Source organism: Geotrypetes seraphini, chromosome 3 (assembly GCF_902459505.1).
Source record: "Geotrypetes seraphini chromosome 3, aGeoSer1.1, whole genome shotgun sequence".
NCBI classification, from domain to species: Eukaryota; Metazoa; Chordata; class Amphibia; order Gymnophiona; family Dermophiidae; genus Geotrypetes; species Geotrypetes seraphini.
The window spans coordinates 240,162,157-240,450,514 of NC_047086.1; the positions used below are offsets into that span (position 1 = coordinate 240,162,157).

Genomic DNA, 288,358 nt, shown 5'->3' on the forward strand with positions numbered 1-288,358 from the left:
ATATGCAAAACCTTCTTTTATTTTACAACATTTTTCCAGAAATGTAAAATTTGTCATATCAACAGTCTACATTTGCAAAACAGTTAGCAAGAAAAGTCATTTCTAAGAACAAAGTCATAATGCAGAATTTAAAAAGTGAATGCAATGGGTCATTGTTAAATTGTTTCTAAGAGATTGACGCAGTCCAGTACAATGAAATGTGTCATTTCTTAGAAGGAAGGTTTGCTGACGAAAATTGTATCTTTTGCTATGAAATTTGCCCATCTCTCTGATTGTGTGTAAAATGTATTTTTTTTTTTCATGCTAAGGTGACTGCATAATTTTTGATAGTTGGTCTTTAGTTTAAAACAATCTGTCCTAATGATTTTCAGGATTCCTATGAGATAATAATAATAATGATTTTATTCTTATATACCGCCAAAGCCATAATAGTTCGAGGCGGTTTACAATAAGAAGAGCTTGCGTGTCAGCCCACTGATGACAATTTTCAGTTTAGCGTATTTCTCAAACAACACAGGGAGGTCTTTTTACTAAGGTGCGCTAAAAAAGTGACCTCAGTGTGCCCTTATGCGGGCTTTTTCTGCCTGCTACAGCCATTTATAGCACAGCTGGAAAATGGTCAATTTTCCACTTTCTGAATTACAAGGGTGGCTTGAAAAGTTTGGTAAAAAAGCAAGTTAAACAACATAGGGCTCCTTTTACAAAGGGCACGCGACTTTTAATCATGCGCTAGCCGAAAAACTACCGTCTGCTCAAGAGGAGGCGGTAGCGGCTAGCGCAGCTGGAAGCTTAGCGTGCGCTATTACGCACGTTAAACCGCTACTGCGCCTTCATAAAAGGAGCCCATAGTCTTTATTGAAGACTATAAATATAGTTCAGCGAGTTTCCGGTTTTTTCGTAAGCTATTTTTCCCATGATATGAAAAAAATTGGAAACTTGCTGGACTAAGGGCTAGATTCGCTAAGCAAACTGATCGTGTACCAATCGGTTTACGAGCCCTTTGCAACCCGATTTCCCTTCTGTAGTCAGGGCAGGATTAATTCGTCGAGGGCCCCTAGGCACACAAGTACACTGGGCCCCCTGCCCCGCCTTACCCCACCATGCGCCCAGGCGGAAACAGGAAGCTGCGTCAGAGGGAAGCTTTGGGCAAGCAGCACCGCTTCCACAATTACAGTTCCCGTTGCCTTTCTTACCCGTGTTGCTTGCTTGTCTTACTTTCCATCGATCGTGGGGGGGGGGCTGCGTTGCCTATTGGGGGGCCCACGTTTCCAATTGGGGGGGGGGCCTGCGTTGCCGATCAATGCTGGAGGGGTCCTTCGCCGTTTGGAAAAAACAATGTTGATGCCTTCCTTCATCTGGCCCCCCTGACCATTTTGGGCCCTAGGCACGTGCCTACTTGGCCTATTGGTTAATCCTGCCCTGCCTGTAGTATTCACTAGCTTGTTTTGCGATCCGATTCCGATCCGCGCATGCAAATGAGGGGAACTGCATGCAAAGTAGGCAGGGATGCAATTCACTAAACAAATTTGCCAATTCGACTGTGCTGGCCGATCAACCCAAAAAGTGACTGCTGAGGACCAGTCGCTGAAGCCCTTTCAGACTGCCTTCTGCCGCCCTGCTCTCAGCCCTGTCAGCCCCGATCTTCTGTTTCCCTGATCTGCCTGCCTGCTTTGATGCTGCCCTAATCGCCTGCCTGCCCCGACTCTCCCACCCTTCCCTGCAGTGTAAGCCCATGGTTTTAATCCACAGGCTTTAAAGCGGGTTAAAACCGTGGGCTGTAAGAAAAAAGTTTAAAAAAAGAAAAGAAAAAAAAAAGTGCGGGGCCGGAGGTCCAGCGCATGCGCAGACCATCTAAAGATGGTCTGTGCATGCGTGGGATCGCTATAGAGCGATCCGTGCCGGCAGATGGGGGTGTTCCTCTGATCGCCCTCATCTGCATGTTGCAGTTTTGTGAATTTGTCAGGCAGGTTAGTGATTCTAGCCCTAAGTCCCCAATTTAACGGCATCCTACTGCCACCTAACTTGTTTTAATTGGTGATAAACTGCGCGGTAATTGACCGTGACATTTAAAACCAATTTTAAAAATGGAGGTGCCTAAGGGCGCCTCCAAAACAGCCACTGTTCTCCCATCTACAGAGGTGCACTATGACACCTAACACCGCTGTAGGCATGGCTAATGCTGTAAGTGGCGTTAGGCATCATAAAGCGCCTCCATAGCCATGATTCAAATAAATGATAGGTGACCCTGACCTACATTTCCGGTGCCTACCTTTTACAAATCCATGATTCTAGAAATAGCACAGTTGGGTGATTGACATGTGATTGGCGGCCGTTTTTTAAATGGCCACTGCTGATGGCGACGTTTATAGAATCTGGCCTCGATGGAGACTATGTTGTTTAACTTGCATTTTGACCAAACCTTTCAATCCACCCTCATAATGGCCATGCACTGTTTGCCATTAGCGCGCAGCAATTGCTAAAAATATGAGTGAGATCCCTAACTACCCCCATTATGTAGGCATTAAGGACTCACACACTGATCAACGAGAAGTAATGCAGACACATAAGAACATAAGCAATGCCTCCGCTGGGTAAGACCTGAGGTCCATCGTGCCCAGCAGCCCACTCACGCGGCGGCCCAACAGGTCCAGGACCTGTGCAGTAATCCTCTATCTATACCCCTCTATCCCCTTTTCCAGCAGGAAATTGTCCAATCCTTTCTTGAATCCCAGTACCGTACTCTGCCCTATTACGTCCTCTGGAAGCGCATTCCAGGTGTCCACCACACGTTGGGTAAAGAAGAACTTCCTAGCATTTGTATTGAATCTGTCCCCTTTCAACTTTTCCGAGTGCCCTCTTGTTCTTTTATTTTTTGAAAGTTTGAAGAATCTGTCCCTCTCTACTCTCTCTATGCCCTTCATGATCTTATAAGTCTCTATCATATCCCCTCTAAGTCTCCTCTTCTCCAGAGAAAAGAGACCTAGTTTCTCCAAACTCACAGCGTATGAAAGGTTTTCCATCCCTTTTATCAGATGTGTCGCTCTCCTCTGAACCCTCTCGAGTAACGCCATATCCTTCTTTAGGTACTACGACTAATATTGGACGCAGTACTCCAGATGTGGACGCACCATTGCCCGATACAACGGCAGGATAACTTCTTTTGTTCTGGTTGTAATACCCTTCTTGATTATACCTAGCATTTTATTTGCTATTTTAGCGGCCGCTGCGCACTATGCTGTCGGCTTCATTGTCATGTCCACCATTACCCCCAAGTCCCTTTCTTGGGTACTCTCATTCAATAACATCCCTCCCATCGTATAGTTGTACCTCAGGTTTCTGCTTCCCACATGCAACACTTTACATTTCTCAACGTTGAACTTCATCTGCCATCTCGTCGCCCATTCCCCTAGTTAAGTCCCTTTGCAATTCTTCGTAGTCCTCCTTAGTCCGAGCTCCACTAAATAGTTTGGTGTCGTCTGCAAATTTTATTATATCACACTTCGTCCCTGTTTCTAGATCATTTATGAATATATTAAATAGCAGCGCTCCGAGCACCGAGCCCTGCGGAACACCACTCGTGACCCTCCTCCAGTCCGAGTAGTGGCCCTTCACCCCTACCCTCTGTTTCCTACCCGCCAACCTGTTTCTGATCCATCTATGTACGTCTCTGTCCACCCCACACACTAACTAACTAGTTCAGAAATGCCCAATCTCCACACTCCAAGACATGCCCCCACTGTGAAAAAATTAAAAATGATTTGATCGTGCATGATTTACCTATACAGATTGCAAAATTATCATGGAATGCCTCAGCACTTGCCATGGTAAACCCTTTTAAATTGGGTTAATCCATGCTAGGGCATACCGCAGCTTAGTAAAAGGACCCATAACAGCTGATATTCAGACCATGGGAGAGAGCCGGTTGTCTCCCGCGGTCTGCAGTGAAACCGGAAATTCAATGCCACAGTCATATTTAGAGACCGGCACTGAATTTCCAGTTTAGTTTTGGCTGCCCAATATATAACAGGCTAAGCTGATATACTTCAGCTGGCCAAAGAAAGACCCACCTAAAAGTAGGTCTATCTGCCTGCCGAACTTAGCCAGCCAGCCAGCCACTGAATATTGGGGATAACTGGATAGGTCCAATGACAGTCGGTCACTGGGTTATCTGCCAAATGGGATATTCAGCTGGGGATCGCTAGCTATCGGCAGATAGCCGACTATGTGCTATTTAGCCAACCAGGAGCCATTCCCAACTGGCTAAATAGCACTGAATATCAGCTTCATAGCATTTAAACCGCTATGTATATTCAGCGTTGCTATAGAGGCAATTCTATAACTGGGTGACATTTAATTTTCTTAAAAGAGAAGTCCATAGGCCATTATTGAGATGGCTTGGGAGAATCCACTGCTTATTCCTAGGATAGGCAGCATAGAATCTGTTTTACTACTTGGGATCCAGCTAGGTACTTAAGACCTGGGTTGGCCACTGTTGGAAGCAGGATACAGGGCTTGATGGACCTTCGGTCTGTCCCAGTATGGCGATTCTTATGTTATTATGTTCTTAAATGCTCCAAGGATTTCCCAGATTTCATTATAGAATATCAGGGTAACCTGGTATTGGCATCTACATTTACACCAGCCACAGAGCTGACGTAACTGCAGATTTATAAATGCGGCAGGATGCACATTCTGTAAGCTCCGTGCATAGGTGCAGCCTCGTCCATTTCCTGCCCCTTCTTCCCCATGTATATAATCCCTCCCCCATGCATCCTTACAGAATAGAGCTTAGATGTCTTGCTGGCACTTTTATGAGAGATGTTAGTATTCTAGATATTTATGGACACATGGGTAACTGTGGTGTCTAGATTATAGATTTACCCTTCACATGTATAATCAGCAGCGTTAACTGAATTTATTTATTTATTTGACCAATATTCAGGCTAAGGGCTATGTCAATATACGTTTTGGTGGAATTCCCTGTGTTATATTTACAAGATGGAAAGAGCAATTGCAATACAGAAAGGAAGTTATAACATTTTTTTAAAAAGATATGGAGACCGATGGTTGATTTTTGTAGTGAATAGGCATCATTTTTCTTTGATAATATACATAGGGCGGTGGGGGGATTGGAAGATAAGATGTAACGAATTTGAAATTTTGAAGGAATATGATAGTTTTAATGATTGTATAGAAAGATGGGAGGGGGGGAGGGTTTTTAATTAATTTACATATTAAGAATATAATGTATGATGTTCAAGTGTCATATGATAGTATTTCATGTTGTTCTTTTTGTGCACTTGATGTAAGTTTGAAAAAGAATAAAGAAATTTAAAAAAAAAAAAACCCACTGGCTGGCTAAGTTTATAGCAGCCAAAAATAGATTAGCCATTTATGTGGCCCGATTTGGCCGTTAAATTTAGTTGGTCCTGGCTGGTTAAACAGCACTATTTATCAGGGTCAGGACCAAACTAGCATCAGACTGTCCACTCCACTCACACAATAAGGTAGACAACACCAAATGTTAAACTACAAACTTGAACTCTACTCTTCTCAGTTGATGAATGATGTGGTTCATTAGAAAAACAGTTCCAACTTATTTACACAAGATATCCTTTACATTCTCCTCTCCTCCAAAAAGGTGTTACATAAAATAAAACCTAAAGTTCCTGTACACAGGGTAGCCTGATAGTATTCAGATAGTACAAAAAAACAACAACCCACAGTTCTTAATTAGCACATTTCATATCAGATGTCAATGCTGTTCATACAGATTGTACTACTCAAAATATAACACCTTTGCATTACCGTATTTCACCAAATATAGGCCAAGGCCTATACATGGGTTTTTCAAACCCATGGGGTGCGGCCTAGTTATATGGGATGGCCTATATAAAAATTTTTAATCATACCCCTACCCCGGTACCTCTTTCAGAGCCCCCTGGACGGCGGACGGCGAATCTCCAGTGGTGCAGGGCAGCTGTGATCTCTTCGGCATCTGGCCTGCCCCCGCACCGCTTGCTGAATGACTGACGCCAGTTCTCGCGAGTCCCACGAGAGCTGACATCGGCCATTCTACAGGCGGTATGGGGGCAGGCCAGATGCCAAAGAGATCATATCTACCCTGCACTACTGGAGATTCACCGTCCAGGGGGCTCCAAAAAAGGTACCGAGGGGGGGGAGATTTTAAAAGACAGGGGAGGTACTGAAAGATATGCCGCGGCTAATACCATGGGGCGGCTTTTCTTCTGGTTTTTAAACATAGGCCGCCCTTTACATGGGTGTGGTCTATGCAGAGGTGTGGCCTATATGCAGAGAAATATGGTAGTAGCCTGGTACCAGTATCCTTGTTCTGTGTCCAGTTTTTATACAGTATATTCTTACTGTAAGCTACATCTCTGCCAAATATGTAGGTTCCAATAAGAGTCCAACATGGGCTACTTAGATAGTAATGCTGCACAACCTGTGGCTCCCCTTAACTCCTGCTAGTGAGACTCCAGAGGGTAAGAAGGGTCCCCATATCTTCTCATTAAAACAAGCCAGCACCGGGTTTCAATCTTGGGACTCATCCCAGCCTCTAATTCCTTGCTCCTGTAGCAACTGCTTATCATGTCTAACCTTGGTGGTATAGACAGGCTGAATCTAACTCTCTCAGATGTCAGCTTCGGACATAGGCAATAAAAGGGGCTCTCCTTCAGCATGGGTGGCCAGTGGCGGGAGGGATTCCATGACAACTTTGGCACCAAAAACCAGAGCCTAAATCCTCTTTGGGGTTGTAATTACTGCCACTAGCACACCCTTTCAGAAAATCCAAGAACAACCTTGGCTTCTAATTGGGTCTAATTCCAGAAATTACCAGAAGCCTTGACATGAGCCTCTGACAGCTACTGGTGCCATAATGTTTGTGAATCCCTTTTGAATTCCTCCCTGAGCTCCCCTTCACAAAGCAGGTGCAGGAAGCTCACATAGGAAAAAAACCAAGAGATCACATGAACAACTCTAATTAACTAGTGCTGCAGGTAGCTGAAAGAAAACCCACAGCACTAATAATGTACTTTTTGCAAGCTGACAGCTAAGAAAAGCTATCCGGCATCACTGGATAGAACTGATAACTTTTAGGTACAGCCAAGAGCAAAATACACACAGAATTAACTGCACGTTTTCTCTTGCTGTTACAATTCATTCATAAGTCCAAAGTGTCCTCCTTCAGCCTTGACGTATTCACAGACTTCAAAACAAATGAGTTGTTGCCTCAATGATTTCTGGTGTTTCACTGATTAAGAGTTGAACTATTTTGAAATCTCAATGCGCTGGAGCGCCATCCTGTTGAAAAACAAAGTAGTCCGAAATGTCTTGAATTTCAGGTAGAAGCTGCTGCTGCAGTAGAATGTTCTTAAGTTATTTGGAAAAATGTTTGGGGTCCTGTTTTTTCCCCAGACACTGTGGCTTCAATTCTATAAATGGCACTTTAAAACATAGGTGCCAAGGAATGGGGTGCTTAGTGCATGTGAATCTTAAGTTAGGCACTGTTTATAGAATCATGCCTAGTGGCGCCTAAAGTGGACCTAGACACACCCTAACCTTAGACACACCCTATTGGGGGGGAGGGTAATTTTTTAATTAGCTTATTGGCAATGATAACTGAAAGCGCCATTTAAAAATCAATTAAAAATGATTTTTAAAAATTAATTTGCCGGTAGGAGCCTACCAGGAGCCTACAACTTGGATGTAGGTGTCTACATTAAGGTGCCTACCAGCAAGTAATATAGTAAATGACGGCAGATAAAGACCCGAATGGTCCATCCAGTCTGCCCAACCAGATTCAATTTAAATTCTTTTAATTTTTTCTTCTTAGCTATTTCTGGGCAAGAATCCAAAGCTCTACCCGGTACTGTACTTGGGTTACTATTGCCGAAATCTCCGTTAAAACCTACTCCAGCCCATCTACACCCTCCCAGCCATTGAAGCCCTCCCCAGCCCATCCTCCACCAAATGGCCATATACAGACACAGACCGTGCAAGTCTGCCCAGTACTGGCCTTAGTTCAATATTTAATATTATTTTCTGATTCTAGATCCTCTGTGTTCATCCCAGGCTTCTTTGAACTCAGTCACAGTTTTACTCTCCACCACCTCTCTCGTGAGCGCATTCCAGGCATCCACCACCCTCTCCTTAAAGTAGGCATGGTTACGAGTGTATTTGGGGTGAAGTTTGGGCGTGGATTCAGGTAGGTGATGATAATTTAAGTCAAGAAAACCCTGGCTTAAGATACCGAAGCCTAAGGTGTATGCACGTACCAGTGCCTAAGTTGATTGAGACATCACTAGGCGTGATTCTAGAAAGGGTGCATAACTTGATCAGCATGCAGTAGGTGCCTATCAAGTTATGCACCATTTCTAGAATCTGGTCCTTAATGTATACACCCAGTGGCTTAGCGAAGGTGAGTGGTGCCCCTTCACCGCCATCTTCCCCCCCCCCCTTGCCGTGCGCATGCCCCCCTTCCCTTCCCTCATACCTTCTTAATTTTCCAGGCGCGAGCAACCTCATGAGCTTGCTGCCCTCGTCATTTCCGCTATCCCTCTGATGTCACAACGTCAGAGAGAGGTGACGTGGGCAGCAAGTTCATAATGCTGCTGGTGCAGGGAAAATTAAAGAGGTATAAGGGAAGGGGGCACGTGGCCGGGCAGGGGCGGAGAGGAGGATGAATGCCGGCGTCCCTACCATCCCCGATCAGCAACGCGGGCCCCCCCCCCGATCGGCAATGCGGGCCCCCACGATCAGCAATGCGGCCCCCTCCCCCCCATCGATGGAAAGTAAGACAAGCAAGCAACACAGGTAAGAAAGGCAATGGGAACTGCAATTTTGAAAGCGGTGCTTCTTGCCCAAAGCTTCCCTCTGACGTAGCTTCCTGTTTCCGCCTGGGCGCATGGTGGGGTGGGGCGGGGCAGGGGGCCCAGTGTACTTGTGTGCCTAGGGGCCCTCAGTGAATTAATCCTGCCTTGATGCCAGATGAGTTAATGGCTTATTTAGTTTCATAGGTACAGTTCCATTTTGTTTTGATTTCTACAATTGTTGGCTGTGGAACTTTTGAGTTTTTTTGTTTTTGGTTAAATTAAAAGTAATCACTTTCTAGGTGCCTAACTTGGTAAATGCATATCACTTTTAGCTAGGCATAGTTAAGAGTGGATTTTGGGCATGTTTTGCATGTAGGCACTGGAATTTAGGCCAAGAAAACCCTGGCATAAATAGGGGGCACCTATGTTTTTGACGCCTACCAGTGACTAAGTCCAATTTAGGTACCACTAGGTGTGATTCTATCTAAACAGTGCCTAATTCATGATTGACATGCGCTGTATGCCTATATTTTAGGTGCCATTTATAGAACTGGGGCCAAAATCTTTAAACCCTGCAGCTAGTGTTAAAAAAAAACCATAACACTGACTGCAGTGCTTCAATATTAACCCAATAATATTAATTGGTCACTAAACAATTTTGGTTTCAAGGAGATGATCACGAAGGGCTTACATATACTTAATTATTCCTAACCTCCTTCCCACCCCCTCAGTTAATGAGAGTCTCAAATGTTGGCAAAAATGTTTTCAGCTGTAAAAGCTCAGCTATGGGTTGTTTCCTGTCTTGATAGAAGTCCAGTCCCGTTAGTAGTTCCACATCTCTGACACGTGCCGCATGAGCTCTGAGTCTTTCTTCAACCCACTGGGATTCTGGTTTACTATTATCCTGTAAAAAAAAAAAAAAAAAGGCAGAGGCTTAGCAGCATCGAAATTAGTACTTGTGTACTTGGTTTGCAACCTGGTTTAATTGCTTCTGTGCAGTATGTCAGGACCCACTCTTTATGCTCTCTAAATCTCTCTCTACCAAGTCGAATATACTTTTATTAAACTTTACCTCTATCTTTATATTTAATTAATAGTAGTAATCATTAATCTGACACATATGAGTGGATAGAATTTTCCTAAATTTAGTAGCTTCAAATACCCATGTTGAGTTAAATATTCTCTTAAATTTCATTTCTTTAATGTAGTTAGAGCTCGTGACCTCTGGATTTTGAAAAGTGGTGAAATTTGGACTAAGGCATGCAGTACATGTGGAGGGGCATTTTCGATATGACATGCAAATCTGAGTTTGGACATTTTGCGGAAGACGCACAAAAACCCGGTAGTGAACGTGACCATTTTCAAAACTGCAAAACAACTACCTTGTTTTTTTGAAAATGGCTATTTGTCAGAAGTGTGCCTATCTTTTTTAACCATTTTTGAAAAAAAAAAAAAAAAAAACATGTCCAAAAGAAAAATGCACAAAACAAATCATTGTGATGTAGAAGAGGGCAACATTTTTAACAGACTGGAGCAGTGGTGTAGTAAGGGTGATGGGCACCTGGGGTGGTGGCACTCCTCCCCGCTGCGCATGTGCCCCCTTGCCTTCCGCCATACCTTTTTGACGTCGCTTCCTAGGCATGTGTCCCAGAAGTGATAACAGAGAGAACGCCAAAAAGATATGGGGAAAGGCAAGGAGAGGAGTGGGGAGCGAGTGAGTAGGTGGGCGAAGAGGAGGAGGGGTACCACTGTGCCCTTAGGAAGACTGAGTCCGGGACGGACCGCACCCTCCCCCCACTTACTATGCCACTGGACTGGCCACACAGACATCCCAGCAGAGCAGTGAACTTCACCTAAAAGGTCCCAGGTACACACCTCACTTTAACCCCCTTATTTTGTATAGTAAGCTTTCCAAAACCTACCAGCAGCTGCCCCAATGAATGAAAAAATAAATAAATAAAAGGAATAGTATGAAGGAAAATGGGGATCCCTGTAGTTCTCCACTTGACTGACCCATCTATTTGACAACATATCAATCTCTGATCCAGTGAATTACATTTCCTCCTATCCCTACTCCAACCAGTAAATATAAGAAGATATTGTGGTACATAAGGTCAAAGGCACTAGAGAGGTCAAACTATAGAATCAATGCTTTTCTTCCCCTCAGCCAACAACACTAATATCAATTAATGATCCAACCACTATTTCTGCACTACACTGGGGATGAAATTCTGATTGACAAGTGTACATGAGAGAGATTTCTGTGCCTACTACCCCCCGTTTTATGCAAATCTTGCTCATGCATATTCAATAGGGTTATTTTGAAAATCGGATCTGTTGGACTGGGAGAGAAGACCATGGTTCTGTAAAAAGAAACTACCAAATTTTGACATTGTAATTGTATGTTCTGGAAATCCTTGTCACTTTCATTCCCCTACCTTTAAATCTGCAGTATTTCTTTTACTGAGAACAGAAAACAGCATCAAGGAATTAACTATGGGTGTAGTTTATCAGTTTTATCAGTTTACTTTTTTTGGGGGGGGGGGGTTAAAAGGTAAGAAATTCCTATTGACATTGGAGGGAGAACAACCATTTCAGCGTTAGCACCTGCAATATTTGGGTGTGGGGTGCTGCCTCGTCCTCCCTACCCTATGCACATGTGTCCTATCCAAACTACACCTAAGCCTACAACATGGATTGGTTCAGAAATGAACTAAGACAGGCCAAATAGCAACATTTCTTCCAAATAAACCTGCCCCGGGTCAGGGGACAGAACCTCAGCATGTTAAAATCTCCTAAAAGTAGTAAATATCTCCTTGCTGATTTGCTAGCACTAGTATTATTCGAAGAAAATTCTGATTGTTTTACCTTTTAAGTTAAAAAAAGAAAATCCAAAATGTCATCTAAAGCAAACTTGTCTGTCTTTTTATCCTGATTGTGAATTTCCACAGCAAAAAGCAGGCAAAAGTCTAACAATGCTTGTTTTGCCCAACTTTGTTTTTGTTCGCATATGTATGTAGTTCACACCTTTTCACCAGTATTTCAAGTTGTCTCTTGCATGATCTTTTCAGCAGAACTTTTTTTTTTCCCATTTCCCGAATTTGTAGGAAAATACAGACCTTGGCAAAAGTTGTGCCACTTCAGAACAGTACAAATAAACTGACTTGCAAGCGCGATCTTGTGTTGTCTTACTCTTGTCCAAAACTTAAATCTGACCCTTCATCAGCAAAACAAAATCACACCTTTGGGAGTCTTTAAAAGGTCCAAGTGAAAAATGAACAGATAAAATCTAGTTTTGCATGCAGTAGCAAAGGCTTCGCTTATCTTAAATGTCAGTGGAGAAAAATGGGCCGTTCAGTAGACAACTGAACCCACCATGGAACCAATCCAAAAAAAACATCACTTTGGAAGCAAAATTAGAAGCCATTGTGTTTGCAGTCAAACATTTATTTCTCAAAGAAACATCAGCTCTAGAACTGTCTAGAAAATACCTTACACCATGAAATGGTTTACAGTAAACCCCCGCAAATTCGCAGTTCGCGAATCACGGATTTAGTAATCCGTGGCATTTTCCGACAGCCTCTTCCTGGTACTAAAGTCATGGTTACACCAATCAGGAGCTGCTTTGACACGCTATCTGGCATGTCAAAGCAGCTCCTGATTGGTGTAGCCTGACTTTAGTACCAGGATGAGGCGGTCGAAAAATACCGCATATGATTTTCAGCACCCGCCAGCGCCCCAGCTGCCCTCTCCTGCCTTCGATCAGCAGAGATTGTTGTGTAAGTACAATTTACCAGTAGAGTTAAACACCCGCCGGCACCCCAGCTGCCCTCTCCTGCCTTTGATCAACTCCTAAACCGCATTAGCGGTTTTTCATAATTCACGGATGTTCCTGGAACGGAACCCCTGCGAATTTCAGGGGAGTAATGTACAGCAACAATTTTCATTCTGCTTCTCGGGGACCACCCGGGCACTGTTTCTCAGGATATCTTCAGAAAACCTTCATGATATATGTTTGCATGTACATGTGTGCAGACAAACATATCTCATCAGATACATTGATAAATATTTAAAAGATTTGGGGTGGGGGACCCAGAAACGTATCTCCAATCCTCACATACAAACACCGATTCATGTGTTTACTTTACCTTGAAAAAAGGGTACATACAGTAAAATACAGAAGAACTGATAACCTCATGTACTAACTTACATTAATGAGTTAGCACATTAATGCAATTCAATGCATGTTAAGTAATACACCTCATTCTTAATGCATCCTATTTACTAAGGGACTCATAATCGAAACTTAAAGGCTGCTAAAAACCCGCCCAAGTCGGCACTTGGATGACCTAAAAGACAGGTTGTCCAAGTGTCAATAATCAAACTGACTTTCTGGACATATCCAGGGACCTTTTAGGCCTCCGAATGCCGCTGTACACCCAGAGCTAAAAGGGGCGCATCTGGAGGAGTGGTTAGGGAGGGATATGGGCCGGCCTAGACTTAGTCATCCTGCAGGGATAATCAAATGTTTCACGAGACTTCCTGGACGAAACTTATACGTTGTGAGTTAGCCAGTGGTATTCAACCCAGTCCTCAGGGACCACTTGGCCAGTCGGGTTTTCAAAGTCTCTGCCATCCATATTCATTGTGGATATCCTGAAAACCCAACTGGCCAGGTGGCCCCTGAGGACTGGGTTGAATGCCACCGAGTTAGCCAATGTAAAAGCAGGTATAAGTGCCAAATAGGTATCCAAAGTGACTAGATACCCACTGCAGAGACAACGTGAAGACTCCCCAGTTACCAGTCCAAGCCAGAGTCAGATCTATGTTTGGTTTTATATGTTATAAAGTCTTACATGGTTTAGCAACTGATTATCTTGTGGATCATTTTTATTCATTAATTCACAACGCCCAAGACATAATTGTAATTTGTTTGCTTTTCCATCGATACAGGGTCGTTTATACAAGAGCTGTTTTCAACGACTCCTATCTTTTCAGGCAGCTTCTTGTGATAAAGAGTTTATAAATCTGTTAGTTAGCTCAATCTCTTACCAGCAGTTCAGGAAATTATTGAAAAATTCCTTATTTACTACTGCTACTACTTATCACTTATATAGTGCTAAAAGGCATACACAGCGCTGTACATTTTTATATTTATAGACGGTCCCTGCTCTAAAGAGCTTACAATCTAACTTGGACAGGCAGACATGACTTATAGGGTTGGGGATGCAGAACCCAAGGTGAGAGTAGTTAGGAGCCGAAAGCACTCTCGAAGAGGTGGGCTTTTACCTGGGCCTTGGACACGGCCAAAGACGGAGCCTGCCATAGGGATTTGAACATCTTGTTTCAAGCATACAGCACAGCAAGACAGAAGGGATGGAGTCTGGAATTGGCAGCCGAAGAGAAGGGCACAGAAAGGACGGACTTACCAGCTGAGTGGAGCTCGCGGGGGGGAATCATAGGGGAAGATTAATGAAGAGAGATAATGGGCAGCTGAGCGAGTGCATTTATTTAAGAAATTTTTGTAATTTCTAGGTCATTTGCTTTTATTTGTCACTGTTTCAATTTTCTTTTGTAAACCGCATAGAACTCCTAAGGTACTGCGGTATATAAATAAATTTTTATGTTATGTTATGAAAGCATGTACCCAAATGGTATTTCCAAATCTACGTGAGCATTTTTCTACATAAAAAGAAAGCACAAGAGCCTGCATTTACTAAATTGGTGCAAAGCATCAAAGAGGGCCATGAAGCTTTCCACATCTTGCAGTAAACACTGTGATAGAGGAGCAGAGTACTTACAGCACAGCTCTCACTGTTGTCAGATCGGTGAGGAATGAGGAATGACTCAACATCCAAAGAGCCAGGACACTCCACAGGATTATGAGAAGAATTCTTGCAGCTAGTTAGCATCACAAAGTAATGAGTTGGAACTGGAATTTGTGAATCTCCTACATATCTACAAAAAGATCAAGACGAGATTATACACTATTCATAAGAACATAAACATCTCCATACTGGGACAGACCAAAGGACCATCAAGCCTCACGTGTTTCCAATAGCAGCTAATCCAGGTCACAAATACCTGGCAAGATCACAAAACAGATTTTATGCTGCTTATGCTAGAAATAAACAGTAGATTTTCCCAAGTCCAGCTTAATAATGGCCTATGAACTTTTGTCTTAGGAAATTGTCCAAACCATTTTTAAACCCTGCTAAGCTAAATGCATTTACCACGTTTTCAGGCAACAAATTCCAGAATTTAATACATGCTGGTTTTCTTAATACTCGTATTTATCTCTGGTGAAACATTTTCAAGGTCTGTTCAAAAAGTACCAGGACAGTTTGAATTGCATGCCAACAAGAAGTTCTTCTGAGATGTGCTGGGCAGTGTGGAGTAGCTTGAAACCTCATGAGTAACCTCCTTTTTTCCATTTGTTGATATGTGTTTTCATCTCAGCAGTTTTTGTGAAAGCGTGTATGAGTGATCGGCTATTTTTTTATCATGTGCCACCTCAATGAGTAGTGCTACAGCGTGAAGTTTTGTTTTAAATTGGGTAAGACTGCTACAGAAACTTAAATGTTGAAAGTGTCTTATGGGGAACATGTCATGAGTCATGGAAGGTGTTTTGAATGCATCAAAATTCACGAGTTTTGTGCAAAAACACGATGACAGTTCATCCCCAGCCATCTTACTCTCCTGACTTGGCCCCCACTGACTTCTTGTTTCCTAAACTTAAATCCACACTGAAAGGAAGGCGATTCAACACCACTGAAGACATAAAGCAAAGTTCAACGCAGGAACTTTTGGCAATTCCTGAAGATGTGTTTAAGGACTGTTTCAAGACGTGGAAATGACATTGGGAAAAGTGTAAATATAGGGAAGGGGAGTACTTTGAAGGGGACCCAATGGAATAAGTTGTAAGATTGTTTAATAATTTTTTATAAAATTGGTCCTGGAACTTTTTGAACAGACCTCATATAAATTAATAAATGAACTTATTTCATAATCTTATGTGCATATTTATGAACTCCATCTGCCCTCTACCCCAGCTTTGCCCCCTCTACATGCCTACTGGCAAAGTACATGCCATGTCATCATTCAGACTTTTATAGCTACATATATGCAAAAGTGACTTTAGTAAATAAGTTCTTTATGGGGATACATTTATAAACTACATTAACAGCCTAATTCTAAATATAATGCTAAAAACTGCATGTGGAAATTTGGCTGTGTGCCCAATTTCCAGATGCAATTTAATTTAATAACAAGCCAACCAACTCTGATAATTGGATGCTAATAATTATTGGTGCTAATCGATTTAAATTTGCATGCACAGTTTTAGGCGCCGGAATTGCGCCAATTTGAACCGGGGGCATTCCTGGAGTTTCTGCACAGTTTTATAGAATAAGGAAGATCTGCCCCTGATTTAGGAGTCAGAATTTGCACCAGAGTTGACTTGGTATAAATCCTCATGCCTAAGATTGGGCACAGATCCCTGCATCAAATGCTAGTCTATAAACAGTGCCCGACTCAGAGGGAGAGCGGGGGATGGTGCATGCAGCAAGTTGGAGGTGCTGCTCATGTCGGTGAAGATAAAAAAGGTCTGGGGGTAGGGAAGTGGCACGCTCGCACATGCGCGGTGGACGGGGAAGGAGCGGGCAGGGGGTGCCACCCTTTCACTACGCCACTAGCTCTGTGGAGTTGATTAAATGAGTGGGGAGGTGGTCATCCAACTGTTAGTATGTAATGTAATGTAATGTAATTTATTTCTTATATACCGCTACATCCGTTAGGTTCTAAGCGGTTTACAGAAAATATACATTAAGATTAGAAAATAAGAAAGGTACTTGAAAAATTCCCTTACTGTCCCGAAGGCTCACAATCTAACTAAAGTACCTGGAGGGTAATAGAGAAGTGAAAAGTAGAGTTAGAGGAAAAATAAAAATAATGTATGTGCGTGATATTGCCCTTTAAATTAATTCTTTTCTTTCTGGTGTCTTTACAGCGTCCCATTGCAGTGGAGATTTGCGTTTGGCCACTCGTTTGTCTTTTGGGCTGAGAAGCGTGCTGCAGAGTCACGTTTGGGGTGGCATCTTGGATTGACAGACAGGAGAGTCTCCATTCAGTGAGTGGATCTGCGTGGGATGCTGTGGGAGCAGCTGACACTGGCGTTGATGAAGGCTGATAAGGTGCGCTAACTAATTAGTGCGCGCTAAGAAAATTAGTACGCCCTAAATGCTAATGCGTCCCTAGACTATCATGCGAGTGTTAGTGTTTAGCGTGCACTTATCGGTTAACGCATCTTAGTAAAAGAGGGCCTAAGTCAGGGGTAGGGGACTCCGGTCCTCGAGAGCCGTTGTCCAGTCGGGTTTTCAGGATTTCCCCAATGAATATGCATTGAAAGCAGTGCATGCCAATAGATCTCAGGCATATTCATTGGGGAAATCCTGAAAACCCGACTATAATACGGCTCTCAAGGACCGGAGTTCCCTACCCCTGGCCTAAGTGTATGTCATATCCTGAATTATTCGTTTGGGGGGTTATTGATTTGTGTCAGTTAAAGGGGATTGATTTAATTCACCATATGAAGCTTGATTTGTTGATTGCTATCTGTCAATACCCTTGAATCAAAATTGTTTGGTCTCACATCATTCCTAGGGTAGTGTGGCAGGAGGCTAGGAGTGAGAAAACTATAGAGAGGTTACAGAGGAGGATGAATAGGGAAGTGTCCAGTTTTATAGGCAGTATGGGTGCTATGTGCTTGCACATGAGTTGTTAATGGCTGATTGTGCTGGGCTCTATAGGCAGGATGGGACTCATTTGATCGACATCAGTTTGGACATTTTTTTAAAGTACGATTTGGGATTTGTCACAATCGGCGGTGGATAGTTGTGCGGTCACAGCTGGTTCTGAAGGGGAGCGGTGATAAACAGAGCTATCGCCACCTTGACAAGATGGACAATTTCTATAAAATTCAATTCAATTGAAAGAAGTTTGGGTGTGATGTTTAAAGGCTCAGGGGTGACACTGCACTGAGCTGGGGTGTGGTCTTTGTGTCACTGCAAGGCATGCTTTCATTAAAGCTAAGATTAACTTGCTGTTGTGGTTTAGGAGTAAGTTATTGGAGCTGGACGGAGGCTAGATTGACACCGAGTCGTCTTCAAGTGAGAATGGAATGTTGATGTTTAAGGGGTCGAAGATTTAAATGTGTTACATAAACAAGCTGCGGCTAATTTCCACTAAATGGAACTGTGTTAGCGTCATTAATTAATTAATGCTAGATGTGAGTGCGGTGCAAATGCCAAGGTTATATGAGAGAATATAATAGAAATACAGCTAGAAATGTAGCTGGCATTTTTAGTTTCAGTTCATAAAATTTTATTTAATTTTTTAAAATACAGATTCCTCCCATGAATAAAACTAATGCAGAAAGCCATTCCTGCTAAGATGGCTGCTGTAGGCAGTATCAGAAAGGTAATACACTTGTAAAGGCAGTTCTGTAATCTAGGCACCAACATACCTGTGTAGAGGCCAAAATTCTGCCTAAGTTCAATTCTATACCCACTTAACTTATATAAGGCCATAATTTATATATAAACAATGATACAGGTTCCACATGCAATTGACTTATGCTTTATAAGAGGGAAAGACCTCAGAAGCCTGCACCATGCGCAGAAAAATCAATTCTAGCAATGGTTTATTCAGCAGGACAGGTTTTCTATCATAGGTCATAAAACCCTCACAGCCAACCGATTGACAAAACTTATTTTCGCTAGTGTATTTACACCCAACTCTTTCAATCGGTGAAGACTTAACAAAAAAATGCACTTATCTGTTCAGAAATAAGAGCCCTTGACAGCTGAACAGAAAAGAAGAAAAACAAATGCTGCAATTTCATTCAGAACATTGGCATACACAAACAATTGTCTCAAAAATTTTTAACGAAATAGTACTCACTGCATTCAGTATAGACACACTCTCATCAAAAAATGGCGCCGGTGGCGAAAAAACGCCACGCATGCGTATTTAAAGACACTCCACAATGAGGTCTAAGGAGCACTTATTTAAGATCTTATTCCAAGTGCTGATAAATTCAGGATCCTCTTTGAACGCTTGAGGGGCTTTGTTCATCCTTAAACCCCGTGGGATCCTCTCAACCTTACAATACTCTATAAGGATTCCACTGTTTGTCTCCATGCTAATCATAGATTTGAAGAGTGGATAAATTATTACAACTCCCCACACAGTTTGAGAATTTACACACCTCCCAAGCTCAATCTAATGCATGGGGTGAGATCATTAAAAACTTCAAATCTATGATTAGCATGGAGACAAACAGTGTAAGGTTGAGAGGATCCCACGGGGTTTAAGGATGAACAAAGCCCCTCAAGCGTTCAAAGAGGATCCTGAATTTATCAGCACTTGGAATAAGATCTTAAATAAGTGCTCCTTAGACCTCATGCTGCTGATAATTGAGAAAAGTTCTTCCACTCTGAATGATTTGAAAATGAAACTGGATGAGGATATTACTAGTTTGAAGAGCACACAACCTGCTGAGGAATTTGAGAAAGAGCTAAAACAGTTGACTGAGAATATGGACAAGTTCAGAGAAAACTTGAAAAGGAATAAGACGAAGAAGTTTAAGAGGGATGAGTATGATTACAACAATCAGAGAGTCTATCCTTGGATGTATCTAGACACTACACAGAAGGTACAGAATAGCGGCAACACGAGTGGTTCTGAGGGTACGTCTTCTTCATCATCTGCCAACGATCCAAACCAGGCTTTTTTGCGGTCTGTTCAACCTCAAAGACGCGGGAGGTCGAGAGGCAGAAGAGGCGCACCAAGAACCCGACCGAATACAAGGTCGCAAGCGAAAACCAACCAGTGGTAATCAATATTTCCGATCGGCTGCTATCGGCTGACGAATCTAGTCTCCTGTCCAAGGGACTTTCATTTGTTCCGTCATCAAATTTTGATTTGTTTCAATTTTCGGTAGATTTGGAGAAATTTTTGAGGACGATCCAGTTGCGAGTATTTTTCCATGATAAAATGGAGAGTTATGATCGCACCATCGTGAGTCCCCATTCAAAGTGGGTTCCCCCGGGCCCTGTCGATCCTGTTATTAGCACTTTCAAAAAATGTGTTTTGAGAGATATTCATGAATGGCATGGAGCCCGGCACAAGGTCAAAGGGAACGTTAATTTCGCGCAACGAAGAGCCATATCCTCTCTCCAGAACGATAAGGATATTATCATTAAGAAAGCGGACAAAGGCGGTGCGGTGGTAGTCCTTGATAGAAAGTATTATCATCAGGAGATATGTCAGCAATTAGGGCAGCACGATGTCTATGAGAAATTGGATTTGAACCCCACCACTAGACTCCAGAGAGAGATCTCAAAACTCACTAATGCAGGTCTGGTTGCTGGTTTCATCACACAGAAGGACCATCGGTTTTTAAATAAACAATGGCCCACAATCCCAGTGTTTTACACTTTACCAAAAATCCACAAGAATTTGCAGCATCCTCCGGGAAGACCAATTATGTCGTCTCGGGATTCCTTGTTGGAACCAGTGGCAATTTTTCTGGATCAATTTTTGAAGTATGAGGTGGTGAAAGCACCCTCATACATAAAGGATACCGCAGATTTTTTAAACAAATTGGCACAAGTAGAGGCATGCAACTTTCCGTTCTTGTTAGTGACCTTAGACGTCGTCTCTTTATATACTTCCATCCCTCAGGACGACGCATTACTTGTACTAAGGGATATTTTTGAGAGGAGAGTGAGACCTCATGCAATACCCACGGACTTTCTGTTGAATCTAGCTAGAATCACCATGAAGGAGAATTTTTTCATGTTCGATGGTATCCTGTACAAACAAAAAACTGGTGTGGCTATGGGTGCGACTTTTGCCCCCTCAGTGGCCAACTTGTACATGGCAGCATTTGAGCGCATGTGGATTGATTGTTCCCCGTTTCTAAGGAAAATTTTCCATTGGTTCCGATACATAGATGATGTTTTCATGCTGTGGAGCGGCACAGAACAAGAATTGCATCAGTTTCATATGTGGCTCAATTCGTGTGAATCATGCATTCAATTTACGATGAAATCCTCTGTGGCTTCAGTTGTATATTTGGATGTGATTGTGACACAATTAGAGAACTCGTTCGCTACAGATTTACACGTCAAACCTACAGATAGGAATACGATTTTAGAGTATACCAGTTGTCATCCTGTGGCATTAAGGAATAATTTGCCATTTTCTCAATTCCTGCGGATCAAGAGGAATTGTTCCACAGCTAGCAAATATCGGATTCAAGCAAAAATCTTTAGTGACAAGTTAGGTGCTCGTGGATATCCCCAACAGGTGTTAAAAGTTGCACAGAAACGTGCTAAATATTACAACCGTAACTGGTTGCTTGCGGGCAACAAATCCAGTGAGAGCAATGACGGGGTTCAAACTTGTGTTATGAGGTTTACTGCACAAGGATGTATCCCTTCGAATATCATCAAGAGAAATTGGAAGATTCTACAAACCTTGCCCGTTTTTCAAGACGTCCCTTTGAGAATTGCTTACACCAGGGACAAGAATTTAAAAGATCTGTTAAGTCCTTCTATGTACTGCGTGAAGCCCGTTGAGAAATCCCCTTTGTCACCAGGGTTTTTCAAGTGTGGCTCATGCAGTATTTGTGACATAACTGTGCAAGGGTCCACGTTCACGAACCCTGTTGACCACAAGGTGTACTATTTACAGCACTTTATGACTTGTAACTCTGAATTCGTTGTTTATGCCATCATTTGCCCATGTGGGAAGGTTTACGTGGGGAAGACAATCCGTCCGTTTAGGACCAGGATGTGCGAACATCGTTCCAACTTGAAGCTGAAGAGAGTAAGTGCCCCTATAGTTGAACACTGTCTGGATTTTTCCCATGCTTTCCATGAGTTAAGATGCATGTGCATCGATAAAGTAATTAAAAACGTTCGAGGAGGTGATCGTCACACAAGACTTTTGCAAAGAGAAGCCAGATGGACATTCAAGCTCAGTGCTTTAAAACCTAGTGGTCTGAACGGAAATATTGGCTGGCATTCTTTTTTCTGAAGCATGAGTGACGTCATTGTGGAGTGTCTTTAAATACGCATGCGTGGCGTTTTTTTCGCCACCGGCGCCATTTTTTGATGAGAGTGTGTCTATACTGAATGCAGTGAGTACTATTTCGTTAAAAATTTTTGAGACAATTGTTTGTGTATGCCAATGTTCTGAATGAAATTGCAGCATTTGTTTTTCTTCTTTTCTGTTCAGCTGTCAAGGGCTCTTATTTCTGAACAGATAAGTGCATTTTTTTTGTTAAGTCTTCACCGATTGAAAGAGTTGGGTGTAAATACACTAGCGAAAATAAGTTTTGTCAATCGGTTGGCTGTGAGGGTTTTATGACCTATGATAGAAAACCTGTCCTGCTGAATAAACCATTGCTAGAATTGATTTTTCTGCGCATGGTGCAGGCTTCTGAGGTCTTTCCCTCTTATAAAGCATAAGTCAATTGCATGTGGAACCTGTATCATTGTTTGTGTTTTGGAGGAGGTTCTTATCCATTGTTTTGTTTGGAGTCATAATTTATATATGACAGCCCAAAAATCAGTGCCAACTAGGATGGCACTTACCACGATTCTATAAAACACCCAAGCACCTTATAAAATTGTACTACGCTCACTTAAACTTTTAGGCGCATCCATTTAGGCCAAAGAAAACCAGGCCTAAATACCTGCACCTGACTTGTGCGTGCATCAGGCATATTCTATAACAATGCGTATTTAGGAATGCCCATGATCCATCCATATTCCTCCCCTGGCCATGCCCCTTTCCATTTGCACACTAGAACTGGTGCACAGCACTTTATAGAATACACCTAGCAAGTTGTATGTGTAACTTTTAATCAGTTCCAATAAGCGTCAATTATGAGGTGTTATTTGGCAATTAGGCTTGCTCAAAAATTAAGTTGTGCATACAAATCAGCTGTGCACACTGATTTGCATGTAACGCAAGGCACCATATACAGAATTTGGGGGAGCATACATAGGAGTTGAGCTTAGGGAGGACACAGACAGGCTTCGTTCTTTCTTACACACAAGCACCTATGTCGGGCCCGCCAAAACCTTATTATGCTAGTTTTCTATAGCAGAACTTAGGCTCCCAGGTTCTTTTATAGAATACAAGGGGGTGCTGAATAGTTCTCAGCCCAACCAACCAACTTCCTAAATTCTGAATGTTATTTTGCCACTGTAGCTGAAAAGAGTGTTATCTTATTTCGTTAAGTGCCAATTTGAAGAAACAAAATTCTATGTTTTGACATAGTTTCAGACCATTGATTGAACCATATCTACGTCATTCTCGTTTTGGTTGGGCTGAGAACTTTTCATCACCCCCGTGTAGGCTTCTACAGTGTTCCCTAATTGGAGGCGCCCACTTGTCGGTAGATATTCAAAACGATTTAACTGGCCACTGACTGGTTAAATCACTTGTTCGGGGCTATTCACTAATTTTCAGTGGCACTTAACCAGTTATTGCCACTGAAAATTTGTAGTTAGCACCTAACTGAAAACTGGCTATTTTTGGAGCATTCTGGGAGCAGAGTCCACAGTGGTCAATTTTACATTACATTACAGATTTCTATTCCGCCATTACCTTGCTGTTCAATGCGGATTACAAACAGAGTTATAGAAGGAGGGTTACAAAGTTAGATCAAAGATCATTTCCAAGAGTGGGTCAGGTAGGATCAGGGGTTAGGAAGAGGATGGTAAGAAGGAAGGTATTCGTGGTATTAAGCCTTATTCAGGGATTTCTTGAAGAGTATAGTTTTTATTTCCTTTCTGAACATCTTGTAGTCTGGGGTTGTTATCAATAGGTTGGAGATTTGGTTATCTAGTTTTGTTGCTTGAGTGGCTAATAGGCCGTTGTATAGTTTCTTCCGTTTTACTTCTTTGATTGGGGGGTAAGTGAATGGGGTGTGTGTTTTTCTATGCCTGGTAGAGGTAGTTTGGATGAAGCGGTTGTTTAGGTAGATTGGGCTGTCTCTGATTATAGTTTTAAATAGTATACAATAGAATTTAAATTGTATTCTTTCCTGGATTGGAAGCCAATGTGAATCGATGTATGCCTCAGTAATGTGGTCATGTTTCGTCAATGAGTAGACGAGTCTCAGAGCTGTGTTTTGAATTGTTTGTAGTTGTTTAATCATTATTGCAGGGCAGGGGAGGTAGAGGATGTTGCAGTAGTCTAGTATACTTAGGATTAGAGATTGTACTAAGAGCTGAAATTGTGTTCTTTCGAAGAATTTTCGGACTTTGTCTAAGGTTTCTCATAACTGCGAAAGATTTCTGTATTGTTTTGTTTATTTGTGGTTGCATGGTACAGCTTCTGTCAATAGTCATACCTAATAGTTTTAGGGTGGTTGAATAGAGTAATTGATTCAGTTGATTTCTAAATTGGTTGTGGTTGGGACTTTGTTATTTTCTAGGAGGATTTTCAACAGTTAACCAGCCAGGGTACCACAGAAAACATAGACCTATCTTTATCTGCCAACCCATAGCTGCTTAGGTTCTGAATATTGACTTAACCAGCTATTGAGTGGCTCTGAATAAACCAGATAGTCATTGTTGAAGCTTAGACTTCACCCGGCACTTAATATCTGGGAATAGCACCAGAGACGATCAGCAAAATATGAATCTTTGCTGATTTGTCCGAGGCTAGATATTTTACTTACTTTTTAATTTCATGCAAAGAATCAAAATGGCCATCATAGTTGTAATCAAAAACTGGTCCACTGATGACATTAAGCCCATTCCTTTCAGCAGCATACTTTGGAAGCAGAGTATTCTGAAGGTAATTCCATATTCCTAGCATCAGAAAGACAAGAATCATTGAAAGTAGAAAAATGTTTCATCCTTATTATCATGCTTCTAGATAACAATTCTTTAGCTGCTGCCAAAAAAGCGTCCTTGATGGCTTTAAACCTTTTGAATTCTGCAGATATAAGACTGGGCTGCAGAAATGTACTTCAGCTTTACATAGAGATGTACAGGAAAAACATATTGTTCTGGGGGCGGGGGGTTGGTTCTTTGTTTCATTTTATTTTTTCAGATTTGTTTTCATTGTTTCTTTTCTTTTTCATTTCATATTTTAGCACGTACAAAACTTTTCACATTAAAAGGAAAAATTTCAACTTCAAATGACCCAAAATGACAAAAAAATGGTTATTTTCCTGTTTTCGAATGATAGTATTCCTTTGCTTTTTCTTGAGTTAGAAAATGATCTGATTTTACATTCAGGTCGCAGTTCCACTAATGGTTATATTTTTTTCTCTCCTTCTCAGTCTCTCTCAAAAATGTTCTATTAATTATTTACAATATAAATATGCTGCACATCTTTCTTGCTAGCATTTTCATTGAAAATATAATTCTATTATTATTTTAAGCCACAAGTTTTTCAATTTGGTACTTTATTTATATTTGTGTTGAAATAGCACACAGGGCAGAGCTTTGTCTTGGCTAGTGTTGCCAACTGACTTTAGAAATTTAGGAAAGGCCAATCCAGTTCCTGTAAAGACTTGAAATCTTGCTGTCATGGACTTACCCCCTCCTTGCATAAGGAGTGAACTGCGACCTCTTCCTTCCTTTATACTGTTCCTAGTCACAGACTGATTGGTCCACTTAGAATTGGTCCACTTCTTGATTGGCTCCCAACACCTATCAGCTAGCCCTTGGATAGGTCTCACTTGTGAATACTTCTATTGATCTTTGATATTTAACCATCCGGTATTTGAACTTTCTCTGCAAGCTCTGATCTTAGCCTATTTCTTGAATACTCTTCTGCTTTCTATACTGATATTATTTCTGTTCTATAAACCTACTGAATCTGATCATGGTGTTTCTGTGCCCAACTTATCTCCTGCCTCCTTTCCATCTGGCACCCATGAACCCTCCCCCGAACATCACACGGCAGAAGGGATGCCCAGTCCTTCCTGCCGTAACCCTCCTCCCCCCACCCCTTAAATTGCCAGCAGGAGGGATGCCCAATCCCTCCTGACAGAACCCTCCCACCCCTACCGAGGGGGGTAGAAGAGGGTCTGGGGGTGGTCTAGGGGGCTCCAGTGGGGGGGATGCCCGCTATGTTTGGTAGGGGTGGGAGGATTCTCACAGGAGGGATTGGGCAGCCCTCCTGTCAGCAATGTATGGGGGGGTCAGAGGGGACTGGGAAACCCTCCTGCCATGCAGTGCTCAGGGGAGGGTTCACGGGTGGTAGGCAGGAGGGACTGGGCATGCCTTCTGCTGGCCACAACCGCAGCTGCTAAATTTATCGTGCCAGGGAGATCCCTTATCGCGATAAGCTCAGCAGCCACGTCTGCTTACAATGTAGGCCAGCATCCCTGGACTGTATAATGTCAAGCATTTTTGCAAATAATCAGGTAACACATCATAGAGCCCTTGTTGCACAATTTTCAAAATTTTTAATTGCACTCGAAAAGAAAGTAGCAGCCAATGAAGTTTTTTTCAAAATCAGAGAAATATCCTCAAAACGAGATGACCTCATCAGGATCCGAGCAGCAGAATTCTACACACTCTGTAAAGCTTTCATCCTGGACAGTGTGAGTCCTAACTAAATCCCATTGCAATAATCAAGCTTCGACATGATAGAAACCTTCAAATACATAACGGGCCGCATCGAGGAGGAGGAGGAAATCTTTACTCTTATGGGTCCCATGGTGAAAAGAGGACATCCGCTAAAACTTAGGGGAGGAAGATTTCATGGGGACACCAGGAAATACGTCTTTACCGAGAGGGTGATTGATAGATGGAATGGTCTTCCACGTCAGGTAGTCGAGGCAAGTAGCACACTAGACTTCAAGAGACAATGGGACAAGCAGATGGGATCGCTACAGAGGTATAATAGAGGATAGTTTCTCGAGGTTGGGAGGGATCTTGATTGGGCAGACTTGTTGGGCCGCCGGCCCTTTTCTGCCATCATATTCTATGTTTCTATGTAAATCCCAGCCATAGAAGTCAGCAAACCTGCCGTAGTGGAGATCTCATAGGATGGTGACTCCCATGGTAAATTAAGGTGTGGTAAAAGCTAAGGCAGTAAAGAATATTCGTATTTGATTTGGCCCCAAATAGCGCTCTAAAATTATTATTTGTATTCAGCCAAATTATGATTTAAATTTGAATACAAATAAACAAGGCTGTACTGTGCTAAATCCTCCAGAAATAAATACTTGATCTCTGATTTCACTTTGCTTCTTTTATTATTTGTTAAATTAGATCTCAGGGCCCGTTATTTGTATTCAGTATTCATATTCGGCCAAATAATATTTTTCATAAGTTTTCAACCAAATAATAAAATATGGGGCTCTTTTTACTAAGGTGCGCTAGCGTTTTTAGCGCACGCACAAAATTACCGAATAACGCCAGCTCAGTGCTGGCGTTAAGGCCTAGTGCGCGCGGCAATTTAGCGTGCGCTATTCTGCGCGTTAAGGCCCTAACACATCTTTGTAAAAGGAGCCCATGCTGTTCGGTGCAATTCTAGTAAAAGCTCACTTTTTATCACAGCTTGGTAACTTATACTTCATGTTCATATAAGAACATAAGAAGTTGCCTCCACTGAGTCAGACCAGAGGTCCATCTCGCCCAGCGGTCCGCTCCCACGGTGGCCCACCAGGTCCGTGACCTGTGAAGTGGTTTTTGTCCACTTTTATAACCTACCTCTAGTTCTATCTGTACCCCTCAATCCCCCTATCCTCTAGGAACCTATCCAAACCTTCCTTGAACCCCTGTAAAGTGCTCTGGCCTATCACCTCCTCCGGAAGCGTGTTCCATGTGTCCACCACCCTTTGGGTAAAAAAAGAACTTCCTAGCATTAGTTCTAAACCTGTCCCCTTTCAATTTCTCCGAGTGACCCCTAGTGGTTGTGGGTCCCCACAGTTTGAAGAATCTGTCCTTATTCACTTTCTCTATGCCCTTTAGGATTTTGAAGGTTTCTATCATGTCCCTTCTAAATTACCTTTTATACAGTTTCTTTATTTCGTTTCTCCACAGAAACAATTCTATTCATGAAACAGCATTCAAACGTTTTGAACTTACGCTTAAATTCACTGTACATAGGAACAATATTGCTGGTGATCAGTGTATCATATTGCCCATGTTCGCTTCGATTGAAATCTGTAAGAAAGCAAACATAAGCAAAAATGCATGCAATCGTAAAATAGCATTTTTTTCCCCCACATTTAACAGTATAATGCAGAAAACTGCCAGATGGCAAAATCTAATCTACTGAGGCTTTACTTAATGACATTTATTATTGTATTTAGGCAATTGTTCCTGCTGCAAAAGGTGTTTTCATTTGCTTATGCTGACAGATAAATGGACCAAGTTCATTTAAAATGTTTTGTTCAGTGTTCATCTGTTTTTTATAACCCCTGTATTATCTGTAAGTTGAAAGATTTGTTCATCGCTTAGATATTTGAGTAAGCGATTAATCAAATACTTAATAAACTTGAACTTAAACTTGAAACTTGGCCAAGTCAAGCTGACCCATGGATGAGATTATCTACTTACCAAGGGCAAGGTCACTTTCAGTGTTAAAATACAGGTAGTCCTCGAGTTAAGAACGAGTTATGTTTTTAAAGCTATTCTTAAGTTGGATTTGTATGTAACTCAAAACTTGTAGATTTTTGCTGCTTACCTTTGCTGACAAACCTACCGGTGTTCCCTCTAAGGTACAGCACGCACAACCACACACTGTTCTTAATGTGGCCATGCATCGTTCCTGAATCTGTTACAGGAAAGTGTAGGAGTCTATGCCACTGGAAACACTGCTCAGTGAAATCAAACGAAGCCGCCACTGCGTTCTTAAGTACAAGTCGTACTTAAGACGGGCGCCTGTAACACGGGGACCGCCTGTACTGAATATGAAAATGTCTTCAAGGACTTTTTTTTTTCAGATCATAAGTTCAGTGGATTACTGTCAGCTAATGCCACGTGGATTCTGCCTGTTTGACTGGCAGGAGCCATATTTCCATATTCTAATACACTGCTGGGGTATTCTTGAGTTTGTACCTTTGAACATAAGACATAAAAATATCCTTATTGGGTCATCTTGCCCAGTATCCTCTTTCCACAGCAGCCAATCCAGGTCACAAGTACCTGGCAAAACCCCAAATAGTAGCAACATTCCATGCTACAAAACTTCGATGGTGGCTTGGTGCCAGAGCGATTTCTGTCCCTGCATGCTTTGCAGGTGCAAATTACATGAGAGAAGTTTGCACAGGGTGTTCAATCTAAAGGCAAGTCATTTAACCCTCTGCTACCTCAGGTACAAACCTGAAGGGCAATCTATATCTGTGCATGTACATAAGGACATAAGAGTTGCCCTACTGGGACAGACTGAAGGTCCCTCAAGTCCAATATCCTGTTCCCAATAAAGACCAACACAGGTCACAAGTACCTGGAAGATCCCAAGGAGTAAAACCGATTTTATGCTGCTCATCCTAGGAATATGCAATGGACTTTTCTGTTAGGAAATTATCCAAACTTTTTAAAAACCCTTTTTTAAAAACTTTTTTAAAAGCTAACCACTTTCACCACATTCTCCAGCAATGAATGCATAAGCATCCTAGGTGCTATTTGACAAGGGTATACATAACTGCCACAGCAAGTAAGTGCCACAGCAGAGATGCCACTATAGTATAGGCATTCTGTGAGCTGCATCATTGCGCCAATATCTAGGTATCCCTGTAAGCCCTCTGGGGATGAAGAAGTACCCAGTGGCATAGTAAGGGTGAGCGGCGCCCAGGGCGGTGGTGCCCCTCCCTAGCCCCCACATGCCGTCCAACCCTTTCCCAGTACCTTTTTAACTTCTTTGGCGTGAGTAGCGCACCCATGTTGGCGTCGGCTCACCCTTTGACGCCACTTCCTAGACGCGGGTCCTGGAAGAGATGTCAGAGAGAGCACCGATGCTGATGTGGGCACCAGGGAAGTAAAAAAGATACGGGGAAGGGAAGAGGTGTGTGTGTGCGGCAAGGAGAGTAACGGGGGTGGTGGGGAGAAGGAGGGGTGCCAAGCCCTTAGGAAGACCGCGACCAGACTCCCCCCCCTTACTACACTACTAGAAGTACCTACTGTATCTGAATATAACGCATCTTGATCTGCAACTTAAAAAGTATGAGCTAAATACAAAGAAATAAATAAATATTCTGCATACTTCACGTGACCCCACCCAACCATACAACCACCCTTTTCTCCACTTGGGAAGAGGGGGGGAAGGGGATTACAATTTTCATAAAGCATTCTTCTGTGGATAATAGTCTTGAGAAACCTTCTGAAATTTGACTTCGTGCGGGCTTTTACAGCATATTGCCACAAAAACACAATGCTTTCTATAATTTTGCAGCTTACCATTCCTGCCTTATCCAGGATTCTACACAGGGTATGAGCACTAGGATCAGTCCTCAGTATTGCAGAACTCTTATCATTAACGAGGAATTAGAAATGTTCCAATAAGTGCTCACACAGAATATGCACCTGGGGGGGCATTTTATCAAAAGGCGCGCTAGCCGTTTTAATGCACGCTAAATGCTAACGCGTCCATTATAGTCTACGGACACGTTAGCGTTTAGTGGGTGCTAAAACAGCTAGCACGCCTTAGTAAAAAGGACCCCCCTGGTTTCCACACACAGAGCAGTCGTTCCTCTCTGCTCCTAGAAATTCAGTTCGTCGCATTCCACTGTGTTATTTTTAATCCTGTATTTAGGCTATCTGGCAACCTCACACCCACTTGCAATAACACTACTAACAGTCAGCATTAAACTTTCTTTTACTATGATTTTTTTACCGTCTGTTTCTGCTTCCAAAACCAATGCAAGCCTTCAAAACACATCTGAATGGGAGGTGCTTCCAACAAAGCAGGTCTTTGAGGAAGGACTTCAAAACCAATTGGTCATCATTTCAGTTCTCCTTCGAGTCAAAAACATGAACCACTTAAATTCTGTTCCTGTGCACTCCAGTCACCACAAAGCTGAATACTGTGTTTTCTATGTGGTGGTACATAGAGCCACATCCAGATGATTAAGGCTTTGCAAACTCTTGCTTTAAATAGAAGCAAACTCACTGGGAGGACAGAGGAAACCGTGGGTAATATTCAGGTCTGACTTGTAGTCGGAGCATTTTTGGCTCTGTGCAGTTGGGATTCTAACATCAACCCTCAGACAGTCTGGAATAGTGGGAGGAAGTGCGTGTATCTGGTAAAAAGGAGAGGAGAAGAAAAATAAGGAGATTTCGCCTACAGTTGTGGTTAGCCAGAAGTACTGAGCTGTTTCTGAATTTATACAGTGGTTTCAATTAATCTTTTCCCATTTATCTAATGAATCAGCATTCTTTTTTTCAAGCATACAGTTAATTTTATTCCCTAGCACAGTGTCTCTCAAACTTTTTTAGCTCCGGCACGCTAAACGGAGCAAGTGTTTTCCGCGGCACATTATAATTGAAATTATAAAATTGCAAAACTCAGAAAAAAATTCATTTGATAGTTATTTATTTAAAGTTCTTTAAGCTATGTATTGGTAATTGTAACAACGGTGAACCTAAAGCAGGGGTGTCAAATGTCGGTCCTCGAAGGCCGCAATCCAGTCGGGTTTTCAGGATTTCCCCAATAAATATACACGAGATCTATTTGCATGCACTGCTTGCACTGTATGCTAATAGATCCCATGCATATTCATTGGCAAAATCCTGAAAACCCGACTGGATTGCGGCCCTCGAGGACTGACATTTGACACCCCTGACCTAAAGTAAGAATAGAATTGTTACTGCGATGGATGTGCATGTTTTTGAGTGCAAATTAACTCAAAATGCAGCTCAATAGTCAACAAGCAAACACACATTTCATCATCATCTGCAGTCTCTCTATCTCTCTCTTTTTTTTTAATTTTAATTTCTGTCAGAGCTCAAAATCCAAGTTCATAGTGATTGCTTTGATGCTCAAGTTAGGATAACTACTGCATAAAACACAAAAAACTAAAACTAAAATTACTTGCCCTTAGTTTTCAAGGACCAATCATGTCAAAGAATGATGCTTGTCTGGGCAGTTGTATCCTTAACCAACAAACAACAGCAGAGGTCCAAAATGTTGTTGTACAATTTTATTCATCAAATCACAAAGTCTTGTGCGGTGGCTCGACATGACCATGAAAGCACTAATATGCACTGCCCACACTATCATTATCTATATAAGAACATAAGAATTGCCGCTGCTGGGTCAGACCCGGGGTCCATCGTGTCCAGCAGTCCGCTCACGCGGCGGCCCTCTGGTCAAAGACCAGCGCCCTAACTGAGACTAGCCCTACTTGCGCACGTTCTGGTTCAGCAGGAACTTGTCTAACTTTGTCTTGAATCCCTTTGTCTTGAATCACACAAACAACTACGCTTTTGTTCAAAAAGGCTCCTGAGGCAGGCCGTAGAGGCCGAAGCACGTGCGTGTCGAGCAACCACACAAGACTTTGGCCTCCTTTTATCAAGCCGCGCTAGCGGGGTCAACGCGCACGACTTTTCATCGCGCGCTAACCCCTGCGCTGGCCTAAAAACTACCGCCTGCTCAAGAGGAGGCGGTAGCGGCTAGCTTGGCCGGTGGTTTAACGTGCGCTATTGCACGCGTTAAACCGCTAGCATGGCTTGATAAAAGAAGCCCTTTGTGATTTGATGAATAAAATTGCACACCAACAATATTTTGGATCTCCGCTGGTGTTTTGTTCTTGACTTGTTTGTGGAGGTTTTACATAAGAACATAAGCAGTGCCTCTGCCGGGTCAGACCAGAGGTCCATCCCCCCGCGGCGGCCCAACAGGTCATGACCTGCCTTAATCACCAGAAGGGGCCCCCTTGCCCCCTAGGTTTCTCATCGAAGTCCTATCTTCCCATCAATGTCCTAACCCTCCGGCCTTGCACCTGCACGACCTGGTGAGCTGTCTATACTTATGCAACACCCCAGCACCTCCCTCAGTACCCCACGATCCCCTTTTCCCTCAGGAATCTGTCCAATCCCTGTTTGAATCCCTGTACTGTACTCTGCCGGATCACTTCCTCCGGGAGCGCATTCCATTTGTCCACGACCCTTTGGGTGAAGAAAAACTTCCTTGCATTTGATTTGGACCTATCCCCCTTCAGTTTCTCTGAGTGCCCCCTCGTACCTGTCGTCCCTTTTAGTCTGAAGAACCTGTCCCTGTCCACCCTCTCTATGCCCCTAAGTATTTTGAAGGTCTCTATCATATCCCCCCTGAGCCTCCTCTTTTCCAGAGAGAAGAGCCCCAGTATCTCCTGGTTTTTGTCTTGCACACACACAGACACTCATAGTATGCGTATGCGACTTACTTGTCATCTGTTCTAGTGTATACTTATGAAGGGGATTTTAAAAAATAAAGTAAAATTCTGGATTCTCTCGTGGCACACACGGAATCTCTTTGGGACACACGACCAGGGCAGGATTAATTTGTCAAGGGCCCCTAGGCACATAAGTACACTGGGCCCTCTGCCCCACCTCAACCCACCATGCACCCAGGCGGAAACAGGAAGCTGCGTCAGAGAGAAGCTTTGGGCAAGCAGCACCGCTTGCACAATTACAATTCCCGTTGCCTTTCTTACCCGCGTTGCTTGCTTGTCTTTCCATCGAAGGGGGGGGGGGGCTGCGTTGCTGATTGGGGTGAGGCCCGTGTTGCCGATCGGGGGGGGGGGGGGGCCCGCGTTGCCGATCGATGCTGAAAGGGCCCATCGCCGTTTGGAAAAAACAATGTTGATACCCTCCTTCGTCGGGTCCCCCTGACCATTTCGGGCCCTAGGCACGTGCCTACTTGGCCTATTGGTTAATCCTGCCCTGCTCACGACTGTGCCGTGGCACACAGTTTGAGAGACACTGCCCTAGTATCAGCATAAGTTGAATATTTGAGAAGCACAAGAATGCCAGTTTATGCTCCCGATTTCAGAGGTCTGAATTCTATGCCTTTGCCGTCACATCTGCCATCATTTGAAACGCATTTGGAAGAAGTCCACTGAAAGCAACAGGATTTAGCAGAAGGAAAATTCAACTCTGCTACCCAGACCATGGTGTTAAATTTGGTAAAATGAAAACAATATCAGCTACTTACTTCCCATTAGGAAAAATAGACATTAGGATTAAGGAAACTCTGCACCAAAAAATATGGAATTGATGGAGATGAAAGAAGGACTCGGAAAAGTTCTCAAAAACTAAGCTCTTATTTAGAAAGTTTATACATTTGTTAGATGGAAAGATTTAGCTGAAGATAGAAACAATTTCTTGATCGTTCACCTAATTGTGTAAACAGAAGGACACGGCCAAGTTCTAACATCATAGCTAAAACTAACAAAACTTTGCTGGATTAAGCAGCATACTCCTATTTTCTGAGCATGAAGAGTCTTAACATCTGTTTCCAGTCTGCTCCTTCCAAGTGGGAAATTCTAAAGGGTTGGGAAAATTTTCCAGCCTAAGCACAACTTGTTGACATCTGAATAGTTACTTCTTAGCCACAGAGGGAGCAAGTTTAGAAAGCATTTTACACGTGGAAAAAACTTATAAAACCAAGCTGCCTGATGCGGGCATGGAAAGATTATGTTCTGTAATCTTTTTTTTTTTTTTTTTTTTTTTTTTTTTTTTTTTTTCTCTTAATATTTGTACATGTTTTATTTTTGGCTCTTGCAGCGTAATTGGGTAGAGGTAATGCAGACTATTTATAACAGATCATCTGCTTTGTGTTAGCTGCATTTTTTTTCTTTTTTTTTTTTTTTTTTTCCATTATATTTTTATTTTCAAATTTCATAAAAAGTGTACAGAATAATAAAATTTGATATATGTATAGTATCACTTTTATATCTAACACAATGTATGTCTGAATTTGATTTTCCCCTTCACCCTCCCCCCACCCCTTCATCACTTTAATATACTATTTTCAAATTTTATAAAAGTATATAACATAATAGAATACAATTAATAATTATTCAATAACATATTTATATCTAAAACAATATATTCTAGATAAATTTTATTCATTTTCCCTCCCCCCACCCTTCTATTATTCCTTAATCATTTGTTACATTTTGTATCATATATTATACTATATTATATATAAATTGTTTTCCTTACCCCCCCTATATGTGTGTCATAAGAAAATCTCTAAAAGAAGAAAAGAAGAAAAAGTATTCTATTATTTAATCATTACAGAATTTTGTCAATGGCCCCCATATTTTTATAAATTTATTGTATGTTCCCTTTTGTATTGATATTGATCTTTCCATTTTAAAAACATGGCATATTGTGTTCCACCAAAATGTGTAGTTTAGGTTGTTGTAATTTTTCCAATTGTTAGTTATATGTTGAATGGCAACCCCTGTCATAATTAATAAAAGTTTATTATTTTCTGGTGAAATTTGACTTTTTTTTCTCATCATTGTTCCAAATAAAATTGTATCATATGATATTGCAATATGATTTTCCATTAATTTATTAATTTGTGGCCAAATTGAATTCCAAAATATTTTAATATAAGGACAGTAGTATAATAAATGATCTAATGTCCCTGGTTCTAGATTACAGTGCCAGCATCTATTAGACTTAGAACTGTCTAGTTTTTGTAAACGAGTAGGGGTCCAAAAAGCTCTATGTAATAAAAAGAACCATGTTTGTCTCATAGATGCTGACACTGTACATCCCATTCTCCAAGACCAAATCAGTGGCCATTGAGATGCATTAATTTGATGTCCAATCTCAATGCTCCAAATGTCTCTTAGACCATTTTTTGGTTTTTTATTCAAATATCCAGATATTAATTTATACCACAATGCGGCTTGATGTCCCAGGAAGTCTGCTTTAAAGCATAAGAATTTTAAACTATATTGATTGTTTAATGATTTCCATTCAGGGAACCCAACCTGAATGGCCTGCTTCAATTGCAACCATTTAAAACTTTGTGTTTTATTAAGACCAAATCTATGTTGCAATTGTGAAAAATCCAGCAGTTTACCTTCTGAAATAATATCATCTAGAGATCTAATTCCTGCAATAATCCAGTTCTTCCAAAGGATTTGGGCTCCGCCTATTTTGATCTTGGAGTTTATCCATATGGATTGATTATTTGATTTATATATTGGGATGGGTGTTAATTTATCTATAAATCTCAATGTTTTCCAAGTATCCATTATTATTTTATTTTCTCTGTATATTTTAGGTATATTAATACTTGGTAAATGAACTAAATTTAGGGGAAACATAAGGCGCCATTCCAAATATAACCAATCTGGTGCATTCTCTATAAGTTCTGGGAGGATCCAATACATACCCTGACGTAGAATATAGGCTTGATGGTACCTATAGAAATTTGGAAAATTTACCCCTCCCTCCTTAATTGATTTTTGTAAGGTTACTAAAGCTATTCTAGGTGTTTTACCAAGCCAAAGAAATTTTGTTAAAATTCTATTAATATTCTTATAAAAGGACCCCTGAAAATAAATAGGTATCATACTCATTTGGTAGCAAACCACAGGCAAGATCATCATTTTAATAGTTTGAACTCTCCCCCACCAAGATATATGTAGTGGGTTCCATTGTTCACATAACTCCGTTACTTTTTTTAATACATATTTTTCATTTTCTTTTACAGTATCTTCAATTGTTTTTTTAACTTGAATGCCTAGGTATTTAAATCCTTCTTCTTTCCATATAAATGGAAAAGTATCAAATAATCCTTTTACACAGTGAACATTCAAGGGTATAATTTCAGATTTATTCCAATTAATTTTATAACCTGAAAATTTGCCAAACTTATCAATTAATTTCAATAAAGAAGATAAGGTAGATTCTGGATTTCTCAAATAAAGCAAAATATCGTCAGCATAAGCCGAAATTTTATATTCCATATCTGAATATGGAATTCCTTGTATCTCCCTCGTTTGTTGTATTGCTAACAATAAGGGTTCTAATACAATATCAAATAACAAAGGAGATAAAGGACAACCTTGTCTAACTCCCCTCTGCAATTGAAAACCATCAGATATCTTATTATTAATATTTAATCTTGCAATCGGGAAGCTATACAATGTTTTTACCATTTGTATAAATCCAGAACCTATACCAAACCATTCTAAAGCCTGATACATAAAATTCCATTCTACCCTATCAAATGCTTTCTCGGCATCTAATGAAACTGTAAATGCCGGTTCATCCATTTTTTTTGACAAGTTTAGCATGTGAAATAATAGTCTAGAGTTATTGGAGGAATGTCTTTTAGCAACGAAACCCGTTTGATGCATATCTATAATATGTGGGAGAGCTTTGGCCAATCTCAAAGCCAAAATTTTCGCCAAAAGTTTATTATCAACGTTTATCAAAGATATAGGCCTGTAGTTCGAAACCAAAGTAGGATCTTTATTTGGCTTAGGCAAAACAATTATTATTGATTCAGCCATAGTACCTTTTATATTACCTTTTATAAGTTGTGTCTGATATAGTTTTAATAAATGTGGGGAGAGGATATTTTGAAATGTTTTATAAAATTCTACTGTGTAACCATCACCACCTGGAGCGGATCCAACTCTAAGAGATCTCAATGCTGTTTCTAATTCTTTTAATGATATAGGCTCTTCTAAACTTCGTTTTATATGATCAGGAATCTTAGGTCCATTTATTAGATCTAAAAATTTTTTTCCATCTTTTTGTTTCTCCAAATAAGGTTCAGAAGAATATAGATCCTTATAAAAATTTAAAAATTGTTTTAATATTATATTTGTTTGATTTGTTATTATACCATTATCATCTTTAATTCCATTAATATTAGTTCTTCTTTTTTTTGCCTTAAGATAATTTGCTAATAATTTTCCTGCCTTATTAGAATTTCCATAATACATTGTTTGCTTGGAAAACAAATCTTTTCTTATCATTTTTGAAGTTAATTCGTTATATTTACCTTTTACTTTCAAAAGAGCTTGCAAAACTTCATATTCCCATTTGCTTATCAATTTAGCTTCTAATATTTTTATTTCTTTTTCTAATTCTATATGTTGTTTTTTAATTTGTTTCCTAATAAAAGCTGAATATGATATGATATTACCCCTCATAGTTGCTTTAAATGCATCCCATACATTTTCTATAGATGTATCTTCCACTAAATTTATTTGAAAGAATTCATTAATTTGTGTTTTAAGATTTTCCAAAAATTTGTCATCTACAAGCAATGCATTATCAAATCTCCAAAGAGGTCTATTATTTTCTAATTGATCTAATTGTAATTCTATCCATATTCCTGCATGATCCGAAATGATAATAGGATCAATGGAGGCTTTACTCACTTGTTGCACTTTATTTGTTGAAACGAAAATATAATCTATTCTTGAAAATGATTTATGAACCTGTGAACAAAATGAATACTCCTGATCATTAAAATGAAGAATACGCCATATATCTTTCAAATCACATGATCGAATTAAATTATCTAAACCTAAAGATTTAATATTTTTACCTGGTTTTTTATCCAATAATGGATCCATTACAGCATTAAAATCTCCAGCCACCACTAAATTAGAGGCAGCCAGTGGTAGTAACATATTTTGTAGCTTTTTGAAAAATTCTGATTGATTCGAATTAGGGGCATATATATTAAATAACGTCAGGGTATCATTTCCCATACTTATATCGATATGTATCCATCTTCCATGTGGATCTGAATTTTTTATCTTTATATTGGCCATACATTTTTTATTTATAAGGATTGCAACCCCTGCTTTTTTACCCACTGCTGGAGCAAAAAAACATTCTTTTATCCATCCACCTGATAATTTTTGTGATTCCTTCATATTAAGATGGGTCTCTTGCAGACAGTAAATATCTGCATTTTGTTTTTTTAAATATGTTAATATTTTTTCCCTTTTAATTACATGATTCAGGCCATTGACATTAATAGAATATATTTTAAAAGACATTATATATTTTAATACCTTTCATTATCTTATTCCTCCTCTCCTCTTTCATATTTAATATCCAAAAAATTTTCCTCATGACACACATATTAAACCCTAATGTATCTCCCTTAATTATTCTAATAAATATTCTTCTTATCCCTCCCTTTCCCACCCAATACATTGGCTGCTTAAGGATGCACATTGGAAATATAATCCTAACATTCTCCCCATTCCAGGCAATCAATATTCATTTGTTTAACAAATTTCCCTTCTATCTATCTATATTGATCTTTTATATTTATTTAATCATTTTCCATAACATTTTATTAATGTATCATTTTTTATTTAACAATGTGTTGATTTGTATTTCCTCTTGTATGCAGTGTATTATTTAATAATTTTCATATATTCTGTTCTTTCTTTCATATAATTATTATTGTCTTTTCTTTGTATTGTTTTCCTCCATTTCTTCAATATTTCGATATGTTGTATTTCCTAATTTTTCATAGAGTCTTCAAAACCTTTTTAATATATTTTGTTAATATATCATAGGTTCTGGTTTAGATAGAAACTCTTTTAGTTTTTCGGGATCCTCAAAATATAACGACTTGTCTCCAGATGACACTCTCATTTTCGCTGGATAGTATAGTCCATATTTAAATCCTTTTTCTTTGAGTAGTGGTCTCATATCTAGTAGTCTTTTCCTTTTAGATGCTGTGTTTTTGGCGAAATCTGGTAAAAACCATAATCTTGATCCTTTATAGTTTAAGTTTTTATCTTTTTTTGCAGCATTTAGTATCTCTAGTGCTTGCTGGTATCTCAACATTTTGAAAATGATTGGTCTTGGTCTGTTTTTATTTTCTGAATTTTTTATTGGGATTCTATGTGCCCTTTCGATTTCAATTGTTTGTTTCAAGTCTAATTGTAAAATTTTTGGAATTAAATTTTCAAGGAAAAGGATAGTATTTTTCCCCTCTAGATTTTCTTGTATTCCAAAGAGTTTGATGTTCTTTCTTCTTCCTCTATTCTCATAATCCTCCAGTTGATCTTTTAATTTGTTTAATTCCAGGTTGTCGTTTTTACATCTTTTTGATTCACATTCTATAATTTCCATTTTTGATTCTAATTCAGTTGTTCTTTTGTCGTTAACTTCCATTTGTCTATGTATATTTAAAATTTCTTCTTTCATATCAGACATATTAGTAATAGTTTCTTTCAGCATTTGTTTGATTTGTTTTAATTCTTCCATGACTTCAGCTTTGCTTAATGTGTCTGATTCTTCGATAGGAAGTGGTATCTTGCTAGGTGTTATTTGTTCTTGTTTCTGTCTTTTTGCAGATGTACCTGTCTCATTTTTGTTTTGTCTAGTACTTGCCATTTTATTGTTCACTTTTCCTTGGTTATTATTATTTCTTGTATTTAAATCTTTTATATTTGGTATTCTTAGGTTTTTAATCTCTTTTCTTCCAAGATTTTGTTATATCTTTGAAATAGAAAGTTTTTCTTTTTAAGTTCTTTTCTTTTTCCTTTACCTATGTTTTTCTCACTTTCACTTTTTCAATGTTGTAGGGGAACTTTTTTTTTTCTCTCCTCTTACAAGCCCAATCGCAGCTCTGATTAAGGAGAGCAACCCTTTATTAGAGTTATTTTTCTATTTTGATCAGCTTTAAGCAATTTTCTTCTGTTTTTTCTCAGCGTCTCTCAAATCCTCAATATCTTGCTGTTTCAGTTTTTTAGAGTTCCGTTGAATATTTTTTTTTTCGTGTCTCCTCTCTCACAAGCCCAATCGCAGCTTTGCAAGAGGAAATTAATATTGAATTCAGTATTTGTTTTTTATAAGTAAGCTGACATTTATTTGTCTTCAGTGCTAAGGCACCCAATTTTTAAGAGAAATGTAAGTCCTTCTCTCTCTCAATTTTTTTTTTTTTTTTTTAATCCCCTTTTTTGTCAAAGAATAATTTTTTTTTTTTTTTCCAATATAATTGGTCAGAACACAAATTCCTTTTTTTCAATCAATACTGATCTTTCACTTGTAATTTGCTGGTTTCAACACAGCATTCAATTTCAATAAAACTGCCAAAATCACAACTGGTTTTCTGTCTTCCCGTTTATTGTCAGCACTTATCCCACTTCAACTGCCGCAATTCAGATTTTTTTTTTCTATATTTGATCAGATCACCTTCTGGTTTTTCACATTCAACTGTATCAGTATTGCTGCTCGCGCTAAGCTGCAAAGTCTCTTAAATCAATTGAAATACAGGCAGCTCTCAACTTTCCTGACTTTTAACAGCTTCCTTTTTATGTTTCAATATATATTTGTTCAGAATATAAACTTTTATCCTCTATTTCGCCAAACTGTTGAATCATGTATATCACGCGGTTTCAGCGCTGCATTTAAACTTCAATAAACTGTCAGCACAAACAGTTCTATGTCTTCCCAACTCTCATCCGCACTAATCCCACTTTAAATATAGCAATTCGGCTTTTTTCCTTTAGTTATATTTTGTCAGAATATATTCATTCATTCTTTACTTTTCTCAATTTAACATATATTTCAAAGTTTATTGAAAACGCCGACACTGACAGCTCTCTGCTTACCGATTCCCTTCAGCCTTTTTTTTTACTTTCGTCTCTCCGTCTCAGCGTTGCTTTCAAGTCTCTCCAAACATCCGAAATCACAGTCTACTTTCCCGATTCCTCTCAGCTTTTTTGTTATATTTGTTATATTTTGTTATATTTGATCAGAACACATACTTCGGCACTGTATTCAGTTCTATGTAACCGTCAGTTCAAACGGCTTTTCGTTCTTCCGTCTCTTGTCTGCACATACCTTTCTTCAAATATCGCTATTTAGGATTTTGTTTTTTATCTTTTACTCAGCTTTCCGTATATATATTTATATACAATTATTTTGAAGGAAAATAAATTTTTTTCTTTATTTCATTGCCCGATGGAGAGGAGCTTCAGGATCACACCTCCATCCGTGCTCGCGCTAAGCCACGCCCCCTATGTTCTGTAATCTTTTTTCTAGTAGACAGACACTCTATTCCTGAACTTGCAGGTAGTCAACCTCTTCTCGTGAGAACTCTTGTAGGGAGCTTCATTTGCATTCTTTTGTTCCTCCTTCCAATCTCTCTGGGCTGTCTTTCAATTCCTCAGTTTGTATCAGAGCAGACAGTTAGTCCTGGAGAGGAAATAGAATAAGGAGGAGTATGGGGACACTCCCCAAGAGACATGTCTGTTCTGCTCGTAACATTAAACATATAACAGATAAACAAAACATAACCATTTGCAATACATAACAAGGAGAAAAACAAACAAGTCATCAATGAGCGCAACCTGCACTAAGAGTGTGGGAGATTTTATAGTCACCCACTAAATTTTTTGATGAGATAGTTGCGGCCTCTATTTTTGTCAAGGCTGGACAAATGAAAGAAACAAGATGTCTGAATTGCCAGGCCTTCTTGAGAAAGTTAGCAGGCAAATTCACTGCTGATAGAGTGGCTGTCGCTTTAGAAAAATTAGGTTCTTATCTCGGTAATCTTCTTTCTAATAGACAGACACACTATTCCTGAAGCCCACCCTATTTCCAAACTTGTGGATGTATCAAAGCATAGGGAGGAACAATTGAGCCTGTTGTCAGAACCAAATGGAGAGTCCTGTTTGGCCGTCACATCTACTCTGTAAAACTTCATAAATGTATGCAGAGAAGACCAAGTGGTGGCTCTACAGATTTCTTCTGGGGAAACTGCCGAAGATTTCATCCCTAAGGAAGCAACACTTCTTGTCAAATGTGCCCTTCAGGGATATAGGCAGATGTTTCCCACTTCCAATTATAGGCTGAAGAAATGGCCATATGAATCCTTCTTGAAATAGTTGCTTTTGAGGCTTATGGGTTGCTCCATCCAGTACAAACAGATGATCTGACAACCAAAATTAGTTTGTAATTTTCAGGTACCGCAGTAAGATTCTGTGCACATCCAATGCTTTCAACACCCAATCACTTTTTCTCTAACCAGAGGTGTGAAGGCAGGTAAGCATATTTCCTGATTAATGTGGAAATTAGAAATCACTTTTGGCAAAAATGATGGGACTGTGCGCAAGACCACACCTGAATCTATAATCCTAAGAAAAGGATCTCTGCAGGACAAAGCCTGAAGTTCCAACACTCTCCAGGTGGAGACGATTGCCACAAAAAACACCGTCTTGATGGTAAGTCCACCAAGGAAGCTTGGTCCAAAGGCTCATAGGGTGGACTCACTAGCGCCATATCAGAATGAGTAAATATAATCACTTTAGCACACCATTATAACTGATTACATTTACTCATACATATATACATATTTCTGTAGGACCCACGAGGAAGGCTATTAATAGCCGAAACATGGACTGTCGGGTCTGCACCATCTACATACAGTTCTATTGGATTTGTATTATTACACATTTGTTCTACATATGTGTATATTTTATATCACGTGTACCTACATTAAGATGATACCTGCAAGCAAAAGGGCTATTGTTGTGGTGAACAGATGGGTACAGTAAGTTTTGGGTGGGTTTTGAAGGGCTCACCATACGATATAAGCAAGATATACTGACATCTGTACCTGGGACTTTTAATGTGAAATTCACTACAGTACTTCTTAGAATGATTCAGGTTTCTGTATAACAGCTGCAATTAATGTAAACCATTTTTAATTGCTGTGCACAAATGATTCTGAAGATGCAATTTCCTAAGTGGTAAACATATTAAAATTTTGTAATCTTTAGTTATTGAAAGAGTGCTCATTTGTAATTTTTGGCTACCTACTCTTCTATGGCATTTAATTTGAAAGAGCTCCTCTTCTATGCTCAGCTGTCTGAACAGTTTGCTAAGAATGCAGGCTGCCTAGACAAAAATTTATTTTGTGTGTTTTTAATGTGGACCTCTTTATATTTGAGATTGACCAAGAAAGATAGATGTACTAAGGACCAAAGTGTCTATACACTTCCCCCTCCATATTCACAATTTCATTATCCAGTTATTTGCAGTTTTTTGAACGCAGTCTCCGCCCCCAAATTTACATCACAGGAAATTGGAGGAATCACCCAAAACCTGCAGCCGAGGTGGAGGCCGATGAACTGACAGGATCCAACGCTGTTCCCAGAGGCCCCGGCCTGCCACGGAGCACACACACACCTGCAACTCAGTGGGCACGCTCTGACTCTGTACCTGGCATTTGCCAGCACCAGGCGCGCAGTCTGATCCGGAAGTCCCCCACAAACCACAGTAGGTTACTGCTCTCTCCCTCATGCAGTGGTAGCCCTGCGCTCTGTTCTGAAAGCGGTTCTCAGAATCCAGACCCATACTTTCCTTTACAGCCGCACAGGAACAGGTCGGGTAATTTGCGGTTTTGTGCTTTTTCTAGGGTTTTTTTTTTTTAACAGAAAACCCGCGAATAGTACACAAAAAGTTATTTGTGGTTTTTCTGTATTCGCGGTCATGCCGTTCCCCTATTACCGCAAATATGGAGGGGGAAGTGTATAGGTTATTCTAAAAAAAAAAAGAAAGACATCTTGCTGTTTTGAGACCGGACGTTTTATCTACTGGATTTCTGGACGTCTTTCCCAAAATGTCCAAACTCAGACTTAGATGTCCTATCAAAAATGCTCCTCCATGCAACTATCTTGAAATGGGTACAAAGTATGCCCAAAAAAGTATAGATAAAACTTGGATTCTACTCTCCAAGCATGCATGCGTCTATTTGCAGAAAGTCACAGCGTACTTCTATATGGATAAATATGTTCCTCTGTACAAAATCTTTTGATTATTGACTACTTAGAGCGCTTAGAAAACAGTTTGCCAACTCTACTGGCTAATTCAGGCATGAATGAAGTGAATAATTTTAAGAGATGCTTTGCATTTATCAATATAATTATATTATAAATGCTTATGAAACTGGATCTAATGAACAGTTACCTAAAGTAAACTAAACTAAATTTGACCCTTTTGAATCTATTTCGTCAACAAAATAGATTATTTACAACTTCAAATATTTACATCTATTGTATAGTAACTATATGTAGCTAATTCATGCAGTAAGAATTTCCAGCTGTTTATCATTCATTTAATACACTTATCCAGGTGGCAGCAGTTGCTATCTGGATAGATGTCACTGATTGGGGATGTCTATCAATTTTCAGTGGCACTATCTGGATAGTGCCTCTGAAAATCATTACTGACTACCCTATCTTTATCTGGGCAATACTGGGGAGGTACTGGGCAGAGCAGGAAATTATCCAGATAATACCGCCCCAGTGTTACCCAGAAAAAAAAGAAAACTGGTCATGTATCGGTCATTCTGTTTTGATCTGTATTGATTACACAGACCAACAACAACAAAAAATTTTTCTTGGTCCCTTGGGTTTTTTGACCTGTTCCTGGGGTAATTTGGGGTGCTGATTCAGAAAATCGCATTGGATAGACTGCATCAGCTTTAGTTTCTTAGATATGGTGGCTACACAAAGTATTCTTGCTTTTTATGCTATTGGGATAGTAGAGCCAAACATGAACATTGGGCAAAAAAAGATTGGCCTCCAAGGGAATATATGGTGGTTGGTGAGCAAAATGTAATCAATGAACCTTTGGTAGCACAAGATAGAATCATACTTCACTGCTATATATAAAGGTAGGCCTCATGAAACAATTTGTAAAGGCTTTGAATAAAGACAGTTCGTGGATTGAATACGTGGAGGGGCATAATCAAAAGAAACATCTAAGTCCGATTTACATGTAGGGTGCTAGTCACTCAAAGTTAGCAGCGGCAAAATGTCAATGCTCGAAAAGTACGGTACATCCAAAATGGGGTTTATCTCCAAAAGTCATTTACTTGTACATCCAGGCGTTTAATCGCCCAGACCGCCACTACGTTTATCTTTATACCGCATTCTCAACCAAAAATTTGTCCAAGTTCCAAATGCCCAGAACAAGACCTTTTAGACGTGGGATGCCCAGTTCCCTCCTGCCGGAACATCTGAAGCTGGCCCCCCACCCCCGAATGTCTGCATCAGGAGGAGTACCCAATTCCTCCTGTCGCCACCTCGCCCAGTCCCTCCTGCCGGAACCCCCCCCCACACACACACACACACACCGAAGGGCATGCTCCCTGACACTCCCCTCTAAGCCCACCTGGACCCCACAATACCTTTTTTAAGTTGGCTTCTTCTCCCTTGAAAAGAGGAGACTGAGAAGGGACATGATTGAAACAATTCAAGATATTGAAGGGAATTGACTTAGAAGAGAAAGAGAGATTGTTCACCCTCTCCAAGGTGAAGAGAATGAATGAGAGGGCACTCGCTAGAGTTAGAAGGGAATAGATTCCTTACAAACGTAAGGAAGTTCTTCTTCACCCAGAGAGTGGTAGAAATCTGGAACGCTCTTCCAGAGGCTGTTATAGAGGAAAGCACCCTTCAGGGATTCAAGAAAAGGTTAGATAAGTTCCTGCTGGACCAGAACATAAGCAGGTAAGGCTAGATCAAATAGGGCACTGGTCTTTGACCTAAGGGCCGCCGCAGGAGCGGACTGCTGGGCACGATGGACCGCTGGTCTGACCCAGCAGCGGCAATTCTTATGTTCTTATGTTCCCTGGTGGGCCTGCCCCTTCCTGGAACATCGTGGGATGCACCGGGGAGGGGCCTAAAGCCATGATTGGCCCAGGTGCTTAAGGCCTCTAACACTTTGGTGTTTTATTTCATGTGTGTTTATATATACTTATTATTGCTTTCTATTTTTGTACATTCATATTTATATACCTTTTTTGATGCAATACCAGACCCTATTTAAACTCATTTTTTTGTCTTAACAATTTTTATTTATACGCAGTATTTGTGTGTTTTTAGACTAATATCTTAATATTTATTGTTTCTCATTGTTACTTCATTCGTGCATATCATTGTATTCAAGCATATTATGTTCTTATCTATGCAAATTTTGGTGTGGTAACTTACATGTATTTTTGTATTATTGTATGTTTATTATTGTTTCTTTATGCGTATTTATGTGTATTCACACATGTTTTTTTTAATGCAACATTAAATTCTTGACAAAGGCAGGAGTGCCAGAACACTGCCAGTGTCAAGTCCTTTTGCTTGATTCCGTGCTGTTCTCCAGTAAAGTATACTTTGGAATAACCCATTGCTGAGTGTTCGACGTCCTTTGCCTCATGACTTCCCCTTTTTGTAAACTCCCCTGACCATTTGGATAGCAGTTATTAAGCTAAGTTAAAGGTGGGAGAGTGAGGCGCAGTGGTTAAAGCTACAGCCTCAGCACCCTGAAGTTGTGGGTTCAAACCCAAGCTACTCCTTGTGACCCTGGGCAAGCCACTTAATCCCCCCTTGCCCCAGGCACATTAGATAGATTGTGAGCCCACTGGGACAGGCAGAGAAAAATGCTTAAGTACCTGGGACAACAGTATAGAAAATTAAATAAATAAATAAAATAAGATATAGCCTTACAACATACTTTTAAAGATAAAAATGATGAAGAGAGAAATATTGCATTTCAATAAGGACCAATGACAAGGAGACACATAAAAAACTAAGAGGCTATGAAAGTCATTTTGAGCCTCAAGTGGTCCCAGGATGGGTAAGAACATAAGAACAGCCAAACTGGGTTAGCTCAGTATTCTGTTTCCACAGTGGACAATCCAGGCCATATGTACCTGGCAAAAATCCAATTAGTTGCAACATTTATTGCTACTGATCCCAGAGCAAGCAGTGGCTTCACCTATGTCTGTCTCCATAGCAGACTAGGGACTTTTCCTCCAGGAACTTGTCCAAACCTTGTTTTAAAACCAGCTACATTAACCGCTGTTACCACAACCTCTGGCAATGCGTTCCAGAGCTTAACTATTCTTTGAGAGAAAAAATAATTCTTCCTATCAGTTATAAAAGTATTTTCCTGTAACTTCATCGAGTGTCCCCTAGTCTTTGTCATTTTTGATGGAGTGAAAAATCGATCCACTTGTACCCGTTCTACTCCACTCAGGATTTTGTAGACTTCAATCATATCTCCCCTTAGTTGTCTCTTTTCCAAGCTGAAGAGCCCTAATTTAGTCTTTCCTCATATGAGAGGAGTTCCATCCCCTTTATCATCTTGATCACTCTTCTTTGAAACTTTTCTAATTCCACCATATCTTTTTTGAGATATGGCAACCAGAATTGAATTCAATGCTCAAGGTGAGGTTGCAATACAGAAGCATTGCAACATTCATAGTCTTATTTACCATCCCTTTTCTAATAATTCCTAGTATCTTGTTTGCTTTTTGGCCGCCGTTGCACGTTGAGCAGAAGGTTTCAGCGTGGAGGGGCATGATAGAAAGGGACGTCTAAGTCCGTTCGCGTCCAACTCGCAAGTCGTCCACAGTAAACAGCCTAAGACACATTTTCGAAAAATATGTCCAAAATATTGTTTGTTTCAAAAATCGTATAATTATACGTCCTGCTGATCTGATCGTCCAAGCCGCTAAATCGCCTAGAATAAGCCCTGTTGGATGTGGGAGGGGTACAAGCCACTAAATCGCCTAGAACAAGCCCTGTTGGACGTGGGAGGGGTCTGCAAAGGGATGGACTGAACACCCAGACATGCCACCTAAATAGTGGGGTACCTTACAGGGCACTGCTGTGAACTTCACAAAAAGGGTGCCATGGCTTCTCCTCACTACAGCTCCCATATAGGCCTGGTGAACCCCCCAAACCACCTCCAGAATCCCCTAGACCCATTTATCTACCACCCTAATAGCCCTTATGGCTGCAGGAGACACTTATATGCCAGTAAAAAAGGATTTTGGGGGGTATATAGGGCAGTGCACATGTTTCAATATCAATTCAGTGATTACAAGGGCTTATGGGCATGGGTCCTCCTCTCCATGAGTCCCTAACCCACCCCCAAGACGACTTCAGCCGCCTCTGTGCTGGATGACTAGGCTTTCCTATGCCAGGCGGCCAGGTGATGATGGTCTGGAGGCTGAATTTTAAAGGTGTGATTAATATTTTTATGGGGGTGGGGGGGGGTCGGTGATCAATGGGGTAGTGTGTGGGGGTTTGTTTTATGTGTTTTCAGTGCTTATCTGGTGACTTGAGGTAGGTTTTTGTGACTTAGACTATGTTTTACATAGTCTAAGTCACAACATCCAAGTTCAGTCAATCCTGGGCTGTATAACATTCGGTTATACATGCTGTACGACTAAGTCTAAGTCGGCCCATGTCCCTCCCAACTCCTGCCCTCGACACTCCTCCCAAAACACCCCATTTAGCTTTGGTCGTTCAGCGGCACTATGTAGGCCTAGGTCGTCTAGAAATACGTCCAAAACCCGGTTTTATTATTGGCACTTGGACGTATTTAGGAAATGTTCGTCCAAGTGCTGACTTAGGCCGGTTTTTGGATGTTTTTCTCTTTCGATTATGAGCCCTATATTGTCTATGATGACACCTAGATCTTTTTCTTGGGCGCTAACCCCCAAGGCGGACCCCGGCATCTGGTAATTTATGATTTGGATTATTCTTCCCAAAGTGCATCAGTTTGCACTTGTCCACATTAAATTTCATCTGCCATTTGGATGCTCAGTCTTCCAATTTCTTAAGGTCTGCCTGAAATTTTTCAGTCTGCATACATTTTAACAACTTTTAACAGTTTAGTGTCATCTGCAAATTTAATCACTTCACTTGTTATTTCACTTTCCAGATCATTTATAAATATGTTAAATAACACCGGTCCCAGTACAGACCCCTGTGGTACTCTACTGTTTACCCTCCTCCACTGAGGAGGCAATGGCCATGGTATCAACTATTTTTCCTGGCTCTAAAGTCATGCTCACTGGTCTGTAATTTTCCAGATCACCCCTGATACCCTTTTTAAAAATCGTCATAGCATTAGCCACCCTCCAATCTTCAGGTACTACAGATGGTTTTAGTGCTAGTTCACAGATCACTAACAGCAGGCCAGCAATTTCATGTTTGAGTTCTTTCAGTACACTAGGATGTATACCATCCAGTCCAGGCGATTTATCACTCTAACTTGTTGATTTGGCCAAGTTCATTGAGATTTCTTTTTTTTTTTAAATTTATTTATTCATTTTGAAAATAATATCAAGCATTGCACTTGTTAAGGAAATATGAACAGGAAATTTTTACAAAGACAAATTATTTGATAGGAAACAATGCCATTTCTTCTTAGACCCCATATATAACCATAGGGGGGAGAATCGAACATTTGAGACTTAAAATTCAAACAGCAAGAAACAATAACAATGAAGACTATAACAGAAATATTCCTCTCAAATTTATAACACTCAATTAGTCCCTGATGATCTTTTTCATATCTAGAAAGCTCCTAAGATATTCCAGAACAAAAAAAGGTATATTTCATCCACAAATATTTTATGAGGCATTTACCTTTTTCATTGAGATTTCTTTATATTGGTTTTGAGGGCTTGAACTTGTTGGTATACTATTTGGATCTTTAGCCATTTTAATATTAATGACCTCGTTGCACTACATTTGCAAGGCAGTATCACGATCTGCTAGAAAACTCAGAAAAGATCACAGTAAGTCATTTTGATAATCCGCCACTAAAATACATGCACACTAAATCGGCTGGAACCAGTTTAGCAAGCACGTTAAAGGCACATTTTATTTTTGAGAATCTTCCCCTTTGTGCTATACGCCTACCAAGTTGTGCACATAGGTTTCAATTAACTCCAATTAGTGTCACTTATGATTTGCTAATTGCCAATTATCGTCGCTGGTGGGATAGGGGAGATATGATAGAGATGTTTAAATACCTATATGCACATGAGTCGAGTCTCTTTCATTTGAAAGGAAGCTCTGCAATGAGACGGCATAGGATGAAGTTAAGAGGTGATAGGCTCAGGAGTAATCTAAGGAACTACTTTTTTTAGAGAAAGGGTGAAACAGTCTCCCGGAAGAATTGGTGAAGACAGAGACTGTGTCTGAATTCAAGAAGGCATAGAATAGGCACGTGGGATCTCTTAGCGAGAGGAAGGGATAATAGTTACTGTTTATGGGCAGACTAGATGGGCCATTTGGTCTTTATCTGCCATCATGTTTCTATGATTAGATCTATTCATCATTTAAGTTGTACGCATACATTGGCTATGTATACCGATGTATGCTCACAACTTGAGATATAATACATAGAATTTGGGGATAAGTGTGTTGTTCAATAGGCGATGTTGAGTCAGGTAGACTTGGGGAAAGATGGAAAATAGCTAGGACAGCACTGTAGCAATATGCTCTACAGAAGTCTCCATCATACAAAAGGGCAAAGTTGAAGTAAACAACTTTGCCCTTTTGTATGATGAATCTTGCTATTGCTCTATTGTTAAGCTCTATAAATCATAAAGAGCCAAAATGAGGACCTTACATCCTACTCACGCAAACAATATTCTGAAATACCAAACTAATTTAAAACATTTTATCCTATACTAAGAGCACTGGAGTATAATTTTCTCCAACCACAACATGTACTCTAGGTTCATATCCAATGAACTTTAGTAAAGGGAAGATTAAACTGCACTGTTTACTATGCGAGAATATGGAATTAATCTACAACCAAAAATAAACGAAGTACAGTGCAATATATCTCAAGCATCCTAAATTTGAAATTCTATAGCAAAAGAGCAATAACATGCTCAACTGCCAATTATATGTGGTATGCTTCAGCGAGCTAGATGATAACATTAAAAGAAAGCTAGAGAAGGAGAAAATAGCAGTTACGGCAGAAAAATATGATATATTGTCCCCAGGGATCATTAAGAACAGCAGAGAGATCTAGAAGTTTCCTGGGGTTTTTTTTTTTTGTCCTTTCTGTAATTTAAGTCACTGTTATTGGAACTCACATACATTTTTCTCTTTGGATTTATAACTGTGTTATATTACTTTGGAAACACATGTAAAAATGTCATGCCAATAAAGTTTTCAAAAGTGAGATTGGCTTCTTGTAAAGCAGACAGGAACTTATTATCTCTCACTGTTGCTGTCTTTTCAAGGGCATTGCTTTCCAAAAAATTAAAGTGTAATAGGGTATGAAAGTCTCTGCAAAGCTACAGTACAGAGGAAAAAGGCAAGGGAGACGTTCTTCCAGACAAGCAAAAACCTTTACTCTTTAAAAACATGGTCCCAACTAAGATCCAAGTTTCGGCATCTCTAAGCACCTTCCTCAGGGGACACTGGATTGAACAACTGGGAGAATGAAAGAGCCGAGATTTTTGGGTCCAAAAATGGGGGCAACCTCGCAAGTTCCTGCGGTTGCCATGTGAATTCATGGCAGCCATTCAGAGAGCAGCTTTGCACGGGAAAGGAGCAGGGAAGAACACTCCTGCCTCAGTTTACCCCTGGACCACCAGAGAATTGACAGGTACGCGGGGGAGATGGGAGGGAGGTAAAAGTTGTCACAGTCGGCCAGGACAGGAGTCCCGGCCCATCTCTGGGCCACCAGGTCTTAAAGCAGGCCCGCTGGAGGCCTGTAAGGTATCGGGAGGGAGGGAGAGGGGACAGGGCAGGGAAGGGGACAGGGTGCAAAGCCTGGCAGGGCAGGAAGGGAAGTGGGACAGGGCGCACAGCCTGGCAGGGCACTTGAATATTAACTCCCCAGTTTATATTCGAGCAGCAGAGAGGAGAAGAGCAGCGTCGGGTTCCCTTGTTCTGGCCAAGGAGAGGAGCAGCGTCGGGCCGAACACAGCAGGGGAAGCGGCAAGGAAGGAAGCAGAAGGCACGGGGAAGCGGCGAGAGTTCGTTCCGCCCACCCCACCACGTCAGAGGCAGCGCCGGACTCCCCCTTGAAAGGGGAGGAACCAGCGCGGCACATGCGGCTGAGTAGAGCAGCAGAGAGGAGAAGAGCAGCGTCGGGTTCCCTTGTCCTGGCCAAGGAGAGGAGCAGCGTCGGGCCGAACACAGCAGGGGAAGCGGCAAGGGAAGGAAGCAGAAGGCACGGAGAAGCAGCGAGAGTTCACTCCGCCCACCCTACTGCGTCAGAGGCAGCGCCGGACTCCCCCTTGAAAGGGGAGGAGCCAACGGCACCCAGCCATTCGGCACGCGGCAAAGGCGAGCGGCAAAGGCGCTCGCCTTAGCGAGAGCGCCTTTGCAAAGGGCCTCAAGAAGGGCAAAGTTACTACACCCAAAAACATCAAGGAAAGACTGAAAGGTAAGAAAGAAGCAGGCGAAGAAGGAACAAACACACACAAGCAAAAGTAGGGAAAGGTAGAGCAAAGGCAGCACACACAAGAAGAAGGCAGCATGCACAAGAAGAAGGTAGAGCAAAGGCAGCACACAACAAGAAGGCAGCACACATAAGAAGAAAAGGCAGCACACACAAGAAAAAGGCAGGAAGCAGGTGCTGAGGGAAGCAGGCACAGAAGGAATAAACACACAAGCATAAGTAAGATAAGGTATAGCAAAGGCAGCACACAAGAAGAAGGCAGGAAGCAGGCGCAGAAGGAACAAGTAATCTTAACTGTTATCTTAAAGCAGGAACGACAATGGAAGCAGAGGGGAACCAGAAGATGAGCTTTCCAGTGTTCTGTAAAGACTGTCATATGTATGACTACCTCCCCTCGGGGAGACAGTCATATGTATGCGGTCGGTGTCAGGAGCTGAAAAGCTTGAAGAAGGAAGTCAAGCGACTAGAGGACAAGATACAGGAGCTAGAAGAACTCTACACCACGGAGGATCCAATCAAGACAGCTGAAGACTTCATGAGTGAGAGACACATCGAGGAGGAAGTCAGGGAACTCAAGAACTTCATTGAGGAAGCTTACAGGAGGAGGGTGGAAGAGGATAAACTTCAGATGAAAGATGAAGTTATACCAACACGGAGGGGAGAACAAGAAGCAGATGACTTCAATGAAGACACCCGCAGAGGAATACCACAAGAATGGGAGGAATTGGCTAGTCGATGCCCAGAAGAAGAAGAAAGAGTGAAGCACACCGAGGACATTGACCTGAGACCGAAGCGAAAATTGAAGAAGGGAAAGTCAGCAATCCTAGTGGGAGACTCGATCCTCAGGCATGTGGACAGCCACGTAGCAGGAGGGAGAGAGGATCGACTGGTGACCTGCCTCCCAGGAGCAAGAACCAAGGACATCGTGGACAAAATTGGGAAGATCCTGGAAGGAGCGGAGACGGAAGAGACCGCAGTAATGATCCACATCGGGATGAATGATGTCAGCAGGAGAGACTACAGAAGAAGCATGCTGATAGAACAGTTCAAGATTCTAGGAAGGAAGCTGAAGATGAGGACCAAGGAGATAGCGTTCTCAGAGATCCTACCAGTACCGAGGGCAGATGTGAAAAGGCAGGAGGAACTACAATCAATAAATGCATGGATGAGGAAATGGTGTGAGGAAGAAGGATTCCACTTCGTGAGGAACTGGACAACGTTATGGGGCAAGAGCAAGCTCTACAGGAGAGATGGACTGCACCTGAGCGCGGCGGGAACAAGGCTTCTATCAAACAACGTCAAAAGAGGAATAGAACGGGCTTTAAACTAAGAAGAAGGGGAAAGCTGACAGTTGACCAAGCATCGACGATTCAGAAGAAGGTATCCCGTGAAGATACTGAGAGGGAAAAAGGCTGGGAAGAAACAAGGGACAATTTACAGGAGTCAACTAACCCAGAAGAGGAGGTTAAAATGATTGCAGCAAAGGAAAAGAAAATAAAGACCGAAGCACAAGGAAAGGAAAGAAGGACAACAAGATACCACAATCTAAACTGCATATATACTAATGCAAGGAGCCTAAGAAACAAAATGGGGGAACTAGAAGCTGTGGCCGATGCAGAAGACATAGACATCATTGGAATCTCTGAAACATGGTGGAATGAGGAAAACAAATGGCATACAGCACTGCCGGGGTACAAGCTCTATCGCCAGGACAGGTCAGGACAAAAAGGAGGTGGAATAGCCCTATACATAAAAGAAAGCATACAATCGACAAGAATGGACACAGCAGAGACGACCAACAAGCTGGAATCTCTATGGGTTAAAATACCGGGAAGGAAAGGGCTTGAAATAAAGATGGGCCTATATTATCGTCCACCCGGGCAAACTGGAGATATCGATGAGGAAATGGAAGCCAAGATGAAGCGAGAATGCAAAAGTGGCAACACGGTTATTATGGGAGACTTCAACTACCCCGGGATAGACTGGAGTCTTGGAAGCTCAAAATGCGCTAGGGAGACAGAATTCCTGGAGGCTACACAAGATTGCTTCATGGAGCAGCTTGTTAGAGAACCAACGAGAGAGAATGCCACCCTGGATCTAATCCTAAATGGGTTAAGGGGACCTGCAAAGGAAGTAAAAGTAGTGGGACCATTGGGAAACAGCGATCAAAATATAATCAAGTTCAAGGTTGAGGTAGGAGTACCAAAAGGAAAGAGAACCATAGCGACAACTTTTAACTTCAGGAAAGGAAACTATGAAGCAATGAGGGAAATGGTAAGGAAGAAACTTAAGAACACTTCCAAAAAATGGCAAACGGTAAATCATGCCTGGTCTTTCTTCAAGGACATGGTGAGCGAGGCGCAAAATCTGTATATCCCCAGATTCAGAAAGGGGTGCAAAGAGGGTCGAACAAAAGACCCAGCGTTGATAACCAAAATAGTAAAGGAAGTGATAGGCAATAAGAAAAATTCATTCAAGAAATGGAAAAAGGACAAAACTGAGCGGAACTGGAAAGAGCACAGGAAGTATCAAAAAGAATGTCACCGTGTGGTTCAAAAAGCCAAAAGGGAGTATGAAGAGAGGCTAGCAAGGGAAGCAAGAAATTTCAAACCATTCTTTAGATATGTTAAAGGGAAGCAGCCGGCTAGAGAGGAGGTGGGGCCGCTGGACGATGGAGACAGGATGGGAGTGGTGAAAGAGGAGAAGGTAGTGGAAGAAAGGCTTAACATGTTAACATGTTCTTCTCATCTGTATTTACAAATGAGGATACGTCCAACATACCGGAACCTGAGCAATTCTTCAATGGAAGTCAAGCAGAAAAATTAACATCTATGGAAGTGAGTCTTGAGGATGTGCGCAGGCAGATAGAAAAACTAAAAACTGACAAATCCCCGGGTCCGGACGGCATACATCCAAGGGTTCTGAAAGAATTAAAGGAGGAGATAGCAGAACTACTGCAGCAAATTTGCAACTTATCCCTGAAAACAGGCGTGATCCCGGAGGATTGGAAGATAGCCAACGTTATGCCCATCTTTAAAAAGGGATCAAGAGGTGACCCGGGAAACTACAGGCCGGTGAGCCTGACCTCGGTTCCAGGGAAAATGGCAGAAGTACTGATAAAAGAAAATATCGATGAACATTTTGAAAGAAACAAACTTCTGATAACCAGCCAACATGGTTTCTGCAAGGGGAGATCGTGCCTAACGAACTTATTGCACTTCTTCGAAGGGATTAACAAATGGATGGACAAAGGAGACCCCATAGACATCGTATATCTAGATTTCCAAAAAGCCTTTGACAAGGTGTCCCATGAACGTCTACTCTGGAAACTGAAGAACCATGGGGTGGAAGGAGATGTACATAGATGGATCAGAAACTGGTTGGAGGGTAGAAAACAGAGGGTAGGAGTGAAGGGCCACTACTCGAACTGGAGGAGGGTCACGAGTGGTGTCCCGCAGGGCTCGGTTCTCGGGCCACTGCTATTTAATATATTCATAAATGATCTAGAAAAGGGACGAAGTGTGAGATAATAAAATTTGCAGATGACACCAAACTATTTAGTGGAGCTCGGACTAAAGAGGACTGCGAAGAATTGCAAAGGGACTTGAACAAACTAGGGGAATGGGCAACGAGATGGCAGATGAAGTTCAATGTTGAGAAATGTAAAGTATTACATGTGGGAAGCAGAAACCCGAGGTACAACTATACGATGGGAGGGATATTATTGAATAAGAGTACCCAGGAAAGGGACTTGGGGGTAATGGTGGATATGACAATGAAGCCAACTGCACAGTGCGCAGCGGCCGCTAAGAGAGCTAATAGAATGCTAGGTGTAATCAAGAAGGGTATTACAGCCAGAACGAAAGAAGTTATCCTGCCATTGTATCGGGCGATGGTGCGCCCGCATTTGGAGTACTGCGTGCAATATTGGTCGCCATACCTTAAGAAGGATATGGCGTTACTCGAGAGGGTTCAGAGGAGAGCGACACATCTGATAAAAGGTATGTAAAATCTGTCATACGCTGAGAGATTGGAGAAACTGGGTCTCTTTTCTCTGGAGAAGAGGAGACTTAGAGGGGATATGATACAGACTTACAAGATCATGAAGGGTATAGAGAGAGTAGAGAGGGACAGATTCTTCAAACTTTCAAAAAATAAAAGAACAAGAGGGCACTCGGAAAAGTTGATAGGGGACAGATTCAAAACGAATGCTAGGAGTTCTTTTTTACCCAATGTGTGGTGGACACCTGGAATGCGCTTCCAGAGGACGTAATAGGGCAGAGTACGGTACTGGGGTTTAAGAAAGGATTGGACAATTTCCTACTGGAAAAGGGGATAGAGGGGTATAGATAGAGGATTACTGCACAGGTTCTGGACCTGTTGGGCTGCCGCGTGAGCGGACTGCTGGGCGCGATGGACCTCAGGTCTGACCCAGCAGAGGCATTGCTTATGTTATGTTATGTTCTTATGTTGTCCTTTCTTTCCCTTGTTTTTGGAGAGAAAAAGGTTACCTCGGTTTATATTCGGGTCAGCTTATATTCGAGTATATACAGTAGGTGTTATTCTATAAAATAGTGCCTAACTGTAAGAGGACATACATGTGAGCAGAAAATAGATAGACCATGGTCATGTTTTACTGTTAGGGGTATAATATAATAAATTATGCACATCATGTGGTGTACCAACTAATGCCTGCCATTGACATGATGCAAGATGCAGCAATGTCTCATTTAAAGATCTTAAAACTCATGAGGCTGCATAAGGTTTCCACTTTTCTCTCAGGTAACCAGGCCCTAGAACTTGGAAGAATTTTAAACATGAGGATCATCTAATTGGACTTCATGTGGAAGATAACAGGAAGACAATGCAGTTCCCTTAGATTACGGGGAGCCAATAAAAAGTTCTCAACCCAGCCAAGAAGAGAATGATGTGGAGCCATGAAACTTACAAGTTATTCTACACTTTTCTTGACACTTTTTATTTCAATGATATCAAATGAAATGAAAAGTGTCAAGGAAAGTGTGGAATAACTTATAAGTTTCATGGCTGTGCATCATTCTCTTCTTGGTTGGGCTGAGAACTTTTCAGGGGCCCTTCGTACATGAAAAGCAGCTGCACTGTATGTAAGACATCTGATTGCCTGTTATAACCTAGAAGGCAGTGGCTGCTGCCAGAAGGATTCTGGGCTGTATAAAGAGAGGCGTAGTCAGTAGAAGGAAGAAGGTGTTGATGCCCCTGTACAGGTCATTGGTGAGGCCCCACTTGGAGTATTGTGTTCAGTTTTGGAGACCGTATCTGGCGAAAGACGTAAGAAGACTTGAGGCGGTCCAGAGGAGGGCGACGAAAATGATAGGAGGCTTGCGCCAGAAGACGTATGAGGAGAGACTTGAAGCCCTGAATATGTATACCCTAGAGGAAAGGAGAGACAGGGGAGATATGATTCAGACGTTCAAATACTTAGGGTATTAACGTAGAACAAAATCTTTTCCAGAGAAAGGAAAATGGTAAAACCAGAGGACATAATTTGAGGTTGAGGGGTGGTAGATTCAGGAGCAATGTTAGGAAATTCTACTTTACGGAGAGGGTGGTGGATGCCTGGAATGCGCTCCCGAGAGAGGTGGTGGAGAGTAAAACTGTGACTGAGTTCAAAGAAGCGTGGGATGAACACAGAAGATTTAGAATCAGAAAATAATATTAAATATTGAACTAGGCCAGTTACTGGGCAGACTTGCATGGTCTGTGTCTGTGTATGGCCGTTTGGTGGAGGATGGGCAGGGGAGGGCTTCAATGGCTGGGAGGGTGTAGATGGGCTGGAGTAAGTCTTAACAGAGATTTCGGCAGTTGGAACCCAAGCATAGTACCGGGTAAAGCTTTGGATTCTTGCCCAGAAATAGCTAAGAAAAAAAAAAAAAAAAAAAAATTTAAATTGAATCAGGTTGGGCAGACTGGATGGACCATTCGGGTCTTTATCTGCCGTCATCTACTATGTTACTATGTTACTATGGCATGCTAGGTTTTTCAGTTATAACTGAAAAGCATCAAGACTTCACCTTCCTCAGGATAGCGGCATCAAGGAGCTGCCTCTACCTCTTGCACCTCTATCATCTGTTTGAGATGCTGGTGCCGCTGCCTTTGGATACTGCAAGAAGGAGGAAGGGGTGAGACTGGAGAATCAAAAGAGGTTTTGTATCTGCCAGACAATCATCTTTTAAATTGTTAACCAGAGGTGAAAGTTATCTTTAAAAGCTAGGGCTTTCCAGATGCATTAACCACTGATACGCTGCTGTAAATTGGTCATGAAACAGTGCCAAGATTGCAAGACATACAGATGGTGAGTGTTGTCTCATACTGTTCGACTGTCTGAGGTGTAGCTGGAATCCAGTGCTAATCTGCTTTTCTTGAGAGAAATTCAGGCTGTGGTTGATTTTCACATAATCTGTTCCCACATTATCCTTTGCACACCTAGACACTTTATTTCTGAGTGGTACAGCTGACTCCCGAGGCTGTTTTGGCTAGTCATAGTTCACTTCAGATATTCAGCTCCACCAGGCTGCTTTGCATGGAGGGGAGAGAGGGAAGGGGAGAGGATAAAGCAAATTGGATGCAATCCCTGCAAATGTCTAGTCCGGAAAATTGCCCCTCAAAGTTTCCCCTGCTTTTTGTTTCATCTGCATTGTTGGCACGGGAGAAGAAAAAAAAAAAAATCTTTCAACTTTCTCCTACCCGTTATCTTTTCAGACTATCTTGCAAAGGAAAATAAAACCACAGACCACTTACAGTTTCTCCTGTTTGTTTCATGAAGATTGTTTGCATATAGAGTGGTACCTCGGAATCCGAACGCCCCAGAACTCAAACAACTCGGAACCCAAACTATTTTTTTAAATTAAATTTTGCCCCGGAATCCGAACGCTGCTTTGGAATCCAAATGTATGGGAGCTGCAAGCGTTGCTCAGCCCAAAGCTTCCCCTCTGACGCAGCTTCCTGTTTCTGCCTGGGCGGTTCGCGTCAGAGGGAAGCTTTGGGCTGAGCACCGCCTGCAGTTGCCGTTGCCGATCATGCTGTCTATGCCACCAAGGAACATATTTTATTTCTCCACTGGTTAGAGGATGTACATTTAAAACACATCATCAACATCTTTTCTCGCATCAAGCAGCATTATGGGGTAAAGATCTGGAACAACTGCTTATGCATACTACTTATGGGGAATTTAGGAAACACCTAAAAACATATCTGTTCCTGAAGTATTTAGGTAATTGACCTATACAATCCTAGTTCACAACAACTAATCTTTAGAGCTGTTAATCACTAACCCTTAACTTTGTTAATTCTACTCAATCTGTAGCATCTTTTAATCATTGTAAACCGCATAGAATTTCACGATCCTACGGTATATAAACTGTTATTATTATTATTATTATTATTATTATTATTAATCCAGTTTCTATTATTTTCAATGGGAAAAATTGTCTTGGAACTGGAATGGGGTTCTGGAACGGATTAAGTTTGGATTCTGAGGTACCACTGTATATAAAAAAGAACCAAACAAATCATTGCTGCCACCACTTGGATTTCACAGGTCTTCTTTACTCTAGCTCAGTGGTTCCCAAACCTGTCCTGGGGGACCCCCAGCCAGTCAGGTTTTCAAGATATCCCTAATGAATATGCATGAGAGAGATTTGCATATAATGGAAGTGACAAGTATGCAAATCTCTCTCATGCATATTCATTAGGGATATCTTGAAAACCTGACTGGCTGGGGGTCCCCCAGGACAGGTTTCGGAACCACTGCTCTAGCTAAAAGCAAACAAAGTGCATTTTATACTCCCTGGCTTTTCATCCTTACTCCTATAGGATTATTTGAGAAGTGTACCAACAGAACACACGGAGGAGCATTTTCCAAAGAATATCCAAGTCAAAATGGAAATGTCCAGCTCATAACATCCAAAACGGACATCCATCTCACATGTATTTTCCAACAGGAAATATTTATTTAATTAGTTTTGTATCCTGTCATCCCCAAAGATGTCAGGTTTCCTCTTTGAATATACTTAAGATAGACGTCTGTGTGCCAAGTACATCCAGCATAAACAGCCATTTTAAAAACTAGGATATCTAACACATGAACAGCAAAAAAGCAGGGACAAAGACATCTGTCTGGCAGAAGAACGGCCACACAGACATTTCTGCAGAGCAGAGGGGCAGCCTAGTGATTAGTGCAGCGGACTTTAAATCAAGGGAGTCGGTGTCAAATCCCACTCTTTTTGTGTGTGTGTGTGTGAGCCCTCCAAGAACAGAAAATTGCCAACCGTACCTGAATGTATACCGCTTCACTAGCCTTCTTGCTTGCAGGTGGCTTATATAAACCATCAGACATCGTTCCTACTCCCACTTCATACCTAGCTATTGGAACCAACAACCCCCCTCGCAAAGCACACACACAGATCAGATCCCTGAATGTTAACTTAAAATGATCAGATTGTATACAAATTTTGACCCTCTGTTTATGTCAAACTAAGACGACCAAAGACTATTGTACACATGTAAATTCTCAATCTGTTTGCTACGCATTATGTTTGTAAATAATGGCCAGATTGTATGCTAACTTTGACCCTCTGTTAAACCAAGACGACCTAAGACTACTGTTCACATGTAAACCCACAATCGGTTTGTCTACGTATTACGTGTGTTAATTTATAACCCGTTCTGAGCTCGTCAGGGAAGACAGGATATAAAATTAACCAAATAAATACAGTAGGCACTGCTAGGAGTAATTACATTTGTTTTCTGTTATGTGCTAAACATGTGGTATACTAGCAGTGCTCAATTTGTAGCTTAAAAACATACAGGCTTGTTGATGGCGTATGCACTCCACAGTGGCATCCGAATGTCCTGGCTGTATCCATTCACATAGTCGTGTTGGTAGAGGAGACAGTATGTGCTGTTCTTCTGTAGGATTCTGGGCCTCCCATAAGGCAAAATAAAGGTGTTTGCGTTGTTCACTGAAAGAGAAAGTAGAGAAAATTGTCCTATCTTCAATGTGCCCTTTCCTAGGCAAGATTCTGTATCAATCGTTATCTCCTTTCATTTCAGTTACTTTAATCTCCCTATTGTTAACATAACATAACAATTAATTTATATACCTCAACTACCTTACAGTTCAGTGCAGTTTACAATACTAAAATACTGCACAAGATAGTTTTTAACCTTGGGCAAAATAATTTTTAAAAAAAACCCACAACCGATGCTTGCTTTGTGTTGGCAGATAAAAACATGTTTCTTTGAGTGCACTCCCCCCTCCATATTTGTGGGGGTTAGGGGCTAAGACGACCCACGAATAAAAAAAAATTCACGAATGTACAGCTTATATATAATTTATTTTATATGGTTATCATATTTGTATCATTCATTATTCTTACAATCTTAAGTGGCATAAAACATGGATAGAATTAGAACAATAAAAATAAAATACAACAGATGTATACATCGAGCTTCATTCCATTCTATAAGTTTCAAGTTTTTTATAAATTTGATTAATCGCTTATTCAAAATTCTAAGTGATGTACAAAACAGTAAAATTACAAATTTCTGGGGGAAACAAAACAAACGAATAGGACTAACCTGACAAAACATATTAAACAAAAGGAAAAAATGGGGAAAGAAATACAAGTTGTTGATAGTAAATAAGACAAGCAGGGGAAAAAAAAAAACAATAGGAGGGGTGAGAGCGGTGGGCTTCAAATAAGTTGGGTTCAAATAAGAGGATAAAACTACACTCCCCCCTCCATATTTGCAGGTTCAGCACTCGCAACTTTGATTATTTGTGGGTTTTATCTCCCTCCCGGACCTCATCACAACTTACTTTTTAAAGCCTCTACAACTTGCATATGGATGACTCTGACCCACCCCCGCCTCCTGGACCTTTGTACAACTTACATTTTAAAGCCTAGTGATAAAGTGAGGCAGGAGCAATCTTCCTACATTCCTTCTCCGTGTAGAGCCATGAACAAAAATGGCTGTCATGAGTTCCCATGATCTCGTGAGACTACAGCAGGAATTCACGACGGCCATTTTTGTTTTTAGCTCTGCATGGAGCAGGAGCATAGGAAGACCGCTCCTACTCCACTTCACCGCTAGACCACCAGTCTTGAAAAAGTAAGTTATGGAGAGCTTGAGAATCAACCACTTGTGTACCTAATCCTGTTGTTGATAGAAAACGCAATGTTGCTCATTTGTAATATGTGTTTTCTGTAGACAGCAGGATTGATAAGGCACACAATCCCTACCACCTCCCCAAGAGCTGATTCACAATACTAAGCTTTGAAACAGACTCAAGAGCTGAAGAGAATGCTAGGCCATGTACACTTTACACTAAAGCTCTGCACTCTAGAAGAGCAGTTCTATCCTGACATCATTGGACGGCATCACTTGTCTGCCTATCTTTCTTCTGTCGATGGAAACATCTGTTACAGGTGATTAACATTTCAAAATCCTAGTAGAAATGAAGGTGGCCATTCAGTTAGGTCTGCCTAGCAGGCTGTGATAGCAGAACTAATTAGCAACTGGGTCTGACCAGCAGGCTTCAAGATCTAGAAATATTAGTTGCTGCTGGCAGCTTGTGCAGGGAACCCAGGAAAATGGATGTCTGGGCAACTGCCAACTACTATCGGTAGCTCTTTACCTTATTGGAAAGCTTTGTTGATGCATATAAAAACAGAGGGTTGCAAGGTGTGAAGTAAATGCAGGATCATGTATACCAGTGGTCTCAAACTTGCGGCCCAGGGGGCCACATGCGGCCCGCCAAGTCCTATTTTGAGGCCCTCAGTATGTTTATCATAATCACAAAAGTAAAATAAAACAGTTTCTTGATCATATGTCTCTTTAGCTATAAATTACATTATTGTTATTAAGACTTAGCCAAAAGGAAAGATTTATAAACTATAAAGAGTTTTACCTCATGCAAAATTGTCATTTCTTTAATAAGCCATTAACTATTTTTTCTGAGGCCCTCCAAGGACCTACAAATCCAAAATGTGGCCCTGCCAAGGGTTTGAGTTTGAGACTACTGATGTATACTCATATCCCCAAAAAGAAGGTTCCTTAAGGAGAAGACACCAAAAACTGTCCTAGATAAGGACTGATATCTTATAAGCTATCATGGCCAGCAACTAGAGCGTATCCTTAGTGGGGTAGACAGGGATAAAATGGCTGACTGATCTTTCTCTGCCATCAATTATTTTGCTAGGCTACAATGAAATTCTAAGTTTGTCCCCAGTGTAAAACTTACTTTCTTCTGCTGTGAGGTTTAATCTTTGATTCATTTCTTCAGTAGTGATTGTCTGCAAAAACAATGTTTTGGTGATTATAAAGGAATAATTCTTTAAAAAGAATTATTGATAAGACATCTTAAAACATATATTCAAAATGGAAAGGATAATTGCCATGCAGCAGGGAAATTTTAAGAAATTTCAGGTTATTTGGGAGCCATTAACAAGATACTGTAAAGATTGAAGTTACTGCATAGAATAAATATTAATTTTATCCCTTTTGTTCATACACCTCCAGGGTGGGATGGGGGATGGGAATATTTTATGATTTCTTTTGCTTATGAATAACTGGAGGGAGGGGGACTATTTGATGTGAATTAGAATTTGATGATATATTAAGTGATGTTAAAGTATAAATGTTTATATTATGTGCTACACTTATTGTGAGTTTTAAAAATGAATAAAGATTAACAAAAAAAAAAAAGACATCTTAAAACAGTTGCTCTCTATTCTAACTTACACTATTATTGCAAGTGCATCCTAAATGATCTTCAAGAGCTAGTGTCGTAAATGGACACTGTGAAGGATTTGATTGCTCTTTGGGATGCGATGGATTGTGGAAAGGTGTCCTCAGAAGATGGTTTAGGCTGCCATGGGTACCATTGTTTAGTGCTGGCTGAATCTGCAGTAAATCTACATGAAATGGATAAAGATGAAGCAAAAACTGGTTGTGAAAAAAAAAAAAAACATAAGGAAAACCAACAAAACTAGTTTATAATCACAGCATTCTTGTTTAAATGAATTGCTCGAGATAAGCTTTGTGACTAGCGTTGACAATCTTTTACTTCACATTTGAGATTTAGAGTGTATAGGGCACAATGTTCATATGCTCACCACACATCAGATTATAAACTTCTATATTGTCAAAAGGTTCCACCTCAGTTCCGTTTTTAAAGTTCGGTCCATGTCCTATGAAAATAGCCTGAAATGAAATAAAATAGGGATGTAGCTAAAGAGCAGAAAGATAGGGATGCCTACAACTGACGGATACAAAGAAATGTACAGTCAAACCTTGGTTTGCAAGCGTAATTCGTTCCAGAGGCATAATTGTAATCTAAAGCATTCATATATCAAAGTGAATTTCCCCATAAGAAATAATGGAAATTCAGATGATTCGTTCCACAACCCAAAAGCTGTAATTCAAAATACTATACGTACTTGTATTGCAAGACCGCGCTCATTTAGAACAGTCACTACACTTTCACAGCGTCAGAGAGAGAAGAACCATTGGTTCAGTTGTGATTGTGTGATGTGTGTGTACTGGGTGTACTTGTATTGCAAGACCTTGCTTGTATACCAAGTTAAAATTTAATAAAATGTTTTGCTTGTCTTGCAAAACACTTGCAAACCAAGTTACTTGCAATCCAAGGTTTTACTGTATATTAGTACTAGATCTTCAGTATGTGTCGTGTTAGGATATGACCTTGTATTGAAAAACCTTGCACTGTAACCATGGCAAATTTAAACTGTAAACTGTATATTATATCCCTAGTATGTGTCAAGTTAGGATAAAAACCTGCTATTGAAAAAACTTGTATTGTAACTCATTCCGAGTACTTTGGGGAGAACGGGATAGAAAATGAATGAATGCATGAATGAAATAAATGCCAACACACATATACCATGTTGTTGCATGTCATGAACAACCAAAACCAAGCAGAAAAAAACAGTCTTTTAGAAATGCATTACATTAAAATTTATATTATGCCATTATCTAAAATAGACAAATATATGTGCACTACAATATATGGAAATCCCAATGGTTGTATTGGCTCACCAATCACATTATCAATATTTATTTAGTTATTTTAAGAATTGCTATACTATTTACAACTAAATGGTTAACAGAATATACATACATAATCTTAAAACATAATAACAATAAACATACAAATAAGCCTCACAATTCCTAGCTAAAAAAATACTAAAATGAGTTTGCATAGAAAGAGAGCTTAAGAACAACATAATAAAAATTAATGGCATATCATAGACACGAATTAATAACGTAACTGTAGATCATAAACAGTTCATCAGGTTTGCCAAAAAAGGGTATGTCTAAAACAGGGGTTCCCAAAGTCCCTCCTTGAGGGCCGGAATCCAGTCGGGTTTTCAGGATTTCCCCAATGAATATGCATTGAAAGCAGTGCATGCAAATAGATCTCATGCATATTCATTGGGGAAATCCTAAAAACCCGACTGGATTCCGGCCCTCGAGGACCAGAGTTGCCCACTCCTGGTTTAGACAGTTATTTCATGAGAGACTCATTGGAGCAGCAATTCACATTTCCATGGTTGTTCTTCTTAGTTCCAACTAGAGAATGACATGGGGACAAATTTTTCCCTGTTCCCGCAGGAACTCAATTTCCCCATCCCATCCCCGTAAGTTTTGTCTCTGTCTCTGTCCTTGTCTCTGTCCCCGCTCCATTCCTGTAAACCAGGGGTCCTCAAAGTCCCTCCTTGAAGGCCGAATCCAGTCAGGTTTTCAGGATTTCCCCAATGAATATACATTGAAAGCAGTGCATGCACATAGATCTCATGCATATTCATTGGGGAAATCCTGAAAACCTGACTGGATTCAGCCCTCAAGGAAGGACTTTGGGGACCCTTGGTTTAAAAGAAAGCATCAATAAATAACTGTGTTTTAAGTAATTTTCTAAACATACCTCTCTCACTACAAATCCGTAGCTGTCCTACCAGAGAGTTCCAAATCATAACTCCTGCACAGCAAATGGTCTTTTTGCTAGTATCAACTAACCTTGGATTCACAGTCGTTTTCAGCAAGGCCAAATTCTCAGAACGCAAAGATCTTTTATTTATATGCAAAGATATGTCATTATTAATCAATTTTGGAATATTTCCATACAAAAAATTGATGACAGATCATTAAAACTTTGTACTGTATTCTGAAGGCGACTGGTAGCCAATGCAAATTTTGGAGATGAGGTGAAATATGATCATATTTAGACAACTCTATTATCAATCTTGCTGCCGCATTCTGTGTAACTTGTAACACTTTACATCTAACCTTTGTTATTCCAAGATAAAGGGCATTACAGTAGTCAAGTCTCGACGAGACCATAGCCTGAACCACAGCTAGAAAATTGTATGGTGTTAATCGATGCAATAAATGCATCTGTGCAAAACAAGCTTGAATAATCTTGGTTACTTGCAACTTCATTGTTAGCCAGAATCTAATCTTACACCTAGAATAATTAAGGTTGTTGAAGTTGTTAAAGTTGGTGAGCTGATAAATTAGTTGTCCATAGGTGAAAAGACTTCAAGTGCTCACTGGTGCCAGATGTTAGATAACTCTTGAGAGCTATCATTAGTTTTTAAAAAAATAAAACAAAAAACCCTGTTTGGATTGATAACATAGATGCTTTTAGTCTAGAGAGCTGCACGGGAACGGGGACGACGGGAATCCCGCGGGACCCGCGGGCATCCCGCGGGTTCCCCCTTTGGGTCACGGGGATCCCGTGGGGACGCCCCCTAGGGTCGCGGGGATCCCGTGGGGACGCCCCCTAGGGTCGCGGGGATCCCGTGGGGACGCCTCCGAGGGTCGCGGGGTTCCTGCGAGGCTGGATGTACTCAGTCGCGCGGCTCTTCTCCCTACCTTCTCTGCTTGCAGCACAGAGCCGATCGGAAGTCTTCCCGACGTCAGCGCTGACGTCGGAGGGGAGGGAGGGCTTAAACAAAGCTGGATGTACTCAGTCGCGCGGCTCTTCTCCCTACCTTCTCTGCTTGCAGCACAGAGCCGAACGGAAGTCTTCCCGACGTCAGCGCTGACGTCGGAGGGGAGGGAGGGCTTAAACAAAGCCCTCCCTCCCTCCGACGTCAGCGCTGACGTCGGGAAGACTTCCGTTCGGCTCTGTGCTGCAGGCAGTGCAGGTAAGGAGAAAAGTAGCCTCGCGGTTCGAGTGGCTACCAAGGGAGGGGGCGGTCCGCCCCGCCACACCCCGCCCCGGTTGCAGCACAGCCGGCCAGGTCCCCTTACTTTTGTGGCACTTCCCCGACCGACCGACAACAGCCCCGGTCCGACAATCCTCCCTGCCCTGTAGCCGCGAATCTAAATTATCTTCTTACAGCAGCTGTAATAAGGTAATTTAGATTCGCAGTTAAGGGCAGGGAGGTTTGTCGGACCGGGGCTGTTGTCAGTCGGTCGGGGAAGTGCCACAAAAGTAAGGGGACCTGGCCGGCTGTGCTGCAACCGGGACGGTAGAGAAGGAGTGGGGAGAAGGACGCTGAAAGGCCATGGGGAAGATGGGAGGAGGGGGGGAAGGACTCTGAAAGCACTTGAAGACAGAGGAGGGAGAAGGACGCTGAAAGCACATGGGGAATACAAAGGGTGGAGAAGGACGCTGAAAGGCCATGGGAAGGACGGGGGGGGGGGAAGGACTCTGAAAGCACTTGTGGAAGACAGAGGGGGGAGAAGGATGCTGAAAGCACATGGGGAAGACAAAGGGGTGGAGAAGGACGCTGAAAGGACATGGGGAAGACAAAGGGGTGGAGAAGGACGCTGAAAGGACATGGGAAGGGCGGGGGGGGAAGGACTCTGAAAGCACTTGTGGAAGACAGAGGGGGAGAAGGATGCTGAAAGCACATGGGGAAGACAAAGGGGTGGAGAAGGATGCTGAAAGCACATGGGGAAGACAAAGGGGTGGAGAAGGACGCTGAAAGGACATGGGGAAGACGGGGGGGTGGGGTGGAGAAGGATGCTGAAAGGCCATGGGGAAGACAGAGAGGGAGAAGGACGCTGAAAGGACATGGGGAAGCAGAGGGGGGAGAAGGACACTGAAAGCACATGTGGAAGACAGAGGGGGGAGAAGGACGCTGACAGGACATGGGGAAGATGGCGGGGAGAAGGACGCTGAAAGGAAATGGGGAAGAGAGAGTAGGGAGAAGACACTGACAGGGAAGAAGACAGATGCCAGACTATGGGGGAGCGGAGAGAAGAAGATGGGTGCCAGACCAATTTGGAAGGGGGAAGAAAGGGAGAGGCACAGTAACAGAGCAAATGGAAGATGCAGAAGGAAGAGAGACACTGGATGGAAGGAATTGAATGAGAACATGAGGAAAGCAGAAACTAGGAAAAGAATTATATTTTATTTTTTTATTTTGCTTCAGGATAAAGTAGTATATTAGTTGTGTTGATAAAAATTTATAAACATTAGAGGCTCTGGTAGAAACCCATTTGCAAAGTATGTATTCTTCCCAATTAATATTTTCAAATTAATAAAGTCTTTTTGCTTATTTGTAAATGGGTTTCTACCAGAGCCTTTAATTCAGTAGCATAATTAAATGAAATAACAATTTCTGAAGTTTATATGGACGGGCGGGGACGGAGGGGATTCCTCGCGGGGACGGGTGGGGACGGAGGGGATTCCTCGCGGGGACAGGTGGGGACGGAGGGATTCCTCACGGGGACGGGTGGGGACGGGTGGGATCCTCACGGGGACGGGTGGGGACGGGTGGGACTTTGGCGGGGACGGGTGGGGACGGGTGGGATTTCTGTCCCCGCGCAACTCTCTATTTTAGTCCTCACTGCACTGATTTGATTGTAAGAAACATTTTAATTGTATAATATCCTTGATTAATTTATTTGTGATTTGAATGTAAGTGATATCTTAACTGCAAAATATCCTTGATTTATTTTATTTGTACATTTATTATGTTAAAATCCAATAAAATATATTATAAAATGAAAAAAACCCTGTTTTAAAAAATCTATACTACTAATAAAGCACTTTTTGCTACATATTAATATTTAGTGATTACTTAGCTTTTTACTAGGAGCTGGTAGGCGAACAGCTGGGACCTTGATTTTATCAATTTTTTTCTTTTTTTTTCTCAACAAAGCATCCCCATTTCACTGATCCGCTTGCTGAATGGTTGTCCCGAGTTCTTGCAGGACTCCATTCACAACGCCAACCCATCGCTATAAAATCCCCTCATCCTTTTCTATGTGGCACCCAAATGCTGGCCCAATGCAAAGGACACATTTTACAACTTTGTCTTCAAAAACTCACTCTCTTCACTCTCTGTATATAGCTAGGGGACCTAAATCTCCACCTAGAATCCAAAGATGATAAAACAGTCACAGAACTACTAACCTTTCTGCAGGATCTAGATTACACATGGTTTCCTCTCAGTTCCACACACATAAAAGGCCACCACCTAGACCTAGTAGCCACCTCAACCAAGGATCAAATTTTCCCTGTCATATGGTAAATTGCTGTAGTCACTTTGGGACAGACCATTATAGGTTCAAATTCAAGTTAAACAGGCAACAAACAAGAAATAACAAGGCCTCTCCCTCAACTTCAATCCTGACCAGAGGTCCAATAGATAAAGCCATTTTTTGGACTAGCTACAAAACTAACTTTGCCAAATCCCCTACAGGTGACTTGTACTCCTCCTGAGATTCCTTCAACCAAAACATTCTAAATCACGTCATACCACAAAAACTTAAAGTTAAACAGAGGAAATCAGAAAATGGTTTGATAAAGAACTGCAAATACTGAAGCGACAAGTAAAGCACCTGGAACGTGCATGGAATAAGACTAAAGTAGAAGACACCAAACAGAGAAGGCGGGAGAAATCACGAGAATACAAACCCGAACTGAATGAGAAATGCAAAGACTACTATTCCATCCTAATAAGCCACATGGTCTTGACTCCAAAGAGCTATTAAGACTAGTCACCACCTTGTTAACACACCCTATCCACAACTTCGCCTTCACTGCAAACGCCCTTGCGAACTATTTCTGCTCAAAAATTCAGGCCATAATAATCTCGCTTAGTGCAATAAAACCCTCTAGCCACATAAATCCATCAAACTCAAAGAGACAAAGAGCTCATTTGCCAAACTTTTCTGGACTCAGTTTGACCACTATTCAAAAAAATATGCTCAAGCCTATTCTCCCATCGACTCTTGCCCCCCTGCATTAATGTTTAAAGCCTCATCTAAGTTTTTAGCTGACCTTACATTTGATTAGTAAACACACTAAATAGAGGGGAGCTCCCCATAGGAAAAGGTCACATTATTATCAGATCCTAAAAGACAAGAAGAAATCAACCATACAGCTTGACAACTACAGACCCATTGCCTTAACTCCCCTCTTCATAAATCTAATGGAAGGGTTAGTTCATCTTCAACTAATTAACCATCTAGAACAATTTCAGCTACTCCGCAACTCCAGGCTTCAGACGTTCATTCAGCACAGAAACGGTTATTGCCTCCCTCCTAAATGACCTGTACAGCATTCTGAGCAAAGGACTAAATGCACTAGTATTACAACTGGACCTCAGCCATGCCTTCGACTTAATGAACCATGACTTACTGTTACTCTGCTTAGACTCTTTTGGTTTATCAGGGAATGTCCTCAACTGATTCCAAGGCTTCCTAAAAACTCGCAGCTACCAAGTTCAGACTGGAGAGATACTATTCAACAAATGGAGCAGCAAATGTGGGGTTCCACAAGGTTCCCCCTGTTGCCCCTTCTGTTCAACATCTACTTTTCCTCCTTAGGAGACCACTTAAGCAGTCTAAATATCACCCATTATAGCTAGGCGGATGACTTTACTATTATCCTAACTGTTATCTGCCTAACACCCACAGAAATACAAAGAATAGACTCAATCTTAGCTTCCATAGAGGAATAGATGGCTCAATCCAAGTTAAAATTATACACTGAAAAAAACAAATTCTTTCTAGCCATATCCACCAACTTCACCATGGATACACTTACTCTAAGAAGTACCATCTTTCCTATCACCCCTCGATCAAAATCCTGGAAGTTCATTTAGATCAGGAGTGTCAAATGTCGGTCCTCGAGGGCCGCAATCCAGTCAGGTTTTCAGGATTTCCCCAATGAATATGCATGAGATCTATTAGCATACACTGCTTTCATTGTATGCTAATAGATCTCATGCATATTCATTGGGGAAATCCTGAAAACTCGACTGGATTGCGGCCCTCGAGGACTGACATTTGACACCCCTGACTTAGATAGACAGCTAACTATGACAACCCAAGTAGATCAGGTAGTACACAAAGACTTCAATATTCTTTACAAAATAAAATCCATAAGAAAATTTGATCTGGCACCATTCCAACTACTAGTTCAAGCACTAGTCCTAGGCCTTCTAGATTACTGCAAAATTGCATACCTAGCAGGACAACACAGACTCTTCTGGAGACTTATCACCCCAAATACTACAGTGAGACTGATCTTCAACCTGAACAAATTCGACCACATAACCCCATTCTAACAAAAATTACACTGGCTGTCGGTTGAGGGAAGAGTCCTATTCAAATTGGATGCCTCTTCTACAAATCATAACATGGTCTACTGTCCAACTACCTTACTGACCAGTTCCTGTTCCCAGGTCTAGCAGTTCCACACATCATCAATCATTCTTTACCTTTCCCACCATCAAAGTCTGCTGCTCCCAGAAAAGGTTCAACAGACTCCTAACATACCAAGCTGCCTCCAGAGATCCAGAACTGAATCAGCTGGTTAAAGTATCGGACTCTCACAATCACGTTAAAAAGCTTCTAAAAACCCACCTTTTTGCTAAATTATGCAATCCTTCCTATGATATACTGTATATAGATATTATACTGTTTAACTGCTTATGCCTAAGTTACAATGTAGCTCGCTGACAAGTCAGTCTGCATATTTTATAAACTGCATAGAACCGAAAGGCTTTTGCGATATATGAATAAAAACTTATGTTATGTTGTTATGTTGAAAGAGAAAATCAACTGCATATACTTTAATAGATTCCATTTGTGTAGGTGTGAGAACATTTTTATAGCCAAGATTGTGAAGGGATGTCCCATATACTGTAGGTACTTATGCAGTTTAAAGTAAAATTTAAAAGTGCATTATTTACTAGCTATAAAAATTAAATAACATCCTTTGGTAGGAGTTTTGAAAGAGCATGTAGAACTACTTTGTTATGATGAAACTGAGGGTATGATCGTGAAGTTCACTGATTCTTCCAATCAACGTAACTGCAAATAGAAAGATCATCTTCCAGATATTGATTCCATGGTTCAAATGGTAGTTTCGTGAGAGATGTAAGGCTGATGCTGAGATCCCATGCTAATGGGTGGTTTGACATGAAGAAACCACTTCAAGAATGCTCCAGTGGTGCTCAGGGTGCCTCTTGGTTCAAGTTGGGTTCTACCATCCATTCTTTCCTGATCTCACTGACTTAAACCCAACATTACAAAAAGTTTCCTCGTGGCCCTTTGATAGTCGACTTCTGCTTAATCTTTCAAGAACCACTACCTGCTAGATTATAGGTGATCTCCCCATTACATACCTCAGGCCCCAATAATCAACAACACTTCTGTCTATCTTGTGTCTCATTCTCGATACTTGGGAATCATTCACAATCAAAAGCTCTCCATCAACCATCATATTTTCTTGTTAGTAATATCCAGCTTCTAAACACAGACAATTCAGAATTCTGTAGGCATTATCTTCCCCACTACCATCTTCATTGCTTGCAAACCATCCAAAACAAAGAAATCTGTATTCTTTCCCATGCTGCACGATTTGACAAAATTACTCCGCTGTTCATCTTTCTATAATACTCTGTATTAACTGCAAAGTTCTAACCCTTGCTCATAAATCCCTGTGTTCTGCCTGCCATTCTTATCCCTTCCTATCAGCCCTACCTCCTCCCCCCACCCCCCAAACACTTCATTCAATGATTGATAACCAGTTCCAGTTACTGTTCCTTCAGGAACCCATTATGAGTCAACAAGAAATGTAGTGCCAAGCCTATGGAATTCATTATTTCATCACAATAGATAAGAGCAATCTTACATCAAATTCATATCCTTTCTTAAAACTAATCTTTCCCAACAGATTTATAATATTCAAACCACTTCCATAGAGTCACTAAGAATTCACAAACAGGGATTCATGCGGTCACATGTTCGGTGGTGGGGTTTCAGTGCCACAGCTGCTTGATCTTTCTCCTTTCCCCCTAACCCAAAGCTTGTCTTTCTCTCTATTTTCTCTTTCCTATTAACTTGGTGTTCCATTCTTATTTCCTAAAAAGTTTTTAGCTAAAGGCAGTCCCCGGGTTAAGAACGAGTTATGTTTTTAAAGCTGTTCTTAAGTCGAACTTGAATGTAACTCAGAACTTGTAGATTTTAAGATTCTTGCTGCTTATCTCTGCTCCCAACAGTCCCTTGCTATTGAAAATATGCACAGGGTTACAGAATAGCTTATAGACACATATTTAGCATATCTGCAAGTAAGTACCAGTATGCTAATATTTTATGTGTGTATCTGATACCTAAATGCAGACACTTTCTTTATAGAAATTCCTAGTTAGTGCTTTGATTTTTGAAACTAAACCAAATTTAGCCAGGATAACCAGTAACACTGCATCTAACTAATACAAATTTGCCTGGCTGCAGTTTAATTACCGAGTTAAAAAGCTTGCTAACTGAGGTCTCCTTTTACAAAGGTGCGCTAAGTGTTTTAGCGTGTGCGCTAACCATGCACTAAACGCTAACGCGTGCACGTTAGTCTACAAATGCGTTAGCGCGCACTAAAAACACATAGCGCACCTTAGTAAAACAGGGGGTAAGTTTCTACTAGATATTTACTAAAGATAACCTGATAACCTGCCTATTTTAGCTAGTTATCTCCCCATTATACTTTAATTTTAAAAACAACAACACAACATGCATTTCTAGACCCATATACAAAGCAATAATAAAAAATATGTTCAACAGGGGTCTTTCACCTCACATTCTCAATAGTGAGAGGAGGAGGGAGATGGAAAGAAGAAGGATTATGGAAAATTCTGATATGGAAAAAATCCTTGTAAGTCCTGGGATAGAACAGGTGAAGTAGGATAACTAAGAAACCAGAGCTCACAGAAACTTTTCTCTCTCTCTCTGCAACTGATATCTATCTCTGCAGCTGATAGAAACAGTAGATTAACTGTGAAAAGATATTTCACACCATTTACCAGAAGGCATACAAGGATGGGGAAATACCCTGTCTTTAAAGTTAAGTTAGCTACTGTGTCAGTGAAACTTGAGAGAAAATTACAGGTCCTAATGCTGAGGTTTGGCATTAGGGCCGCACCAAGCCGGTTATCATGCAAAGATGAACACAGCCCATGGTCAGAAGATAGAATTCTCAGAAGATAGAATTCTCAAGAATTATCATCTAACACCAGATGCCAGAAATGTGTTGGGACACCACAGCTGGGAGGGGGTTTGATGCTCGGAATTGCTTATATGGTATAAGGAAGAGGTATTTACGGGAAAAGGTTAGGTCTTACGGTAAACAGAGCGAACGTATAACATGACGCAAGTAAACCAGCCAATAAATGAATGTAGTTAGATAGTAATGCATAGGAAAATAGCCAATAAGGATGTATCAGATGATTTAGGCCAACATGGTGTTGGCCACCAAAAAATGTATAAAATCAAGCCTTTAGGAGGAAGCAAGCAGAACAGACATCAGAGGATCCTCAGGACTGAAGATCACCTTCTGTTACGCTATATGCTAAATGATTTATTTCTGTAAGCTGTTATTGATTAGCTAAATAAATACATACTTATTGAAACCAGTATATAGCGTGTGAGGTCTCCTTTGAGGTAGGCCTAAACAGCGGCCTACTTCAATAGTGAGGGACAGGCAAACTCTAGCAATTGAAAACACAATATTGAAGCACCCCCCCCCCCCCCCCCAACTGGCAGCAGTGGAGTTTGAGGATGCCCGCAGTGTCTTGCAAACTTTCCAGCCGGCAGCACACTAAATTCAGTGCCCTGGCTGGAAGGCAACCGGAAGTGCGCAGAAGCCCATCTGGCTGCGACCCGCTTCGGTGGAGGGATCCGGGAGGTGTGGGGAGAGGAGGAGAGACGCCAGCCAGGAGGAGAGTTATCTGCACTGGCTGACTGCCTACAGGACGTGCCTCTCACCGACGACTCCTCCTCACCAGTGCGTTGCGGCACACCTGAAATCTCAGGAGGCACACTGGTGTGCCGCGGCACACAGTTTGCAATACACTGGTTTAGAGGGAGCAGTGCTTGGAATCATGCATTGAAAAATGGGCTTACCTCCATGCTTTTGAATTCATTATCATAGCCATGGTTTCCTCCTCCACAAAAGGTATATTTGTGATCCCTGGTGATTAAATAAATAGAGTCATTAATATATTCAAGTAGCAGTGTTGCTGTATTAATCCAAATAGTTACACAGAAGTACAGTATAAGTCAATGGGTACGTTGTAGGTGATACCTTTCCACTGAATGAACTTAATTCAGTTGTGACTAGCTTTTCATGATGTCTTTCATTAGGTCGATGCAAAATGAGCTCATCTACAAGTAATGAAGCTGATACTCAGCAGAATGAAATCTGCCTAACTCATCCATGTAATTCTAAGTGGATTATGAACCAATTTATTTGCTGAAGTCAGAACACAGATAACGCAGTACAAAACATAATCAGAGTCTGGGCTTCATTCGTCTTAATGTGGAACTTCTGTGGAACCATTTAAAGCATTTTTCAAGTCATGAGCTAATTTAGCATTAGCACATGTTACCTGTGAAAACGTTAATGTGGAGGAACTTACTGCCTTTTATTTAGGTGGCACAAAGGACTCCAGAGTTAACTCGGTGTTAGCACATGCTAATGAAACATACTAGCTGGTATGCATTTTGTGGTATTTTGCGGAACACTTCCATTCCCCTTCTCCACCCGTGACACATCCCCTCCATAAAATATTTTTTAAATAGTTAATGCATGAGTTAGCATCTACTAACAGGCAAATTACTGCAAAATGCATAAATGCGTTTTGTGATAGCCTGCATCTCACATGCTCGGCACAAGTTTAACACCCTTTTGTGAAAGGGCCACTAAGTTATCCAAATAGGTTAGGACAGTATTTTGTGCAGTAATATGAGGGGGGTGCAGAAAAGTTCTCAGCCCAACCAACTTCCTAAACTCTAAGTGATATTTAGCTGAAAAGAGTGCTATCTTATTTTGTTAAGTGCCAATTTGCAAAAACAAAATTCTATGTTTTGACATTGTTTCAGATCACTGAACCATATCCACGTCATTCTCTTCTTGGTTGGGCTGAGAACTTTGCAGCACCCTCTCATACTGTATCCCTGGTGTCCCTTGCTCCACTCAAATCTATATGTGTTAATGTTAACTGGACAAATTTTCTGGTTAAAATTTATTTGGCACAGATTTATGTGGTCCGCTTTGAGATTAACCACATAAATCATTCTGAATGACCACATGCAACATCTGGCATATTATTCTGGAGCATAAAGAGATTGAAACATAATTCTGTTTATCTGGATCGTAAACTGATTCAAATGATTTGGATAGTGGATTCTGCATAAAGCCTTCAGAATTAACGGCAGGGTAATCTCCAAGAAGGGTACAAAGTGATGCACATTGGGAAGAATAACCCGAATCACAGTTACCGGATGCTAGGGTCCACCTTTGGGGTTAATGCCCAAGAAAAGGATCTGGGTGTCTTCGTAGACAATATGATGAAACCTTCTGCCTAATGTATGGCAGCGGCCAAAAAAGCAAACAGGATGCTAGGAATTATTTTTAAAAAGGGATGGTTTGCAAGACTAAGAATGTTATACTGCCCCTGTATCACTCCATGGTGCGGTCTCATCTGGAGTATTGCGTTTAATTCTGGTCTCCTTATATCAAGAAGGATATAGTGGTGCTAGAAAAGGTTCAAAGAAGAGCAACCATGAGGAAAGACTAAAAAGGTTATGGCTCTTCAGCTTGGAAAAGAAACAGCTGAGGAGAGATATGATTGAAGTCTTCAAAATCCTGAGTGGATTAGAACGGGTACAAGTGGATTGATTTTTCAGTCCATCAAAAATTACAAAGATTAGGGGACACTGGATGAAATTACAGAGAAATACTTTTAAAACCAATAGGAGGAAATATTTTTTCACTCAGAGAATAGTTAAGCTCTGGAACGTGTTGCCAGAGGATGTGGTAAGGTTTGGACAAGTTCCTGGAGGAAAAGTCCAGTCTGTTATTGAGAAAGACATGAGGGAAGCCACTGCTTGCCCTGTATCAGTAGCATGTGACCTGTAGTACTAGTGACCTGGATTGGCCACCGTGAGAACGAGCTACTGGGCTTGATGGACCATTGGTCTGACCCAGTAAGGCTATTCTTATGTTCTTAGATGTGCATTATTCTTAGGGTTTCTTGCCTCTGAGGAAGGAGTTCCTCTTTTGTGGTTTTGGAGAACTGGGTTATTTTGGGGGAAGTGGAGTAGGAGTGTTCTGGCCACTTACTGGATGAACTGAAAGATTTTAGTTACATCAACCAGAAGAGTAAAAGGAGAGTCTGCCTACTGGGTACAACAAAGAAAGGTAGAAAGGTCAGAGAGACATCAAACATTTGAGAAACATGTATTAGGGTTTGTCCTAAGAGTGAAGGAGTCTACAAGTCCATGTAACAAAAGAATCTGAGGAAAAGAGAAAATCTAAAGGATTCTGAGTATGTTTGTGTAAATTGTTGTCAGTGATTATGGATTCATCTTTTCAGAAATGTGTAACGTTAGATCCTTCAATTGAAGAAATTGACTCTTAGTAAGGTCTACTTTGTTTTAGCACCACTTTTTATATGAAAAGTACTTAGGTGAGCAGAGACTTCCAAATCAACAAAGGCCCTTGTCAATGAGGAGGAGAGATCGACGCAGGCTACCATTGAGACCCTGTGCTAAAATAACCCATCTTAACAGTAGCCCACATTGATATCACCCCTAAGCTTTCTATCTGTTTGGAGTGGACCCAAGGTTGCAACCAGGCTCATTGGGTTGTGTAAGGAATCAGCTCAGCTCTACAATTTAACCACCTCCACACTCAAAGAGTTACACTTAGTAATATAGTAACATAGTAGATGACGGCAGATAAAGACCCATCCAGTCTGCCCAACCTGATTCAATTTAATTTTTTTTTTCTTCTTAGCTATTTCTGGGCAAGAATCCAAAGCTCTACCTGGTACTGTGCTTGGGTTACAACTGCTGAAGTCTCCGTCAAAGCTCACTCCAGCCCATCTACACCCTCCCAACCATTGAAGCCCACCCCAGCACATCCTCAACCAAAGATCATATACATACACATACCGTGCAAGTCTGCCCAGTACTGGCCTTAGTTCTTCAGTATTGCCTTATGATATGAAAGTCTAAGATTTAGGTTCATTTAAAAATAAATGCTGTAATGAAGAATACAGTAGGAAATATCCAGAAATTTGTCTGGATTTTATTATAATAATCTAATCAAAAAACAAAGTGCTGTCATATGAACAGTTCTTCATATTCTGTGCATCAGCTCTTAAATATGGGTTAGGAAATCATCCATTCTTTGGCTTTCAGCCAAATAACACAAAAACACAATAACTATATGATTTAGTGGCATGATATTTAGAAGGGATGGATCATGTGTGCCTAATTTCACAACAAAAACAGATTTGAAGGCACAAGGCATGCACCATTTGGTTTAGTTTTAAAACTATGCACTGTTGAAACAGATCTACCACATGTTTAGATGTGTAACCAGATGACAGCACATGTTGGATGAATTTAACCAAGTCTATAATTACTATAAATGTTAGCTGTAACTTCCCAGGGGTTTAAGGAAACTGTTTTTTTGGAAAGATAGTTTCTAAAAGCCAACACAATAGCATTATGTTGTATAACCAGTCTGCTCCTTGAGTCCTGGTTGACAGTGAAATGCAGAGGTATATTTAAGAGCCATTTTAGCAGTCAGATCCAAGCTCACTCAAAATAAACTCGGCCTCTGGAGAGTGAATATAAAAGTTAAAAAGTCAATTATAACCACGGTCTAAGCTGATAGGGGGTACTTTTATATGTGTGTGGATGTATAAAAAGTATACACACACTTTTCCCTGTGCAGACTTTGGAAAATTGTTCAAAGCAAAAGTATGTATGTATGCATCTCTACTTTGAAAATGACTCCAGGGAATATATGTGCTGACATTCACACCTTTTCCTTTTCATGCCCAAATTCTCAGCTTCAATTTATGTCTATGTTTATTAAAATATTTGATATACAATACTGCAAATATTAAAAGGTCTAAGCGGCTTACAATGAAACAAAGCAAATCAATAAAAGAAAGGAACGCCAGTTAAAAATAAGAAAGGAAAGAGCCGATCAAACAGGGTTGGATAGACATTCATAACAAAAGGAAGTGATGTGCTACACTGAGAATGCCTAGCCCCAGCAGCGGCCAGAGACAAAAGGCGGGACAACAAATTTATGACAAGGAGGTCGCCGTATCTCAAAAAAGATATAGAGAAGGATGACAAAAATGATAAAAGGGATTGGACAACTTCCCTATAAGGAAAGGCTAAAGTAGATAGGGCTCTTCAGCTTGGAGAAGAAATGGCCCCGAGGAAATAAGACAGAGGTCTATAAAATAATGAGGGGGAGCTATTTGCACTATCTGAGGACGCCGGAGGAACGAGTTTGCTGCCCCGACCAGCCCTCTGCAGCAGCAGCGTTGGGAGAAAATCGGACAGGCAACCCCGAGGACGGACCCCTGACGTCACTGGGTCCGCTTTAGTGCCTTGGTCTTTTGCCTTAAATTGTTCCCTGCTGCCGCGGAGAGATTGGGAGCTATTTGCACTATCTGAGACCTCCGGAGGAACGAGTTTGCTGCCCCGACCAGCCCTCTGCAGCAGCAGCGTTGAGAGAAAATCGGACAGGCAACCTCGAGGACGGACCCCTGACGTCACTGGGTCCGTCTTCAGTGCCTTGGTCTTTTGCCTTAAATTGTTCCCTGCTGCCGCGGAGAGATTGGGAGCTATTTGCACTATCTGAGAACGCCAGAGGAACGAGTTTGCTGCCCCGACCAGCCCTCTGCAGCAGCAGCGTTGGGAGAAAATAGGACAGGCAACCCCGAGGACGGACTCCTGACGTCACTGGGTCCGTCTTCAGTGCCTTGGTCTTTTGCCTTAAATTGTTCCCTGCTGCCCCGGAAGCGGCCGCAGGGCATGGCTGAAGGGGCATGCCCTAAGGGGCAGGTCACGTCCCTTGGGAGCCCCTTGGAGCACCGGGGAGTACCGTGGAGCTGTGGAGCAGGATACTAGGTCGTATAAGTTAATTGATAATGGGGAAAAGGAAAGTCAAATCTAAAAGTTCGACACCTGTTGTCTTAGGTCCTATGGATAGACACTTGACTTTTTCCTTAGACTCTCCAGCATAAAATGTATCAGATTTGAATTCTCCCATATCCGGAGCATTGATGAGTCCTCTACAAAAGACACCCCCCCCTTCATCCAATATCCGGTGCAAGTGGGAATATAACTCCCACTATTTCCACAGGTCTTGTGGTATCATCCACTTCAAGAAGTAAATTGATTTTTACTGATATACTTAAACCACTTGAGTTTACTAGTGTAGTGGATGAACAACCACTAGCAGTGGAAAAACAGGATATCACTTTAAAGGATTTATGGTTAGATATTTCTAGAGTTTAGGGGTTTCTCAGAGAATCAATGAAACAAACATCTGATTACTCACAGTCTGTGGTTCAAAAGTTTGAGAATGTGGATGCCAATTTAAATTGTCTGGAAACTAGATTAGGTGTGATTGAAACTCAAAGTAACACATTGCAAGCTGTTTCACTATCTACTGTAAAAGATTCTACGTCATTGCATTTAAAAATGGAAATGTTAGAAAATATGCATCGGGGAAAGAATCTCCGCTTGGTTAATTTCCCAGTGACTCATTTGTTACTACCAGAAATATTATTAAGAAAATATTTTAAGGAAATACTGGGATTACCCAATGCGGATACTTTTCCAATAAATAATTGTTATCATATTCCCCAGAAGAAAAAAGGAAACTGTACAGGATGTGGACCATCTGGTAACAGATGATGTTAATTTGACGGAGTTTTTAGAAGACTCTCAAGATGTTATTCAGACTCGGTCCACAATGATTCTAATATGTATGAGTGAGACAGATAAAATGCTGTTAATGAAACTTTACTTTAAAAATAGACTGACCAAGTTCTGTGAGGATTTGGTTAGTATGTTTCCTGATGTCTCAAGAGCTACCCAGTTTAGAAGAAAATAATTTCTGAAATTGAGAACTAGAGTACTGGCACTTGAGGCATCATTTTATTTGAAGTTTCCTTGTAAATGTTTGGTTAAGATACAAGATACTGAATTTGTCTTTTGGGATCCCATTCAATTGCAACAATTCCTGGTAGCTCGTGAACAGAAGTGAGTTTTCTTTTCTTTCTCTTTTTCATTTATTGATGAGAAATTAGGGTAGGAATGTCCAATCCTAATTTAGTTGGGAATGATTTGGGTTCATTAGAACTCAACCCATTTCCTTGTTTTTCCTTAAAACTTAGTTGATAATAAGCAATATGTTTCCCCTTTTAGTGGGCTTGTAAAGGATTGTTTTTTGTATTATTTGTTGTACTGAAAACTTGTATGGAAACCTTTTTTTCCTTGATATCTTTATGATATTGTAAATGTATTAAATCTAATTAAAAAAAAATAAAATAATAATGAGTGGCGTGGAAAGGGTAGATGTGAATTGCTTGTTTGCTCTCTCCAAAAATACTAGGACTAGGGGGCATGCAATGAAGCTACGAAGTAGTAGATTTAAAAAGAATTGGAGAAAATATTTCTTCACACAATGTGTAATTAAACTTTGGAATTCATTGCCGGAGAATGTGGTAAAATTAGTTAGCTTAGCAGGGCTTTAAAAACGTTTGGATAAATTCCTAAAAGGGAAGTCCACAGGCCATTATTGAGATGGCTTGGGGAAATCCACTGCTTATTCTTAGCATAAGCAGCATAAAATCTGTTTAATTACTCAGATTCTAGCTAGATACTTGCGACCTGGGTTGGCCAATGTTGGAAACAGGATACTTAATGGACCTTCGGTCTGTCCCAGTATGGCAATTTTTAAGTTCTTAAATTCTAATATAATTCTATGAAAGAACTGGACATCTAAATGGATGAAATGTAATGTGCCTTAGAGGAGGAATCCCCCACCCACTGTCTGATTCATAGCATCCTGCGGGGGGGGAAATGGAATAAGCAGATATTTTGCTCACAACTGAAAAGGTCATACAAAGCATCAGCTACATAATCCACTCCAGACATTAAAAAATGGAGATCCCTCCCGACAATAGTCTCCAGATCACAACTTGGAGTGGTAAGCCTGGGCGACAAAAGGTGCCACCACAGCTTCTTTTAAACCTGTAGCCGTGGCCTCAAAGAGTTTCTTAAGAACAAAATCCAGCCTGTGGTCCTGGGCATCCTTTAATACCACACTGCCTTCACTGGGAAGGGAGGTACGCTTTGCGCCATCATTGAATCCATTTTTGGAGGAGCAAAGAGCTGTTTTTGTGCATTCAGTAGCAAACAAACTTGTTTTGCAAGAGCATATGCTTTTTTTCTCTTTTTTCAATATCAAGGCCATTATTAAATAGGCAATCATCAGTTGATACCTTTCAATTTTGTTCACAATAATGTCATTCAGACTCCTGAAGCAGGCCACAGGGACGAAACATGGACATGTCGAGCCAAACAGATATAATAAAGAAATTGAGAACCTAAGGGACCCTATCCTATACAGGAAACTAGGTGCCTAAGTTCTGTGTAAGTGACAGCTTTGCCTACTTCCTGCCCATGCTGTGCCCCAGTGCATGCGTAAATGTTAGCACCTGGGTATTAAAATTCTCCGCATAAAGGATAGTTCCATAAAGAGAGCACTAACATTTACACACATAAATGTTTAAAATAATGGTGTATGATATGTGCACATACAGTATGGGGTTCATAATCGAAAAAGAAAAACATCCAAAAACTGGCCTAAGTCGACACTTGGACGAACACTGTCAAAATACGTCCAAGTGCCGATAATACAAACGGGTTTTGGACGTATTTTTAAACGACCTAGGCCTTCATAGTGCCTATCGCTAAACGACCATCGCTAAACGGGGCATTTCAGGAGGAGTGTCGAGGGTGGGATTTGGGCAGAACTTGGACTTGGGCGGAACTTGGCCGTTGTGACTTAGACCATTTAAAACATGGTCTAAGTTACAAAAACCCACCTAAAGTGACCAAATAAGCACTGCAAACACATAATACAGACCCCCACACACTACCCCAGTGATCACCAAACCCCTCCCCCCCGCCCCCATAAAAATATTAATCACAGCTTGAAAGTTGTGCCTCCAGAACATCATCACCTGGCCGCCTGGCATATGAAAGCCTCGTCGTGCTGCACAGAGGCGTCTTAAACCATCTTGGGAATGGGTTAGGGACCCATAGAGAGGTGGACCCATGCCCATAAGCCCCTGTAATCACTGCATTGATACTGAAACATGTGCCCTCCCCTATACACCCCAAAACCCTTTTTTACTAGCATATAAGTGACCCCTGCAGCCATAAGGGCTATTGTGGTGGTAGATAAGTGGGTCTAGGGGATTCTAGAGGTAGTTTGGGGGGCTCACCATGCCCTAGAAGGGAGCTGGAGTGAAATTAAGACATGGCACCCTTTTTGTGAAGTTCATAGCAGTGTCATGTAAGGTACCCCACTATTTAGGTGCCATGTCAGGGTGTTTAGTCCATCACTTTGCAGACCCCTCCCACGTCCAACAGGGCTTGTTCTAGGCGTTTTTGACTTGGACAAAAAGTGGGATGAAAATGTGGTATAAAGATAGACGATTTAGCACCTTGGATGATCAGATCAGCAGGAAGTATAATTAGACGATTTTTAAAACGAAAAAAAATTTGGACGTATTTTTGAAAATGTGTGCTAAGCTATTTTTTTACTTTGGACGACTTGCAACTTGGACGAAAACGGACTTAGACGTTCCTTTCAATTATGCCCCTCCACGTGTCCAAATGCCATAATTCTAATGTCATTCTGTAAATATGTGCAAATCTGACAATTTGGCGTACACTCGGGCATAGACGCCAGTTCTGTGGATGCTAGAGCATCCCCAATATTCTTTTCAGCACTGCTCAGACATTAGAGTGAAATCTTCCCAACCAGGAATACCAGATTATACTATTTTTAAGAGAATAGGGGGTATCTTGCAGAACTCCAAGGGCAGGATTCTCAAAACTTAACACAGTTGATAAATCGGTTCCAGCTGGTTTAGCATGCTAGTATTTCACCTGCTGATTATCAGAACAGCCTTTTCCGATCTTCCTAGCAGTCTCTGACTCTGCCATGCAAATGTAGTACAACAAGGTCATTAATATTAAAGTGGCAGTAAAATGGACTCATCAATATTTAAAGGAGTACTCCGAATGATTCTCTATCATCGCCGGGTGATTCCTTAACCTCATTATGCCACATTTGTGGTCAAACTTTTCCGACAGGGTCTGAGCTGTCGTAGCCTTACTTTCCAGACATTGCCTGAGCGCTAATTGTTTCAGGCACTGACAATTTTTTTTTTTTTTTTTAAAGACCCCCAAATTGAAGGATGGCAGGAGGGATGCCCACTCCCTCACGCTGTTAGTGATTCCCCCCCACCCCGGCAGGAGGGATGCCCAATCCCTCTCACCGCTGGTGATTCCCCCCAACACCCACCAGCAGGAGGGATGCCCACTCCCTTCCACTGCTGGTGATTCCCACCACTCCAACAACTCCTCGGCAGGATGCCTACTCCCTCTCGCTGCCAGTGATTCCCATCCCCCGGACACCCATGGCAGAAGGGATACCCACTCCTTCCTACCACCGGGGTCCCCCGCCCCCCCCCCCCCCCCCCCCCAACACCACCTGTACCTTTCTGACAAGGGCCAGACAGAGAGATGCCTACTCTCTCTGGCCGGCAGGCCTGCCTTTTCAAAATGGCGGGCCTTCCCCTTCCCATAGGAGGGCCTTAAGCGCCTGGGCAAATGAGCACCTTAGGCTCCTCCCCACTGCAACCCAGGTTGCACTGGGATGGGGAAAGCCTGCCATTTTGAAGAGGTGGCCTGCCAGTCGGAACGAGAAGGCATCCTTCTGGCCAGCCATCGTTGGATAGTTATGGGGGTTTTGGAAGTGGTGTTGGGGGGCGGGGGACTTCAGCGGCAAAATGGAATGGGCATCCCTCTTGCTAGGTGTGCCAGGAGGTGGCAGTCACCAGAGGGGAGGGGGAGTGGGCAACCCTCCTGCTGGCTAATTTCAAACATATTCAAGTTACAAATTTATTAGGTTTTATATACCACCAATCAAGGTTATCTAAGCGGTTTTTACAATCAGGTACTCAAGCATTTTCCCTATCTGTCCTGGTGAGCTCATAATCTATCTAATGTACCTGGGGCTATGGAGGACTGAGTAACTTGCCCAGGGTCACAAGTTCAGTATAGCAGTAATTTTGTGTACTATACCTCACAGCTAGCCACTGCCGGTCAACATAAAGATGAACTTTGTCAATACGAATGTGGTTGGCATAATGGAATCGCTTTGGCAGGTCACGAGTTAAGTAGGGTTTGAAGTGCTGGTTGGATTTTTGGCACTATAATTTACAAAACACAATTAGTGGTGGTAGAGATGCCTGTGTCACAGTCGCATGATGCATAAAAGCAACCAGCTATGGTCTTCATAGTTGAACAATTAAAAGCTAAAATATAAAATGGGGGAACAAACAACAGATAAGACAAAATCTTCATACAACAGACAGACTTGATTGGGAAAGGGCAATTGTAAACAAGAGGAAAAAAGGGAGAACTTCAATTTATAAGTAAAGTAAACGCAAAAGGATAAAACAATGGGATAAGAAAAGGTAGGGATTGGCTTCAGGAATAAAAGACTAAAGGATTGGAAAACTCAATCATAGGCAACATTTTAAAATACTCTTGAATTTGTCCAAACTTTGTTCTGCTCTAATATAAAGTGGGAGAGAGTTCCAGATTAAAGGTGCAGTAACCGAAAAAATGGTGGCACGACGAGTGCCAATTATTATTTTATTTTTTATATAAATCTTTATTCATTTTAAAGCCAAAAATAAGTGCAACATATTATACAGTCAACTTATACTTTAACAGCATTTAAATTCAATCAAAATTATATTCTATGAAAAATACATATATCATCCCCCCGTCTACCTATCCAAAAATTTTCACTCAAAATTAAAAATATCTTCCCACCCCCCTCCCATCCCCCCACCCCACTCTGGCGCGGTTTAGTAGAAGAGGCCCTATGTGTGAAGAGTTACATGATCTGATCTGGTTTCTCAATATTCTGAAATGACTAGGTTCAAAAACGGATTCTGGAAAAGAGATCCTATTTTGTACTATGGTCTATCAAAATATCAAGTGAAAAGACTGCAGTTGGTACAAAACACAATGTTCCAGTTATTATTATTTTTTAAAAAATAATAAAGGCTGCTAACATAATAAAAACATACATACAGCTACAAAAATAAATTATTCACAAAACATTTTGCAGCAACAGTAGAATTATATATATATATATATATATATATATATATATATATAATTTTATATCATCTTTGCCATAATTACATTACATTGACTAACAATTGAACAGATTTCTTTTTAATTATCGTGTTTGGTGTTTCATGCTTTATGGTCAAAGGTTCCATTATATTTATTGAACTTATTGAAGAAATACAAGCTGAGTAAGACAACTTAGGGCTAGATGCACTAAAGTCAGCGATCATCGCTAAACCTTTTTTTCACAGCTTTACTGGTGATCACTTTTACTAACCTGATTCACAAAACGGCTCACCGTGTGTTTTTTCCCTCGATCACCCATTTTCCGATCCCGTCATGCAAATTAGCTAAAACCCCATGCAAAGTAGCCAAGCGATTGATGCACTAACATTGCTTGGGAATGCAAAAAAAACCCAACACAAAACCCCAGGGGTTTTAGCTATTGGAAAAAACTGACAGGTCTAGTGGTAACTGTGTTAACAAGTCTACCTGGGGGGGGGGGGGGGGTTCTTGAAATGCTTTATAGAGATAAGTTAGGGCCCCTTTTATAAACCTGCGCTAGAGGTTTTTAGCACGAGCCATAGTGTGGTAAATGCTCCGACGACACTCATAGAATTCCTTTGAGTGTCAGAGCACTTTCCTCACCAGCCCGCACTAAAATCCTCCAGAGAAGCTTAATAAAAGGTTTGATAAAAGGCTTGATAAAGGATAAAAGGCTTGATAAAAGGTTAGTGATTGAAGTGAATAATTAGTGAGCACATGCTAGCCATAGAGTTGAAAGGAGAATTAGGGCAAGATTCACTAAGCCCACTGATCGTGTACTGACCCGATTCACTAAACTGTGTGCTGATCATTCTTCAATCCAATCCGCACATGCAAATGAGGGAAAACGGTATGCAAATAGGAAGGCAGCGATTCACTAAGCAAAATATGGAACACCGACTGGGCTGACCGATCAACAAAGAAGCGATTGCTGGGGACCAGTCACTGACGTCCTTTCCGACTGCCCTGTTTTCTGTGGCCCTGCTCTTGTATGTTCCATACTCGTGAGCCCGTGGTTTTAACGGAACACGCCGTGAGAAAGGATGGAGGAAAGCAAGTTAACAGTTCCTTTTTTAAAAAAGCTTGTTGCGAGCCCGTGGTTTTACTTCTGAGCTGCAGAGGTGGCAGTTAATTGGTCAGTTTGCACGCGGGGAGCATGAAGGAAGTTAGGAAAGCCAGCGCATGTGCAGACCATCTACAGGCAAAGAAGATGGTCTGCGCATGCGTCAGGATCGCTCTGCTGCGATCCGTGGGATCGCTTGTGGGCGTGTTTGCAATTAGAGCATTTGCATGCGCAGTCTTTTGTGAATCAGTCACCCGGGATTGGATTGGCCACGGATCGAAACGCTTTAGTAAGGTTAGCGAATCTAGCCACTAATTCTATGCTCCTCATGCTCACAGAAGGGTGGCCTCGAGTGTTTAAGATCTGCAGTTTCTGCTCCAGGAAGGGCTACTGGACAGGTGAAAATTGTCTGAAAAGGATGCAGAAAGATCTCATCCGCAGTGCTAAACAGAGAGACTCTGCACCACATGTTACAGATATGTCAACAAAAGTATGCATGAATGAAAAGTATGCATTCTGCTAGGACTTTGCCAGATATTCAAAGCTTTGAAAATTACCCCAGGAAAACTATGGGCCAGATTCTCTAAAGAGTGTCTAACTTAATTGACAAAATACCCTTAATAAGCTTAATACTGTACTCCCCAGATATTCTTGGGGGTTCCGTTCCAGGAACCCCCGTGAATCCTGAAAAACCGCGAATACGGTTTTTCATGGGGGAGACTGGAGAGGGCAGCGGGAGAGGCAGGAGAGAGCAGCCGGAACGCCGGCGAGTGCAGGAAATCACTCGCGCTATGCTCCGACCGCCTATTCCTGCACTAAGTCGGGCCTTACCAATCAGTGTCAAAAGCAGGTCCTGATTGGATAGGGCCCGACTTAGTGCAGGAACAGGCGGTCGGAGCATACCATGAGTGATTTCCTGCACTCGCTGGCACTCCGGCTACTCTCTCCTGCCTCTCCCGCTGCCCTCTCCTTGTCAGCGGTTCATGGTCGGAAAATACCGCGAATGACCGGGACCTTGAACTGCCGACCGCAAATGACTGGGGGAACACTGTAATTAGTTAAAAAATAATAATAATTGAGTGATAAGCACCTATCCAATTCTATATAAGATAAGTGCTTATCGCATGGCGTTTAGCGGCGCCTAACGTCTAAGTAGGCGTTTCTATGGGCAGAACATGACTTAGGCGCTGCTAAGTGGAATTCTCTAAAAACGTAGGCACCTGAAATGTAAGCCTTTAAAACCTTCGCCTACATTTCAGGCACCTTTTACATAGGCACTGCTAACTGCGATTCTGTATATGGCGCCTAAGTGTGACTGACATGCAGCCAGTGCCATTTTTTAGACGCCGTTTATAAAATTAGCCCCTATGTGCACATATTTGTACCTGCTAATTAGGGGGGAATCAAGAAAGGTTATTAAGCGCATTAGCCCCCGCAACCACATTAGCGCGTGATAACTGCTAAAGACACCCATAGGAATATAATGGGCATGTTTAGCAGTTAGCATGTGCTAACATGTTAGTGTGTGCTAATGTGTTTAACACCCTTTCATGAATTCCCTCCGTTGTGCGCATAATTTTTCTAGGTACAATGCATGCACACTTTTGAAAATCCAAAAGTAAGTGTATAAATACAAACCTTGCTCTAACTCCACTCTAGGGAATACCTCCTTAACCTTCATGTAACATTACGCATCTATATAGCCTGTGCATATAGCATATGCACCTTTACCTGTATATAGGGAGGAACATTTTGAAAATACCATTTCTAAGATGCTCTCCCTATATATTTGTTTGAATTAAAAAAAAAACCAACCACAACCACACACATATTTTCATTTCAACATTATTTTAATTCAGTTGATAAATTGCATCTTATTTATGTACTCACTGTGAGGTTTTTAACAATCCCAGCAGAATCAACTGTTTCAAAAAAAAACAAGAGAGACAAAAACTTGTTATGATACACAATAATTTGCTGTTTTTATTCCCCCTCCCTCCCTCAAATGATGATTGTAAACCAAGGGACAGTGGCGTACCTAGCATATGTGACACCTGGGGCCCATCATTTTTTGGCACCTCCCCCCATCTGTACGAAAAACATGATTTTTAGTAACAATCCACACATCACACATGAGTACCTAGGAAAAGGCAGCATCTTACATATGCAGTGAGCAGAACATCAATACACCCATTGTAAAACTAAACAAGCCAGACTAGTATAGAACAATCCTACACCGTCAATCCTAACAGAAAACCATGTCTTTCAAACACACAGAACACAGAAAACACCTTTGCCTAGTATGGAATATGTAATCACAAACTAACCCCTCCCCCTTTTACAAAACTGTAGTGTGGATTTTAGCCACAGTGGTAACAGCTCTGACGCTCATAGAATTCTGAGCATCAGAGCTGCTACCACCACGGCTGGCGCTAAAAAACCCTCCACAGTTTTGTAAAAGGGGGGATAAAATAGAAATACATAGACAAAGGTTAAATTGAACCAGCAAGAAGCTGGACTCTGCATACAATGCAACACCACAGAAACAGTGACACATGTCTCCTAAAGCAATAAATAAATAGAAAATTTTTTTTCTACCTTTGTCTTCTCTGGTTTCTGCTTTCCTCATCTTCTTGTTACTCTCTTCCTTCCATCCACTGTCTGCCATCTCTCTGTCCCTATATGGCATCTTCTCTCCTTCAATGCCCCTTCCAGAAACTGTATGCCTCCCCCTTCCATCTCTCGTTTCACCCCAATGGTCTGGCATCTCTCTCCTCTCCTTCCCTCTCCCACACCTCTCTTCTGCAATCCCTTTCTTCTCTCATTTTCCTTTTCAATTTATTTTCTGCATCCATCTAGATTACGTTCTTACTACCCTCTCAATTTCCTTTTTTACTGTCTACCTACAGCTCGCCACCTCTTTCCCTCATCCCCTCCAGTATTTCCCTAACTCAATCCTTTTCCCCCTTCATATGCCCTCCTTTTATTTATCCCCTCCTTCCATCATCTGCCCTCTTCTCTCTCCCCAGTTCCATCATCTTCCCCTTCTCCCCACTTCCATCATCTGCCCCTTCTCTCTCTTTCCCCCCACTTCCATCAGCATCTGCCCACTTTTGCTCCCTACAACCCAATTCCATGCAGTATCGTTCCCCCTTATGTCTCTTTCCCTGCAATTCCTTCAGCATCTGCCCCTTTCTCTCCCTACACCACGCATCCATACCACCCTAACCCCCCTTTGTCATCCTTCAGCGTGATTCCATAGCACCCTGACCCCCTTTTGTCACCCTTCACCATGTTTCCAAAGCACCCTGACCCCCTTTTGTCACCCTTCACCATGTTTCCAAAGCACCCTGACCCCCCTTTGTCACCCTCCACACCCTTTCATGCCACCCTGACCTCCTTTCTTTCTCCGTCCCAAAGATCCCGCAATGACTGCTTCTGCTCCGATGGAAGAGGTAAGTGATGTCGGAGGGGGCTGGGCCGGCAGACACAGTTAGTTGTGGCAAGATCCCGCGATGACTACGGCTGCTGGTCGCCCCCCACCTCCGACGTCACTTACCTCTTCCCAGTCATCGCGGGACCTTCTTCACTTCAGTGCGGCTGCCAACTGTGCTCTAAGTAGGGCAGCCGCGCTGAAGTACCGTTTGAAGCAGCGCGGGAGGTTCCGGATCCAGCCGGCTGTGCACCCCGTTGGAGCATGCACCCAGGGCGGACCGCCCCCTCCCCCCACCTCCCCCCCTTGGTACGCCACTGCCTAGGGACCCCTACCAGGATAGAATACCATATTGAATAGCTACCCAACTTTCTCCTGGAAGCACACCTTGCCATCATGTTTTCATGATCACAATAAATATGCATGAGATAAACTTGCATACAACCAACCATACAGCACAACCATACAGCAGAAAGATGACAATCACACCTTTTGAAACCTCCTCCTTCTCTAAGGAGTCTGCTGCCCCCTTCAGTTCGTTCCAAAGCATGCAAGAGCTCTACTGTATAGTAAAAAAAAACAAAACAGGAGTAATGACATAGGAAACTCTCTGAAACCAAGACTGATTTGCTCATATAATGATATAACAGCCAATAATGAAATGATATGCCGCCCCCCCCCCCCTATGATTTCTGGTGTGCATGTTTATGCCTTAAACTTCATGGTCCTCTCCATAGCTAAGACTTCACTGCCAGTCACACTATGGATTAAGAATCATCTTGTAAATAGAATATCGACAGAAAAGATAAGCTCAACTAATGTTCAGGCTGCTCTTTTATTTCTTGCTATTCTTTGTCAATGGTCATGCATTTTATAAATTATAGTTTCATTATTGACCGTTATATCATTAGCCCGAACATTAGTTGAGCTTATCTTTTCTGTTGAGATTCTATTTACAAGATGATTCTTAATCCATAGTCTTAGCTATGGAGAGGATCATGAAGTTTAAGGCATAAACAGGCACACCACAAATCATAGGGGGGGCAGCATATCATTCCTATCTACTGGAAAATATATTATTAAGGTAAGAACCTAAGTTCTTTTTCCAGTGAAATAAGAATGGTATGCTGAACCTTAGGAATGTACCTAAGCAGTCTGAAATCCCGGGTGGGAGAGACAAGCCTGCTTTCAGTACTGAGGATCCAAAAGCAGAATCCTCTTGCACTACCTCATCCACCCTATAGAATTTAGTGAAAGTGTGTAGGAGAGACCATGTCACAGATTTACATATCTTCTCTGGAGATATCGCGTGATTCCCCCTAAGAGGAAGCTACTCCTCAGGTCGAATGTACTTTCAACAACACTGGAAGTTGATTGTCACAGACAATGTAGGTGGAGGGGAAAGCTATATGAATCTACCAGGAAATGGCGGCCTTGGAGGCTGGTCTGCCTTGACTGGACTCTTTTGTTAGGACAAAGAGATGGTCTGATAAATGGAACTCATTAGTCACTTCTAGGTAATGCAAGAGAACTCTGCGGACATCCAGAAGTTTTAAAGTCTTGTCTTTCCTCTTAGAACCCATAGGTTGAAAGGCTGGTAGTCTCACTTCCTGGTTGATGTGAAATGCAGAAACAACCTTTTGCATAAAGAAAGTTAGAGGGGCATAATCAAAAAAAACCGTCTAAGTCCCTTTTTGGCCTAAGGCCTTAAACGTTGAAAGCAGAAGCAGGGAAAATGTCCATAACCAAAAAAAAGTCCTTTTTTGATAATGGCCTGTCTCTACATTCAGCTGTTTAAACGCCCAGACCACCACTACGTCTACACTTATCCCCCCACGACGTCTACACTTATACCCCATAATGAACAAAAAAAACCGCCTAAGCCCCAAGGGCTTTTAGGTGAAGGAGGAGCCAGTTCTTAGCCTTAGCTGGATTCTGTAACTGGTGTCTGTCAAAAACAACACCGGTTACAGAATCCCCCCCACCTTAAAACGATCCGGGCAGGAGGGAGCCCAAGCCCTCCTGGCCCGCGGCACCCCAAACCCCCGACTATGTTTAGGGCAAGAGGGAGCCCAAGCCCTCTTGCCCCGCCGACTCCCCGATAGCATCGGGGCAGGAGGGAGCACTAGCCCTCTTGCCCCGCCGACTCCCCAACAGCATCAGGGCAGAAGGGAGCCCAAGCCCTTTTGCCCCGCCGACTCCCCGACAGCATCAGGGCAAGAGGGAGCCCTAGCCCTCTTGCCCCGCCGACTCCCCGACAGCATTGGGGCAAGAGGGAGCCCTAGCCCTCTTGCCCTGCTGACTCCCCGACTCCCCGACAGCATCAGGGCAAGAGGGAGCCCTAGCCCTCTTGCCCCGCCGACTCCCCAACTCCCCGACAGCATCGTGGCAGGAGGGAGCCCAAGCCCTCTTGCCCTGCTGACTCCCCGACAGCATCGGGGCAAGAGGGAGCCCTAGCCCTCTTGCCCCGCGGCACCCCAACTGCCCGACTACGTTCAGGGCACGAGGGAGCCCAAGCCCTCTTGCCCCGGCGATCGTCGGCATCCCCCCATTACGTTTAGGCCAGGAGGGAGCCCAAGCCCTCCTGGCCTCTCGCCCCCCCACCCCCTACAATATCAGGCAGGAGGGAGCCCAACCCCTCCTGCCCAGGCGGACCTCCTACCCCCACTACAATAAGGGCAGGAGGGATCCCAGGCCCTCCTGCCCTCGAAACAACCCCCAACGACCACCCCCCTTGAACCCCCGAGCATGTTTCTTTTTCACCAGTTTGGGCAGTATTTTGATCTTTTATACTAAAAGACTTTTTGACCACTGACTCAGGCGGAGACGCTGAAACACTGTTCATCATTAAAGTAGAAAATATGCTGAGATACAGGACTGGGAACTGAGGCCAGGATTTTCAAAAACCCATGTTAAATAGCAATGGTCTGCTAAGGCAGCCATTTTCATACCGAATCTAAAAACCCGAGACATTTTTTTAAAAATTGCACATGCAAATATGATCGCCGGACAGCAGTGAAGGTTTCCTACATTTAAAAACAAAAGCACACTGTCCTGCTGCATCACAACTCTCCCCCCACCAGCAGCAGGAGAGATGCCCACTCTCTCCTGCTGCAAATAAAAAAATAATAAAAAAAAAAAAAAATCTGACCGAGCCAATCAGAGCCTTAGGTCCCTTCCTGATGCATCTGGGGAGGGGCCTGGGGCTCTGATTGGCTCAAGATGTTTAAGGCCCCTACCATAGGAGGGGCCTTAAACACCCTGGGCCAATCAGAGTTCTCTCCCCGGTGCATTCCAAGATGCACTGGGTGTGAGGAATACCCAGTTAAATGATGCAGCAGCAGCTGCAAGGAAGATGTCCTGCCAGCTCATCTGTTTAGGTAAGGGGAGGGGGGCAGCAGAGATGGGGAAGGGGGGTTGCTACTAGCAGAAGAGAATGGGCATCTCTCCTGCTGCCCTGGGAGAGGGGGTGTTCCAGTCAGAATTTTTTTAAATTATTTTTTTTATTTGCAGCAGGAGAGAGTGGGCATCTTTCCTGCTACCGGGGGAGGGGGGGGGGGGCATTTGGGTAGGATTTTTTTTTTTTACTGGCTGGGTTTTCTAGCAGTCTGACACTGACCAGCACCTCTGGCCCAGTCATTTTTTTTAGTCAAAATCCGACGCCGTTTTTTAAAAATGACTCAGCATTTTTTATGAATCCACCAGAGGGCTCATTTCAATGTTGAAGAGTCCATTTGCATGTCAATGTCGGAGACTGCTAGAAACCTCGCTAAAGACGGAGATAATCCGTTTTGATATCTGCCATTAAACTGCATACAGGCTAAACCGCCGGAAAACAGTTTAGCAACGTGTTAAACTTTTGAGAATCTTGCCCTGAATGGCATGCTTTTTTCAGACAAAAGCAATTGATAACTCCTGCAAAGCAGCAGGATATTTGACAAGAATGAATAGGTCAGAGACACCCTTCCGGGTAGTTATCAGCAAACTTGGGCTGTATCTTTTTGCAAGGTCTTGACCTGAAAAACACAGTGGGCAAGATGGCTGAGAACAAAGGGGGAACTAAAACTAAAGCTTATACAGGTTTGATCTGGCTTGCAGCCAGACCATATAGTCAGTGGGTGGGTAAAAGTTAAAAAAGGATAAAAACTGGGGCTTAACACAGCAGGTAGGAAGTCGCTTTTCCTAGGTCTAAGGACTGCTAGATTCACTAAAGCCCCCTTACCTGTCCGATCCTGTTCCGCTCCGTTTCCGAATCTTGCTGGGCAATCCATTCACTAAAGGCTCCCCATGCAAATCACCTAATTGGAAACACGCCCACAAGTGATCCCACGGATCGCTGAAATCCGATCGCGACGCATGCGCAGACCATCATTGATGTCTGTACATGCGATCCGCGCATGCGCTGCTCTCATGCACCAGCGAGGTCAAAACAAAGGGGGAAGGGTTGGGGAAGTAATGGCAGGCAAAGTGGCAGGCAAAGGTGGACTCGCTGCAGCCTCTTTTAAAAAAGCCAAGGGGGGGAAACTGCCAGACACGGAACTGAATATGAAACCCGCCCCGACTCTCCTGCCCTTCCCCGCAGTGTGAGCCCGTGGTTTTAAAGCGAGGCTGCACTGTGGGGAAGGGCGGCAGAGAGCAAGAAAGTCGGGGTGGCATTGTTCCCCAAAGACTCAGCAGGCAGGGCGGCAGAGAGCAGAGTTTTTTCAGGGCTGAACCTTATAAACTTCCTGAAGCTCTTCTTTATTAAACTCCCCCAAGGGCTGTTCCTGCTGCTGCTGGTCTGGCTCCTCCACGTACCGCACACATGGCTACCTCACACTTCACAAGTATGGATAAATTTCTCCACCTATCGGTATCCATGGTCAGCTACAAGCAGGGAGTTTCAGGGCTGCAGGGCTGGTATTTCAGTGCAGGAGAGAGTAGGAAAGGAATGAGCGACTGGTCCTCATCAGTCGCTTGGTTTCAGATTGGCCAGCCCAGTCGGTGTGCCTGAAAAATGTTGGTGAATCGCTGCCTTCCTAGATTTGCATGCCATTTTCCTCATTTGCATGCGTGGATTGGGTCAGGTGCGGACAGGATCAGCCAGAAGGTAAGTGAATCGAGTCGGGGTCGCAAACCAATCAGTACACGATCGGTTTGCGTAGTGAATCTAGCCCAAAGATATTTGTCATGGGATATAACTTCTTATGTCTTTTGTGTACTGCCTCTAAGTTTGTATCTAAAACCAGAATTGTAGTTTAAATTTGTGTCTTTTCTTATTTTTTTTTATATAACTTTTTCTAACTCTTCTTGAATCTGTATGAGAGTGTGCTAACTGAATAAAGTGGATTATTGGCTGTGATATTACGGGCGTTGTGAGTGTTCTTTCCTTGGTACTACTGTTCAAGTGTAAATGTGGCCCCAAGACTAGGATTACCAGATGTCTGGATCTACCCAGACATGCCCTCTTTTTAGAGGACTGTCCATGTGTCTGGACGGGTTTTCAAAACCCAGCAGTTCGTCTGGCTTTTGAAAAACACATGTGCAGATGCGACGCATTAATGTCGCTTGCATGCATGTGTGTGACATCATCATCTTGCATCTGCACATGTGCAGAGGCCCTGAAGAGATGAAGTTTGTGTGGGGCCAGGGTTGGGGGGTGGAATGGAGCAGGGCTGTGGGCAGAATGGGGAGGGGCTGGGTAGAACGGAGCGGGGCCATGCATCCTTTTTCTGAAGAAAAAATCTGGTAACCCTACCCATGACTACAAGTCCCTTGTGGCCCACCTAGGCCCTTACATTATTCATATGTTTTGCTGTATAGAATATTCCCTTTGCTCTTATTTACTCCCTGGGGGAACGGGAAGAAGCTGTGTTATGCATATCAGCTTTTTTCAGAGCCTTAATACAAGATAAGCCCTTCTAATTAAACACTGTACAGAGGGGTTTTATTTGGAAAAGCCTCACAAGACGCTCTGGGATCGGGACTAATGTTCTGTGCTTATCCCATGCTTTCTCAAGTTATTGCACTCTTATGCAGTTTTGATTACGGTATATCTGAATTCAGCTGAGCTGTCGTAATACATACTTACAGGTAAAATAGTCTTTTGGGACATTTTTTGACCGAATACGAGCTGCTGGTCCGTCATACATGTAGAAGTTAATTTCTTTAAAGTAATCTGTCATGTATTCCAATTGTTCACAGAATGTTTTATCCATGCCTAAACAAGCAAAGGAACAATTTCAAACATTTTAAGGCATGTTATTCCAGCCAGATACCATAGCTCTATTCAACAGGAGCTGTTTCTATTTTATTTACTTAGCTCATGAAGATCAAAGTGCTTAGCAAAAAGAGAAATTCTATATGAATGCAATGAGAGAAGGCAGTAGACCTATCCTGCACAACAAATAGAGAAATCTCCTGGGAAGCCATTTTCATTCTGAAAATGTCAACAATGTACAGTAAATAGCAAAGGGACTTGCTAAGCATGCAGGGATTGTGGTGGAATAACAAGGGAAACCCAGAAGAAGGAAGGGAGTGCTTGGACCATTATAAATACATCAATGTTAATGATTGGCACTAAAGCTGGGTTTAAGGAGAAATAGGATATCATAAGAAGGGGAGAAGACAGAAAAAGTATCAGTTCAACAGGTCTCAAATGTCATTATCCTAGAGGGTTAGCCAACTTAGTCAAGAATAACAAAATGACAGAGGATTTGATAAAGTAAGCCATGGTCTTCTAAAGCTCACACACCTCCATAAATTGGTTAGCCTATAAGATTTCACCAGGAGGATGGTTATTTAGACAACAGCATAGTCAACAGATTTTAAAAGAAACTATCAATAAAACTCATTTGACATTTAAAAAGGATGAACTGTAAAAAAGGGATGGTCAAACTTAAGAGGCAGAAAAAAAAAACCCCAATCACCTGGGCTAACAAAATATTTTGCAGGCCTTGAGATACCTTCTGTTTAGCTTAAGCCATCACCACCATTTTACGTTCAAGCAAATATTAAGAATACTGTCACTGTCGGGTTATTATATTACATTAGTATGAGTGGGTATTATTTCAAGGTATACTTTAACAGAAAACATGGGTATATCCTAGTATAGACTTGCAGGACTAAGGACCTCTTTTACAAAGGCGCATTAAGCGTTTTAGCGTGCACTAAATCAACACATGCGCTAACCAATAACGCGTCCATAGGATAACATGCATGTGTTAGCGTTTAGCAAGTGTCTTTTTTAAAGAGGGGGGTAAGTATTGGGTTACATTCATTCATTCAATTTTCTATACTGTTCTCCTAGGAGAGTTCGGAATGGTTTATTCAGGTACTCAGTTATTTTTCCCTGTCTGTCCTGACAGGCTCACAATCTATCTAATGTACCTGGAGCAATGGGGAGATTAAGTGACTTGTCCAGGGTCACAAGGAGCAGCATAGGTTTGAACCCACAACCGTAGGTTGCTAAGGCTGTAGCTTTAACCACTTTGCCACATTCTCCCTTTTTCCTCAAGAACAGCAAAGAGACTCGGGTTTTAAAGTAATGTAGATAGACAAAGAGACAAGCTCACATCATTTCAGTCAAATTCAGGTCAGATTACACAATTGTACTGTTTTACTTTACAGACAGTGATATACTTTTCTACAACACAGGACTCCTTGGTCTCTTCTGGTCACAGCTTGGTCTTTAAATTACCAATAATGCCCCTTAGCTTCCCTTTAGAAGGCCTGAGGATCAATCTAGTCCTAGTTCTTGACTACTAGACTTGCTTCCTTGCAATTACTCATAGCCACCCATGACTCAAGGACCTCACACAACAAAAGTAAGTTGGCCAGAGCCTTTTTCCTGAAGGAACAGTGAATTTTTTTATTGCTGGCCACAGCAGTATTAGCTCCATTGCTCATAGGATTTCTATGAGCGTCGGAGCTAATAACACCACGGCCGGCAATATAAAAAAGTCTTAACGCGGCTTCGTAAAAGGGGGGGGGTTAAGTCTGCATCCAATATATACTGGCTTAAGAGGAAGACTTATTCCGGTCATCCTATGTGCAAAACAACCCATTTGGAAATACTAATTCATGGAGGAAGAAAGGAAACCATTGGCATACAGTTTATACAGATCTGAATGCTTTCTATAGAAAATAGAAATCAGATCTCCAAAGAGTCTCAATTACTGCTTTTTAGTCTGTTAGTTAAAGATACTTCTGCTTAGATTTGTGCAACAAAATAATAAATTTTAAAAAAGGGAACGTAGACTAGAAAAGCCTGAGAGAGTTTTCTCCTTGAGGGCTATAGAGAAAGAATACTTGAAGACAGAAAGATGCAAGGGAAAATATTAATCAAAGGGAAAAAAACTGAAATGCCATTACTATATTAATTTATTGATGTATATTTGCTATACAGTCCTTCGAATCACACTGACCATCAGGGGGTCGGGGTAGGGGGTACTTGGTTGATATTTGTTAGGGGGTATTTAGCTTGAAGAAGTTGAGAAACACTGGGCTGGATGGACCATTGGTCTGATCCAGTATGGATATTCTTATGTTCTTATTTAGCATGCACTAATTCTTTTAGCACACTCACTGAGCTTTACTAAAAGGACCCTGCATTTGTTGTTAGTTGATGACCACATTGTCGTATTAATGCCTTTAGTGGAGACCAAGGAATAAGAAGTGAGAGCATATTGTGCAATCTGAAACATGAAAAGAAGCAGAGGAGCCTACCGTGATCAGCCAGAACAATTAGATTAACGCAGTTGTGCAGATTCCTTTGTTTCAGGCCATCCATGAGCATCCCAATGGTCTGATCTGCAAGCTGCAGAGCTTTGATTACCTGTGGAAGAACAAAAAACATCTCCAGCATTTCAGGAGCAAGCAGCCATGAAGGGGCTATGGTTAAGATGTGTTATTTTATTGTTAACCCAAGTAACTAGGTCTAAGTGCATAAAATAAGACCTGTGCTAAAATAGCATGTTAGTGGTAAAATACCTCATCTTAATGGTAGCTCACATTGGGCTCGATTCACTAACCTGCCGATCGTGAGATCTGTGGCAAGCTGAGAAATTCTCAATGGGTCAGCATGCAAATGTGGGCGATCGGAGGAACGCCCCCCCCACCGACCACGCGGATCACTAGTGAGCGATCCTGAAGCATGTGCAGACCATCTTCTTTGTCTGTAGATGGTCTGCGCATGCTTACAGAGCTGAGAGCTTTTTTTTTTTTTACTTTTTTAATACTTCGTGAGCCTGTGGTTTTAACCCGCTTTAAACCACAGGCTCGCACTGCGAGGGAAGGGCAGGAGAGTTGGGGTGGTGAGTCGGGGCAGCAAGAGGAGAATCGGGGTGAGAGCAGGGCAGCGAGTCAGGGAGGCAAAAGGAGATTCGGGGCAGATGAGAAGCACAGAAAGCACATGAGCGACTGGTCCCTAGCAGTCGCTTCTTTTGTTGATTGGCCAGCCCAGTCGGTATTCCAGAGGAAGTGGTAGATCAAAGGGGGATTGTGGGATTCAAAATGGGACTGGACAGGTTCCTGAAGGAAAAGGGGATTGAGGGGTACAAATAGAGGGGTACTATGCAATACAAAATGCTTTAGAGTAATAGATGACTTACAGGTCATTTGACCTGGGGGGCCACCGCGGGAGCGGACTTCTGGGCATGATGGACCTGTGGTCTGACTCAGTAGAGGCGATGCTTATGTTCTTATATTCCAGATTTGTTTAGTGAATCACTGCCTGCCTACTTTGCATGCCTCTTCCTCTCATTTGCATGCACGGATCGGGAACAGATCAGAGGAGTATCGGCACAGAGGTTAGTGAATCGGGTTGGAGGAAAATCGGGTCGCAAACTGGTAGGGACATGATTGGTGTCCTTAGTGAATCTAGCCTATTGTTAACTACACCCCTAAGAGTCTACAATAAAGAAATATAAAATTATTTCACTTTCTTCAAGCTGTCTTCAAAAAAACAACTAGCAGAAACCAGACATCACATATTTAAAATTCTTGCTCCTTCCACTGAACCAGTCTCCTGTAATCAAACAGAAGTTATTAATTTTTAGTCTTTCACAGCACCACTTCCAAACTCATGACCCTCTTTTCCATATCTCTATTCATTTGTTCTAACTTCATGGTGTGACTACTGTATTGCAATTTTGGGGGGTCATCTACAAACAAAATTATTTTTCCTTCAGGCTTTTACCAAACTTCTCAACAATGAATGTGTATACACTTCTCCCTCCGTATTCACGGGGGATGCGGGAAGACCATAGGTGTGAATATGAAAAAACTGTGAATAACCTTTTAAAAGTTATTCTCGGTTTTTAGAAAAAGCCTTCGTTTTTATTATTGAAACTGTGAATAACTGAAGGAAAGGCAAGCAGCGATTTCTGGGCTTGGATTAGGCAAGCATGCTGGGAATAAGCCTTTCTCTCTATGGATACTGGGAAGCAGCGTTTTTCTCAGTGCACACTGGGAAGCATGGAAGCAGCGAATTTGTGGGAGAAAGCATGGAAGCAGCGATTTTCAGAGTGAATGATAAGCGATAAACTTTATCGGTACAGTAAAAGGAAAAAGAACTTTAGTGATGATGTAATTTTGGGGGGTGGAGTCAGCGTCCGAAAAATCGCAAACAAGCGAATCTACAGATACGGAAACCGCGAATACAGAGGGAGAAGTGTCCTGCTAACACTGTTGGACATAGCTGCTTTATGTTGATTTTGAGAAGGGAGTATATTTCTTATTTTTTTTACTGCTTCATTTTGATAAGATTATATGCAGGATTAGGGGTAAAACCTTTTGTGCAAGGTCACATGAAAATCTAATCTAATCTGAATTTCTGGATTGCATTTATCCAATACTGGTTCAAGGCGATTTACAAGTTAAGATGCCCAAAGGTAGGAAGAGTAGTATTAGTACATCTCATTGATAAGGGAGGGTTAGTCCTTGAGAGCAGATAGGGCAGAAGGGGAAGGGAATACAGTTGCATAGAGGATGGCAAAGCACAGTTACTTACCGTAACAGGTGTTATCCAGGGACAGCAGGCAGATATTCTTAACACATGGGTGACGTCACCGACGGAGCCCTCGGTACGGACCTTTTTAACTAGAAGTTTCTAGTTGGCCGCACCGCGCGTGCGCGAGTGCCTTCCCGCCCGACGGAGGAGTGCGTGGTCCCCAGTTAGTATAAGCCAGCTAAGAAGCCAACCCGGGGAGGTGGGTGGGACGTAAGAATATCTGCCTGCTGTCCCTGGATAACACCTGTTACGGTAAGTAACTGTGCTTTATCCCAGGACAAGCAGGCAGCATATTCTTAACACATGGGTGACCTCCAAGCTAACAAAGAGGGAGGTGGGATGGTTGGCCATTAGGAAAATAAATTTTGTAACACAGATTGGCCGAAGTGTCCATCCCGTCTGGAGAACGCATCCAGACAGTAGTGAGTAGTGAACGTGTGAACTGAGGACCAAGTGGCCGCCTTGCAGATTTCCTCGATGGGCGTGGAACGGAGGAAAGCTACAGAAGCAGCCATAGCTCGGATTCTGTGGGCCGTGACAGTTCCTTCCAGTGAGAGACCGGCCCGAGCATAGCAGAATGCAATACAGGCAGCAAGCCAATTTGAAAGTGTCCGTTTGGAGACAGGACGACCCAAACGGTTGGGATCGAAAGATAAAAATAGCTGAGGTGATGTTCGGTGAGCTCTGGTACGATCAAGGTAGTAAGCAAGGGCACGCTTACAATCCAGCGTGTGCAACGCCTGTTCCCCAGGATGCGAGTGAGGCTTAGGGAAGAAGACGGGCAACACAATGGACTGGTTGAGGTGAAAAGCCGAGACCACCTTGGGGAGGAATTTAGGGTGGGTACGCAGAACAACCTTGTCATGGTGAAAAACAGTGAACGGTGGGTCGGCAACCAGTGCATGCAGTTCGCTAACCCTCCTGGCAGAGGTGATGGCAATCAGGAAAAGCACCTTCCAGGTAAGGAGTTTAAGTGAAGTTGTGGCAAGAGGCTCGAATGGAGGTTTCATGAGAGCTGAGAGTACCACATTCAGGTCCCAGACGACAGGAGGAGGCTTGAGAGGTGGTTTGATATTGAAGAGGCCTCTCATAAATCTGGAAACCAGAGGATGAGCCGTGAGGGGTTTTCCGAGAATAGGCTCATGAAACGCAGTGATGGCACTGAGGTGGACTCTGATGGAGGTAGTTTTGAGGCCAGCATTGGACAGCGAGAGCAAATATTCCAATACAGTTTCCACCGCTAAGGAGGTGGGTTCCTGATGATGCCGGAGACACCACGAGGAGAATCTGGTCCATTTCTGATGGTAACATTGAAGGGTGGCTGGCTTCCTGGAGGCATCCAAGATGAGGCGGACCGGCTGAGATAGGTTCTCTGGAGAGGTCAGCCCGAGAGAAACCAAGCTGTCAGGTGGAGCGAAGACAGATTGGGATGCAGTAGAGACTGATGTTGCTGCGTAAGTAGAGTAGGAAACACAGGAAGGAGAATGGGTTCCCTGGAGCTGAGTTGGAGCAGGAGTGAGAACCAGTGTTGGCGAGGCCACCGAGGTGCGATAAGAATCATGGTGGCGTTGTCCTTGCGGAGTTTGGACAAGGTCCGCAACATCAGAGGAAGTGGAGGGAAGGCATACAGGAACCGATCCCTCCAGTCGAGCAGGAATGCATCCGGAGCCAGACGGTGAGGAGAGAAGAGTCTGGAACAGAATTGGGGCAGCTGATGGTTGTGAGGTGCTGCAAAGAGGTCCACCTGCGGAGTACCCCATCGAGCAAAGATGGAGAGCAGAGTCGGAGGGTCCAACGTCCACTCGTGAGGTTGAAGGATGCGGCTGAGGTTGTCGGCCAGAGAGTTCTGTTCGCCCTGGATATAGACCGCCCTGAGAAAGAGATTGCGGTCCGTGGCCCAGGTCCAGATGCGCAGAGCCTCCAAACAAAGGGGGCGAGATCCGGTGCCGCCTTGCTTGTTTATGTAGTACATGGCGACTTGATTGTCTGTGCACAGGAGGAGGACTTGAGGGCAGAGAAGATGTTGGAAAGCCTTGAGGGCGTAGAACATGGCTCTGAGTTCCAGGAAATTTATGTGATGACGACGCTCCTGTGGGGTCCAAAGTCCCTGGGTGCGTAGATCTCCTAGGTGAGCTCCCCACGCATAGGGGGACGCATCCGTGGTGATGATCATAGAGTGAGGGGGTAGATGAAAAAGTAGACCCCTGGAAAGATTTGAGGAGTTCAACCACCATTGGAGAGATTGCTGAAGAGATGATGTCACAGAGATGGGATGAGAAAGAAGATCTGTCGTCTGTGACCATTGGTTGGCGAGAGTCCACTGAGGTGTACGAAGGTGGAGACGTGCCAGAGGAAGGACGTGCACCGTCGAGGCCATGTGACCCAGGAGGACCATCATCTGTCGGGCAGGAATGGAGGGATGCATGAGTACCTGACGGCAGAGATGGAGCAGGGTCCGGTGACGATCGGAGGGAAGAAAGGCCCTCATCAGCGTGGTGTCCAGAACTGCTCCAATGAATTGAAGTCGCTGGGTGGGAAGCAGATGCGACTTGGGGTAGTTGATCTCGAACCCCAGGAGGTGGAGGAGAGAGATGGTGTGATGAGTAGCCTGTAGCACAAGTTGAGACGTAGGTGCTTTCACCAACCAATCGTCCAAGTAGGGGAACACCTGGAGGTTGTGAGACCTGAGGAAGGCCGCCACCACTATAAGGCACTTGGTGAAGACTCTGGGGGAGGAAGCGAGGCCAAACGGTAGCACTTTGTACTGATAGTGGTGGTGTAGCACCTGGAACCGCAGGTAGCGGCGAGAATTCTGATTGATGGAGATGTGAGTGTAGGCCTCTTTGAGGTCCAGGGAACATAGCCAGTCGTGTTGAGAAAGAAGAGGGTAAAGCGTGGCAAGGGAGAGCATTCTGAACTTTTCCTTGACCAGACACTTGTTGAGGTCCCTGAGATCGAGAATGGGACGGAGGTCTCCCGTCTTTTTGGGAACCAGGAAGTAGCGGGAGTAGAATCCCTGACCCCTTTGATCTGGAGGTACTTCTTCGATGGCATTGAGAAGGAGGAGGGATTGAACCTCCCTCAGTAGGAGGGGGGTTTGAGATGAGTGTGAAGCAGACTCTACGGGAAGGTTGTCCGGTGGACGAGTCTGGAAGTTGAGAGAGTAGCCGTGGCGGATGATGTTGAGGACCCACTGGTCCGACGTGATGACTTCCCAACGGCTGGAGAAAATGGTGAGACGACCCCCGATAGGCTGTGGAAGAGGCAGCGAGGGTGGATGACTGGCTATGCCCTGGAGAGAAGAGTCAAAAGGGCTGAGACTGCTTAGCAGGCTGAGGTGGCTTAGAGGATTGAGTGGCCTGAGATCGAGCCTGGGCGTGGTGCTGCTGTTGGCGAGGTCGCCGAGATTGTTGGGGAGGCGGATTGAGTGGCCTGGCTGAGAACCTCCGCTGGTAAGATGATTGAGGCCGATAGGGTCGGGCAGGCGGAGCCTTCTTCTTCGGCTTGATCAGGGTGTCCCACCTGGTTTCATGGGCCGAGAGTTTCTGGGTGGTGGAATCCAGTGACTCTCCAAAGAGTTCATCCCCGAGACAGGGGGCGTTGGCCAAACGATCCTGGTGGTTGATGTCCAGGTCGGAAACTCTGAGCCAGGCTAGGCGACGCATGGCTACGGCCATGGCAGAGGCCCGAGAGGTGAGCTCGAAGGAGTCGTAAATAGAGCGGACCATATATTTGCGCATTTGGAGAAGGCCAGAGATGTGTTGTTGGAACAGCGGGACCTTGCGCTCAGGAAGATACTTCTGGAGGGCAGACAGTTGTTGGACCAAGTGTTTTAGGTAGAAAGAAAAATGGAAGGAATAGTTGTTTGCCCTGTTGGCAAGCATGGCATTCTGGTAAAGCCTCTTGCCAAACTTGTCCATGGTCTTACCTTCTCTGCCAGGAGGGGTAGAGGCATAGACACTGGAGCCCTGAGTCTTCTTTAAAGTGGATTCCACCAGAAGGGACTCATGGGGCAATTGAGATTTGTCGAACCCCGGAATAGGGATGACTCGATAAAGGTTGTCCAGCTTACGTGGAGCCCCCGGTACCGTAAGGGGGTTCTCTAAGTTTTTGTAAAAGGTCTCCCGTAGGATGTCATGAACGGGGAGCTTGAGAAACTCTTTAGGAGGCTGTTCGAAATCTAAAGCCTCCAGGAAGGCTTGAGACTTCTTTGAGTCAGATTCTAAGGGAAGGGACAGGGCTGCAGACATTTCCCTTAGAAACTTAGAAAATGAGGACTGTTCTGGTTTAGATGTGGCATCGGGTGCCGATGGTTCCTCATCAGATGAGGAGGGATCCTCCTCGGTACCGAGAGGAGTCTCCTCCCATAAATCAGGGTCCCTGATCTCTGGTGCATGTCGAGACACCGGGGTGGAGGGCGCGGTGTGGCGAGTCTTGGACAAAGACTTACCAGAGCGGACGGAAACGGTACCAGGGGAGGACGATCGGCGTCGATCTCGGTCCCGAGAAGCATGCCGTGCCGCCTGGTGCCGAGAAGGATCCAATGTGGCCTGGGAATGAACCACCGGATCGTCATGAAGTTGCTGGGCCGAAAGGATCGGCATAGAGGTGTCCACCGGTACCGTAGGAGTGGACACCGGGGGCTCGGTGCGGGGCTCGGGCCGGTCTGGTACCGGAAGGAGCGGTGCCAAGATAGAGGGTAACAGTTGTTCAAGTTGTTTCTTCAACTGCTCCTTGAGCTGAGCTTGTAGGATGGCCGAGATACGGTCATCCAGGGGTGGCATCGGAACCGCTTTCTTTTTCTTCGGTTCCTTTGATGCCGCTCCACGCCCCGGCGATGAGGAGGCCGATGACGAGGCACTCACCGAGATCGGGGCGGAGCGTTTGCGGGACCGGTGCGATGCCGGTAGGGACGGTGTCGCCACCGTAGCTGGAGGGCGCTCGAGGGAAGAGGAAGGCTTCTTAGCCGGCTTACCTGGCGCCTGCGACGCCGATGCGGGGTCGGTCGGCGTCGAGGATGACATAAGAACATAAGAACATAAGAACTGCCATCTCCGGATCAGACCCATGGTCCATCGAGTCCGGCGATCCGCACACGCGGAGGCCCAGTCAGGTATACACCTGATGTAGTTTTAGTCACCCATATCCCTCTATGCCTCTCATAAGGAGATGTGTATCTAATTTGCCTTTGAATCCCAGCACAGTGGATTCCTTAATAACCTCCTTTGGGAGAGCATTCCAGGCGTCTACCACTCGCTGCGTAAAACAGTACTTCCTGACATTTGTCCTGGACTTGTCCCCCCTTAGCTTCAAACCATGTCCTCTTGTCCGTGTCGCGTTGGACAATGTAAATAATTTATTTTCCTGCTCTATTTTATCGATGCCTTTCAGCATTTTGAACGTCTCGATCATGTCCCCTCGCAGCCTCCTCTTCTCAAGGGAGAACAGTCCCAGTTTCTTGAGTCGTTCCTCATATTCCAAGTTCTCCATACCTCTTATTAACTTCGTTGCTCGTCTCTGCACCCTCTCCAACAGTTTTATATCCTTCTTTAGGTTGGGAGACCAATGTTGGACACAGTATTCCAAGTGTGGTCTGACCATTGCTCTATAAAGCGGCATTATGACTTTCTCCGATCTACTCGTGATTCCTTTCTTTATCATGCCTAACATTCTGCCGATTTTGGAGGTACCGCCGTTGAAGATGAGGAGTCCATCGCCGACTCGGTGCCGAAGAGAAGGGTTTGTTGGATTCTTCGGTTTTTAAGCGTTCGTTTTTGCAGAGTGGCACAGCGGGTGCAGGAGTCCGCCCGATGCTCCGGACCCAGACACTGCAAACACCAATTGTGTGGGTCAGTTATGGAGATCGGGCGTGCACACCGCTGGCACTTCTTAAAACCGACCTGCGGGGGCATGAAGGGGAAGATAGCCTCCGCAAAATCGAAGTCCGAGGCCTGTATAATGGCAACAGGCCCCGCCGGGGCAAAAACGAAAGAAAGGGAAAAATCAAAGTATTTTTTTTTTTTTTTTTTGCAAATTAAAGAAAAGTAAACCCGAAGGTAAGGAAGGACAAATTCAGGAAAAAAGCGCGAGCGGGAAGGCAGAAAAGTGATTCAACGGTCGTTGAAAAAATACACGCGTCTTCTTCGCTCCGCGGAAACGAAGAAACTGGGGACCACGCACTCCTCCGTCGGGCGGGAAGGCACTCGCGCACGCGCGGTGCGGCCAACTAGAAACTTCTAGTTAAAAAGGTCCGTACCGAGGGCTCCGTCGGTGACGTCACCCATGTGTTAAGAATATGCTGCCTGCTTGTCCTGGGATAATTACAGTTATGCAAATGGGATAAGAGGGGGAATAACAACAAGATTGATAGGGCAACGAGAAGACGATTTTAGCTAGGTAAGCTGGAGGAACTACTGAGTGATAAGTAATTTCTCAAAGAAGTACTCGTCAACTAAAGGAGAGGTAGTTTGTCTCTGTCCTTATAGAAGTGGGAAGGTTGTTCCAGGTTCTTGTGGCAATGTATGTGAACAGTGTGTTGAATATTTATTTATATTTCACTCCTCTGGATGAGGGGATGATAGTTGATGAGTGCTATTGATTCTGGTACATATGAAGGAGGAGTTGGAGAAGAAGTGGATAATTTGTTCAGGAGTACTGGAGTCGAGGGCATGAAAGATGGTGCAGGACAGTTTAAACAAAATCCTAGTATTTATGGGTAGCCAGTGAAGTTTGCGATAGTAGGCAGAAATGTGGTCATATTTCTTCAAGCCAAAGATCAGTCTGATTGCAGTGTTTTGAATCAATTGGAGTTTGTACATATTGGAGGAGGTTATGTCTGTTAGAGGGTGTTGCAGTAGTCAAGTTGTGTTAGAATAAGCATTTGGACCAGTATAGTAAAGCGGTGGCTGTAGAAGTAAAGTCTGATCAGCCTTAATTGCTTCAAGCTGTGGAAAAGTTTTTTGCAGAGTTGGATATTTGGGGCCCAAGGGAGAGGGTGAAGTCTAGCATGATTCCAAGTACCTGGAAGTACTTTTCCACAGTGAGCGTTGGGCTTGAGGGCAGGGATAGGGTTGTGGGGACGGTTTGAGTGACAATGTGTGAAATGAAAGTACAGCACTCCCCAGATATTCATGGGGGTTCCGTTCCAGGAACCCCCACGAATCTTGAAAAAACGCGAATACGGTTTTTCATGGGGGAGACTGGAGAGGGCAGCAGGAGAGAGCAGCCGGAGCGCCAACAAGTGCAAGAAATCTCTCGCTGTATGCTTCGACCGCCTCTTCCTGCACTAAGTCGGGCCTTACCAATGAGGAGCTGCGTGTCAAAACAGCTCCTGATTGGATAAAGCCCGACTTAGTGCAGGAAGAGGTGGTCGGAGCATACAGCGAGTGATTTCCTGCACTCGCCGGCGCTCCGGCTGCTTCTTCTGCCTCTCCCGCTGCCCTCTCCTTGTCGGCGGTTCGCACTCAGAAAATACCGCGAATGACCGGGACCGCAAACTGCCAACCGCAAACGACCGGAGGAACACTGTAGTTTTGTTTTTGTGGTGCAAATAAACCACTATAGTTGCTTTATTTTTAAAATTTACGGCCTCTTTTACAAAGCCACGCTAGCGGCTGCGCTGCGCTAATGGCCCCAAAGCCCATCGAGATTTAAAGGACTTCGGGGTTGTTGCTGTGCGGCTTTGTAAAAGAGGCCGTTAGTTTTTCTGACCAAAAATATCTGCACTTCCTGGACAAGACTTTCATGGGCCAAGATTTTCTGTTCAATTCTTTCCTCTCTTGGGATTTCAGAAAATCAAATATTTGACAAAAGATGCATATTCCAAAATTGCACCAATAAAAACTTCCAAGGTTATTCTCGCAATGGGACTCTATTACTAAGCAGCACTAAAAAATGACCTGCACTATCCCCAGCATGGGTCTTTCCTGCACACTAAGGCCACTTTTAGCACTGCTCGAAAATGATTGATTTTCCTATTTCTTCAATAATGGCCGTGTTTAGAAAATGACTTAAAACGTAGTTATTTGTAGACGCCTTTTTCTAGACATAACTTCCTTCTCTGGTAGAATCGATAAACTGCTTATGATTGTTATTATGCAAAGTTATGCTATAATTTTCTAGCCATGGTTTTTAAGGTTGGTTTTTATGTTCATTTTATTATGTTACTGTTTTAAAATGATGTATGTAAATTTTGTAAACCGATTAGTTGGCGCAGCATGGCAGAAGGGACAGAGTCTAGAGTTGGCATACTGCAGCTTAGTAAAAGAACTCTTCTGTTCTTTACACTTCTTTTACAGCAGTCTTAAATTTGGCTCAGTTACATTTAGGTCTTGCCCTGTCACATACAGCACAAACAGTGGCGTAGCGAGAGTGAGAAGAGCCCGTGGCAGTGGTGCCCCTCCAACCACCCTCTTCTCTGCCCCACCCACCTCCATACGCTCCTTCCCCGCCCCCTCCTGCCGCATGCGCACCGCTTCTCTTCCCCTGTACCTCTAACGTTCCTGGCGTGAGCAGCAAACCCAAAACTGCTGTCATGCCAGCATAAGCTTTTCCTCTGATGTCACTTCCTAGTTGCGAGTCCAGGAAGTGATGTCATAGGGAGAGCCAATGCTGGCACAACAGCAGGTTGGAGTTTGCTGCTCGTGCAAGGACATTACAGATGTATGGGGGAAGGGAAGTGGTGCGTACATGAGGCAAGGGGGGGGAAGGAGTAGGGGCAGAGAGAAGGATGGGTGCCTGCACCCTCACCAAGACGGCACCTGGGGCAAACCTCCCCCACCCTTACTACACACCACTGAGCACAATGGTATTCTTTTATTTATAAATCAGACCCCTCTTAAATTCATTCTGCTTTGCCTGATTACAGGAAATTGTTTGAATGTAGAAAGAGAAGCTAGCAGTATGCAATTTGTGACTCTGAAGTTTGCAGTAGAGCAGACATGTTTTTTATCTTAATATAAAAGTTATGTTGGAGCACTGAGCACACCATAAACTTTTATATATGGGATAATTAATTGGTGACACAATTTCTAGTATATATTAATGTTGAATTTGATTAAGATTTACAAAACAGTTTAGTCTGCAATAGGTGTTTGAACTCTGTTTAAGCATCACATATTGACCCCTGACCCAGACAATTGCTGAAACATAGGCTGGGTCTGGTCTTTTAATAAAGTTGTTTCCCTGTGAATTTGGCTCTATATCGTTGTTCCGCTTGCGGCTTCTATACTATCATTGTTCTATAACCCTTTGTGTTGTTGTTGAAACTTTAACCCAACATTTCCTGTTCCCCCTAACTCATAATCAGCTGTGGCACACTCTGAAAATAGGCAATGTTCATGGTCAACCAAGAACAAGCCTTTTGGAACTCTCATGCTCAAAAAGTCTTGCTGCCTGGATGCATAGGTCATTTTGAAACAATTAATGCAAACATTCATTGAAATGAATCCGATCAGAGAATCAAATCCACTAGGGTCAATTGATTGCATATATTTGTAAACAAAACATATTATTTGTTTATTAGAAAAGAAATCATGACTTACTCCTCCACTAACTGGTCCAAAACTGTGTCCAGAGCTATCAGGTTCCTCTATATACAATGTATAAAAATCTGGTCTAACAATACAAGAAGAAAAAAAACAAAAACTAAGCAAATACACACATGAAAAGCAGTAATTTGGAATATCCTTTCATGCATTGACCTGAACAATCAGCTGCTTCACTAACAGTACAGAACCAATAGCTAATGGCCAAAGATAGAGGACTGGAAAATGTCCAGGCTCCATCTTTCTTTCATACCAGCGATGCCAATGAGCCCTTTTCCTTCCCTCCTTGTGATTTTTTACTCCCTCCACCACCCCTTCTCTTAACAGTAGCACAGTTGAGCCCATCATCATTCTCTCTAGTTCTGGTCAATTTCCTTCCCAACTTCTACCGAGTAAGTTGAATGTATCCTTATATGCTCCATATCACAGCCTTCTCTTACCCTCTGAACCTACTGATCAGAGTTGTTTGTCCTCTTCTTTTTACCTTAACCCTTCTCTTTGTGACACCACAGGGCCCTTCTCACCCTGCCCCCAGTGATGCAGAAAACTTTTCTACCTCCCACTGATACTAATGCTGAGTATCCCCCTCCACCCCTCTCTGTTTCTGAGACCCCATCCCTACCACTCTTACCGCCGTTCAGCCTCCATCTTATCCTCTCCTCTGTGATGTCCCCAAGCTCTGCCCTTTCCCTCTTATCACTGCCATGCTGTACTCTCTCTCCCATAAGAATTCATTGTTCCTGCTCCTCTTCTTCTCTCTCCCATTGGTGATGTTCTTCAATCCCAACCCTTCTATGATACACTTCTCCCTCCGTATTCGCTGTGATAGGGGATTAACAGAACTGCAAATACAGAAAAAATGCAAATAACTTTTTCATATGTTATTCGCTGTTTTCTATTAAAAATCATCGTGAATATGGTGAAACCGCGAATAACATGGTGGGAGAACTGGCCTGTTCCTGAAGGAGAGGCAAACACGGTGAAGAAAGTGCTTGGAATCGGCAATTTTCTCTGTAAATGCTTGGAATCAGTGATTTCTCTATGCAAGCTGGTGTAATTTGGGGGGAGGAGCCAACAAGCAAAAAGCATGAATAATCGAAACCGTGAATACGGAGGGAGAAGTGTAGTCAATTTCAACATCCACATCCATCCCATAAGCTGTTTTACACACATCTCTCCCTCATGATGTTTCTCCTCAGTTGAACCCTCTTCTTGCCTTGTCATGCCCTGAAGATCCTCCGCTCCACCCACTCTCCAACAACAGCCAGCCTCTTTCTCATTCTTCCCATCTACCCACTTTCTGTGCTGCCGCTCTTCTCCCTTTTCTCCCACTATCTTGGCCTCTCCTAAAGTCCGTGCTTAACTTTCTGAATCATCTCACCCTTCCAAGTGCCAACACTTATTGGCATAGCTGTGGCACATTTTAGGGTTCTATAGGTAGGTGTGGAGGCCCATCAACAATGGAAGAGTAAAGACCTAAGGTGAATCATAGCATCATGGCAGAGATGGGTGAAGAAGAATCAAAAGCATTTGAGGACAGAGAGGATAAGGAGCATTATTGCTTAGAGCAAGAATTAGGACCCTCGGTGGAGGTATGGAGATACCTTGGCTAAATGTCATCAGGAGGGTAAAATGAACATAATTGTCGCTGTCACCAATGCTAACTGGAGAAAGGGAGATGTGTTGGCACAAGTAGTGAGAGGAGAGAAAAGAGCAGGAGCGTTTCTATACTCTGAATTCTATAAAGGACAACATCCATTACAATATTCATGTAGCATCAAGTGAGTACCTCTGAGTCTTGGGTAGATCAAGCCATTTCAGTATTTGTGATACTCTCTGTTCATACACAACAGACCTGAAATAAGAAAATGATATAGCAATACTGATATCAGAAAAAGAGAAACTGGTTCCCTTTCCAGTTTCCACCAAGAATCAGCACAGCAACTGGATAGGTTCGGTTACTGCTTCCCCCACCCCTTCTCTTCCCCTTGATTGCTACCTGTGCTAGTCACTTACAACTTCCCCTTTCTTAATTATTATTATTATTTATTAAATTTTCTATACCATTCTCCCAGGAGAGCTCAGAATGGTTTACATGAGTTTATTCAGGTACTCAAGCATCTTTCCCTGTCTGTCCCAGTGGGCTCACAGTCTATCTAGTGTACCTGGGGCAATGGGGGGGATTAAGTGACTTGCCCAGGGTCACAAGGTGCAGCGTGGGTTTGAACCCACTATCCCAGGGTGCTGAGGCTGTAGCTTTTAACCACTGTGCCACACTCTCCCTTATGGGCAATGGTGCAGTGGTCAGGAGAGCAAAAAGCCAAAGACATGACCACTCACATGGCTTTGGTATTTACAATCTCTCCATTTCTCTTCAAAGGGGTGACTCCTCCTACAGCTTTTACTCAGAAAGAAGTGTCAGCCCAGGTTCTGCAAACTGCAAGACCCTTCCAAGTCAAAAGTTCATCTATCTGATACTAGTAGTAGAGACCATAGAGATCACTGCCAGGCTGTTTCTAACAGGCAGAATCTGTACGATCTGTACATCCACATACTGTATATACATACTCCATCACTTTTCTCTTACCTTTCTAACAGACACATCACCTATCCACATCCCCTCTCTCATTTTCCCACATGTGCAAACATCTCATTATATTTCCCATTGCTCAACAGATTATTTGTTGCTTTAGATATTCAAGTCAACTTATTTGCAATTTTAATACCACTTACTTGTTAAACATTTGAAATAGAGTAGGGTAAGTTCCATTGATAGGAACATCCGATCCCGGCCAAAAGAAGGTTCCAGCTTTTAAACCTTGATACATTGCTGTCAACCAGATCTGTAAAAAGGAAAGACACATGTTTTTTTGCCAGGGCACATTCAATTGCTACAAATTTTGTGATAGATCATATTATTTCCTGGCCACTGGATCACTTACTGGGCAATTCTCTAACTGGCACCTAAACCAGGAAGTGATGTCAGAAGGCAGCCGAGGTCAGCGTGAGCAGCAAGTGGAAGATCTGCTTGCACCAGTGAATGTTTAAAGAGGTATGTGGGGAAGTGGAGAGGAGAAGAGGTGCTGGTGCCCCCGCGAAGACAGCACCCAAAGCAGTCTGCCCCCCGTCCCCCCTTACTTGCCACTGAGACCACTCTCTAGATATGGTCACAGCAAATGATTCAAAACAGCTTTCCTTTCTTGAATGGTAACCACTAATAGGGTCAGACCACTATATATGTAGATTCACTTTAAATTGCGAAACATCACACACCCATCCAAGACCAAAAATAAAATCCCTCAGCAGCATTTGACATGGTCAACCACACTCTGCTGCTAAATAGACTAACTGCAATAGGAATCTCAGGAATGGTATTTCAATGGTTCCAAGGTTTCCTAATGAAAAGACACTACAGAGTGTTAAAACATGGAGCCTTCTTCGACTACTGGTCTCCACCACAAGGATTCAGGGCAGGATTAAAGCATAGACAAACTAGGCTTGGGCCTAGGGACCAAATATTTAGGAGGGGCCCTCTCAAATGTGTAAGTCGGGGCAGATTTTTGCCCTGGTATGTTAGTTGCTGCCAGAGAGAAGAGAATCAGGAGGGAGCAGAGGGCGCAGAACTAGAGAATGACACAGGGATAAGTTTGTCCCCTTCCCCATGGGATCTCAAATCCCCATCTTGTCCCCATGAGTTCTGTCCCTATCCCATTCCTGCAATCTCTGCCTTAACCACACAAGCCTCGAACTCTTTATGATTTTAAAGTGTTCGAGGCTTGTACAGATGAGGACAGAGCTTGCAGGAATTAGGCAAGGACAGGAATAGAGCTCACGGGGATGGGACGGGGATAGAGAGATCCTGCAGAGACATGGAAAATGTTTCCCTGTGTTATTCTCTAGTGCAGACCATTGATAGCCACAATGCTTTGTCTCTTCTTCCTTACTCCCTGTCTACTGGGATGTGATATGTTCTCAGTTTTAGCTCCCCAACTCTGGAACACTCTGCCTCTTTTTATTAGAAAGGATAGAGATCTTGTCTCTTTTAAAAAACTTTAAAAAACTTTTTTATTCAATGATGCCTTTATTGATTAATTAATATTCTTTTTTTTTTCTCCTCTTCTTTTCTTCTTCCCCTCCCTTTGTTTTTTCCCTAATTTATGTTTTTTTTCCTCCATTAAGAGAAAAAATTTGTAACTTTTTCCCCCCTTTCCCTCTTTTCATGTTTGTTTTTAACATTATATATAGGGATCTTTCCTGTTTTATGTAATTATTTAACAAATATTTATTAAGCTGTTATTAATGTACTACTAATATGACTATGTGTTCCCTTATAATCTGTTTTTTAACTGTACATCGCTTAGAATGTTTTAAATAGACGATTCATCAAAAATAAAGTGAACTTGAACTTGAACTACTGCCTTCTAGTCAGCAGGGAGAGCCAGGGAGCAGGGCTTTTACCTGCTGTTTCCTTCTCTGCCAGTTTTCTTCTGTATCACGCAAGGCTCTATTTGTGGGAGCTTTAAAATATATTTAAATTTCAATGAGGGGGCCCAACAAAGGGTTGATTACATTGAACTTGATAAACATACCGGATGAATGGCTCTTCTAATGTGCAGATGATGTCTTTCTACTAATCCCTGCAAGTCTGAGCCAAGCAGGCATGACTACAGTATAATCCAAAACGTTAACTAAAGTGTAAGAATGGGCAGGAAGATACCATCTCAAACTAAACACTGAAAACACCAAGCTATTATGGGGGCGACACACACACCTAATCCCATCTACTATTACTGTGACAACTGGAACCAATTTCAACATTGAGAAAACCTCCAAAGCACTGGGAGTCACTTTAGACAGCTCATTAAGTTTTGAAGATCATGTTAACAACTTAGTCCGAAAATCCTCTCTCACACTACAAAACCTAAGAAGGGTAAGGCCCTACTTCTTCCAACAGCACTACAGGATACTAGTGCTGTTACAGTTGATGGTTTTGCCCATTTTTGACTATTGCAGTCTGGTGTTCTTGGGAGTACCAGAATCAGTTTTGGGTGCGCTTCAGGTGGGCCAAAATTCAGTGGTGCGCACTCTGTTCAAATTGGATAGACGTGAGCATGTAACAGAATATTTTATAAGGTTGTATTGGTTGAAAGTAAAGGATAAGATATGGTACAAGCTGTTGATGAATGTCTTTATGTGCTTACAGAAGTTGGCCCCTAAACACCTGGTCCAGAGCATCATGCCATGTGAGTCAGCTCAACTGCTCCACTCAATTGAGCATTGTGATCTGTCTCTATACCATATGTGCAGGAGTTAATGCTTTTCTCTTCCAGAAACAGTGTCTTTCACTACATCAGCCCCAGCAGCAAAATGTACAGAACTTTAGGAAACTACTGAAAAGACTTCTGTTCTGTCAAATGAAATATAGGGTCTGAGTTTGGCTGAGAGAGAAGGAGTGATGACTCTTGAGTGCTGGTCACGGAGGTGTTCGATGGTCTGGTTTGTTTGATTTGGTTTAATGATAGCTGTTATTGAGGCATCTTGTATGGCTTAATTAATTGTATATTTTGATGTATGTGTGGGTTTGGCCAGTTTGGGCCTTAAATGATATTTGTTGTTGATGCAACGTGTGTGTTATATGTAATTTGATTTGATATGTAAGTAGGTAATTTGTTGCAGTGTGTCCTTGAAGTGTTTTGTATGATAAATCTAAATGTTTTATTTTGTATGTTAATATGTAACTTGCCTGGATAAGGGCGGGTGAGAAATAAACCAACAAACAAATGCATGGCTGGCATAGGGAAGGAAAAGTAAGAGATGCATGGCTATGAGATGGGGGAAGGAAGCAGGGATTCAGGACTAGTCTTTGACATGCTAGCAACCAGTGTAGAAATTTGGAAGTAGGTTATACCTTCAGCTTTGATCAGGCTTGTCCTATTTACATCCCTCCCACTACTACCAGCCAGTGTGTATGAAGAGGGCACTTAAGTGTGTGAACTGCAGAAGGAACTCAATGTGTGTCACTCAACTCATGTATGTGATTTGGCAGGTTTGCAGATCAGGATTAGAGAATGACACGGGGAAAAAATCTGTCCCTGTCACTGCCCTGTCACCAGACCACCATCCCCTTCACTGCCCCGTCCCCGAACCCACCATCCCCTTCACCACCCCGTCCCTGTCCCCACCATCCCCTTCACTGCCCCGTCCTCGCAGCATCCACCCTTCCCTCTCGCCACCTCACCACCTTTCAGCAGCCCTGGAATCTCCCTCCCTCCTCCTTACCTTTGTGGCATAAAGGGAGGGAAGGTATGCGGTCACCGATCATGTGTGCGGCCCCTTCCCTCCCTCCGGCCAAACCTATCTCCCTCCCTCCACCTCACCTTCGCTGCGCTTTAGAAAAGAAACTGATGCTGGCAAAAAGCCTGCCTGTGCCGCCCTGCAGTCACGTGTGTGTGGGCGGAAGCTTCTCCTCTGACAATAGAGCCCTAAGCCAGCTGGAAGCTAAGGAAGTACAGCCTGGACTTTGTGGTCCCCAGTTATGTCTAAATCTGAAATATTCTAATCACAAAATATAAAATAAATTTTTTTTTTTTTCTTTTTGTTGTCTGGTAATTTTATTCTTCAAGTCACATTGGTCTCAGGCTTTGGTTTTAGTAACATCGGGATCTGGATAGTCCCATCATGTTGTCATTCTCCCTCCTTTCCTTACCCCATATTAATAAAACAACACACCTTATTGTGGTAAATAGCCGCAGCTCTTTATTATATCACATTAACCCATAAATACATTTGCATAAATTAACATCATTAACACATTGAACCTTAATTAACAATGAACCTCAGCAAGCTCCTCCCGAGCTACCCTGTGTAACAGTACCTTTGCCCCCGACCCCGCCACCAACAGCAAGTGTCTGAGGGGTGGCATGACCTCATGCCCCTTTAACCCGGGTCACCTGACCCCAAGGCACGGCTCCCAGCCGGCCCACCGCTCATCGCCGGATGAGCCCCAGCACCCAGTAGCTCGGGAGACCCGCCTCACACACCACGAAGTTCACCAAAGGGAGGGAGGGCGGGACAAAAATATGCCTTGGAGGACCTGCAATGAACTCAGTCCTCCAAGGCTCATGCTAAAACTTTAAGTAAAACGCCCCCCTTTTCCTGCACTATCCAATCCCTGCCTCTCCTTTTGGCGCGAACCCCTCCCCTTCTTCCATATAATTCCTTCTAACGGTTCTTCTCTACCAACCCCCTCCCCCCTTCTTCCCTACCTTGCCTGCAAGCAACACACGGGCCTCCCAGCCCCGTGTTACTCTCCGCCCTTTGAGACCAGCTATCGGGCTCCTTCATTCCTCCTGTCTTCATCCTTCTGTCTTTCTAATCTCATAACCTCTCCGAGGTTCATTGTTCTTTCTCTTCCTATTGTTTTTTACCATAATTGTCTTCTCTTCTATCAATCAATTTGTATTTCTTTTCCCATCCTTTCCTCATGTTTTATTATGTTTGTAAAGTTAGTCTTCGATATGCTTTGTAAGGTTTGTTTCTCTGTTTGTTTTTGTTGCCCCCTTAATTTTGTAATTTTACTGATGTGTTCATAGCTTAGAATTTTGAATAAGCGATCAATCAAATTTATAATAAACTTGAAACTTGATCGTGGCATGGCTGGCTCCTGAAGGTAAAATAGGCGCAAGAGGAGCTGGGGAGAAGATGCCGAGTCTGACACTGGCGCAATTTTTTTTACCACAGAAGTAAGACTTTTCACCGTTCCCTCCTGCCCAGATCTTTGTCCGGGAAGGTTGGGTTGGCAGGGCAAGAGTGCTTGGGCTCCCTCTTGCCCCGATCGTAGTCGGGGAAGGTCAGGCTGGCGGGGCAAGAGGGCTTGGGCTCCCTCTTGCCCCAATCGTAATCAGCGGGGCCAGGCTCTCTCCTGGTCCGATGTTGTCTGCGGGGGTCGCAGGTCTCCAGGGCAGGAGGCCTTGGGCTCCCTCCTACCTCAATCGTTGTAGTGGAGGGTGGATTCTGTAACCGGTGTTATTTTTGACAGACACCGGTCATAATCCAGCTTTTAGGCGAAGGACTGGCTCCTCCTTCGCCTAAAAGCTCTTGTTTTGGGTGTTTGGGAGTTCGGCTTTTTTTAGGTTGTATATGTTGTTAGTGTAGACGTAGTGGTGGTCTGGGCATTTAAATAGCTGAGGCAGGAGAGGCAGGCCATTATAAAAAAAAACCTCCTTTTGGACGTTTTTTTGAGAATGGATATTTTCCCTGCTTCTACTTTCATCGTTTAAGGCCTTAGGCCAAAAGGGGACTTAGATGTTTTTTTTATTATTATTATGCCCCCCAACTGGTTTATATTCAGGTACTCAAGCATTTTTCCAGTGGGCTTACAATCTACCTGGGGCAATGGGGGATTGAGTGACTTGCCCATGGTCAAAAGAAGCAGTGTGGAAATTGAACCCACAACCTCAGGGTGCTGAGGCTGTAGCTCTAACCACACATAAGACCCTACTTCCATCAATGACACTTTTCCATACTAGTACAAATGCTAATTTTATCATAGCTTGTCTACTGCAACTCCCTCTTCGCAGGCATCAACACAACACAGATCCGTAAACTACAATTAATCCAAAACACACAAATTAAACTTATTTTCAAGCTAAAAAAATATGATCCAATCTCCACATATCTCAAACAGTTACATTGGCTACCAGTCACTACTTTAAAATCTCTTGTATAATCTTCCACATCCTGCATGGAAATTCTGCCTTGCCATTCAAATCTATTCACTTCCTCAAATCTATTCACTTCTGATGAACTACCCCACAACATAAGCCCTCCGATATACATAAACATAGGGTTCTGAACTTAGGAAAGTTCTGAACTTAGGAAAGTTTGGCTCTGTATGAATATAAGGAGGGAGATCATTACAGGATTTAGAAGCAATGAAGGAGGCAGCGTCCCTGGTGGACTCATAATAGGCCTGGTGTGGTCCAGGAAGCACCAAGCGATTTGAAGCTAATGAGCATAGTGTTCACAATAGGGTATAGGCAGTGGCATAGTGAGGGTAGGAGGCGCCTGGGGTGGTGGTACCCCCTGCTCCTTCCATGCCCCCTTCGCTCCTTTCCCCCCCCCCTCCTTGTACCTCTTTAAATCTTTGCCAACCTGAGTAGCACATCTGGCCTGCTGTTTGCACTGCCTTTGGCTATCGCTCTGATGTCACTTCCTGGCCCCACAACCTGGAAGTGTTTTCAGAGGTGTGCCAAGCTGGCTCGAGCAGTAGACCGGAAAAGCTGCTCTCACTGGCAAAGATTTAAAGAGACACGGGGGAGGGGAGTGAAGGGAGGATGCAAGTGTGGTGTAGAGGGGCGAAGAGGTGATGGTGCACCCACCAAGACCCAGTCTGCCCCCCCTTTACTATGCCACTGGGGGTAGGGGATGATCACTGAAGACAGGTAAAGAAGCTGATTGGTATGAAGTGTTTTATGTGAAAATGTTAGGATTTTGAAAGAAATGCGAAATTGTGACACATGTAAGTGGCGTGTACATCAGCTGCCAATTTATAGAATGAGTTCTGTTATACGAGTTATTAAAACCTACCGGCTGTCCTTCCCACCAGCTCTGGTTAAATTTTTCTTTTCCAGACAACGAGAAGGACTTGTTTAAATTCACATCATACATATTGTTGTCAATGATTCCATTAGACTCTGGATATAAACCCTATGAAGGAAAATAGAAAAAGACAAATTAACTTTACTGACAAACGACGACATCGTATCCAGCATGGCAAGCATAAGCAAAAAAAATCCAACAAATCTGCAGTGATGTGTCAAACAACAAAGGAGAAAACTGCAGAGATGATGCAAAAGATGCCAAGTCTTTAATCATCAAACATTATTTGAACAAAAACAGTTTTATCACCTCTTAGGGCCATACTTTGGATACAAACTGTTTTTGTTCAAATAATGTTTGATGATTAAAGACATGGAGGGGCACAATCGAAAGGGACGTCTAAGTCCGTATACGTTCATCTCGCAAGTCATCCAAAGTTAAAAAGAGCCTAAGACACATTTTCAAAAGATATGTCCAACTTTTTTTTTACTTTCAAAAATCGTATAATTATACATCCTGCCGATCTGATCATCCAAGCCACTAAATCGTCCATCTTTATACCACATTTCCATCGAACTTTCCGTCCAAGTCCAAAATGCCTAGAACAAGCCCTGTTGGACGTGGGAGGGGTCTGCAAAATGATGGACTGCACACCCAGACATGCCACCTAAATAGTGGGGTACCTTACAGGGCACTGCTGTGAACTTCACAAAAAAGGTGCCATGGCTTCTCCTCACTACAGCTTCCTTATATGTGATGGTGAGCCCCGCAAACCACCTCCAGAATCCCCTAGACCCACTTATTTACCACCCCAATAGCCCTTATGGCTGCAGGAGCCACTTATATGCCAGTAAAAAAGGGTTTTGGGGTGTATATGGCAGTGCACATGTTTAAGTATCAATGCAGTGATTACAGGGGCTTATGGGCATGGGTCCTCCTCTCTATGGGTCCCTAACCCACCCCCAAGATGACTTAAGCTGCCTCTGGGTTGGACAACTAGGCTTTCCTATGCCAGGCGGCCAGGTGATGATGGTCTGGAGGCTGAAATTTAAAGTTGTGAATAACATTTTTATGGGGGGGGGAGTTGGTGATCACTGGGGTAGTGTGTGGGGGTCTGTTATGTGTTTGCAGTGCTTATCTGGTGACTTTAGGTGGGTTTTGTGACTTAGACCATGTTTTACATGGTCTAAGTCACAACGTCCAAGTTCCGTCGATCCTGGGCTGTATAACTTTCGGTTATACATGCTGTATGAATAAGTCTAAGCCAGCCCATGTCCCGCCCAACTCCCACCCTCGACACGCCTCCCGAAATGCCCTGTTTAGCTTTGGATATTGAGCGGCACTATGAAGGCCTAGGTCGTTTAGAAATACGTCCAAAACCTGTTTTTATTTTCGGCACTTGGTCATTTTTGAGAAATGTTCGTCCAAGAGCCGACTTAGGCCGGTTTTTGGACGTTTTTCTCTTTCGATTATGAGCCCCTTAGCATCTTGTGCATCATATCCAGCATTACACTTTTTCAGTGTTTATGATTATTTTACTAAATAGCGTGTGAAGAATAAAAAGCTGCCACTGGGCAAAAGAGATCACATGGCCATGGATGAAATTTATTTATATATTAATTTAAAAATTTTCTAATACTGCTTACAACTAAACGGTTAGCAAAATGTACATACATAATCTTAAAACATAATAAAATAGACATACAAAAAGTCTAAAACTTCATAGCAAAAAAAAAAAAAAAAATGCTAGCATAGCTTTGCATAGAAACAAAGCTTAAAACAGATAAACGTTAATATCGTGTCATGGATACAGATTAGTATTGTAACTGTGGATCACAAACAGTTCATCAGATTTACCTAATAAAAAAGTATAACTAAAAGAAAGCATCAACAAATAACTGGGTTTTAAGTAATTTTCTAAACATACCCCTCTCACAACAATTCCGTATCTGTCCTACCAAAGAGTTCCAAATCTTAACTCCTGCACGGCAAAGTGCCAGTATTGGCCAACCTTGGATTCACAGTCGTCTTCAGCAGAGCCAAATTCTCAGAATGCAAAGATTGTTTTGGAATATAACTAGATATGTTATTTTTAATCAATTCTGGAATATTTCCATACAAATATTGGTGACAAATCATGAAAACTTTGTATTGTATTCTGAAGGCAATTCTATAAATGGCGAAGAGGAACACAGTGCACAGCATCTGTCAATCTTGAATTAGGCGTCGTTTATTGAATCGCATTTAGTGCTGCCTAAATTGGACTTAGGCACCAGTGGGCATCAAAATCTTAGGTGCCTCCTATTTATGCCAGGACTTTCTTTGCCTAAATGCCAGTGCTTAGGTGAGGCGCCTACTGGTGCCTAGGTCCAATTTAGGTGCCTAGATGGAAAAACACGCCCAAGATCCATCCCTGATATGTCCCTAACTATGCCCACTTTCTGGGAGGCGCCTTGGATTTGGCACCTACCTGAAAGCCAAAGGCGTCTACTGAGTTGCCAATTCATTTTTGCCAAATTATTTAATTATTTATTTAAAAAATTTCTATTCTGTTTTAGAACCTAAGCGGATTACCACAGCTGCAAACATAACTTAAGTTATTACAACAAAATGACAAACTATTACAAATCTTCAGTCCTAAATAAAAAAAGATAGAAGTATATCAAGTCTACAAGTCTACAAATCTGACAAACAGATGAGTTTTCAAGAGTTTCTTGAAAGACTTAAATTTTTGACCGAGCCTTAATATACCATTCAGAGCATTCCATAGCTGAGGGCTAGCCACAGATATTGCTGTCATCCATGTTTTTTTTATAGTGTATGCCATGTACATGCTCAAGTGTTAACTTCATTATAGATTCTGAAAGCAAAGATTGAGATGGTAAATTCTTCCACAATACTTGTACTAAATACCATGGTGCCTTCCCATATATACTACCTGATGTATAATTGTCAAAATTTTATCTTCTATGCAAAGTGTAGCACGTAACCATTGCAGCTGTTTTAACACTGGCAAAATGTGTTCAAAGCTGGAAACCCTACTAATCAATATAACAGCTGTATTCTGTACTACTTGTAAGGCATGTATTTTGGATTTAGTCATTCCCCAAAACAGCACATTACAAAAATCCAATTTGGAAATAACAAGACTCTGTATTATCTGAAAATCCACTGCAGACAACATCAGCTTTACTCTACAAAGTATCTTCACCTGCATAAAAGCTCCCTTAACAACATGCAAAATGTGCTATTGCTTTGTTAAATAACTATCCAAATATACACCTAACGCTCTCATACATGAAAGAACAGACAGTTGCACATCTTCAATTTTTATCTCCTTCAGCTGTAATAACTGCTCATCATCACCAATAAACATCACTTCCGGTTTTGTCAGGTTCAACATCAATCTGTTTTCATTCTTCCAGTTTCCAATATTCTTCATATAATCTACCAGCTTTTTCACCACATACTCACTCCCTGTTTCAGTTCAAAAGGAAAACCATATGTCATCTGCATATATTTGGTAATGAACATCTAATTCTTCCAATACTTGCCCTAGGGATGCAATGTAAATATTAAAAAGTAACGCAGATAATGCCGATCCCTGCGGCATTCTTCTTTTCAACAGCATCACAGAAGAGACACCACCACCATTTTTCACCACAATTTTGTGGTTCGTCGACAAAGAATAAAACCATTTCAGAACCGCCTCCCATTTGTAATTTCTGCAATAAAATCAGTGGATCTGCAGTATCAAAAGCTTCTGAAATGTCTAGAGCAGTGTCTCTCACTTTCGAGCCATGGCACCCTAAAGGTGGTGGCCACGGCTCGAGGCACCCAGAAGTGCGTGACTGTCACTGTGATGACATCACATGCATGCGCAAAGGCCCTCCAGACAGGTCCTGAAATGCTAGTAGGGCATGCCAGCAGGGAAGTCTAGCAAATATCAACTTTGTACCCCCAACCACAGACCTCCCAAACTCCACCCTAGACCCGCCTAAGCTCTTCCCAGATCCCACACCCTTTACTAATTGTAATGCAATTTTTTTCCATATACACACAATATACACAGCAGATATAAAGTCTCAAAACTGACACATTTCAATCACTATATTGAAAATAAAATCATTTTCCCTACCTTTGTTGTCTGGTGACTTTATTTTTCTGTGCTTTTAACTATGTTTCCAAGGCTTTATAATCCATTGACTGTTTTTCTCTCCGTCTTCATTTTCTGCCTTGCATCCATCTTTGGCTTTAACTTAACATTCAATTTTTCCATTTTTCTGCTTTCTTCTCAAAATCTACTTTTCCATGTCTTCCCTTCCCTTCCTATCTCTCTCTCCTTCCCTCCCTATTTCCAGGGTTTGACAGTTCTCTCCTTCCCTCCTTCCCCCCAGTGGTCTGACATCTCTCTTCTTCCTTTCCTCCCTTCCCAGTCTTGCATCTCTCTCCTCTCCTTCCCATAATCTGGCATCTATCTCTACTACTACTATTATTATTATTTCTATACAGGACCGCCATCAGGGCAGTACTACCAGTCCTGCATTCAGGGGCCTGGAGCTGACAGGGGGCCCGGGCTCCCCCAGGGTCCTAGGCAGTGTTCTAAGGCAGGGGCGCCAGTAGCTCGCCAAGGCAAAGTGAGTCGATCACCCAGGACTCACTTTATCTTGGCGATCTAATCTATCGGGCCGATCAGTTTTCCTCTCCCCAACGTCAATTCTGCAGTCGGAGAGGAAGTTTGGGCCAGCCAATCGCTGCCTGGCTGGGCGGAGCTTCCTCTCCGATGGCAGAATTGACGTCGGGGAGAGGAAGACTGATCGGCCCGAAGCAGGGAGAGCATGCGTCGGCGTCAGCTTTGGGGCCTGTTATCCATTGGTGGGTCCTGTTCCCCGATGGCAGCGGCTTGGGGAACGGCAGGGAGAAAGAAAGAAAGAAAGGGGGCAGGCAGGGAAACAGAAGGAAAGAAGAGAAACAGAAAAAAAGAAAGAAAGGTCAGGGAGAGAGGAAGAAAAAGTTGGGGGAGGGAATGAGGTGTGGAGGAGAGAAAGCATACAGGCTGATAGAAGGGAAGAAAGATTGGATGCACAGTCAGAAGAAGAAAGTGCAACCAGAGACTCATGAAATCACCAGACAAGGTAGAAAAAATGATTTTATTTTAAATTTAGCAAAGTGGAGGCAGTATTACCACAGTTTTCAAAGGAATTTGCCCAAATAACTTAATAGTTAACTGGGTAAATTCCCAGAGATGAAAACTTCCTTTCACTTACTATGCACAGTTCTGAATTTATATCTGCTGTCTATATTTTACAATATGGTCCCCTTTTACTAAACCGCAATAGTGGTTTTTAGCGCAGGGAGCCTATGAGCGTCGAGAGCAGCGCTGGGCATTCAGCGCAGCTCCCTGCGCTAAAAACTGCTATTGTGGTTTAATAAAAAGGATGGAGGGTATATTTGTCTATTTTTGTATGGTTGTTACTGAGGTGACAGTGCATAGAGTCATCTGCCTTGACCTCTTTGAAAAAAAAAAACAGAATAGGAATGATAATTAACATTTTCTCAGCGTATAGTGTGCTTTGTGTTTTTTAATTTTATTGTTGGTAGATCATTTTGACTTGGTCATTTTAAAGTAGCTCACAAGCTCAAAAAGTTTGGGCACCTCTGAGCTAGAGCGTTGAAACTGTGTATTTCTATTTTATCCCCCCTTTTATAAAACTGTGGAGCGTTTTTTAGCGCCAGCCGTGGTGGTAGCAGCTCTGATGCTCAGAATTCTATGAGCGTCAGGGCTGTTACCACTGTGGCTAAAATCCAAACTACAGTTTTATAAAAGAGTGAGGGGTTAGTTTGTGATGACATATTCCATACTAGGCGAAGGTGTTTTCTGTGTTCTGTGTGTTCGAAAGACATGGTTTTCTGTTAGGATTGACGGTGTAGGATTGATTGGTCTGGCTTGTTTAGTTTTACAATGGGTGTATTGATGTATTGCTCACTGCAATATGTAAGATGCTGCCTTTTCCTAGGTAAAACCACTTATGAAGAAGCTGCAACCACCAAAACTTATTTTCCCAAACTTTTTCACAGAACTTTTTTTCAAAACTTTTTCACAGAACTTTTTTTCAAAATAATTCACTCAGGAAAAGGCCTCAGAATAGGAGCCCACGCTCAGTCCTATCACAGACTTAACTTTCAGCGTGGTTTTTATTTGCTCTGTAACTCCAATCAAATAAAAACCACGCTGAAAGTTAACTCTGTGATAGGACTGAGTGTGGACTCCTATTCTGAGGCCTTTTCCTGAGTGAATTATTTTGAAAAAAAGTTCTGTGAAAAAGTTTGGGAAAATAAGTTTTGGTGGTTGCAGCTTCGTCATAAGTGGTATTATCTTATATTTTTGGTAGAATATTTCTTGAGCCACTTTGGTGATAATTTTTGGGCCTTTTCCTAGGTACTCATGTGTGACGTGTGGTTTGTTACTAAAAATCATGTTTTTCTTACAGATGGGGGGGGTGCCAAAAAATGATGGGCCCCGGGTGTTACATATGCTACGTACGCCACTGTATGTAAAGATACCAGAAAGCTGGCGTAGCAAAAACTTTAAGTAAATTGTTATTCTTCTAAGTTTTGAGTATTTAACCCTCCCACAATCTCACGGGCACTCGTTTCAAGTTTATTGAGATTTTGATTTAAACGCAATATCAAATATTTTCAATGCGTATAACAAAAATAAATTTGGGGAAAGGAGAGCCCGAGAGCTCGTCTCGATGGGCGGCTGTAACACGGGGATGAGGGCCCGCGCGGCCTCCCGTCGAGACGAGCGCTCCGCGCGAGGGGAGAGGGAGGGTAGGGTGCAGGAGGCAGCATAGGATAGGCGGGTTTAAAATTCCCGCGGCGGGGCTGCCTCCTGATAGGATGGGGGGAGCCGGGCGGAGACGATAAAGCCGGGACCTTGGAGGACCCGGTCTCTTCCTGGGTCCTCCGAGGCGGCTTTTCCTGTGTCTTCATTTTTCAGCTCTTCCGAGGCGGCGGGACGATGGCGGGTGCTAGCAGAGAGGCGGAAATCTCCCTACTCGCCGGCGACTCCCTTAGTGATGACGAACAGGTGGGAGTCGGCGGCGGCGGGGAGAGGGGGAGACCGATGCGCCGTTCTAAATCGGCTGCTCTTTCGGCCCTCGTGGTCTCGGGGGCGGGCCTGGGTGAGGTGGGAGGCAGGGCGTCTCGATCCGGTGCGGGGCCTTCTGCGCCCATTCTAGAGCGAGGGAGGGGGAGGACACCTGCCAGGAGACCGCGTGGTCGTGGTGCAGGGAGAGCGGCAGGGAGGCCTTCCAGTCTGCCGGTTTTGGCCGGCAGACTGCATAGCCATCACAGCCCTTCTGTGGCTGGCTTGGGGCCTTCTGTGGTCGGGGAGAGGGATGCTGTGGGAGGCAGACAGTATGGGCAGCTCAGCCCTTCTGTTTTAGGTGAGAGGGAGGTGGCCAGAGATCCGGGAGGCATTGGGGCTGTCGGGGTGGGCGCTTCTAGTGACCGGCACTGGGGTCCCCCCGGGACTGGGCCTTCCTGGGGTATGAATCCCTGGGGGTCTATGTGGGGGATGCCCCCTTGGATGTCGGGCGGCCCCCCTGCCGGATCGTCTTTGCCATGGGGTTCGGTGCCGGGAGCGGGTTGGCACCCGGGACAGGGCCAGGGGTGGGCTGCTGGATTCCAGAGTCAGGAGAGTTTTGGGGTCCGCGAGGGTGGGGGAGTGTCGGTTGCTGCTCCTCTGTCTGGTTTTTCGTTACAGGTCCCGAGTGCTGGAGTGGATGTTCCTTCTTCGCAGAGGCCGGAGCGTGAGAGGGCGGTGCATGGCGAGCCTCCTGGAGTGATGGCACAGCATGGATCTGGTGAGGCTGTTGCTGGTGATGCTCGGGAGCCATCGGCTGAGCGTGCGGTTGCTGCGGACGGCGCTGTGGATCCTCTGGCTGGAGTGCGGGACCCCCCGCTTCAGGGTAATACGGCGCCTGTGGCTGCTACAAGGGGTAAGAGGGTGAAGTCAAAACGTAAGAAGCGGGGTAGGCGCGGCCGAGTATCCTCGTCGTCGTCCTCCACTTCGTCATCGTCTTCTACTACTAGTTCTTCTACGTCCTCACATGCATGCCAGGCGGGGGTGGGGACGGGTGGTGGTGAGGCGGGGCCGTCCGGGTCTCAGGCGAGGGGTGCTCCGGCGTTAGTGGCGTTGTCGGAACTATGGGAGGGGGTGCCAAAACGGTTGCGTCATAGGATCAGAAAGCGCGCTTGTGTAGATATCTTCCGCTTGCTGGAAGGCAGGTCTCGCCGTAGGAGTAAAAAGAAAGATAAGAAGGTGGGCGAGGTGTCCAAGGCGGTACCGGTGTCGCGGAACATAGTTAATTGGATTAGATCCTTCCTGCGCTTGGCCAGTGTTTGGGGTAGGGCGCGGCCGCAGGACTACGGGATTTTATTATCTTAAGCGGACTCGGTGTTGGACGCCTACCATCGTTTCGGAGGCTGGTCGTGGCTCAATTACGACGAGGCCTTCCGTGACAAAATGGAGGAAAACGGGTTCATGTCCTGGGGCACGCAAGATGTTAACTTGTGGTTAACCCACATGGCGTGCCGGTCTAATTCCGCGGTTCAGGGTCCCGGCAGGTCCCCCGCGGGAGGGGGTGGTGGACGGTCCTTTCGGCCCACAGTTGGAGGGTTTGCGGGAGGAGGCACAGGAGTGTGTTGGCGCTTCAACCAGGCTACATGCGCCTTCACGGATTGCAGATTCCGGCATGCCTGTTCAATATGTAGTCAAGCGCATTCCGCCCTCAAATGCCCCAAAAAAGGGGGTGGAGCTTCGACCGGACCAAGTAAACCGTAAGGTGAGGGGCATGTTGCCCACACCAGTGCGGGTGGCGGCCCTTCGCCCTTGGTTACAGCGTTATGGGGATCGCACGGCGGCAGACCAGCTGGACCGGGGGTTTACGGAGGGTTTCCCTATTCCTTTTCAGGGCAAATTGCGGGAATGTCGGGTGCACAATGCATCTTCTGTGCGGCACTTAAGGGAGGTAGTGCAGGCAAAATTGGATGGGGAAATTGCATTGGGTAGGATTGCAGGGCCGTTCCGGGTTCGCCCCTTTCCTTCTCTGATTGTATCCCCCTTAGCGGTGATTCCCAAGAAGGAGCCTGGGAAGTTTAGACTAATTCACAACCTGTCTCGCCCAGTCGGCGCCTCGGTTAATGAGGGAATCCCAGCGGATCTCTGCTCGGTGCGATATGCTTCTTTCGATACCGCTGTGCGCCTGGTGTTGCGCGCTGGTAGGGGGGCGTGACTGGCGAAGGTAGACATAGAGGCGGCTTTTCGCCTCTTGCCGGTCCATCCTGATTCGTACCCTTTGTTGGGCTTCCGCTTTCAGGGGTTTTACTATTTCGATCGTTGTTTGCCTATGGGTTGCTCCATTTCGTGCGCCTACTTTGAGAGATTCAGTTCGTTTCTCCACTGGGTTACGGTAACGCGGTCTCGCCTGGACTCAGTGGTCCATTATTTAGATGATTTCTTGTTTGTCGGTTCTCCGGCCTCAGATGATTGTGCTCACTTGAAAAGCGTTTTTGAGCATATGGCTGCGGAGTTCGGGGTTCCCTTGGCGGTGGACAAATCAGAGGGGCCGGTGCATGTGCTTACCTTTCTGGGCATTGAAATAGATACGGTGGCCATGGTTACTCGGCTTCCTGCGGGTAAAATCGTTCAGCTGTTAGCTTTGATTCAACTTGTTCTCCAATCGCGGTCGGTGACTCTGAAGCAGGTGCAGTCACTGTTGGGGTCCCTTAACTTTGCTTGCCGGGTGCTTCCCATGGGTAGAGCGTTTCTGCGACGATTGGCGGTGGCGACGTCGGGTGTTCGTGATAAACGGCATTTTATCAGACTGTCTGCGGGAGTGCGGGCCGATTTAGGTATGTGGAATTCCTTTTTGCGTGGGTTCAATGGCACTCTTCGAATTCAGGCCCTAGAGGTGGCCAATTTCGATTTAGAGCTGTTTTCGGATGCTGCAGGAGGTCTTGGATTTGGACTGTATTGTCAGGGCGAGTGGTGTGCGGCGCGTTGGCCTGAAAATTGGAGAACTCAGGGTGTTACGCGTAACATTACCCTGTTAGAACTGTTTCCTTTGGTGGTTGCGTGTGAACTTTGGCCTGCAAGGTTACGAGACAGGCGGATAGTTTTTTGGTGTGACAATCAGGGTGTCGTGGAGGTGGTGAATAAGCTGAGTGCGCGTTGTTTAGAGGTCAATGTGTTGGTTCGGGAATTGGTGTTGCGCTGCCTCCAATTAAATCTTTTTATTCGCGCGCGTCATGTCCCAGGGTCGCAGAATTCCATAGCTGATGCATTATCTCGCTTTCGTTTTTCACAGTTTCGGCTCCTTGCTCCGGAAGCACGTCTGGAAGGCACGCCGATGCCCGAAGGTTTATGGGACCTGGTCAAGATGAAGTCTGGGAGATGCTCCGCTTGTCAGTAGCTGCATCAACGTGGACTCATTACTGTGCCGGCTTCCGCATGGTGACTGCCTTTTTGGAGTCGAGAGGATGGGTCTCGGGTTCCGTGTCGGAGGCGTTGTTGGTGGAGTATGTGTTGCATGCTTTCCGATCCGGTGATTCCCGGGGTTCTGTTGCGGGGCGCCTTGCGGGCTTTGCCTTTTTCTGCAGAGCCTTTGGTTGGGCTTGCCCTATGTCGGGGTTCTTAGTGCGTCGCATGCTGGCCGCCATGGGGCGCTTAGTCCTGCGTCCTCCGGATAGCCGTTTGCCCATCACACATGACTTGCTGGTACGTCTACTAGCGGCACTGCCTGGGATTACTCTCTCCCCCTTTGAGGGGCGGCTTTTTCAGGCAGCTTTCTCTGTGGCGTTTTTTGGAGCGCTACGGGTGGGTGAGTTGCTGGGGACTCAGTCTGTCGGTGGATTGGCGCAGGGGTTACTGCGTAGGCATGTTAGTTTTTCGGGTCCCACATTGCGGGTTTTTATTGCGCGTTCCAAAACGGATCAAACGGGTAGAGGCCATTCTCTAATCCTGCATTCCATCCCTGGCAGTTCGTCCTGTCCTGTTACTTTGATGCAAAACTTCCTTCAGGTACGGGTTCAGGAGGGAGCTCCCTTATTCATGCATGAGGATGGCTCTTCGCTCACGCGCTACCAGTTTTTGGCGGTTCTTCGGATGGTTCTTGGTAGCTGTGGCGAACTGCCTACTCGTTATGGGACTCACTCCTTCCGTATTGGGGCTGCGACCAGTGCCCACGCGGCGGGATTGTCTGCTGAGGGTATACGACGCCTAGGGCGTTGGTCTTCCGGGGCTTACAGGGGCTATATTAGGCCTGGGGGCCTCGGGAGGCCAGATAGGGTCTAGGTTCATTTGGCCTGGGGTGGAGTGTGTTGGGGTTAGAGCATGGGCACGGGCACCTTATTTCACTAACAGCTGTCTGTGATTGTCGGGACTGGTGTTCATTGTGTGCTTTGTTTTGCAGCCACTGTATCCCGGGCCTGTTCCGTGTGGATCGTGGGCCACTCCTTTATACATCGGGCGGGGGAGCGGGCACTTATCCGCCCAGGTGGCCGTCATTTAGGATTGGAGCACCGGGGAGTCCGTGTTTCCTGGTGGGGGCAGCGGGGAATGCGCTGGCAACAGCTTCTTCCTCTGATGGCTCGCCAGCATTCTAATCCCCGTAGGCCGGATCTCCTGTTGATTCATCTGGGCGGCAACGATGTGGACGCCATGACAGTCAAACAGCTCATTGACTGCATTAAAGATGACCTTCACTGTGTACTGGACTGGTTTCCCCATTTGCGGCTGGTATGGTCGGATATCATTCCACGCCTGAGCAGATTAGAGTCGCGCAGATGGACTCGAGGGTTAATTAAAATTAATAGACAGGTGGCTAAGTGGGTACTGGGGATGGGGGGGTTGCAGATTCAACATTCTTGGGTGGATGTAAATTGCAAGGGTTTGTATGCACGTGATCGGGTTCATTTGTCGGCGGTGGGGTGTGACTTGCTCCTGGATGATTTTGCCACCTGTTGCGAGTCTCACCTTGTGGTCGCGGGTGTGTAGTCGCAGCTCCTGTTTTGGGGGGAGGCCTGTTTTCCAGGCCTTGTGGCGGTTATCCCGAGCTACGGTATGGTACAGCTCATCAGGAGATGAGCGGGGGGGCCGGCAGGGAGTCGTGCCCGGGTTCTGGTTCTATGGTTAAAGGGGCATGTTGGGACATGCCACCCCCCAGAACCTTGCTGGCATGGCAGGATCGGGGGCCGAATATTATTGGGATTGGTTAAGGTGTAGCTCGGGAGAACTGTTTGTTATGTAATGTTAAATTAATGGTTTATTAATAAACAGAGCTGCGGCTGTTTATCCATATACATGAGTTGTGTTGTTATTGGAAGGGAAGTTTAAGTGTGGGTGGGGTGGGGGAGAGAGAGCGGGCTAATACATATCCCGCTGTTAAGGAGAGCCCGAGAGCTCGTCTCGATGGGCGGCTGTAACACGGGGATGAGGGCCCGCGCGGCCTCCCGTCGAGACGAGCGCTCCGCGCGAGGGGAGAGGAAGGGTAGGGTGCAGGAGGCAGCATAGGATAGGCGGGTTTAAAATTCCCGCGGCGGGGCTGCCTCCTGATAGGATGGGGGGAGCCGGGCGGAGACGATAAAGCCGGGACCTTGGAGGACCCGGTCTCTTCCTGGGTCCTCCGAGGCGGCTTTTCCTGCCCACCCTCCCGCCCTCTCGTTGTATGGGTTGGTAGGTGACAGAGTTTCGGTAGGCGGTTATCCCGAGCTACGGTATGGTACAGCTCATCAGGAGATGAGCGGGGGGGCCGGCAGGGAGTCGTGCCCGGGTTCTGGTTCTATGGTTAAAGGGGCATGTTGGGACATGCCACCCCCCAGAACCTTGCTGGCATGGCAGGATTGGGGGCCGAATATTATTGGGATTGGTTAAGGTGTAGCTCGGGAGAACTGTTTGTTATGTAATGTTAAATTAATGGTTTATTAATAAACAGAGCTGCGGCTGTTTATCCATATACATGAGTTGTGTTGTTATTGGAAGGGAAGTTTAAGTGTGGGTGGGGTGGGGGAGAGAGAGCGGGCTAATACATATCCCGCTGTTAATAAATAAAACCATTTGAACAATAAACATACAAACATATCCATAGATGATTAAAATTACATAAGGAGTACAAGGATAAACTACATTTGTTTAAAAATGCGGTCTCCGCGCCTGCTCATAAATTTGTTGACTGGAAGGATCCAGCAATGTGGCCAGATGCCATTCAGGACAAAGACAGAGAAAGAATTGTGCAATTTGGATTAATGATGGAAGATGATTTAAAGCAAATGGCACAGTCTATGAGTAAAGATCTTAACGGACGTTCTTTTTATGAATATCTCCTCTATGCCAAATCACCCAATGGACGTGAGAAGATTTTACGGGACTGGCTTAGGTGGAGCATTAGCAGAAAAGTATATGTGTATTCGGCCCATGGAAGAAGGGGGGGTGTTGAGGGGGAGGAAGGGGTGCGTGGGGGGCCCAATAGGATTGCTCAGTAAGGGGCCCAGAAATTTCTGATGGCGGCCCTGTTTCTATAGCGCAAACCAGACTCCCCTCCTTCCCTTCCATTCCCTGGTCTGATATCTCTCCCTTCCTTTAGTCATCTCTCCTCTCCCCCCCCCTCAGTGTAACATTTCTCTTTCCCTTCTGCCTTCTGCAGTCCATCTCCTTTCCTTCCTCCTTTCTAGCCCCCCTCACAGTCCAACATTTCTCCCTCCTTTCCACCAGTCCAACATTTTTTTTTCTCTCTTCCTCCTGCATGCTTCTCCTCTGGTCCTCCTTCCCTCCCCCAACCAACATCTCTCTCTCTCTCTCTCTCTCTATGAGTCCAACTTGTCACTCTCTGTCCTCTCCCCCTTCCCCAGAGTGTAACATTTCTCCTTCCCTCCTCCTTTCTGACCTCCCCATCCATCTCACCCTCTCCATGAGTCCAACACTTTCTGCCTCCTGAATGCTTTCTCTCTCTGTCCTTGCCTCTTCCCTCAAGTGGCATCCCTCCTTCCTACCCCCAACCCAACATGCTCTCTCCCCATGCACCATCTCACCTTCCCCTCCAGTGTGTAGCACCTTTCCCTCCTTTTCTTCCAGATCCAGCAGCACCTCTTCTCCCTTCCTTTTACCGCACCCCTGTCCAGCAGTACCCCTACTCCCTTCTCTCCTTCCCCCTGTCCAATAGTACCACTTCCCCCTTCCTTGCTCCCCATGTTCATCAGTACCCCTTCTCCCTTCTCTCCTTCCCTGTCCAGCATACCTCTCCTCTCTCTAGGCTAGCGGCAGCTCACTGTGTGGTTTTAACTTAGCCACACAGCTGCTGCTAGGATTAGTTAACCATGGTTTCGTCAGGCAGCTCAGGGCTTTTGCTAGGCTGGCCTGCCTCGCATCATCGAAACAGGCCAGCCTAGCAAAGACCCTGCGGCTGCCTGATGAAACTGAGTCTAATCTAATTCTAGAGGCAGCTGTGTGACTAAGTTAAAATCACACTGAGCTGCTGCTGCTGGTCCAGGGCTGGAGAGAAAATGCCAAGACTCCTGCTTGCCTCTTCTTCTCCGATTTTAAATGTGCCGTGGCATACAGGAAGAGAGGCGCTGGCATCAGCTAATTTGCAACTTCCTGCCTTTTGCTGCCGATACTCCTACTTACATATCGGCAGCAGAAGACAGGCAGTTCCAAGTTAGCTGACGCTGGCACCTCTCTTCCTGCCCTGTATGCTGCAGCACACTTCAAATCTCAAGAGGCACACTAGTGTGCCGCGGCACACAGTTTGCGATACACTGGTCTAGAGAGACCATACAATAAGTTTTCCCCAGATCTAGGTCTGTCCAAAGTATATCCATAGTGGACAATAAAAGTGTTTCAACCAAGACCTTTCCTAAACCCATATTGGTGCTTATCTAACCAATTATTCTCAACAAATTCTTCTAACTCTCCCAATACCACTCTTTCTATAATTTTTGAAACTATGTTTATGTTTATTTAAGATTTGATCTACCGCTCCTGCATTTTACTGACCTAAGCGGTTTACAATGTATCAAACTTAAATGAAATTAGGTACTTGAGAAAAACTACCCTATCTGTCCCGAAAGCTCACAATCTAGCTAAAATACCTGATTGAAATAAAAGTATGTAATACATTTCCAAGATCAAAAATCAAAGAAGTAGAAAGAATGAAAGAAGATAAAAAAATTAAAAATAAAACATATTTAAGAGATAGAAAAGTCTCTGAAGTGGCCTGATAACAAACAGTCATATTTTAGTGCAGGTCTTAATACAACTCCCGGCATAGCACACTTCACAGATCTATCACTGGAAGAGCTTGAGAGCATCAAATAAATTAATATTTCTAAAACATATCCACTACAACTGTTATACGACATAAACCCAAATCAACACGAATCGATACAAATTAAGGCAAATTGCGGTCTCCATTCCATTATTCAATTCGGGAGAGCCATTTGAAAAAAAACTACTGGCATAACTGAAATGGGCCTATAGTTATTTAAAGCCTCTGGGTCCATACTCTGTTTTTTTAATAGAGGTTTCACAGTGGTAACCTTACAGCATTCCAGTACAACACCAGTTTGCAGTGACTTATTTTTATTTTATTTTTTTTAAACATATTTTTATTGAAAGTGAAAAAGGTCACAACCAGACTCAGGCAAGGTACAAAGCATAAGTGCAAAACAGCCAAACATCACAGATAAGCATCAAGAATAAGAAGAACATCAACTCCCCCACATTGACTTAACAATTTTAGTTAAAACTGTAGCTCCTTCTTCTACCACAGAATTCACTAATGCTCATTATTGGCACTGATAAAGCTTTTAAAATAATTAACCCCCTCCCTCCCTTTTACTAAACTGTGATAGCGGTTATTAGCACAAGGAGCCATGCTGAATGCTCTGCGCTGCTCCTGATGCTCATAGAGTTCCTATGAGCATCGGGAGCAGCGTGGAACATTCAGCGCGGCTCCCTGCGTTAATAACCACTATCGCAGTTTAGTAAAAAAAAAAGAGGGGGGTAAATTAGATGCCTAGATCAGTTTAAAAGCACTAACTGAATAATGCAGGGTTAATACTATTAACGCCTCCTAAATAGGAGGTGGTAAGTACTCCTGTGTGAATTATTTGCAGCTGCCACTTGCTAATGGCAAAGTAAAAAATTGAAAACAGCCTATTTTATGATACATACGAAATGGGCATAGTGCGTAGGAGATTCCCGTGTTACGACAGGCTAACCCATTTTGTAGCACTTCTTAGCAATAGGGCCACTTCATTAGTGTGCGACTGTATTATTTTGGGAAAAGTTGGAACTAGTTTACTGTGCATTATAAGTGGGAGGGGAGATGGGACTTGTATACTGCCTTTTGGGTTTTACGAGGGTTCTTCAAAAAGTTTCCTCACTGTCATATTTTTGCAGGAAATGGTTGGGGCAGGAAAAGTGGTAGAAGGGCATGTAAGTAAGATGCTGGGAAAAATGTATCACAAAACAGGGTGATTATGTGGAAAAGTGATGTCATTTGCTTTTGAGATATTTAATAAGCAATAGGGTCTAAAAAAAAAATAAAAGTTTGGAAACTTTTTGAAGATCCCTCAGCAGTTTACATATACAATATACAGGCACTGGAGGTTTAAGTATAATCCTACAATATTTAAAATGCAAGTAAACAAATGTGTTTCTGTAAGTCTCCATTCCACCTGCTTCTCCCTTTTTCTATCAAACCTAGTGATCTGTGAAATGAATAGCACTTACCGTCACAATTGTATAATGATTTGGGAAGGTCTTAGTTGGGTAAGCCGCCCTCATGTACTTTGAATGTGTTCCACATGTTTCTGAAATAAATACAAAGTACTTATAAAATGATTTTGAAAACATGGTTCCCTTTTATATTCTTATATGATTTGCTAGGAGCCTTCTGATAAAGATAGAAGATCTGGCAGTAATAACACAAACTCACAGAGTTATACCTAAGGCTGACGTCTCTGTCAAGTGAGCAGCTTTGCCAGGGAGTGAGAGACATGTCATGCACATGTGAAACTCAAGTGTACAAACATGAAACTATACTGATAAATAACCTGTATTGCTTGAATCTTATTTTCTAAAGGGTTATGGGATTTATTTTACTTTTTAGAGCATGCTTGAATGATGTGTTTCTTTTATTCTGTTCTTAAAAAAATAACTAAGGAGACAGCTAGGGCACGCCAATGTCACTAATGTGTTATTTACTGCAGGGCCCGTAGCATAAAACACGCCCTGAGGTAAATGTGTGCATGAACAGTGTTAGTGTCTAAATGAAAACCATATGGTATGATAGAATGATTGATTCCTCTAAAATACATTCTTTAAACTCAAAACTAAAGAAATGTTGGGTTTACTTTACAAATGCTGGGTCTGCTATAACTGAGTGAGTATCTCTTTATTGCAAATGATGGCGCTAGACAAGCAGCCTCCAGGACTAAATGAAAGGAATAAGCAGTGTGCTGGAGACCGACCCTTTATTCTGAAAGACTCCAGGACAATTGTAGAGGTCTGATAGTCCTAACAGAAGCTACTCATTTGTGCTGTCTTTGTGTAATTAGATTCTGTAATGAGCTCTTTCTAAGGACACATGGAGTTAGTACTGATATATCTCCCTGGTATATAGTATGGGCTTGGTGTTAGAAAGAAGGGACATAACACCTCTTCACTGCTCCCCCTCCCCCCCCCCCCAATGCACACACACACACACACACAACTCAAAGAAATACATGAACTGGCAGGGATCTGCAATCCCTGCCACCTGAAGACCTTCTCACTGAATGGACTCTTACAATTTGGACTGTTGGCAGTAGTGTCCCTGCGCTGCTGCGGTCAACCTCTGTACATGTTCAGTTTTGCACATGTGTGGAAACTGAGCATGTGCAGAGGGGAGCAGCACGAAGACACTACTGCTGGCAGCCCAAGTTTTAACTGTCTGTTCAGTGAGAAGGAGGTTTTCGGTTGTCAGGGCATGCAGATGCTTGACAGCCATACTATGGAAACATAAATTTGGGGTGAGCCTGAGCCCATAGTAGGTGGGCCCTAGCCCACCCAAACCCACTCATGGCCGTACTACTGCTACAGTGACATCATGTGCTAACACGTATTAATGTGTGTTATTCATCACTGGCTCCATTTATACAAATGATGTATGCTAATGGTGTTAGCATGCACTAACATGGTACTTACACTTTAAGTAGGACTGCCTCAACTTAACCAACCATTGTTGAAAACCATTACTAGCTGGTTAGGTAAAAATAAACATAACAACTGTACTTTCTAATCTAATCTAATCTTCCATTTGTGAGTCGCAAAAAACCTATACAAGCTCAAGGTGACAGATCAAAGAGGAAGTAGGAAAGTAGTAGGGGAAGGGGGCATGAGGAGGGACCTAGAAGTAGGGGGTGCTATACAGAAGCTGAAACAGTTAATTGTCAAAGAGGTAGGTCTTCAGTTTTTTTTCTGAATGTGGTGTAGTTTGTCTCTTTCCTGATTGCTTCTGGTAGGTCATTCCAGGTTTTTACACCCAGAATAAGTTAGCTTAGAGTGGAAAATTTGCTTGTAGTGGAGGTATTTTGTGGATGGCAGGTTTAGTTGGATTCTGTTAAGGATTCTTTTTGATGTCAACCAAACAGTAGAGAATAATTGGATGAGAGGGGCTGCTGAGTTTCCGTATAGAATCTCGTGTAGGATACATGACGTTTTGAAAGTTATTCGGGATGATATTGGGAGCCAGTGTAGTTGCCTGATGAAGGTTGTGATTGAATCATATTTCTTTAATGTGTAGATTAATCTAACAGCTGTGTTCTGGATGAGCTGCAGTTTGTGGATAAGAGTGGTGTTGATGCCAAGGTAGGCGGAGTTGCAATAGTCCAGTTGAGGTAAGACCATCATCTGAACGATCAGAGCAAAGTGATGTGGATGGAAGTATGATCTTGTGAGTTGCAGTTGATGCATAGATGGTCTTTTTCTGAAGGTTAGAGATATGAGGTTCCATTGTGAGAGTGTCGTCTAAGATGCAGCCTAGTACCTTGGTGGATTTTTCCAATGTGAGAGTGATGCCTGATGAAAGAGTAAGGTTAGATATGACATTCTGTTGTGCAGTGCGGAAACCAATGGCTTATTGACTGGCTAAAGAATATCTGACCAATGGGCTAAAAGCAGAAAGGAGAGAAGAGCAATAATGTAGGTTAGTTAGGTTTCTTGTCTTTGATCTACCATAAAGATGGGGAGGAATGCTGAGAGAGGCACGGGGAAAGGAATGAGGAAGGAAATGGTAGACACAACAGGCACCAGGAACTGGAAGACATGGGTTGTGAGGGGAAGAGATAAGCACTGTGAAAGGGAGAACAGAGCTGAAGTGGTGTTGTCAGACAAATCTGATCAATTTCTTGACTGGGTGACCAGATAATTGGATAGAGGATGTGCGCTAGATGTGGTGTATTTAGATTTTAGCAAAGCTTTTGGCAGTGTTCCACATAGACGTCTAATAAATAAACTGAGTACCCTCGGGATGGGTCCCAAGGTGGCAGGCTGGGTCAAGAACTGGTTGAGTGGAAGGCGACAGAAGGTAATGGAGATCACTCTGAGGAAAGGGATGTTACCAGTGGTGTGCCTCAAGGTTCTGTTCTTAGGCCTGTTCTTTTTAACATTTTTATAAATGATTTTGCTGAAGGGTTGTCAGGTAAGATTTGCCTCTTTGCGGATGATACCAAAATATGCAACAGAGTAGACATTCTGGATGGTGTAAATAACATGAAGAAAGACCTGGCGAAGCTTGAAGAATGGTCTGAAATTTGGCAGCTAAAATTTAATGCTAAGAAATGCAAGGTCATGCATTTGGGCTGCAAAAACCCAAGGGAACGGTACAGTTTAGCGAGTGAAGAACTTATGTGCACGACGGACTTGGGTGTGATTGTATGTGATGATCTTAAGGTGGCCAAACAGGGAAAAGATGACGGCGAAAGGTAGAAGGATGCTAGGTTGCATAGGGAGAGGTTTGGCCAGTAGTAAAAAGGAGATATTGATGCTTCTGTATAAGACTCTGGTGAGACCTCATTTAGAATATTGTGTAAAATTCTGGAGGCCGCACCTTCAAAAAGATATAAAAAGGATGGAGTCGGGCCAGAGGAAGGCTAGTAAAATGGTGTGTGGTCTTCGTGATAAGGCATATGGGGACAGACTTAAAGATCTCAATCTGTATGCTGTGGACGAAAGGCGAGAAAGGGTAGATATGTTAGAATCGTTTATGAGTCAAGTCTCTTTCATTTGAAAGGAAACTCTGCAATGAGAGGGCATAGGATGAAGTTAAGAGGTGATAGGCTCCAGAGTAATCTGAAGAAATGCTTTTTTACAGAAAGGATGGTAGATGCATGGAACAGTCCCCCGGAAGATGTGGTGGAGACAGAGACTGTGTCTGAATTCAAAAGGGCCTGGGGTAGGCACATGGGATCTCTCAGAGAGAGAAAGAGATAATGGCTACTGCGGATGGGCAGACTAAATGGGCCATTTGGCCTTTATCTGCTGTCATGTTTTTATGTTTCTATTTCTATGAATGCAAGCTGGGTGTGTACTATAGATGGGCTGAGTGAAGAGAGAAAGTAGTTGGAGAAAAGTGCTATGAATGGTCTGAATGGAAGGGAGGGAGAGAGTATGATGCTGACAAGCTGGCAGGACCTTAGCTTTAGATTTGTCCACACCACTTGCCCTGCTCTTGATACAGGATACACAGGCTGGTCATTTGGATACAGGCTGGCCATTCACTACCAGATGTATTTTGTTTTTCTTTCTTATTGGCTGGGAGAGGGAAAATTTGTTGTGTTATGAGTTCAGTACCTCCAATCATTTTCAATTACTTAATTTATCTACATATGACAGCTAATCATCCACTTTTCAAAAAATAAAAATTGCTCATCAGAGAATTGCATGTACATGTGATAACATACATAATTAAGACAAACATAATTAAATGAGATCATTCCATGTTTTCATCACTAGGTGTCACCTCTCAGTTGAACATATTTTGGCCACTCATATCATTCAGATAGCATTAAATAAATATAGGACATTCAGTTGGAAAGTCCTTCTCACTAGCCTCCTCCTTTACAAAGCAGTGCTAGTGTTTTTAGCGCTGGCTGCAGTGGTAACAGCTCAGATACTCATAGGAATTCTAGGAGTGTCAGAGCTAAAAACGTTAGCATGGCTTTGTAAAGGAGAGAAAAAAACAAAAGGAATTGACCCCAAAATATCCACAAAGAAGAAAATCCAGAGAAAACCAAAAAAACTCTGTGGAATGACGATGTTCCCAAATGGACTTTATTTGAAAGTGTCAAAGTTTCAAAGGTACACTGAAATCATCCACATAAAATAATTCCATCCACATAAAAGCCTTAAAGGACCTAGTCCGCAAGGGATACAGGACCCAACACAGTCCGCATTTCAACAAAAAGTCTTCTTCAGGGGTCCCTGGGGGTCCTATAAAGGTGAATGCGTGGGAAACAATTATATGGTGAGCCGGAAGTGAGACAATGCTTGCATTTGCAATAGAAAGAGCACTGCTTGCATTTGCAGAAAATCTGATCACCCTGCTAAGGAGAGAAGATCTGGAAACATCAGAGGGTATGGAGATTGTAGAAGAGAAAGGGAGATGAGCTGCAGATAACTGTGTATTAGAAGAACTGAGGAAGGTATGTTCCATGGCTGGTAACAGGAGTATAGATACTGTATGGGATGTGGCTACTGTACGGGGTGACCCTCACTCCTAGGATTGTCCTGTATGAGTACCAATACCTTTTTTCTACAAAATGTGATGAGTAGCAGATATTACATCCCAGTGCTTACTAATTCTATCACTTCAGGAAGGGTAAAGGGAATGGGACTTGATATACGTCTTTTTCTGTGTGGATTATGCATTTTAGACAGGTACTTATTTTGTTCTTGGGGCAATGAAGTATTAAGTGACTTGCCCAGAGTCACATGGAGCTGCTGTGGGAATTGAACTCACAACCTCAGGGTGCTAAGACAGCTATTCTAACAACTAGGCCATTCCTCCACTCCACAAACACCAAGGTGAATCTCAAGCCCAGATAGTGACAAACTCCTGCTGCCATGTTGTCTAGTGTCAAGATTCATATGGATCTGCATAATCATGTATCACATGGAGGGGTACTTTCAATATAATGTATAAGTCTGTGTGTGGACGTTTTCTGAAGCATGTACAAAAATAGGGTGGAGAAAATGGTCATTTTTGAAACTGAAAAATATCTATTTTTGTATATTTCAAAAAATGACTTTTCTAGATGTGTTCACTCTAATGTGTTTATTTTTTTATCATTTTTGAAAATGTCCAAACAAAAAATGCACAAAACAAGCCATTGGGATGTAGGAGGGGCCAGCATTTTTAGTAGACAGGCCACTCAGACATCCTAGCAGAACAGTGGGGCACTGCAGTGAACTTCACATTAAAACCCCAGGTACACATTTCACCATAACCTCCTTATGGTATATGGTGAGTTCTCTAAAACCTACTCAAAACCTACTGGAACCAGGTGTATACTACACTAATAGCCCTTATGCCTGCAGGTGGCACCTATATGATGGTACAGTAGGTTTGGGGTGGGTTCTGTTGGGCTCACTTCAAGTGTAAAAGTTAGAGTAGGATATGGGTCTGGGTCCCCTTCTCTGTTGTCCACTGCACTTCCCCCAAGGTTACTCCAGAGACCTGCTTCCTGCTCTCATTGGATTGCCGTAATATCTGCAGCTGTTATACAGACACTGTTTCATTCACATCTTTGGGGAGTAGGATGGGGTCAATGACCCCTGGGGTAGTGTGGGGGGTCATGCTGCCATCCCTACAGTGGTTATCTGGTCAATATGAGCACCTTTTTGGTACTTACTCGTTTTTAAAACAGGTCTAGCCTCAAACATCCAAATTGTGCTCTGGACATTTTCTAAAATGTTTGATTATGGCTGCGAAACATCCAGTTCATAAGCCTGCCCTAGTCCCACCCACACCATGCCTCTAATGTGTCCCCTTGAGATTTAGATGAACAGCATAAAATCCATCCAGAAAACAGGTTTCAAAAATAGCAATTTGGACGGTTTGGCGAGGATTTTTTTTTCACTCAGAGAATAGTTAAGCTCTTGAACACATTGCCAGAGGATGTGGTAAGAGCGGATAGCGTAGCTGGTTTTAAGAAAGATTTGGACAAGTTCCTGGAGGAAAAGTCCATAGTCTGTTATTGAGAAAGACACGGGGGAAGCCACTGCTTGCCCTGGATCGGTAGCATAGAATATTGCTACTCCTTGGGTTTTGGCCAGGTATTAGTGACCTGGATTGGCCACCTTGAGAACGGGCTACTGGGCTTGATGGACCATTGGTCTGACCCAGTAAGGCTATTCTTATGTTCTTATCTAAAATACCACCAGAACTTAGCATATCCCAACTCAGATGTCTCAGTTCCAGTCCATACATTCAATGTAAACTGAGGCTCTGTACTGACTCAGATAAACGTACAGGCAGTCCCCATTTTTTTAAACCATTCTTAAGTTGAATTTGTATATAACTCGGATCCTGTACAGTACACAGTCTATAAAGAAACAGGCCTTAAAATAAAGTACTGTAATTTAAATAGAAATAAAAGACAGAAGGTTTAAATTTACTTTCATTCTTCATCTGTCCCATTGTTCCCTCCACCACCACATTCAACATTTCTCCCTCTCATCTTTCTCTTCCCCATGCATCTGTACCTCAAGCCTCTCCGATCACCATGTCCAACATTTTTCTCCCCTCCCTTTGCCCAACAATTCTCCTCCTTCTTCATTTCCCCATATCTCTTTCCCTCTCAAACACACATGCCCAACAATTCTCTTTCTATTCCCTCCCCCACCTCAGCATCTCTTTCCCTCACTCCCTCCATTCTTCCATCCTATGTCTCAAGTTCATGTTCCCCTCCCTCCATTCTGTGTCCTAAGTTCATGCTCCCTCCTTCCTTCCAACCTATATCCAAAGTTTGTGCTCCCTCCCTTCCTTCTGTGTCCTAATGCGACCCTGCTTCTCCATTCCTGTGCCAACATGCCCCTTTTCCTCCCTCCTGTCCCAATGCAACCCTCTTCCTCCCTTCCATGTCCCAAAATGCCCCTTGTTGTCCTTACCTCCCTCTGTGCTGTGTCCCTAATTTTTGTCTCCCTCCCTCCCATGGGTGTTTACCTCCTCTGGCTGACTCCTTCCTCCCAGCCGCACTTCTCTTTACAAAGCTACGATCCTCAGCTGACCCGGAAGTAGGGTTACCAGACATCCGGATTTCCCCAGACATGTTCTCCTTTTGAGGACATGTCCGGTGTTCTAGACGGCTTTTCAAAACATGGCACTTTGTCTGGGTTTTGAAAAGCTTGGAACAAATTACTGTCGGGCAGGAGAGCATCTGTACATGCAAACAGCAGGCAGCGGGGGCAGGGCTGGGTGGAACTGGGTGGGCCTGGGGGCAGTCTAGGAGGTCCAAATTTTCCATTTGGAAAATCTGGTAATCCTATCCATAAGCCTTCCCTCTGATGTCAGAGGGAAGGCTTACGGGCCAGCTGCAAGCCACATGTTTGTGATTTTGTGAAGACAAGTGCGGCTGGGAGCAGGGAACTGGCCATAGGGAGTGAGGGAGGCATGAATTTAGGAAATAGCACAGAGGGAGGGAAGGATGATGAGGGGCACATTGGGACACAGAAGGGAGGAGGAGGGTTGCGTTGGGACAGAAAGGGAGGAAGAGGGGCACATTGGCACAGAAAGCAAGAAGCAGACCCTGGTTCATAAGTATGAGTCCGATGTAAGTTGGACATTCTTAAAACGGGGACTGCCTGTTTAGAATAAGCTGCTTTAAAAATCAGTCAGAATGCCTATATACTTCTCCCTCGTCATTCGTGGGGGATACAGGCAGAGCCGGACTGAGAATGGCGAAAAATCACGATTATCCAGCTCTGACTCACTCCCACCTCCCTGCTGCCTTCCCGGCCTTACCTGGTGGTCTAGAGGGCTTTCGGGGCAGGAGCAATCTTCCTACGCTCCTGCCCCGTGCAGATCGCCATGAGGAAATGGCTGTAGGGAGTTCCCGACGTAGTCTCAAGAGACTACGGTAACTCCCAGCAGCCATTTCCTCATGGCGATCTGCACGGGGCAGGAGCGTAGGAAGATTGCTCCTGCCCCGAAAGCCCTCTAGACCACGAGGTAAGGCCAAGAAGGCGGCAGGGAAGGAAAAAATATGGGGTTTTTAAAAGTTTTGACTGTTTTTTTTATTTTCCCCCTCCCCAGAAAAAATTGCGATTATCTGAAACCGCAAATGGAGAAACCGCGAATGGGGAGGGGGAAGTGTCTAGAAGTATATAAGACAGTCTTGTAGTTGTTATAAAGCATATCTGTTTTTTATATTACTTACTGAGTTTTTCTATATTTGGCATTAAAGATCCCCAGGTCTGCAAATATTCTGCTCTAAATCCATCCAGAGAAAACAAGATAACAGGTGGCAGGCTAAACCTATATAAAAGAATAAAATACAAAGCTAAAGTTTCAAATTTGTTCAAGTTTCAAGTTTAATAAGGTTCCTTCTTGTATTTAGCATTGCTCACGTCAATCTGTGTGCATCTCCACCTCCTTTTTGTATCTATCTTTTCATTTCCATTAGCCCAATCTGGAGCCTGGTCAACTCTTATTGCAATACAGACTGATGGCATTCAGTTATTGTGCTAGGTTATAGATATCTACAACAGAACTTTTATGCATTATATCATGGCTCACTAACCATATTTATACGGGGGTATAACTCCGGTGTTTCTCTGTGCTTTGGATATTGTGTATAGTTATGGCTGCAGGTTGTGCTGACACTCTCTTTTTAGATAGACTGAATTAATACTGGCGTGATTTATCTCATTAAAGGAGTTAGTCATAGTACCACATCTAGATAGTTGTTTTAGCAATAATGTCCTATGAGCAGGGAATATGTATATTTATATGGATTTAGCTTTGATGGGGTGTTGCATAAGTATAGACAGCTCACCAGGTCGTGCAGGTGCAAGGCCGGAAGGTTAGGACATTGATGGGAAGATAGGACTTCGATGAGAAACCTAGGGGGCAAGGGGGCCCCTTCTGGTGAGTAAGGCAGGTCATGACCTGTTGGGCCGCCGCGGGGGCGGACTGCTGGGCGGGATGGACCTCTGGTCTGACCCGGCAGAGGCACTGCTTATATTCTTATGTTCTTTAACTTTTTCAATAGCAGTTCAAACTGAGTTACATTTAGGTATACTAGGTTTTTCTCTGTCTCCAAGAGCTTGCAGTCTAATTTAGTACCTGAGACAGTGGACAGGGTTAAGTGTCTTGCCCAAGTTCACAAGGAGAAGCAGCAAGATTTGAACCAGACTTCCCTGGGTGTCAGCCCAATTCTCTAACCATTAGGCTACTCCACTGCATCAATATTTATAAAGATTAAGGGACACTCGATGAAGTTACAGAGTAATACTTTTAAAACCAATAGAAGGAAATATTTTTTTTCACAATGCATTGCCAGAGGATGTGGTAAGAGCAGTTAATGCAGCTGGTTTTAAAAAATGTTTGGACCAGTTCCTGGAGAAAAAGTCTATAAACTGCATTTGAGACAGCCACTGCTTGCCTTGGATCAGTGACAAGGAATGCTGCTACTGTTTGGAATTTTGCCACTATTTGGGTTTTTGCTACTATTTGGGGTTTTGACTTGGATTGGCCTCTGATCCAATAAGACTATTCCTATGTTCTTATATTCTTAATAATCCTCTCAACTCTCCTACTTAAAATGCTTCAGGTTTCCATATCTCCTTACCAAGTTCCACTACCACACCTTCATAAACTACAATAAATTGTAGAAAGAGGAAGACAGGCAACAATATCTGGAAAAAATATGAAAAGCTGATAAAGTAGTGAGGACAATAAAGATACAAATGTAAGAAAAAGAATAAAGTGCAAAAGTGGGATTACGAGACTCAAGGGTGAATATATAGAAGCTAAGGATAAATCAGAATTGCTTAACAGATATTTCTGTTCTGTGTTCATAGATGAAGGGTCAGGAATAGGATTTCAGAAGACAAACACAGATAATTTACTATGTCCAAAAGGAGCTATCTAAACTAAAGGTAGGCAAAGTGATAGGACTATATCCAAAAATATCAAAGGAATTTATGGAAGTTCTGGCAGCTGTGCTGTATAAGCTTTCCAATGTTTCTGTAGAATCTAGAATGGTCCTTAAGGACTGGAGAAGAGCAGGTATGGCCCCTCTTCACAACAGAAGTAAGGGGAGGAGGTTGGGAACTATAGGCCCATTAGTTTGACCTGTGTGGTGAGTACATTAAGGGAAATGCTTCTAAAACAGTTTCTGGACTCCAATAGATAGCAGGCCCTGAGATAGCATGATTTTACTAGAAGTAGGTCAGATGAATCTCATTAATTTCTTTGACTGGACAATCAGACAGTTGGATTGAGGGAGAGCACTAGATGTGGTGTTCTTAGATTTTAGCAAAATCTTTGACATGGGTCCACATAGTCACCTGATAAATAAACTGAGTACCTTGGTATGAGCCCTAAAGTTATTGACTGGAAAGTAACAAAGGGTAATGATAAATGGATCTTTATGTGGATGATACCAAAATCTAAAAAAAAGGGTGGACACCTACTGATGGTATGTATAACATAAAGCGGGACCTGTGGTAAGAAGCAGTAGCAGAGGAAAAGCTTCTGGGCCCACCGAAGTTAAAGTATTTACTTTATTCACGCTGCCTGTGGCCGAAAGAGTGCAGGACTGCAATGTTGGGGGGGGGGAAAAGTGCTGGATCTCGACTGGGGGATGGGGTGGAGGGTAAAAACATGCCATACCTTTGTGAGAAGAAAGATGGTGAGGAACGGGGAAGAAGATGGCAGACCTCTGTGGGAAGAAAGATGAGGAGAAAAGAGGAAGGGCAAAGAGAGGGAGGAGATGGTGCACATGGATAGAGAGGAGGGAGAGGGCAGAGAGAGAGGAGATGATGCACTTGGAAAAGTAGACAGATTGAGAAGGAAGCAGAAAAATGGAAGAAAGTTGAATGTTAAAAAATGTGAAAGATGGATGTAGGCAGAAAATGAAGGAGAGAAAAACAGCAAATGGATAAGAAGGTCCTGGAAACAGAGTTAAAAATACAGACAGAACAAAGTGCAGTCAGAGCCTAGGAAAAGATGATTAGAAAAATAAAATCACCAAAAGTAGGAAAAATGATTTTATTTTCAATTCAGTGATTGAAATATGTCAGTTTTGAGAATTTACATCTGCTATTAATTTAAACACAAATAGAAATGGAAGTGTGGTAGACCTAGAATGATTTTCAAGGGCAGTTTTTAAAGCAAGCTCCAGTCACAGTGTTTAAATACGTATCAATCCAATAGTCTTTACTTCCAGACTTAAATTTTCTCTTTTCTTCTACATTTTATTGTAGTTATTTTTCTGATTTCCATTTCTTTACAAATTGTAAACTTCCTTAACAGTTTCTGCAAGGCAGTATATCAAGTCTTTGATAAATTGTAATTGACTTTCACCTCTATTACCTTTAGCTGCATCATTTATGGCTGTTACAGGCAGCATCAGGGAAATTATTGCTTTATTAGAAACCTTTGTCTCTTTCCATATTTCCATATCTGCACTATCTTCTTATGTATGTCCTTTATAAGCTAAAACAGTAATGAACAACTGAGGAAAAGCGATTTTCTTTAAAGCGCTCGTATATTTTCTGATAACAGTCTTCTGTGCTCACGTTCACAGATACACGCTTGGCTTACAGAGCAAAAAATAGATAACAATGCATCAAAGTTCATAGCAACAGAGCAAATGACAGCAGAGAACAACCAGCATGGCCCATCTAGTCTGACCAGAAAGGCTGTGTAGTACTGAATATGCTACATAGTACAGATTACTATCACACTGCTTATGTTGTTGGTATTTGTATCTGCTGCACAATAGGGAAAGGCTGACATTTGCAACTCTGAAGTGACCCTATCCAAGATTCCTCTAAAGCAGGGGCGTCCAACTTGCAGCCCGAGGGCCGCATGCGTCCCCGTGAAGTATTTTGTGCGGCCCCAGTCGAGGGCGATGCAGTGTTTTCCTCTGCTGCCTCCGGGTGTTTACCGTCTTGCCAGCTTCCTCCTCTGTCTTGCTGCAGCGTTTGCGCGGCCCCAGAAACATTTTTTTTCCGGCCAATGCAGCCCAGGGAAGCCAAAAGGTTGGACACCCCTGCTCTAAAGCTATGCAATGTCTAAAGAATAACTCCCCCTTTTACAAAACTGTAGCGTGTTTTTTAGTGCTGGCCACAGCGCTAACAACTCTGGTGCTCAAAGAATTCCTATGAGCGCTGGAGCTGTTACCGCCATGGCTGGCACTAAAAACTGTACTACGGTTTTGTAAAAAGGGGGGGGGGGGTAACGAATCTAATGTTATGTTGTAATGCTATGAATGTAACTATATGTTGTAAAACTTTGAGTGTAAACTATAACCTGTTCTGAGCTCTTTGGGGAGGACGGGGTATAAAACAAAATAAATAACAACATATCCTTTGTCTATGCTTATTGCTACCAAATGAAAAATGAGCAGAAAATATATAATTTACGCTAAATTCGATATATGGTATCCACGTTCAATACTTGTTACAAGTTCAAACTGTGCTTAATATGTAGTGAGACTTCACCTCCAGTTCAAACTGTATCTGTTTGCGGTTCCCTGACGCAGTACCGAAACGTGGCACATCGGAACCAGTGATCTATTTAAGTTAAGTGTCAACATTTTTTGCACTATAAAGTTTTCGATAGAAGCTTCAGCATAGCTGTAATAGCTAGCAACATAATAATTAGCAAGTATGCAACCTGGAGTGAATTTACATTGAACACTGCAATGATTGGTGGGTGAGGTGGAGAGATCAGCCTTCATGTCTCTGAGCAGAATTCTATTGGATATGTAAATTGATAAATATTGAGTCAAAGTTCATGTTTAAAATTTTTTATGGAGTGACTTTTTTCAATAGCGACGTAAACATTAAACTGTGGCATTGGATGCCTGTATTCCCTAATTAGGCACTTAACTGAAAGTAATGACCCTGATCCACCCATGACTTGCCTATTTATGCACCCCTTTTTTAACTCATGCCTAAATTTATACACCAAATAGCTCTTTAAACACTTTTATGTGATTTGGTGCTCAACTCATAAAGTATGTTTTTATTGCTTATTTGTATATTTTTACATGCATCTTTAAAAAAAAAAAAAAAGTAAAATATTTCTTAATGTTATTCATTATGGGGCTCATAATCGAAACGGAAATACGTCTAAAAACCGGCCTAAATCAGCACTTACACGATCAGTGAGACAAGTCATCCAAGTGCCGATAATTAAAGCGGGTTTTAGACGTATCTAAAAATGACTTAGGCCTTCAAAGTGCTGCAGTACGCCCAGAGCTAAAAGGGGAGTTTTAGGAGGAGTGGTGAGGGTGGGATTTGGGCGCGACGTGGGCCAGTAGACTTAGTCGTACTGCATGTATAACCAAAAGTTTTACAACACTGCCTAGACGAAACTTGGACGTTGTGACTTGGGCCATCTAAAACCAGGTCTAAATCACAAGAAGGTATCCAAAGTGACCAGATAATCACTGTAGGGACAAAGTACAGCCCCCTACAAACTCCCCCAGTGATCACTGATTCCCCCTCTCCCCCCCCCCCCCCGCCATAAAAATCGTAATAACTACTTTACATATATGCCTCCAGAACATCAGCACCTGGCAGCCTGGCATAGGAAAGCCTAGTAGAGCTGCCCAGAGGTGGCTTAAGTGGTCTTGGGGGTGGGTTAGTGAACCATGGAGAGGAGGACCCAGGCCCATAAGCCACTCTAACCACTGCATGCATGGTGAAACGTGCACCCCCCAAAAAATCCCCAAACCCTTATGTACTGCCATATAAGTGGCACCTGCAGCCATAAGGGCTATTGGGGTGGTAGATAGGTGGGTCTAGTCAGTTCTGGGGGTGTATTAGGGGGCTCGCCATGACCTATAAGGTTGTTGTGGTGAGATGTTTATGTGTCACCCTTTTTGTGACGTTCACAGCAGTGCCCTGTGAGGTACCTCACTACTCTGGTGCAATGCTACGAGTAATTAGAAACATAGAAACATGATGGCAGATAAAGACCAAATGGCTCATCTCGTCTGCCCATCCGGAGTAACCATTATCTCTTTCTCTTTCTGAGAGATCCCACGTGCCTATCCCAGGTCCTCTTGAATTCAAATACAGTCTCTGTCTCTACCACACTTTCTGTAAAAAAATATTTCCTTAATCTTTTGCCTTTTGTACAACACATACATCTGTTTTCACAAGGACAAACACACCTCAAAAATACTCATATGACATTTTGGTATCTTAAGACATGAACTACACGTACACATAATTATCTAAAAGGAGAAGGAACTTACCCTTCTGGACACTGATGTTGAGTGATAGGTTCACACCTGTCTTTCGCCCAGGGTGTGTCACCTAAAAGAATAATTAAATATAATTCTGAACATTGATATATGAAAAACCTAACCACATGACACTATGGGATGCCAAACAGTTTCAGTAGAAAATATAATATATAGGTCATATATACTAAAAAAAAAAAAAAAAAATCTCTTTTCTTGAGCAATGAAATACTATGGTGCTTAATTCTGAAGAGCAACAAAACCAAAGGAAACAAGGGGTCCAACCTTGTCTGCAGTAAAAAACCAACCAGAAGCAAACAATCCAAAACTGCAGATATGTACACGATGCAGGCAAATTTTATTGTGACAAATAAATTATATCTAAAAACCTTTTTACCAAGCAAGGGACCCAACACGGTCCGTGTTTCGGACAACCTTCATCAGGGGTCCGTGGTAAAAAAGAAAGGAAAAAAATGTCACAAAAAAATGTGGAAAAATAAACGTTGTGTATTCCGCCAAAGCTCGCAAACTACTATGGGTAAACGCCAATTAATTCTGAAGGCCAATTCATAATTTAGACACTTGGATCCTGGCACATAAACATTTAAGTATTAAAAACTTCTAGAACCTGATTTTGAGAAGTCAGGATTCTAACTTACTAGTATATCCATCTGGCAAGAGGGTATATGGCTTAGGTGAAATTAGAGCAAACAGGCAAAACAGAAGAGCCCCTCACCTTAGGATACAAACAGAACAACAAGGAAAGACAAGAGGAATGTCTTTACAACCCAAACAAGTTTTTATTAGAAACAGTAGGTCCCAACAAGGATCCCAGTTTCGGCGTATAGAAGATGCCTCCTTCAGGAGACACTTGAGCAGTGAAATCTGCATTGAGCTCGACACCGTAAAAGCACCAAGCTTAGCGTGGATTTCACTGCTCAAGTGTCTCCTGAAGAAGGCGTCTTCTACACACCAAAACTGGGATCCTTGTTGGGACCTACTGTTTCTAATAAAGACTTCTCTGGGTTGTAAAGACATCCCCCTTGTCTTTCCTTGTTGTTCTCGTTGGTGAAATTAGGGCATGATGAAAGCAGGGTACATGCAGAGACACGCATTCTCCATTTCAGAAGGGGGGTGCACACCCATGGCCTCTGAGATCAATATTAAGAATTCGACTTTTTCCTGGGGATGTATACTGCAGCCAAGGTGGATACTGTGTACTAGCTATCACAACTGCTGATAACACAGCTGATACATGCAGCTTCACCACTGGCAGTCCACTAGCATGTGAATGATCCCAAATGTGTACCACTGACACGTCCACACCTGATGGCAGTAATACCAACCTTCAACCCCAGGATCGCATTATGATTTTTGAGGGCCCTAGGTACTTTTTCCCTTCATGGCCTCATCCATCTTTGGCACTGATTTTCATATTCAATTTTCTTCCATTTTTCTGCTTCCATCTCAAATCCATCTTTCCAGCTCTTCCCCTTCCCTCCATCCATGTGCACCATCTTTTCCCTCCTCTTTCACTTCCCTCTATCCATGTACACTCTCTTCCCCTTCCATCCATGTGCCTCCATCTCCTTCCTCACCCCTCTATCCAAGTGTCCCCATTCCTCTTCTCTCTGCTCCTCCCATTCAGCATTTCTCCCTCTCCCCTCCCCACCGGTTCCACAAAATGTTCTCCCCAATCGGGGAGTGTCGGTAACATTCAGGAGGGGCTTCAGGGATCAATCCAACTAGGGCTTATTTTGGGGGTAAGGCTTATATTAGGACCTACCCCGAAAATCATGCTAGTGCTTATTTTCGTGGAAACACGGTAGATCCCTAGTATGTGTCAAGTAAGGATGAAAACATGTACCAAGGAAAAAAAAAAAACAATCCTTGTACTGTAACTATGGCAAATTTTTAACCTGTTAACTGTATATTATGTATGTTAACCTGTAACCCATCCTGATCTGTTTGGGGAGGATGGGATAGAAAACAAATTAAATAAATATACTGCTTTTTCTGTGTGGTTACGAAAAAAGTGGCTTACATATTTTAGACAGGTACATATTTTGTACATGGGGCAATGAAGAGTTAAATGACTTGTCCAGAGTCACATGGAGCTGCAGTGCAAATTGAACTCACAACCTCAGGGTTCTAAGGCAGCTACTCTAACCACTAGGCCTCTCTCTCTCTTTATCTCTCTTTTTGTGGATAGAAAGGGTGGTTGATCGCTGGAATAATCTTCCACAACAGGTAACTGAGGCCAGCAGCGTGCCAGATTTTAAGAAAAGATGGGATTGGCATGTGGGATCTCTTCATGGAGGTAGTTAGGGGGTGGGCCATTAGTGTGGGCAGACTAGATGGGCCGTGGCCCTTTTCTGCCATCATGTTCTATGTTCTATGTTCTATGTAGATGCACATTCAAATTTGTGTGGCAAGGCGTGGCCTAGTGGTAGAGCTCTTGCCTCAGCACCCTGTTTTGGGATCAAATCCCAGCACTGCTCTTTGTGACCCTGGGTAAGTCACTTAATCCTCCATTGCCCCAGGTATAAAATAAGTACCCGTATATACTGTATATAAATTACTTTGAATGTGTGACAAAAGAAAGGCAATATACAAGTTTTTTTCCCTACCCAAAAATTATTCTCAAAGTAATTTAAAAAACATAAAATTGCAAAGTAAAATATAGAGAATAAATATAAGGCAAAACCCATTAAGAATACCACATAAAACCATTAAAAACCCAAAAACAATTGGATTAAACTCTGTCTGTATTCATTTTAATCTAATCTAATCAGTAGTCTTATTTTCCACTATTTTTCAATTCAAATTCAGAGCAGATTACTACAAGAAAAACCCTACATTAAGGGGAACATATATACTTAAAAGTTGTGCACAAAGAAATAAAATATCAAGAGCAACATTTATCAAAAAAGTAGATCTTTAAAACTTTATGAAAAATAATATATAAATTCAGGCTTCTTATTTCTTTTTTTTTTATATATATATATATCTCTTTATTATATTTCCAAACTATGATTGTGCAACAAGTAATTCATATACGTAAAATATCGCAAGACAAGCACAATAAACTTTCAGACATTAACATACAATTAAATTTCCTCCCACCCAAATAAATAAAACCCACAAGAAACTATCCATATATACCCTGAATCAAGTTCCAATGTAACTCCCTTCCCCCCCCCCCCCCCCAACCCACCCTGGATGTGTATGTTTACAAGCCTATAAAATAAAATCAATTATTCTTCCTTACAAAATTTTGCCAATGGCTCCCAAACATCCATAAATTTTCTGTAACGCCCTTGCTGTATTGCCATGAAATGTTCCATTTTAAAAATGTAACAGCGATTCCCACCAAAAATTGTAACTTAATCGATCCCAATTCTTCCAATTCCTTAAAATGAGCTGTATGGCAACTCCTGTCATTATAAATAGAAGTTTGTTATTTCTAGTAAGTACGACTGTTTCACATCTGAAGTGCCTGATAAGAAAATTATCATACCAGTTGGCTTTTCCTAATTACTCTAAAAACAGTTGGAAACTGAATTTAAAGCTAATTACTCTATGTAGTAATAAAATTAGCTGATCAATTGTAGGTGTTAGTAGAACTACTTCAGTACTTGTCAAGGTAGAAAAAATCTGAAACAATCTTTTAGACAAATTATCAGCCTCCTGAATTTTTTGTTCAAAATACTTCTTCTTAGTATTCAGTATTATTATCTTATATGATATGATTTAATCATATGTCTCCAAGCATTGTACTGATCTTCTCTTCTAGTCTCTCCACACCCTTTCTAATTCCTACTCAGCTAATTCTGATGCAAACCAAGGAGTATTATTCTTTGTTCTTAAATTAAATTTCTTTAAAGGAGCCAACTCATCTAAAACTTGACTTGTAACCAATGTCCAAGATTCTACTAATCCAACCAAATTATCTTCATTCTCTAATCTGCCTCTTCCTTTCTTCCAAATAACTCATTATCCATTTTAGCACGTCTTTTAACAATCTTCTTAGTACTAATCTTTTTATTTTGGGGCTTACATATCTTCAAGAAAATTTTGGCCATAAAAAGATCTGTCTATATAATAAGTTAACAAAACAAAAAAGCATTGGCAGTACCCTATAAAGAGCTCTCAAAGAACATCCACTAGCTATAAATGAATAAGAAGTAGTAAACGTGATACTCCTCAGTACGGGCCTAAGTTTAATATGTTAGTAACTTTTTATGGCCCCAGGCAGAAAACTCATTTGGCAGTTTCTTTAGAGTTTTTTGGTTGCCATATAATAAGTTCCCATAATAAATGGTCAATTAATTACATATTTGTAAAATCATTAAAAGGGATAAAATCTAATTTATGACCTTTTGTGTATGTGGAAGACGACAAATCCACATGTATACTTAACTGCATCATAACATTTAAAAATTGAACTGCATCTAAGTTCCTTGTGTCTTCTAAATGTAAATTTATTTCACCCATTGTAACTAGGTACTTAAAAACTGGCATAATAAGTCAATATGATAAATAATTTTGGTTGTACTGCCTTCCAATTTCCAGTGGCCTATATAGTAATAAAAGGCCAATATCATGACCTTTAATCAAACCTGAAGACTGACACATCATATATTCCAGACCATTGCCTTCATTACTTTCAATTAACTTAATAGAAAGGAAATTCCGGTAAAACCACAGCTAAACCACTACCCCTTTTTCCCTCCCGAGGGTTATGCAAAACATTATAGCCTGAAGTGGGTTTAACATGAGGAGGGGGGTTGGAGGGTGCGGGGGTTGAATATTTATTGGAAGAGTATAATTATATAGATGGTATAATATATAATATCATATTATTGTTTATAACAAGGATAAGAAGGGGCGGAAAATTGTTTAAGGTAATAATTGTGATGATAATAATGTATTTTCATATAGTTTTTCTGATTCTTTCAATTGTATACATTATAAAAGTTTGAAATGTCAATAAAGATTTACAAAAAACAAACAAACATTATAGCCTGGTGGACAAATATCTAAAACATGAAGGAAATGAAAATCAGGAATCCAAGTCTCTGTAATAACACTAGAACCACAAATGAATCGCAAATTAATTCTCTGACTAAAAATGCCTTATTACAAATGGACCTTGCATTTATATATAAACATTCTATAGGCATATAGGGCTAGATTCACAAAGGGCACAGATCGGATTGGATCCGTGAGGGATCCGATCCATGTGCGGGATCATGAATCGCCTTCATGCAAATGAGGGCGATCAGAATCACGCCCCCATCCGACTGCCTGGATCGCTCTCTAGCGATCCCGATGCATGCACAGACCATTTTAGATGGTCTGCACATGCGCTGGCCCTCCAAACCTAGCAGAGAAGTTTTTTTGTTTTTAAATTGGTTTTTAACTTTTTTGCAAGCCCGTGGTTTTAACCCGCTTTAAACCCATGGATTAGAACCATGGGCTTGCACTGCGGGAAGGGCAGGAGAGATTCGAAGCGAGTTGGGGCGGCAAGCAGGAGAGATTCGGGGCGAGATCAGGAGATCGGGGCAGGCAGGAGATTCGGGGCAGGCAGGAGAGAGCAGGAGATTCAGGGCAGGCAGGAGATTCAGGGCTGAGAGCAGAGAGCAGGGCGACAGAAGGCAGGGCAGTTGGAAAGGACCTTAGCAAATGGTCCTCAGCAGTCGCTTATTTTTGGATCGGCCAGCCCAGTCGGTGTTGCTTTTTTATTTTAGTGAATTGCTTCCTGCCTGCATCTGAATGCCGTTCCCCCTCATTTGCATGCGCGGATCGGAGGATGATCGGGACATAAGGTTAGTGAATTGGGTCGGAGGGAAATCAGGTCGTAAAGGGGTCGCTAAGTGGTTGGAAGTTGATCGGTGGACTTAGTGAATGTAGCCCATAGTCTATATTCTCATTAAGTTGCTGTTGCAAAGTTTGCTTTTCTAAAAACTTTAACATTCGTTTTACTTCTCCTCACTTTCACTTGATTACTACCAAACCTATTATCAATAATAGCATCAGGTATTCTTTGTGGTAAACTACAACAATCCACCAAATTACCCCCCCCTCATTTTTTTATTTTTTATTTTTTTTTTAAACCGTAGCGCGGTTTTTAGCGCCGGCCACAGCTGTAACAACTTCAATGTCAATGCTATGAGCATCGGAACTGTTACTGCCACAGCCAGCACTAACAATTCTAATGTGGTTTTGTAATGCTAATGTGGTTTTCTAGCTTGTCTCCGTTGCATTCTACAATGACTAAGTTTATTATCATTATCTGAAGTATGTACATGACCAGCATAGTCAGAAATTATAGGCCCAGAACCTCCTTAACAACCCTATATTAAAATAAAGCATGAGCATCAAATTAATCCAGAACATTTTAGCTACCATAATTCCTAAAAACACAACTATAAAAATTTAAATTTTAAAATTAAATCTTCTTAACTACTGCGTAAAGGAGTGCGCTAAGGAGCGCATCTTCGGCATGTGTCTTAGGCAGCACACCAAGCAACTGTGAGCTGCTAGGTAAGTACTTCTGGCAAATTCCCACACCTCTTGTCAACAGGAAGTTAATAACACTCACTCAGACCAGACTGCAGTTCTTATAAAGAAACCAATTATAACAGCAGCAGTAAAAAGTAGTATCAAGCAGAATCATGCAATAGCTCACAGGAGCTGCAGTTAAATTTCCCCTGTCCTAACTTGATGTGCCCAGTTACCCAGGCACCCCCCCCACCCCCCAATACTCTGGCATGTCTTCTCTCCTTTCCTTCCTTCCTCATCCCACCACATCCCATGGTGTGGCATCTGTCTCCTTCCCTTCCATCTCTCCTTCCCTTCTTCCTTCCCCCCAATGGTTGACATCTCTCTCCTCACCTTTCCTACAGACTGGATGCCCTAAGTAAGCCTGCTCTTGCTATTGAAAGCTAAGCAGGGTTGGGCCTGGCTAGTAGCTGGATGAGAAACCACCTGGGAGTACCAGCTAGTATAGGCTGAGGGGTCCTATGTTAGCCACAGCAATATAGTGGAGCTATACACTGCAATGGTGAGTCATTCTTCTAACCTTCCATGATATCACAGGGTGGATTCCTTACTGTGTGTGGCCAAAATAGCAGATTCCCTCCAGGTATGGTATCTCAGTCTCCTTCCCTTCCATTTCTCTCTTCCACCCCACCCCTTAGTCTGGCAGCATCAGTGACTGAGACACCCGCTGCCAGCCGGCTTCTGAACTCTTCTCTCTGCTGCATCCTGCCTGTGCAGAAATAGGAAATTGCATCACAGGAAGTGGGACATGGCAGAAAGAAGAGTTCAGGAGCTGGTCGACAGTGGGTGTCTCAATCAATGAGGCTGCTGGCAATGAATCTGAGGCTTGGAAGACTACAGGGGGATGAGGGGAGAGAACGACTAGAGAGGAAGTGCTGGGAGGAGAGAAAATAAGCCAGACTTCCGGGGGAAGGCTGGATGTATTATTCTGAGCCCAAAGTGGGTAGGTAGGCTTGCGGACAGCTCATATTTTTAAAACTAGGATGGACAAGCACACATTCTCCTAATTAACCCCCTCCTTTACCAAGCCATATAAAATTTTTAGCATCAGCCGCCACAGTAACAGTTCTGATGCTCATAGAATTCCTATGAGCGTCCAAGCTATTACCGCCATGGCTGGCGCTAAAAACGCCAGTCTGGCTTTGTAAAGGAGGGGGGTAAAAAAAACCACCCAGACACTCTGAGAGTCCTCTAAAAAGAGGACATGTCCAGGGAAATCCAGACAAATGGTAACCCTATGTTTAGGTTTTACTTTCATTGAAAGCAATGGAAGTAAATCCTGGATGTCTCAATCTGTTATCCTTTTTCTGGAGCCATAGGGTAACCCTATGTTTAATGGGATAATCGGTAAACCAGGCCAGTCCAAACCAGTTGTTGATTTAGATTGCATACATGCTTTTTCCTATAATGAACATCTGTCTTCAGTATATACTTTCTTGCCTTTTCTGTTTTGCTTATACATATTTTTAGACCTTTTATTGTTCACATCTTTTCCTTTTCTTGTTGACATTATTACCTTTTGTGCAGATTACAAAACATTAATAGAATTATAAAAAGATTATTCCTAGCATGTTAGTAAGAGGGTGTGGGTCCCACAGAAACACACAAAGCCAAGTTCTCTTCTGTGGGCCCGGCCCATAGGAATTAGATGTTGGCTTCAGATGAAAGCTGGCTGCATTGCTATGAATGAGGACATCTGCATATGATTTTGACAAGACAGCTGTACAAAACTTTTGTTGAAATAATTGTAAAAGCCTACAGTTACTGCAAGATCCTTACCTCTGCAAACCCTCTTGTAGTCTGTGCAGCAGTCGCCTGTGCTCAAGCAGTCATCAGAGCAAAAACAAAGGCTGCCATTTAGCCGTGTCTCACCACATCTCAGCCTGCTGCATGTCCAGAGTTGAGCTGTAAAATTAGAAGTAATTTTGCACTTTAAGCAGTACAAGGCAGCACATATTCTAGTCTCATGCTGTTTAATAAGAAATCTGTAGTGCAATAATAAAATCCCGGTTTAAATTTGACTGGGAAAGGGAATTTTCACTAGATTGGCTAGGAAATCGCATCATCTCTTTTTTCATGGAGAATCTGAAGAACTCCTGAAAATCTGTTTTGCATCTTTGAACAAGTGGAGAAGCTGAGGATGGTGGTGAAGTTTGCAAGGAGCAGTGTTTGATCAAAGTACTTAAGTAAAAGTAAAGGTAAATGCATATTTTGATAGTTAAGTAAAAGTAAAAAGCATAATGAAATATAAATTTAAAAAAAAGTAAGTGCCTAAAAATACTTTTTGAATAAAAAGTATAAATACCGCAACTACAATGTCTGTTCATCAAGAATTGCTACCAGCTTCAGCTCTATCTCCGCTTTAAAGTGAACCACCTCGTCTAACCGGTTCAAACACATAACATATATAACATAACATTATACTTATAGACCGCGTTACCAAAAAGTTCTATGCGGTTTACAAAAAATTATAAACATTAAACATAATCGTATATTTGAATGAGTCAGCTAGTCAGGTATTTGGAGAAAAGATAGGATTTTAGCTGTTTTCTAAAATGTCTGTAAGAAACAGCTGTGAACAACAATGATCGAAATTCTTATTCATGAGAAGCTGCCTGAGATGCTAAAGAGTGATTTAGGAATTTCTTGCTTTTACAACCTTTTACAGAAGGGCAATTGAACAGAGCATGAGTTTTTTTTCTACTGCATTTGTGCGTAGCTATGGAAAAACTATTAGCCAGATAAGTAGGGGCTCACCATATAAAACACAGGCAACTCCACTATTCTTACAGGCTATATTCACTGAACAGCAAAATTTAAGATGAAATGAATAACTATTTGCATGACAAAGTTTGCAACAGCATGACAAGGTTTGTTCCCATTTTTGCTGTTCCATTTGGGGCTCCTTTTACAAAGGTGCGCTAGCGGTTTCAGCACACACGCTATCCGCTACCGCCTCCTTTTAAGCAGGCGGTAGTTTTTTGGCTAGTGCACGCTATAGCGCGTGCTAATCTTGTGCATGCGCTAAAAAAGCTAGCGCACCTTCGTCATTTACATCTCTCTCCCACTTTTATTTTTAACTGCAAGCATCAAATGTAACTAGGTAAAAGTAGCACAAATTGGCAACATTATTAATTCAGTAAACGTATTTCTTTACAAGTAAATATCAAAATATTTACTTAAATATAGTAATTAGTTACCTTTACCTAGTTGCCATACAACATTGTCAAGGAGTATTTCTTTTTTTTTTGGGGGGGGGGCAGTTTATGGGGTGGCGGTGCAGCTACAAAGTATAGTTTAGTAGGAATAGGAGCATAGGTTTGGGGCGGGGTGGTATGACCATTTGTTAAGTGGTCATATACTTGCATAGATAGTTTTGTGGTTAACAAAGTGATAAACATACATATATAGTAGAGAACAGTAGATAAAGACCTGTACGGTCCATCCAGTCTGCCCAACAAAATAAATTAATAAGGTATGGGGTGATACCACATATGCATACATGATTTGTCCTCTCCATTTTCAGGGCATAGACCATAGAAGTCTGCCTGGCATTCAAGTTTCAAGTTCAAGTTTTATTAAAATTTTGATACATCGCAATATCATAAATTCAAAGCGATTTACAATTAAAAACAGGGTCTTAGTTATTAACTACAACACACACATGAACATTACGGACTTATACATAGGGGAAGTGGGGAGAACTACAATAGGCATAGTAAAGAAAACACGAAAGGTAAGTACAATGGGAGGGTAAGAATTTTAAAAGTGTAATAATTAAAAAAAAAAAAAAAGTAAAAGGAAATTAAAAAGATTAAAAAAAAAAAAAATTCTCAAGACATGAGACAAAGGAAACACATGTTTCTGCAATGAACAGGGTCAAAAGAGAATCTGAGGATTATGTTTCAAAGGCACCCTTATACAACCAGCATTTTAACAGTCCTTTCAAGGCTCCACATAATTTCAATCAATAATAAAAAAAATATCTTTCCTTGTGATGAGAAAGCTAATATGCATCAGAAAATACTTTGAAATGGGGGAGCTGTCTTGCCTTTCACTGAGGACGCCAAGGATCGTGTCGCTGCCCCGACCAGCCCTCTGCAGCAGCGGCGTTTTGAATTATTTCGGACAGGCAACCTAGTAGATGGACCCCTGACGTCACCAGGTCCGTCTTCAGGTGGCTTTGCTCTTCATTATAAATTGCTGTTCGCTGCTGCGGATAGACCGGGAGCTGTCTTGCCTTTCACTGAGGACGCCGAGGAACATGTCGCTGCCCCGACCAGCCCTCTGCAGCAGCGGCATTTTGAATTATTTCGGACAGGCAACCTAGTAGACGGACCCCTGACGTCACTGGGTCAGTCTTCAGGTGGCTTTGCTCTTCATTATAAATTGCTGTTCGCTGCTGCGGAGAGACCGGGAGCTGTCTTGCCTTTCACCGAGGACGCCGAGGAACGTGTCACTGCCCCAACCAGCCCTCTGCAGCAGCGGCGTTTTGAATTATTTCGGACAGGCAACCTAGTAGACAGACCCCTGACGTCACTGGGTCCATCTTCAGGTGGCTTTGCTCTTCATTATAAATTGCTGTTCGCTGCCGCAGAGGCGGCCGCAGCCACGCAGCCGAAGGGCGTGGCCGAAGGGGCAGGTCACTCCCCTTGGGAACCCCTTGGAGCACCGGGGAGCACTGTGGAGCTGAGCAACAGGATATCAGGTCGTATAAGTTAATTGAAATATGGGGAAAAGGAAAGCTAAATCTAAAAGTTCGACACCTGTTGTTTTAGGTCCTATGGATAGACACTTGACTTTTTCCCTAGACTCTCCAGCACAAAATGTTTCCGATTTGAATTCTCCCATATCCGGAGCATCGATGAGTCCTCTACTAAGGACACCCCCCCTTCATCCAATATCTGGTGTAAGTGGGAATATAACTCCCACTACTTCCACAGGTCCTGTGGTATCATCCACTTCAACAAGTAAATTGACTTTCACTGATATACCTAAACCACTTGAGTTTACTACTGTAGTGGATGAACAACCACTAGCAGTGGAAAAACAGGATATCACTTTAAAGGATTTATGGTTAGGTATTTCTAGAGTTGAGGGGTTTCTCAGAGAATCAATGAAACAAACATCTGATTTTTCACAGTCTGTGGCTCAAAAGTTTGAGAATGTGGATGCCAATTTAAATTGTCTGGAAACTAGATTAGTTATGATTGAAACTCAAAGTAACACATTGCAAGCTGTTTCACTATCTGCTGTAAAAGATTCTACGTCATTGCATTTAAAAATGGAAATGTTAGAAAATATGCATCGGGGAAAGAATCTCCGCTTGGTTAATTTCCCAGTGACTCATTTGTTATTACCAGAAATATTATTAAGAAAATATTTTAAGGAAATACTGGGATTACCCAATGCGGATACTTTTCCAATAAATAATTGTTATCATATTCCCCAGAAGAAAAAAGGAAACTGTACAGGATGTGGACCATCTGGTAACAGATGATGTTAATTTGACTGAGTTTTTAGAAGACTCTCAAGATGTTATCCAGACTCGGTCCACAATGATTCTAACATGTTCTAGTGAGACAGATAAAATGCTGTTAATGAAACTTTACTTTAAAAATAGACTGACCAAGTTCTGTGGGGATTTGGTTAGTATGTTTCCTGATGTCTCAAGAGCTACCCAGTTTAGAAGAAAAGAATTTTTGAAATTGAGAACTAGAGTATTGGCACTTGAGGCATCATTTTATTTGAAGTTTCCTTGTAAATGTTTGGTTAAGATACAAGATACTGAATTTGTCTTTTGGGATCCCATTCAATTGCAACAATTCCTGGTAGCTCGTGAACAGAAGTGAGTTTTCTTTTCTTTTTCATTTATTGATGAGAAATTAGGGTAGGAATGTCCAATGTCCTAATTTAGTTGGGAATAATTTGGGTTCATTAGAACTCAACCCATTTCCTTGATTTTCCTTAAAACTTTAGTTGATAATAAGCAATATGTTTCCCCTTTTAGTGGGCTTGTAAAGGATTGTTTTTTGTATTATTTGTTGTACTGAAAACTTGTATGGAAACCTTTTTTTCCTTGATATCTTTATGATATTGTAAATGTATTAAATCCAAATTAAAAAAAAAAAAAAAAGAAAATACTTTGAAATGGAGGCTTTCTGAATTTTAGTGCAATCCCTAATCTTATCTCAACTAGACTACTAGACACCAGTTTTCTGTTCTGAAACGTTACTATCGGATCTTAAACTAGTTCAAAATGCAGCAGTAAGACTCGTATAAAGACTATGGAAATCAGAACACCTACAGCCATATGATATGAAACTACATTGGCTACCCATAATCCCAAGGATTAAGTTTAAATCAGGCATCACTGCCTTTAAAATCCTAACACTATAAGATACTCAGTAGATTACTGGCTAATTTTCAACTGGGTAACAAAATTATCAATACAAAACACCAACAGCCCAGTGAATAACATTAATTATTACTTTTTTTTTAAAGCACACATTTAAGTATCTAAACTTTTTTTGGGCCTAATCCTCAGCAGGCTCTGTTTATTGTGCTCTATTTACCTAGGCACTTTAATTTAGAGAATGTGAGCCTATTTGGGATAGAGAGGGAAGTTCGTAATGTGACTTAAACCGAGACAGTTTATATAAATTGTAATCCGCTCAGAACTGTGGATGTAGCAGAATATAAATATTTTAAATAAATAAACAATAGATCCTGACAACCGTACAGACTCAAAGAACTATAGGCATTTTAATCACTTTTTTCATATCTTTTGAGTACACAAATAAGGAACCACACTTCCACTTAGGCACCCCGAAACTGTGTGGTAGGAGCAATAAAGTACCAGCCCACTTTGGTGGTATTCAGTCACTGTTGCACAGATATTACCACATATGCACATAAATGACCTCTTGTAAAATACCAACTGCTGCAACAGTACAAAGGGAAAGATGATGGGACTTGACCAACCACCTTTCTGTGGTTACAATTTGAGAATGACACAGGAACAAATTTTTCCCCGTCCCCGCAGGAACTCATTTTCCCATCCCGTCCTAGTGAGTTCTTTTCCTATCCCTGCCCCATTCCTGCAAGCTCCGTCCTCATCCGCACAAGCCTCAAACACTTTAAAATCATAAGTGTCCAAGGCTTATACGGTAGAGAATGACACGGGGAAAAATTCTGTCCCCGTCACCGCCCCGTCCCCGGACCACCATCCTCTTCACCGCCCCGTCCCCACCGTCCCCTTCACCGCCCCGTCACCATCCCCGCTGTCCCTTTCACCGCCCCGTCCCTGTCTTCAGCGTCTTCTCCTCTGCATCCCCCCACCCCCCCAGCATCCTTCACGCAGTCCAGCAGCTCCCTCCCGCCGGCCAGTCATGCATTTCTCTCCCTCCCTCCCTCTTACCTTCTCTTGTGGCGAAGCCTTGAAGTCGCGTCTGATGCAACCGGAAAAGTCTCCTCTGATGCAACCGGAAACAGGAAGTTGCATCAGAGGAGATTTTTCTAGCAGGCAACGCGACGCAACTTCAAGGCTCCGGCTGTAGTACAGCTCATAGCCTTATAGAAATCGCCAGTTTCAACAAGAAAAGGTAAGGGAAAAGGAGGGAGGGAGATGCATGGCGGGCTGGAGAGAGAGAGCTGCCGGATCGAATGCTCGTTTACCGCGCATGCTAACCATTCACCGCTCCACGGGGCAGTGAATGGCTTTGTCCCTGATCTCGTGGAGACCACCGTGTCATTCTCTATTATACAGTTAAGGCAGAGCTTACAGGAATGGGGCAGGGGCAGGCAGAGCAGGATTAATTTGTCTAGAGCCCCTAGGCACACAAGTACACTGGGACCCACCCCACCCTGCCCTGCCCCTCCCCCACCCCACCATGCCCCACCCCTGCTCCGCCCCATGTATTTACCCATTTTATTATTTACTTCTTTATTTCCACTTTATTTCTTTTATTTTAAAATTCAAAACAAACAACAAAGATTACCATACCAGTGCCAGTGTACAGTTTTTCTTCTATGCAACCTCCAAACATCTCTGAACAAATCCCCCCTTCCTTCCTAGATGAAGAGATCTTCAGCAGGCAGGGCTTTGGGAAGCCTACCAATTTATATTTTGCATATGGGTAGGAGGCACGAGGCATGGCGGGAAGAAAATTTAGTGCCCATCATTTTATTGGACTAATACATTTCTCACTTAGCTTTCAGAGGTTAAAACCTCTTTCTTCAGATCATTTAACTATACTGCTGTTACAGTATCCCTGTCCTGACCTGAGGAAAGGAATTATGGTCTCTGAATTAGTAAAAAATGTATTAAAATTAGTTCAATAAACAGTATCATCTTATTTCCATTTTCTTTTAATAAATGATTATCAATACAGCTACAATAATACCTTATCCTAAAGCAAAACTAAATAAATAAAACAAATAGAAATTTTTTCTACCTTTGTTGTCTAGTTTCTGCTTTCCTCATCTTCTCATCATTCTCTTCCTTCCATCCACTGTCTGCTCTTCCATACGGTATCTGCTCTCTTCATGCCTCTTCCAGAAATTATCTGTCTCTCCCTTCCATCTCTCTCTCCCCCCCCCATTGGTGTGACATCCATCTTCTTCCTTTCCCTCCTCCAATGGTCTGGCATCTCTCTCCTCTCCTTCCCTTCCTTCTCCCACACCCCCATGGTCTGGCATTTCACTCTCTCGTCTCCCTTCCCCCCCACTTCCATCAGCATCTGCCCCCTTTCTTTCCCTCCAACCCAATTGCATCCAGTATCTTTCCCCCTTATGTCTCTCTCTTCTTTCCCTACATACCAATTCCAACAGCATCTGCCCCCTTTCCTTCCCCTCAACCCAATTCCATCCAGTATCCTTCCCCCTTATGTTTCTCTTCCCTTTCCTAGCACACCATTTCTATCAGCATCTGCCCCCTTTCTTTCCCTCCAACCCAGTTGCATCCAGTATCCTTCCCCCTTATGTCTTTCTCCTCTTTCCCTACATACCAATTCCAACAGCATTTGCCCCCTTTCTTTCCCTCCAACCCAATTCCATCCAGTATTCTTCCCCCTTATGTTTCTCTTCCCTTTCCTAGCACACCAATTCTATCAGCATCTGCCCCCTTTCTCTCCCTCCACCACCCTTCCATACCATCCTTCTCACAACCCTTCTATACTACCCTGCCCCCTTTCTCTTCCTCTACTACCCTTCCATACCACTCTGCCCCCTTTCTCTTCCTGCACCACCCTTTCATACCACTCTGCCCCCTTTCTCTTCCTCCACCACCCTTCCATATCATCCTTCTCACATCATCCTTCTCACAATCATTCCATACCAACCTGCCCCCTTTCTCTCCTTCCACCACCCTTCCATACCATCCTTCTCACAACCCTTCCATACCACCCTACCCCCTTTCTCTCCCTCCACCACCCTTCCATACCATCTTTCTCACAACCCATCCATACTATCCTGCTCCATTTCTTTCCCTCCACCACCCTTCCATACATCCTTGTCACCACCCTGCCCCCTTTCTCTCCCTCCATCACCCTTCCATGCTCCTTTCTCTCTCTCTCCCTACAAACATTGCAGCTGCCAGCTCAGCCCTCTGAGCTCTATTAGAACAGTTGATGGCAACAGGTTACCGCCCCCCCCCCACACATCAATGGCAATGGACCCCTTCCCACATCAATAGCAATGCCCCCCCCCCGCATCAATGACAATGCCCCCCCATCAACGGCAATGAGCCTCCCCCCCCGCATCAACGGCAGTGCGGCCAGATCTCTTACAGGAAGGTTCCACAATGACTGCGTCTGCTGGTCCATCCTCCTCAGACGTCACTTCTTCCGGAGCAAGTAAGTGATGTCAGAGGGGGGATGGACCAGCAGATGCAGTCATCGCAGAACCTTCCTGTAACAGAGACAGCCGCATTGCCGTCGATGGGGGGGAGGAGGCCCATTGCTGTTGATGTGGGGACGGGGCCATTGCCATTGATGCAGGGGGGGCATTGCCGTTGATGCAGGGGGGCCCATTGATGCTGGGAGGGGGGCCTTTGCTGTTTAAAAAAAATGGCAAGGTGAGTCATCCTCCTTCAGTGGGCCCCCCTCACAGTTTCAGGCCCTAAGCAAGTGCCTACTGGGCCTATTGATTAATCCAGCCCTGGGGCCAGGGACAAAACTCATGGGGACAGGACTGGGAAATTGAGTTCCTGCAGGAACGGGGACAAATATATCCCCGTGTCATTCTCTAGTTACAATCAAAGTAGTTTACATGTTATATACAGGTACATATTTTGTATGTGGGGTTAAGTGATTGGCTCACAGTCGCAAGGAGATGCAGTGGGGATTGAATCCAGATCCCTAGAATCTTAGGGCACTGTAATAACCATTTGGCCCCTCCTCCATTCTAACCTTTGAAGTGATGGTGCATCTTTTCATGGTGGGCATGACCAGGCACACATTGTGGCTGAGACATAAGCATTGTATTCAATACATGCATTAGTTATCTAGGTCTTGGGCTGGTATAAATGTCTTGATACAGTACTATTGTAAGTGGCACGCATGGACAAGTAGGTGCCTACTTGTCTTTAAAAAATAGATTTCACACTGACACTTTAAGTAGTACTTTGATATCTATTTATATGAGTAAAAACCTCTTCAACTTTGCTAGAAAAAAATAATTTGCTTCTGTATTCTTATATATATGATTTATATATATATACAGACATTGTGTCAAGATAAGTATTTTTCCTTCTCACTGTAGATTTATGCATTGCATCAGGCTATCTGTTTAGCTTGTTAGAGGAGTCTTTTTATGCCAATGAGGTTCCTTTACTCCGTTTTTAACATACCACCCAGACTCTGTAGGGTGGAGGTGAGGTTATGAGGCTTTTTCCTCCCTCTTTTTTTAAGCTGTAGTAGCTGTGTTCAATGCGTTTACTTCATGGGAGTTTGTTGTGCACCTTTAATTTACCCCCTCCCCCACCCCTTTTTTACTAAGCTTTGATAGAGGTTTCTACCATGGCCCAGAGCACTATATGCTTCGATGCTGCTCCAACGCTCAGAAAATTTCTATGAGCATCGGAGCATTTAGCACCCGGGGCCACGGTAGAAACATCTATCATGGCTTAGTAAAAGAGGGCTTTAATTATATCTCATATATATATATATATATATATATATATATATAATAATTTACTTATATATATATATATATATATATATGAGATATAAAAACGGAGTAAAGGAACCTCATTGGCATAAAAAGACTCCTCTAACAAGCTAAACAGATAGCCTGATGCAATGTAAATTATTTTTTCTAGCATAATTGAAGAGTTTTTGCATATTGATATTATTGGGTTCTCCTTTCTTGAGTTCATGGCACTATTTATTTGACCAACTTTCAGAAGTTAAAACTTCCTTCCTCAAGTCAGTATAATATGAGCAAAAGATGATAATACTAAGAATATATAAGTGAATCATAAAACCATCACAATGTCAGTTACAAGGGAAAGTTGAGGGGAAGGAGGAACAGGGGCAGAGATAGATGGATTCCCAAATGAGTAGAGGTTTATTGCTTATAATGTAATTAAAAAAACAACAACAACTCAGATCTGTGTAACATTCTTGTGTTTTAGTTTAATTTCAAAAGTCTTAACGTTCCTAGATTGTTTTCAAGTTTCCTCTAAGAAGCCTTATTACAGAGTCATTGATGCAGTGCTCTCATCTTGAGAAGTATTCCTGCACAGATGTGTCACCTTAGTTTGTTCTGTGGTGTCTGAAATGCTGGAAAGTAAAGAGCAAAAACTAGCACTTACTTGGTTTCTGACAAACATCCTCAAAATCCCAGCAGCAATTTTCAAATGGTGCACAGTTCTGGTCACACCGGCAGTTCTTCTGATTTTCACTCAGTGGTTCATTACACCGATTTCTACAGCTCACTGTGTAAAGAAAAAAAAAACCCCCATTGGATGTGATAGAAAGCTCTGCTCTGTAACACCTCTGGACATGTCCAGAAATCCTCTTCTGTAATCCACCTTGAACCGCAAGGTAACGGCGGAATAAAAATCACTAATGTAATGTAATGTAACATAGGGAGATGCGAAGCAGTGGAAAAGTCCAAGAGAGACTGCAGTTTGCAAATGGTGGCGTTTTTCACAGCGTGATTCAATGTTTCCTTTCTGAACCATTAGTGTGAGGTTGAAGTGGTCATCGGATGCGAATCATTTGTCTCTTACAGACTTGTGAGGCTGCTGAGGCAGGCCATTCGGGCCGAAACATGTACATGTCGAGTCAGTGTGTGTTGTATTGAAGAAATAAAGAGTGTTTGTGAAACAAATTGAGTTCACCAGTCTTGGACTTTTCCACTCCTTTCCGTCTGCGTGTTGTGATTGTGGATTTGACTCTCCTGTGTTACCGTATGTAATACAGGGAGCCATCACCACTGCTGCACCCAACAGCTTTGATTTCTTCAATTGTTCCCATTCAGTACAATCAAATTATTCTCTACGGCTTGTGGCACTATCTCCCATCTCCCTACAGCAATTCCTCTCCATGTACCCCTGCCACTTGTCTATGTCTCCCCATCAGGTTCTTAACTGCCCCCTGCCCTGCATCCACCCTCTTTTAAATTCAATTCCATTAAGTTTCATCTCTTCCTCCCTCATCAGGGTTCCCTTAATTTTCTCTGCTATTGGATACTTTTGTCTCTCTGCTCTGCTCTCCTTCTCTTCATTTAGACTCTTCTTCATTTAGACTCTTATACTTCATCCAGATTATTGAGGTTGAATGACCAACATTTATTGGTCATTCCTTCTCTCAAAATTATTAACACACGGCGGCAATCTATCTTTTCCATCACAGCTCCTCAAACATGGAATTTGCTTCCAATTTATTTAAGAGAGGAAAAGAATTTGGAGAAATTTAAGAGCAAACTTAAGGGGAAGGGGTAAAACGCGGACCTCACGGATCTATACCCGTACGGCCTTAAAAATCTGAGGTCCGTGTCAGTCCGTGTCCGTGGTGCTTGTAGTTTCTGTCGCTGACAGACCTTGATGAGATTTTAGCACTGACGGATCCGTCTCAGCATAGGGAGGGAAAAGTGTTAGGATCCGTCAGCGCTAAAATCTCTACGAGGTCTGTCAGAGCCAGAGACTAGTGCTGGAGCGGCAAAGCAGAAACCAAGAGAGCGGGGACATAGGTTTTGGACGTGCGTTATGGAAAAGAAGTCTCCAAACTCCAGCACTAGTCTCTGGCTCTGACAGACCTCAAAGAGATTTTAGCGCTGACGGATCCTAACACTTTTCCCTCCCTATGCTGAGACGGATCCGTCAGTGCTAAAATCTCATCAAGGTCCGTCAGCGACAGAACCTACAAGCGCCACGGACACAGACCGACACGGACCTCAGATTTTTAAGGCTGTACGGGTTTAAATCCGCGAGGTCCGTCAGGTCCGTGAGGTCCACGTTTTACCCCTTCCCAACTTAAGAGCTTTCTTTTTAAAGATGCATTCAATGACTAAATGAATTGCTTATGGCGTTCTTTCTTTTATCTTTATAGTTTTTGAGAGTTCTTTTCCTTCCCTTTCCTATTGTTTTTAACCTTAATTGTTTTTCTCTTATCAATCAAATTGCATTTCTTTCCTTGCGGTTTATTATGTTTGTATAAGTTGGTTTTTATTATGTTTAGTAGATTTAGTCCCTGTGTTAGTTGTATTTGTTTCCCCTAACTTTGTAATTTTTATCGATTTGTACATCGCTTAGAATTTGGAATAGGCGATTAATCAAATTTTATAATAAACTTTAAACTCTTCTCCATCTCTCCTGGTTCCTTTCCATCGCGCTCTCCTCTCTTTCACATACTCCTTAGTTACTTAGAGAGATTGGTGGCAGGCCTGTCCCTTTGACTATTATGTAAGAAGTGATCACAGAACTAGAAGTGCATGCTTACTGTGCCCCACACTTCTGGTCTCACTGCTACAAGGAAAACAATGTGGCCAAAGGTCAACTTTTTCAATGGAGTAATAATGGCTGAAGCAATATTTATCAAGAGGTGGTTATATATTATATCCCACTGTTAATGAGTTATTTGGCTCATGAGAGGAAGGGAACAATTTTTTGTTGTTCTGTTCTGCTTGTGGTTCTTTCAGCAAGAGATAAGAACTCACTACAGCATACCCTGCGGGCTGCCTGTTTACCATGGTCATGTCTGGTAAGCAATAAATTTTGAGATGAACAATCTTAATTACCAGGACAATGCATGTGTAGATTCCAAAACCAAATCCTTATGCTTGCTGTCTCTCCTCTAAAAAAAACTCTGTGGAGTGACGATGTTCCCAAATGGACTTTATTTGAAAGTGTCAAAGTTCCAAAGGTACACTGAAATCATCCACATAAAATAATTCCATCCACATAAAAGTAAATCATCCACATAAGAGCCTTAAAGGACCTAGTCCGCTAGGGATACAGGACCCAACACGGTCCGCGTTTCGACAAAAAGTCTTCTTCAGGGGTTCCTGGGGGTCCTATAAAGGTGAGTACGTGGGAAACAATTGTGTGGTGAACCGGAAGTGAGACACTGCTTGCATTTGCAATGGAAAAAGGATATTTTGGGGTCAATTCCTTTTGTTTTTTACTGTCTCTCCTCTGACATTTTCGCCCTGGCCATTAATATGCATACTGGGGTTCTTTTATTAAGACGCTAGCCAACGTAGCGCACGCGGAACGCTAATGCGTCCATTATATTCTTTGGATGCATTAGCATTTAGCGCACACTAATATTTAGCACACGCTAAATTGGCTTAATAAAAGAGGGGGGACTGTGAAATAACAGACAAACTATTGGTCAGGGCAGGATTAATTCTTCAAGGGTCCCTAGGTACACAAGTACACTGGGGGCCCCCTGGCCTTGCCCCGCCCCTGCCCCACCCCTATTTATCTGTTTTCTTATTTACTTCTTTATTTCCACTTGTATTTTTATTTTTTTTAATTCAAAACAAACAAAGATTAGCATACCACTGCAGTTTTTCTTCTATGTCACCCCAAACATCTCTGAACAAATTCCCCTTCCTTCCCACCTACTTACCTGGTACTTTAACTCTTAACCCTTTCCATACATATATAAAAGTGTTCAAATATATTGTAAAGCCTCTCAACTGCCTCACTCTACGTAAACCAACTGTAACCCATATGTATGTATAAAAAACCAAATCTGTAACTCCTCTAGTACATTCCACTCCATGTATGTTAATTTGTAACGAAACAACAAGGCAAGCAGTCCACCAAAGAATCCAATGTGAAACAAAAAAAAGATCGGCAGAAAATAAGAAGATGCAAATCAGGTTTATTAAAGGTGCTTCCTAGAACCATGCCCGATGCATTTTGCCAAACAAGGCTAGTCAACGCTAATGGAAAACCATGTCTTTCATACAAACAGAACACAGATACTCCCTCACCCGGTATGGAAAAAGTAATCACAAACTAAAAATATAAATATGTAGATAAAGGTTAAACTGAACCGCCAAGAAGCCAAACTGCAAACAGTGAAACACCACAGAAACAATGACACATAGCCCCCTAATACTCTGCAAAATATAAATATAGCAGATGTACATTTGAAGAAACTGACACATTTTGATAACTATTGAAAATAAAATCACTTTTCCTATCTTTGTTGTCTGGTGATTTCATGAGTCTCTGGTTGCACTTCCTTCTGACTGTGCATCCTTTCTTCCTTCCTCTCCTCCAGTCCTCATCCCAACCAACATCTCTCTCTGTCCCTCCATGAGTCCAACTTTTTCTTTCTCTCTCCCTGCCCCTTTCTTTCCTTCAGGCTTTCTTTTTTCCTGCCCTTCCCCTTTCTTTCTTCTTCTCTCTCTGCCACTGCTGCTGATTTCGCCAAGCGACCGCCCTCGATTTCCCCCTGCTTTCCTGATACAACAAGCCCACAAGCCTTCCTGTCCGACGTCAATTTTAACATCGGAGAGGAAGTTCCAGGCCAGCCAATCGCTGCTTGGTTGGCCCGGAACTTCAGAATTGATGTCGGGGAGGAGGGGTGAGGAAGAAGGCTTGTGGGCCTGCCGCATCGGGGAAACAGGGCGAAAGCAGATGACCATCACGGCTCATAAGAGAAGGCAAGGGCCTGGGGCAGCTGCTCTCCTTGCTCCCCCCTAATGCCAGCCCTGCCTGCCTGCCAATTTAGCCGAGAAGGGAGGAAGGAAAACTGCTGAATTTCTTGGGGGGAAAGATGAGGCGTTCTGACAGTACAGGGGGAGGAGGCGAGGCAAGAGATCGCTTCTCCCCTGCAGCCAAAATTGTCCTTTTCAGAGGGGCTCCACCACAACAACTGGTCTCACAAACTGCCAGCAGCTGCCCTGAATTTTTCCCTCTGCCACAAATTTCCATTTCCAACAGGGCAGATCGCGGCAGAGGGAAAACTTTGTGGCAGCCGCCGGCAGCTTGTGAGAACAGCTGCCATGTTGAGGCCCCTCTGAAAAGGACAATGTAGGAATTCAATCAAGAAGTTAGGCCCACAGGGCCCCCTGGATCTGTTGGGCCCAGGGCAGCTGCCCTGTTTGCTCCCCCCTAAAGCCGGTCCTAGGGCCTTCATGACAATTCCGGGCCCTAGGCACGTGCCTCCTGGGCCTATCTTTTAATCTGGCTCTGCTATTGATTGCTAAGCAGAAGGCCTCGAGAAAAGTGTTTAGTTAAATGGATAGGTTAGGGTTTTTATTGGGGGGTTTAAAAAAAAAAAAAATTGCCTTTGTTATGTAAAAAAAGGCAATTTCCTGTACTTGATGCCATACCTAGAACTGCTGAACAGAAGCAGATGAGTGGAGTGCATGATATTCTTGGGGATCTCCTAAGGCTCTAGAGAGCCATCTGACCAATTGGCTAATATTATTTTCCCACTGGCCTCACAAGCAGTGATGCCACTGACTGAAGAATGCCCCTGCAGAAAGGGCAAGGTCTGATTTTTAAAAGAGCAGGAGTGGGATGTCACCTCTGAGGATCAGAGGTTGGCCTTCAATCTGGATATGATTTGGCACCTTTAGTTTATGGCATCCTAGGCAGTTGACCAGGATTCTATGTTATGAAATTCTATGTTTTGACATTTTTTCAGATCATTGATGGAACCATATCCACGTGATTCTCTTCATGGTTGGGCTGAGAACTTTACAGTACCTCTTTGTAATGCCTTTTAGAGCCCTGAGAAGAACCTAGATCATCCACAGTAGAATATAGCCAAGGTAGAAGATTGTGTTAATATTTTTATTTTAGAGCTGCAAAAATTCTAAAACATGCATATCCTAATAAGATGTGTTTTGGGTGGGACTAGAATGGGTCTAAAAATAAACATCTACTCCCCATTTCAAAAGAGGATGTACATCTACATCCAAAAAAGATTGATGTCTGGATTTACATGTATTATCCAGGACATCTAGAGTACAGAAGAGCACTAGTGTTTTACTGGATTGTTTAGGGGGGCTTACCCTTTAATCCTTCAGTAGTTAGTGCCCCCTCCCCCAAACACAAAACTAGCAAAAGATACTGGGTTTTGTGAAAACCTCTGGAATAATAAACATTTATCTGGTCAATATTTAGTCGGTGGCTGTTAACTTATTTTAATTGCTGTTTATCATTTGCTAAATTAAACTAAACACTTTAATGCCAGGCCATATCCATTTACCAACATTGAGTATCCAGGCAAGCTGGACATGTGCTGGCTGCCAGCTCTTATGCAGTTCCTGGCTGAATATCAGCCAGGACCCACATAAGGGAAACTGTCCAAGCCTTAACCCCTCCTCTTTTTTCATATCCAAACCCCCACTCAAAGGCCCTCTTTTCTATTCTAACTGCTCCTGGCTCCCACCAGCACCGCTGGTCTCACCTGGGAGCCAACTGTAGTGGTATAGTAGGAGGATACAGGAGTAGTCCCCTTCCACTCCTTGCCTATCTGACTGTGGGTGCAAAATGGTGCCCACTGACTCCAGGCAGTAGCTAGACAGGCTAGAAATTGAAATGGACTACTCTTGCAACATACTGCTAGACTACTAGAGATGGCCTGCAGGTAAGTCCTAGGGTGCTTTGGAGGGGTCAAGATGGGTGGGAGGTATTAGGGGTTTTGGGTGGGAAGGGTCTGGAATAGAAAGGGGGTTTCTAGAATAGGTGATGATCAGATGGGTAGGTCTGTGGTAGAGGCTCATAACCAAAGAGGGGAGGTTGTGGGATCTAAGTGAGAAATCAGGGCGAGATCATCAGATCAGTGACCTAGAAGATATGGGGGTACCAGCTGATATTCAGTATCAGCACCTTCATAGCTAGTCAATCAAAGTTATGACTATACAAAATGCTGTCCTATCTAGTCATTTAGCTATGTGGGCATTGGCAGTGAAAATTGCCAATACATGCATATTTCCTGGCTCCTTCCTGACCTCTCCCATTACCCCCAGACCACTCCAACTGCAGTGGTTTTCATTGCAAGGCCTACAAGTCAATGGTGGCCCACGGAGACCTTTTGGGTGGCCCGTGCTGCAATCTGTGGTTCCATCATCCAACCACCATGGGATTCATCACTCCAGCTGCTCTTTTACTCTTTAGGCTGCCGGCAGCATAAGTAAGGTAAGCACACTGCCTTTGGTGGCCCAGAAACTTTCCCTCTGCTACTGCTTCCTGTCCCTGTATAGGCAGCAGTAGCAGAGGGAAATTCTATCACTGAACAGTGCTCTAAATCTAGCAGTTTTTTACTTGATTCACACGAAGACTCTCCTGACATCCTGTTTGTTTGTTTTTAATCTTTATTTTCATTTTATCTTTTTCTGATATCCTGTTTTTTAGACTCATACTGAGCCGCAACTGTGCATGAATAACCTTGAGACATGTCACAACATGCACAGACTTGTTTCAACATGCTTGTTACTTTCGTTTATACTCAGATAGATAAATTATTGAACACCCCTCATAGCCTCTTGTACCTTGGCAGTCTATTGTCATGCGTAGACAAGCATGGCTGCAAATTTCAGACATAGACACCAACATACAAATTGACTCTCCAACATACCCTGTATAGGAGACAATCTGTTTGAAGACCATAGAGAAGAGGCAACTCAAAGATCAAAAGACATACTGATTGCACGGCCACCTTGTCTTCCTCCAAATCAACCCAGTCTTAAATACCAAGAAAATATTCTACTGCCTCCAGACATTCCACTTACTATGCCATACGGAGGTATAACCAGTCTTCTACATCCATTCGCTCTTCAAATCAGAGGCAACCCAAACAGTAGAGGCAGCAGAAGACACAGTCACAGCTTCAATCTATATAACAGCAGTATACTACACAGCACTGTTAGAATTTCTCAACCTTTACCTCAGACTCTCTCCACCTGAGATCGACTCGTCCACTATTCTCATCACTGGTCCCTGATAACATCAGATAACTGGGTCCTTCAAGTGGTGAGTCATAGCAATGTCCTTAATTTCCAGTAAACTCCTCCAAACCATCCTCCAAGAGAGTCCTATTTCTCTCTCATCAGAAGACCTTCCTTCACCAAGAGCTCTCAGCCCTCCTCCAGCTCAGTGCCATAGAAAAAAGTACCTCTGCAGGAGAGGGGCCATGGGTTCTATTCAAAGTATTTCCTCATATCAAAAAAGACCGGAGGTCTCCGCCCAATTCTTGATAAAATAGAAATTTTAAATGGTCTCTCTGGGAACCCTACTACCATTGTTAGAGAAGAACGACTAGCTCTGCTCTCTAGATCTCAAAAAAAGCCTACACACACATTCCTGTTCTCCCAACCCACATAAATTATCTTCATTTTCAAGTGGGAGCATGCTACTTCCAGTACAAAGTACTTCCATTTGGACTGGCATCAGCACCCATTCACCAGATGTTTAGTGATAGTGGCTGCAATCCTCTGCTCATGTGTTCCTTTATCTAGACAACCAGTTAATCAAGGCCCCGACACTTCATAAAGCTCATCTAGCCATGAATTCAACAATGTGACTCCTAGAACTTCTCAGATTTGCAGTCAATTACAAGAAATCTCATTTACAACCCACTCAAATTCTAGAATTCATTGGAGCACTTCTGGACAAGCTCATGCCTTTCTACCACAAAAGAGGCTCCAAACTCTGATGCAGATCTGCCAGAAAGTTTCCAGTCTCCAACACATCATTGCACACCAAATGATGCGTCTTATTGGCCACATTGCATCCATGATATACGTTATTCTATTTGCCCATCTGCCTCTCAGGGAACCTCAGTGGACACTCTTGATCTATCGGTCTCAAACCACCAGAGCACTTTCTCAGTGCTTATAAGTGACCCCAGATCTTCATCGATCCATACTTCACCACATCAAAAAACATTAACAATAGATACTTCCATGCTCATCTGGGTAGCCCATCTCGATGGCCTCCATACCTAAGGCAGCTAGAGTCCTCATGAGAGAACTTTCCACATCAATCTCCTCAAGCTTTGAGCAGTCCACAGTGCTCTATGTACATTTCAGGATCGCCTCTTCAATCAAGTAGTACTCATTCAAACTGACAACCAACCATATACTGCCTAAACAAGCAAGAAGGCACAGGGTCTTGCCTCCTTTGCCAAGAAACAATACAAATCTGGTCCTTGGTGATACCTCACAACATATTTCTGAAAGTAGTTTATTTAGCAGGGAACCAGAATATTTTAGCAGACAAGCTGAGCAGACTCCTACAACCTCAGGAGTAGTCACTGAACTCAACCACTTTATGTCAAACTAGTCTTTAAGCCCATTACATTAACGGGTGCTAGAATAGATGTGTGTGTCTGTCTGTCTTTCTTTCTCTCTCTCCCCTTGACCGCTGTCTGTCTGTCTATGTTTATTTGTTTTTCTCTCCTTGGACACTGGCTGTCTCTCTGGCCCCGTGTGTGTCATTCTTTGTGTCTGTGTCCTTGTATCATTCCCCCGCCCCCCAGAGCAAAGCTGTCTGCCCCCAGCATACCCCTTTCCCTCTCCCTAACCCCCTTGTGTCTTCCCCCTCCCCCCCGCGAGCAAAGCTGTCTACCCCCAGCACACCTCTGCAACAAAAGCATCCCCCTGTACCTGCAGCATTGGCATGACACCCTTCAGCCAATCGTGAGTGCTCAGAGCGCGACAGGGAGCGGGGCCTGCAGCTTCTTCGGCGTCGGTGAGGAAGGAGAAGTTGGCCCAACTCTCCGCAGGGGCTTTGGGGACAGTCTTGTGCGGCTCGAAGCCCTCCTCCCAGCAGCACTCCATACTGCCTTCCTCCCGCCGCCCAGAATAGATGTCTGTATGTCTGGGTTTTTTTTATTTGTCTCTCTCTCCTTGGACGCTGTCTGTCATTATTTGTGTCTGTGTCTCTCCCTGGTCCCCTGTCTGTCCGTCTTTCTTTCTGTCTGTCTCCCTGGCCCCCCTGCTTGCCAAAGCAGCCCCCTTTCCATCTCCCCCTGTTCTGCAATGCCTAACTGCTCCGTGGCCCCCAGCACACCCCTCCCCCCAAAGCAGCCTCCTTTCCCTCTCCCCCTGTTCTGCAATGCCTGCTCCATGGCCCCTTTCTGTTCGGGCCCCCTCCCCCCCCCCATGATTGCTATCTGCACAACCCTCCCACCAAAACAGCCCCCTTTCTTGCCTGCTCCATGGCCCTTCTTTTTCCTCTTCCCCTCCCTCCAGTCACCGCTGCCATTCAGGATATTGTTGATGATGTCCTTTGTCCTGCCGCCGCTGCCGCTCCTGTTTACAGCGGCCTGCACATCGCCGCCTCCCCCCCTCCCGCAACAACCGCTCCCGCTCCTGTTCTTCCCCTCCCTCCAGTCACCGCTGCCATTCCTATTTAAAACGGCCTGCTGAGGTTCGCGGCCGGCTGTAGCGAACCTCGCAGGCCGCTGTTCACCTCAGTAGCATGTTCCCTCTGACGCGATCGCGTCAGAGGGAACGTGCTACCACGTGGAGAGCGGCCTGCGAGGTTCGCTACAGCCGGCCGTGAACCTCAGCAGGCCGTTTTAAATAGGAATGGCAGCGGTGACTGGAGGGAGGGGAAGAACAGGAGCGGGAGCGGTTGTTGCGGGAGGGGGGGAGGCGGCGATGTGCAGGCCGCTGTAAACAGGAGCGTCAGCAGCGGCAGGACCATGAGCCCTCCTCCCGCCATCCGCTGCCAGAGTTGCTCCTGTCGCGCGATGCAGCTAACTGGCGCATACGCCGTTTGGCTGTGAGTTCGGGCGTGCAATGTAAGTCTGCATGTGGTTCAAGTTGTGCGCATCGTCGGTCTGGAGGAGTGGATCGAGCTGGGGCTCCCGTGCGATATTGCAAGTTCGGCTGCGTGGGAGTTTTGGTTTTGGGAGGAGCCGGCATAGTGTTTCGGGTGGGGAAGAGTCGCGGTTCCTTTTTTGTTTTTGGCCCGTGCAGGAGGAGCTGAAAACAGGGCTGGGGGCTCAGTAGGTGGTGGAAGAAGGCTGGGGAGCCGCTCGATGGATCGCAAAAAAAGGAGGAGGGGGTGGGCACTCGGAGAAGGGAGCCGTTTTCAAAGGCGCCCCCGCGGCTCCTCTCATGAGCTGCAGTTGCGTCGGAAGATGAGAGAGGAGTCGCGGTGGTGGCTTTGTGGGTCCGTAGTCAGAGAGAAGTAAAGCTGGGGACTGGCGCATGCGCAGTCCTACGGCCACAGACCTACAGCGCACGGAACACGCAAATAGGACTGCGCATGCGCGAGTTAGCCTTTTATTATATAGGATATTTTCAGATTGGGGGACTCCATTGGTTGATCTTTGCTTCCCCCCACAATCACAAACTTACTACTACTACTACTACTTATCACTTATATAGTGCTGAAAGGTATACGCAGCGCTGTACATTTTGACATTTATAGACAGTCCCTGCTTGGAAGAGCTTACAATCTAACTTGGACAGACAGACATGACATATAGGGTTGGGGATGCAGAATCCAAGGTGAAAGGAGTTAGAAGTCGAAAGCACTCTCAAAGAGGTGGGCTTTTAACTGAGCCTTAAACACTGCCAGAGATGGAGCCCACTATAGGGATTTGGACAGCTTGTTCTATGCATACGGTGCAACAAGGCAGAAGGGATGGAATCTGGATGCAGTTGAATAGAAAGGCACAGATAGGAGAGACTTACCAGCTGAGCGGAGCTCACGGGGGGGATCATAGGGAGAGATAAGTGAAGAAAGATAGTAAGGAACAGCTGAGCGAGTGCATTTGTAGGTCAGTAAGAGGAGTTTGAATTGTAGTCTGAAACGGGAAGCCAATGAAGTGACTTTAGGAGAGGGGTAACGTGAATATAGCGGCTCTCCCGAAATATAAGTTGTGCAGTCAAATTCTGAACGGATTGGAGGGGAACGAGATGGCTAAGCGGAAGGCCTGAGAATAGCAAGTTGCAGTAGTCTAAGCACGAGGTGATGAGGGCATGGATATGTGTTTTGGTAGTGTGCTCAGAGAGGAAGGGTCGGATTTTGGTAATATTATAGAGGAAGAAGCAGTTCTGTTCCAAAATCAACACTCCCAGTCATCTGGAGTCATATGCTTTCCACCTCAACTGGCAAGACAAGTTTCTTTATGTTTTCCCTCCAATATCTCTAACCGGGAAGACTCTACTGAAACTTTACCAAGAACAGGCCATCATGATTCTTATAGTACCTCAGTGGACACGACAACCATGGTTCCCTCTCCTTCTTCAACTCAGTGTACAGGAACCCATCACACTTCAAGTCTTCCCTATGTTGCTCACACAGAACGAGGGCTGTCTTCTCCATCCCAATCTATGTTCATTAGCTCTCACAGTGTGGTATCACTCTCCTAGTTAGTCGATGATTTTCCGCTATCTACACCAGTGTTAGCCTTCATTTAGTAGGGGAAAACAGGCAGTACTGTTGCAGTTCGATATTTCTGCTGCTTTCAATGAAGTAGATTATTCTTTGCTATTATTTAGATTGAGTGAGCTGGGAATTCAAGGTAGGGTACCGAATTGACTTGAGGGATTCTTGAGGAGAAGATCTTATAACGTTCAGAAGGTGTTAAGAACATTTTTCTTATGGCAGGCATGGTGTGGGGTGCCTCATGGTTCCCCACTCTCTCCAGTCTTATTTAATATAGTAACATAGTAGATGACGGCAGATAAAGACCCGAATGGTCCATCCAGTCTGCCCAACCTGATTCAATTTAAATTTTTGAAAATTTTTTCTTCTTAGCTATTTCTGAGCAAGAATCCAAAGCTTTACCCGGTACTGTGCTTGGGTTCCAACTGCCGAAATCTCTGTTAAGACTTACTCCAGCCCATCTACAAACTTTCAGAAAATAAAAAAACAAGAGGGCATTCGGAAAAGTTGAAAGGGGACAGATTCAGAACGAATGCTAGGAAGTTCTTCTTTACCTGTATGGTGGACACCTGGAATGCGCTTCCAGAGGACGTTATAGGGCAGAGTACAGTACTGGGGTTTAAGAAAGGATTGGACAATTTCCTGCTGGAAAAGGGGATAGAAGGGTATAGATAGAGGTTTACTGCACAGGTCCTGGATCTGTTGGGCCGCTGCGTGAGCGGACTGCTGGGCGCGATGGACCTCAGGTCTAACCCAGCGGAGGCATTGCTTATGTTCTTATGTACACCCTCCCAGCCATTGAAGCCCTCCCCAGCCCATCCTCTACCAAACGGCCATATACAGACATAGACCGTGCAAGTCTGCCCAGTCTGGTCTTAGTTCAATATTTAATATTATTTTCTGATTCTAAATCCTCACGTGTTCATCTCACGCTTCCTTGAACTCAGTCACAGTTTTACTCTCCACCACCTCTCTCAGGAGCGCATTCCAGGCATCCACTACCCTCTCCGTAAAGTAGAATTTCCTAACATTGCCCCTGAATCTACCACCCCTCAACCTCAAATTATGTCCTCTGGTTTTACCATTTTCCTTTCTCTGAAAAGATTTTGTTCTACGTTAATACCCTTCAAGTATTTGAACATCTGAATCATATCTCCCCTGTCTCTCCTTTCCTCTAGTCTAGGGTTTACGTATTCAGGGCTTCCAGTCTCTCCTCATATGTCTTCTGGCGCAAGTCTCCTATCATTTTCATCTCCCTCCTCTGGACCGCCTCAAGTCTTCTTACGTCCTTAATATTTATCTTAAGGCATTGGGTGGAGTGTACTCTATATCAGCTGCTTCAAAGTACATCTATGCAAATGATATACTCTTGCTATGTCCAATCCAAGAAAAGATTGAAACTACTATGACTTTTCTGAAATATACAAGAGCTGAGGTTGACTTGAAGGCCCATAATAGTTTTTTCAAATTAAATCATGCAAAGATTAAGAAAGCCTGGTTTGGGATAGGGTTGCCAGATTTCCTCTATATAAAAAAAAAGAGGACACCTGGCCCTGCCCCATTCTGCCCCCAGCCCCACACCTACTCAAACCTCCCCAAGCTCAGGGCCATGTCTGCATGTGAGTGGCTGTCGACGTGATGATGTCATGTGCATGAATATGACATCATTGTGTCAACATCCATGCAGGTGCAGGCGCCCTCCAGATGTGGCCCCGAGGTTGAGGAATTCCAAAACCTGGACAAACTGCCAGGTTTTGGAAATCCCTCTGGGCACCCAGTCAGTCCTCTAAAAAGAGGACATGTCCGGGTTTTCCCGGATTTCTGGTAACCCTATTTTGGGAATTATGAGCAACTCTTAGAAAAGGACTTGAAATTTTTGTCAGGAGAATCTTTGATTGAAAGTAAATCTAAAGTTCTTGGAGCTTAAAATTTGAATATCAGATTCAAGCTCTGTCACGGCAGGTCTTCTTTAAGCTTAGATAGTTGGATTAAATATGTTCTAATTTGAGTTCAGTTTCAGAATTGTTGAATTATTCTCCCTCATCTGGATTATTGTAATGCTTTATATTGCGATATATCAGAGAAATTGTTGGAAAGATTACAGTTACTACATAATACTGCCACAAGGCTGATTTTTTATAAGGGCAAGTTTGAGAGGGCATCTCTACTGCTGAATCAATTACATTGGTTGCCAATTAGATCAATAATTAAATTTAAGATTGAATGCTTTGTATTTAAATCGATTTATAGCCTTACCTCTGAGAGATTAACTCATTCTCTAAAAATACCTGTACAGTTTATAACTGCCAAACTTCTTGCTCATTTAAATACGATTTCCCTTCTTTTAAAAATGTCATAAAATGCAATTAGGGTTTATCTTTATCTGTTTAGGAGCTTTGCTATGGAATTGACATCCTTTTTTGGTTAGATGAATTAGTGATTATTTAAGATTTCATAAATCTCTTAAAACTTGCTTGTTCGGTTCAACCACCCAATAGTCTGGGGTCCTTCTAAAAGAATTTGTTTATAGTTTCCATCATATGTTGAGGTTCTTTTGATTATAATCCGCACTAAATGGACAGATGTGGAATATAAGAAATTGAATTGAACTGAATTAAGGGCTAGAGAATGACACGGGGACAAATTTTTCCCCATCCCCGGGCACTCATTTTCCTGTCCCGTCCCCCTGAGTTCTTTTCTTGTCCTTGCCCCGTACCTACAAGCTCTGTCCTCGTCTGCACAAACTTACAGGAATGGGGCAGGAACTGCGACAAAACTTACGGGGACGGGGAAATTGAGTTCCTGTGGGGACAGGGAAAAATTTGTCCCCATGTCATTCTCTGTTAAGGGCTACTGAAGCCCACTGATTTAACCAGGCAAGAACACCTCTACTGCTCACCTAAATCGCTTTGTTTCTACAATGGCTGAAATCATTTTTTTATATTCTGGCACATAAATGTTTATGTGTCCACTGGGACCCTGTTTATATTTTCAACATTTATGATTTTAAAATGGATGCCGTTGCTGCACAAACCAGCACATAAATGTCCATTTCTCCATGTACAGTAAAGCCTTGGATTGCAAGTAACTTGGTTTGCAGGTGTTTTGCAAGACAAGCAAAACATTTTATTAAATTTTAACTTGATATACAAGCAAGGCCTTGCAATACAAGTACATACAGTATACGCACATCACAACTGAGCCAATGGTTCTTCTCTCTCTGACACTGCAGGAGTGTAGTGACTGTTCTAAATGAGCAAAGTCTTGCAATACAAGTACATATAGTATTTTGTATTAAAGTTTTTGGGTTGTGGAACGAATCGTCTGAGTTCCCATTATTTTCTAAGGGGAAATTTACTTTGATATATGAGTGCTTTGGATTACAAGCATGCTTCTGGAACAAATTTTGCTCGCAAACCAAGGTTTTATTGTATTTAGAACAAACTCCACGTTAGCAGATCCTCTTCTAGATTTTTCCTCCAGAATTTTGGGTATTATTCTGGATTCTTCTCTTACATTTCACGATCAGATAAACTCTTTGGCAAAGAAATGTTTCTTTAGTTTGCGTATGCTGAGGAAAGTTAGATCATTATTTCATCATGAACATTATTTATTACTGGTACAGTCCACTGTGCTCGCTCAGTTGGACTATCGTAATTATGTCTATTTGGGTATTAAACAGGGTAGTTTAGATCGGCTGCAGTTGATACAAAACACAGTGGCTAAACTTATCTTTGGAAAGAGAAAATACAATCATGTATCTCAATTACTGAGAAAGCTTCACTGGCTTCCAGTTCATTATAGGATACAGTTTAAGTGTGCATGCGTTATCTTTAAGTTCCTTTATGGAATATTTGACCCTTCTATGTTGGAATGCTACTAGATTCTGTTATTCGAGGATTACAACAATATATAAATTATCATTTCCTTCTTTTAGAGGACTTAAATGTGCTGGGAAGCTTAGTAAATCTATGACATTTAAATTGGTTGAAATTTGGAATAGGCTTCCTGACTCCATCAGACTGATAGGTCAGCTTCAACAATTCCGGAAAGATCTAAAAACTTGGTTGTTTATACTATATCTGGAAAGCTTACCTGCTGAAGTGCTGTAGTAACAGTATATCCTAATCTTTTTAGTCTTTTAATTTTAATTTTACATTTTAATTTTAATTCCAGTGCTGTCTCTGAAATGATACACTAATAATACTTTCTCTCATAGGCTTTCTCTCATTGGCTTATTCTTATGTTACTCTAATTTAATCAATTGTGAACCGAGTCGAGCTCCTTCGGGAGATGACCCAGTATATAAACTGAAGATTAGATTAGATTCTAAAATATTAGCAGACCTTGAAACATTCTGACCAGGATTTCTCCATTCTAATTTGTACATCCTTTCTAAAATACTACTCATTGTTCTCCTCATTAAGTGTACTGTATATGTTTCTATTTGAATTTCATCAAGGGACCATGATACATGAATTCTAATTTTGTTTTCTCTTTTCTCCATTATATACAATATTCTGTGGTTGAAAGAATAGCATGCGGCACCCTTCAGATTCGCTTACTGAGTTGCTCTTTGACTATTTCCTAGCTAATCTCCATAGCAGAGTTGAGTCCCCAGCTTGGGTGGAAGTCAAGCATGAATCCTTCAGCTTCAGAATTGAGATGTTCCTTATGGGCTGCTGCGAGATTTCAGATCAAATGCAAATGAAAGCAAAATCATCAAGAAAAATGGTACCTAGTGCTGGTTCTTCACGAAATTCACCCGGAGTCTGTCTCAGTCCTAGTCCTAGGCCCAGTCCAAGTGACATAATCACCAAGGACACTGCGAGAACCTGGCATGAAAAAGAGATAATATAACACTGTTATGTCTACTCATACACAGACAATAAATTTATTTCCATTTCTTCTGCCTCCGATTCTCTTACTCTTTTTCAAGTAATTTTCCCATGCTGCCTATCCCAGACATTCCCCCAGTCATTCTTCACTCCATCTCCCATATGCTGTAATCTCATCATTTAGCCCCCTCATGGTCCACTCACTTACTCTCTTCCTAGGAACCCCTTACAATCTCCCACAACATTCATCGGATTATTCCCCAGTTACTTTATTTCCTCACTCCCCTGATATGACCACCACTACTCCCATGGCATCTTTTCATGATACCATCATTGAACCTACCCCCACAGTATAGGACTTGGAGGAGAACAGCTGTATAGACATTCACAGTGTGCAACATGAGAAAACTGTGGTAGGGAAGGGGGTATTGCAGATAAGAAGGACTGCCTTTGTTGAATAAGTTCACTACCACCACTGCATTGTAAGCTTACATAAGAATAGCCACACTGGCTAGGTCATACCAATTGTCGATCATCTAGCCCAGTATCCTCTTTCCAACAGTGGCCAATCTAGATCTCAAGTACCTGGCAGAAATCCAAATAGTATCAACATTCCATGCTACTGATCCTAGGGCAACAAGCGGCTTCCCCCATGTCTATCTCAACAGTAGACATAAGAACATAAGCATTGCATCTGCCGGGTCAGACCAGGGGTCCATCGTGCCCAGCAGTCCGCTCCCGCCGCGGCCCCCCCTCTTAGGAATCTGAGCTCCCTCCAACTCTTCCGTAAACATCTGAAAACCTGGTTATTCTCAAAAATGTAACTCCTCCTCCCTCTCTGATTATTCTAGTCCTCTAAATTTTTCTCTTCATTTTGCCTCTTCCCTCCACTGGAGTTCCTTTCTACCCTAACTCTTGTTAACCATGTCGAGCTTTACAAATGTAGAGATGATGCGATATACAAACCTAAGGTTTAGATTAGATTAGATTAGATTAGATTAGACCCTTCAATCCCCTTCTCCTTCAGGAAGTCATTTTTAAACCCAATATTGTATTCTGTCCTATTACCTCCTCTGGGAGCGCATTCCAGGTGTCTACCACCCTCTGAGTAAAGAAGAACTTCCTAGCATTCGTTTTGAATCTGTCTCCTTTCAATTTTTCTAAATGCCCTCTTGTTTTTGTTGTCCCTGCTAGTCTGAAGAATCTGTCCCTCTCCACCTTCTCTATGCCTTTCATGATTTTATAAGTCTCTATCATGTCGCCTCTAAGTCTCCGCTTTTCCAGGGTGAAGAGCCCCAGCTTCGCCAGCCTTTCAGCATATGAAAGGTTTACCATGCCCTTTATCATTCTTGTCGCTCTTCTCTGGACCCTCTCGAGTATCGCCATATCCTTCTTAAGGTACGGCGACCAGTATTAGATGCAGTACTCCAGATGCAGGCGCACCATCACTCAATATAGTGGTAGAATAACTTCCTTCGTTCTGGTAGAGATACCCTTTTTGATAATGCCCAACATTATGTTTGCTTTCTTTGAGGCCGCTGCACATTGCGCCGCCGGCCTCATTGTTTTATCCACCAATACCCCCAAGTCTTTTTCTAGGTTGCCTTCCCCCAGTACCCTCCCTCCCATCGTATAGCTGTACATCGGATTCCCTTTCCCTATATGCAAGACTTTACATTTCTCTACATTGAAGCTCATCTGCCATCTCTTTGCCCACTCACTCAGTTTGTTCAGGTCTCTTTGCAGTTCTTTGCATTCCTCAACAGTTTTGACCCTACTGGAGAGTTTTGTGTTGTTCGCGAATTTTATAACTTTGCACTTCGTCCCTGATCCAGGGTCATTTATAAATATATTGAACAGCAGCAGTCCCAACCAGTGTTCCCTCTAAGCGGGCGGGTGTTGTGAGCAAACTTTTTTCACTGTGAGCTAAAAATATCGGGCGCCAGCAAGTTATGAGCCAAATAAATATGTTGCTTTCTACCACAGAACTTCCTTACGTTTGTATGGAATCTATCCCCTTTCAACTTTAGAGAGTGCCCTCTCGTTCTCCCTGCCTTAGCTACTAAGTCTATTCCCTTCAGTACCTTGAATGTTTCTATCATGTCCCCTCTCAATCTCCTCTGCTCAAGGGAGAAGAGGCCCAGTTTCTCTAATCTTTCGCTGTACGGCAACTCCTCCAGCCCCTTAACCATTTTAGTTGCTCTTCTCTGGATCCTTTCGAGTAGTACCGTGTCCTTCTTAAAGTACCAGTGCTGGACGCAGTACTCCAGGTGAGGGCGTACCATGGCCCGGTACAGCAGCATGATAACCTTCTCTGTCTCTTCAGTCCAGCATCTGCCCCTTCCATTCACTGTCTGTCTTTCCCTGCCATCTCTCTTCCTGCCCCCCCCCCCACCCCCCAATTTGGTCTAGCATCCATCATCTTCCTTCTGTTCCCCTCATGGTCTGGCATCTCTATCCTTCCCTCCCCCCTGTGGTTTTTAGCATATCTCTCTTCTCATTTCCTCCACTCAGATCTGATCATTCTCTGCTCTCTCTTCCCTTTTCTTCTCTGGTCTTCCTTCTCTATTTTCTGCCTCCATCTAAATTAAATTCTTTCTTACTATTTAGTCCCGTTTCCCTCTTTTCACTGTGTCTACACACAGCTTGTCACCCCTTTCCCTCACCCCTCCATTATCTTACTATTTTCTTCCCCCTTTATTTATCTCCTCCTTCCATCCAGTATGTGTTCTTTCCCCACTTCCATTCAGCATCTGCTCTCCCTTCTCAACTGACATCCATCTGCCTTCTGCTCTCTCTCCCTTCTTCTCACTTCCATCATCTGTCCCCTTCTCTCTCTCTCTCATCTCCTCCATTCCATCATCTGCCCCTCCTCTCTCTCTCTCTCTCTCTCCCCCCCCCCCCAACTTCCATCATCTGCCCCCCTTCCCCTCACCTTTGTGGGTCACTTTCTTTCCCCTGAGGGTGGCTCATGTCACAGGGGAAACTTTGGCCGAGCAGAACCGCTTGATTGACAGTGGAACTTACTTGATTGATGTCGATGCTGGGGCCCGTTGCCGTTTGAAGGAAAAAAAAAAAGGTGGAAAAAAGGAACCTGTAAAGGCGAGAGGAAGGGAAACCTCCAGGACAGCTGCTTTTTGCCCTCCTTCAGCGGCCCAAGAGTTCAGACCAGCAGCGGCAGCTCTGTATGCTTTTAACTTCGGCACAGAGCTGCCCCTAATCAATAGTTTAGCGCGGTTTCATGAGGCAGCCTCGGGGCCTTTGATAGCCGGCCCGCTTCGATGATGCGATGTGGGCCGGCCTAGCAAAGGCCCCGAGGCTGCCTTATGAAACCGCGCTAAACTATTGATTAGGGGCAGCTCTGTGCCAAAGTTAAAAGCATACACAGCTGCCGCTGCTGGTCTGGAGGTGCGGAGACAAGGCAGGAGGCAAACGCGGTGGAAGGCAGGAGTCCCGGCGAAGGCAGGAGTCCCGGCACAGCGACTGCAACAGGAAGTTGCAAGTCAGCTGACGCCGGCCTTTCGTTGCGGCGGGGACCGAATCCTTCGCGGACCGGCAAGATTTTGTTTGCGGACCGGCGGTTGAAGAACTGTGCTCTACACTGTGTGCGCTGTGACGAGAAACTTGTGCGCTGCGAGGTAATATTTTGTGCGTGAGCGCACCCCAGCGCAGCTTAGCGGGAACACTGGCACACTGTCCCCTATGGGACACCACTTGTGACCCCTTTCCAGTCAGAGTAGTGTCCCTTAACTCCTACACTCTGCTTCCTGTCCGCCAGCCAGTTCCTGATCCATCTGTGCATGTCCCCTACCACCCCGTGGCTCCACAATTTTCTTAGTAGGCGCTTATGAGGTACCTAGTCGAAGACTTTTTGGAAATCCAGATATACGATGTCTTTGGGGTCACCCTTGTCCAATTGTTCGCTTATCCCCTCAAAGAAATGTAGTAGGTTTGTTTGGCATGATCTTCCTTTACAGAAACCATGCTGGCTTGTTCTCATCAGATTATTTTTTTCTAAATGTTCATTGATACTTTCCTTGATCAAAGATTCGGCCATCTTCCCTGGAACTGAGGTTAAGCTCACCGGCCTGTAATTCCCTGGGTCGCCTCTCGATCCCTTTTTGAAGGTAGCTGTAACATTCGCTATCCTCCAGTCATCCGGGATTACCCCTGTTCTCAAGGATAGGTTACAAATCCGCCGCAGTAACTCCGCTGTTTAGTCTCTGAGCTCTTTCAGTATTTCCGGTGGATTCCATCTGGGCCCAGAGATTTGTCAGTTTTTAATCTATCTATCTGTTTGAGTACGTCTTCAAGGCTTACTTCCATGCATGATAACTTTCCCTCTTGATCCCCCTTGAAGATTTGCTCCGGTTCCGGCATGTTGGATGTGTCTTCTATTGTGAAGACTGACGAGAAGAACATGTTTAGTCTGTCTGCCACCTCTTTTTCCTGGTTCATAGACAACAACGCGGAAGACAAAGGCGCGCGCCGACAACTGAGCGCAAGACGAAGGCGCGCGCCGAAGAAAATTACTGTTTTTAGGGGCTCCGACGGGGTTTTTTGTTGGGGATCACCCCCAGTTTACTTAATACAAATCGCGCTGGCGTTGTGGGGGGGTTTGGGGGATTGTAACCCCCCACATTCTACTGTAAACTTAACTTTTTCACTAAAAACAGGGAAAAAGTGAAGTTTTCAGTAAAATGTGGGGGGATACAACCCCCCAAACTCCCCATAATGCCCCCACAATGCGGCGCGATCTGTATTAAGTAAAGTGGGGGGGTTCCCCCCCACGCCCCCCGTCAGAGCCCTAAAAACAGTAATTTTCTTCGGCGCGCACCTCCGCGCTGAGCTCAATTGTCTGCGCACGCCTTTGTCCCGGCGCGCTTTTGACCTGACACCCTCCCTTCCTGTTGCCCTCATCCAGAGGTCCCACCTCCTCCCTTGCCAGCTGTTTAGCTTTCACATATCGGAAGAACGGTTTAAAATTTCGTACTTCCTTGGCTAGTCTCTTTTCGTATTCTTTCTTTGCTTTTCTGACCACTCGGTGACATTCTTTTGGTTGCTTCCTGTGCTCTTTCCAATTTTCTTCGGTTTTGTCCTTTTTCCACTTCCGAAATGATCTTTTCTTGTCTCCTATCACTTTCTTTACTTCGTTGGATATCCGTGCCGGGTCTTTTGTTTGATTCTTTTATGCATCCTTTTCTAAATCTGGGTATATACAAGTTTTGTGCCTCGTTTACTGTGTCTTTGAATAAAGACCAGGCTTGCTCCACAGTCTGCGCTTTCCAGGAGCTGTTTTTGAGTTTTTTTCTCACCATTCATGTCATGGCATCATAGTTCCCTTTCTTGAAGTTAAACGTTGTTGTATTGGATCTCTTACCCTTTGGTAATCCTACTTCCACTTTGAACTGGATCATGTTATTGTCACTGTTTCCAAATTGTCCCACTACTTCCACTCCCTTAGCAGGTCCTTTCAGCCCGTTGAGGATTAGATCCAGAATCGCTGACCCTCTCGTTGGTTCCTTGACAAGTTGTTCCATGAAGCAGTCCCGTACAGCCTCCAGGAACTCCGTTTCCTTTGTACATTTGGAAATTCCAAGACTCCAGTCTATCCCAGGATAGTTGAAATCTCCCATAACTATGGTGTTAGTGTTCTTGCATTCCTGCCTCAGCTCGGCTTCCATTTCTGTATCATTTGCTTCAGTTTGTCCAGGTGGATGGTAGTACAGTCCCAACTTTATCTCGGATCCGTTTCTTCCTGGTTTTTTAACCCATAGTGATTCCAGTTGATCATTGGTCGCTGCTGCATCCACACTGGTCGAGTGAATGGTGTCCTTAATGTATAGTGCTATTCCTCCTCCTTTCTGATATGTCCTGTCTTTTCAGTAGAGCTTGTACCCTGGCAGTACTATGTCCCATTTGTTTTCCTCGTTCCACCATGTTTCCGCGATTACTATGATGTCTAGGCTCTCATTTTTGGCTATTACTTCTAATTCCCCCATTTTGTTTTTTAGGCTCCTTGCATTAGTGTACATGCAGTTCAAGTCCTCCAGGAACTTGTCCAAAACATTTTTTATACTCAGCTGTGCTAACCACTGTTACCACATTCTCTGGCAATGAGTTCCAGAACTTAACTATTTTTTGAGTGAAGAAATATTTCCTTGTATTTGTTTTAAAAGTATTTCCATGCAATTTCATTAAGTGTCCCCTAGGCTTGGTCCCAGTCAACCATAGCAATTCATGGGGACCTGCTTAATTTGTGACAACTGCAAGACACAAGTGAATCACTCAGGAAGAGCAAAAATGTGTGACCCCCTCAGTATGACCATGGAATTGTAGTATCTGAGGTCTTAAATATAATCATCCTGGTTACTAATCTTTTTCCTACAGAACTACTGCACAAAATTATTATCAACTCAGTTTTTCAAGCCATTTTTAATGTCATCAAGATGTCCATGCTAATTTTCACTTAGTATGCTAGTGAACTCACGTTTTGTATCAAGACATAGAACAGTATAGCATAAACATTTCATGCATTTTGTAATCTTTTTCATCTGGCTAGACTATTTGAGTTGGTCAAGTATTCTTTTTTTCTGATTTGTAGTCAGGCAAGTCACTTCTTTTCTTTTTTTTTTAACATGAAATTTTATTGACAATTTTATCAAAATACAAAAAGGAAACCAAAACAGAAACTGTATAACAATATGGATGGAGAAATAGCAATACACAGAGAGTAATATTAGAAGTACAAGAAATAAACTCTCCAATCTGTCCTTTTATCTACCCCCCACCCACCTCCACATGCTTCTTCCCCACCCACTCCTGCCACGCATACACTGCTTTCCTTCCCACATACCACGGTAACATTCCTGGCACGAGCAGCAACCCTCAACCTGCTGTCACACCAGCATCGGCTCTTCCTCTGACATCACTTCCTAGGCGCGGGTCCAGTAAGTGACGTTAGAGGAAGAGCCAACAGTGGCATGACAGCAGGTTGGGGGGTTGCTGCATGTGCCAGGAATGTTACAGAGGTACGGGGGAATGGAAGCAGCAGGCACATGGGGCAGTGGTGGGACAGGGAAGGAGCAGGGGAGGGAAGAGAGGAGGACGGGTACCTGTGTCCTTACCAAGACAGTGCCCGGGTTGGACTGCCCCCACATCCCCCCCCAACTACGCCACTGACTACAATGGAGTAAGAACCAGCACTGAGTAGCACCTTAGCTGCAGCTAGGACTAGTTCCAGTGAAGTACTTTGTCCAGAGGCATATTAAAGGGGGAGTCGAAGGGGGTGGTTCACCCTGGGCGCCATGTTGGTTGGAGCACCGGCACCCCTCCTCCTCTCCGCCCCCTACCTCTTCTCATTCCTCCCCTCCACACATGCGCCCCCTTCCCTTCCCCCATACCTCTAGTTGAAGTTGTTGTTTGTGGTGATCAACAACGTGCTCTTCATAACCCCGTTGGCTCTCCCGCTGACGTCAGTTCCGGGCACCAAGCATAGGAAGTGACATTAGAGGGAGAGCCAACTTGGTCGCGAACAGTATGTGTTGATTGCTGCGAGCAGCAACTTCAACTAGAGGTACCATGTTTCCCTGAAAATAAGACCTATCTTGAAAATAAGCCCTAGCATGATTTTCGGGGTAGGTTTTAATATATCTCCTACCCCAAAAATAAGCCCTAGTTGAAGCACTGGATTCGCCAGTAGCAGTGCTCCCCCCCGCCATGCCCTGCCCCCGCTGCACCTCTCTCCTCGCTCCCATCTCTCCCTCCCATTCGAACCCCGCCGAACGTGAGACCAATATTTATACCATCTTGGAAACGGCAGCGTCAGCAGCCTTCTTCCATCGGGGCATTCCTCTGCTGAGATGGAAGAAGGCCGTAAAGCAGCCTGTCTAGATTGCTGTCAACGCTGCCATTTGCAAGAAGGTATTTCGGTCTCATGGTCGGCAATGTTCGGATGGGAGGGACAGATGGAAGGGTCAGCGGGGGGGGAGGGGTGCGAGGTGGGGGGATAGAAACTGTGCAATGGAAGATTTTCAAAGAAGAGAAACTGAAGCAGAAGTACTAATATCATTGAGAAGTAACTCTGATTATAGAATATGAAACATAGAATATGACGGCAGAAAAGGGCCGTTGGCCCAACACGTCTGCCCACTCAAAAGAACCCTCCCCTTAAAAGAACCTCCCCTTAAAAGAACACTCCCCTAAGTAATTCCCCGAAGTGAACCCACATGTTTGTCCCATCATTTCTTGAAGTTGAGCACATTGCTGGCCTCAACTACCTGACATGGAAGGCCATTCCAATGATCAACCACCCTTTCGGTGAAGAAGTACTTCCTGATGTCACCATGAAATCTCCCACCCTTGAGTTTGAGCGGATGCCCTCTTGTTGACTTGGGACCCGTAAGAAAAAGGATATCTTCCTCCACCTCGATACGGCCTGTAAGATATTTGAACATCTCTATCATGCCTCCCCTCTCTCTCTGCGTTCTTTGAAAGAATATAACTGCACCTGCTTAGACGCTCTTCATATGGGAGATCCTTGAGTCCTGAGATCATCTTGATGGCCATTTGCTGAACCAATTCCATTCTCTTCACATCCTTTTGATAATGTGGCCTCCAAAACTGAACACAGTACTCCAGATGAGGTCTCACCATGGACCTGTACAACGGCATTATGACTTCAGGCTTTCGGCTGACAAAACTTCTTCGGATGCAACCCAGCATTCATCTAGCCTTGGCCGAAGCTTTCTCCACCTGAGTGGCTGTCTTCATATCTTCACTAATGATTACACCCAGGTCCCGTTCTTCGACAGTTATGAGGATGAAAGCAGTACAGTGGTCTTGTGAGAAGAAGCTCTGCCCTACCCCACCTTACCACCCCAACTGTTCCAGGTTTGCAAACCAAAATTCTTCAGTTACTTACCATGTTTCCCCGAAAATAAGACCTAGTGCATTTTTGGGGCCCCAAATTAATATAAGACAGTGTCCTATTTTCAGGGAAATACCGTACAAGGGAATGGGGAGCACGTGTGGCAGGAGGGATTAGGGAAGGAGTGGGGGGCAAAGATTATGGTAGAGAAGGGGCGTTACCACCCCGGGCACCTCTCACCCTAATTACGCCACTGGCATTGTCCATTCCAGCTTCATTGCTGAGAAACCCTTCTGCTACAATAACAGACTGAATACAGAGTAGAGCGAGGCATCCTATTTAGACGACCTTGTCCAGGAGCCGTCAGTTTGGAGTCCGAGAGAGAAAGAGAGAGATGGGACCTGCTGTACCAGGGGAGCAATGGCAATACTTTTAAAACCAATAGGAGGAAATTTTTTTTCACTCAGAGAATAGTTAAGCTCTGTAACGCATTGCCAGAGGTTGTGGTAAAAGTGGATAGCGTAGGTGGTTTTAAGATCTCAATGAAGTCATCATCACCCCTATTTTGAAAGGCCAAAAGGGAGCAACAGATCAACCTTCCAACTACAGACCAATAGCCTCAATACCTCTATATGTCAAGCTTATGGAAGGTCTAGTGGCAAAATACCTCACTGACTACTACCTCACTGAACATACTCCAACCATCACAATCAGGCTTCAGAACTGACTTCAGCCCAGAGACTCTACTAGGCTCTCTCCTGGACACAGCACGGTAACACCTGAGCAAAGGAAAAAAGTACTAATCATACAACTAGATCTCACTGCAGTATTTGATCTGGTTGATCATAACATACTCCTACAAATATTGCAAAGAATAGCAATCACAGGCAGGATCCACACATGGTTCCAAGGATTCCTACAATCCAGGAGCTACAGGGTAAAACCAAACAAAGAAAAATCAGAATCTTGGTACAACCCCTGTGGTGTACTACAAGGATCCCCACTATCCCCAACACTCTTCAACCTCTACATATCATCACTCAGAACCTACTTAGATCAATTAAACATAACATCTTACAGCTATGCAGATGACATCACCATCCTCCTTCCCTTCGACCAACCAACCCCCACCACAACAGACTCACTACACAAAACATTAGAGGCAGTAACACAATGAATGAAAGACCACAAACTGAAGCTAAATGCTGACAAAACAAAAATCCTACTTCTAGAAAACTCCAAAGCCCCAACCATAACAAAACTGGAAATAAACTCTTATCACATACCCCTTACAACCCCACCTATAACTTCTAGGGGTGATGCTAGACAGAGGCTGTACCATGCAACTACAAATCAACAAAACAGTTCAGAAAGCCTTCGCAGTTATGCAAAACCTATGACATATCCAAAAATACTTCGATAAAACTCAATTCCGACTACTGGTCCAGGCCTTGATATTAGGACTCCTAGACTACTGCAACATCCTTTACCTACCCTGCCCCATAACCACGATAAAACAACTACAGACAGTGCAAAACACAGCTCTCAGACTGATCTACTTACTGAAGAAATATAATAATAATAATAATTTATTTTCTTGTAGGCGGTTCAAAACAAGAAAAACTGAGACATTTCAGTGAAAAAATACCGATTCAAAAAACATTGCTACTTTTAAATACAACATCAGTTAAAATAGTACAATTAAAATGCATATTCCTAAATAAAATATACCTTTGTAAATATGCTGTTAAAAAAACTTAACATTCTTGCTTATCAAATATGTACGTTTTCAGTAATTTCCTAAATGTAAGATAAGAATAGGCTTGGGCAATCAAAGGGCACATCCAGGAATTCATCTTCCCTGCTTGATATTCTAATGTCCTGTCCAAAAAGGTTTTATAGCGACAGGCCTTTGGGGCAGGTAAGCTGAACATACCAGAATTTCTGGTGCATTTTTTTGACTTGAATAATTTCAGGTAAAATACCAAATAAGATGGTAATAAACCAGAGTGCCTTGTAACAAATACACCCAAATTTAAAAACACTCTGGCGGCCTATCCTCACTGGCTCCCAGTACAAGAATGAATACTTTTCAAATTCTACTGCATTCTTTACAAAGCCCTAAATAGCAATGGTCCAATCTACTTAATCAATTGCCTAATTTGGAACAACTCATCCAGACCAAGGAGAACACAGACTCCCTTCATTCACCCCCCAATAAAAGGTATACAGCGAAAGAAAATGTACAATGGGCTACTCGCCACGCAGGTAGTAACATTAGACAACCACCTCACCGATTTGCTGACCTCAGCACCAAACTACAAATACCTTCAGAAGAGAAATCAAAACCATGTTATTTAAGAAATTTATCAAGATAAGTTCATGACATAACCAGTTACTTCAATCTATCTCCAGAGCCTAATCGTTCCAACTAAATAGCTATCTTGTAATCTTCTGGATATGACCAGAATCTCCTCATATTGTAATCCATCTTGAAATGTAATGTAACGTTTGGACAAGTTCCTGGAGGAAAAGTCCATAGTCTGTTATTGAGAAAGACATGGGGGAAGTCACTACTTGCCCTGGATTAGTAGCATGGAATATTGCTACTTTTGGGGTTTTGGCCAGGTACTAGTGATCTGGATTGTTCACTGTGAGAACAGGCTACTAGGCTTGATGGACCATTGGTCTGATCCAATAAGGCTATTCTTATGTTCTTTTTCTGAGTGCATCCAGAGGGTGACAGACAGTGCCATACTTCCTATTAGTCTAGTGGAAAAGATAGAACACATTGCTATGTGCCAAGTGTGAGTTAGAACCTATCACATGAGGTTCCTATTAGTTTGTCTGTTAGACCTTTATCAGGAATAAGTATTAGTTGCATTGCTGTTAGTACCTTACCATTCTGACAAGTACAAATAAGTTTTGCTGCTAAGTTTGTAATTGCTTTACCCTAGTAATATATATTTTTATATTAAAAAGGTGTGGCCTTCTTCTCTCATATTGCCAGCAAAACCTTCATGAGAACCTTTTCTTTGTTATAGGACAACTTTAGGGCAAGCTTATTCTCCAAACAGTTGAGACAAGCCACAAACTTTAACAGAGTAATTATTAGCAAATTAGCTTATCAGCTAATCACCTAATTAGCTCTACACACCTAAAAGATGCTCGTTTTATCAAGGTTAACCTTTAAGTAGTTTAGTGACATCCAATCAAAGATCATCTCAAAACCTCATTCATAAAACTACTGTATAAGTTGAAGCTAAATTCCAAAAAATAGAAAATAATAAAACAATATCCTCTACATATGAAAAGTTACAAACATTTAATGAACAAAGTACCCTACCCATATCAGTCAGGTACACATTAAATAAATGGGAGAGACTGGAGACCTACACACTCACTCACTCACGTATATCTGGCCCTCCAGTTTTATTTCACTGCAGAGATTGGAGACCCCTGTTGTATCAAACTGACCAGGTTCCACTCTTTAGATAATTCTTCTTGCCAATTGACCTGAGCTGATCGACATTTTAGGAAACCAGGTATGTACTTTGCTGATAGTTCCAAGCTTTCCCAGTTTATTCAATAAACAGTCATGGTGGGCCAAATCAAACACAGCAGATAAGTCTAGTTGCATTAAAAAAAAACAACAAAAACAACTGAGTCCCCTTGTCCAACAACAGTCAATTTCAGTCAAAAGAGACTAGGGCCTAGATCAGACATGGGCAACTCCGGTCCTCGAGGGCCAAAATCCAATCGGGTTTTCAGGATTTCACCAATGAATATGCATTGAAAGCAGTGCATGCAAATAGATCTCATGCATATTCATTGGGGAAATCCTGAAAATTCGATTGGATTCCTGCCCTCGAGGACCGGAGTTGCCCATGTCTGGCTTACCGATCATGTCCCGACCACTTTGGGCGACCCCCGACCCGATTCACTAATCTTCCTCCCGATCCGATCCGCACCCGATCCGATCCACGCATGCAAAAGTAGGAAGGCAGCGAGTCACTAAACAAATTCAGGAACACCGACAGGGCTGGATGATCAAAAAAGAAGTGACTGCTGAGGACCAGTCGCTCATATCCTTTCTGACTGTCCTGCTCTCTGTGCCCTGAAATCCCAGCCCTGAAGCCCTGAAATAAAACATTTCCCTTGTGCAAAACCCCTGCTCTCTGCCGCCCTTCAAGCCCATGGTTTTAACCCGTGGGTTTAAAATGGGGCTGCACTACGGCATGTTCTGTTCTGTTCCAGACTGGATCAGAACAGAACACACCGTAGTGCAACCCCGCTTTAATCCCGTGGGCTAAAACCACGGGATCGCGAGTAACCAGCAACCTTCATTGGTGCATTTCTGGTGTTTATTCCCCTGCAGCATATTCTGCTAGCAAAGCGTGTTCTGTTTCTGTTTCTGTGTTCTGTTTCAGCCCCTCCCCTTGTTTTGACCATGCTTGTTGTGTGGAGAGCCAGCGCATGCGCGGACCGTATCTACAGGCTAATAAGATGGTCTGCACATGCGTCTGGATCACTCAGCAGCCATCTGTGGGGTCGCTGTGGGTCGTGCCTCTGATCGCTGCAATTTGCATGAAGACACCCGGGAAGACTCGGCTACGGATCACCCAGCAAAGGTGAACTTAGTGAATCTAGGCCTAGAACTGTTTCTATACTACACTGTGAACAAAACCTAGATTGCAGTGGGTCAGGTAGAAGGAGGAGTGACCTAGTTAGGCACCTACTATCTAATTACGTGCAATTTACATCAATTACAAGGTGCTAATTATTCATTATCAGCACCAATTAAGCCCCAGATTGGCTAGGTGCACTGATCTACTTGTATTTGTCTAATTTTAGGCATCATTTAGAATCAGGGTCAGGATGTTTCAAAGAAGACTTGGATTTCTCCCAGCAGATTTTGGACTTTGACAACATGAAATGACATGAATTATGTCATTTCTACTGAAAGCCCATCCCTAGTGAGATCAAACAGCAGCTTTGGGTTCCAAGGAGAGAGCTGGCAGCTACAGTCTTATGAGGTTATCAAGATGGTTGGAGTAGACCTGCAGGACAGAGCCAGGGAACTGAAGACAATTTGCTGGAATTCTGTGGCAAAGGGCAATTTCTACTGCACTGATCTTGGGATCAATGCAAATTTAGGATGTTGATTTTTGTTGGGAAATTGCCGTAGGATCAGAATGGGAGAAACCCTCTTGGAATAGTTCCTATTCCCACTTGACTTCTGTGATATCTCATTTCTAGTCATCTTTATTTACTTATGTGGTTTGTTTTATATCCCGTCTTCTCCGATGAGCTCAGAACGGGTTACAAAATTAACATACATAATGCGTAGACAAACAAATTTAGAATTTACATGTGTGCGTACAGTAGTCTTAGGTCATCTTGATTTGACAGAGGGTCAAAGTTAGCATATAATCTGATCATTTTAAGTTAACATACATAATGCGTAGACAAACAAATTTAGAATTTACATGTGTATAGTAGTCTTAGGTTGTCTTTGTTAGACATATAAGGAGGATCATTTTAAGTTAACATACAGTTGTTCTCTTCAGTTAACTTATATAGGTGGTATTTATGGAAAGAGGTAGGTTTTTGTTGCTTTCCTAAAGTTCAGGAGCCCATTAAGGGATCTGATGTTGGGGGGGTTGTTGGTTCCAATAGCTAAGTAAGAAGTGGAAGTAAGATCGACATCTGGTGGTTTGGAGTTAGAGCAGTGGTTCCCAAACCTGTCCTGGGGGACCCACAGCCAGTCAGGTTTTCAAGATATCCCTAATGAATATGCATGAGAGAGATTTGCATATAATGGAAGTGACAGGTATGCAAATCTCTCTCATGCATATTCATTAGGGATATCTTGAAAACCTGACTGGCTGGGGGTCCCCCAGGACAGGTTTGGGAACCACTGAGTTAGAGGAAGCTTACAAAGCCTGGTTGAGAGATGAAATTATAAGCTACAATGCATTCCAAAGGAAAAAGCAAAAATCAGAAATTACTGCTATTTTGTCTAGTTTGTTGTTATTATGAGACACATTTGAATTCAGAGAGAGGAAGAGAAAAAGTTGCAGTTTTGATACAGCACAGCAGGATGGAACAACACCTATGTTAGTCACAGAGAGCACTACTGTTTTTACCTAATACTTTCTAATGAGATGGTATTTAAATGAATATGCTGCAAGTAAAACAGCTTCTTACTGAACAAGAAAAACTGCCTTGGGCAGGAATACTATCCCCACATGTCAAAAAGGAAAGGGGGAAAGAAAGTTGTTTTCATTTCAGTTTTATTTCACTTTCCATTGAATACATTGCGACACAAGCCATGCTCATCACCACACCTTTTCTCAGTCTTTGGCATTGTTCTGTTTTGTGTAGCCATGGTAGTATCACAAACTCTGTTGGATTTTGAGACATTCCTTCCATAAAATTCTGCTGCATACAATGTCCTTGTTTTAACTCCTGACTGGTTCAATTTTAGCAGCATAATACAATTGACAATTAAGTAAAAATATTATGCTTCTCCTGGATACTGTAGGGGGGGGGGCAGCATTTATATAATAAATTTATTAGTTCAGGACCAAAGCCAGGACTGACCAATTCTAAAGGACACACACCCACCAGAAAAAAAGAAAAATGCCCCAAAAGATGGATGTTTTTCTCACCAAATAGTCCTAATCACTATTTTCGAAACCTTTTTTGTAAATGGACATCTATGCTCTCCATCTTCAGTGTGTCTAAATTTCAAGGGCGCATGACAGCTTCAGATGAGGACTCAGGCCCAAATTCCACTCTCACTAGTACACTTATGGTGGAACATGTGAGCCTTCCAAAACCTATTGTACTGATGTATAGGTAACTACTGCAGGCTAAAGGGCTATGGGATGTGGTGTAGTCAGTTCCAATATGTTTATGCTTATTGGCATTTGATATACTACCCTATCTTGGAGAAGTTCAGGGCAGTGTTCAGGTTTTTCTATCAGGTATTCTAAGTAGTTTTCCCTGTTTGTCCCAGCGGGCTCACAATCTAACTATGGTACCTGGGGCAATAAACATAGTAACATAGTAGATGACGGCAGATAAAGACCTGAATGGTCCATCCAGTCTGCCCAACCTGATTCAATTTAAATTTTTTAATTTTTTTCTTCTTAGCTATTTCTGGGCAAGAATCCAAAGCTTTACCTGGTACTGTGCTTGGGTTCCAACTGCCGAAATCTCTGTTAAGACTTACTCCAGCCCATCTACACCCTCCCAGCCATTGAAGCCCTCCCCAGCCCATCCTCCACCAAACAGCCATATACAGACACAGACCGTGCAAGTCTGCCCAGTACTGGCCTTAGTTCAATATTTAATATTATTTTCTGATTCTAAATCCTCTGTGTTCATCCCACGCTTCTTTGAACTCAGTCACAGTTTTACTCTCCACCACCTCTCTCGGGAGCACATTCTAGGCATCCACCACCCTCTCCGTAAAGTAGAATTTCCTAACATTGCCTTTGAATCTACCACCCCTCAACCTCACATTATGTCCTCTGGTTTTACCATTTTCCTTTCTCTGGAAAAGATTTTGTTCTACGTTAATACCCTTCAAGTATTTGAACGTCTGAATCATATCTCCCCTGTCTCTCCTTTCCTCTAGGGTACACATATTCAGGGCTTCCAGTCTCTCCTCATACGTCTTCTGGCGCAAGCCTCCTATCATTTTCGTCGCCCTCCTCTGGACCGCCTCAAGTCTTCTTACGTCCTTCGCCAGATACGATCTCCAAAACTGAACACAATACTCCAAGTGGGGCCTTACCAATGACCTGTACAGGGGCATCAACACCTTCTTCCTTCTACTGACTATGCCTCTCTTTATACAGCCCAGCATCCTTCTGGCAGCAGCCACTGCCTTGTCACACTGTTTTTTTCGCCTTTAGATCTTCAGACACTATCACCCCAAGGTCCCTCTCCCCGTCCGTGCATATCAGCTTCTCTCCTCCCAGCATATACGGTTCCTTCCTATTATTAATCCCCAAATGCATTACTCTGCATTTCTTTGCATTGAATTTTAGTTGCCAGGCATTAGACCATTCCTCTAACTTAGTGACTTGCCCAGGATCACAAGGAGCAGTGCAGGAATCAAACCTGCAACCTCAGGGTGCTGAGGCAGCAACTCTAGCCACTAGAGCTCACCATACAATATAAGGGAGTTATGTTGAGACATATATCTGGGACATAAGAACATAAGAATTGCCACTGCTGCTCACGCGGCGACCCCCAGGCCAAAGACCAGTGCTCTAAATGAGTCCAGCCTCACCTGCGTACATCCCAGTTTAGCAGGACTTGTCCAGTTTAGTCTTGAAACCCTTTTTATATGAAGTTCACTGCATGCCCCTAGGGTGCTCCACTGCTCTGTGTGGCCTGTCTACTAGAAATGCTGGCCCTTACTATATTCCAATGGCTTGTTCAGTATGTTTAGCTTTCAGAGGTGTGGGTTTTGTTTCAAAATGGTTCAAAAAGATGAACTGAGAACAAACACATTCATTTAAAAAAAAAAAAAAAAAAGACATTTAGCTGTTTTGAAAATGGGCATATTCGCTACAGGAGTTTGGTGCATGTTCTGCAAAACGTCCAAACTCAGATTTAGGCATCATATTAAAAATGCCCCTCAAAGTCTCTCATTTTTCTCTCAACTCTCCTCTTGTTATAATAAGTGAAAATTCTTTCCTTGCTGACCAGACAATGAAGGATTCCCCCTAGTGATTTTCTTGGCATGATATGAGTGGTTTCCCATTGCCTTTTAGTGTATACTGCAAGGTAACATTATGTTAGTGCTGCCCAATACAGGGAGAACATGACCCAGACAGGTATTGCTTCCATAACCTGCCCAGCACTAATTCTAAGGCAATGGAGGTATGGGAAACTAGCCTGGTTGGCAGGCTAGCCTGACGTGTTAGGAGTAATCAGCACAAAAACACCTTTTATAGAAACAAAAAAACAACTCTACTTTATTGCCTTCTTATGCTAAATTTCAGTTGATAATTGCCTTTTAGAATTTTTCTGACATCAATGTATGATTTAAAGCTTGTTTGTACTTCTGAATTGATTGAATTTGTGCTCTATCCCTATTATAAAAGGGACGATTAACGATGTTGTCTTGACATGTCTATGTTATATGTGTTAATCAGAGGGAAACAAGATTTTATGTATGTGATATAGAAACCGCATAGTTGTATGCGGTATATAAATTTTTTAATAAATAAATAATAAATTATTGTTTGCCTCACACCAATCAAAGAATAGAGTCATGGCTTACCTCAGCCAGCTGCTACAGGCATCAGTCTGTTTTCCCAAGGCCTGCCTCTGCCTATGTCTAGGTAAAACTTGAGAGTTCCTTTTTCTCCCTTGGGGACCTCTCTAGAATGAACCCAGCCTGAGTTACCGTCAGGTCTGCAGGCATTTTGACAGGCCTGCCTGTCTTTTGTATTCATTTTTTTCCATGGTAAGGTCCTCCAGTGTCATCCCCATGATTGTTTTCAGAATGTCCAGCCATCTGATTGCAGGTTGCCCTCTTTGCCTGGTTCCTTCGATCTTCCCAAACGTGATGTCCTTCTCCAATGATTTTTCTCTTCTGACGGTGTGACCAAAATATGACAAACTGCTCCTTATTTAATCACAGGTCAGAAAAACCTCCACTGTCATTTAAACACTCAAATATAATATGAGGGTTCTACAAAAAGTTTCAGCACTTTCATATTTTCGCGGGAAATGGTTGGGGCGAGAGAAGTGGTAAGACGGCGTGTTATAGACTGTCATGTGACTAGTCTGTTAAGCAAGCCGGCTCACCTGTGGAAAAGTGATATAATTTGCTTTTGTGATATATAGTAGTGTTTAAAAAAATAAAAGTGCAGAAACTTTTTGAAGATCCTTTGTAAATATGAAAAAGGTTCAGGAATCAATACGACATGGATTTGTACTAATGAGAGGGTGAACTTATAATCATGTCTACACTTCAATTAGCACAAAATAAATGCTGTAACTCTGGCAGAAGCAATGCAGCTCAGCGTCCAGGCCCAGTCTATATGCTCGGATGCCAGATTGCCCTGTAAACTTTATTGTTGATAGTATCCTGGTAACACAGATTGCCCTTTAACTTTATCTGTGATATTGAAGCATGTGTACACAACGTTGAAGGACCTATCCAACAGTGGAAGGAAGCTTCTAGCCTTTTAACTTTATCGTCTTGTTCTTAGGCCTCCTTTTGCAAAGGCACATTTTTATTGCTGACCACAGCGATATTAGCTCCAATGCTCATAGGCTTCATAAAAGGGGGGGAGGGTTATTTATTTAAACATTATTTGTGGCTAATGGATATATTAAAGTTCATTTATTGCCACAGCCTAACCAGCTTTGGGGATACAAAAGTTCAGTCTGTTCAGTACTTTTGGCTGCATTTTGTGTTGCTACTTTCCTCCTTATAGATAGGCATGGGTCTGCCTGCTGTATTACATTATGTAAATATTTTGTGACTCTTTGCATTGGTATGACATGCATGTTTCTTGCCTTGTTAACATTTATGTTCAAATGTATTTATTGAATAGAAAAGTGCAAGACAGTGTGCCAAACAAAATACAACCATTTTCTTTTATATACGCACCAAAGTATATCCCTTCTCCCCTCCCACCCGCCCCCTGCCCATGAAACAATATTAAGCACAAAAAGAAAAATCCCAGTCAACTGCAAATATTCAACAATCTGCTGCAAGCATGTGGAGTGAGATCCATCCAAAAATGTTCCCAAATTGAACAGAAATGGCGGCATTCCATAGTGTCCAGGTCCCCAAATTGCCGGTGCTCCAAGGAAGCATAGACGATCATCATAGACCTCCACTGACTATAAGTCGGTGGGTCAGTAGACAACCAGTTGGTCAAAATGGCTTTCTTTCCCATCAATACCGCTCTGGCCACAAATGCAGACAATCCTCTTGGCTTAGGAAAGGCTATCATATAAATCACAAAAAGAGCTCTAGGTGTGGGAGTCCAACACTGCCTCCAACACTGCCTCCAGAAAGCAAAAATATACTGCCCCAACCAGTTCCAAAACTGTATTATATAAGGGCAAGCCCAAAGCATATGTCTCAATGAAGCATGAGCATGAGTTCGTTTTAGGCAGCCATGAGAAGTAATGCCCATTTAATAGGCTCGTGATGGTGGGATATAAAGACGTAATATAATCTAAATTGTAATTCCCAATGAACAATAGTAGCTGAAAGTTTTCTGGAAGACTTTAACACCCGCTGAAGGATGTCGCCAAAATCTCCAAGTTGATGCTGGGTTGACAGTCCAGAAGTCCCACCAACAGGGCAGGATTAATTCATCAAGGGCCCCTAGGCACACAAATACACTGGGCCCCCTGCCTCGCCCCACCCCACCAAGCGCCCAGGCAGAAACAGGAACCTGCGTCAGAGGGAAGCTTTGGGCACGCAGAACCACTTGCACAATTACAGTTCCCGTTGCCTTTCTTACCCGCGTTGCTTGCTTGTCTTATTTTCCATTGATGGGGGGGGGGTCCGCGTTGCTGATCGGGATGGGGACCGCATTGCCGATCGATGCTGGAGGGGCCTCTCGCCGTTTGGAAAAAACAATGTTGATGCCCTCCTTTATCTGGCCCCCCTGACCATTTCAGGCCATAGGCACGTGCCTACTTGAACTATTGGTTAATCCTGCCCTGCCCACAAGATGAAATCTTATGAGGATGTGTCACTGAGTGGAAAGACTAAACATCTCAGAGATGGCTTCCTGACAAGTTTCAGTTAAATGACAAGCTGGTAATGAACGGACATAATGGCGAATTTGATAATATGCAAAAAAGTCCATCTCCTGGAGGCCATAAGTCCGCTGTAAATTGGTAAAAGAGGCCAACTGTCCAGATTCTGTACCTTGTTAACATTTATTGTACTTTATATACTAAACTCAATAAAAAATGTTGAACCAATTTGTGATTTTTTAAAATTCTGGATGTTAGTTAACTTTGTTATAAACTGTATATAAAATAAATAAACATTATTGAACTTAAAAAAGTTCAGTCTGTTCCTGTGCAAGCAACATAGCATCACTGCTGGACCACATACATCCACAGGTCTCTAACTTGTATTTTTCCTTTATCATCTCTTTATTGCTTCCTTGAAGAATTTGCATTACTGTACAGATTTAATATGTTTTTGGACATATAATAGTGAATGATATCTAAACATATGAAGTAAAATGGTGCGGCAGCTGTATTAGTCCACTTTTTAAGATAATATATAGAAATAAAGGCAGGATCTAGGGATCCAAGATGGCCGCGAGCAACTGAGAGTGAGAAAACGCTTGCAGGATATCGTTTCCTTTATCTCACCCATATCCGCGGAGATGCCGAAGAGGAGGGGAAAAAGTGCTGTTGGAGCCTCACGGCGCTTAGGAACCCCTTTGCAGGCAACTATTGATCTCCTGAGGTGTATACAGCAGGAGCTGATTGCGTCTGGGAGTCGCCCGCTGGAACCACAGGCTATGAGTGAAGCTGCCACGAGTTTCCCTGGGCTGGAGACCACCTTGAGCCCAGATGCCAGGACCCCGCCTCCACAGCCGCAGAGTGCCAGCTTTCCACGGGAGGACAGTCTTTCCGAAGTGGCAGACTCTATCTCCTGGGAGGCTATTTTGAGCTTGGCACTGAATGAGAGCTTGACTGCAGAGAAACCAGCGCTGGAGCAAGAGGAACAAAGCATTCAGGAGGGACCCAGGGCAGCTGAGGAAGAATTACAGACAGCAAATATCTTTACAATTTCTAAACCCACTAATGTTACCCTGGATTCAATATGGGACTTAGTAATGACTTTGGGTCAGACTTTGTCACCACAAATTAAAAACTTAGAGCAGAAGTTCCAGGAACAAAAGGAGGACATAACAATTTTGAAAAAAGATAATATAATAAATACAAAAGTGGAAAAAAATTGAAAAAAAACCTCTTGGAAGTTAATCAGATACAATCCACTATGATTAGAGATAATTTGAATTTGAGAAGGAAGATGGAAATATTGGAAAATAATAGTCGAGCAAATAATCTTAGAATTTTGAATTTCCCCCAAATTTCCTCAATATCAGCTAAAGAAATGTTTAAAAAAATACTTTCAGGAAATTCTTGATATATCAGAACTGTTTCCTCCTTTCTCAAAAATGTATTATCTTCCAATAAAAGATCAAGAGGGGCAACAACATTTGCAACAACAAGCCCAGAATCAACAGATGGATTTAACAACTATGTTGGATACCTCTTTGAAAGAATTAGTTAGACCAGCTACTTTGTTGGTCACAGTAGTATTGTTGCCTGATAAGAATTGGATCTTGAAATTATTCTTTAAGAACAGACATAAGGAGTTTCTGGGTCAAAAAATTCAAGTGTTTCCAGATGTGACAAAAGAAACCCAGAGACGTAGAAAACAATTTTTGTTGTTAAAACCAGGGGTGACTGCAATGGGAGCTGTTTTCCTTCTACGATATCCATGCAAATGTGTTATAAAATATGTCTAATACCTATATATTTTTTTTGAACCTTCGCAGTTGTCAGGATTCTTAACCATGAAGCGTCTTGAAAGGGGAATTCTAACAACAACTTAATAAGAAATTGTTTCTGTATTCACCAACAGTTGACCGCCTACTTTGTGAAATAGGATGTGTTTTCCTTTTTTTCTTTATTGAATTTCACTCATTAGAATCTTGGACCTTATCAATATGGGACTTTAAATATTGATTAAGTGAATAATTTTACTTTTTTTAAAAAATTTAATTTCCTTTGATAGGAATTGCATAGCTTATTCATTTCTGTACAAGAAGTGTATTTCTTGATAAAGTGTTATAATATAAATAAATTTAAAATATATATATATATATATATATATATATAGAAATAAAACAAAACAAAAGGAATACCTTTTTTATTAGACTACTTACCCCATCCCCCTTTTACTAAGCCTACTAAAGCCCAGATTCACTAAAGATAGCGACTCAAGCGCTGTAGGACGATTCTCTGGCCGATTTTCAAACAGCGATTGATTCATTATCATGTTTGCATGCAAACGATTTGCACGGAGGTACAAATCATTTACATGCAAACTCATCAACTCAGTAAGTGATTGAGACATGTGCAGAGAGCCCTGACAGTAGTGACAGGAGAGGCAGCCTAAATAAAAATGTAACTTCTCACAGATGCAATATACAACTTATAAAAGATATGAATTAAACAAATAAGTTTTTATAGCTCTACGCAACCCTAATAAATCATAAATTACTTTGGAGGAAAGGCAAGAGAGGGGAGATATAGAATCATGACGGCAGATAGTGGCCAAATGGCCCATCTAGTCTGCCCCTCCACACTAACCATTATCTCTTTTTCTCTCTGAGAGATCCTACATGCCTATTCCAGGCCCCCTTGAATTCAGACACAGTCTCTGTTACCACCACCTCTTCCAGGAGACTGTTCCATGCATCTACCACCCTTTCTGTAAAAAGTATTTCCTCAGATTACTCTGGAGCTTATCACCTCTTAACTTCATCCTATGCCCTCTCATTGCAGAGTTTCCTTTCAAATGAAAGAGACTTGACCCCTGCACATTTATATTACGTAGGTATTTAAACATCTCTATCATATCTCCCCTCTCCTGCCTCTCCTCCAAAGTATAGAGATTGCAATCTTTAAGTCTGTCCCCATACGCCTTATCACGAAGACAATAAACCATTTTAGTAGCCTTCCTCTGGAACGACTCCATCCTTTTTATATCTTTTTGAAGGTGCGGCCTCCAGAATTGTACACAATATTCTAAACCAGGTCTCACATCTTTTATTACTGCACTATAGCTATCCTTTGTTTATAATTTAATTTTTTGTTTATTTTCATACACATCCAGGGAAGGGTGGGAGGGGGGAGGCTATTTCTATTTCTATCCTAATTTTAGCCCTTTGAGGATATACATCCAGGGTGGGTGGGAGGAGGGTGGGATGACATTATTATTTTAAATAGGGAAAGGTTATTGAAAGAATCTATGCTTTTGTGTTTTTATTGATTAGTCATTGGGTGGGTGGAAAAAAATGGTTGTTCATGTATATTTGTACGATGAATGTGCTTTTATTGACTTATTATATGAATACATATTTGTGTTTTGTACTTTTGATGTTTGAAAAATCAATAATTAAAAAAAAAGAAATATTTGTTAAGCAACTTGGCTTTTTCTTTATCAGCTTCTACATATTCCTCCCCTTCACCTTTGAGTCTCACAATGCCACTTTTGCACTTCTTCCTATCACTAGTCTTATCTCCTCATTTTACCGTCAGCTATTTTTTTCTTCCACTTGCATCTTTGCTTTCCTGACTACACGACCAGCCTCTCTTAACTTTTCTAGATATTTTTGCCTGACTTCCTCTTTCTGCGATCTTTTGTAGTTTATGAAAGTTAACCTCTTATTCCTTACCTTCTCAGCTATTACTTTTGAGAACCAAAGCGGCCTTCTTTTCCTCTTATTTTTATTTACTTGCCTAGCAAAAAGGTTTGTCGCCCTTACAATTGCTCCTTTCAGTTTTGCCCACCGCATTCCCACCCAGACAACAATTCCTTGATGTAAACCCCCATCCAGAGTTAGTTTTTTAACAGTCTAGAACCTTTACTTTTGAATGAGCCCTCTCTATACCCATCTTAATATTAAACCGTACCATGCAGTGATCACTAGATGCCAGATGATCACCCACTGTAACATCAGAAACACTTTCCCTGTTTGTAAGCACTAAGTCCAGTATGACCCCATCCTGCGTGGGTTCTATTACCAACTGCTGGAATAGTTCTTCTTGTAGAGAATCCAGGATCTCCCTACTTCTAGAAGACCCTGCAATAGGGATACCCCAATCAATATCCGGCATGTTAAAATCACCTATTAGTAAGACTTCCCCTTTTTTAGAGATATTCTGAATTTCTATCTACTTCTTCCATCTGTGAAGGAGGCTTGTATATCATACCAATGTAAATATATTCACCATTCCCTCTTTCCAAATTGATCCACAGTGCCTCTTCCTTGCCCTGCAGATCTTGTAATTGTGTGACTTTAATATGATCTTTAACATATAACGCTACTCCCTCTCCTTTTCTTCCTACCCTGTCTTTCCTGAACAGATTATAGTCTGGTATAACTACATCCCAGTCATGGTTTTCCATGAACCACATCTCCGTGATCACCACTATATCCAACTCCTCTTCTTCCATCACAGCTTCTAGATCCAGAATCTTGTTTCTCATACTTCGAGCATTAGTATATACTGCTTTCCAGGCATTCCCCCCTTTTCCCATCAGTGTAGAGGTATTCAGTGATTTACTTACCTGAGGGCTTATACTCACCTGGGAGCTTTGATCACCCTGCCCCTTCACGTCTAGTTTAAAGCCCTCTTCAATAGATTAGCCAGCCTGCAAGCAAAGACACTTCTTTCCTTCTTTGATACATGCACACTATCCCTGTTCAGCAGCCCTTGGAAAATCATCCCATGGTCCAGGAAGCCAAAACGCTCTCAACAACACCATCCACGCAGCCATGCATTCATCTCCATGATGCGAGCTTCTCTGCCCAGGCCTTTACCCTCGACAGGGAGGATGGACAAGAATACTACCTGCACACCTGACTGCTTCACCTTTTCTCCCAGAGCCACAAAGTCACTTTTGACACGTTCACAGGAGTACTTGTCAGAATCATTAGTGCCAATGTGGATGAACAGCATCGGATTGTAGTCATCAGGCTTGATGAGTCTCTGGAAGCTCTCCATAACATCTTGGATTTTGGCACCAGGCAGACAGCATACCTCTCGTGACTTCATGTCTGGTCTGCAGATGGGCGCTTCTGTACCCCTCAGAAGGGAATCACCAACTACCACTACCTTACGCCTCCTAGTGGTCACAGATCCAGTAATTTTTGAGATCTCAAGCTTTGGTCCTTCCTCTCCTTGGGATGCTCTCATCTCCTCCACTTCCAGGACAGCATACCGGTTCTTCAGTTGAAGGGCAGGGGGAATCACCATACCAATCTTGCAGTATTTTTTAATCTGAGTCCAGCTGCCTTCCCTCAGCACAGCCTCTTCTTCCCCACTGATGGAAATCTTTGACGCCTCATAAATCATTTCATTGATGTACCTCTCATTCTCACGGATGCTTCTTAGTCTTGCCACCTCCTCTCTCTGTTCTTTTACTTCCTTCATGAGGGATTCAAGCTGAAGACAGCTACTCCCTCTGCCTGGGTAACATTTTCTGTCTGCACAGAGACAGAAGTTGTAACCTGAGCAGCAGCTTTGGTGATACAATATTTCCCACTCATACTGATAAAGATGTTTAAATACCTATATGGCATAAATGCACATGAGTTGAGTCTCTTTCATTTGAAAGGAAGCTCCAGAATGAGAGAGCATAGGATGAAGTTAAGATGTGATAGGTTCAGGAGTAATCTAAGGAAATACATTATTACAGAAAGGGGGGTAGATGTGTGGGACAGTCTCCTGGAAGAAGTAGTGGAGACAGAAAATGTGTCTAAATTCAAGAAAGCATGGGACGGGCATTTGAGATCTCTTAGGGAGAGGAGGAGATAGTGGATGCTGTGGATGGGCAGACAGGATAGGCCAATTGGCCTTTATCTGCCATCATGTTTCTATGTTTAGTCTTACAGAGGGAGGAACTTTATTCTACAGTCAGATTATAGAATAAGAATATGCTTGAGAATGAGCACACTCAAAATAGAAAGACCTGGGAGAAGACCAGCAACTTAAAATCAACGCAAAGAGAAAAGAATTGGTATAATGTGATCATGCAAGCCCCATTCATCGAAAGCCAAGCAATTGCATTCTGAACATGCTGAAGTCTCTTCAAACTCTTATGAGGTAATCCAAATAACAAAGCATTACAATCAATACACAAAATCACATAAGCAAAAAACAGCTGAGCGAAATCAGGCACAGAAACATAGGGATGAATCTTAGAGTTGGTGTAGATAGTAAACAGAAGAAGAAACCAATTGTAATGCATGATACTAAAAAGTCAATCCAGCATCCAGAACAACTTCCAAACTGTGTTCCTGATCCTTAACCATTATATTGGAGAATGTTCAACTACATCTATGAATCATTGAACCTTAGCTAGCTATGTAAAATATAAACTCCATATTAGATTAGAAGTTATATAGTTTACCATAACAAAAAGCATAAATGTGACATCAAGGATATGGAAGGGAAGCTGGCATTGCTCAGTTAGAACAGCAATATATTATTACATGTTCAGTGGAATTGTATTGATGATTTCAAACATTGTAAAATCTTGCACTATTTAACATGTAAGCTGTATATTATGGATCAAGTTGGGATAAAAACTTGTACCAGAAAAAAAAAACTTGTACTGTAACTATGGCAAATTGTAACCTGTTAACTGTATATTATGTATGTTAACCTATAACCCATCCTGAGCTCTTTGGGGAGGACAGGATAGAAAATAAATTAAATAAATATATAAATAAAAATAAGCCTGAAACATTTTGTTCTGTTCACCTCTAACCACACAGGATTCATTTGGAAAAAGAAAAAGGTGAAGCATTTGAAGAAAACAGATCCATCCTCATGCTTAACTATTGACCAGTTAATGTTACACTTTAGGGTTTTGTGCCAGCTAGTGGAACAGGAAATATTAAGAGTGCAAAGAAAAATGTATATAATAAAATACAGTATAGACATATTCTAAAAGTTAATCCCATAGTCAGTGAAAAAGTAGAAGATGAAAATAAGTTGGATATTTCCTTAAGATAATGGGTCTTTTTTAACAAACTGCAGTAAAAAATGGCCTTTGCAGGTTTTTACTTGGGTCATTCCTGCACCCTAAGGCCATTTTTACCACCAGAATAAAATGGCCAATTTTTCAATTTTCGCTATTAATAACCATGTGCTAATATTCCCTTTAGTGTGTGACCAAAGCGCCTGAGCCTCTACTGCCACCTATTTATGAGGAGTAAAGACTCATGCACTAACAACGTGCTAATTGGTTAGTACATGGCAATGCAGCTGCACTAACCAGTTAGCACAGAGCAAGCCCACTCTCCACCCCCAGATTCACCCCAGTGCTAAAAAATAAATTCTGTTTTTTAGCGTGTGGGTACCATCAGTGACGTAGTGAGGGAGGATGGCGCCCTGCATCCCTGTGCCATTCACCCCTCCCCCATTCTTTCCCATTGCACCATGTGCCCCCCTCCCCCGCCTCTTGTGTACCCCTTGAAAGGATTGCTGGCCCAAGCACTACCCTCCACATGCTTCTCTCGCCAGCCTCGGCACTCTTCTAACATCACATCATGGTGACCAGGAAGTGACATCATAACGGAGCCAAGGTCGGCGCGAGCAGCAAGTAGATGATGCCACTCATGCTGGCGAACCTTTAAAGAAGTATGGGGGGCAGATAGGAGGAAAGGCACTGGCGCCAGTGCACTCTGCAAAGACAGTGCCCAGGGCAGTCTGCACCCCTGACCACCCTCTTACTATGCCATTGGGTAGCATGCACCAATCCCAAAATTGCCATGGGAACCTGAGCTTACCCCACGGAAAGGCATTTTTAGCTGCAGTAAGTACATTTAAATGCTTACTTAAGCTTAATAAGATCTCAAACATTTGAAATATGCTTCAAAATCAACAATAAAGTATTTACAGGAAAGAAAGATGGAATGGCCTTCATCATCACGGTTCCCAGACTTGAATATAATTGAAAATATGTGGAGAGGTCTTAAGAATGCAAAGAGACTTGGAAATATTTCTGAGCTAATAGTGTTCTACAAGGAAGAATGGGAAAAAAATTCTAAAACAGAGAAAAAAAGGGAAATATTTGGAGCCTTTTATTTCTTCCAGAGGCGATGTTACATAGTAGTGGTCATAATAATAATATTTCCTATCGTGAGTTCAATTGATATTATTATATCCCAAAACAATATCAGCCATAGCATTTACACCTGCACTCAAAACCTTAACCTGACCAAAGTAGAAAACTTCAGGCCGATAGCGGGGATTCCATGGTCTGAAAAATTCCTAGAATTCTGTGTAAGTATTTAGCATAGACCAAACAGATAGATTCCATAAATCACAACATTGGCTTTAAACCAAGGCACAGAACTGAATCCTTGTTGCTTGAACTAACGTCCAAAATAAGTTATCAACTCAGCAGAGGCAAAGTGGAAAATCACTGGACTAAGGGCTCCTTTTACAAAGCTGCGATAGCGTTTTTAGCGCACGCAGAATTTTAACGTGCGCTAAACCCATGCTACTTGGCTAGAACTAATGCCAGCTCAATGCTGGCGTTAGCGGCTAGCACACGTGGCAATTTTAGCATGCGCTAAGCGCGCACTAAAACCGCTAGCACAGCTGTGTAAAAGGAGCCCTAAGTGTAGAGCCCTCGATGGAGACTGCCCCAACTTTGTTTGTTGGGCTGAGATCTTTTCAGCGGCCTCTCGTACCTTGCTCTATAGCCTATGAGAAAGTCTGAGAGAAGAGCCGACTGAAAGGATGCAGAAAACATTTCACCTCACTTAATTTATTCACATATAATTTTCCCAGCTTTAATTAATGCTGAAGAATGAACAATCATTACTTGTATTTTATTTTGAATCTGTACAAAACTGCAAATAAAAATTATGCATTAAAATTTGCGTAAAGATGACGTGGAGGTTGTGCCAGCTTCTGTTTACTTAAGGATTCAATGAAAATACACCTGATGGTCTTATTTTTATTATAGCCCCATTGAATTAATTTTTATTTTTCTTTAGATTTGTTTTATGTAATATTTTTCAGATTATGTATTTTTTTTTATAGCATTTCATATTTATAGATGAGTATCATATAAGTTTTTATAAATACAAACATTTGACCGCGGGTGTGTAAACTTTTCACACAACTATAAATAGTTTTGGCCCTCTTCTACCAAGCCGTAGTAGAGGTTTCTACCCCGGCCTTTGGTGCTAAATGCTCCAAAGCAGCTTAGTAAAAGGGGATGTTGATAATTCCTTTCCCCCCCCCCCCCCACACACACACTGTTCTGTCTAAACTGGGCAGGAGTCCTCCTCCTACAGTCCTAGGGAGGGGAGAGGCTATTTCACCTTCACATTTTCAAACTCTGCAGGACTCCAGGGAATCTGTCTGTCCTTAGTGATTAAAAACACAATATTGAAACACCACCCCCAACAAAGAGCAATGCAGTTAGAGGACTACTGCACAGCTTAAAAGGACCCCCCCCCCCCCCCCACACACACACACACACACACACATATATACACAAACTGATAATGGCTTCAAAATGTTAGAAGCCTTTTACTAGGGGGTGCTGAAAAGTTCTCAGCCCAACCAAGAAGAGAATGACTTGGATATGGTTCAATCAATGATCTGAAACAATGTCAAAACATAGAATTTTGTTTCTGCAGATTGGCACTTAATGAAATAACATAACATTCTTTTTAGCTAGAGTGGCAAAATAATGCTTTGAATTTAGGAAGTTGGTTGTTGGTTGGTTGGGCTGAAAACTTTTCAGCACCCCTTGTATGACCCAGTTTTATGCCAGTAAGTAGGTCTGTATTTTATTCTTTCTAAAAACTCCATAAGTGTATTATAAAGTTTGGTTACTCTTCTCTGTAATCAAATAACATATACTTATACACTTGTTCTTAGTGCACTTTTCTATTCCCATCACCCTTCATTTTTCCCCCAATAGCATCCTCCCTGAGTGGGCATCCCTCCTGCTGATTTGTTTTCTAAGTACAGGGAGTGGGGGCCCTGGAATGAGAGAATCAATTCAGCAGGGTGGGGGTGGGGTCATTTCAGCAGGGGAGCCACCCAAAAGCAAGAGAGGGTGAGCATCCCTCCTGATGATCTGTTTTCTAAGTATGGGGAGTGGGGGTCCTGGCATTGGGGGGTGTCAGTTTGGAAGGGGGGCACCTGGAGGCAGGAGGGAGTGGGCATCCCTCCTGTTGTAATTTTTTTGGGGGGGTCAATGAGGGGGTGGCTGTCATCAGGGAGGCCAACACTTTTTTTTATTATTGGGACAGGTATTAGTGCCATTAAAAAAAAGAAAAGAAAAAAAGTCCCAACAGCTGAGTAGCAGGAAGCTGCTTTGGGGCTTTCCCTGCCGCTTAGCTGTTCGGTCTTCCCTTACCAGAGCCACTTTCAAAACAATTGATTGGATGAGATTACGGCTGCCCTCTGCACAAATCATTTGCATGGGAAGTGGTCTGAACATCAATGGCCATTTCGAAATCATCCAAAAGATTAACCCACAGCGACCCACTCAATCGCTATGGGCTGATTTTTTAGAGGATTTTAGTGCATCCAGCTCTAAAAGGACAAAGTTGTGGGAAGAGGAAGAGAGAAAAGCAATATCTTCTTACCATACAGAGTATCTGATATTTCCTCAATGTGTCCCGCTTGCTGATTTCTTCCACTTCAAAATTCTTCATGATCCCTTTGGGATATCCTGTTCTGGCAGCTGCAGGTTTCAAAATGTTGGGATTTATTTTGCTTTGTTTTCTTAAACCCACCTCCTCCTTCCCTCCCTCTGCACAGCTTTAGCAGGGCTTTCAGACTCTATCCTAGGATGAGTAAGAGGTCTTGCCAGAGCCTGGAAAGTAGAACAAAAAAAAAATGAACCGGTCAAAGGCTAAAACATTATCAAAAGGACACATGTACAATAAAAGATTACAGCCCAGCTTGGTTGGCTGTTACACTAATGAAGGCAGATATTAGTGCTGCCAGTCTCTGCAAGTTGTTACAAAATAATACCACCACTATACCCTCTGCCACTTACCACCCACTGACTATCTCAAGTCGGAATTTCCTCTTACAACTTTATCCTTTAATTGGAGGAAGGGAGGAATAAGATCAACCTTTAGTACAATTCAAGTTGTGTACTGGTTGGATTAGTTGGCTTCTGTTAAGATTTGCGATCTCTCCAGCCCATGCCAATAAAGAGAGTTGCCAGCTCTGGTTGAACCTGTTTCTGAGGGTTTCATCACACAACATCATGGCTTTAAGGATGGGCTTCCTGTTGTTTATGTATTATAGAGAACAGTTTCCTATAGGAGTAAACCATGTGTGTTTTTGTGTATGTGCACTATATATTTTATGTGAAATTCAAGTGTATTTCAGCAATAAATCAAAATATCTCTGGAAATGCTATACAATTTACTTTTGCTTTGCTTTTTAAAAGCAAATTCAAATAAAAAGTGTTATTTGCAGATAGTTCTTTTTAAAAAAATCCTAATATATACAGTAGTATGTTATCACAAAATGACTGATAGATCAAAATTTATTTTAGACTTGATAGAAAACAAAGTTCCTTGTATCTGATTGTCAAAAATGAGGCAAATCTAGTTTTTAATAGCAAGCTGGCATAGCTACAGTTATTATGCAATTATTGCCAGTTTCCTCTGCTTTCAGGAAATGTGATGCTCCTTAATAAAACTGAACTAGCATACCACTTACATAGGCAAAACAGTCAAGAATTTGTATTCTGGGCGTCGCATGCGCGCGACCAAGATGGCTGCTTAGCTTTCACGCTCCGCTCCAGCACCGCCGGTTTCGCGCCATTACAGCCCTGTAAAGCACGATTTTAAGGCAGCGATCGATACCAACGCATGCCGGAATGGCTTCTAAAAATAGTAAGTCGGACCTCGCGCCCGCCACAGCCTCTGCCTCCTCGCACCCCGCATCGAAACGCTCCAAGCACGAGCCTCCGTCTCCCGCCAAGGCCCCACCCGCCGGAACCGTCGATCACGGCGCTTCTCCTTCTATTTCGGGCGACCTGCAAATCTTGCGTGAACTCATGCAAGAAAACCTGGCTGCCACCGCCGATATAAAAAATGAAATGAGCACCATCATGCTGCAGCTTAAACAACACAACGCTCGCATAGACCTCGTGGAAGAGAGGTTAGCAGCTCATGACTCCCAATACCTGTCGGTGCAACGTGACCTCTCAAAAATCTCCTCTTTACAAATTGAACTTGAGGATATTTCCAACCGTATGCGCCGGAGCAATGTGCGCCTAATTGGTCTTCCAGAATCTTCAGAGGGGTCAGACATGCTGTCATTTTTGCACTCTTTTATCCCCAAAGTTCTGAATACACAATTTTCTCCTCTGCTGGAGATAGAACGAGCGCACAGGGTCCCCTCGGGCCCTCCCTCACCATCCAAACCTCCAAGACCTGTTGTAATGAAACTTCTACGCTACCCACAGGCTATTCAAATCCTGCAATCTGCAAAAGCCATCTCTGATCTAAATATGGATGGCAAGCGCATCATGTTTGTCCCTGACGTCTCCAAAGTCACGGCACAAAAAAGAAAGGCCTTTTTGTCCATGCGCCCTCAACTCAAGAGCATTGGTGCGAAATACGGGCTCTTTTATCCTGCTCGGATGAGAGTGACATACCATAATGTTACCAAAAACTTTGACTCTCCAACTGACTTACAAAAATATCTGGATGAATCAGTGGGTGCAATGCAATGACTTGCATCACCAGCCTTGAAACTCCATTCTCATCACATCGAAGGGCTGTATTTTATCAGTTTCCTGACTCAACATGTGGCGGGCTGTGGCGTGGCTAGCTGAGCTCCTCTAGTCATCATGCGACCCCATCTTTTGAGCTTCGTTTGTTATATTATTCCAGTTTCCAATAAGCATGAAGCTGCTGATTTTCCTTCCTTTTTCTTTTTTAATTTATTTTTGTACAGTGGTCTACCATCTCTTTTTTCCTGCCTGTCTCAACTAACTGCCGCCAGTTACTCCTGGACTCCATCAATCTTCGTCATACCTTATGGTTAAAATCCACCTTGTATCTCTTAATGTTAAAGGGATAAACAACCCAATCAAAAGAAAAAAGATCTTACATTACTTCAAACATTTGGATGCGGACATTTGTCTCCTTCAAGAAACCCACCTATCTCTTGAGGAAGCACAGAAGCTTTCCGGAGGTTGGGTCCAACACTGCTTTGCTGCACCTGCCCAGGGCAAAAAAAATGGCGTCATTACTCTAATGAAAAAATCCCTCAATTTCCAACTTAACTCTCACAAATTTGACTCTAACGGCCGATGGTCTCTGGTAGAAGGCTCTATTGCAGGACACCCTATCAACATCTTCAACATCTATGCACCAAATACTGATGATCCTTCCTTTTTTCTCACCTTCCAGACCGTGAGTACAACTCCACTAACGTCTCACACAATCTTCGCTGGGGACTTCAACTTTCCCATTGATCCTTTCATTGACAGATCCTCCACCTGTCGTCCAGCTAAACTGGGTGTTCGTAATACAGTTCTCAAATTAATGGATCATTTCGGGTGGTCTGACATCTGGAGAATCTTTCACCCATCCACGAAGGATTACACCTTCTACTCTGCTCCACACCAGTCCCACTCAAGGATCGATTATATTTTGGGATCCAAGGATGTTTTGAACCTTGTTTCATCGTCTCGAATTCATGATATTACAATTTCGGATCATGCAGCTGTTTCCTGTACGTTTCAGTGGTCAGCGACCTCCTCCTCTCGTCAATGGAGACTAAACAATTTTCTTCTTCATGATTCTGACTTCATCTCACATGTCAATAAAGAATCTCAATCCTTCTTTGACACAAACATTAACTCAGTTTCGGAATTCTCCATTGTCTGGGAGTCTTACAAGGCCTGGCTCAGAGGGGAAATAATCAGCTACTCTGCTTTTCAGCTTAAAAAACGCAAATCCACTCTATCCCAACTTGAGACTGACATTCACTCTTATGAAACCTCGCTGTATCAATGCCATGACTCCTCCACATATAAAAAACTACAACTTCTTAAATTTCAATACAATGAAATATTCAGTTCTCTTGCTTCAGCTTCAATCTTTCGACGTTCAGCTACATACTACTCTTCAGCTAATAAAGCGGGCCGATTGTTGGCTACATACCTTAAAGGAAAACATTCCAAACAAAGAATCACCCACATCAAAACCTCCAATGGTCTTCTTCACACTTCCACTAAGGATATTCTGAATGATTTTCACGCATTCTACGAAGACCTATATACATCTGAAACCTCTTCAACTAGCAACTCAATTCCTGACTTCTTTCGTTCTCTGGACTTACCTACTCTCGCTGACCCTCAACGTCAACTTCTACAACAATCAATTTCTTCAGAAGAAATTCAGCGTGCCATTGCCTCCTTACCTTCTGCCAAGGCTCCGGGCCCAGATGGATTGACCTCAGAATTCTTCAAGTCATTCTCCACCCTCCTGACTCCGCACTTACTCTCTTACTTCCAAGGTCTAATCTCGAACCCTCAGGGTCTTCATCGTTTCCTTGAGGCGAACATCATTGTTCTTCCAAAACCTAACAGAGACCCTCAACTTGTGAAAAACTACCGACCTATCTCACTGTTGAATCTGGTCTATAAAATTTTTGCTAAAATTTTAGTGTTTCGTTTAGAAAAAGTTATGCCTTGTCTGATTCACAGAGACCAAGTAGGATTCATGAAGGGTCGCTTTGGAGCAGACAATACTAGATTATTGTGTCATATACTCCACTCCACCATATCGGACCCTGACCCTAAAGCTCTTGTTTCATTGGATGCTGAAAAGGCGTTCGATAGGGTGGAGTGGCATTATCTTTTTGCTGTTCTCTCTAAATTTGGTTTGCCTCCCTCCTTCATTCATATGATCTCCCTTCTCTATCATGACCCCACAGCTAGACTAATTGTAAACGATGAAGCCTCTTCCCCTTTCACTTTACACAGAGGGACCCGTCAAGGATGCCCCATATCCCCCCTTCTGTTTAACCTAGCCTTGGAGCCCCTCCTCGTAGCTATCAGATCAACATCATCCATTAAGGGCATCTCAATAGCGGGCATTGAATTTAAAATTTCAGCTTATGCAGATGACATTTTATTATACCTCTCTGATCCAGAGCCATCTCTGTCCTCTTTAATGCAACTTATATCTTCTTTTTCCCTAATCTCAGGCTATAAAATCAACTGGGATAAAACCGAAATTATGCCGTTGACTGAGTCATGCACTCCTTTCACCATCTCCAGTCAACCTCTTACCTGGGTCACTGAAGGGATCAAATATTTGGGTCTTACATTTGGCAGAGACATCCGCTCATCCATACATTTAATCACCTCTAAGATTCTTACCCAACTTTCGCATACTCTCTCCTCCTGGTCACCTTTACATCTCTCATGGTGGGGTAGATTAGATACCATAAAAATGATGGTGGTCCCTAAGATCACCTATATCTTCAATATGTTTCCTCTCCTTTTCCCGGTTTCGATATACAAACAACTCGAATCGAAAATGTCTAGATTCCTATGGAATGATAAGCCTCACAGAATCTCTCTCTGCAAACTAAAGGCCCCCACTTGTCAGGGTGGTGTTAATTTTCCAGATCTTCTATGTTACCACAGAGCTTTCATATTGAAACAAGGGGCGATGTGGCTCTCCTCTCCCACCTTACAGGATACGCCCAATTGGCTTCACTTGGAGTCGTCCTTTGCTAACCCACTCCCCCTTCTTCGCCTTATGGGCGCTTCGGGCTCCCCCAATCTTCTCAATAACCCCATCATATCGTCCACCCATAGGACTCTTACAATGATTGACTCCCACCTTGACATTCCATGGAGTCAATCGTCTCTATGCCCTTTATGGTATAATAAAAAGATTTCCATTGATAAAAAACCCATATTCTGGCCTCATTGGTCTTCCCATCATATTTGGGACATAGGTTCTGTGTGCCACCCTGATGGCACCTTTCTTACATTCAATGAGCTCATGGAAGCCTTCTCCATTGATGCATCGCATTTTTATAAATGGCTTCAATTGAGATCCTCCCTTAAAAAATCTGGTCTCCTTCCTGTTGCTTCTATGTCCGTTCCATCTTTATACACGTTTTCTCGTCAATTCTTAGCTTTAGGCCATTCCGCTTCTCATTTTTATAAACTTCTCAAATCCCTATTATGCGCACCATCACCCCAACTTCACACCTCCTGGGAGTCAGACCTTGAGATCTCCATTTCTGATGACGCATGGTCCCACATATTTCACTCCACCTTCCATACTTCTCGCTCTGCATCGATCCTCCAGCCTATGGTCTTTTTGCTACATAGAGCGATATGGACCCCGATTAGATCACATAAAATCAACGCTTCCTTCTCCAGCAAATGTTGGACCTGTCAATCAGAAATAGGCTCCTTAAAACACCTTCTTTTCTCCTGTCCTTCAATTTCCTCATACTGGTCCTCCACATGGGATACCATTTGCTCTGTCTTCAGCATTAATGTCCCTCTAACATACCAAATGCTTTTGTTGAAATCCTTCCAGGTTTCCCCGCTGATATCTGAGCCAGATCATTTTCTGTTTGACATACTACTCTCCTTGGCTTTAAAAATCCTACTCACACATTGGAAAGATTTATCCAAGGCCTCTCACTGCCAATGGTGGAATTTAGTATGCCTCACTTACAGAACGGAAGCTTACCTGGCAAAATCCTCCAACAGATATCTTTCCTTTCAAAAGAAATGGTTACGACTAAAAACCTACCTGCACTCTGTCTCTTCTCCCTGAGTAGACCGCTCCCTACCCTCTGCTTTCCATTCCATTCATAATTACTTTTTCTTTTCTCTACTGTTTTCACAATTTTGCATATTTTCCTTATGTTCATTTATTCATCGTTATTTTCATGCTTATGATTGTAACTCGGATGTTCTCTACTTTTATAGGAGACATACTTTGCTCTCACTACTGTTACTTATATGAGCTGTTGTTGGTTTTAAGCATGATAGCATTAATGTTCTACAAGCATACATGTCTCTTATTGACAGTTTTTCATGTCTGTTTTACTCCATGCTTTGTATTTAAAACTTTAATAAACAAACCTTGACTAAAAAAAAGAATTTGTATTCTTATTGTTTAAAAAAAAAAAATGCTTTATTCATTTTTATAACTTACATCAAGTGCATAAAAAATAACACTATTTTTACTTAAATAAATCACTTGAAATTCTACAATTCTTCATAACCCATATACCATATAATAAAGGTCCCCCACACCCCATTCTTTCATTTGTACAAATCAGGGAAAATAATACCTATTCATTGCAAAAATTTGTTAACGGCCTCCACACATCTTGGAATATTTGAAAATTCCTTTTCTGAATAGCTAATGTTCTTTCCATTCTATATATATGACACACTGAATTCCACCAAAAACTATAATTTAATCTATTCCAATTTTTCCAATTACATGTTATTTGTTGTATGGCAACCCCTGTTAAAATAAGTAAGAGTTTATTATTTTTGGAAGATATTTGGCTCTTAACCCTCATAGACATGCCAAATAGTACTGTATCATATGATAATGCCACATGATTATCTAATAAATTATTAATTTGGCCCCAAATTGATTTCCAAAAATCCATAATAAATGGACAATAGAACAATAAATGATCTAAAGTCCCTGCTTCAAGGTGACAATGCCAACATCTATCAGACTTAGAGCAATCTCATTTTTTTTTAAACGAACAGGGGTCCAGAATGCTCTATGCAACAGAAAAATCCATGTTTTTCTCATAGATGCAGACATTGTGCATCTTATCCTCCAAGACCAAATTCGTGACCATTGAGACGCATTAATTTGATGCTTAATCTCAATACTCCAAATGTCTCTTAGACCAGTCTTTGGTTTTTTATTCATAAATCCAGATATTAATTTGTACCACTGAGTGGCCTGATGTCCCAGAAAATCTACCTGAAAGCATAAGAACTCCAAACTATATTGATTATTAAGATTTTTCCATTCAGGGAACCCTACCTAAATAGCCTGCTTCAGTTGCATCCATCTAAAATTTTGTGAATTATTAAGGCCATATTTATGTTGCAACTGTGAAAACTCCAGCAGTTTACCATTAGAAATAACATCTTCTAATACACGTCACGTATTCCTACAATCATCCAATGCTTCCAGATGGCCTTAAATCCGCCAATTTGAATCTTGGAGTTCAGCCATATAGTTTGATTTGTGAATTGGAATAGGTGTTAAATTACTCACATATCTTATTGTTTTCCATGTGTCTACAAATAATCTATTTTCTTTATATAATCTAGGCATTTTGATACTAAGTACATGGCATAATCGCAGAGAAAACATGTACAGTGGTGCCTCACACAACGAACTTAATTGGTTCCAGGAGCAAGTTTGTTATGCGAAAAGTTCGTTATGTGAAACGCGTTTTCCCATAACAATACATGTTAAAAAAAATAATTCGTTCTGTAGCATAAAATATGCTAAGATGACATAAAAAAAGATAAATTTATCTTGTTAGAGCTGGTGTTAGACACAACTGGGGACTGCAAAGTCCAGGCAGAGGCTTACGGCTCTCTTTGACCAGGGGGGACAGTTGCCCTAGTTGCACTACCCTAACCCTATTCCTGCTATGTGTGACTGTGGTATTCTGTTAGCATGATATTTCTGTGTAGCATTCTATAATAATTTGGCTTATTCAATTTTCTTGATAGTAGAGGGGATATATGTGAAGGGGAGGGGAGACAGGGGTTTTGTTGATCCTTGCTGTGTATTATAATCACCCCCCACATACTCCCCAGTACCTTTTTAATCATCCCCCCTCGGTACCTTTTTTAATTCCTCCCATCTTTCCCAGCCAGTGGCGTACAGGCCAGAAGCGCAGAGATCAGGAGCAATTCCTCTGCACGCCTGTGTGGGCCCATGCCGATCTCCGAATGGCTGCAGTTAGTTCTTGTGAGTCCCGCGAGAGCTGGCTGCAGTTAGTTCTTGTGAGTCCCGCGAGAGCTGACTGCAGCCATTCAGAGATCAGCGCAGGCCCAGGCAGTAGCACAGAAGGCTTGCTCTTGATCTCTGCGCTTCTGGCTGGGAAATTTGCTAGACCACCAGTTACGAGTGAGCGGGTGAGATTAAAGTTGCAGCAGTGGTGGCTTTTTTAAAAAAATATGTGGCGGCGGGGGGAGGTTTAAAAATATGCGGTGGCGGCAGAGGCTTAAAAATATGCAGCAGCGGCGGCAGGGGGGTTTAAAATATGTAGCGCCACTGCACAGGGAGCCAGGCGGAGAGAGGGCAGTTAAGGATGCAGCTCGGGCGACTTCGTTGTGTGAAACGAAGTTCGTTGTGGGAAGCAAGACCTGAAGTTCGTTGTGCGCAGCGTTCGCTGTGCGAGGCGTCCGTTATGCGAGGCACCACTGTATTCTTATTATTGTAAAACTGATGTTTCAGTTCAGTAGACTACCATCATCTGCATAAACTCTTTTCTGTGTAAAACATAAGCTGTGGCATAGTTTGCCACAGAAGGACCCTCCTCAGTGTCCCCATGCAAAGACATTGTTTTAGTAGACACAAATTACATTACTCCACCCATAACCCCCCCACGCACATACACATACACGTGGTGGGGCATAATTTTAAAAAACCTGTCTGTTCCTTTTTGGCCTAAGGTGCTAAGCGCCCAAAGTTGGCAGCAGGGAAATTTCCACTAAAAAAACCAGTCCAAAATGTGGGTTTTTTTTCAAGATTGGCCTACCTGTACATTCAGGTGTTTAATCACCCAGACCACCACTAGGGGCTCCTTTTACTAAGCCGCGTTAGGGCTTTAACACGCGGAATAGCGCGCGCTACATTGCCCCACATGCTAGATCTTAACGCCAGCACTGAGCTGGCATTAGTTCTAGAAGCGTAGCGCGCGGTGTAGCGTGTGGTAATTTCCTGCGTGCGCTAAAAACGCTAGCGCACCTTAGTAAAAGGAGCCCTATATCTATCTTTAAAACATATTCCTGACCAAAAATTCTCCCAAGTCTCAAACGCCCAAACTAAGACCTTTTAGGTGTAGGATGGGTCAGTCCTTCACCTAACAGCACAATTCTCTAACTGGTATGTGTCATAAGTGTCGGTCAGAGAATCGGGGAACCAGATCCCTCTCCCCCCCCCCCCCCCCGAAGACTACAGCAGAAGGGATGCCCAATCCATCCTGCCAGACACCCCTGAAACCGCCCACAACGATCGCCAGCAGGAGAGATGCTCAATCTCTCCTGCTGGACAACCCTGAAGCCGCCTGCAACAATCACCAGCAGGAGAGATGCCGGTAGCATTCACTGGGGGGGGGGGGGGTTGACGAGTTGCTTCGGTCATTACACTGATCATGGAAGCCACGATCAGCTCAGTGGCAACCCAATCAGAGCTTATATATCAAAACATACAAGTTCCATCCAGGCAAGCTCGTCAAATTTTCAATTATCACTGCAGGAAGACTAAGTTTGCTCAGCCCATATCCTGTCCACCTCACGCCCTAACCACTCTTTAAAAAACACCCCTTTTCATTCTAGACGCACAGCGGCTGTCAGAGGCTTAAAATGCCTCTAGATAAATCTAAAAAGCCGTTTCCATAAATCGGCACTTGGATGACCTGTCTTTTAGGTCATCCAAGTGCTGACTTAGGCAGGTTTTTAGCCTTATTTTATTTTCGATTATGAGCCCCATAGTACTGTATATATGAGGGGTGTTCAATAATTTATCTACTTCCTACTTCAGTATGAAAGAACTGGAAAAATTGGAACAGACTCAATTTTTCCTTTTGGTGGGAAACTATGTTTATGTTATAAATATACAAAAATGAATTCAGAAATATTGTGTCATAATAAACTATTTAAATTAACATGGGGTCCAATGACAAATTTTGTTAACTCTGATTAGTTGGATTATGCCTTTATTTCCTATTTGATTTGCACATCCAGGGAGGGGGGGAGGGAGGGGGTAATATATTTTGTTGTATTCATTGATCGAATCCAAGTGCTGTTTTCTGATATTAATTGTATGCATAATTTAAAACACTTTGCTTTTGTTTTCAAATTAGGGAGGGAGGGATGGGGGGAAATTTTGTACTATTCTTTGATCGATTGTAAGTGCTGTCTATGATGTTAATTGTATGTATATATTTAATGTACTGTTCTCAAACTGAAAATTAATAAAGATTTATTAAAAAATAAAATAAATTTTGTTTTATTTTTCAATATAATCCCCTGATAGCTCCATGCATTTCATCCACTTTTCCTACAATGACTTTAACCCCTTCTTCTTCTGTTTGATCTTCAAACCAGGACTTCACAGCTTCCTTGAAATCTTCATCACTTGAAAACTGCTGTCCATGGAGAGATTTCTTCAAAACTTGTAACAGGAAATAATCTGAGGGAGCCAGGTCAGGACTTTAGGGTGGATGGTTCAACTGCTGAAACCCACATTTTCAGATGGCAGCCTGTGATCGTTGTGACATCTGCATCAGCACATTGTCATGAAGAAGCAGCATGCCTGCTATGAGTTTTTTTCATCTTTTGTCCTTGATTGACTCCTGTAAAGCGATAATTTTATTGGCGTAACTCTCCCTGGTTATGGTTGTCTTCAGTGGCACGAACTACAGAAGCAAAAGTCCTTTATCATCATGTCTTGAACTTTTTTGGGGTGGGGGATGACTTCTATTTGTACTACATTGACTCTATTTTGGACTTAGGATCTCTGTGATAGACCCAAGTCTTATCTCCAGTCACCAAATGATGAGAGAAATTCATTTGGTCTTCACGGAGCATTTCCAAGTTCTCCTGACAGCACTGGAACCTCATGGTCTTCTGACATGGTGTCAGCATTCTTGGAACCCATCTTGCACTAACCATGGACATGCCCAACTTTTCATGAATTATTTTCCAAACTGTACCTGTCAAGATGCCCATTTGTTCAGCTATTCAGGAAACTTTAATTCATCTGTCTGACAAAATTAAATCCTCGACTTGCACATTTCTGTGGAAGTTGCTTCCACAGGCCGTCCAGTGTGAAGGTCATCTTCAATGGACTCTCTACCACACTTAAACGGCTTGCTCAAAAATTTTACTTTGTAGGATGATGCGGCAGAGTCACCATATACTGCAGTCATGTGTTCATGGATCTCTTTTGACTTTTTCCCTTCTTTTGTGAGAAATTTTTTCACTGAACAGTGCTCCAAATCTAGCAGTTTCTTACTTGATTCGCACAAGGACTCTCATGACATTCTGCTTCTTAGAATGCTAGTCTCGCACTGAGCTACAACTGTGCATAAGTAACCTTGAGACATAAGAAAAAATTCACACAAGTTGAATGCTTAAATTATCTAAATACACTCAAAAAACATTCAAAATTCAAATATTGACACAGTTATCTTTTTTAATTCTTTATTCATTTTTATAACTTACATCAAGTGTTTCAAAAAGTAACATCATTTTAACTTAAATATATCACTTGAAATTCTATAATTAATCATACTCAATATATTTTATCCCATTCCCTCCCAACTCTTCAATATATCATAACACATATATCATATAATAAAGACTTTCCTTTCATTCAAAGCACTTAGTGAAAATTCAAAAAATTACCCTCCCTCCCCATTATTTCATTTATACTAACCAGGGAAATGATATTTATTCATTGTAATAATTTGTTAATGGCCCCCACACATCTTGAAATTTATTAAAATTTCCTTTCTGAAGAGCTAATGTTCTTTCCATTTTATAAATATGACACACTGAATTCCAATAAAAACTATAGTTTAATCTACTCCAATTTTTCCAATTGCATGTTATTTATTATATGGCAATTCCTGTTAAAATAAGAGTTTATTATTTTTGGAAGATATTTGGCTCTTAGCCCTCATAGACATGCCAAATAATACTGTATCAATGCCACATAATTTTCTAACAAACTATTAATTTGGCCCCAAATTGATTTCCAGAAAGCCATAATAAATGGACAATAGAACAATAAATGATCTAAAGTCCCTGCTTCAAGATGACAATGCCAACATCTATCCGACTTAGAGCAATCTAATTTTTTTAAAACGAACAGGGGTCCAGAATGCTCTATGTAACAGGAAAAACCATGTTTGTCTCAAAGATGCAGACATCGTACATCTCATCCTCCAAGACCAAATTTGTGGCCATTGAGACGCAGTAATTTGGTGCTTAATCTCAATGCTCCAAATGTCCCGGAGACCAGTCTTTGGTTTTTTATTCATAAATCCAGATATTAATTTGTACCACTGAGCGGCCTGGTGTCCCAGGAAATCCACCTGAAAGCATAAGAACTCCAAACTATATTGATTATTAAGATTTTTCCATTCAGGGAACCTCACCCAAATAACCTGCTTCAGTTGCATCCATTTAAAATTTTGTGATTTATTAAGGCCATATTTATGTTGCAACTGTGAAAACTCAAGCAGTTTACCATTAGAAATAACATCCTCTGGGGGGCGTTACCGAGCCCGCGTGGAATGGCAGCGTGAGACCTTATTTCCTAAATCGATATCCTACTCAATGTAAACCGGCATTTTTATCCACCAAGCAATTGTGAGACATTGCATCTGACAAAGACAGGAGATTTCTGCTGCACGAGCATTTACCATGTCTGACAAGAAGGTAAATAAGCGGCATAAACCCGAGCCGACATCGCCGTCTAAGGCCCCGCTGCCAGAGTCTGCCGCCAAAAGCAATCGCGAAATCTTAGTGGAACTTAAAGAACTCAAAGAATTGCTTACTGATATTAAAGCAGAGACAACTGAAATTAACGAAAAAATCACTAACCTTTTGTCGGAATTTACTATGCTTCAGACCAGAGTAACCACGCTGGAAAACAAGATGGACGCTACAACCACTAACATGACTGATCTTCGCAAGTGCCTGCAGCGCCTTCCTGCCATAGAGAGGGAACTTGAGGATAGCAACAATCGGTCTCGAAGATCTAATTTTCGTATTCTGGGGATATCAGAAGGGATTCCGGATCGCGATCTCTTAACACACTTGGAAACCTGGATCCCAAAATTTCTGGACCTTACATTTCAAAAAGATTTTGAAATAGAAAGGGCACATCGTGTCCCCTCTTTTCGTGCTCCTAATGATCGCTTCCCCAGGCCGGTGGTGGTCAAGCTCCTTCGCTACCAGCAAGTGCTTGACATAATGCAGCGTGCCAAAATTCGCGCACCATTAAAGCATGAAGGTGCTAACATTCATTTTGTTCCTGATCTTAGTAAGACGACGGCCTACAAACGTAAACAGCTTCTTTCATACAGACCTCAGCTCAAGCAACTTACTGCTAAGTATGGCCTTCTCTACCCAGCGAGGATGCGTATGACCCTCAATAACCAAACGAAAGACTTTGTCAATCCGGAGGACCTTGCAGCATTTATTGAGCAACATTCTCCTACTCCTATACACCAGGTTTGATGTGTGCTGTGTTTCACCTTGCATGGAGTTCTGCACTACTTGTTCTGCATGGTTCACTTGATGATTGTTTGCTGTTCTACACACCATGCTCTCTCACAGTTCATTGGACATATTCTTATAATGCATGTCTCACATATAGTCACTTGAGTAGTTTATCTTTATATGATATTCGTTGTACTCTGGCCCCTGCTGTTCTTGCTTGCTTGCTTAACTGCACTCACTGTTATAATTACAGAGATGTTTTCATCGTTTTTTTCTTGTGTTTTCTATTGCTACTGGACATGTTTCACTTCTGCACAATTCCCATTTCCATTACTGGTAGTTTCCATGTTTACATATGGGTACCTTGCATATTATAACATGTGTTTATTCCTACCATGGTCTAATGTTATTATGATGGCTTATGTCTCTTAAGATTTTGTCCTTAAACGCTAAAGGTTTAAATAATAAAATTAAAGCTAAGAAGATTCTCAACTACTTAGAGAGCCTCTCTCCAGACATTATCCTACTGCAAGAGTCTCACTTAGATGACTGTTCTTCCAAGAAACTATCTCTGCCATGGACGCTACCGCCGTTCTTCTCACCTGCAGTGGATAAAAAAGGTGGAGTATTGACTCTTGTTCGCAAATATTCAGGTCTATCTGTATTGTCATCTTCCTCTGATCTTAATGGAAGATGGGGGAAAGTCACCTTACTATGTGGTAAATCAAGATTCACTATTTATAACATCTATGCTCCGAATGCTGACAGTCCTGAATTTTTTCACGAGCTTTCTGCTGCCATACTCTCTGATACTGATTCTCAGATTATCCTTGGTGGGGATTTCAATTTGGTAATTAATCCAATCATGGATCGTAAGTCTCAAGTAAGTTACAAGAAATCTAAATCTTGGTTTACCTTTATTCATCTGTTAGATTCTCTGCATCTGTCTGATATATGGAGGATAATGCATCCTGCAAAACATGAATTTACCTTTTTCTCTCACCCACACCTATCTTACTCTAGGATTGATTATTTTCTTCTCAGTAATTCTCTAACCTCTGATGTTGTGGACTCTACAATACACCCGATCACTGTTTCTGATCATGCTGCCCTCACCTTAACACTTAACATCAAGGTGCCAGCTGTTCTTCCCAAACAATGGAGATTTAATTCTGCCCTATTGCAAGATCCCAAATTTACTCAGCAAGTCAGAGCTGCTATATCTGATTATTTCCTTTACAATTTACCTAAACATACCTCCTGGAGTTGCTGGTGGGATGCTTTCAAAGCCTATGTCAGAAGTATCATTATTACATTTGTGGCCTATAAACACAAGTCTCGGCAGCAGACATCAAACACTTGGAGTCACTCCACCAACAAACCCCTCTAGATATGACCTTGCTGACATCATTGGGAAAACTGAAATTTCAATACAATCTTCACTTGAGCAAAACTGCGGCGAATACCTTTTTTCATAGGTCTGCCACGTATTTTTGCTGAGAATAATAGATGTGGTCACTTGTTGGCGGCTTCTCTAAAGTCTAGGATGGATAAATCCTCCATTGCCAGTACAGTGGTGCCTCACACAACGAACTTAATTGGTTCCAGGAGCAAGTTTGTTATGTGAAACGTTCGTTATGTGAAACGCGTTTTCCCATAGGAATACATGTAAAAAAAAATAATTCGTTCTGCAGCATAAAATATGCTAAGATGACATAAAAAAGATAAATTTTTTGTTATTATTTTTATTTAGATACATCTAAAAACATACATCTCCCTGTCCTTTTACTTCCACTATCTTCCTATCCCATCTCTATTCCCTTTTGTCCCTCTCCCCATGATCAATCATCTCACCACCTCTCTCTGCCCTCACCCTCAGGGTTCAAGATTGCTTCCACTCTTTTTCCTGTTGTTCTCTCTGCCTGTCACCCTATGATTTAGCATCCCTTCTGCCCTTGTCCAATATTTCCCCTTCTCTCCCTCCCTCTCATCCCCTGCTCCAACATGTGCTTTCTCCACTCCACCTTTCCTCCCTCCCTGCCTCCACCTTTGTGGCGCTTTTGCACCCGACCGACAACAGAACAGGCCCGGTCGGACAAATCTCCCTGTCCTGTAGCCGCGAATCTAAATTACCTTCTTACAGCAGCTGGATTATTGAAGCTGCTGTAAGAGGTAATTTAGATTCGCGGCTACAGGGCAGGGAGGTTTGTCGGCCGGGCCTGTTGTCGGTCGATCGGGGGACCTGACCATCTGTGCACATTCTTCGGGGCGGACCGCCCCCTCCCCCCTCTTTCGTTCGCCATTGCCTTCTTCCTACCTGCCCTGCCGCAGCCGCACACAGCCGACCGGAAGTCTTCCTGATGTCAGCGCTGACGTCGGAGGAAGGGAGGGCTTTGCTTAAGCCCTCCCTCCGACGTCAGCGCTGACATCGGGAAGATTTCCGTTCGGCTGTGTGCGGCTGCGACAGGGCAGGTAAGGAGAAGGAGACTACCCTCGCGGCTCGACCAACCCCGCTGCGATCCAACCCCGCAGGAACCCCGGAAGTATGCAGCTCGGGCGACTTCGTTGTGTGAAACGAAGTACGTTATACGGATCACGACATAAAGTTCGTTGTGCGCAGCGTTCGCTGTGCGAGGCGTTCGCTGTGCGAGGCACCACTGTATAACTCTTGATGATGCATCAGTTATCACGGATTCAGCAGATATATCACAAGCCTTTATGGACTATTACCGCACTCTCTACTCAACTGATTTAAATGGCGGCTCCATTACATCTTCGTTCTTGGATGATCTACCACACCCCACACTGGACTCATCTGATATTCCTGCTTTGGATGCACCTCTTTCATTAGAAGAATTGGACCGTGTCATTGACTCTATGGCTCTTGGTAAAACTCCAGGTCCTGATGGTCTCACTGCAGAATTTTATAGGGAATTCAAGGATGTGTTATTACCTCATTATCTGCGATATATTGAACATCTTACGGAATCGGGTGAGGTATCTGGTACATTCACGGAAGCGACGATCATTGTCTTACCTAAGACTGGTAAAGATCCTAACTGCATCTCTAATTATAGGCCATTGTCTTTGATAAATGTCGATGCGAAGATCTATGCCAAAGCTTTGTCCTGCAGGATCCAGTCAATAATCACTAAAATTATTGCTACTGATCAGTGTGGCTTCATCACAGGACGATACTCCTCCGATAACACATATACATTTTCTAACCTGATTTCTCTAATGCAATCTCAGCATCATTCTGCTAAACAGTCTATACTAGCCATAGGCCTGGATGCAGAGAAGGCCTTTGACAGGGTTGAGTGGCCCTTTTTATTCAAGGTACTGCAGTGGTTCGGGTTTTTTTCAAATTTTATCAGGAAAATTAAAATACTCTATACCTCGCCAACCACTAGAACGTGTATAAATGGTAAATTATCATCACCATTCATTCCCAGTAGAGGTACCCATCAAGGTTGTCCACTTTCGCCGCTCCTTTTTGATATTGCTTTAGAACCCTTGCTGATTGCCTTCCAAACCAACACTGACATTCAAGGTTTCCAGTTCAAAGACCAAGAGTTGAAAGTCTCAGCTTATGCAGACGATATCTTGCTGTATGTCACCCCAGCTTCTCTGCCTAACATCCTAGCTGTGATCGATGGATACTCTTTGGAATCTGGATACAAACTAAACAATAATAAATCCATTATCATGCCCATAAATTGTCCTGAAGTCAAATATGAGGTTTCCCAATACGGGTTTCAATGGTCGGATTCCAAAATGAAATATCTGGGTGTATACCTTGGGACCACTTTCGAGGAATCTATTTCGCTTAACGCTGATTACCTGTTAGAAATGGTTAAATCTCTTACTCAGAAATGATCTCCACTTCATCTCTCCTGGTGGGGTAGATTGGAGTCGATCCATATGGTGATATCCCCTAAAATTACATATGTGCTAAGTATGCTTCCATTTCTTCTTTCTAAACAAGTATTTAAACAAATAGACACATTGTTATCCCAGTTTCTCTGGAATAAGAAACATCCACGTATAGCTCTATCCAAACTCAAAGCTACAAGATTATGTGGCGGGGTGAACTTTCCCTGCTTTCTTCAGTATCATCATGCTTTCATACTTAGAAATTGGACTTGAACAATACCTTGTCCTTCTTTAGGCCCTTTACCTGCATGGATAGTAGTAGAACAGACACTCTATGGACGGGTTAATCTTCAGTGCATTGCTTGCTTACCCTCCACCAAACAAAATAAGTTGGACCCTATCCTTACTGCTATGATGGTAGTTGACACTGGCTTGTCGATTCCTTGGCCTGCATCTCAGATGATTCCCATTTGGCACAACCCACAAATTCAAATTCAAGGTAAAATGATTGCATGGTCACATTGGCAACAGGGAGGCATATGGCTAGTCCAGGATCTTCTAGATCGGAATTGTTGGCTATCCTTCACCGAGTTATCTAACAAATTTCATCTTCACTCCAATCAGTACTTTCAACTAGGCTACAACTTAGGCTACAACTTAGGCATTGTTTAACACAGACATTTCTTGCTATAACTACCATGGATCAATCTCCCACTTTGCTCTCTCGTATCACTCAAATACTCCACATGGATGGTAAAGCATCTCTATGGTATAAACTGCTGCACATGGTGATCTTCCTCCATTGAGCACAAATGGTCTCAAGAATTGAACCTTCCATCGTATGCTATAGATTGGACTTCTGTTTGGTCGGGTTGGGCCCATGTGCCTCAGGCCCCGCCCCCAGGTGGGACCTAAGGCTCCAGGGCCTACTCTGATTGGCCCAGGCGCCTTAGGCCCCACCAGTAGGCGGAGCTTTGGGACGGATGGGCCAATCCGGCCTCATTCCGTCGTTGGCTGCCTGCCGGACAGGCGAGTTTAACTCCCGTCTGTCCGGCCAACTACACAAAGGTACGGGGAAGGGGGGTGGGGGTGTCGTGGGGGGTCGGCCATGGGGGTCGCGGGTCGGCTGGGGGGGCGGTCGGAGGTTCTTGGGGGGGGCGGTCGTTGGGGGGAGGGGGGTTTGCGTCGAGGGCAGAAGGGCCTGGGATCCCTTCTGCCCGTAATGTAGTGTGGGGTGGGAGTAGGGGATTGCCATGGCCAGGAGGGTTTGGGCTCCCTCCTGGCCCGAACAACAAGCGGGGGGGTGGGGTCGCCAGGGCCAGGAGGACTTGGGCTCCCTCCTGGCCCGATATTGTCGGGGAGTTGGGGAGTCGGCGGGGCAAGAGGGCTTGGGCTCCCTTTTGCCCCGATCGTGTCGGGGAGTCAGAGGGGCAAGAGGGCTTGAGCTCCCTCTTGCCCCGATCGTGTCGGGGGTGCCGCGGTTGGCTGGGGCAAGAGGGCTTGAGCTCCCTCTTGCCCCGATCGTGTCGGGTGTCGGGACCGCCAAGAGGAAGCAGCAGGACACCGGTAGGAGCTTCTACATGATGGGGGAGGGTCGGGAGGCTGTGGGGGTGTGAGCGGTCCTTCAGGGTGGGGGTGTGGGTGCAGGTGGGAGTGCGTGCGAGCAGTCCTTCGGGGTGGGGATGCTGGTGCGGGTGCGTGCGAGCGGTCCTTCGGGGTGGAGGTGCGAGCGGTCCTGCGGAGGGGTGAATCGAACGTCGGGGGGGAACTATGTAAAAAAAAATTTGTACAACGCGCTCACGCTTATAACACGCAAGGGTATGCGCGGTATGTAAAAACCACGTATAACGCGCGCGTTATATGCGAGAAAATACGGTACTTCATATTCATTGTACGAAGTGTTTTTTTTTATATTGTACAAGTGCTTCTTTCTGTTTTTTCTTGCTTATAAACTTCAATAAAATATATTTGAATTCAAAAAAAGAAATAACATCCTCTAATGAACATAAGAACATAAGAAGGTGCCTCCGCTGGGACAGACCAGAGGTCCATCCTGCCCAGCAGTCCGCTCACGCGGCGGCCCACCAGGCCTATCGCCTGAACAGTGGTCCCAGACTAATTTTGTAACTTACCTCTAGTCCTCTAATCCTATCCTTATAACCTACCTCTACTCCTAACTGTACCCCTCAATCCCTTTGTCCTCTAGGTACCTATCCAAACCTTCCTTGAAGCCCTGTAGCGTGCTCCTGCTTATCACTTCTTCTGGTAGCACGTTCCATATATCCACCACCCTCTGTGTGAAAAAGAACTTCCTGGCGTTTGTTCTAAACCTATCCCTTTTCAATTTCTCCGAGTGCCCCCTTGTACTTGTAGTTCCCCATAATTTGAAAAATCTGTCCCTATCTACTTTTTCTACACCCTTCATGATTTTGAAGGTTTCTATCATGTCCCCTCTAAGTCTCACTTTTCCAGGGAGAAAAGCCCCAGCCTTTTCAGTCTGTCAGTATATGAGAGGTCCTCCATACCCTTTATCAGCTTGGTTGCTCTTCTCTGGACTCTCTCAAGTACCGCCATGTCTTTCTTGAGGTACGGCGACCAGTACTGGACACAGTACTCCAGGTGCGGGTGCACCATTGCACGATACAGTGGCAGGATGACTTCCTTCGTCCTGGTCGTGATACCTTTCTTAATGATACCCAACATTTTGTTTGCTTTTTTTGAGGCTGCCGCACACTGTGCCGATGCCTTCAAGGTTGTGTCTACCATCACTCCCAGGTCTCTTTCAAGGTTGCTCACCCCTAGTGGTGAGTTTCCCATTTTGTAAGTGAACATCGGGGTTTTTTTCCCTACATGCATGACCTTGCATTTCCCTATGTTGAAGCTCATTTGCCACTTTTTGGCCCACTCTTCCAGCGTTGTCAGATCTTTTTGGAGGTCTTCGCAGTCCTCCATGTTATTTACCCTGCTGAATAGTTTGGTGTCATCCGCAAACTTAATAACCTCACATTTTGTTCCTGCCTCCAGGTCGTTAATAAATATATTGAACAGGAGCAGTCCCAGCACCGACCTCTGCGGAACTCCGCTTGTGACCCATTGCCAGTCTGAGTAACGGCCCTTTACTCCAACCCTCTGTTTCCTGTCCGCCAGCCAGTTTTTAATCCATCGGTGGACCTCCCCTTGTACCCCGTGGTTCCATAGCTTCCTTAGCAGCCTTTCGTGTGGTGCCTTGTCGAAGGCTTTTTGGAAGTCAAGGTAAATGATGTCTATGGATTCCCCTTTATCCACCTGTCTGTAGACCCCCTCAAAGAAGTATAATAAGTTCGTGAGGCATGACCTGCCCTTGCAGAAGCCATGCTGGCTCGACTTTAGTAGCCCATTTTCTTCGATGTGTTCCCAGATGCTGTCTTTAATCAGCGCTTCCATCATCTTACCCGGGACCGAGGTCAAGCTCACCGGCCTGTAGTTTCCCGGGTCTCCCCTTGAGCCTTTCTTGAAGATGGGTGTGACATTTGCTAGTTTCCAGTCTTCCGGAATCTCTCCAGTTTTTAAGGATAGGTTGCATATTTGTCGAAGTGGCTCAGCTATTTCATTCCTGCAATCATCCAATGCTTCCAGATGACCTTAAATCTGCCAATTTGAATCTTGGAATTCAGCCATATAGTTTGATTTATATATAGTTTGATTTGTTGATTTGTGAATTGGAATAGGTGACAAATTACTCACATATCTTATTGTTTTCCATGTGTCTATAAATAATCTGACACAGTTATCAACATATCCACTATCTCACATGATAGAGAAAAGACCTCAGTGTCTCTAAGGATTAAGCAAGTTAATCTGACCTAAGCGCGCTCTAAAGCGACAGTCCCATCTGGGGTGCCACTTGAGCAGCTAGCCCTGCTCTTAGGTGGGCAGGAATAATGACAATGATGCAAATATTTCCAAATAGATATTGGTTTTATTATTTTTCATAACAACTTTCAAAAGGCATTTGCATCATGGAGTCATTACCGAAGCCAAAATATGGCATTTCTTGCAAAGAACCCGACTCACAGGAAATGGCTCGAGAGAGTACAGGAGCTCAAGGCAGCCATTTCCTGTGAGCAATCTGCACAAGTGTGGGAAGATCGCTTCTGCCTGAAAACCCACTAGACCACCAGGTAAGGCTTAAGGGGGGGCTTACAGGGCTAAAAATAGCCATGGGAAGCCGGGATAAGGGCAGAACCGGCCCGAATATTATTCACGGTTTTTCCATATTTGCGGGCCGCCTCTGCCTCTAACCCCCGTGAATACGGAGGGGGAAGTGTACACATATTTTGTGAGTGCAAGAGAGAAGATTCCTCTGTCTGAGTTAGCCTTTATAAAAGGTCAAAAAGAGAAAGTTGGGAGTGTAGAACCTCAGCAGTTTGGACAAGTCAATCTCCCTTAGACCAGAAGACAAGAACTACAGAAAGAAAGGAAGGCGGATGAAGAACAGTGGAGGATGAAGAGTGAAAAAAGAACAGCAAACCAGCAAGACTACTCACCACCCGAGACCATTTTCCTATGCTTCTTGTCCACAAAGGAACCAACGACACTGCCAGGAACACACCGGAGACCATCACCAGAGACTTTGGAGCACTGGGTGAGAGGCTGAAGCGGACAGGAGCGCAGGTGGTTTTCTCATCAATCCTCCCAGTTAGAGGCAAGGGAAGAGCCAGAGATGAACGTATCCTGAGGACGAACAAGTGGCTACAGGGATGGTGCCGGGATATGAACTTCGGATTCCTAAACCATGGGGAAGCGCTACAAGGACTTCAGGGACCAGACGGACTCCATCTGACCAGTAGGGGTAAGAACATCTTCGGACACCGACTAGCCCGCCTGCTTCACAGGGCTTTAAACTAGGTAAGTCGGGGGAGGGTACCCATTCACATATTAGTGCAGAAAGGAATTATCCTGATGAGGTGAGTCGAAACTCCGCTTCCATGTCCAAGGTAAGTACCCACATTGCAAACAGTTCTTTAGGAGTCACACCGACTCGGGTAGGATACGCCTCACAGGGACTTAGCAAACACAAGATATGGAGGGCCATGTATGGCAATGCACACAGTTTAGGTAACAAAATTCTAGAATTAGAGGCTGAAATAAGGAATGCCGACCTAGATGTGGTGGCAATATCTGAAACTTGGTTCACCGGGCTACACCGGGCTACAATCTACTTCGTCAGGACAGAGAGGGCAGGTTAGGAGGCGGGGTAGCTCTATACATTAAAGAGGACATCAAAACCACTAGGATCACAGATGTCAAGTACACCGGGGAGTCCCTCTGGGTAAACCTGGCAAGAGGCAGAGAAAAATGCCTGTATCTAGGTGTGGTATACAGACCCCCAAGACAACTGGAAGACATGGACGCAGAATTAATTGAATACATAGAGAATATCACTCTATGAGGAGAAGCTGTACTGCTAGGGGACTTCAATATGCCTGATGCAGACTGGAACTCATTTTCAGCGACAACCAGCAGTAGCAGGAGGCTCTTAACCTCCATAAAGGGAGCACGTCTCAAACAAATGGTAACGGAGCCCACTAGGGCCCAGGCAATCCTCGACCTGGTACTCACCAACGGGGAAAGCCTCTCAGAGGTCTCAGTAGGAGATACGCTAGGCTCCAGCAACCACAACATAGTATGGTTCAACCTTAGGAAAGGCTTCCCTAGATCAAACACGAAAACAAAGGTACTCAATTTCCGGGGCACAGACTTCGCACACATGGGAGATTTCGTCCATCGGACGCTGCAGGACCAAGCGGAGACCGATGATGTAGAAGCTAAGTGGTTAACACTGAAATCAACCATACATGAAGCAACTAGCCGCTTCATAAAATCAGTAAATAAATGACAAAGAAACAATAAACCCCAATGGTTCACCGCGGAGATCTCGCACCTCATTAAGGAGAAGAAAAAAGCGTTTCTCTCCTACAAGTGCATGGAGAAAAGAGAGGCAAAGGTAGAATATAGGACCAGGTCTACAGCCGTCAAAATGGCAGTTAAGGAGGCAAAACTTCGAGTGGAAGAAATTCTGGCAAAAAACATTAAAAAGGGGGACAAATCCTTCTTCAGGTATATTAGTGACAGAAAAAGGAACACAGGCGGGATAGTACGCCTTAGAAGACCGGACGGAAGTTACGTGGAAGCAGATTCCGATAAAGCCGAACTACTGAATGAATACTTCTGCTCAGTCTTCACCTGTGAGGCACTGGGACACGGTCCGCAGTTGAAGGCAACACAAAGCACAGAAGACCCGTTTCAGAATTTTGAGTTCAAACCAGGTGAAGTTTACAGTGAACTGGCAAGACTCAAGGTGAACAAAGCCATGGGATCAGACAATTTGCACCCAAGAATGCTCAGAGAATTGAGCGATGTCCTGGCGAAACCGTTGGCTGAGCTATTCAATCTCTCCCTAAGTAAGAAGAAAGTTCCCCTGGACTGGAAATTAGCTAATGTCGTTCCTCTGCATATAAAGGGTTGCAGGGCAGAAGCTGCGAATTATAGACCGGTGAGTCTCACATCAATAGTGTGCAAACTCATGGAAACACTAATTAAAAGCAAATTGGACACGATCTTGAATGAAGGGAATCTTCGGGATCCCAGTCAGCATGGATTCACCAAGGGTAGGTTCTGCCAATCCAATCTCATCAGCTTCTTTGACTGGGTAACAAGAAAGTTGGACTTGGGAGAGTCTTTGGACGTCGTGTTCCTGGACTTCAGTAAAGCTTTTGACAGTGTCCCACACCGCAGGCTGCTAAGCAAGATGGAATCGATGGGATTAGGATAGACACTAACTGCATGGATCAATGATTGGCTGAGTGGCAGACTTCAGAGGGTGGTGGTTAATGGTACCCTCTCTAAAACATCGGAGGTGACCAGTGGAATGCCGCAGGGCTCGGTCCTGGGTCCACTCCTTTTCAACATATTCATAGGGGATCTGACTCAAGGGCTTCAAGGTAAAATAACACTATTTGCCGATGTCGCCAAACTATGTAATATTGTAAGTGAATGCAGTTTACAGAATGATATGGCGCAGGACCTGCTTACATTGGAAAGTTGGTCCTCAACCTGGCAGCTAGGCTTCAATGCTAAGAAATGTAAGGTCATGCATCTCGGAAGCGGAAATCCATGCAGGACATACTTCTTGAACGGAGAAACTTTAACTAGGACTTCAGCAGAACGAGATTTAGGAGTAATCATCAGTGCAGACATGAAACCTGCCAATCAAGTGGAGAAGGTTTCATCTAAGGCAAAGCAGATATTGGGTTGTATCAATAGAAGTTTCGTCAGCCAAAAGCCTGAAGTCATAATGCCGTTGTACAGGGCCATGGTGAGACCTCATCTGGAGTACTGTGTGCAATTCTGGAGGCCACATTATAGTAAAGATGTGCGCAGAATTGAATCGGTTCAGCGGACGGCCACCAGGATGATCTCGGGGCTCAAGGGTCTCTCGTACGAAGAGAGACTGAACAAATTGCAGCTCTACACTCTTGAGGAACGTAGGGAGAGGGGAGACATGATCGAAACATTTAAGTACCTCACGGGACGTGTCGAAGTGGAAGATATTTTCTTTCTCAAGGGACCCTCGGTCACAAGAGGGCACCCGCTCAAACTCAGGGGTGGAAAATTTCATGGCGACACCAGAAAGTATTTCTTCACAGAGAGAGTAGTTGATCATTGGAACAAGCTTCCAGTGCAGATGATCGAGGCAGACAGCGTGCCAGACTTTAAGAATAAATGGGATACCCATGTGGGATCCCTACGAGGGTCAAGATAAGGAAATTGGGTCATTAGGGCATAGACAGGGGCTGGGTAAGCAGAGTGGGCAGACTTGATGGGCTGTAGCCCTTTTCTGCCGTCATCTTCTATGTTTCTATGATGTGGAGATCTGTGCTTGAAGTGGAACAGGGAGATATGGATGACATGGCGGAAGAACCAATGGAGGAAGCTGCTGTTGCTCTAGGGAAAACTAGGAATAAGCTGAAATATAATACTGAGGCTATAAACAATATAGCCTTTGTCAGATTAAGACACCATACTGGACTGAGACAGCAGAGATTGGTACTGCTGCCTGGATTGATGCAGGACTCATCACTCACTTGGACATTGTTTTGGTGATTGATTACAAGGTGAAGAGGGCTCAGCTGGGAATCATGAAAAAATTGGATGTACAGTTTGAGCATAAACTGTAGCAGAATGGCATCAGTTGCATTTTCTTTGATGGTCATCATGATGTTACCAGGATAATGTTAAAGGCAGAATGGCAAAATGTATCCAGGTATGATGAAAGAGGAATATTATACAGTTTGTATGGAGCCAGGAGGCAAATATCTGTGCCATTTTGTTCCTGCAAAAGGAACTAAAGGGAAGATTCATGCAGAGATAACTGATGATAATTTGATTGCATGGCTGAGAGATAGAGGAGCTTCAAGATATTGGAGGTGATTCCTTGTAAACACTGGTTGGGAGGGAAAAAGTGATGCATTATGTTGAAAAGCTACAAAGGAAGCTGATGTTGATTGTCCTTAGCCTGGACATTTGAACACAACGAATAATTGGGCATGAAAATTGAATCAAATCAAATAATCAATTCAATAGGCTAAATCAAATTAAAAAATTTTCCCCTGAATCGGGCAGCACTAATGTAGACACCTACCAAGTTGATAGACATCTACCAAGTTGCTACTAACCTTTTCAGCACGAGGCAGGAGACTAGGGGAGAGCGGAGAGGCGAAAGAGAGCTGTGCGGGGCGCTGAGAGAGAGGTGAAGCGCCAGCACAAGCCAGGGAGAGATTGGGGCAGTGGCGAGGTAGCTCCGCCCACCCCCACCGCATCAGTAGCGTGCGACCGGGCTCCTCCATAAAAGGAGGCGAGCCAACGGGCACTGCTACTAACCTTTTCAGCACGAGGCAGGAGACTAGGGGAGAGCGGAGAGGCGAGAGAGAGCTGTGCGGGGCCGGGCGCTGAGAGAGAGGTGAAGCGCCAGCACAAGCCAGGGAGAGATCGGGGCAGCGGCGAGGTAGCTCCGCCCACCCCCACCGCATCAGTAGCGTGCGACCGGGCTCTTCCTTAAAAGGAGGCGAGCCAACGGGCGCTGCTACTGCTACTAACCTTTTCAGCATGAGGCAGGAGACTAGGGGAGAGCGGAGAGGCGAGAGAGAGCTGTGCGGGGCCGGGCGCTGAGAGAGAGGTGAAGCGCCAGCACAAGCCAGGGAGAGATTGGGGCAGCGGCGAGGTAGCTCCGCCCACCCCCACCGCATCAGTAGCGTGCGACCGGGCTCTTCCTTAAAAGGAGGCGAGCCAACGGGCGCTGCTACTGCTACTAACCTTTTCAGCATGAGGCAGGAGACTAGGGGAGAGCGGAGAGGCGAAAGAGAGCTGTGCGGGGCGCTGAGAGAGAGGTGAAGCGCCAGCACAAGCCAGGGAGAGATTGGGGCAGTGGTGAGGTAGCTCCGCCCACCCCCACCGCATCAGTAGCGTGCGACCGGGCTCCTCCATAAAAGGAGGCGAGCCAACGGGCACTGCTACTAACCTTTTCAACACGAGGCAGGAGACTAGGGGAGAGCGGAGAGGCGAGAGAGAGCTGTGCGGGGCCGGGCGCTGAGAGAGAGGTGAAGCGCCAGCACAAGCCAGGGAGAGATCGGGGCAGCGGCGAGGTAGCTCCGCCCACCCCCACCGCATCAGTAGCGTGCGACCGGGCTCTTCCTTAAAAGGAGGCGAGCCAACGGGCGCTGCTACTGCTACTAACCTTTTCAGCATGAGGCAGGAGACTAGGGGAGAGCGGAGAGGCGAGAGAGAGCTGTGCGGGGCCGGGCGCTGAGAGAGAGGTGAAGCGCCAGCACAAGCCAGGGAGAGATTGGGGCAGCGGCGAGGTAGCTCCGCCCACCCCCACCGCATCAGTAGCGTGCGACCGGGCTCTTCCTTAAAAGGAGGCGAGCCAACGGGCGCTGCTACTGCTACTAACCTTTTCAGCATGAGGCAGGAGACTAGGGGAGAGCGGAGAGGCGAAAGAGAGCTGTGCGGGGCGCTGAGAGAGAGGTGAAGCGCCAGCACAAGCCAGGGAGAGATTGGGGCAGTGGTGAGGTAGCTCCGCCCACCCCCACCGCATCAGTAGCGTGCGACCAGGCTCCTCCATAAAAGGAGGCGAGCCAACGGGCACTGCTACTAACCTTTTCAACACGAGGCAGGAGACTAGGGGAGAGCGGAGAGGCGAGAGAGAGCTGTGCGGGGCCGGGCGCTGAGAGAGAGGTGAAGCGCCAGCACAAGCCAGGGAGAGATCGGGGCAGCGGCGAGGTAGCTCCGCCCACCCCCACCGCATCAGTAGCGTGCGACCGGGCTCTTCCTTAAAAGGAGGCGAGCCAACGGGCGCTGCTACTGCTACTAACCTTTTCAGCATGAGGCAGGAGACTAGGGGAGAGCGGAGAGGCGAGAGAGAGCTGTGCGGGGCCGGGCGCTGAGAGAGAGGTGAAGCGCCAGCACAAGCCAGGGAGAGATCGGGGCAGCGGCGAGGTAGCTCCGCCCACCCCCACCGCATCAGTAGCGTGCGACCGGGCTCTTCTTTAAAAGGAGGCGAGCCAACGGGCGCTGCTACTGCTACTAACCTTTTCAGCATGAGGCAGGAGACTAGGGGAGAGCGGAGAGGCGAAAGAGAGCTGTGCGGGGCGCTGAGAGAGAGGTGAAGCGCCAGCACAAGTCAGGGAGAGATCAGGGCAGCGGCGAGGTAGCTCCGCCCACCCCCACCGCATCAGTAGCGTGCGACCGGGCTCCTCCATAAAAGGAGGCAAGCCAACGGGCACTGCTATTAACCTTTTCAGCACGAGGCAGGAGACTAGGGGAGAGCGTAGAGGCGAGAGAGAGCTGTGCAGGGCGCTGAGAGAGAGGTGAAGCGCCAGCACAAGTCAGGGAGAGATCGGGGCAGCGGCGAGGTAGCTCCACCCACCCCCACCGCATCAGTAGCGTGCGACCGGGCTCCTCCATAAAAGGAGGTGAGCCAACGGGCACTGCTATTAACCTTTTCAGCACGAGGCAGGAGACTAGGGGAGAGCGGAGAGGCGAGAGAGAGCTGTGCAGGGCGCTGAGAGAGAGGTGAAGCGCCAGCACAAGTCAGGGAGAGATCGGGGCAGCGGCGAGGTAGCTCCACCCACCCCCACCGCATCAGTAGCGTGCGACCAGGCTCCTCCATAAAAGGAGGTGAGCCAACGGTGCACAGCCGTTCGGCGCACGGCGAAGGCGAGCGGCAAAGGCGCTCGCCTTAGCGAGAACGCCTTTGCGAAGAGCCTTAAGAAGAGCCAAATCCCTGACGACAGGAAACCTTTGTCTTTTCTGTTTTTTCTCTTCTTTTTTAAATTCTCTCATTTACTCACTAACAGGTAGACCTTAATACAACTTGGGTATGGCAGGGAGAACAAGAAGCACGAAGCCTGCAATCCAGGCCAGCATTCCTTCCACCGGTGGGATTCAGGAGGCAATCCAGGAGGTGACCATGGCCTGGGTTCAGAAGGAGGAGGATCCAGGACGGTGGACGGAGGTCTCCGTGCACACCGAGGCCTTCCCCCAGACCGAGGCCATCCCCCAGCAGTACACTGCAGTCTCTACACAGACTGAGGAGGTTGATCAGCTAAATGAGGACATCATGCAGGAACTGAGAAGCCTCAGGGAGGAGGTCAAACGCCTGAGAAGCATCAGAGAGGATGAGGCCTACATCAATGGAGTAGTGCAGGAGCTATCCCAAATCACCGAGCAGGCCTGTGACGGATCCTTCCTTGAGACGCCCAGGCCGTCGGCCTTGAAACCAACCACAGGAGTCGAGGAAATGGCTGGGGATGCTGACTCCTGGCAGCTAGTGACATCCTCCACAGGTAAACATAGAAAACCCCCATCCCCCTCTTTCAATCTATTCACCTTCTTCTTCTTTTTCTTACCAGGGTAACTCCACATCGACCCCACAACTTATCCTGAGGAACAGATTCCAGGCCTTGCAGGAAGAGACTGCCGAAGAGGAACAGGAGCGGGTCCGACACACGACTCCATCTCCGGAGACATCGGATCGACCCCCCCAGAGGAAGCGTAGAGTAATAATCATTGGGGACTCCATGCTGAGGGGCACTGAGGGTCCGATTTGCAGACCAGACATGCAATCGAGGGAGGTCTGCTGTCTACCTGGAGCCAGAATCCGTGATGTGACCGCCTGTCTTGATAGACTTCTCAAGCCCCAAGATTACTACCCCATGCTGCTCATCCATGTCGGAACGAATGATACTGCCAGGAACACCCCGGAGGACACAACTAGAGACTTCGGAGCTCTGGGGGAGAGGCTGAAGCGGACAGGGGCGCAGGTGGTCTTCTCTTCGATCCTTCCTGTTAGAGGCAAGGGAAGGGCCAGGGACGAACGTATCATGAGGACAAATGAGAGGCTACAAGGATGGTGCCGGGACATGAACTTTGGATTTCTGAATCATGGAAAGACGCTACAGGGACTTCAGGGACCAGACGGACTCCACCTGTCCACTAGAGGTAAGAACGTCTTCGGACACAGACTAGCACGTCTGCTTTGCAAGGCTTTAAACTAGGTAAGCTGGGGGAGGGTACCCACTCACATAGCAGAGCAGTAAGTAACAATCATGATGAGGTGAGTCGTAACTCCGCTTCTAGGTCCGAGGTAAGTACCCTCACTGCAAATGATTCTCTAGGGGTCACATTGACTCAGATGGGTAATTCTCTACAGGGACTTATCAAACAAAAAGTGTGGAGGGCTATGTATGTTAATGCACGCAGTTTAGGCAATAAAATTCTAGAATTGGAGACCGAAATAATACATGCCGACCTGGACATAGTGGCAATATCCGAAACCTGGTTCACAGATTCTCATGGGTGGGACATGGCTATACCTGGCTACAACTTACTCCGACATGACAGAGAGGGTAAGTTAAGAGGAGGGGTAGCATTATACATTAAAGAGGACATCAAAACAACCAGGATCACAGATGTCAAGTACACCGGGGAATCCCTCTGGGTGAACTTGGCCAGGGGCGGAGGAAAATGCCTATATCTTGGTGTAGTATATAGACCTCCAAAACAACTGGATGACAAAGACACGGAACTAATTGAAGACATTGAAAATATAACTTTACGAGGAGACACTGTTCTGGTAGGAGACTTCAATATGCCTGATGCGGACTGGAATACACTTTCAGCGATGACAAGCAGCAGCAGGAAGCTGATAACGTCCATGAAGGGAGCACGACTTAAACAAATGGTGTTACAGCCCACTAGAGCCCAGGTTATCCTGGACCTGGTACTCACCAATGGGGAAAGCGTCTCGGAGGTCTCGGTAGGAGATACGCTAGCCTCCAGCGACCACAACATGGTATGGTTCAACCTCAGGAAAGGTCTCCCTAGATCAAACACAAAAACAAAGGTACTTCAATTCTGAGGCACTGACTTCGAACGCATGGGAGATTTTGTCCATAGAGCACTGCAGAACCAAGATGTGACGGATGATATTGAAGCTATGTGGTCAACCATGAAATCGACCATACATGAAGCAACTAGCCTCTACGTTAAATCAGTAAATAAACGGCAGAGAAACAATAAACCCCAATGGTTTACCGGTGAGATCTCGTGCCTTGTTAAAGAAAAGAAAAAGGCATTTATTTCCTACAAATGTACGGATGAAGTGGAAGCCAAACTAGAATACACAGCCAGGGCTGCAGCGGTCAAAACGGCAGTCAGGGAGGCCAAACTTCGAGTGGAAGAAAATCTAGCGCAGAACCTCAAGAAGGGAGAAAAATCCTTCTTCAGGTACATTAGCGACAGGAAAAGAAACACGGATGGGATAGTACGCCTAAAAAAAACAGATGGGAAGTACATGGAATCAGATTCCGAAAAAGCTGAACTTCTGAATGAGTACTTCTGCTCAGTCTTCACCAACGAGGCACTGGGTCACGGTCCACACTTACAGACAAAGCAAAAAGCGGAAGACCAGTTTTGGAATTTCAAGTTTACACCCGGTGACGTCTACTGCGAACTGACAACACTCAAGGTGAATAAAGCCATGGGACCAGATAATCTACACCCCAGAGTACTCAGAGAGTTGTGTGATGTCCTGGCAGAACCGCTATCCATACTCTTCAATCTCTCCCTCAGTACGGGAAGAGTACCCATGGACTGGAAAACGGCTAACGTCGTTCCTCTACACAAAAAAGGTTGCAGAGAGGAGGTTGCGAATTACAGACCGGTGAGTCTAACATCAATAGTGTGTAAACTCATGGAAACACTAATCAAACGAAAAATAGACAGGATCCAGGATAAGTCAACATGGATTCACCAAAGGTAGGTCCTGCCAATCCAACAGCTTCTTTGACTGGGTAACAAGGAAGCTGGACTTGGGAGAATCCCTGGACGTAGTGTACCTGGACTTCAATAAAGCATTCGATAGCGTCCCTCACCTTAGACTGTTGAGCAAGATGAAATCGATGGGATTGGGAGAAACGCTAATTGCATGGGTTAAGGATTGGCTGGGTGATAGGCTTCAGAGGGTGGTGGTTAACGGTACCCTCTCTAAAATGTCGGAAGTGACAAGTGGAGTGCCGCAGGGCTCAGTCTTGGGCCCTCTACTTTTCAACTTATTCATAAGGGACCTGACTCAGGGGCTTCAAGGTAAAATAACACTATTCGCCGACGACGCCAAATTATGTAACATAGTGAGCAGCTCCAATTTACACGATAGTATGACACAGGACCTGTTTTTGTTGGAGCGTTGGTCTTCGACCTGGCAGCTGGGCTTCAATGCCAAGAAATGTAAGGTCATGCACCTCGGCAGTAGAAATCCGTGCAGAACTTACACCTTGAATGGTGAGACCTTAGCTAGGACTGTGACAGAACGAGATTTGGGAGTGACTATCAGTGCAGATATGAAAGCTGCCAGTCAAGTAGAGAAGGCTTCATCTAAGGCAAGACAAATGTTGGGTTGCATCCGCAGAAGTTTCGTCAGCCGGAAGCCTGAGGTCATCATGCTGTTGTACAGAACCATGGTGAGACCACATCTGGAATACTGTGTGCAATTTTGGAGGCCACATTATCGCAAAAATGTGTTAAGAGTAGAGTCGGTTCAACGGATGGCCACCAGGATGGTCTCGGGGCTCAAGGATCTCTCATACGAAGAGAGGCTGAACAAATTGCGGCTCTACTCTCTCGAGGAGCGTAGGGAGAGGGGAGACATGATTGAGACGTTCAAGTATATCACCGGGCGTATCGAAGTGCAAGAAGATATTTTCCTTCTCCAGGGACCCTCAGCCACAAGAGGGCATCCGCTTAAACTCAGGGGAGGGAAATTTCAGGGCGACACGAGAAAATATTACTTCACTGAAAGAGTGGTTGAACACTGGAACAAGCTTCCGATACAGGTGATCGAGGCCAAAAGCGTTCCAGATTTTAAGGGTAAATGGGATGCCCATGTGGGATCCCTGAGAGGGTGAAGTTACGGATGGGTCAGTTAGAGCGGGGGCTCTAGAGCAGACTTAGGGGGTGGGTCTGTGGATTGGGCAGACTTGATGGGCTATGGCCCTTATCTGCCGTCATTTTCTATGTTTCTAAGTTAGGCATCTACTGGCTAATTAATTTTTATTGTTTTTTAATCAGTTTTAATGGCGCTTTCAATTATCAGTGCCACTTTTAAAAATTAAGCTAGACTTAGGGCCTTGGTGACTGGTTTAGATGGCAAGACATTAAGCAACAACAAATAGGAGGTCCCATTGAAAAACTGGAAATGAATCCTAATTTTACTAAGATCTCTGTTGGCTCTGATCTTCCTCAGCTCAGCAATGAAGTAATAAAAAACTTAAAACACAGATTAAAGCTATGACTATAGAACTGTTAACTACCATTAGAACAGGTGTCTTGCCAAAGGATCTGGCTCTACTGGAAGTAGGACGTATATCACTTAGCAGATGGCTCATAACAGCTCTAAGGTTCATGGGAATAAGGATTTCCAAACATAATCTGAAAAACTTAAAATGATTGTAGAGTTCTGTGTTAGGGTTTACTTGGTAAACTGGTTCAATATAAAATAAATAGAAATTTGGACACAATTCCAGCTGCAACTGTTGAAAGAACAGTATGAAGAGGTAAGGAAGACAGTCATGTCTACAGTGAGAAGGTCAGTTTGGTATGAAACATAGAAATTTGATGGCAGATAAAGGCCAAATGGCCCATCTAGTCTATCTCCTTCTCTCCATAAGAGATCCCGCATGCCTGTCCAATACTTTCTTGAATTCAGACAGTTTTTGTCTCCATTACCTCCACTGGGAGTCTATTCCATGCATCTACCACTCTTTGTAAAAAAGTATTTCCTTAGATTACTTCTGAGTTTATCACCTCTTAACCTCATTCTATACCCTCTCACTCTTAGGGCTCCTTTTACGAAGCCACGTTAGCAGTTTAACGCACGTAATAGTGCACGCTAATTTGCCAGCAGCGCTAGCCACTACCGCCTCCTCTTGAGCAGGCGGTAGTTTTTCAGCTAGCGCGGGGGTTAGCGCGCGCTAAAAAAGTACGTGCGATAAAGCCACTAATGTGGCTTCGTAAAAGGAGCCCTTAGAGTTTTTTTTCAATTGAAAGAGACTTATCTCATGTGTATTTATGCCAGATAAATATTTAAATGTCTCTATCATATCGCCCTTCCTCCAAAGCAGGGGTAGGGAACTCCGGTCTTCGAGAGCCGTATTCCAGTTGGGTTTTCAGGATTTCCCCAATGAATATGCATTGAAAGCAGTGCATGCAAATAGATCTCGTGCATATTCATTGAGGAAATCCTGAAAACCTGACTGGAATACGGCTCTCGAGGACCGGAGTATACATATTGAGATCTTTGTCTCTCCCCATACACCTTTTGACATAGACCATCCAACATTTTATTTGCCTTCCTCTGGACCAACTCCATCCTGTTTATATCTTTTTGAAGGTGCAGTCTCCAGAATTGTACACAATTTTCTAAATGAGGTCTCACCAGAGTTTTATACAGGGGCATTAATACCTACTTTTTCCTACTAGCTATTCCTCACCCAAGCATCCTTCTAGTTTTTGCCATCACCTTTTCAACCTGTTTGGTCATCTTAAGATCATCACATACAGTCACACCCAAGTCCTGCTCTTCTGTCGTGCACATAAGTCCTTCACCCCCTAAAGTGTACTGTACCTTCAGGTTTTAGCAGCTTAAATGCATGACCTTGCATTTCTTAGCATTAAATTTTAGTTGCCAAATTTCAGACCATTCTTCAAGCTTCGCTAGGTCTTTCTTCATGTTATTCACACCATCCAGGGTGTCTACTCTATTGCAGATTTTGGTATCATCTACAAGGAGGCAAATCTTACCAGTCAGTGAATTGTTCTGCAAGCTATGTTGTGCAGTAAAGAGGAACAGGAGAGAAGAGATGCAGTTGAAAAAATATTTAAGATCAGAGGTAGAGAATGACAAGGGCAAAAAATGTTTCACCATTCCCGCCCCGTCCCCGTAAGTTCATCCCCATCCCTGCCATGTCCCCGTGAGCTCCATCCCTGTCCCTGCGAGCTCAGTCCCCGTCCCCGCCTTGCAAACTGTCAGATCTCATCCGCATAAGCCTCGAATAGTTATGATTTTATACTGAACTTATTTTATTAAAGTATAAAAAGAGACAATATTCTGTATAATTGTCATTTTATAAACACAAATAACACAGAGCAAGGATCAACAAAACTCCTCTCTCCCCTCCACTATTGGGAAAACTGAACAAACCAAATTACTACAGAATGCTACATAGAAAAATAAAGCTAACAGAATATTTCAGTCACACATGGCAGGAATGGTGTTAGGGGAGTGCAACTAGGGCAACTGCCCCCTGGTCAGAGGGAGAGCCCTAAGCCAGCTGGAAGCTAAAGATGCACAGCCTGGGCTTTGTGGTCCCCAGTTATGTCTAATACCAGATCTAGCAGGATACATATTTCAAATCTGAAATATTCTAATAAAAAAATATAAAATACATTTATTTTTTTCTACCTTTTGTTGTCTGGTAATTTTATTCTCCAAATCACATTGGTCTCAGGCTTTGGTTTTGGGTTCCATCTGGCTTCATCGTGGCATGGCTGGCTCCTGAAGCAAGAGGAGTTGGGGAGGAGATGCCGAGTCTGACACGGGAATAATTTTTTTTTCCATAGGAGCAAGACTTTTCACTGCTCCCACGGGGTGGTAATAGGTCTTGTCCCTGTTCCTGTGGGGCAGTGAATGGTCTTATCCCCATTCCTCCTGTAAACCAGTTGCAAATGTCTCCATTCCTGTGGATTTACTGTGGTGACCGCAGTTTACTGCAGTAAACGGTCCCCGTGTCATTCTCTAATCAGAGGTAAAGGAGTCTGGAGGTGAGAAGACACAGCTTGGAGTGAGCAAGGTGAGACCCAGGGAAACACCGTCCATCAACACTGAGGCAATTACACTTACCCAATATACTTGACTGGAGTTCTGGAGTCCACGAGCCTCCAATTACCTGTACCATGACATCAGAAATAAAGGCATTTCTGAGCAAGCCCATGTAGGTTCCAGACTGGCCATCATATACCCAGTCCATAAAAATGACAAATGAGGATGCTGGTCATGTATACAATCAGACAGGAGGGAATGTTATATTATGGGTCAGATGGTCAGCAAGGATCTCATGAGCCAAAACAGAAGCAAACAAGATATGGCTTCTTTACTGGATTTTGTTAAATAACATTAAACTGCATGAAGGACATTTGAAAGACAATTATGTGGCTACAGATACGAGAGTCGTTCAATAATTTATCTACCTCACTAGGAAAGGAAAAAGTTTACAAAAAAAATAGCTTTATTTTTCAATATAGTCTCCTGGTAGCTCTATACAATTCATCCACTTTTCCTGCAATGATTTTAAACCCCTTAAAAATAATTCTGTTTTACATTCAAAACAGGATATTACAGCTTCCTTGACATTTTCATCACTTGAAAACTGCTGTCAATGGAGAGATTTCTTCAAAAGTCAAAACAGAAAATAATCCGAGGGAGCCAAGTCTGGACTGTAAGATGGATGGCTCATCTGCTGAAACCCGCTTTCTCGGATGGCAGCTTGTGATTGTGTGACATGTGCACAGTGACAGTTTTCCTTGTCTTTTCTCCTTGATTGACTCCCGCAAAGCGATCATTGTGTTGGTTTAACTCTCTCCAGTTATGGTTGTCTTGTATGGCATGAACTCCAGAAGCAAAAGTTATTCATCATCGCAGAAGACAGTTGCCTTTCTTTGCCTGCAAATTTTTCTGTCTTGAACTTTTTTGTGTTTGTACTGAATTGACTCCATTTTGGACTCAGGATCTCTGTGATAGACCCAAGTCTCATCTCCAACATAAGAACATAAGAAGTGCCATCTCCGGATCAGACCTTCGGTCCATCAAGTCCGGCAATCCGCACACGCGGAGTCCCTCCCAGGTATACACCTGGAATAATTTGTAGTCACCCATATCCTTCTATGCCCCTCATAAGGAGATGTGCATCTAGTTTGATTTTAAATCCTAGGACGGTTGATTCCGCAATAACCTCACCGGGGAGAGCATTCCAGGTGCCCACCACTTCATTCCGTGTTCTCTTGTCCGTGTCAAATTGGACAATGTAAATAGTTTTTTCTGCTCTATTTTGTCGATTCCTTTCAGTATTTTGAAGGTCTCGATCATATCCCCTCGCAGTCTCCTCTTCTCAAGGGAGAACAGTCCCAGTCTCATAAGTCGATCCTCGTATTCCAGTTTCTCCATACCCATTACTAGCTTTATTGCTCTCCTCTGCACCCTCTCCAGCAGTTTTATATCTTTCTTTAGGTTGGGAGACCAATGTTGGACGCAGTATTCCAAGTGGGGTCTGACCATTGCTCTATAAAGCGGCATTATGACCCTCTCCGATCTACTCGTGATTCCCTTCTTTATCATGCCCAACATTCTATTTGCTTTCTTTGCTGCCACCGCACATTGTGCTGATGGCTTCAGGGTCCTATCTATCAGTACACCCAGGTCCTTTTCTTGTTCGCTCTTACCCAGAGTTGCACCTGACATTCTATACTCGTGTTCCTTATTCTTACTGCCTAAATTCATTACTTTGCATTTCTCCACGTTGTACTTCATCTGCCATTTCTCTGCCCATTTCTCTAACTGATACAAGTCGCTCTGGAGTTCCTCGCTATCCTCCTGTGATCTGATTGCCCGGCATAGCTTTGTGTCATCTGCAAACTTGATGATCTCACTGGATATTCCTTCTTCCAGGTCATTGATATAAATATTAAATAGGATTGGCCCAAGTACCGAGCCCTGGGGTACACCACTAGTCACTTTTTCCCAGTCAGAGAACTTCCCATTTATGCCCACTCTCTGCTTTCTGTTTTCCAGCCATTTGCCTATCCATCTTTGTATATCTCCCTTGGTTTTCACGGAGCATCTCCAAGTTCTCTTGAAAGCACTGGATCCTCGTGGCCTTCTGACATGGCTTCAGCATTCTTGGAATCCATCTTGCACTAACCTTGGACATGCCCAATTTTTCATGAATTATTTTCAAAACTGTTCCTTCCAAGAAGCCCATTCTTCAGCTCCCGAGAAACATTAATTTGTCTGTCTGATAAAATTAATTCTTCAACATTCTTGTACATTTCTATGGAAGTTGTTTCCACAGGCCATCCAGTGTGAGGGTCATCTTCAATGAACTCTCTACCCCACTTAAACTGCTTGCTCCATACTTTTGCATTGTAGGATGATGGGGCACACTCATCATAAACTGCAGTCATGCATTCATGGATCTCCTTTGGCTTATTCCCTTCTTTTGTGAGAAATTTTACTACTTAATGGTGCTTATAGTTTCTTATTTGATTTGCACAATGATTCTCTTAACATCCTGTCTCTTGGAATGTTACACTTGCATCGAACCGCAACTACACTTCCCCCTCCCCTTTCGCGGTTCCTGCACTCGCGGTTTCATATAATCGCAATTTTTTTCTGGGGAGGGGGAAAAAAAAACCAGTCTTAATGTTAAAAAAATCCATCTTTTTTTCCTCCCTGCCGCCTTCCCGGCCTTACCTGGTGGTCTAGAGGGCTTTCGGGGCAGGAGCGATCTTCCTACACTCCTGCCCCATGCAGTTCGCCATGAGGAAATGGCTGCTGGGAGTTCCCATAGTCTCTCGAGACTACGTCGGGAACTCCCTACAGCCATTTCCTGATGGCGATCTGTACGGGGCAGGAGCGTAGGAAGATCGCTCCTGCCCCGAAAGCCCTCTAGACCAGTGTTTTTCAACCGCTGTTCCGCGGCACACTAGTGTGCCGCGAGATGTTGCCTGGTGTGCCGTACGGTCAGGGCCGCCATCAGGGCAGTACCACCAGTCTAGGGAGAGGGGCGGTCCGCCCCACGTGGACAGGAGAGAGCTGGACGGGGGACCCGCGGAGTTCAATACATCTCGAGCCGCGAGGCTCGTCTTCTGTTCCTGCCTGCCCTGCAGCTAACATATAGCCGATCGCAAGCGTTCCCCGATGTCAGCGCTGACGTCGGAGGGAAGGCTTAAGCAAAGCCTGCCCTCCGACGTCAGCGCTGACGTCGGAGAATACTTCCGTTCGGCTATTTGTGCGCGGCAGGGCAGGCAGGAAGCAGAAGACAAGCCTCGCGGCTTGAGCTTCGTTTTGCTGAGAAAGTTGCAAAGATGGGCTGGGAGGCAAACACGGAACACAAAAGGGGGGAGGGAGTGCGTTTTGGACACAAGGCATGAACTTGGGAGAGAGGAAGGGAGGGAAAGAGATGCTGAGGTGGGGGAGGGAATGGGTTTTTGGACACAGAAGGCATGGACTTGGGAGAGAGGAAGAGAGGGAAAGAGATGCTGAGGTGGAGGAGGGAATGCGTTTTTGGACACAGAAGAAATGGACTTGGGAGAGAGGAAGGGAGGGAAAGAGATGCTGAGGTGGGGGAGGGAATGGGTTTTTGGACACAGAAGGCATGGACTTGGGAGAGAGGAAGGGAGGGAAAGAGATGCTGAGGTGGGGGAGGGAATGCGTTTTTGGACACAGAAGAAATGGACTTGGGAGAGAGGAAGGGAGGGAAAGAGATGCTGAGGTGGGGGAGGGAATGCGTTTTTGGACACAGAAGAAATGGACTTGGGAGAGAGGAAGGGAGGGAAAGAGATGCTGAGGTGGGGGAGGGAATGAGTGTTTGGACACAGAAGGCATGGACTTTGGAGAGAGGAAGGGAGGGAAAGAGATGGTTGTGTACACGGGGAATAGAAGAAAGGAGAATTTTTGATCATAGGGAGGGAGTGAGGTACAGATAGTGGCATACCAGGGTGGGGGGGGCGGTCTGCCCCACCCCGGGTTTACGTCCCAAGGGGGTGCACAGCTGGCCACCCTCCAGTGTTGTCCCTAGGCCGGCAAACTGCGGCTCTTTAGCCACTTGAGTGCCACCGCCGCCAACGGTGTTGTTGGCGGTGGCAGCATTATAAAATACTTTCTTTGTGTTTATTTGATTCCTATTCAAGAGAATTACTTTATATATAGTCAATATAGGCACAGAGTTAAATTTTTTAACATTTTCTAATGGTGGTGTGCCTCGTGATTTTTTCATGAAACAAGTGTGCCTTTGCCCAAAAAAGGTTGAAAAACACTGCTCTAGACCACCAGGTAAGGCCGGGAAGGCGGCAGGGAGGTGGGGGTGGGTCAGAGCCGGATAATCACGGTTTTTCGGCATTCGCGGTCCGGCTCTGCCCGTATCCCCCGCGAATGACGAGGGAGAAGTGTATGCATTAGTGACCTTGAGGCATGTCACAACATGCACAGACTTGTTTCAACATGCTTGCTACTTTAGTTCATACTCAGGTAGATACATTATTGAATGCCTCCCATAGTTCAACTACAGAATTTGTACATTCTACATATTTCAACTGTGATTTGATGTAGGTAAGCAGTTTCTGGAGATATCGTTAGATTTAGTATGCATAAAACTTCATAATTTGGTCACTAGTAGTTTGTAAAGTTTGAAAAATTAAAAATCTACCCCTAAAATTGACATGCTGTACTGTAGTAGCCCCTAGTGGCTATTGACAATATCACACCGCTTTTTGTACAAATGATATTAAATTACATTACATTTCTAGACCACAAAACCTCTCAGATTGATGCAGTTCACAAAAGACAGAACTGGTAATTCCCAGCGATCTACAGATTAGACATTAACCATTTTTAATTCTCTAAAAATCTTGTAAATAGTATCGATTTTAATAACTTTCTGAAATGTATATAAGAGCAAGACCTTGTGAATAAAGAATGTAATTCTCTATTCCAGCTTGCTGCCTGATAAGCAAATAGGAGTAGTTGGAACTTATTATGAGTACAACCTCGAACCAGAGGGAAAACAAACAAAGATGTGGTGCCTAACGGATGATTCACTTTGAACAAAGTTAATTGTTCTAAAACGATATTCAGGTGCCTTACCATATAAGGTTTTATAACAGAATATCCCCAATTTGAACAGCACACAGGCTTCAAATGGGAGCCAATGGAGCTCTCCATAATAAGATGTAATATGGTCCGATTTTCTCAGATCGAAGATCAAACGGACTGCTACATTCTATATTTTTCTTAATCTAAGTATGTTTGTATGGTGTCCAGCAAGGTGAACTGAGCTACAGTAGTCCAAGGTACTGAGTATCAGGGATTGAACAAGAGCTCTGAATGCCATGGAATCAAAATATGCTTTAATAGCACACAACTTCCACAAAATAACACTTTTTAACCAGAGCCGAGGTAAATGCTTTCATGGACAGATTTCTGTCTAAATATACTCCTAGGATTTTAATTTCTGATTCAATGGGGTAAGTAATCCCACCGACTGTTAGCTCTCTGTCGACCATCCGGTTTAAAGGGGCAGCAAAGAAAAACTTGGTTTTATCTGAATTGAGTTTCAATTTATAATCTCTCATCCGGTTATTCATAGTATACGTGGAGGGGTATAATCAAAAAACCGTCTAAGTCCCTTTTTGGCCTAAGTCCTTAAACGTTCAAAGCAGAAGCAGGGAAAGTGTCCATAACCAAACCAAACGTCCTTGTTTTGATTATGGCCTTCCTCTGCCTAAACGCCCAATCACCACTACATCTAAAAGTACATCCACACGACGTCTACACTTTTTAGCCATAATTAAACAAAAAAACGCCTAAGCCCCAAACGTCCAACAGAAGGGCTTTTAGGCGAAGGAGGAGCCAGGCCTTCGCCTAAAAGCTGGATTCTGTAACCGGTGTCTGTCAAAAACAACACCGGTTACAGAAACCCCCCCCCAACGATCCAGGCAGGAGAGTGCCCAAGTCCTCCTGCCATCTCGAACCGCCACCCCCCCTCCCCGACAACAACAGGGCAAGAGGGAGCTCAAGCCCTGTGCCTAAGGCCCCGCCTGTGGGCGGGGCTTTGGGACGGCTGGGCCAATCCGGCCCCATTCTGGAATCGGCTGCCTGCCGGACGGGCGAGTTTGGCACCCGTCTGTCCGGCCAACTTTAAAAAAGGTACGGGGAAGTGGGGTGGGGGTGGGGGGGTTGTGGGGTCGGCCGGGGGGGTGATCGGGGGTTCTGGGGGGGTTGTTGAAGGGACGGGGGTTGCGTCGAGGGCAGGATGGCCTGGGAGCCCTCTTGCCCGTATTGTAGTGGGGGGTGGGGGGTAGCGGGGTCCCTCCTGGCCCAATCCAGTCGGGGGGGTCGCCGGGGCCAGGAGAGTCTGGGCTCTCTCCTGGCCCACTTGATTTGGGGGTTGCCGCGGGCCAGGAGAGCCTCTGCTCTCTCCTGGCCCACTCGAGTTGGGGGTTGCCGCGGGCCAGGAGAGCTTGGGCTCTCTCCTGGCCCAATGTTAATTGTGAGGGGGGGGGTGAGGGATCGCGGCAGGAGAGATGTCTCATCTCCCCTACCAGGATGCCATCACTCCTCTACCGGAACTGCCGCGACCCGCGGCAGGAGAGATAGGGCATCTCTCCTGCCACGGGTCGCAGCAGTTCGGGTAGAGGAGTGATGGCATCGCGGTAGGGGAGAAGAGGCATCTCTCCTGCCGCGATGGTTGTGGTGGGTAGGTTGCCGGGCCGCTAAACTGATTGCACCAGCGGCCATCAGCTCAGCGGCCCCTTTTTCGGCACTTAGACCTGGTTTGACTACGTCTAAGTCAAAAAGGTCTAAGTGCCGACTAGGCAACCTGTAAATGTTTTGGTTATACCTGTTGTATGCCTAGATATAGGTCGGCCCACCTCCCGCCCACTGCCCGCCCTTTCCCCTCCTCTAAACACACCTCTTTTCTCTGTGCGTCTAGAGGCAGGGGAAAGGCCTAAGCTGTTATTAGATATGTCTAAAAAACAGCTTTGGTTATGGGTACTTAGACGATCAGGCTTTTTGATCGTCCAAGTAGCCATTTAGGACACTTTTTAGATGTTTTTTTTTTATTTTTTATTATTAACCCCATAATCTCTTGGATTATATTTAAAGAGGCACTGAAATTCACAGGAATAGGTATAACAATCATTATGTCTTGTGCCTAACTAAAGATCTTCTAATTAAAGGATGCGAGTTTCTCAACCAAAGATGTCAAGTAAATGTTACAAAGCACCAGGGAGAGCAGAGACCCCTGTGGAACACCACACAGATTACCTCAAATTAGAGAATGACACGGTGAGCGAACCCGGCTGGAAGCCGCGGCGGGCCGCGGTTTGCCTGCGGGCCATGGAGAATCATTAGCGAAATCGCCGCAGACACGGGAACAAAACTTTTCACTGCCCGCAAGAACGGTGAAAAGATTTGTCCCCGCAGGTAAACGCACCCCCTTTTTCGCGACCGCAATTTACCGTGATTCGTCTGTTCTTCCAGCGGCCATGCTGTCTCTCTCCATCGCCGACTTGTTCCGAATCCGTATGCCGTTGTCGCATTGACTCCTGCCCCCTTTAATGTACTGGCTCCTTATTGGTCACTTCTTCCTGCTCAAGCAGTGAGGGGACCAATCGCTACTGCCGCACATGATTTGAAAACCCCATTTAATGGGTTGCAGCAGTAGCGATTTTGACGGGATTTCGGAGCTTTGAGCAGGACAGATCGCTGCCTGGACGAGTCACCAACAACTGCGGGACTGGGAGCTGAAAGGCGCTAGAACTAGCTCTAAAAGGTAAGGACAGCCGTATCCTTACACTTTCTTTCTGCCTGCCTGCCTGCCCAGGGTTCGGCGGGAGGGGGGGTGTCTGGGGTCCGGTTTTGCAGCACGGAGCTGGTTTTTTAAATCTATTCCCATGGGTTAATAATACTGAACACATTATCTGTCTGCTGTATATCGTGCCAGATTCCTCCTCTGCAGCAAGTTCAGCAGTCTTGCAGCAGCTCATAGAGGACAGATATGGCTGCTTTGGAACACGTGGTGGATCTCTGATCCTGTGCGATCTGTTCCTTCCAGGGATAATAAGAGGCGCTGCTGGGTGTCGTGTCGTGCTGAGTTCCCATCCCAGTTTTCCCTGCATCTGAAGGGCACTGAGGCACAGTATGAGTATTTTAAGTGGCCAAAACTGCTTTCTTGATTTCATTTTTGGTTTCGGATGAGAAATCTCTAATACATGCTCATCTCAGCGTGCTTGGTGGGGGGTGGGGGGATGGGAGTGGGGGGGGGGGGGGGTCTTTCTTTGCTCCGGTGTCCTGTTGAGCTGATCTCAAGGGAAATAGGGAATCCAAGATCAGCTGATCTTGGATTCCCTTGTGATCAGCTAAACTGGACTCAGGAGCAAGGAAAGAACACCCCCCAATCCAAATCCAACTCCCCTTTTTGATCTTGTGGCTGTGCCTGCTATCATTTTTTTTTCCTCTCCTTCCCTCCATTCTCTATTTATGGTACAGCCTACAGTACAATTGAGAGATTTCTTTATAATAATTATGAGGATCAGATATGGCTAAGGAAGACGGACTGGTCACAGCTAGAGCTGTGCCAATGATAAAGCTTGTTGTATGGCTGAAAAACTATGCTGGTATTTGCTTTCTCTATCATAAGTGGACTAACCCCCTCTTCTATTAAACGGCACTAGCAGTTTCTAGCGCGGAGAGCCACACTGAATGGCCCACACTGCTCCCGATGGCTCATAGGAAACCATTCAGCACGGCTCCCCGCGCTAGAAACTGCTAGCACAGTTTAATAGAAGAAGCTCTAATTGATTCTTGTGTATTTGCTGTGCTGGTATCTGTTCTGTCTTGCTGAATTGAATCATTCAAAAAAATAAAAATTTGACTCCAATTCAGGCTTGCTCATGGGCTTTTCCTCTGTCGCAGACGGGGGGACCGGGGAGAATGGCAGGAAGAGAATAAAGATGCATTGCCAGGCCCTGGGGTGGGGGAAGACAGAGTGATAGAGAGACAGACAGACCCCTCCTGGAACAAAAAGGGAGACAGAAGAATGGGTGGCAGATGTTAAACTTGGGGGTGTCTACTGCCTAGAGAGAGAATGCAGAGAGGTGGAAAGATTCTGGACCAAGGAGGGAGGAAGGAAGGAGAGAGAGGCAGAAAAAGACCTGGAAGGAGAACAAATGCTGGACATAATGGGGGAGGGGGGGGTTGCAGGACTATGGGAGGAGTAGACAGAGGGGGAGAGACCCTGACGAAGATGATAATAGAGGAGGGAGACTAGGAAGGATCCCTGGAGCAAAGGTGGTGGTAGTTGGTTACAGTAGTGGTACCACTACCTACAAGCCAAGGTACAAAGGGGAAAAGGGAAATGACACTGGATATGGGGAAAAATTTTATGAAAAATGACTTTATATCAGTTGTCTATATTTTGCACTATATTTGTCTATTTTTCTATAGTTGTTTCTGTGGTGACATTGTATATTTTTAAGTCATCTGCCTTGACCTCTTTGAAAAATAAAACAAATATTAATGATTAATATTTTCTTTGCATACAGTGTATATTGTGTGTAGTGTAAATGAAAAATGAATGGAAGAAATTGCATTACAATTAGTACAATTATGATGGGGATAGGGCCAGGGGTGGAGATTGGCCTGGGATACTCGGTTGGTACTTGGCTCGAAGTTGAGAAACACTGGTCTAGGTGACTATGGAGTTCACTCAGTAAGGGCCCCTTTCACAAAGCCACAGTAGCGATTGTCTCTTGGCAAATGCACCAAAGTCCATTTGCTGTGGCAGAATTGCACGAATGCATGTCCTTAAAAAACAGATTTCATGTTAGCAGGTCTGCGTTTTACCCCCTTGTGCAGACTTGTGCAGATGAGAACGGAAAAGAACTTGCGGGGGATGGGAAAAATTTGCCCCTTGTCATTCTCTATTTTCCATCTTCCATTTTCAGTGCTCCTTTTCAAACAGCATGTTTGAGTGATTTACTTGATGCTTTCAAAATCCATAAGTGCAGTTTTTTTAAAGCAATGATGTGGTCTCATGGTTGGTCTTTTCTCCATTATTAATAGTAGTACATATTGATTATCATATGGTTTGTTTGTTTTTGTGTTTATATATATATATTTTTCTTTTCTTTTTTTTTGTGCCACCAGGTTTATCTACTGTATGCTTTCTAAATGATAAAGAAATTTAAATGTCCTGTTTAATCTTTTAGTGTATTACACTGTCTCATAACCATACTTCCTTTTTCCGTGTCGGTCCTAGGAAATTTTTACTTGGTAAAAGAAAATTTGGGCTGTTCGACTAAAGCTTATGTCATTCGGCAAAAGTGAGTATTTATATTTAAGACAATGACTGAGGCAAACTGCTACAATTAATTCAATCAATCCATTGTAGCAGTTTGTAATTTACTGCTATTTTTGGTATTGATTTTTTTTGTTTATTTGGTCATTCACACAGTGTTTTTTTGTTTTTGTTTTTTTCTAGGCTATCATGGATAAAAGTACCATGCAGAATCTCATCATTACAAAAAGCAATCGATTGTCTCTGATTGAAAATAATGGAGCTAGTCCGGTGTGAAAGTTCTTTCTGGTCATATACGTGGATGGTCAATGCAGCGGTTTCGCCATGTGCAAGAATTGCAAGTCAGCGTTGAGGTGGAGGTCGCGTGATGGTACCAGTGGCCTGAAATCACATGCAGCAATCTGTACTTGGCAAAAGTATATTGCTGTGACGAAAAGCATCAAGAACTTTTTACATAAAGAGAATCTGAAGGAAGACTACAGCAGAACCTTGCCTACAGCAGTGAAAGCAGAAGTTACTGGGGAAGGGGCGTTTTCTATGGGTATATCATAATGTTTTATGCATATTCAGAAATTGCTATAAACAAATATATAATTTCTAAAACTTTTCTGTAAGCCTGATATCTATAAGAGCTAAAAGGAATTCTATTATTTAAATAAGCTCAGCCTTCTTCTGTGATCTGTTAGCTGACCATTGGCAGATTGAAGTGATGTAATATTGGTCATTGTGAGGGTTCATAAGCAAGCACCAGCTTTTGTTCAAGGGGGAGAAATCTCTCGCTCCATATGGATCCCTTAGACCTGGGGCAAGACTAATTCCTTCTCCATACACAGAGGGCCTGTTTCTGGAAACTGTGCCTGCCACAGTAGGCCCCTACAAAACTGGCGTCTATTGCGTGTCAATAACCAGTAGCTGCCATGTCCAGAATCGCATCTATTTTATGTACAGGCGCCTTAAATTTAGGCCAGTGTTTTACAGGCCTACATTTAAGGCATCTGACTCATGGAAGTGCCTAGTCATGCCTAAGGATGCCTAAGGCTACTTCCGCTGTAAGCCATGTCTATGCCAGCTTTAGGTGGCTGTAGCCATGCCTAGACATGAGTCAGATGCCTACATTGTAGGTGTCATTCACCGCATCAATTAAAAAAAAAAAGGTGTGTCCCGATTGATCAGTTAGACAGTAATAGGGTGCCTACCGCCATCTACAATTGGAACACATTTTAGAATCAGGCCCAGAATGTCTTCCAGAATTGGTAATGAATATAATTGGCAATGTAATCTTAATTCTAATTTGAACCTCAAGTTAATTGAATATAAATTGAATAAAAATTATTTTGATTATATTACATGTCTGTGTATGAGTTACTAGCATAAAATATCCTGTATTGAGGCGTGATGCACACCCCATGTCCTTAGTGTCCCATGTGGTTTGTGAAGGGGGCTGGAGACGAGGGCTTAGCCTCTCCTGGTCCCTCGGGGAGTCTTAGTACCCAGATGGTGTGAGATCCAGGAGTAAAAGTAGAAATTTGAGCCAGAGTGCAGCGCATGTATGTCCCCAGTGAAGCACAGTCATATTGCTGCTGCAAAAGATTTCAAGATTTTATTAATATTTGATGAATCGCTTATTCAATATACTAAGCGATGTACAACTTCATAAAAACGGGGATGTGTGGACAAACAAATAACTTAAAGACTTAAAACTCCAGGACAGACATGACTGGTGACGGATAAAGGGAAAAAATTACAATTCTTAGTTAGAGAGAAGAAACAAAAATGGGGGAAAAACAAAAGAGAAGGTAAAAAACTAAACCAGAAAGTATTGGTTTAGAATTAAATGTTGAATGCATCTTTAAAAAGATGGGTCTTAAGTAATTTTTTAAAAAAATTGAGATCTTTTTCTTCTCTAATGTGTTGGGGGAGTGAATTCCACAGTTGAGGGGCCATAACCGAGAAAATATTGGGTCTTAAGGTGCCTATAATTTTAAAGATGGAACAGTTAGAAGATTATGAGACATTGAGCGAAGAGGCCTGGAAGTATTATGAGGAATGAGCATTCTGGAGACAAATTGAGGTTCATTAGAAAGGAGCTCATGCATGCAGGGACATCTTGGACAGGGGTTCTTCACTGAATTCATCATTATGATGGCTGAACCTTACAGGATTAATAAGGGTTGCATGACATCTTCAGGGATCATCACCATGCTAGTGACAGGGGTTCCCCTCCATGAGCTATAGGAGATCCAGTCTGAGGATGACTGGATTGGAGAGGGTTTTCTTTCTATGCTATTACTCTTCTAGTCAGGATCCTCTGTACTAGGAGGTGCTACTTCAGCTTTTAGGAGGCCGGCTCCAGATTAGGTAGAGGCCCCTGATCTCAGAGAGGACCTGACTGTGCGCAGGCTGTTTAAGTTTTCGGCGTTTTTGGAGATGATCATGGACTCCCTCCAGGAATTAAATATAAAGACTCTGCAGTCATTTGCTGCTCAGTGCTTGCGAATGAGCAGCACACAAAACACAGACCATCTTTTTTCCCCTTTTCATCAAGACTTTGGGGCCCTTTAAGGGCTCATCCAATGGATGCTGATTTTACTCAGCTCGTTCCACCGAAAGTGGATTTCCTGGTGGCGCAGGTTCCCAAGTGTACCTCCCTTTTCTGTGAAGACAGCATGGTATTGGAGGACACCCAGAACTGCAGGCTGGGTTTAGTTCATAAGAAGCTCATCGAGGCTGTGACCTCAGGTTTGAATGCAGTGGCATCTTTTGTCACCTGGGTTTGCCACTCTGAATTGTGACGTGATCCGGAGGCAATTGCCGGGAGGGATCACCAGTTTTTACTGTCTGGAATAGATCTTGTAGCTAATGCTCTGTATGACCTTGTCAGAGTCGTAAGCAACCTGTCTGCTTATTCCATTTCCGCCTGCAGGATGCCATGGATCAGACAGTGGGTGTGGGATTCCTCCTCCAAGTAGACCTTTCGTAAATAATCATGTAAGGGACACATACTCTTTGGGAAAAGTCTAGTTGATTGAATAGCCAGCATGCAAGATCGGTTAAAGACCTGAGACAAGGATTCGGAGGGACTAGTGCTTCCCTCATCTCCAGGATCACACTTTGCAACAGCTCCCAAGAACCAGTTATGATACCAAGCTGTCTGCCACACATCAGAAGGAAGTTATTGGCCTGTTGGGTAGGGTTACCAGATATCTGGATTTCCCCAGACATGTCCTCCTTTTCAAACCCCGTGTAATCACTATCGAGTTTTGATTGGAAACATGGAACCAAATGTGATTTTTTTTTGGCCATACCTTGATAATACTTTAAAAGGGCCCTTTTGCTAAAACATAGCACATATGCTAACGGAATTAATATGCAGTAAATACTAAGAAGCCCATAGGTATTAAATGAGCTTCTTAGAATTTAGTGCATGCTAACTTTTAGTAAAAAGGCCTTTAAATGTTACTGCTCCAGGTGATTTGCAAAAAAATTTACAATATTGTTGCCTGTATTCTATCTTATTCAACAATAAACATTTATCAATCGCACTATTGAACTTGAAATTGTACATTTATTTTCACACGTACCATCTCAAGTGAATTTATATATCCAGTGACATCTATATTTTTACAGATTTCTATTTATTTTTTGTATGTCCCAGTTATTGGATATAATAATAATAGTAATAACTATTTTTATATACTGCAGTATCGCAAACAGTTCAGAGCGGTTTACAGAGGAAGAGACTGTATACAGACAGCGATATTACAAAAAACTTTCAAAATTACATTAGCATGGTAAGATTAATCAAATTTATCTGGAAGTGTTTTAGAAGTACATCAAGGCAGAAGTGAAGTTGGATAAATTTATCAAAGAGATAAGTTTTGATTGAGTTCCTAAAAGTTTGGTAAGTGCGTTCGAGATAAAGTTGGTTAACCTTTTATTCCATTTGCCTACTTGGAATGATAGTGTTCTATCAAGGAATCTCTTGTAGATATAGCCCTTTAAGGATGGAAAGACGAACAAGTAGGCACTACGGGGTAAATTCTCTATTAGTACGTCTAACTTAGGCGTGCTTTAGACGTCCGGTAAACGCAAGTGCCAATCAAACGGTACTTAGGCGTGCGGTAGACGTCCCTACAACCTATTTGCGCAATATAGACGCAGGTTTCTGAAACGTCATTAAGACGTCTCCAATGGACCCGTGATAGACATGGGTACGATTTTTTTTTTTTTTTTTTTTTCTTAAGATTATACTTTTTTTATACTCTTTATTATCACTCATTCAGCATTGTAAGTATAGGATGATGAAAAAGATAACCAAAACACAGTATACCATTTTGTAAACTATATATTAGTTGATCTAGCAATATCAGTGAGGTAGGGAATGGCAGACAGAGAACACTGCTGTGTTGTATCTTTTTCCTCTAGGATATCAGAATTGTACAGTTCACCATTAATACAAGGAAAAAAATATGTTATGTTTCAAAGGAGAACTAGAAGATGAAACGTACCAAGTGGGTGTTGAACTTACATTATCAGTATGGAAGGTGGGAACAGGTAGATGTATGCTACACAGAAAGCTGTACAGAAATGTCATACTCACCTCCTATTAGAAGTGGAAAGGATAAGACTTTGAACACCATATAGACTTTTTATAAACTTCGTTTAAGTTCCACAAAGACTGGCAGGAAAGGCACCCTAAGTCATCCAATAAGCTTTCTCTCGATTTCCCAGAGACATTATTTCAGAGAGGATAGTTTAGAAGTGATATCTTGCTCAAAAGAACACTCTCCTGGTCTTAAAACATTGCAACAATCAGCTCATTTTTCACAACAAAGGTAAATCCCATAACTTACACTGGCCCAACTTAGAAACAGAATCAAAACACAGATTAGACCTGAATGTGGCTTCCAGTTCACAGGAAGAGGAAGTAGCAAGCAGCACAATGCTGACCTCATTGTGACATCATCAAGGTGCACCTGGAAGGTAGATATGCCACAAGTAAAAGACAAGCCGGGAATTGAACTCACAACCTACAGATGATTGATATAGTGCTTTTACTCACTGACCTACACCTGTGTCTCTGGTTCCCCTGTCATAGCATACCTTAGTGATGTGCTAAAGTATACTCTACTTAGCTATCATATCACAGTCAGTTGAGGCAAAAGACTGGTAGCTCAATGGTGTAAAGCACCGTTATCATGGATGCAACACCCATATTCTTAAGTATGGTTCAATAAATGTAATACAGAGTCAAAATTATGCTGTTTATTTTATCAAACCCAAGCTCAACTTTGTAATGTATTGTGTATAGTCTCGCTAATGTGTTTGTGATGAAAATGAGATGCGATAGGTGTATATCCTATATAATAAAACCCTAGCCGCGCATGCACACATACCTGCGTGCTTCTGTGATCTCTGCTCTGTGATCAGTAGGTCTGTGGCCAGCAGGAGTGCAGATGCAGCAGCCAGGCGACTCCCCCCTCCTGCCCTCCCTCACCACCAAAACCACCACCGCCAAAGCCTCCTCCTTCTGCCCAGCCGGGAGGAGGGCTCCGAGTCGCTGAAGACTGTCCCAGATCAGCTTACACAGTCCCTAAAAAATTAACCTTTTCATCTGAGGCGCGAGGCTGCGGTGACCTTCCGCCCCCGGCTTACTAAGGTTTCATCTTAAGAAATTCAAATGCATTGTTGAAAATGCAAGTGACTATTCTCTGTCATCCTAGACACCCCTGCAACACCCCAACAACACACTCCTGCAGCATAAACCCCTCATGTTATAATCAAGTAAAAGACAAGCCAGGAGTTGAACTCACAACCTATGGATGATTAGTACAGCATGTTTACTCACTGAGCTACCGAGCTACTTAACTGTAGCCCTAACCCTAACCATAAAGTAGCATCTGAAGTCATAGAAGCCGTTAGAATTTTGAAATCGTTTTGGACGTTCATTGGGTGTTCTCAGATCAAATACACCTGTAGATACTTGCAATGATTACCCCTTGTCAAAGCTTGTACCTAAAGCCATTTCTGGAGACTCCCATTCCCAAGTCCCCAACATAGCTCAGTGCTTAAAAGCACTGCATGTATCTTCCAAAGGTCAGGGGTTCAAGTCCTGACTAAGATTACCAAAGACATAATACTTTTTATTTTCCACCCAGCCAAACATGCATAGCTAAGCATGTGAACCTCACTTCCCAATCTTCATGTATTTAATTTATAACTTGTCATTGTGTTTGGGGGAGGTGAAGTTTCATTAGATTTACATGGTAAGCTTCTAAGCTTGTACCTAAAGTCATTTCTGGAGACTCCCATTCCCAAGTTTCCAACATAGCTCAGTGCTTAAAAGCACTGCATGTATCTTCCAAAGGTCAGGGGTTCAAGTCCTGATTAAGGTTACCAAAGACATAATAATCTTTTTATTTTCCACCCACCCAAACATGCATAGCTAAGCATGTGAACCTCACTTCCCAATCTTCATGTATTTAATTTATAACTTGTCATTGTGTTTGGGGGAGGTGAAGTTTCATTAGGTTTACATGGTAAGCTTCTAAGCGTTGTGCTATACTTTTTTGTATAACAGCAATATCGGCGTGCTTTAGGGTGTAATCAACAGTGTTGATGTAGCGCGGAGTGGCCGCTGCATGCACGCCCAAGCGGCACAAAAACGTCATCGCGTTTTTTGCGTTGTGACATCATAGAATTGCCCGTTCTTCATACGCAGTTATTTCTCATAAAATGGCTGCCAGAAGACAGCCAAACTTTTCCACCCAGGACTCCAGGCTGCTGGCCAGGCTGTTTCTCTCCCGGGAGCACCACTATTTTGTAGTGCCTGGCCATCGCAGGTCATACCTTCAATTCAGGGACTCATGGACCCGCCTGACCCGGCGGTACAGTTGTAGAGACTCCTGTCCCAGGGAAGTAAGTATTCCAAGTCAGGCCCTCACAATTAATCATGTAAAAAGTAATTATGATGGAAACCTGTCTCGATCAAATTGGTCATGTTTTTTGTGATTCCTTTTTAAAACTACAATTGTGCATAATAAATCTTTTACATTGAATACTGAAATTAAAGCACATCCCAAAGGAGCAGTAGTAGGATTTCAAATGACAAATTCAGCTCCTAGAAGGCATCTATTCCATTCACAACATGCACACAACTAATTTTTGGGTCACAAGCTTCGCATTTGTAATAGAAACATCTTGAAATCAACTTTGCCAAAGGAAAACAAATATATTAAAGTGCTGCTATGTCATTTCAAATACCTTCACCTTTCCTGTATCAATCTGCTGGTCTAGGGAGATAGTGGCATGACGTTTAAAGTGACATCAGGGGTTTCAAGCCACACTGCTCCTTCTGACCAAACTATTTTATTGCCCCTGCTGCATGATTGTAAGCTCACCAGGACATGCTGTAATGTGGGGCAGTGCTGATAGGCTACAGCCTCAGCACCCTGGGGTTGTGAGTTCAATCCCACACTCCTCCTTGTGATGCTGGCCATGTCACCTCACACCCCCCCCACCCCCACTGTCCCAGGTACAGTAGAGAGATAGCGATGCCTCCAGCACAGAAAGGGGAAAATGCTGGAGTACGTGAATAAATTCATGTAAAACATGTGGCAGAAGGGGGTGGAGGCAGGCAGCAAAGCGGATAGGGGCTCTTGGAGGGCAGTGTACTCCATTTTTATGTGCTTATAGAGGTCAATACTTAAGTAAACATGTTATGCCACAGTGCTAGATGGCACTCATCATATCCCTCCCTCTCTGTTCTTTCTCTCTCTCTCTATTATCCAGGTTGAGGATCTCAGGAAAAGGGGGCGGCTGCTGAGGCGCCAGGAGCGGGCCTTCCTTGAGGGGGTGAGGGAGGAATTGCGCGCTGAAGCCGGTGAGTAATGAGTCCAGCGTGTGTTTCTTTGTGATCAGCCTACCAGAATAAATAGATGAAAATGCTTGAGTAGCTGTAAACCATTCTTAATCATAAAATCTGCAGTAAAGCTGCTATTGTGATATCATGTCACAATGGCGTTATGGTGTTCTACTTGCCTCACTTACTTACGCTACATTTTGATGTTTACAGTGGAGTAGGTGCTTTGCATCCTGTTATTAGCATTTGAAGAAAATAACATAGTAAAGAATGTCATGTTCAAAAGTGTTGTGGACATATCTGACTGTATCCTATTTCTCTCTTGTCAAGCAGCAGCACAGGCACCCCCTCAGGAGGTGGCACCCATGACCCCACCCTGGGCCCCGGAGGTGAGGGAGGGGGCTCCGGCGGAGGAGGAGGAGGAGGGGGAAGAAGAGGAAGATTCCCTGTGGCAGCTTGCTGAGCCACCCACACCGCCTGCCCCACCACTGCTCCCTGGACCACCACCGCCTGCCCCACCACTGCCCCCTGGACTGCCTGCCCCACCACTTCCCCCTGGACCCCCACCGCCTGCCCCACCACTACCTCCAGGACCCCCACCACCATCCCCTGTTTGACCTTCCCCTTCCCCCACCCATAGCCCTTCCCCTCACTCTCCTGCCCTTCCTGTTCCTGATCCCATCCCACCCCCTTTCCTTGCTGTTCCCCCCCAGGAGCAGCCCGACCAGCCTCAGGAGGGGGCAGGCAGGGAGATGGAGCCCTACTCTGCCCTCTTGGAGGAGGTGCAGGTATTGAGAGGGTGTGTGGAGAGGATGGAACATGCCCTCTTGGGGCTGGTAGCCGAAAGAGGGCATGGTGCCAGCAGCCATACACCCTCTCAATGACTGCACCTCTTCCGCCCCCCTCGCCTGAGGTAGCTCAAGCTGCTCTTGGGGGGCACCCACCCTCTTTCCCTGTGTTATGTGTATGTAAATAGTTATTTTTAAAAAAGTTTTACGTTTTAAAAAGTTTTATATTTTAATAAAAAAATTGTTTATAGTTTAAACTTTCCTGTGTGGTTTTAACCTTGTAGCATCAGCAGTTTAGTGGACAGAGTCCAAGGTAGATAGGGGTTCAGGAGGGACTGCTGAATGGGCCCTTTTCAATATAACAACAAGGTGACATATAGAAAGTTTGACAATCTTTATTGGGGTCTGTCATTCATTCTATTACCTGCTAGCCACTCTGATGTCAAATCATTGCAGAATCTAGGAAAAAAGCAAGTGAATGCAAGGGTATATGCAACTGTAGGTAGATGATGACATCTCAGCTATGATGTGCAAAGTAAGCCAGTCCCTGTTCCAAAGTAAATGGCTACATAAGGAAGAGAATATAAGTCACTCTGGTAGATTTGTTGTTAAGGAATAGGGTTACTGCTAGTAAGAGTTGGCTCCACACCAGGAGAATCCAAATGAGACATGTGGGTTTTTCTTCCTTTCACGGAAGGTGATGGAAGTAAAGGCCAGATACCTCAATCTATCCTCCTGGTTCTTGAGCTGCACTATTTTGGTTAAGCAGGTGTGGAAACCACAAAGATGCTCACAGCTGCACTGCTCTCAGTAATACAAAACTCCATCTGACAATACTGCAGGAACAACTACAGTTGCCTGAAAACAGAAAAGAGAAGAAGCTGGTTTACACAAGGTTCACAAACAGGGGGGTTCAACCCCCAAGGTCCATATCTGTCCTCCCTTCCCTGAAGCAAAGTGTTAACCTCATTTATGTTGAGCTGCTTAGATGTCACTGTGGTATAGTTGTTAAAGCAATAGCCTTAACTTGCTGATGATGTGGGTTAATATCACCTGTAATCCTCCACTGCTACTGTTTAGAACTCATGTGAGGGAATAGACTAACTGAAAACAAAAAGTTTGTGTGCTTATAACAGCAGGAATGTGTGCCATGGTGTTCTACGAGGCCAACATTATCAATTTACTATTGTTCCTGAAAGTCATCAAGGATACCTGTGTGAAGAGAACAATAGAAGTGTGAAACATGTTAGCTTTGTGAACATTTATTTCACTCATCAGAAGAGTGACTCAAGTGAAGAATAGTAGAGTAAGCAAATAAAGGTTAACATATATCATTCTCACCTACAACTGTTTGGCTAGGTGCAAGCTGGTGTGCTGAGCTGCTCGTCTGGTCTCTCTCTGGCAAACACATAGGTGATGAGCATAGTTAACCTGAAATGAAGAATAGAGAGAAACTGTTAACAAAGACCTATGTCTCCAAAATTAAACACTGAAGTTGTGGCAGAACACACACCTAGAAGTAACAGAGGTGCTAACATACCTTTAGACTCCTTATTAAAAATGGCAGCCATTAGGCACTCATAGGAGTTTTCCACCTGAACCATGTATACTGATTGGATGTCCACTGAATGGCAGTGTTTCCCCCCCCCCCCCAACACACCCGACCTATTTTTATCAATGAGTTAGTACACAGAACCATTCCTCACCTGATTTTAACTTGCCTGTAATTTGATTCTACAAAGAATTAACTTTAGCTCTATGAGTAAACCCTCTCAGATGTGTGAACACATCCATTTTACTTACATATCCATTTTTCTACCAGCAAAATTTCTACCAGCATGGTCTTTATCAGTCTTCTCAGTCATTTTTGTCAGCCCTGTGGAATGAAGAGTAGGAGAACCTGATTAATGTGCTCTATTACGCCTTGTCTATCTTCTGCACATAATAGAGCACATTAACCAGGCGATCCACAAATGTCATCTTGCTGTCAGAGGAAAGGTTTCCTCTCATCACTGCTTAGGATGTCCGAGCCATGGTAAGTTGAAAATAGGTTTGCCTGGAAAAGGAAATGTGCACCTTACAAATGGCAAAGTCCACCATGTAGACCCTGTTATAAGAACTAATAGGAAAAAACTAGGACCTTATTAAAATGAGCAAAGGTGGGAGTCAAACCGGGGAGTTTCAGAGGTCAGAGCTCAGAACAGGAGCATTACCGTGTTGACCTAGTAATGCTTTCTTGTGCTTATAGCAGTTTGGTGAGACAAAACACTGCAGTTGTATATTATTGTTTCTTCACCATTTCAGAAATGTATACTTTACCATGATAAAAACTAACAAAGTATGCCATGTTTAAAAGGAGAAATATAAGATGAGTTGAACTCAAATTCTTAGCATGGAAGGGGGAAAAGTTTATTTTTCTGCTACACAGCAAAGTTGTACAGTAATGTTATATTCAACTCCTATAAGAAGTGGAAAGCATCATCAAAGTGCACCTGGAAGGTAGATATGCCACAAGTAAAATACAGGCTGGGATTTGAACCCTCAAAGCCCAGAAGATTGGTAGAGAGTGCCTTTCCTCACTGAGCTACAGCTCCAATGCCTCTGGCTCCCTTGTCATATCATATCTTAGTGAAGTGCTAAGGAAAAAGGAGTTTAGCTATAATGTCATAGTAGGCTGAGATAAAAGAGTGGTAGCTCAATGGTTAAAAGCGCTGCTTTCACTGAGCCCCAAACCCATATTCCCAAGTGTGCTTGAATGCATGTGAGGTGGAGCTCCATTTTTCTCACACGCTAATCTTCATTCTAAGCACTGTACTAATGCATATATGACTGTAAGTAATCTGTTCCGTTTAGGTGTCATACCGGAAAAGTGGTGGTTTTTTTGCCCTTACCGATCAGCGTCATTTGTGCTGCAATTCTTTAATACATAGTTGATATTTGTTTTCTACTTGAAAACCTTCCAAATCTTTAGGCATTCCTTTGCTTAAACTTATTTGAGTTCATCCTGATATGATCGCTAATGAGCATAGACAGCTCAGTCAAGTATGATATGGAAGGGTTGTGAGATGGACCTAAGTAGAAGCAGCTTTAGCTCTATGTGTTAGGAGCCTGTGCTCCTAACATCCAGAGGTTGTGAGTTCTACACCCAGCACATCTTTTAATTGTGGCATACTACTTTGAAGGTGCAGATTGATGAGGTCACAATGAGGTCAGTTTTGTGCAACTGAAGACCTCCATTTTGCAATGAGGGAAGCTGAATGTTAAGGTGTGTATCTGTTTATTCTCTTTTTAAGTGCTGATAATGTGTGCTGTTTTTTCTTTGCTGTTTGTTGAGAAAAAAAAGGGGGTTGTAAAAGCCATGTGTAAATTATATTATTGTTTGGGCAGAAATGTGGTTTGTTATCCATGCAATATAATGTGTTCCATTGTTATGGTGTCATTATATTTATTAGGACAGAGAAAAGATGAAAATTACCTATTCAAACTCACTATTGGAATTATTGATGAAAAAACACAGCGGACGTCTGCCTCGCGTCTAACAAAGAGCCGCAATTACGATAGTTGAAACGGCATTGAAATCCAAGTTAGACCAGGGTTTCTTACGTCTACATAATACACGATATTTAGACGCAGTTGCTCGCTCAGGTAGCGCTCATCTAGCGTCCCCATTTGGCACGCCCACGGAATGCCCACGTCCAGAGCTGGAGACAGGACTATGCTTTCTATAGACGTCAGTTCATCAACTACGTCTTAGGGACGTCTATGTGTCATTTATTTCCCAATTAACATTAATTAAGACCCTTAACTCCGTAATTATTCACTTACATCGGACGCCTAAAGCAAGCCTAAAATAAACGCAGTAATAGAGAATTTACCCCTACATGTACAAGTTGTGCCTGGAAATTCGAAATGATGGGATAGATAGACTGGGGATGAACTTGTTATGGTTTTGAAGCAAAGGCAAGCAAACTTAAAAATAACCCTTGTTTCCACAGGCAGCCAGTGTAGTTTTTTGTAATAAGGGCTTACATGATCTGATTTCTTGAGACTGTAGATGAGAAGGACTGCAGCATTCTGTACGATTCTCAGTCGTTTGATAGTTTTCTTAAAGGATCCCAAGTATATAATATTGCAATAGTCTAAGACAGGGTTCTTTAACCTTTTGACATATATGGACCAGCGGAAATAAAATAATTATTTTGTGGACCGACACCGATCCGCGGACTGGCAGTTGAAGAACACTGGGCTAAGTCGTGCCCATCTCCACCCAATCTCCGCCCCAGATCCCTCCTTAATAGTACTAATTGTAACACCATTTTTTCCATCAATTTTTCATATATACACACATACAATATAATCGTATTAACAACACATAATGGTTAACCACAAAATTAAAATACACAAAGCACACTGTATGCTTTTCAACATTCATTCCTACCAGAAAACAGATAACCCCATGCAAATGCAGGACCAAAAACTAAAAGTACTAATATTCACAAACAAACCCTGCAAGCAGTACAACCCCCAGAGAAAAAGAAACAAATGCATTTCTTCCTGAACAGACAGTTAGGACAGACAATTAAGGCAGATGTAAAATCACTAAGGGCTTCTTTTATAAAGGTGCATTAGGGCCTTAACACGCAGAATAAAGTGTGCTAAATTGTCACATGCATTAGACCTTAACGCCAGCATTGAGCTGGCGTTAGTTCTAGAAGCATAGCGCGGGTTCAGCGCCCACTAAATTGTCGCATGCGTTAGACCTTAACGCCAGCATTGAGCTAGCGTTAGTTCTAGAAGCATAGCGCGGGTTCAGCGCACGCTACAATCCGTGCGCTAAAAATGCTAGCGTACCTTAGTAAAAGGAGCCCTAAATAAAAAAAATAAAAGCATTTCCCCTACCGTTGTTGTCTCTCTCCCTCCATATGTCTTGCCTTCCGGCCTGCCCCCCAGTGTTAGCTTCAGGCCGGTACACAGTGCGATCAATGCAGGGTCTTCGGGCTGGCTCCCTGAATGCTGCATTGCACAAAGCTGTGGGAAGCGGCTCCTCGCACATGTCTCGCACCTCATCTGGAAGCCTTCCCTTTGACGTTGCGACATCAGAGAGAAGGCTTCCAGGTCAGGCACAGGCCGCAGGTAGGAGCGTTTTCTCACGGCTTTGTGCACTGCAGCACTCAGGGAACTGGCCCGAAGATGCCGTATTGATCGCACAGAGGACCGGCAGCTACAGAACAATCTCTTGGGCCCGATGGAGGTGCCGGCCCTGTGGACTGGCAGAAAATTTCTGAGGACTGGCACCGGTCCATGGACCGGTGGTTCAAGAACACTGGTCTAAGTTATTCAAGATCAAAGACTGAACCAGCAGTTGAAATGAGAAGAAATCAAAATAGTGTTTAATAGTATGAAGTTTCCATAAAGTGAAAAAACATTTTTTAACGTGAGAGTTAGTGTGATTTTCAAAAGTCAAACTTTGGTCCTTGATGAAACCCAGGATTTTGGTAGTCTGGCCCATTTAATCTCAAAGAGGTATTCATGATCTTGTTATTAGGACCTGCCAAAAAGAACTTAGTTTTATCTGAATTCAGTTTTAATTTAAATTGCATAGTCCATTGTTCTACCTTAGTAAGACCTAGTGCTGCCCGATCACGATTCAAATCGATTCACTGATTCACTTCAGGTGAATTGATTTGAATCGATTTAAAACAACAAAAAAAATCGGCCTCCCAATTCAGTGACTGACCCTCTCCCCTCTCCCCCTAAAGCAGGAGTGGCAGCACTGCCTCTTGCTGGCCGGCCACTGCCGCTCCTGCTTAAGAGGGTGAGGGGGGAGGGTCAGTCAGGTAGTGTTGGTATCCGGCTTCCCCCCTTGCCTCCTGCACATCCATTTACCTCATTTCAGGAGCCTGCAGAGAAGTTCGCTTGTGTTAGCGATCTCTGCAAGCTTCTATAGGCCTTCGGAGCTGTTTCCTCTGCCGTGATCCTGCCTCTGATGTCAGATGCACGAGAGGTCAGGGGGAACACCCAGGCCTTCTGGGGGGTGCAGTTCTTTGGGGGGGGGGTGCTGGTACAGGCCTTCAGGAGGGAAAGGCAGGCCTTCAGTGGTGAGGTGCAGGCCTTCAGGGGGGACAGGCAGGCTTTCAGGGAGGACAGACCTTCAGGGGAGAGGGGCTCTGGTCTAGAAGTACAGGGAGGAAGGGAAGGGGGGTGTTCAAAGAGATGTGCATATGCTGGACTTTGGGGGGAAGAAATAATGGGTCTAAAAACAGGAGAGGGATAGAGATGGTGGACAATGGGATTTAGGGAGGGAAGAAACAGAAAGGGAGAGAAGTTGGATACAAGGGATAGTATGGAGGGGGTGGATAGAGATACTGGATAGGAGGGTAGTTGGGAAAAGAAAGGGAGAGATGGTGGACCCTGGGGTAGTGGGGAAGGAGGGAGAGATGCTGGATGAAAGGGTAGTTGAGAAAAGGTGGATCTGTGGATGGAGACGAAAAAAAGGAAAGATGCCAGACCTCTGGGGGAGGGAAGGGAAACTGAAGGGGTGGACAAAGATAGAAGATGGATGGTTAGCACGGAGAAAGAAGAAAGAAGGAGACCCTGGCAAGCAAGTTATCAGAAGACAACCAGAGCCTGGGACCAACAAGATTTGAATAATGACCAGACAACAAAAGGTGGAAAAAATAATTTTATTTTCTGTTTTGTGTTAACAATATGTCAGATTTGAAACGTGTATCCTACCAGAACTGGTGTTAGACTGCAAACGTGAGCTAGGATTTAACAGAGAGAGGAAAAGTCTTTTTTGTTTATTTTGTTTACACCACAACGCCAGTGTAGTTAGGGGAAGGTAAAAGGAGTGAAGAGGCTATAAAATAAACTCACCATGATGTTTGAAAAAAAACACCCAATTGGGCAGGAAAATCAAATCAAAAAATTGATTCAATAGGCTTTCAATATTATTTTTTTATTACCCTCCAGTTATTTTTTCCCTAAATGTATCTCTATTTTCTTTAAAGATTGTAGTTCACCCTCCTTCCCTTTTGTACTGGTAATATTTGTGCATATACACTGTATGTTTATTTGTATAAAGTTGTTTTATTGTTTGTCTCCTAATTTTAAACTGTCATATGCATTAAAGTATCTGACATTGCGTGTATAACAAATTTTTAATAAACTTGACTTGAATCGAATTTTTTTTTCCCTAAATCGGGCAGCACTAGTAAGGACAGATGAAATGAATTGTTCTGTCTCTTGAGTCAGTGAGGTTATGGGAAATAAAGTCATCCGCATATATATATGATTTCAATTTTAAATTGGATAACATATTTCCCAATGATGCCAGATAGACATTGAAAAGTGAAGGGAAGAGTGGGTAGCCCTGAGGAACTCCACAGGGATTACACCAAGCCTGGGAGAAAGTTCCTTTACTGTAAACCTGGTAGATACGTTTGTATAGGAAACCCGTAAGCAAAATGCCATGATCAACAAGGTCAAAGGCACTTCTCAGGTCAAACTGCAGTACCAATGTTCTTTTTCCCAGGGAAAACAAATGGAAAAGATGATCAGTCATGCAAGCTAAAATTGTATCGGTTCTATGATTTGTACGAAAACCAGACAGAGTCGTGTAGGATGTATTTCATGAGATTGATGTTAACCAGTCCTTCCATTAGTTTAAGAAAAATGGTATGTTGACGATATGTCTGTAGTTGGCATTCAAGGAAACAGACTCCTTAGAATTTTTAATAATAGGAGTCACAAGGATATGACCAAGTTCCGCCAAAAATTTGCCAATACACATGCATAAAGAAACCCAATTAAAGAGTTCAGCCTAGAAGGAGATAGGGGCTGATTTCATAATAGTCGGTGGACAGTTATCCAATAGGCAATTGGATTTTACATATTTTGAATACAGCTTGAGGAATTGGTTCCAGTCTGGATTTTCAAAATGGATTTCCAGATCATATCAACAGCTGAACTTTCTTTTCCTAAAGAAATTAGAGTGATTGGTAAATATGAGTTTGAACTTACAATAGACGATCTCAAATTATGAATTTTTGTAACAAAATAGTTGGTTAAATTTGTAGCAGAAGGTGAAAAATCTGTATTAGAAAGTTTATGTAAAGCAATATCAAACAAAGGGTTGACTATTCTGAAAAGTTCTTTACTATTTAAAGTAGGAGAATTAATTTTTTGAGAGTAATATTTACAACGCTTTTCTTTGATCATTCTTTTATATTCTTTAACCTTTAGTCGCCAAGCAAGTCTGTCCTCATCTTTCCCTAATTCACACATATTCTTTCCAATTTATGTAATTCTCGCTTTAAAACCATTAAATCAGTATCATACCAGCTGTCTGATAAATGTTGTCTTTTCCTGCATTCTTTCAGAAGTGCAATATTGTTTAAGACTTGATCGCTAAGGTTTTTCCATCCTAAAATGAAATTTGGATCAAAAACTGAGTTAAATATTAAGCTATAATGCATCCAAAATTCTACTGGGTTCAGTTGACCTCTTGTGTAAATAGTTTTCTCTTTGAAATTGTTCCTTGATTTCGTTTTAAGTTGTCATTTATCCAGCATAATTCAAAATTATGTAAAAGATGGTCCGACCAAGGAGTATTGGTCCAAGTTTCGCCTTTAAAACTTACACCGTACATACCAAGGCCCTCTTCTATCAAACTGCGATAACAGTTTTTAGTACAGGGAGCTGCGCTGAATGGCCCGCACTGCTCCCATTGATCACTGAGTTCCGATGAGTGTTGGGAGCAGCACGGGCCATTCGGTGCGGCTCCCCACACTAAAAACTGCTATCGCAGTTTGATAGAAGAGGGCCTCTGTTTTTCAAGGGTATTCTCTCTGAAATTTGGAGTAGAGAATGACACGGGGAAAAAATCTGTCCCCGTCACTGCACCGTCCCCGGCCCACCATCCTTTGCACCGCCCCGTCACTGCCGTTCCCTTCACCGCCCCGTCACTGTCACCGTCATCCCTTTAACCGCCCCGTCACCACCACTGCCATCCCTTTCACCACCCCGTCACCGTCCCTGCAGCATCCATAAAAGCCTCAAACAGGTATGATTTTATATACTTATCTTTATTAACGTATAAAGGAAACATTCTTTACAACTTACTTAACTATACAAAAACAAAACACAATCTGTACTTTTAATTGTCCTTATTTTTTAACCCGTGGATGAACAACAAATCATCCACAATCTCTGGATTTAGTCTAGTTCTCCTTTCTTCCACAGTCCTTCCTGCAATAAAGAATACCCTCTCTGAAGATGTGCTGGTAGCTGGAATGCACAGTATCCCTCGTGCAACTTTTGCTAATTTTGGCCAGCGTTCTTGTTTATTTCTCCAAAATCTTAAAACATCAGCATCAACATCAGTAGAACAAAGATAGCAATCCACCTCATTAACAGCAGCCTTCTGAGGTGATAATGTTTCAAAAAAGTCACTCAGGATACCAACAGTTGAATCTATTTTCCTTCTTTTGGAGGGACCTGGCCCTGGGAGTTCTTCCACAGTGGTGATCTCTGGAAGTGTGGAATGTTGGTCCAGATTTGAAGTTGAGGGGGCTTCCATTTCAACCTCTTCGTACAACCTCTTTAAAGATACGATTGCCTGTGTTTTTGCATCTTCTAGGAAGATAACTGGATTATTTTTCAGATATGGGTGTAACAGAGAAGCAATGCTGTGTAATGGATAAACTGGGAAATAAGTGTTGATTAACTGTTCAAAATGTTTTTTATGGAAGCAATAATTGATGAATCTGTTGCAGTAACAGTCAGATGTTTGAACAACTGAGCACGTGTTGGAAGGACATTGCAGAGGGTAGGTGTTTTATCAGCAGACAAGGCAGTTGTTGCCGCATCAAAGTTGCGCAAGACACAAATTGTGTCATTTAATAGTGCTTCATTCAAATCCAAAAGCAGCCTCTGCAGTTTTTTATCCCTATACTCATTGGCCAGTTCTTTAAGAAGTGGTAGGTTTTGAGATACCGATTCCAGCATTTTATAGATGCTATTCCATCTTGTTGGAACAGCCTGTTTAAGGCTAGTCTCTAGCTTGTGATGCATTTTTGAATGCTTGACATATGCAACGGTGTCTTTTGCAAGATTAATCAGCACACTTACATCGGCAATCAGAGAATCAAAGTTGTCATTGAGCTTCAATCCATGAACCAACACAAGATTCAAATTGTGGCCTGCACATGATAGCCACTGTTGATCTTTGAAGGCAGCCTTAACATTAGCTCCATTGTCAGTGATATAGACATTGTTCTGACGATAAGCCCCAAACTCTTCCAAGATTTCCCTCACAGTTGATCAAATGTTAGCTGCAGTGTGCTTATCAAGCAGAGTTCTTTTTTTTATTTTTTATTTTATTTATTTATAAGATTTTCCATTTTAATACAAGCATTACATTATACAATGCAAAAGATCCAGAAAAAATATTTCAACAAAACTTATATAGGGAAAACATTATGTCTTATTTAGTCCACAATTTAAACCACAATTTAAAGATCAAGAAAGGAAATAAACTTCCAAAACATTAGTAACAAATCAACTAAACAAGGTCACGGCATTAGATTCCCAAGTTACAACCAGCTGGCAAGTCATACATTACTAGTCATGGCTACCATTTTCTCCTTTGATCCAATAAATTCCAAAAGTTGTTTGGGCTCGAAAAAAAGAAAATTCTTATTTTGAAAAGATACATAACATTTTGCAGGAAATTTAACAAGAAAAGTAGCCCCCAGAGCCAGGGTCCTTGACCTCAAGGACAAGAACTCTTTTCTACGTCTCTGGGTTATCTGAGCTAAATCAGGAAAAACTCGAACATTAGAACCCAAAAACTTATCATTTATATGTCGAAAATACATACGAAGAATAAATTCCCTGTCACTCTCCAAGGCTAAAGTCAACAACATGGTAGTTCTTTGAGTGACAACCGCAAGGGAATTTTCCAGAAATGAAGACAGATTCAAGTCCACTACTTTATCCACTAGGGTTTCTATAGGTGTGGATTCCCCTTGTGTTGTTTTTAAATTCAAGTAGTAAGCTCTAACAATTGGAGGCAAATTTTCTGGTGGAATGGCTAAAGTCTCTCGAAAATATTTCCTAGCCATCTCAACTGGTGAAATAATAGGACACTTAGGAAAATTCAAAAATCTTAAATTATTTTTCCTCAGTTGGTTTTCGAAATTTTCCATCTTACAGGAAACATAAGATCTCTCTTTAACCAGTTCCACCTGAACCTTCTTTACTTCATTCAAATTATTTTCCTGTTTCTCCAACCTTTCATTAACCTTAGTAAGAAGCACCCCTTGTTGCTCCACTTTGGAGAAAACAGTTCCATAATCTGTTTTAATTGTAGATAAAGTCAATTTGAGATTGGAGTCCATGACTGATATGGCCTGCCATAGCGCCTCCATATCTATCTTATCTGGTTTCTTCATCTCCCCAAAACTGATAGCATTCTCTCCTGAGGCACCTCTCACCTCTTCTTCCAAAGTGCAGGAAATTTCTTGATGGCTCCCATCTCCTCCTTCCATTGAAAGGCTTGATAGGGATGTCCCTCCAATGCTGGAGTCACTTTCTCCCTCTCGGGGCTGTCAGGCTCCAAGCAGTCCCTGCACTTGTGCACTTCCGGGCTGGGGAGGAACCAGCCTCTGGTCCGGATTCAAAGTAGTCCGACTCTCTGCGCTGAGGTTCGCCGAAAGATCCGGGTTCCCTCCCGAAGTAACTGGGGTCGCCTCACCCATGCGAGCAAAAGCGCTCGTTATGGTAGATTGAATCAGCCGTTGAAGGGGTTCAGCCGCCGGAGGAACTACGCGGGCGACTCCCTTCCTCTTCCCCATAACACCACCGGATAAGAGGCACCGACACAGATTCAAGTACAAACGAGCGGAGAGCTCGCTCAGGCGTCCGCTCCCGACGCCATCTTGATCTCACGTCCCATCCCCATCAAGCAGAGTTCTGGTGGCAAGAATTCTTGCATGGAGATGAAAATTGTTGTCTACATAGTGTAGACGGTTATGTATGGCATACCAGTTCCATCTTCAGTCCACAGATCACTTGTAATGGCAAATTTATTTTGCCGAACCAACACCTCAGACAATGCAGCCTTTTCTTTTTCAGCAATTGCTGAAATATGTCTGGGCACTGTTCTGGCAGAGGGAAGTACCAGATCAGAAGAAACTTGGCCATATTTTGCACCAATGGAAATCAACAAGTCAGCAAGGCGAGCGAATCCTAATCCCTCGACTGCAGAAAAAGGTCTGATTGTCCATGGCGCACATCGAAGCCTCTTGAATTTTCAAAACCTAAATTTTATTGTATTAATTTTATATGCACATTTCATATGTAAAGACACACCCAAAATTCACACACATAATCAAATAATAACTTTATTTTTATATACCGCTATACCACAAACCGACACCTCATGCGCCCCTGGATCCAGGCCAATCATATGCCACACTCATTTCTATCACATATATGATTCTGAAGTACATATCTTTAGATACACACTGTCTTGCTCAGGAATGTGCCATCTTATCTCTCTGTTTTACCATTACCACTAGCCAGACTGAGAGGTCTGACATTAATTAAAGCCATGAGGTC

At 43.2% G+C, this 288,358-nt stretch overlaps 1 protein-coding gene across 4 annotated transcripts; it reads right to left on the minus strand.

Annotated features, from left to right (window-relative positions):
- Positions 1-8,619: 8,619 nt before the first annotated feature.
- On the minus strand, positions 8,620-221,133 carry ENPP3 (ectonucleotide pyrophosphatase/phosphodiesterase 3). 4 transcript variants are annotated; one of them, XM_033938316.1, is made up of 26 exons: positions 221,016-221,133; positions 220,600-220,829; positions 189,186-189,282; positions 172,439-172,561; positions 162,403-162,528; positions 154,069-154,129; positions 148,009-148,106; positions 139,322-139,401; positions 122,512-122,631; positions 115,657-115,766; positions 114,713-114,778; positions 112,921-112,993; positions 101,095-101,203; positions 98,459-98,587; positions 90,846-90,877; positions 86,783-86,910; positions 76,481-76,547; positions 65,212-65,299; positions 64,838-65,010; positions 64,338-64,389; positions 61,898-62,052; positions 30,996-31,125; positions 27,971-28,048; positions 24,598-24,730; positions 14,636-14,792; positions 8,620-9,738 (listed from the first exon to the last, which is right to left on the minus strand). In XM_033938316.1, exons 2-26 carry the CDS (start codon positions 220,666-220,668, stop codon positions 9,562-9,564), a joined length of 2,631 nt encoding a protein of 876 aa, XP_033794207.1. In that variant the 5' UTR covers positions 220,669-220,829; positions 221,016-221,133; the 3' UTR covers positions 8,620-9,561. The 4 variants fall into 4 exon arrangements, with proteins under 4 accessions (XP_033794207.1, XP_033794208.1, XP_033794206.1 ...); XM_033938317.1 differs by having other exon boundaries at positions 220,600-220,697; positions 221,016-221,031; XM_033938315.1 differs by lacking the exons at positions 220,600-220,829; positions 221,016-221,133 and adding an exon at positions 202,496-202,514.
- Positions 221,134-288,358: the final 67,225 nt, after the last annotated feature.

Excerpts from the sequence above, each read along its gene's own strand:
- ENPP3 (XM_033938316.1), bottom strand. The coding sequence starts at position 220,668 with ATGAAGAATTTTGAAGTGGAAGAAATCAGCAAGCGGGACACATTGAGG. Across the intron at positions 76,548-86,782 it reads CGGCAGTGGCTAGCTGTGAG|GGATCACAAATATACCTTTT; the intron begins GTATAGTACACA and ends TTTAATCACCAG. Across the intron at positions 62,053-64,337 it reads AAACCTCACAGCAGAAGAAA|TGAACAACGCAAACACCTTT; the intron begins GTAAGTTTTACA and ends TTTCTCTTTCAG.